At 46.0% G+C, this 271,826-nt stretch overlaps 1 protein-coding gene across 2 annotated transcripts; it reads left to right on the forward strand.

Moving 5' to 3' along the window:
- The first annotated feature begins 47,314 nt into the window (after window positions 1-47,314).
- On the forward strand, window positions 47,315-201,926 carry AIG1 (androgen induced 1). Of its 2 annotated transcripts, XM_056852952.1 has the most exons (6): window positions 47,315-47,455; window positions 93,272-93,427; window positions 122,136-122,237; window positions 190,176-190,291; window positions 196,011-196,174; window positions 201,875-201,926. In XM_056852952.1, exons 1-6 carry the CDS (start codon window positions 47,315-47,317, stop codon window positions 201,910-201,912), a joined length of 717 nt encoding a protein of 238 aa, XP_056708930.1. In that variant the 3' UTR covers window positions 201,913-201,926. The 2 variants fall into 2 exon arrangements, with proteins under 2 accessions (XP_056708930.1, XP_056708931.1); XM_056852953.1 differs by lacking the exon at window positions 93,272-93,427.
- The last annotated feature ends 69,900 nt before the right edge of the window (window positions 201,927-271,826 follow it).

A 271,826-nucleotide genomic window follows, 5' to 3' on the forward strand; every position in this document is an offset into this window, starting at 1 on the left:
GTCTTAGTGGCACAAACAGGAGTCATGGTGGAAAACCTAGGAAGGACCTCTTCCAGGGAGACTGTTCATAATTATGTATGCCTCTGCACATGTATGCAACTTATGGAAGGCTGTTATAGCAAAGTATGAAAATCTGTGCAGTAGCAAAAACTGTCAGACTCATTCAGTTGAACTATGAATATGATCCACACCTTCCCTGTCTTTTTTTTTCTTTTTAGTTAATCAGTTAGGTCAAGATCAATTGCTGTCGTGTTTTTAGCTTTAAAATAAAACATCAGTAGAACTCAAACACTTTATAAGAAAAAAAAATTGTGCCATCAAGTCACAGCTGACCTATGGTGTCCCTGCAGAATTTTCAAGGAAAGGGATGTTCAGAGGTGGTTTGCCATTGCCTGGCTCCACGTCACGCCCCTGGTATTCCTTGGCAGTCGCCCATTCAAATAGTAACCAAGGTTGACCCTGCTTAGCTTCTGAGATCTGATGAGATGAGGCTGGCCTGGGGCTTTCCTGGTCAGAGCTTTTATAAAAAATACTGCATATTCAATACCCATCATCTTTCAGAATTCAGCCAAAGCATTGTGACAGAAGTTTAGCCCTTAATATATACACACTCTATAATATATACACACTATATATACATGTATATATGCACACACTATACACACACACGCACACAACACATACATATATATCCCTTGTGCAAAAATGTTCATCATTAGAATAAAAGCACATTTTAAAAAAAAACATACAATTTGGAGGTTGTGACTGAATTAGAGATACAAGAGCCAGTGTGGTATAGTGGTTAGGAGACCCAGGTTCAAATCCCCACTCACTCCACCATGAAAGCTCACTGGGAGGGAAATCTTGGGCCAGTCACATGCTCTCAGCCTAACCTAGCAGGGTTGCTATGAAGATAAAATAAAGGAGAACAACGCAAGCCACTGTGGCTGTCTCTTGGGGAGAAATGTGAGGTATAAATGAACCAAATAAATAATCAGAACAGTACTACAGAACCTAAATTAATCTCATGTGCATGTTCCTAATAACACTTTTTAATTGATCTGAAAAACTGATAAAATACAGAAGCCCAAGATAATTTCTGGACTCTTCTCCAAGTTTAAAAAATTAGCTTGCCTTCACTATTCTCAATGGAAGATTTTTCCTTTTAATTACGATCATCAAAATTATAGTCTGAAACACAAGGTGAAAACTCTAGCAACATCGAACACAAAATTCCCAGGTGTTCTAACTGTATAAATTTTTTTCCCCTGTAGGTGATCTTTGGATCTAGGTAAAGGTACCAGATCTTGCCAATCTTTGAATAGATATTAATTTGCACTTAAAACAGAAACACAGCCAACACTATCAGTTGGGTTCCCCCTTTGCAAGCCAGATGGTTCCACTACATGAAGCCCTACTTCCACTGAAACCAATGGACTATTGTAAGCCACAACATGTTTATTGAATTTTGTCAACATCATGGCTTGCTCTGAACATACTATTGACTACGGCACATGCATCTACCGGAAATTCTAACAGCAAGATACGAAAAGATGTTTTTTTTCCAAAAGGAGGTGGTAATTTAATTTCTATGTTTCTTTATTCATTTATACCATACCATGCCTTTCTCCCCAATGGGGACCCAAAGCAGTTTATGTCATTCTCCTCCGTTTTATCCTCATACCAACCTGTGTGGTAGGTTAGGCTGAGAAAGTATAACCGGCTCAAGGTCACCCTGCGCGCTTCCACAGCATGAGTGGAGATTTGAATCTGGGTCTCAGATACTAGTCTGACACTCTTAACCACTACGCTATGCTGGCTCAGATAATGAAGATATGATAACGACACTGGGGAAAACATCTAGCAGTTTATTCAGTTACACTAAAAAGGAACACTGTTTAAACACTAAAAACAGCGCTTTCAACATTTAAAAATACATAATTGTGACATCTCAGCCTTGGGTTTTTGTTCAAGAGAACATAACGCCATTTAAAAGAGAAAAACAACAAGATTCTTGCGGCGGGTAGGATCAGTAAAAAGAAAGCGACCAGGGTCTTCCCCACGTCCTACAAATCCCTGAACTATGCCTGTTACTAGATCGGTAGCAAACATTTTTGTACCTTTTTTTTTTAACCTACAGTCAACAGAAGAGACCCACCCTCTGTTCCCCAGCACTCTCTATAGTTCGCATTAGTTTTTCCAGGTAAGGCTCAATAACGTTTATTACGTCTCAACCAGATTATCAGCACCAATAAAAAAAAAATGATGCAGAAGCCCTTTCGGAATCTGACCCGTGAGCCCCGAAGTGCCGCCCCGTGGTCCGGACTAATCCACGGACTTCCCTTCCAAATGGTAATTTCCCATCATTAGCGAAGGTAATCAATGCAAGGGGGGGACGACAGGAGGCGGCGGCCTCCCTCCCCGCGGCAGGCGACGCTTGGCGGCCCCGTCTTTCCATTGCAGAGCCGGGCCAGGAGACCGTGCCCCGCCAGCGCGGACGGGCGCGTTGCATAACCCGACCCAAACATCCATAGGCGCACCTATTATATAAGAAGGGTCTTTTCTCTGCCGTGAAACGGCAGCCCAAGAAAAGCCCCCCCCCCGCTCCGTCCTCGGGAGGGAGGGAGGGAGGGAGGGAGGGGGGGCGAGCCCATGTGCCTTCGCAGCGGCGGCGGCCGTCGGCAGAGCCCCTCGGCCCCCCCCTTCCTGTGGCTCCGACACGTCATGGAACATTCCCGGAACGGGCCCGCGTCCCACCCCCTTCAGGGAACAGGCGGCGCGGCGGCCCCGACGACCCTCTCGCCCCCGCCACTAGGGGGCGCGGGGGGCTCCGGCGCGCCGCCCCCGCCCCACAGCCGCCAGTGCCCGGCCGCCGCAGCCCTGCGAGCCGCGGACCCGGGACGCCTCCCGACGGCGACCTGCCACGCAGCCCCCCCTCCCTGCCCGCCCCCCCCCGCCCGCCCGCCAGCTACCTGGGGAACCCGGCCGAGCGGCGCGGAGCAGCAGTGGCGGCGGGGCCGCCGCGTCGCGTCCCGTCCCGTCCCGCCCTCCTGTCGCGGCGCGCGGGCCTCTTCCTCCGCCGCCTCCTCATCGGCTCCGGAGCCACCCGGCGCCGCAGCAGCAGCAGCAGCAGCAGGAGCAGCAGGAGCCCCCTCCCCCCTCCCTCCGCCCCCCCCCGCGGGCGGCGATTACGCAAGGCGGGCCGGCGCCTCATCTGCATACGCTGACACGCCGGGTATTCCCCACATTCCCTCGCAAGGGCCGGCCCCTCTGCGCCACCGGGCCGGGCCGGGGCGGGCCGGGCGCTGCCGCGGGGGGCCGGCTCCGAACTCGCGGAGACCCCCGCAGGCAGCCGGCGCGGCCCTTCCGACGCACGTCCCCGGGCAGGGCCGGGCCGGGCTGGGGCTGCAGCGCGGAGCTCGCGGGGGCCTCTGCAGCCCCCCCTCCCCCCGGTTGCAGAAGCCCCTCCGAGCTCCGCGGTGCAGCCCCGCCTGCCAAGACGCGGCGAGACAGGCCGGAGGTTTCCACGTGTATTTCCGTACACACGCGCACCCCTCGCCCGGGGGGCTGAGCGGTGCGGTCCGGTGGGGCAGGGGCTGGTTCTTGGAGCCCCCCCCCCCGCACCCCGATGCATGGCGCGCAGGAGCGCCCGGAGCCCCGCGAGGCAGCGCGCCGCCCGCCCCCGTCCCCCCCCCCCCGAGGGCAACCGGCCGCTCCGCGCAGCGGGGGCTCACCTGGGAGAGGCGAGGCGCGGTGCGGCGCCGCTTCAGACGGGGCCCGGGCGGGCGAGGGCGGCGGCGGCGGCGGCGCCAGGAGGGCCGGGCGGGGGGCGGCTTGGCGGAGCGACCATTCCTCCCCCCTCCGCGCCGCCCTGCTCGCCCGCCCGCCTCGGGGTCTTAGCGACCCACCCGCATCACAGCCAGCAGAAAGGGCCCAGGGGCCGCGGCGGGGCCGGCTTTGCCTCCCCCACCCCGCTGCTGGACGACGGGAGCCTCCGCGGGGCGGGCGGGCGGCCGCTGGGTTATTCCTGGCGCCGCTGCCCAGAACAGAAGTTACAAGGGGGGGTGGGGGGGGGAGGGAGCGGGGCCCGTGATGTCATCGGATCCCCCGGCGGGGCGGGAGGCGGTCTCGTGCGCGTGTTTGACAGGGCGAGCGCGTGTGCGGGGGGGGAGGGGGGAGGGGGGAGGGGGCGGGGCTTGGAGCCTCCCTCGTCGCCCGGAGGGGAGACCTCGCTTCCTTTCCCCCTCCCCCTACGGAGGGAACTCCCGGGAGAGCCACACGCCGTCTGCACCGCCGGTGCGTCTTCCCAGCCGGAGAATTTCCTTGGAAGGCTGTGGGTGGGTGGGTGGGTGGGGGTCCTCCTCGGCCCCGCCCCCTCGCCCCCCCTCCTCCCCCTCCTGCTGCTGCTGCTTTTCTTCTTTCCTTTCCTCCTCCGTTCCCTGCCTCCCCCGCACGGCCAAGGTCACGTTATCGGTCGGGAAGAAGACAATAGAAACGAGTCCCTCCAGCTGTCTCCATTCCGGGGGCCTTTGGACACCTCGGCGGCTGCGATTGCCCACCCACTTCCAAGCAATTATAACCTTCTTAAATGTCTATATGGATATATATATATCTATATCTTATGCTTTGCAAATGGCTGGCTCTGTCCTCTCCGCCCCAATAGAGAAGTTGGTGTTTGCTGATTTTTCTGTTTGTTTGTTTTGACATTGCAACGGGATTTTGAACCTCTTTCCTATTATGCCTTGGAGCAGTTCTGGCTCCAAACTCTATGGGCACTTAAAGAGACTTGGGGGCTGTTCTGCTTCTTTAGTAACCTTTTCACTGTGATTCTACATGTCTGAGTAACCGATACTGTTGAGGGACACACAAAATCCATAGGAAGCGGCCGGTTGGCTTTTGGCTAGAAATCAGTCAAGTGACGTTAGTGGGACGCATGTGACCTCACTACCACACCTCACTACCTCATGCCTGTGACCTCACTACCAGAAGATCTTTTCAAGGGCTGTTCCGGCAATCAGTAAAAGGCTAGTTATCCGATCTGACCTGATGAGTTTGTTATCGGCTTCCGCCGCGGTACTCTCAATCAATCCGAATTTGCAGCGTTTCACCTCCTCTGCATTTACTCTGTTCCCAAGGCACAGCAGAAACAGCGTGGGACGCAAGACAGGAAAATCTAATCTAGCAGACTCTTAAGAAACGGATCTTCTTGAATCCGCCAGCCTTAATATGCAGACTACCCGGAAGTATCATTAGCTCTCTGCTCACATCCTTGTCTACAAATCGCCCTGTCAAACGGACAGATCCAGCAGTATCAGTTCATGGCATAGCCAAGGCAGAAAACATACATCCAAGGTATGAATCCTCGTGGTTTTCACATAACTCCCCCAACACACCATCCCCCCCCCCATGTTCACATGCTGCACTATAAAAATCTAGGCCCCATTGCTTTGTGGTGCCCCTGTGATGAAAAACCATGAATGCAAGGCATGAACAACCCACCATTCACAGCTCATGTCCATGGATGATCTGAGATTCAGTGGATTTGGGATGTTTTCATGTAAAAGGAAGGAGGGCCACATCCTGAAAATCTGCTCTTTAGGATAGTGTTGTCCTGCGCCAAGGGCACAATGCACTGGATTAGTTTTCCCTGTTGGTTTGAATGGTGGATTTGGTGCCCTCATATGAAAACTATGAAGACCTCTGCCTCAGGTTCATGTTTTTGTGCCACAAAGCACCAGTATTACAATGTAGAGTCCATGGACATGAATTTAATGTCGAACCAATATTTTTTTTTCCTGAATACAGAAGTTGCTATGTCACCAAAGTCCATATAACTCACCTATTTTATCACTCCTGCATGAAACTGAAGGGAAACATTCATTCTTAGATTTTTATCTTATCATTATATTGATTCACATCATTTGAATTTGTACAGTCAAGGTAAAATTTGGTCTTTTGCTGCATAACCCCACCCATCCTTTTCTGGTTAGTTTTGGGGGCTCCGCATTATTGCACTCCTGTTCCTGAACCTATTATACAAGCCATTATACCATTGGTATATTGCATTATATACCATTGGTATATTGCATTATACCAAGCCAGGCCATTGATCCTTCTAGCTTAGTATTGTTTACACTGACTGGCTTTCCAGGGTTGTCAATGGAGTTGTTAGGTAATTTAACAGTGTGGACTTAATGGTCTAATGGAATGACCCCATTATAAGGCATTATATATTTCAAATATGAAGCTACATCTTGCTTTTGGTGGGGGAACTGTTTTACTGTGGCAGGGAGTCCTGGACTTCTTTCTCAAAGGCCATTTATGCATGGTTGCTTTAACCTCCTTTATTCCCCATTTCAGCCAGGATCAAAGTAACCCGGGTTGGAGGGGAAACTGTATGCATTGGCTGGAATGATCAGGGACGAAACTGTGTGCTAATGAAGGCATGAATCCAGAAAAGCAGTCTCCCAAGTTCAAATCAAGTCCCACCCCTTTAAATGCTGCTCTGTAATTGGCTAACTTCACAGTACTCACCCTGAGAGAAGATCTCCTTCCCCCCAGACTCAACTGCCACATAAAAAAGCATTTTAAGAACAAAAACAAAAAACAAAAAAAGGAGCAATCTGAAAGAATGGGGGGGATTCAAGCCTCGTTTTAAAAAAGCCTTTCTTTTTTTTGCTCAGAAAGAGCTCCGAGGTAGCAGGAAGCACTTCAATCCCTGCCCCTTTACACACTGCTTTGTGATTGGCTGTGGGAGAAGCCAATCCTCTGGGCTTCCCCTGTTTGGCTATCTGCATGCTGCCTTGAAGAGGAGTTTGGAAAAGGGTGGGGCGAAGCTCAACCTGAGAACAGAGTATGCATGCTCTGTGACTACGGAATGAGCCAGGTGTGAGCTCTAGCCCTGCGCTCCATCCTTCAAACAGAATTCAGCAGACGGCAAATCCACAAAAGCAGTTTTATTGGGTAGAATCGACAGGTTACAGAAACTATATTCAAAATGATACTAGTAAGGGGCTGAGGTAAGGCACATGGCATATATAAAAAAGCAAATCTAAAGTTTACTTTAGCACTAGGGTAATGGTTTGCAACTGCTATCTCAAAGTGGAGTTTGGCCCCACAGCCACAGCCTGGGACCGGGAGCTAAGAGAAAAGCGATCTATTTACTCACAGCAATGGATGCCCCAGCATGTGTTCTGCTCTAAGCTTGGTAAAAACATCTGTAATAATAGCAGGAACCAAAGTGCTATGTGAGTGGCATGGAAAGGTGCCATTCTGGGGAACATTACCAGAGCAATGCAGCAGCCATTCGGACATAAGTAGTAGCAAAAATTAACACAGTGTTAAGTACTGTTTGTTTGTTACACTTCAGCATTACTTTATAAAGCTTGCAACAGTAAATATTACACCATGTCAGACAGAAACTGAAAGTAAAACTAAATTTTTAAAGAGACACTGCAAGACCACTTGCCAGGGCTTTTAATGCAGTATAAAGTGCACGTATATTTTAGGGGGAGGGGGGCATTTGTGGTTGTATTTTGTTGGTTTTAAATTGGGATACTTGTAATTATGGTTTATAAGATACCTTGAGCCCCAAGGAAAAGCTGGATATTAATATTTTAATTAATTAATTAATCAATCAATAATTTTTCCCTTGGGGAAAAACAGTTAAAGCCTCTCGGAAGGGTAGTGGGTTGGGGGGTTGATGCAGAAAACTGGAGAGAAGATGAACGGGTTCGCCATCCAAGTCATCCAAGGAATTGCTTGTGGCAGCACACCAGCTGGGCCCCACATGGGAGGGGGCGGTAGGAATGGGTTGTGTCTGTCATCTCCTCCAAGACCAGGTCAAAGCAGACTGCAGAATCTGTCAGTGCTGCCGGCTGTGCAAGGGCACGGGAGAAAGTCTGCACTTCAGTCTTCTTGCCTGGTGGTGCCAATGGGCTGCAGATGTATAGGTGGGGTTGCCAACCTCCAGGTACTAGCTGGAGATCTCATGCTATTACAACTGATCTCCGGCTGATAGAGATCAGTTCACCTGGAGAAAATTGCCGCTTTGGCAATTGGACTCTATGGCATTGAAGTCCCTCCACTCCTCAAACCCCACCCTCCTCAGGCTTTGCCCCCAAAAACCTCCCGCTGGTTGTGAAGAGGGAGCTGGCAACCCTACGCATAGGCTCCCTTCCCACTCTCGCTGTATCCATCCTTTCTGCAGCTCTTTGGAATTGGGAGGGGTGGTATAGGAGACGGCCCTCCCCACTCCTGCTGAGCAGTGGCAACAGGTAGCAGAGACTCTCTGGATCATGTTTTGGAGCAAGGGGGGTGGGAGGGAGAAGGCTCGTGCTCCCTTTCCATTCCAGCCACCGTCTCCTAATTCCAATGGACAGCAGAGATGAGCTGAGTAAGGAAGCAACATGTGCTTCTTCCTCATGAATGCAGCTGCCAAACAGCACCCACAGATTGCCATACCCCTTTACAGCCCCCTGAAGCCACAGTAGTGCCAGAGGAGGAGATGCCCCCGACTCTGCTGCTGCCCCCTGGCAGAACAGGCTGTCTTGGAGATGGATGGCAACAGCATGAGTTGTGGAGGACAACGAGCTTCCCGAACCTCACTCCAACTACCACTTAGGACAGGATTGTGTAAATACTGCATATACTTGGTATACCCAACTCTGTTTGTTACCATACAGTTTGCGTGGAGGTAGGCCTTCATCTTATTGAAAGTAGAGCCTGGATCTCTACTATTAAGTTCTGGCTGCGCCTACACTTTCGTGCCCCCTCAAATAGCCTTATAGCCAGTTTGGTTGCCGACCCTTATGTATTTAAATGGTCTGAATTCATACTAAGGAAAATGAATACTTTGGGCATTGATATAGAGGGGTTGGCAAACTCCGGGGATGCTTATATTCTTCGGATGATTACAGGGAGAATTTGGGATATGGAATTGCAGAAAATAAATGCTGGAGCAAACAAGATCTGCTCACCTACATCTTTTGGCCTTTCCTTTCCAAAAAGATCCATGGCCGCTTATTTTTTCAACTTAACCCACCCCTCCCAGCGCAGAGCCTTTATGTTAGCCAGATTAAACATATTCCCATCAGCTATAGTTTCTGGCAGATACATGGGTATCCCCTGGAACAAAAGAATTTGCAGCTGTCAAATGACAGAACCAGAATCAGTTGAGCATATCTTTTTGTACTGTCCCCTGTATCATAAACAACGACTAGAATTAATCCTCACATTACACCCTTAAAAAAATTAACACATGATGGCATCAAATTTTTATTAGAGGACAAGATACCTGCTGTCACCGAACATGTGGCAGAGTTTCTGATGATTGTCATCAAAAATAAAAAGAGGGTAAAGAATAAATAAACAGTTTAAAACCAACCGAGGTAGTTTGTAGGCACTGGGCAACATCAACTGGAAGGGTGCCGGTGTTCGCTGCAGTTCATATCCGCTGGCTGGATGAATGTATTGTTCCGGTTTTTAGATTGAAGTGTTTTAACTTGATGGCTGGGTTTTGGTCAGTTGTTTGTGAATCCTTGCGGGTGCCTCTATTTATGCTCCCTTGTTGCTATTTTACTATGCCAATTGTCCTGGGTCGCCCTCCCGCCCGGGCTCCCGGGCCGTCCCGAGTACCCCAGCCACAGCCACAGCCCTCGAGAAGGAGGAGAAGGGCCCGGGAAAACCCCACTCACCGGGAAAGCGTCGGGAGGGGCGGCAAGCGGAGGCAGGCCCGAGCCTCCTCCACGCGCCCCGGCGAAAGGGCCCTAGGCCCCCGCAACCGCCGACAGTCCCGCTCGTCAGCTGGCGAGCGGGAGAAGAGGCGGGAGCGGCCCACGCCCAGCAAGCGGGGCGCAGCGACAGCCGCGACGTTGCGGGGCACCCAGGCCGGTTGGCGACCAGGGGCCCCGGGAAGGCTCCAGAGACCCCGCCCATCGGCTGTCAGGAGGGAGGAGGGCAGCAGGGGCCAGTGGCCCCAGGGCGGTGGGCGAACCGGCGCGACTCCCGCCTGTCAGGCCTGTGTCTCAGTTGATGTTTACTTTTGACCAGTAAAACCTATTTTGACCAGTAAAACCAGCTTCTTTGGACCTGACTGTCTCTGATGTGGTTTTTGGTTCAATTGGGCCAAGGGCTTACATTGTGACAGCAATCATCGATCCTTCATCTTCTGCCAGGCTGGAGCCCCGGAGGGTTCACCTGCCACTCGGATGGGAGCGAAGAAAGCGCTCTCCGAGTGACTTGTGACTGGAGCCCCGTGTGGTTCGCTCCAGGCCCGCCGGAACTGATCCCCGGGTAGCGGGTTCCGACTGAGAACCCTGGAAGACGATCCCGACCTCGTACGGGACGTTGTAGCTGAGCTACGGAGGACTAGCACGGACGTCTGTCGCCTATATGGATTAATACAGGCCCAGTGGCGTTCTCTGGCGACAGCCCCCTGAATGTCCGATGTTGAGGATGCCAACGCCTGCTTAGACCTCCAACCCCTTGATCGGTTGGTGGAGGATGCCCGGTTGGCGCTGAGGATTTACAACTACTAACAGACTTGCTAGACAGGCTTATTGTTCGTGAGACCTCTCCTGATTTGTCCGCGGCCCCAATCCGCCCAGCCGTATCCCGAGCCATGGCGGGAGCGGAAGGTGTTTCATTGGTACCGAATGCGGCTAAGTGTCAAGCAGAGGCTCAACAGATTGCAGTTCAAACGGCGCTACTGTTTGTGGGACTACCTAAGGATACCACAGTAGCCGACCTATCACAATTGTTAACCCCAACTTTCGGAGCTGGGGCACCAGCGATAGCGATCCAGGTTCAACCGCTACTGGGCGGGGAGTCTAAACCGCTCCTCGCCCTATTGGAAAAGGAACTTCTACCACTTGTTACCATGGCTGCTGCCCTGAAGCTCGAGACCGCCCAAGCCCTCGCGGACAGAGAGGCAGCTGCTGCGGCTGAGGCGGCAGCCAAAGCTCAGGCCGAGCGGGAAAGGGAGCAGCAGTTGGCTGCAGAACGGGCGCGGGCGGGTGTGCGCCCCGCGTGGGGGCCAACGTTTGCTCCGTCTCGCACCACCCAACGCGTGCGTCGCCTCGCAGAGCGGCTTCGGGGCTCCGACGAGTCTGACGAGGAGGACTTGTATGGAGACGGCTCTCATTGGGCCTCGGGTTTGCAGACCAGTCGAGCACATCGTACAGGTGGACCTGAGGAAGAGGTGCACCTATTGCGAGCTCAAAACCGGGAGTTATACGATCGGGTAGACCGTCTCCAGGATCAAATGGAACGCTTGTTTCAGGAAAACGAGCACTTGCAGCAGGCGCTGACGACTCCAGCGCAGCCCGTTCTCCCGGTTCAGCCGGGTATCCCCGCTCAACAACCCGCAGCACCAGTGTACCCCCAGCCGGGTGTACCTGCTCAACCACCTGCTCTCCCCCTAGTTCCGGGAGCCCCGGCTGCACCAATTCCCGGAGCACCTGTGCTACCGGGTCAGCCTATACCCGGTCTATGGAAGCAACCTCGGCTGAAGACGACATATGATGGTTCACTCGAAACTCTACCCTGTTTTCTTCATCAAGTGGACAGTTATATGAGGGAACAGGGGCAATACTTTCCCACTGAGGACAGCCGAGTCTGTTTCATAGCCTCTTTATTGACGGGGAAGGCAGCTGACTGGATGGTCCTCCAGTTTGACACTAGATCCCGATCTATCCGCTCCCTCAACAATTTCATGCTTGCCTTGCGGAGATGGTTTGAGGACCCCTTTATGGGTGAACGAGCCAAGGCAGAACTATTACAACTCAGACAGGGTTCCTCTCCAGTCTGGGAATTTGCAGATGAATTCCAGAGACTGGCAAGCAAGATTGTGGATTGGCCTGAGGCCACCCTTATTCATTATTTCAGGGAAGCCTTACACCCTGACATTCTGAACTGGTCGTATATGCGGGGTGATCCCGAAACCCTAGAAGATTGGATTTTGCTAGCTGAGGAGGTCGAGAGCCGCCGACGTTTCATTTCCCTGGTCCGACAGCGAAACAGGGATAAGAGCGCCCAAAAAACCCCACCGAAAGCGCCGCTTTCCAGCCTACGTAAACCTACGCAGCCACCTCTAGATCGCGAATCGAGGTTCCAGAGGGGGGCTTGCCTTGTTTGCGGGGAATTGGGCCACTTTGCAGTGGCTTGTCCTCAGCGTCCGGAGACCACTCGCCCCAGCATACCACCCCGAGCTCGAGGGAGACCCCAACGCAGAGGCACCGCGGCCACCCGCAGCGCAGCGCCGGAACGACCCACACCCTCTGCACGTTGAGGAGTCGGCTAACCTTTCTGCATCAAACGACCCCGCAGGGTCTCGAATTACAAGTGCCCCAATGGGGACAACTCTCCTTCTTCTGACGAGGATAACCCATGGAATGCTCCAGCTCTAAACCTGGAAACCCCTCTTGATCTGTAAAAAAACGGATTCGGTCTGTGGTGAGTGGAGCGTCTCCACAGACCCCTGCAGAATCTCCTGCTAAACCCAAAGCTCCCGTCAAGGTGAGTGAAGTGGAAACCACTGTATATGTAGAAGCAGTGTTGCAACACTATAAAGGGGGTCCCCAATTGCCTGTCAAGGCACTTATTGACTCTGGCTGCGGCCGCACCTTAATTAGTGAGGCCACGTTTGCAGCTCTCAAAGTCAAGTCCGAAGCTTTACCAGCTCCCGTCCAATTCGCCCAAATGGATGGGAGCCATTTTAAGGGGGGACCAGTCGATCATCGCACACGGGGAGTAGCGATGGGTATTGGTTCTCATTGGGAACAAATAGACTTTACCATAGCCCCCATCCGGTTCGAAGTTGTCCTAGGGATTAATTGGCTTAAAGGTCATAGTCCCTATATAGACTGGGAAACGGACACTATTACCTTTACCAATCCCAATTGCGAACAGCACCGACAGGAAGTCGCAGTGGTGCCTCCACCCGCTCCGGCGTTAACCTCCGACGCCTCCTCGCCAACGCCTTTGCCCGAAGCATACAGGGACTTTTCAGATGTCTTCGATATTAAAGAATGCGATGCCTTACCCCCCCCCCCACCGTACCACAGACTGTGCAATTGAGGTGGTAAAAGACTGCACACTAAGAGCAAGATTTACCCCATGAGCGTTTCCGAACGCGCTGTGTTACGTGACTTTTTGGATAAAAACCTTGCTCGAGGGTTCATTCGGCAATCGAACGCCCCCAACTCTGCCCCGGCGTTCTTTGTCCGAAAAAGGAGGGTGACCTGTGTTTATGCATTGACTTCCGAAAGCTTAATGCTTTCAAGCCAACGCGTACCCCATACCATTGATTTCAGATATTTTGGGACAATTACAGAAGGGATGCGTTTTTTCCAAATTGGACTTAGTGGAAGCTTATTATCGCGTCCGTATCCGTGAGGGGGACGAACCCCTCACCTCCTTCTCTAGCTGTTTTGGAATGTATGAATTTCTTGTGATGCCTTTCAGATTAAAAGGGGCCCCCTTAGCGGGGCAAAACTGTACTATGGGTTATTACTGACTTATTTTCCAAACAGGTACATTTGGTTCCGTGTGCGGGTATTCCCTCCACCCCCAAGTTGGCCCGCCTCTTTGTGTCACATGTTTTCCGTCTTCATTCGTTCCCGCGCAAAATAATCTGCGACCGCGGAAGTAGTTTCGTAGCTAAATTTTGGAAGGCTTTCCTCAAGTTGGTGGGGGTGGAGCAGGGGTTGTCGAGTGCCTACCATCCCCAAACGGATGGACAAACTGAACGTGTCAATGCTGTACTGGAATGTTATTTACGTTGTTATGTCAATTACCACCAGGATGACTGGGTAAAACTGTTGCCTTTTGCAGAATATGCGTACAATAATGCCGTCCATCAAGCTACAGGGTTCAGCCCTTTCAATGCTGTGTACGGTCAGGACTTCAGTCCTATCACCCCTATAGAAGTACCAGAGGGGGAGGGGGATCCCGATGTAGCCTCTTGGGCGCATGCCCTCTGCACCACATGGCCCTGGCTGGTGAGCAACCTAGATAGAGCCAAGCGCAAATACAAGGTGCAGGCAGATAAGCATCGTTCCCCCAACAAGGATTTCCAGGTTGGTGAATTAGTGTATCTTTCCACAAAAAACCTGCGATCCACTCGACCTTGCTACAAACTCATTGGACCATACAAGTACATTGGACCATATCCCATTGCCCGGATCATTAACCCTGTCACTGTTGAACTGACTCTCCCCAAAACCCTGAGACGTATCCACCCAGTCTTCCATGTCAGCCTCCTTAAACCTCATGTCGCCTCCTCGGAATGGCACCCAGAACCGCCTCCCGAGCAGCCCGTGATGGTGGGGGGGGAGGAGCATTTTGAAGTGTCAAAGATCCTAGATTCACGTATATGGCATGGATCCCTGCAGTACTTAATTCGCTGGAAACACTTCCCCCCTGCCTACGATGAGTGGGTGCGTGCACAGGATGTCTCCACCCCACACTTACTGAATGCCTTTCACACCACCTACCCGGATAAGCCATCCCCCTTGCAAGATGGGAGGGGGCCTTAAGGGGGGCAGAATGTCAGGCCTGTGTCTCAGTTGATGTTTACTTTCTCTTTCCCGCCTACCAGACTCAAGGACTGTTGTGCCTACTGAACTCCGTTTGAAGCTCTGGGAACTCAGCTTTGTTTGTGATTTGTAATCTCTTGCCTTCTCTGTGCTTTTATATTACCAAGTTCAAGCCAGCAGGCTTCATTGCTGTCACCCTTTTCTTTATGCTCTGTTAACCTATTTTGACCAGTAAAACCAGCTTCTTTGGACCTGACTGTCTCTGATGTGGTTTTTGGTTCAATTGGGCCAAGGGCTTACACCACCCCAGCGGCCGAGGGAAGGTCGTGGTTGGGACGGGGGAGGGATCAGGCACGGAGGAAAGGCGCCCGACGTGAAGACCCGCCCGGAGCTTGACCGACTCGGGGCTGGCGGAAGAGCTCGGACCGGGCAGAGACCGGGCCATGCCCGCTGGCAGGATTCCCCGGGGCAGGGGAAGAGAGGGAAAAGAGGGGTCATTTATAGCCTCAGTTGGAGGCGAGTGGGGGAGCACAGGTGGTGGCGAGGTATAAAGCAGCGTGGGTGGAGGCCAATGAGGATGGCTGGTGACAGACGCTCCCTGTTTCCAGAGAGCTAGCAAGCTGGCCAGCTCAGGGGAGGAAGGGCTGTCCTCCTCCTCTGAGTGGTCTGAGGCCGAGGAAACCCTACCTGCAAAGGGTTGGGTTCAGCCAGGTGGGGCATCGACGGGAAGTCCCGCTCGATGGCGCAGCAGCCCCGGCAGGGACGCGACACCAATAAAGGTGTCTGAATTTGAATCTGAAATACTGCATATTGATTCAGAGGACCTTGGCGGCCCTTCCAGTTCTCCTGTTCTCAGGAACTTCTGTGACATTAATTGAATCTTCTGGAATAGGGTAAAGGATGAAGATGCATAGCCAAGGAGAATTAAGATGAAGAAATATGCAACAGTGTTTGCATAGCAGTCACCCTATCAAATAATTTATCTGAGGGATACATGTCCCCGCTTTGGAGCTTTGCATCTTAAAAGCTAGTTTTCTTCTGAAAAATCTATATTGAACTTGAGTAAAGCATTTTGACTTGTCAGACCCCCCACCCCACCCCAGCTAAGTAACAAGTTGAATAGGAGCTGCCTGAAATATCTGCCAAACCATTTAGAACACTCCAAATTTAAGATGTGAATCTCTTGAGTGCCACCCCCAGGTTGTCTTGAATATTCATTTTATTGTAAGAATTAAATTTGTTGACAAGGGGGAAAATCCTTATTTGGCCATTTACAAATTTGCTGGTGTAAACATGCCAGAAGATGTTTCCGAGAAAGAGGAAGAATGAGGAGACAAAAAGAGCCATGGAACAGGTACCCTGCCCAAGACTCCCTACTGGCTAACTCTAGGACTGCAATGTTTTTCCAAAATTCTGAAGAGCAGTACCACTATTGAAATAATACTGGGTTAGGATGTATGCATGTATGTATACCATCATTGCCACTTCCTACAGCTATAGTATGAATCCTCTTGTGGAAACCATTTTAAACTCACCACTAGAATATGGTGGCTTGGAACCACCGGAGCATTTGCACAGATGGAATGGTTTCATGAAGCACAACTGTATTGACTCCTTCCTCCCACTGCAACTTAAAATGCCCTGGCTTGTTGTGAAAGGGGTGAGATGAGAAAGCTGTGCTCTGTGGGTGGAAATGCTCTAGTGGATCCAGGTTGGGAAATACCTGGAGATTTTGGGGTGGAGTCTGAGGAGGGCTGGGTTTGGGGGAGGGCAGGGACTTCAGTGGGGTATAATGCCATACAGTCCACTTTCCAAAGCAGCTATTTTCTCCAGGCAAGCTGATCTCTGTCGCCTGGAGGTCAGTTGTAATAGCAGGAGATTTCCAGCTACCACCTGGCGGTTGGCGACCCTACAGTGCATGGTGTCAGAAATGAAAGTGCTTTTTAGAAGACAAAAGGCTGAAGCAGCACTACTTTCAAGAGGAACAAACTGATCAGTGGGACAAGCAGATGTTTTGGGAATGGCAGCCATCCTGATTCCAGTTTCTGGGCCTGTTACATTGACTTTTAGGTAAGCTAAATTGTCCCTGGTCTCCACACCTTCCAAGGGTGAATATTAAATTTGCAATATGTGAATTAGTAAAGAAGGAAATAGATTCTCCAAGTGTGCTTTACACCTATAAATCTAGCATTAGGAATCAGGGCTTCAAGTACACTTTGGTCTTGGCACCTTTTAGGTAGGAAGTGCTGGTCTTGGAATTTACCACCAAAAAAACTACTCATTTGATTTTTTAAAAAAATTACCAGAACCAAACATGAACATAAAAGTGAAAATATCCAGACAGACAGATTTCCAGATATCAAATCTTCAGAAATAAAAAGCAACAAGAATATATGTTGCTTCATGAAATTCTAAAAATGCTTGCCACGAGCTGGCGATGGACTAATTTGCACTTAAAGAAAATTACATCTTTTTTTGGTTGAAACTCTCATCTTCCTCCACATGGGATTAAGACATCTGCACCACCGTTGAAATCCTGCAATGTAGTTTCATTAGTACTACTTTTTGGTCCTTGAAATGAAATTAATTAGCAGCAATTACAGTATGTGAAGTGACTACTCTTAACACTATATTCAACTCTTGACAAAACCTGCCAATGCAATGGGAGAAAGATATTGGTGTGAATTTATGGTTCACTGTAAGGTTTGGTTGCCACATGTTGTGTATGGTATTTTATTATTCATCATATTCATCAATATATCTAATTATCAATATGGCCAAATCTGTGGGTACTTAAATCCAGAGACTGGAGCAATGAACAGACAATACAGATCTTTTAATAAACTTGAAAAACATCCCAGGTTTGCAGAGCCAGTCCCATACTTTCATCCTTATCTACCTCACAGGGTGGAGGAGAGAACAATGTGCTTTGGGTCCACATTGGGGAGAAAGACAGAGTATAAATTAACTAAATAAATAAAGTTTGCTTACGACTACAGACAGATGTATTGATTGTTGTTGGTTAGACTCAGTATTAGGTATTGTATGAATAAGTCGTTGTTTATTCTTAATGAATAAGTCATTGCCTGCTTTTTCTTAAGAACATTACAGCTGCTAACATGGGTCTTCTAATGGTTTTCCATCCAGATTTATTCAGGTTCATGCATTTCAGTAGTGTTACAGCAAAAGGTACTGCCAACCATCCATAGGATTGAGTTTGTTTGACACTATTTGTATAGTGTTTGGCACAGGTCATATTAGCCATATGTCCCAGCAACACAACAACCGGATTAGTGGTAAACAAACAGCATAGCTATTTGTGAGGTAGAGATTAAAAGGAAGCAAAAAATACAAGACATCCTAACGTACTTTGTCCTTTAATCTGACGTGATTTATTTTAGATTTCAACACACATGCCACAGTGTCTTTTGAGTCTTTCCCAATCATGAAGAAATAAAACCACATAGATCATTGTGCCAGAATAAAAAAAGTAAACCAATATTAAGCACTTTTTTCTTGATGTGTATCTTCTGTGTCATAGTCAAGAGAGGCTCTATTCTTTGCTGCCATGTTTGTGAGGCAATAAGAATAAACTAAACCAAGAACGATAAGGGAATCTCATTCACTGTCACTAAAGTGCAATGCAATACAGCATGAGAGACTGGTGGTAGAACCACTAAAACGAGGGTGAAAACTACATGCTTCAGGGACTCCGCCTGCTACATTAATGGCTAATGGCGCTCTCCAGTTCTATTGATTATTTATCACTCAAAGAAATACATATAGTCTAGACCACAGAGGAGCTTTCATAGGGAAGAGGCAGTGATTACTGACCATTAAAGAAGAGGCAGAGCTGAACTTAATAAATTAACTGAAATTAGTGAGTTGTGGCGAACTCAATCTGGCATATCAATTCAGCCTGGAAAACAAAAGATTTATAGTCTCTAATTTCAATGTCAATATATATTTCCTTCTGAAAATTAAATCATTATTTTTATTAATGTATTATTATGGAAAATATTCTGGAAAAGGTTTTGTAAATTTATGTCCACAATGAAAGTGTCCTTGACAATTTATTGTGACCAGATGTTACTCATGTTTTACATATTTGTTACTATATTTACCATCTGCCTGCCTGCGGTGGGCCGACTCCCACCCCTACCCTCAATCACCTGCATGTCCACAATGCTCTAGGAATTGTCCCAATCTCCATGGTCTTTATGTGGAAGTGACACCACAGTGTCTCTGTCCCTCCTCCCCAGGCTCTGCCCCCAAAAGCTCCTGGGATTTGGTGGTGCAGAGCTGGCAATCCTGTTAGTGAACCTCCACTGAAATGTCTGAGGATCCCTACATATACAAGCATTCTGTATGTGCATTTTAGCACATTCTATATGGAAACTGATATAATTACTTGATCAATTAGTCATTGCAAATATCCAGTCTTTATGAGATTCCTCTTCGGATATGTTCAGGTACTCAAAGCAAACATAAATAAAACATAACAATATGTAGGTTTGCCTGTAGATTACATGGGATGTTCTCCATCAAGCATTCCAAGAAGTTCATGGTATGATATCCTGTGGTGCTATCACAACCAGACTTTGGGGCCGAGTCACTCAGGGAGGGGGACAAATGCAGGTGTAGTTAGATATGGGTAAACTCCACCAATTTACCCCTGTTAATTCTTATAATTCATCCCACCCACACCCAGTGCATTCTGTGCTGTCAAGTTACAACCAACTCATGGCAACTCAAACCAAGAGATGAGCAGAGGTGGTTTGCCATTGCCTTCCTCGGCATAGCATCCCCTGTCTTCCTTGGTGGTCTCCCATCCAAGAACTGACCCTGCTTAGCTTCCAAGCTCTGACAAGATCAGGCTAGTTTGGGCTGTTAGGGCTGCTACAAGTCCATGAAGTTAAAAGTTTAAAAATACCATATTGCACCACTGGAGACAAGGCTTGGTGAGTTACCTGTGTTTGTACTTTCAAGCTTTGGAGCCCTCTTTAGGTGCAAAAGGAAATAGGGGAATTCCACACTGAATCCTGAGACTTGCACACTCTATAAAGGTTCTAGATTGTTCAGGCATGATATAAATGCTGGACCTTGGCCTGTTGCTCTTTGCTGGTCATTCAGGCAGTACTGTGAGATCTGCTTCTACTTTTTCCATTCAAATATAGCCCCACCAGTGCAGGGTTGCCAACTTCCAGCCGTGGCCTGGACTTCCCCTGGAACCATGACTGATTCTACATAATTCACAGTGGGTAGCCGTGTTAGTCTGTTTGCAGTAGTCAAAAAGGGCAAGAGTCCAGTAGCACCTTAAAGTCTAACAAACATATTTTCTGGTAGGATATGAGCTTTCGTGAGCCACAGCTCACTTCTTCAGATACAGCTAGAATGTGAATCCATCGGATCCATCCGATGGATTCACATTCTAGCTGTATCTGAAGAAGTGAGCTGTGGCTCACGAAAGCTCATACCCTACCAGAAAATATTTTTGTTAGTCTTTAAGGTGCTACTGGACTCTTGCCCTTTTTGATTCTACGTAGATCAGCTCCCCTGGAGAAAATGGCAGCTTTGGAGGGTGGACTCTATGGCATCACATCTCTGCTGAGCTCTCTCCTGTACCCAAACTCCATCTTCATCAGGCTCTACCCTAAATCTCCAGGAATTCCCCAACCAGGAGTTGGCAGCTGTAGTAGTGCAGTGTATGGTTCTGACCTGAACCTGATGCTCTTCAAGTATCATGTTCTTCTCCAATCATTCCTGGCAGCCAGTGACCAACAGCTTGAAAAAGCATTGTGAAATGTATGATGTTTTTAATTACTATCCATAGCATTTTCCACCTTTTAAAGTTTTTGCAAGAGCTTCTGTATTTACCTTCCTCCCAGCACTCTGCCCACACTTACCTCTGGGTCCCACATTTCTCATCACCAGACATTAGTCACACTAATATAGAAAGGCCTGAGTCTTGCTTAAACAATAGGTCACAGAAAAGTCTTAGATGACTCATAATGTCAGGATTTGCTTCTGAAAGCAGTCCTTAATATATAGCCCCTTAAGATTAACCCTCTTACACTTAGCGGTTCACACATTGTATGAGTGAATAGCACGTTGTCATCACAGGCTGGAATGAACCACCCAACTTTACAGTGAGCAAGCACAAAGAAACAAGGCTCTGGGCCTTTTATGCTTGTTTAGCGAAGGAATTCCCCACCCCCCCAGCAATGTATTGATCTTTTCTGAATAGACCTAGTGCAGTCATAGAAAAAGTGAATTAATTAAAAACGGCAAAGTGAATTAATTAAAAACTTCTCAACAAATTTCTCTTCCGCAGTTTGATCCTATGCATGTTTACTTAGAAATAATCTCCATTGTGTTCAATGGAACTTATTTTAGGTAAGTGTACACAGAAGATTTGGAAAGTTCACTTTGTCATGCAGGTCTGAGAAAAATTGCACTTCCTAAATTCTCTTGACCTACTTACTGTTAGACTGGATGAAGGGTATAGTTATTTCAGCAAGCTTGAAGGTGGTATGAAAGAGGAAATGTTGTCTGGGATACATAGATTCTTTGCCAACTCTGGTAAATAGCATGTAGGTTTTGTAGTGTTTCAAATCTGTGTAAACCTTTTTTGACCAGATGTGAGAGCGGAACAAAATAAATAAATATGCAGCCAATGCTTCATTAATCAGACTACTTTCATGTTTCTTAACAACTAATCTTTCCTCCTTCACACAATCCCCTTCTCAGTTTTCAATAGCTTGGTTGGTGATTGCGGTGGCAGACAGGGAAATGGGTAGTTAGGTTGAAATAGAGAGAGGTCAATCCGACTTGAGTTATCATAAGTTGGAGCTCCCTACTCTCCCTCACATACACTGTGGGAGTGGATCAATGCCTTGATGATTCTTCCACTACATCTAGATGGAATTATACTTTCGGTCTTGGATATGGGAAGTGCATTATTCAGTCTTCAGTATGGGGAAAATAGGCATATGCTGGTTTGGCAAGATCATGGGGAAACATGAATAAGTTAAGGTACCCATCACCCACAATGATGGGTTAAGGGAGCAACTGAGTTCAAGTAATCAGGTAGAAACTAGATGATGATGGGAAAGAACTGGATTGAATCCAGTAGCTTATATTTTGATTTGGTAGCTTTTTTTAACCTAAGGAAAAGGAAAGTCCCAATAGGTACAATTTCTAACAAAGTGTAATGTCTGTACATGTATAGAATATCCAGGGACTAGTTTATCTAGTTTCAAATTCATGCTAAGAGTTGGGGATACAAAACAAAATGTATAGTAAGATCTACTTAAATGGAAGCCACTGGCTGCATTCAGATGTGACAAGAAACATGATTAGAAGAACAAGCTTTGGAAATCCTTAGGCTTGTCCATGCTCCTTCCCTGTCCCTATTTGTATGACTTACAGTGCAATCCTAACCGGGTGTGTGTGGGTGTGTGTCTGAAAGGGTAGAGGCTGGAGCCGACTGATCCCTATGTTAGCATATCTGAAAGATACGCCAGTATAAGGGCCATTTACGTCAGCACAGAGCCCCAACCCTACTGTGCCACTTTGGCATACCGGTGTAAAAGGGGACTGTACAGGAGGTGTGGCTGGCATTAGTCAGCTCCCTTTTGGCTTGGGAATGCTCCTTTGACAGGCACAAAGTTGCGCTGTCAAAAATAGTGGTGCAGCACATAATCACCCATTCTAGGTTTTCCCTGCCCCCACATTGCTGCAGCCACAACCACAAGGACCCAAAGTGCTTAGGATGTCAACTAAAGGGGCAACCAATCATCTCCTTCCCCTGCGCTGGCCAGTCCCCCACCCAAGAACCAACCCCCTCCCCGCCCTTAAAAAACCCCAGCCAGGAAGCCCAACACCTCAGTAGATAGGGCGCGAAGCACAGGATGCTCTTTGCTGTGTGGACTTAGAGAGAGCAGCGCAGCAGCTTAGTGGCAGGAAAAACTCAGAGGGCAGTTTTGTCAGGAGCAGGTCATGAGGATGGTATGCGATTGTGCTGCTTGCAGGTGCTGTTGTGTGATTCTGCCCAAAGTCGGGCCATGCCCCGCGTTTAGACTTCAAGGAGTCCGTAGTGTGGGAATTGCCAAGTACTCCTTCCTGTCTTGGAGGGAAGTTGCCTAGGCAACCTGTTATCTACTTTCGCTCTTCCATATATTCTGTGTATCTTGCCTCTGAACCTTACTAGAATCCTTCTGAATATAGCTTCTGTAACCTGTCGATTCTACCCAATAAAACTGCTTTCATGGATTTGCCGTCTGCTGAATTCTGTTTGAGGGATGGAGCGCAGGGCTAGAGCTTACATTAGGATTCTAGTCATATTCTAACTTGCTGACCTTGGCTGGAGCCCTGGAGGGTTCGCCTGGATACTTGTCTCCTCGACTTGGGGCGCAGGACGAGTTCCTGAGGACCCTGATCTTCCGCGCGCAGTCTTAGAGGAGGCACAGCGGACCTACGCGGAGTCCACCCGGCTGATTGGGCTGGTGGTTGATCAGTGGCATCGCCTGGTAGCTGCAACCCCCTGGAGGACCCAGGACGCTGATTTGCGTGCCCACCTTGACCTTGTGGGACTGGATACCTTGCTGGAGGAGTACCGGTTAGCACAGGAGGACTTTGGCCTGCTAACTCGGTTATTTGCTGACCTTACGCTCAACAGGGCACAACGAGAGATGACAGCCCCGATCCGGGGACTCGAGCTTGGTTTCCCAATGGCAGGGGCTCGGGAGGGAGACGTTCCGCAAACAGTTCCGGATCCCACCCTATGCCGCCGGGAAGCACAAAACGCTGCCGCCAGGACGGTCCTGGTGCTTGTGGATTTAACGCCGGCTGCGGCGACGGTGGCCGATGTCGAAAGGTTACTGATTCCCGAGTTCGGTCCTGCCTCTGCAGGCCTGGCCCCACAGGTCCTACCGCTGTTGGGCCAACACAAAGAGATCCAAATGCTCTTGGAACAAGCTGCCGAACCAATTGTGACGGCTGCTGCGGCTGCCAAACTCGAGGCGGACCGCGCGCTCGCTGACCAGAGGCGGGCGGAAGAGCAACTGTTGGCAGATGTGGCCACAGCTTGGACGCGGGCGACGGCAGGAACGGGAGCGCGCTCGCAGATTTGCGGGAGGTCGGACTGGTCTCTCCCTTCATGGTCTTTAGGCTCCCCGGAACCTGGCCTGCCCCGGGAAGTAACGCGCAGGCAGCGGCTCACCTTTGCTCCTGACGTCCCAGACTGCGAGGAGGAGGAGGACTTGTATGTGAATGAGGGCGACTGGAATACGAACTACCGAGTCAGCCAAGCCCAACGGACTGGGGGGGCTGAGGAGGAAATCCATGCCTTGCGGTTTCAAAACCGAGAGCTGTTGGAATGTATGGCCCAGATGCAGGACCAAATGGACTTATTCATGTGTGAGTACGGTCGCCTACAGCAAGCTCCAGGAACGCCTATGCAGGTACCGACCCCGGGTCAGCAGCCTCCAGCGCAGCCGCAGCCGGGACAACCGGGGCAACCGGCCCAGCCGCAGCCGGGGCAACCGGGGCAACCAGGACAACAGGGGCAACCGGGACAGCTGGCCCTGGGACAACCAGCTCCCGGGCAACCACCAGCACCACCCCATGTGGTCCCGGCCGTGCAGTGGGAGCAACCCCTCCTGCGTATGATATTTGATGGCCAAGTGGACAGTTATATGAGAGAACAAGGGCATACTTTTCCCACGGAAGACAGTCGAGTCAGGTTCGTTTCCTCACTTCTATCCGGAAGGGCTGCAGACTGGATGGTCCTCCAGTTTGATACCTGGGCCCACTCCATACGGTCGCTTAATGAGTTCATGCGAGCATTGAGAAGGCGTTTTGAGGACCTGTTTCAAGGAGAGAAGGCCAAAGCGGCCCTCCTACAACTCCGTCAAGGATCCTCCTCAGTCCGAGAGTTTGCGAATGAGTTCCAAAGACTCACTAATAAAATAGTGGACTGGATTGAAGCCACCCGGGTGCACTACTTCAGAGCAGCGTTGCATCCTGAGATTTTAAACTGGGCATACATGCAGCGGGACCCTGCCACCTTGGAAGAGTGGATTTTGCTGGCGGAGGAAGTGGAAAGCCGGCATCAATTTATTTCCCTTGCCCAACGGCAGGCCAGGGAGGGAGAAACCCAGAGGCACCCTCCCAGGCCTGCCGCTCCTCCTATCCCGCGGAGGCCAGCTCCACCTCCGCAGGAACGAGCGTTGCGATTTCAAAGGGGAGCCTGCCTCGTTTGCGGTGCCATGGGTCACTTCGCTGCCACTTGTCCATCACGTCAGGGACTGCCGAGTCCCATTCCCCAACCAGAGGGGACTCCTCGCGGGAGAGGACTCGCTCGGGGGAGAGGCGCCACAGCCTAGCGGAGCATCGCTCCACGACGAAAAGCCCCCCCAGCTCTGCACGCCGGAGAAGTGACACTGGACCTTTCGCCAGCGGACCCATCGGGGTCCAGGATTACAATTACTACTCCTGGAGAGAGCAGCCCCACTTCTTCAGAGGAGGGCGACCACTGGAACTTCCCAGCCCTTAACTTGGAATCCCCCAACGAACAGCCCAAAAACGGACTGGGTCTGCGGTAGAGGGAGCAATACCGCAGACTTCCGCAGGTGTTCCTGCGAAACCCAAGGCTCCTTTCATGGTGAGTGGCGTAGAAGAGACTGTATATGTAGATGTGATATTAAGACATTATAGAAAAGGCCCTCAATTACAAGTTAAACCCTTAATTGACTCAGGTTGCGCCCACTCGTTAATTAATGAAACCACCTTTAAGGCACTCCAAGTGAAGTCAGTCCCTTTACCGGCACCGGTTCAATTTGCTCAAATGGATGGCAGTGATTTCAGGGGGGGCAGTTGACCATCGCACTGACGGAGTGGCAATGGGAATTGGCCACCATTGGGAACAGATCAACTTTACTATTGTGCCCAACGTTCGATATGCTGTGGTGTTGGGAGCAAATTGGCTCAAAGGACACAGTCCCACCATAGACTGGGAAGCTGGGACTTAACATTCAATAGCCCGCTGTGTGAATTGCACCGTTAAGTAGCCGTTAAGACCATAATCAAACGAACTCCTGCCCTAGCCTCGGACACCTCCAGTCTGACCCAATTGCCACTCGAATATTGGGACTTTGCAGACGTATTTAATGTGCAGGAGTGTGATGTATTACCCCCACACACACACCGAAAGACGGACTGTGCTATTGAAGTGGTGGGGGATGGAACACTGCCAAAAAGTAAAATCTACCCAATGAGCCCTACGGAACGGACGGTGCTCCGCAAATTCCTAGACAAGAACTTGGCTCACGGTTTCATCCGCCCCCCCCACCGCGCCCTATTCGGCGCCGGCTTTCTTCATATGTAAGAAAATAGGAGATTTGAGTTTGTGTGTTGACTTTCGAAAACGCAATGCTGTTACACAAACAAATGTTTATCCCATCCCCCTCATTTCTGATCTCTTGGGACAGCTGAAGGAGGGACACATTTTCACCAAATTGGACCTAGTCGAGGCTTATTGCAGGGTCAGAATCCGGGAGGGGGATGAATCTCTAACTGCCTTTTCCAGTTGCTTTGGAATGTTCGAATTTCTGGTGATGCCTTTTGGATTGAAAGGGGCCCCAGGGGTCTTCATGCAACTCATTAATGAGATCCTCCATGATCTACTGTTCAAAGGAGTGGTGGTCTATTTAGATTATATTCTTATTTACTCTAAAACCATGGATGAACACGTTGCCTTGGTTCGGGAGGTGTTGCAACGTCTCAGAGACAATCAGTTGTATGCTAAAGTGTCTAAATGCGAGTTCCATAAACAACAATTGACTTTTCTCAGATATATCATCTCGCACCAGGGACTAACTATGGATCCTGAAAAGGTGCAAGCGGTCCTCGATTGGGAACCACCCTCTACCCGTAAGCAGGTTCAAAGATTTCTTGGGTTCGCAAATTTTTACAGGGTGTTCCTTCCACATTTTGCTCAGATCGCGCTACCCATCACAAACCTCCTTAAAACTAAGTGAAAGGGGAGTACCGCTACCTTACCCAATGCCCGGGTGGAGTAGACCCCCCAGTGTCAAGCCGCCTTCGATAGCCTTAAGCAACTTTTTACATCCGAACCTGTTTTGCAGCACCCCGACTGCAATCAACCATTTGTAGTACACGTAGACGCTTCCGACGTAGCGATGGGGGAAGGCACTCCTGCAGCGGGGGGTGGATGGGCACCTGCATCCATGCGCTTATTTTTCTAAGAAGTTTACCCCAGCTGAACTTAATTGGGCCATTTGGAAAAATGAAGCCGCCGCAGTAAAGCATGCCCTGACAGTATGGAGGAAGCTTTTAGAAGGCTTCAAGGTACCGTTTGAAGTGTGGTCCGATTACAAAAACTTGGAGGCCCTTATGGGGGCTCACAAGCTGTCCGCAAAACACGTGCGCTGGGCGGACTTCTTAGCCCAATTTCGATTCGTCCTAAAGTATGTCCCAGGGAAGCAAAACCTTCTGGCTGACTCTTTAGCCAGACTTCCCCAATATCCCACCAAGGTTGATCTGCCCACAGAGTTGCTCTTCACCCCTGCCCAACGAGGACTTTTGCCCACTTTGGCCGTCCAAACCCATTCTCAGACCAGATCCCCGCCGCCATCGCCTTCGGTGGGAGGGGAAGCCCAAAGCCCGGATGAGCCAACAGCGCCACCCGCCTTGCTTCCTCCTCCCCCTGAGCGACGGACGGCCACGGTTCCCGAGGTGCGGGGACCTGAGCACACCATGCAATCTCTCCCTGCGCCTGTGTCACCCCCGTTCCCTGTCCAACTGCCCACCGGCACAACACCGGAGGGGGTAGAAGGGCTGCCTAATTCCTTTAAGGAGACTCTCCTGCGCAGTTACCAAGCTGAACTATCCTCGCAGTCCCTTGCAGCTACTCTAGTTAAACGCTGGCACGTTTGGTACAAGGATTCCAAATTATATGTTCCGGAAGTGTTGCGGGGGGAGGTTTTGGGTTTGGTTCATGGCGCCAAGGCCGCTGGACATTTTGGATTTCTTAAAACCTTGCATTTGCTACGGAGACAATTCTGGTGGGTGGGCATGAGGTCAGATGTGGACTCTTTCATCCGCAGCTGCCCCATATGTGCAGCAGCCAAACAGTCTCAGGGCAAGCCGCCCGGACTTTTACAACCATTAGAGACTCCCTCAAGACCTTGAGAAGTAATTGCAATGGACTTAATGACGGACCTACCCCCTAGTGGGGGAAGGACTGTACTTTGGGTAATTACTGATCTGTTTTCAAAGCAGGTGCATCTTGTGCCTTGCACTGGTATCCCTTCTACCCCGAAATTGGCCTGCCTCTTTGTGTCACATGTCTTCCGTCTACATAGCTTTCAGCGTAAAATAATAATGGACAGGGGGTCAACTTTTGTGGCCAAATTCTGGAAAGCATTTCTCAAATTAGTCGGGGTGGAACAAGGACTGTCTAGTGCCTTCCATCCCCAAACGGATGGCCAACCTGAATGGGTAGATGCTGTGTTAGAATGCTATTAAGCTGTTATGTCAATTACCATCAAGATGATTGAGTAGACCTGTTGCCTTTTGCTGAATATGCTTATAATGATGCGGTTCACTAGTCCACAGGGTTCAGCCCTTTCCAGATTGTCCATGGTAAAGAGTTCGATCCCGCTGGTCATGTTGATGTTTCTGCAGAGGAGGGGGGGGCTAACGTAGTCGAATGGGTACGTTCTATTCAAACTACCTGGCCATGGCTAGTTAAAAATCTGGAGCGAGCCAAACGGAAGTACAAGGCTTAGGCTGACAAGCATCACTCCCCCGGTACAGAATGCAAGGTGGGGGATCTCATCTACTTGTCCACAAAAAACCTACACTCCACTTGCCCCTGTGATAAACTCAGTGCCAAATATGTGGGTCCATTCCCCATTTCCGGGATCATTAATCCTGTGGCGGTAGAACTCTCCTTGCCCAAGTCTCTCCGAAGAATCCATCCCGTATTCCACGTCAGTCTTTTGAAGCCATATGTTCCTTCCCAAAAATGGCATCCCGAGCCACAACCCGAAGTGCCTGAAATGGTGGTGGGGGGAAGCATTTTGAAGTATCTAAAATACTGGATTCTCGTATACGCTATGGTGCCCTTCAGTACCTGATCCGCTGGAAACATTTTAGTCCCGCCCACAATGAATGGGTACGCGCCTGTGATGTCTCCACCCCCCCGCCTGGTACAAGAGTTCCATGCTGCCTACCCTCACAAACCCACAGTGGGAGGGTGAGGGGGGCCTTTAGGGGGCAGAATGTCAGGAGCAGATAATGAGGATGGAATGCGATTGTGCTGCTTGCAGGTGCTGTTGTGTGATTCTGCCCAAGGTTGGGCCATGCCCCGTGTTTAGACTTCAAGGAGTCCGTAGTGTGGGAATTGCCAAGTACTTCTTCCTGTCTTGGAGGGGGGTTGCCTAGGCAACCCGTTATCCACTTTCTCTCTTCCATATATGCTGTGTATCTTGCCTCTGAACCTTACTAGACTCCTTCTGAATATAGCTTCTGTAACCTGTCGATTCTACCCAATAAAACTGCTTTCGTGGATTTGCCGTCTGCTGAATTCTGTTTGAGGGATGGAGCGCAGGGAGCTTACAAGTTTGCAATGGACGAGCCCTGTGTGCAGTGACCCAACAGGGAAAGCAAAGCCCACACTCTGTGGCTGACCTCTCCCAATTCAGAACTCTTATAAGTGCCCCATCTTCAAAGCCAGGACCCAAAGGGGTGGGCGCCAGGGTTGCCAGGTTCCTCTTTGCCAACAGCAGGATATTTTTGGGGTGGAGCCTTAGGGGGGTGGGGTTTGGGGGGGAGGGACTTCAATGCCATAGAGTCCAATTGCCAAAGCTGCCATTTTCTCCAGGTGAACTGATCTCTATCAGCTGGAGATCAGTTGTAATAGCAGGAGATCTCCAGCTAGTACCTGGAGGTTGGCAACCCTAGCAGACGCACACTCACATGTAAGCAGGGGAATCTTACCCCAACCTCCTCCCCCCCCTTCCCTTCCCTTGTAGCTGCAAGCCGGCTGGGCAACACCGCCTCCCTGACCCAAGGCCAGCAGCCTGTAGGGCCAGCAGAAGTCCCAGCCTCCCCATCTCCCCACACACAAGGGTGGCATGGTGCATGGGGAGAGGCATGGAACAGCTGCCAGGGGAAGGGGCCTTTTGCTGTCAGCTCTGCTCTGGACCAGCAGTTCAGGAGGTTGTGGGGCTCTCTCACTGTTAGGGATTTGGGGGGGGGGGGGACAAAGGCCCTGAAAACTGCATGCAGTGGGTAACCACACCATTCCTGACCTTGTTTCTTTGCAGGAGTTGGCTCCCATAGAGCACATGGCCCCTCAGGTGATGTTTGTGTGGTCACGAGAGCCAGACAGGTGAGGTTTTGCAGATGGGGAAGGGCTTCAGGGGTGCAGTGCCACTCCAAGGGATGCCTTTTGGACCTCTGAGGGACCACTGAGCGCACACCAAGGAGCCCTTTTTGCAGATGCACATGTCTGCAGTTTTCTCACACTGGAAGTGGTGATCCAACTAGGAGAGCTGAAGCTACAACCACTGGATCCCCGTCCCAGAGGTGATGCTGGGGTGGAGTCTGCTTCTTCCAGCTCATTTGCTCCTCTAATATTAGTGTTTTCATGGGCCACAAATATGTCTGAGTGCTTCTGTTTGTTGGGGTTGCTGTAGGGTGGGAGAGGATGAAGAGCGCCGCAGATGCAGCAGAGGGCTCTTGGAGTGCATGGAGCTCAGGGGCCTGAATATGGTGACAGATCTGCTTATTCAGGCCTTGGTATTCTGTGCCCTTTGCCCCTGAAGTGTGGAACATCATGTTGCATATGTACTGATTGGGTTAAAGGGAAACAATTCCTACTGATTGGTTTAAAGGGAAACAATTCCTGGGCTCCTTCTCCTGATAGGTCCTAGCAACGCTGCATAAAGGGCTTATTTAGGGCTGGTCTGAGCCAGCAAGATTCTCTTAATCAACATGCTATTAGCCTGGAAGCTGGGTGTTAAGTCGCATGGGCGATACATGAGTCAGGAGACGGAGTTCCAACAACAACGCTTTATTGAGAACTAGAACTGGAGAACTGGGTAACAAACCCTCGCTTATATGCCCTGCTCAGTCGCGCAGGCCACAAACCCCAAGTCCGCGATTGAGTGGCTGCAGCCCTTGCAGCCAATAAGGACACTTGCAAGGGTATTAGCCCATGCAGCTAATACCCCAGAGGACAGGGTCAGAGTTCAGAATGACCTTGATAGACTGGAGAGCTGGGCCATAAACAATAAAATAGATTTCAATAGGGAGAAGTGTAAGGTAATCCACCTAGGCAGAAACAACTTAAGGCACAGGTACAGGATGGGAGATAGTTGGCTTGACAACAGTACATGTGAAAGAGATCTGGGAGTCTTAGTGGACCACAAACTGAACATGAGTCAACAGTGTGATATGGTGGCTAAGAATGCCAATGCAATTCTGGGATGCATCAAAAAAGTATTGTGTTTAGATCAAGGGAAGTAATACTACCACTGTATTCTGCATTGGGCAGACCTCACTTGGAATACTGTGTCCAGTTTTGGGCTCCACAATTTAAGAAGGATGTTGACAAGCTGGATGTTGACAAGTCCAGAGGAGAGCGACCAGAATGGTCAAAGGTCTGGAATCTATGCCCTAGGAGGAGAGACTTAAGGAGTTGGTTTTGTTTAGTCTGGAGAAGAGAAGGTTAAGGGGTGACATGATAGCCATGTTTAAATATTTGAAGGGATGCCATGTTAATGAGGGAACTAGCTTGTTCTCTATTGCTTCAGAGACTAGGACACGGAGTAATGGATTTAAACTAAGAGAAAAGAGATTCCACCTAAACATTAGGAAGAACTTTCTGACAGTGAGGGCGGTTCGACGGTAGAATGCCCTGCCTCGAGGGTGCGTGGGCGGAGTCCCCATCTTTGGAGGTCTTTAAGCAGAGGTTGGATGGCCATCTGTCGGGAGCGCTTTGATTGTGGGATCCTGCATGGCAGGGGATTGGACTGGATGGCCCTTGTGGTCTCTTCCAACCTTGTGTGATTTTGTGATATTTTGTGAAGAGCTCAAGTTCGTGATTGAACAGCTGCAGTCCTTACAGCCAATATAGACACACAGATGCTCAAGTCTGTGATTTGGGTGGCTGCAGCCCTTACAGCCAATAGGACACACAGCGCAGGAGCCTGGAAAAACTCCAAGCTCAACAGAGTTGCAGCTTCCCGCTGCATACATAACACCCATCCCCCCTAAGCCAGAGCCTGCCCGCTCAGCAGACAAAGTCCTTCAGGTAGTCCTGTCTGGACCGGGACTGCGGTGAGCACTGTGGTGCAGGTGTAGGGGCCGGAGTTTCCGACTCAGCGTCTTCTGGGACTTCTGGGGTCTCCCGGAGGTCCTGTTGTTCCCGGAGGACCAGCTGCTCCCGGGCTGGCTCCGCTGCGTCCTTGCCCCCTGCCACCACGGTGTGCCCCTCGGGTTCGCTATCCCACAGCACTGGTGGTTCTGTTGCTGTGGCTCCCATGGCTGTACTAGGTGTGGGCGAGTCCGTGATCCAGCGCCGCAGCTGGTCGATATGGCACCACAGAACTCGCCCCTCCGGGGTGGCCACGCTGTACAAGACCGGCCCGGTGGCTTCCCTGACTGTGGTGGGTACCCATGCTGGCCCAGAACCATAGTTCTGTGCATAGACCGGTGCTTCCAGCTCCAGGACTCTGGGAGCTGTCAGCTCTCGTGGCCAGGGGGACAGTCAGAGGACAAGTCTGGGTGAAGCCGGTCTAGGAGCGACTTCAGGTGGCGGCCCATGAGGAGTTCTGCCGGGCTGCGGCCGGTGGAGGTGCACGGGGTGATGCACTGGGTCAGGAGGAAGTCCGCTAACCTCACTTCCCACTCCCCGTGGATGAGCCACCCAAGCACATCCTTCGTGGTGTGCACCATCCTTTCCGCTTGCCCATTGGTGGAGGGGTGGAAGGGAGCCGAGGTAACGTGCCTTACCAGGTTCCATGTCATGAAGTCCTGGAACTCCGTGGACATGAACTGGGCCCCGTTGTCCGAGGTGAAGATTCTTCATAGCGCCTTCACTACGTCCCGGGTTGTCATGGACACGACCTCTAGCCACTTGGAGTACGCGTCCACCACAACCAGGAACGTCTTCCCCTGGAAGGGCCCCACGAAGTCAATGTGGATGTGGGACCATGGGGCATGTGGGGACTCCCAGCGCTGGACTGGGGCTTGCGGCATCTCGGGCCCAACTCCTGACATGTCTGGCAGCTCTTGACCCATTTCTCAATCGCCGCATTGATGCCTGGCCACCACATGTAGCTCTGAGCTAGCACCCTCATCCAGACGATCCTGGGGTGGCAGGCATGGAGGGCCTCCAGGACCCAGTCACGCAGCTTGGCAGGGATCACGACTTGGCTTCCCCACAGCAGGCAATCCTTGTGTGCTGATAGCTCATGCTGGCGGGTGGTGAAGGGTGCAAATTCCACAGCCGGCTGCTCTGCCGGCTACCCCCTCCACACCCAGTTGAGAACATGGGTGACAATGCAGTCCTTTGTCGAGTGGGCGGCAATGTCATATGCATGCGGCAGCGGCTCTGGTAGGGACTCAAGGAGCATGACGCCATGGGCTGGTGCGGGGTCCCGATCAACGAGTGGCAGGCAGCTGAGGGCGTTCACGTGCCCGATGCCCCAACCAGGCCGGTGGATGAGCTCAAAAAAGTAGGCATTCATAAAGATGGACCACCGGAACATGCAGGGGGACAGGATCTGTGGTGTCTGGTGATCTGGCACGAACAGGCCCAGGAGCGGCTTGTGGTCGGTGACGATGGCGAAATGCTGACTGTAGAAGTAGTCGCAGAACTTTGGCCACGATAGCCAAAGCCTCTTTGTCAATCTGAGCGTAATGTCATTCGGCCGGTGACAGGGTCTGGGAGTAGAAAGTGATCGGGGCCTCCCGACTGTCCAGCATACTGTGACTTAGGACTGTGCCGATGCCGTAAGGTGAGGCATCGTAGGTCAGATCACTGGCTTCCGCTCATCGAAATGCATGAGCAAGCTGGAGGAGGAGAGCAGGCCCTTGGCGACCTTGAATGCGCTCTGCTGAGGATTCCCCCAAGACCAGGGGATGGTCTTGTCCAGGAGGCGGTGCAGCAGCTCCACCAAGGACATCTTGTTGGGCAAAAAGGCGTGGTAGAAATTTAAGAGTCCCAAGAACGCTTGGAGTTCCTGCTTAGAATGAGGCGGCGGGGCATTTTGGATCGCCTGGACCTTAGACGGGGTGGGATGGATTCCTGTGGCGTTGATGAGGTAGCTCAGGAGCTCCACTGGCACTTCTCCCTCTTCATGGTGAGGCCGGCGTCCTGGAAACAGCTGAGGATGAGGCGGACGTGCTCCAGTAGTTCGCTCTCTGAGGCCCCGGCCACCAGGACATCATTGAAGTATGGGATGACTCCTGGCAGCCCCTTGAGGAGATCCTCCATGAGGTTCTGGAAGATCCCCGGAGCCATACTGACCCCGAGCTGTAGTCGCTTCACTCAGAAGGCACCCCGGTGCATCACGATCTTCTGGGTGTCTGTGGCTTCCGCGTCGACTGGAAGCTGCTGGTACGCCTGGGCGAGGTCAAGTTTGGCAAAGACCTTGCCCCCGATGAGGGAAGCCACGAGGTGACTTATGACAGGCACTGGGTACAAATGCTGCTGCAGGGCCTTGTTAATGGTGCACTTGTAGTCAGAGCAAATACTGACCTCACCGTTCGGCTTCAGTGGGGTGATGATCAGTGTCTCCCACTTCGCTTTTGGGATGGGCTCTAGGACCCCCTGAGCGACAAGGCGTTCCAGCTCCATGTCGATCTTTTCCTTCAGCACGAAGAGGACCCGGCGGGGCTTCAGATGGACAGGGACAGCGGAGGGGTCGAGGGGAAGTGAGATTGGTGGGCCCTTGTAGCAGCCCAGTGGCACGTTCCACACGTCTTCAAAGTCTTTCCAGACCACCTCAAGCTGCGACAGGTCCATGCTGTGGACATCGCCTACATGGATTCCCAAGGCGAGGAACCAATCGAGCCCCAGGAGACTGACGCAGTGCCCTTCCACGACAACCAGATGGAGGTCTCTGGTGAACTGTTCGTGCTGGACATGGATGGTCACTACACCCTGGACGAGCACCCGATGCTTTTGGAAGTCGGTCAAGATGAGGCTGCTGTTTTGAAGTGGCAGCGCCCTGCCGTTCATGCAGGTGCGGGAAGGTTTCCGCTGATATGATTGAGAGCGCCGACCCGGAGTCAACCTCCATCTCGCGTGGTGAGCCTTGGATGTGGACGGTCACTCATATTTTCCTGCTGAGGAGGGTCACTCGCTTTTTGTCGGCATCTGTGATGTTGTTGGCCACCATGAAGAATTTCAGCCGCATGGCGTAGGCCTCCCACTTCTCTGGAGTGGCGGGGTCGAACGCCTTGAATTTCCCTGGCATGGCCATTTCGCGTTGCTTGCGTCTCCGTAAATCGGTAGTTATTCAGCTGTGTTAGTAGGGCTGCTTACCGGCCTTTGAGCGATTTCAGCAGGGATGAGCTTGGTTGCCTACCAGCGCTTCATCCCACCTTCGTCGCCACTGTTAAGTCGCGTGGGCGATACACGAGTTAGGAGACGGAGTTCCAACAACGCTTTATTGAGAACTAGAACTGGAGAACTGGGTAACGAACCCTCGCTTATATGCCCCACTCAGTCGTACAGGCCACACAAGCCAAGTCCGCGACTGGGCAGCTGCAGCCCTTGCAGCCAATAAGGACACACAAGCCCTCAAGTCCGTGATTGAACAGCTGCAGCCCTTACAGCCAATACGGACACACAGGAGCTCAAGTCCATGATTTGGGCGGCTGCAGCCCTTACAGCCAATAGGACACGCAGCACAGGAGCCTAGAGAAACTCTAAGCTCAACAGAGTTGCGGCTTCCTGCTGCATTCATAACACCTGGGGCAGTGGTCTAACCCTGCACTATTTTTCATCTTTAGTAAGGGATTTGATGACTGATGTTGCAGCACGGGACATCTGTGCCCCACCTGCCAAATACCTGCAGCTTTAGCTGATGTGGTGACATGGCATCTGAAGACAATCAGTAAATAAGTTGCAAAGAATGGCTTCATAAACCGAACGCCGGTGGCAGAATGGAACAAACAAGGAAATCTGTGGCTTTGGGGTTACAGTTAGGACTGTCAGGTGAGAGTACAAAACAAAAAACACATAGCTTTATATCCCCCACACAACAAAGCGCTGCAACCTCATTACTAAAGCACAGTCAGAAAACTTCTGTTCTAGAGTAGTACATACAAAAACTCTTTTAGGAAACGTTTGTATTTTTAGCAGATTTAATCGTGTGTCTCGTCATGTGTCTAGGGCTCTACACAATTGCATTACAGATTTGTAAAAGCTATTTACTTGCACTCTGCCTTTGACTCCAGGCCTCCACTTATCATCTGACTCACAAACTATTTGTAGACACCTGTTTTAAATGGGTCCACAGGATATGGCCATGTTGTCTTTTTGTAACCTGATCTCACATTCAGTGAGAATGCAGTATTGTCACATGATCTATTAAAAGAAAAACTCCACATAATCTGATGCAGCTCTGTCAGGCGACAGAGACTGGAGGTCATGCAAGCAGCTCATGAAATCTATATTTTTCTTCAGGAAAGCATAACCTAGAAGTTAATAAAATAAACAATGGTTGCAGCTGTACAGCAAGAATGGTGGGGGGCGGCGGAATATATTACTTCAGGTCAAAGAAATCACTAATTTCCACCAAATGTCACAATTAAACTAGGGAATAATTAAAACAGACTCCACTACCTTAATTGTTCTAAATAAAAATACTAAATAGTGAAATTTCATTGTGTGATAAAGGTGATACTTATTGCGCTATTGGTGGCGGGGGGGGGGGAGAAATTGGACCAAACATATGACAATAAGGCATTGTGTCATCAAAGTTATACATAAATGTGAGGCATATGCAGTATTAATTTTTATATATGTATTTAGAAACGTATATGCCACCTCTCCTGAGGAACTCCTTGAAGGAAGATAATTTACTGCAGCCTGCTGTAAGACCTCATCTAGATGTCAGATTCTTGTACGCTATTTTAGGTTACAGCCTTTATATGGGAACAATGCTGTATTTGGGAAAGTATATACTACAAATATATATCTAAATATGGTTGTGCACAGACACTGTAAATAGACACAATGCATACTGTCTCCCCTACCTACATCTTTCAGCTTATAACATTTTGTGTATCACCTTTCTGTGCAAAACAATTAAAAACAGTACATAAGAACATAAGAAAGGCCCTGCTGGATCAGACCAAGGCCCATCAAGTCCAGCAGTCTGTTCACACAGTGGCCAACCAGGTGCCTCCAGGAAGCCACCAACAAGACGAGTGCAGCAGCACCATCCTGCCTGTGTTCCACCGCACCCAAAATAATAGGCATGCTCCTCTGATACGAGAGAGAATAGGTATGCAGCATGACTAATATCCATTCTAACAGCCATGAATACCCCTCTCCTCCATGAATATGTAAACATGCAAACCTAGAACAACCCCAGCAGAAGTCAATGCCAAATACAGTCACATCAGATTGTGCCGTTGCTCTTAGAACTCAAGATCTAGAAACTTGGAAGTCAGAGGAAACAAGAATGTTTTGAGGACACACCTAAAACTAAATTATGAGGTGGTTTGGCAGCTCTCCCTAGAGTTGTCGTTCTGCAACAGCGTCTGAGCATGACAGAGAAAGCAGTGTTGCCCTGGGCAACACTGGCTCACACCTCTCAAAAGGAAGGGAAAGTAAAGCCCCTCAGATGATCTCCTCACATGGAGATTCTGTAGGGCTTTAAAGATAAGTTTTAAATTGGGCTGAAAAACCTACTAGCAGTCCGCACAAATGAGCAGAAATTGGAGTTGTATGCCCTCCACAGTTCTGTGGCATAATGGTGTGTGAGCTGAAGTTTCCAGATCCTTAGTAAGGGAAGCTCCATGTAGGAAGTTGCAGTAATTTGTTGTTCACCTTGATGTTGGCCATGCCACTCTCTTCCCTGTGGCCAGGAAGGGGCACAGCTGCCTTATCTGTTTGCACTGATGGAAGGCTTACTTGTCACCACATCAGACCCAGAACCCAAAACCTCTGGAACCCATCTAGAACAGCCATACACAACTCTGACTAGTTCCATGAACCACCATCTATTAATATCTTAATCTTGATAGATGGGTACTTTGACACTCAAAAGCTTACACCCCCGAAAATCTTATAGGTCTTGAAGGTGCTGCTGAACTTGACTCTAGCTATCTTTATCTTGTCATGCTTTTATTTTTCCTTGGGCTCATCCTCATCCAGACAACACCAGCATTCAGATAATTGGGATAGGATGCCAACTGTTGCTCTGAGACTAAATGAAAAAGTGAAACAGAGCTGGTGAGTCATCAGCTTATGCATTTTGAATCCCGCTAGTAAGAGCCCCGTGGCGCAGAGTGGTAAGCTGGAGTACTGCAGTCCAAGCTCAGCTCACGACCTGAGTTCGATTCCCAACGGTAGCTGGCTCAAGGTTGATTCAGCCTTCCTTCTGTCAAAAAAGTTATGGAAGAATACAAGGATACAAAGAAGAAGACAGAAGTCCAAGAAGGTAACCAGCTTGTGACAATGAGAACAGACATGCAAGAAATTGACTTTTCATCTAAAAAAGTTATGGAAGGACGTGTGGATATAAGGAAGAAGAGAGCAGGTCAAGGAAAACAGATTGAAGCCATGACGGAGATGAAGGCCAGAAAGAATTATTTTTGGTTACGCAACCTGCCTGAGGAAATGAGAGAGAATAAAGAGATCCTGTTCCCATACCTGACTGACTTATTTCAGTTGCAGAAGGAAGTATTAGACCATGGTTAAAGGACTGATTTAAATATGATTGCTGGATTGGAAGGCTTTGACAGTGTGGATGGGTGGAATGGCTATTTACGGTGTAGTGGAATTAAGATTTAGACATCATTTTGGGATTATGTATACAAATCCTCCTTATATAGACTACCGATGTGATATAAATGTATATTGGAACTATCAATATTAATGTGATTATCATTTCAAGGAAAATGTTGGAATGTAGTAAGGATATTGGTTTTTTCTTTTCCTTTTTTATAAGGGGTGGACTTGTGATATGGATTTGGGATATGATTTACAATGAAATAAGATTGATTAAACAGAAAAATATCCCTAAAATATTGGAGATGATGTTACTTAGCATGATTAAATTTATGTTATAATGGCTGCAAGATCATCTTATGCAGCCAAATGGAAAGGGACAAATGTTTCAGAATAAAGGGATTAAATCATTTAAATGGTAGAACTGGTGGAGTTGGAGAAATTAGGGAAAATGGGAGGCTTGGATGAATCATTGTGACAATGTATAAGATCTGGGAAAAATGGAAGGTTACTTTTTACTCTGATCCAGAATGTAAAATTTTATATAACATGAAACTTTAGAATGAGATTAATATTAGGATCAGAATATGTTAACGAAGGATAGTAACACTTTATTAAGAGGTAGATGGAGGTGATGGGGAAGTCGATTTATTTTTTATGTTTATTGGAAATTAAGACAACAATTGATGTAATTGTGATTTTGACATTATTTTTACATTGTTGTTAAAATTATGAAGAATTTATAGTTTTAAAAAACCAATAAAATTTATTTTAAAAAAAAAAAGGTTGACTCAGCCTTCCATCCTTCCGAGGTCGGTAAAATGAGTACACAGCTTGGTGGGGGTAAAGGGAAGATGACTGGGGAAGGCACTGGCAAACCACCCCGTAAAACATATTCTGCCTAGTAAACGTTGGGATGTGATGTCACCCCATGGGTCAGGAATGACCCGGTGCTTGCACAGGGGACCTTTACCTTTAATAAAAAAGCACTGGGAACAAGACAGTGACTTGAGGCATTTGCCTGGCAAATGCCAGGGATTGGAGCAGCAGTCACTCATGGCTCAGAAGGTTTTGATGATCTACTACATCAAAAGGTACTGGAAGACCCAAAGAAACGACGAGGTCTCACTCACCCCTGTTGATTATCCATTTGTTTAGTTCATTTCTATCCCACCTTATTCCCCAATGAGGAAGCAAAGCAGCTTATATTATTCATGGCACTATATACAGATCATACTACAGCAAACTGAAGGAGTTGCCATTGCAATCCTGAGGCCTCATTGATTTGGATCTAGATTTAAGAAAAATCACTACACTTTTTTTGTTTCAGTATGCAGCTTTTATAGTGTGCTCTTCGATAATAAAGGAGATGACAAACACATACGTTGGACGGTTCTTGTAGGTTATCCGGGCTGTGTGACCATGGTCTTGGTATTTTCTTTCCTGACGTTTCGCCAGCAGCTGTGGCAGGCATCTTCAGAGGAGTAACACTGAAGGACAGTGTCTCTCAGTGTCAAGTGTGTAGGAAGAGTAATATATAGTCAGAAGGGGGTTGGGTTTGAGCTGAGTCATTGTCCTGCAAAGTATTAAAGGTAATGTGCTAATCATTGTCATGTAAGTATCAAGATAATGTGTTAATGAGGGTGTGGTATGTTAATGTGGAACCATTGTATCCTGAAGTGATCTGTTAACATGTGGAATCCATTACGTTGGACCTGTAAATGCTTTAATATTGGCTCTTGCATACTTTGTAAAAAGGTGACTGAAGTGTGGAACAAGCTTCACTCAAATACTGTGTAACTTTTACTACAACAAATGAGCTCAAAAAACTGCTGCCTGAGGTTTTGATTCTCAGCTATTGTCCCACAAAATTTCTTCCCTCCATACACCCAGTCATGGCACACTTGGGTTCCTACTATCATTTGACATGCTAATTACTTGCTGATGATAACAGTGAAGTCCATAGCTTTATGGCTCCCTAATGATAACAGCAAGCTCCATGGTTGCCGTAACGAAGGATGATTTTCCATTTGAAATGGGTGGATAACTTGACAACACTGCAGGGTTATTGTGAACTCTCCATCTTTCAGCATCAGTCCTCCTGCATGTGCCATGTGGGAACAAAGGCCTCAGATTTACCTATCTGAAATGAGGATGATTATAATACATTTCAATAAAGGATTGTGGCCAGCCATCCCTCCTATTGCCCACAATATGGAGCTACTATACAGGACTTCATTACAAGGTTGTTGTTATAATCCACTATCTCATCTACAAAATTGATATTGTAACACTGGACCACATTCAGGGTGGCTATATAGCTAATACAGTGGAAATAAAACTTTTAAAAATGGAATTTACTTCCCCAGGAGGCATTTACAGGCAAAAAGTAAAATGGGAAGCTCTCTCTCTCGCTCTCTTTGTGTATGTTTGAGTCCTGTGTGTGAGAGATATGTAATAAAAGCACAAACAGCATGAAATTGTGTGAACTTGTTTTGTTGGCGGAGATAAATCATTGCTATGATGTAACTACTGGCCTACTCAGTGTTGAGTTTGATCGTTTGTAACACAATTCCATTGAACACTTAGATACAGATATTGTTATTAAATTTGGTATTTTATTAACTTCATTTTGCTCCACCTTTTCCCCAATAGGGTCTCAAAGCAGCTTCCATTATTCTCCTCCATTTAATCCTCACGACAACCCTTTGAAATACGTTAGGCTGAGATTGTGCGACTGGCTCAAGATCACACAGCAACAGTGTCACCAAGCGATCTGGATCTCCCAGTTCCTAGTCCAACACTCGTAACTACTATGCCACACTGGCTGTCACTGGTACATATCAAGGCACAATTCGATGGATCAGTTCTGAATACTGCAGCTGTTTTCAGGGGAGAACACTGAAACACAAGAATGCAAATTGAGCTGCATTTTCAGGATACCATACTATGTTTCTTACATTCCATTTCAAGCATGAAAGTAAAGATGCAGGGATGAGTCCAATGAGACGTCTCCTTTAAAGACCGAGATAAAAATTAAAGTTACTACACACAATCAGGACGAATCCAACATTTCATGTTTAGGTGCAGGTGTCAGGAGCAGGCCATGAAGACGGTTCATGATTGTGGTTCCAGGTGCTGTTTTGCAGTTCTCTCCAAAGCCAGCCCGTGCCCCGTGTTTAGACTTCATAGAGTCCTTCATAGATTCGTTTAGTGTGGGAATTGCCGAGTACTCCTTCCTACCTCTGGGGGAGGGGGGGGGTTGGCCTGGACTACCGCTTATTTCCTTTTGCTTTTCCATATATGCCATGTGCCTTGCCTTAGCCCCTTACTAGTGTCATTCTGAATATGGCTTCTGTAACCTGTCGTTGTTAACCAATAAAACTGCTTTCGTGGACTTGCCGTCTGCTGGAATCTGTTTATGGATTTGCCGCAGGGCTAGAGCTTACAGCAGGGTTTTACCAAGTAGCAAGCAAGGCCTCTTAATTTAGCTTCTGCACACACAAAGAAATAACACACCAAAAGCAAAATTTAAAATGAAGGTACTTTATTACGCAGGAACATTTGCAGGTAAATTTTTCAAAAGATCAACATTTTGTTCTACACTAGTGAACCTGGCATTGTGAACTTTGACTCCATTTAACTGTGGGAGAAGTCATGATGCCATTAAACCACTATATTTCTACATTGCCCCAGGAAAGTTTACAAAGGGAGTAGAAGAGATTTGGGGCTGTTCCATCAGTTTCACAAGAAGATAATTCCTACCCGCCCCCCATAGTGGCAATTCTGTGGGAAAGCGGAGAGCCCAAAGGTGACAGGGCTCCAGCTTAAAGCCTCTGTAAACACAAAGAATTCCACAGAAGATCCTGAGCTCCTTTACCTGGCTACGGTAAAGTAAAATGACAGCGTATACTGAGGATCCACTCACTGCATTTGAAGAAGTGAGCTCCAGTCCATGGAAATTTATGCTGGAATAAAGTTTTGCTAGTTTTTAAAGCGCCACAAGATTCCTCTTTACATCGCCTCTGTAACTGTCCAGCAGCAGTCACAAAGGAGAGAGCAACAAGGCTTGAATAAGAATCCGGCAGTCCGCCTTGGAAATATGGGGCCCGTTTCGCATACATTCTCCAGCTCCACGAGCCTACAGTCAGATGCAAAGTTCAACTTCCGGTTTTGTGCCTCATACTGCGCAAAAGCGCAGCGGGTCGGCAGGCAAAACAACAGAGCGCAGTTCGTCAGCATTCAATGAAGTGCAGGCATCAGATGGGCGGGGACTTGAGGAGCCATATAACTAGAATGTCCTTGCTGTAACTTGACTTACGTTGTGTGTGTGTGTGTGTGGGAGGGGGCTATTTCCCTGGAAATCAAAGATAGCTACTGGAAAAAAATTGGCCAGGTGTTGGGAGGGGGGGGATACCCTCGGAAACCATTGATAGAGCTCCTGATTTGGTTTGATTTTTTAAAAAAAGAGATAATGCAGGCGTGGATTGGGGGAGGGTCTACAAGGTTAACTCTAGCAGCCTTGCGAAGGGGAAGGGGGATGGTTAACCCGTCTGTCTGTAGAGCGGTTCCACCCACAGACATTTCCCCATGTTTGAGGGGGGAAAGGGATTTCCAACAGGCGAGAAAGCAGCTCAGGGGAGATTTTGATTGCAAAAACAGCCCATTGAGAGAGAATTATCGCCCACCGCACAGCTCCTGAGGTCATTTCTGCAGGTGCTCTGTGCTAAGATTTTTTTTGCAGGCCTCTTGCCAAGATCCTGCCAAGAGAACAGACATCAGATCTCCAAGCATTAGGAGTAGGGTAGGAGACGGATTCTTGTATAAAAGAGATAATTTTAGGGAATGGCTGTATTGGTCTGCAGCAAAACAGCTAGATTTGCATCCAATAGCACATTAGAGGCCAACAAAATTTTCAGAGTATAAGCTTTTGAGATGTTCTAATGAAGGGAGTGGTGACCTCAAAAATCTTCTTGGTTTCTAACCAGCTACTGGACTCAAATCTAGTTGTATAAAACGGAAACAACGATGTCCTAGACATTGATAGGTACATAACAATAGCAGACTATAGTGCAGAGTCGTTAGAAAATAGGCTCTCAGCTTCAGTCCCCTTCCTGTTTGTTTATTAGAACCATTTTTTTATGTAGGGTTGCCAGGTGTGTGTCCCCGGCCAGCGACGGGGGATGGGGAGGGTTGCCAGATCCAGGTTGAGAAACTCCTGGAGATTTGGGGATAGAAACTAGGGAGGATAGGAACCTCAGTGGGCTACAATGCCATAGAGTCCACCCTTCAAAGCATCCATTTTCTCCAGGGAAACTGATCTCTGTAGTCTGGAGATGAGCCGTAATTCTGGGGGATCCCCAGGTCCCACCTGGAGGCTGTCACCACTATTTTTATGCCACCTTTCCACCAAGTTCGAAGCCTCAAATGTAGATAAAAGGCTCCTGTTGCTGCTGCGAGCCCTACATGAACGGACAGCACTGAGAGTCAGATGCAATAGAAGAGGACATCTTACCGTCCCCATAAACACCTATAGAGGAGTTAGGCAGGGCTGTTTACTCGTCCCCCTGCTATTTGCCTATTATATAAATAACATAGTCAGTTCCTTGAACACACCGGATTCACATCCACCTAAACTAGCGGACAGGCATATTTATATTCTGGTCTATGCCGATGACGCGGTACTTCTTTCAAGAACCTCACTTGGCCTAAGGAGGGCGCTAGTGAGAGTGGGAACGTTCTGTGAGAAGGAATGCCTGACTATTAATTATGACAAAACAAAAGTAATGGCTTTTGGCAATCACCCTAATTATAGGAGGTGGAGCATAAATGGCCATAGGTTGGAACAGGTAACCCAATTCAAATATCTTGAAACGACAATCCAGGCATCTGGCTCCAAGCTGGCCCATAATACCTATGTTGCCAATTTAGGGGAAAGATCAGCCTGTTCAATAATACATTTTCTCCGGACCAAAGGGGCACACTATATTCCAGCCGCCCTTAAACTTTTTCAGGAGAAAACTCTAGCACAAATGTTATATGGAACCCAACTTGACTCTCCACCCTCATGTCTTATTCCCATGGAACGAGTGCAATCCATGTTTCTTAGAGCTGCCCTGCAATTGCCAAGATGTGTATCAAATGCTATGATCCATTTAGAAACTGGCATGATGAAGGTGGAGGCAAGGGTTGTCTTGTCCTCGCTTTATCTCTGGCTGAAAATTAATTTCAACCCCAAGGGTCTTTTTCCACTGATTCTTTGTGATACCTTTAGGTCAAAGGGGATAATAGCCATTGAAGACAAACTAAATAACCTGGGTTTTACCCCCCAGCACTACTTCAGTTAGGGTGGGATCAAGCTAAGTCAACTATAAACCAAAGGGTTAAAGATATCGAGCGACAAGTAGGTCTAGCAAGAGTGCCCCTATTTATGGCTCCCCCCACTCCAAATTTATCCTCGCACCAGCAGCCTATCTCAGTTACTTAAGAGATAAACAAATATAGAAGGGCTTTTACCTTGGCTAGGTGCGCAGCCTTACCCTCTGCTATGTTAGAGGGGAAATTCAAGAAGATACCCAGGGCAGAGAGACTATGCCCCTGCAAATCCGGGGATTTAGAAACCACTGAACATGTTCTCCTGAACTGTAACTTTTACACTATACCCCATTCTAAGTTTATTGAGCCCCTCATACTGAGAATGGGACCTGACAGGGAAAGAGAAAAGATAGAAAAGCTCCTACAAGGAGATAATCCCTCAGTCACCTCTCAGGTAGCAAAATTTTGTACGACTGCAATGAAAATTCGTTGCCATAGAATAGTCTCTTAGTCCAAATGGCAGATGTAACTTGGATGTTATTTATTTTATTATTTCTATTTTTTAAAGTGACTTAAGACTTGGACTGTAAACCTTTGTCGGTAAGACCATTTTAGTCCATGTATCTTGTTTTATCTGGCCAAGGGCCGCAAATAAACTATCTATCTATCTGCCACCTTTCCACCTAATCAGGCTCCCCAAGGTGGCACACATAAAACATTAGAACAATTAAAAACATTATTAAAATTATAAAATAATTCAATGAAAACACATAAAGAACAACACTAGAACCAGGGAGGAGGGCAATAACCGTTATCGGGGGTATGCTAAAGAAAACACCAACAGAGGGAGACAGATATCAGTAGAGTGGAAGACACCAATAGAAGAGACAGACTATTCTCCCTGGGGAGGGAGTGCCAAAGTTTTGGTGCCATGACTGAGAAAGCCCTTTCTCGGGCGACCACCCATCTAGCCTCAGATGGTGGAGGCAACCACAGCAAATCCTCCAAAGATGACTGGAGTTAGTGAGAAGGTTCATATAGGAGAAGGGGGTCCTTCAGGTATGTTGGTCCCAAGCTGTAGAGGGCTTTAAAGGTCATACCAGCACCTTAAATTGAGCAAATTGGAAGCAAATCGGAAGCCAGTGTACATGGAACAAGGTGGACTGATATGGTCTCTAACTATCTACTCTCGCCAATGCTCTGGCCACAGCATTCTGTACCAACTGCAGCTTCCAGACAGTCTTAAAGGGAAGCTCCATGTACAACACATTACAAGTAATATAATGTAGATGATTCCAGGGCCTGCACCTCACTGACAAGATCTTTCCACCCAAAGAGGGCTGCAGCCGGCTCACCGGCTGAAGTTGGTAAAAGGCACTCTGGGCCACCATTGCAACCTGCTTGTCCAACAGGAGGGCCTTGGTCCAGGAGCACCCCCAAGCGATGAACCTGCTCCTTTAGGGGCACTGCAATCCCATCCAGGACAGGGATAATCTGCTACCAAGGTCAAATCCTCCCCCCCCCCGCCCCACATACACACACCAGTAGTACCTCTGCTTTGTCGGGATTAAGTTTCAGCTGGTTAGCCCTCATCCATTCCAAAACTGCCTCCAGCCACCAGTTTGTAGTTTCCGTAGCCTCCCTAAGATCTGCTGGTGATGTGAGACAGAGCTGACAGTCATCTGCATATTGGTGGCAGCACAGCCCAAATCTCTGGATGACCTCTCCCAGCAGTTTTACATAGATGTTGAAAAGTATGGGGCACGTGATGGAACCTTGGGGAATGCTATAGGCCAAAGGCCAAGGGGTAGAGCCGCCGTCCCCCAGCACCACACTCTGAAATCTCCCCTTGAGCCAGAAGCACAGCAGAACAATGCCATCGCCATACAAGTGTAGACTACACTGAATGGCTGTTCTAGTCTCCTTAATCTGCAATGTGGAGTTCATTTATTTATGTGACGTTTATCCACGCTTTCTCCAATCAGCTTAGATTAGCATACAGGATTGTCCCATCTCCTATTTTATCTTCAGAACAAGCTGGTGGAGCAGATGAATAAAAATGACTGATTGAAGGTCAACCGGTGGTTGATCTTCAGAGGTGGTTGGCCACTGCCGGCCTCTGCCTGCCGGTCTCCCATCCTAGTACCAGCCAGGGCCCACCATAGCCATGGTTTCAAACACCCCCCCACCCCGGGCGCTGGGCCCCTTTGCCCCCACTCCAGCTTGAGCTGGGAGGTTCGAGGCGCGCCCGGCCAAGCCCAGCTAGCCTTGTTGCCCATCGGCAGTTGCCCTGGGCGCCAAAGGCAGACCACGGCGTCGCCCTCCCTCCTCCTCCTCCCCCCCCCCGGAGTCTCGGGCGCGCGCCTGGCCGCCGCCTTCTCCGGGGCGAGGCGCGCGCGCGCGCCGCCGCCCGGCCCCGCCAGCCCTCCGAGGCCTCCGCGACGCCGGGCCCGCCATGGCGCTGGTGCCCTGCCAGGTGCTGCGCGCCGCCATCCTGCTCTCCTACTGCTCCGTGCTGTGCAACTACCAGGCCATCGACATGCCCGCGCACCACACCTACGGCGGCAGCTGGAAGTTCCTCACCTTCATCAACCTGGTAAGCCGCCCCTCCTCCCTGCGCCCCGGACACCTGGGCCGCGCGCCTCGCCCGCCCGCCCGCCGGCAGCAACATCCCGAGCCGACCTTGACCGTGGGGGGGGGGAGGAGGCGGGCTCGAGCGGGGCATCACAAAGGAGCCGGAGAGAGGGTGGCGCAAAGCGCCGCGGAGGTCCGGAGCGCAAGCCGGGAAAGACAGGGCGAAAACGCACGGTGGCTGGAGCCTCCTTGCTTCCCTGTTGCAGCCAGGATCCAGCCAGGATCGAACGCACGGACGTTCTTCGAACGTTCCAACCAGGATCGAACGCACGGACGTTCTTCGAACGTTCGAAGAACGTTCGAAGAACGTCCGTGCGTTCGATCCTGGCTGAATCCTGGCTGGAAGCAAGGAGGCTCCGGCCACCGTGCGTTTTCGCCCTTTGACTCCTGCCGCAAAGCTCGCCCCAGAGAAGAGGATCCTGCTCAAGTTGACGCAGACGTCAGCGCTGCCTTCCAGCCACGGTGGTTGACCTGGACCCATAGTGTCACGCGTTACAAGGAATGAAAACGTGCCTCCCCTGGGCTATCTACAACCTTTACAAAAATGGCGTGCCCGCATCAGCCCAAGACACATTTCCAAGAACGGAAATCTCATTTCAGGATGACAAGGTGTTAAATGACGTTTGAGGGTTGGTTTTATTGGATCGACTGCTTGAGGGCAGGCCAATGAAGGTATTGACATTGGGATTTGGAAGAGAAGGTGGATAGTAGCAACTGAGAATGTTTCCAGTAGTCCAATTTAAAATCCAATGATTTGGTGACTTCTTGGGACTATAGGTTTTCACAGGTAAATGTGAAACCTTATAGGTTTTCACAGGTCAATGTGTGTAGGGTTTTCAAGGCAAGAGATGTTCACAAATGGTTTGCCATTGCCTGGCTCCGTGTAGTGCCCCTGATATTCCTTGGTGGTCAGATTTATTTACTGATACAGCATAAGCCGGTAAAACACATGTATCGTTTATACAAAAGGTAAAAAGTTCTAGTAGTTCAACCAAAAACATTCCTAATTAAAATTTCCAAATAATTTATGATAGACTAAAATTGACCAAATTATGATTTAATCTAATTGCGATTGCCCAACATTAGGCATCGAACTTTATATGCAATTGCACAAAATTTGGCTACCTGTTTTGCCATCTGTGTATTCCCTTCCCAGAGGAGACTCTTAATTCTCCCTTCATCTGAGCTGACTGTGATTTGGCTGAGCAGGGGAATGATTAACTTACTCGTAGCAGGAGCACCTGAGCAAAACATGCTCTATAGACTCCAATTCCCCCGACTTACAATGGCACACCCATTCTGTTCCTTGGTGGTCTTCCATCCAAATACTGACCAGGGTCAACCTTGCTTAGCTTCCGAGATCTGGCTAGCCTGGGCTATCCAAGCCAGGTCAGGCAGACACACGCATATGACTTATGAAGAGAAAAAAAATTGTGAACAGCCAGGTTAAAGGACCATGAAGTGAAGAAAGTATGGGGTGAGATGTGCAAAACTCAAATGTAATGACAAAAAGTATCACAAAATGTAATGACAAAAAGTATGACAAAAAGGCTGTTCCCAATAGCAATAATTGACAATCTAACTAGTTTTGATCAACTAATCTTTAACAGCTGATGATTCCAAATCCTAAATCCTTGTTAAGCTTTAGGTAGATGGATTAAGCAGTTTCACAGTGGGCTCTCCCTTTGAAATTCTTTCCCTGTCGAATAATGACTAAATCAGCATCTGTGTGCCCTGTCGCTGGTTTGTGAAATGTTTAATGTCATATTTATGTCCAGTTATTATTTTACGTAGGGACTGAACTATTTGTCCTATATAAAAAGCAGAAGGGTATTGTTGACACATGATGGCATATATCATAATGGATGATGAACAAATGGATAAGCCCAAGATAGGACGTATGTGTAAAGTGTTGTCATGTTATAGCCGACTTATGGTGACCCCTTGGGATTTTCAAGGCAAGAGACATTCAGAGGTGGTTTGCCATTGCCTGCCTCTGTATAGCAACCCTGGACTTCTTTGGTGGTCCCCCATCCAACTACTAACCAGGGCTGACTCTGCTTAGCTTTTGACATCTAACGAGATGGGGCGGCCTGGGCCATCCAGGTTAGGGTGCAAGATGGTATAGCTGATGTTATTAGAGCCTGTAATAACATTGTCTGAGTGGATATGGAGAAAAAGTTGAGCCTTCTCAAACACATTACTAAAAAGGCACCTACAATAGAATTGCTAGATCTCCAGTGAGTGCAAGTGTGGTAAGCCATTCTTGTGGTAGATAACTGGAGCAAATGGGAGATGTGGGCACTAAGCAAAACCTGTAAACTGCGACCTACACAGAGTGTAGCAGGAGACACTCCAAGTGACCAGCTGATGGCTGCATAGATACCCAGAGAGAAGTGAAGAACCCCTCCGGGACTCAGGTGAGCTCTGGAGAGCGATGCATCACTGGACAGAGACCTGAAACGACCACTGAGTGTCTTGACTTCTTGCAGGACCCAAAGTGGAATGGTACTCATGGGTCAGTGGGGCAGTTCTGTGACAATGACAACAGCCTCTCTTTTGTCAGTTTATGATGTCAGAATTTTTTGAGATTGTTTATTGCGCCCTGTTCCTCAAAGATGAAATTGTGTTGTAATGATACTGTTTGCTGATTTGTTTAGTTTGAGCCCAGCAATGAAAGCATTCTGTTCTATGTGTTGTGGCTATCAAAAGGATCAATGTGGAGTTCTTTTTTCTGTAGCATTGGGTGGATGGAGGTTGATTGGTGTACCATTCACTGGTATGGTGAGAAGATAGTAGTTGTCAATCAGGGAACTGTTCAGTCAGAGGGCACAGAATCCCAGGGTCTGCCCATGCAGATGTGTCACCATCTGTAGCAGGAAGAGTTCCATCCCGCTCCGCGGGCAGACTGCGGCATCGGCAGTGCCATCCAGCCTCCCCACTCACCCTCCAACAACACCCTTATTATCTATACCCCACCTTTCTCCCCAATGGGGACCCAAAGCGGCTTACATTTCTCATCTCCATTTATCCTCACAACAACTCTGTGAGGTAGGTTAAAGTGTGTGACTGGCCCAAGGTCTCTCAGCAAGCTTCCATGGCAAAGTGGGGATTGAAACTTGGGGCTCCCACATCCTAGGCCAACACACTAACCATTATACCATGCTGGGTCTCATATATTTCTGCAAAGCGGAGCTTCCTTGGCTCAGTGGGGAACAAAACTAATTGGAATTGTTTACCTTACCTTTTGGTGGGTTCCAGTGTTTGGGACAAAAAAGCAACCCCACTGCTAAATTAATAGTTTTATTGTGTGTTTGTTTTGTGCCCAAGGTGCTTTTTTGTTTAGAAAAAAAAAAACGTAAGTGATAAGTGGCTATACTTTGGGGATATTTACTAATGTGCAGGTGACAATGATTCAGATTCCACCAGACATTTCCACTGATGGAAGAATTTGCATCACTGGCACATGGCTTTCTCACTTGTACCTTCCCAAGGCAGTCTAAATCCCCCCCCCCCAAAAAATGCTGCTCCTGGAGGGAAATCGTATCCACAAGAGCAGCATGAGGGGGGAGTCAGAGGTCTGCAGCAGGCAGGCTTGCCATTTTCTGACTGACAACAGGCAAACCCCTGCCACAATCCCTCACTTTCAATAACTTGAGGAGTGGGAGAAAAATGGGGAGCAGTGGCAGTGGTGACACTCTAGGAATTTCCCCAAACTCTAAGTAAAGACCTTAGAAACTGGAGGAATTCCTAGATCATAACCCAGAAGTGATGTCACATCCCCCAAACACTCTAAGAATTTCCCCATTCTCTATGGCCTTTAACATAGAGTTTGGGAAAATTCCTAGGCCATCACAGAGGATGTGACATCACATCCCCAAAAATTTCACACTTCCCAGGCACTTCCCTCTAGGTCTCTCAGGATTTGCTAGTGCAGGGCTGGCAATCCTAGCGGAAGGTGAGGAAACGATTCCCCTGCCTTCCATCAGCAGAAATCCTTCATGGGATCCAACCCAATGTCTTAAAAAGGGGAAAGTTGTAGAGTCACTTTTCAATGCATTCTGCCAAAAAGGTGAAATAAGGAAAATTTTCGTCCCAGAAAATTGGTAAATGGGTTATTTAAAATAATTTACATTTATAAACTTGGATATTTCTCAGCCTTTTAGTAAGGCCAAATATTGTTTAAACTTCATAGATGTAAAAGGTGTAAAATAATCCTGTCATCAATAATTGTTTTGTGAGAGTTACTTGTAAGAAGACGTTTATTCTGAAAGTCAGCAAAAGAACTCTAGATTCTATGTATCTTGTTTGAATTCTTTGAATTATTGCCACAATATACTTGAACTTGCTTTTATCCAAACTTGCAATTAACACAATATGAAATTAAGCATGGTACAAAGCAGCATAAGATCTTTGTTAGATACAACTGGGGTACATTGTCATAAGGACTAAGTAAATCCTATAGCAAACAGATTCCTCAGCCTCTTATGAGTTTGCTATTGCAATCTTGCTAACTCTCAGTTGTCAGAATCACTGAAAGACTTGGCCTGAAAAGTCATCTGATGCTGATAATCCTTTCTGATAATTTTATTATTGCATAGCTGAGAATGCTTTTGTTTCTCCTGTATAGAACCAGAAGTATTCTATCAGCTAGCATTTAATGAACTTTTAAAAATATTGTTCACATCTCTGTGCATTGCAAACTATCAGTTCCTCGTAAGCTGAACTATGTTTTCCCTCTTATAAGTCACTAGGGCATTCCTTCTGTTGAAATAAAATTCAGATTCATGCCTTAATCTTCTGAACGACGTACGTCACACATGTTGGATAATGTACTTCAGCGATCATTTGTAAATGGATTTGGCTGTGTGAAACAGGAAAATCCTCTTGCAAATGATACCTAAAGTGCATTGAAAGTGCATTATCCAAGGTGTGTGAAAGCAGCCTAAGTTGTAAACATGGCCTTCTGTGATACTTTATTGACTCAGGGTAAACATCAAAGGTTGGGATAAGCACCATCAGAAGCTCATGGATTGGAGTGTACTCATTGCGCACACCAGGCTTTTATGAAGTTCATTGTAAAGCAAGAGAGCTCCAGGTAGTCCTTCCATGTGGAAATGGCAGATAACCCCAGGGATCTCTGTAACACCCCCCGTTTCCCATTGGGAGTAGGGTTGCCAGCTCTGGACTGGGAAATACCTGGAGATTTTGGAGGTGGAGTCTGAGGAGGGCAGGGTTTGGAGAGGGGAGATACTTCAGTGCCATAGAGCAGTGATGGCGAACCTTTTAGAGACCGAGTCACCGCGTCCAGCCCGGAGATGGCCGCACTTGCGCTCCTGTGCCGGCTTATCCGCCTTGCGCCTTCGGAGCGCAGCAGCAGCAGCGCCCTTCCTTCCCTCGCTCCAGCAGCCGGTGCCCGAGGCGAGCTGTCCCCTCCGCACAGCGCCGAACTCAGGCGAACTCTGTGCTGGGGCGACGATGCACATGCCCACAGAGAGAGCGACGGTGCACATGCCCACGCGTGCCATAGGTTCACCACCACTGCCATGGAGTCCAATTGCCAAAGCTGCCATTTTCTCCAGGGTGTCAGGTCTGTGTCTCAGTTAGTTTCGTTTTCCCACCAACTTGCTTTCAAGTTTCTTTCAAGGTTTGTTTTGCATATCTGGACTCTTTGAAGCCGACAGCAGTCCGTGAGAACCACGGCGCCTCTGGACTGTTTGTAATCTGTAATCTTTTGAAGCTGTACTGTACTGTTGAGTGCTTTTTTCAATGCTTTTATATTATCAAGTGCAAGCCAGTATGCCCCATTGCTGTCTTAGGTTTTCTGTGCTCTTCTAACCTTTCTGACCAGTAAAACCAGCTTCTTTGGACAACTTCGTCTCCTGTTGTGGTTTGTGGTTCTTGTTAGGCCAAGTGCTCACACAGGGGAACTGAGTTCCAACGCCAGGAGATCAGTTGTAATAGTGGGAGATCTCCAGCCACCACCTGGAGGTTGGCAACCCTAAATCCAGGAGAGGCTTTCACTAAATGATTAGTAGTCTCATTCTTTAGTCTTCCAGGTTAAGAGACACTAAAGGGACAGACTGTGGTCTTATTTCAAACTATATGATACCTCTAATCTGGGATTCAGGAACTCTGGGTCCAGTCATTTGTCATTTTCTCGCATAGTGCAGATTGGTTGTTATTTTCTTACTGTCCTCAGACTACATAGTTTCATCCATAATTGTCCCTGAGAGTTACATTTTTAAGCCTTAAGGTGCTGTCTAAACCTTCAACCCTTTCCAGTGAATAAATAAAACTCGTTTGTTTCTTTGTTTACCTTGGGACTCCTGTGTTATTATAGGGTGGACAACATATTTTCCTGATTAAAAATGAAAACAGGAGAAAGAATAAGAGGCCTATTACACCTGCACACTTCGAGTAGGAGGGGAAGGAAGCCTTAAACCATCACTTGTTACCACGAGTGATGGCTTACCTGGCATAAGGACCTGTGCACTTACAACAAGAAGAACTTTAAGAACCCCCTTGGTTCAGCTGAAGGATCACCAGCAAATGCTCACGGTGGTGTCTAGGGTTGCAAATCTCCAAATGAGGCTTGCAGTTCTCCAGGAATCCAGCTGATCTCCGGACTACAGAGATCAATTACCCTGGAGTAAATGGCAGCTTTGGAGGGTGCTCTGTGGCATCACATCCCTGCAGAGCATCCTTCCATCCCCAAACCCCATCCTCCCAGGCTCTGCCCCCAAATCTCCTAACCCTAGTGGTGACTATGAATAATGCAACCTCAGTTAATAAAAACAATAAACCATAAATAATAAAACCATTATAACCACTAATTGCTACAGTGCATGTAGAGAAGGCTGATCCAGGTTTGGCTTGAGCTGTAGTCTTTGTTAGTCTGGAGGTTTTTCCTGTCCTGAAAACCTCCAGACTAACAAAGACTACAGTCTACAATAGCCATGCAGATTAGCTTTGGATTTCACACATTAACAGATCAGGATACAGTGGTTCCATATTAACATACCACACCCTCATTAGCACATTATCTTGATACTTACAGGACAATGATTAGCACATTACCTTTGATACTTTTTGCAGGACAATGATTCAGCTCAAACCCAACCCCTTTCTGACTATATATTACTCTTCCTACACACTTGACACTGAGAGACACTGTTCTTCAGTGTTACTCCTCTGAAGATGCCTGCCACAGCTGCTGGCGAAACGTCAGGAAAGAAAATACCAAGACCACGGTCACACAGCCCGGATAACCTACAAGAACCAAACGTTTTATTTGTTTTTTTATCTTATATTTTGGAAATGTACATCCAGTTTTTTTTCCTTTAAATTTTTTTGGGGCCCCCAAGAGAGTGGGGCCCTAAGCTATAGCTTGTTTAGCTTATACGTAAATCCGGCACTGAGGCTAATGATGGAATTCCTCAGCTCAATATAAAAGCTCCAATATAATAAGGCATAAGGTGAAAATTCAGGATTCCCAGCCTTACATGGACAATATCTCTCCTGATGAGAAATTCTCAAAAATCTACCATAAAGGATTACTGAAGGCAGAAAGTTGAACCTGAAACATAAGAGCTCTCAGACTTATGAAGATTTAAGATGGAATAAATATGGAGCAGGAGCCCCATAAACTGGCATTATATAATTTGCAGTAGGGGAACATGTTCTATTTGCTAGAGAGTGCAAAATTTGTCTATCAATATCCAGCAGTCTCTGACGCAGCAATCTAAAGGCCTGCTGTTTCCCTAGCATAAGGAGCAAGTCAAATGGAGAGCCAACTGAATTAATTTTCTGCAGAGCCATATGTGACCACTTACTTAAGCAGGAGTCTGTTAACATAGTGTGCACATAGTTAGGATGATGGGATTCTTTACCCTAAATAAAACAGTTTTCTCTTAAAGATAAATAGAATTTATTTAGAAGTATATCAACATGACAGTTTCAGTAAAGTTTATAAGTGTAATGGTTTCAGATAGGTACAGTTCTTCGTTTTCTAAAGTTCCTTAAATAGACCTAGCCACAAAGGCTTATTTTCTCACTTGACATTTAGGTTAATGATATCCACATAGGCTTATTTTCTCACTTCCTCACCGGCATATTTCCCTCACTAGCCACTTAAGCTTATAGCGTTCTCATAAAACACAGATTTCTCTCATACTCCACTGCACACTAAATCCCTTCACCCACACAATTTTTTTTCACCTTGCACACTGAACAAATCCTTTCTCTCCAAACCAGTCAACTCAGCCCCATAGGGTGCAGCTACCATCCAATCATAACATACTTCAGTCACCCAACCCCCCTTTCTTACTCCAGAGGCCTACATTTTTTTTATAATATTTTTTTATTTTCTACTTAGATCACATTCAGTTCCATCATTCAATTTAACATAATTGTACATCATAAACAATATTTATCTAAACAATATAAATCCTAACTTATTGACTTCCCCTCTCCCCTCTTCTATCTATTTGATATCTCTGTTTTCCCCTTTGCATTTAAATTCTAATTCATTATAACATTTCATTTATAAATTTAATTACATATCTCATCAACTTAAAATCTAAATATTAACATTAATATTATTTCTAGTTTAAACAGTTGAATTAGATCAAAACATAACCTTTTATATTTCCCAGGTTAAATTCATTTACTGTATATACTCGCGTATAAGCCGAGTTTTTCAGCCCAAAAAAAGGGCTGAAAAAGCCGAACTCGGCTTATAAGCGGGTCAATACGGTAGAGGAGGGAGGGGGGAGGAGGGAGGAGGGAGGGGTGAACTTACCTCCATCACCGCCGCCATCGCCCCCGGGCCCGTGCACCTTTCCCCGGCTGGCAGCGGCCTGCAGGGGCCTCCTGCAGGCCCAGGAGGGCCGCGCGGCCGAGCCCGCGCGGCTTCCTCCGACCGGCAATGGCCTGCAGGGGCATCCTGCAGGCCCAGGAGGGCCGCGCCGCCGCCAGGCCCGCGCAGCTTCCTCCAACCGGCAGCGGCCTGCAGGGGCCTCCTGTAGGCCCAGGAGGGCCACGCCGCCGCCGCCGAATCGCTGCCTCTCGGGGTGGGTCGGGAGGGCCCGGGAGGCTGGCGGGAGGGCGACCTGGAGCAGGGGCGAGATCATCCCTGCGCTCTAAAATGGCGGCTGCCATTTTAGAGTGCAGCATTACCGGTAAAGGGAATTTCTTATTGACCCTCGGCTTATACACGGGTCAATAAGAAATTCCCTTTTCTGGCCTCAAATTTGGGAGGGTCGGCTTATACCCGAGTATATACGGTACACAGTATATTGTCCATGCCTCCCATTCTCCCACAAATTCCATATTCTCCTTTTGATTTACTAATGCAGTGAGTTTAGCCATTTCTGCTAGTTCCAACATTTTATTAATCCAGTCAGTCTTATTTGGTGTCTCAGACAATTTCCATTTTGCTACATAAACCAATCTTGCAGCTGTAGTGGCATATATCAAAAAAGATCTCTGAGTCAATATAGATTCCAGTATCATACTTAACAACACCATTTCTGGAGTTTTAGGGATATTTTGTTGTATTATCAGTCTTAATTCATTATAGATCATATCCCAAGTGTTCTTGGCTTTTTCACATAGCCACCATACATGGTGAAAAGAACCAATCTCATCTTGACATTTCCAACAATTTGGTGACATTGTTCTATACATTTTAGCTAACTTTTTTGGTGTCAAATACCACCTGTTGATCATCTTGTAAATATTCTCTCTTAACGATTGTGAAAGTATACATTTCATACCTCTTGACCAGTCTTTCCCATCTATTCAAAGGAATGTTGTAACCCAGTGTCTGTGCCCAAGTTATCGTAGGTTTGATTTGATCTTGTTCTGTATATATTATCAACAACATCTTATACATCTTCGAAATTAGATGATCATTGTTATCCAATAACATTTGTTGTAAAATTGATTTATCTTTAATAAAACCTATTTTTATATCCTGTATATATACAGATTTTATCTGATGATATTGAAACCAAGTCAGATGTTCTTTTAAGTCTTCATGATCCTTTAGGGCGCATTTATTACCCTCCCATAACAATAAATCCTGGTATGTTACAAATTGAGATGGTCTCAGTGGTCGTAATGTTAACATTTCTTGTGTAGAGATCCATAGAGGTGTTCTGGTTTCTAAAAGATGCTTATATCTTAACCAAGTTTTTATTAAGGAAGACTTTACAATATGATGTTGAAAAGCTGTGTGGTTTTTAAGTTTATCATACCATAAGTAACCATGCCACCCAAATCTGTTGTCAAAACCTTCTAAATCCAATAACCGCGTATTTTTAATTGTATCCAGTCCTTCAGCCATACCAAAGTCGATGCTTCTGCATATAGTTTAAAATTTGGAAGAGCAAATCCTCCTCTTTCTTTAGAGTCGACCAAGTATTTATAGGCAATTCTAGATTTTTTCCCTTGCCAGACAAAATTCAACAAGTCCTTCCTCCACACATCAGAGTATTTTGTTTGTGTAATTATTGGCAAATTCTGAAACAAAAACAACAGTCTTGGTAAAATATTCATTTGTATTACTGAAATATGACCCAAAAAAGAAATATTTTTATTGGACCACACTATCATGTCTTTTTTAGCTAATTCCCATAGTTTAACATAGTTGTTAACTGTTAAGTCTTTACTTTTGTTTGTAATCCTAATACCTAAATACTTTACTTTGTTTGTTTTCTCCCATCTTAAAGTATTTATAAAGTATTTTTGTTCTTCTTTTGAGAGATTCTTAAACAATATCTGAGTCTTATCTTGGTTGATCCTAAATCCAGAGACTTCACCATATTGCTTCGGTATATCCAACAAATTTTATAGATTGATTCGGGTCATTCAGGATGAGTAGTAAGTCATCTGCAAAAGTTCTCATTTTGAATTCTTGTTTGTTTACCGTGTATACTCGAGTATAAGCTGAGTTTTTTAGCCATGATTTTTGGCTTAAAAAACTCACCTCGGCTTATACTCGGGTCAATACGGTAATTCACTTGCCGGGCCCTCTCCCAGCGCACTCCCGCCGGCCAGCTGATGGGTGGGCTGTCCCGCCTTCTCCCCCCACCCCACCCGATTGCGCCTTCTGCGCGGCGGCGACTTTTTCCCCAATCCACCCCACCCCACCTGATCGCGCCTTCTGTGCGGTCCTTTTTCAGTCTGTATTTTACTGATTATCTTCTTCTCCATAGAGTCTCTTAATTGACTGGCCAAATGTTTGCCTGGGCGATTTGCATGTTCAAAGTATCTTTGCTTCGCATTTTTATTCATTTCTTCCATAACCACCAGGTTGAGTTGATGTTTAACAACCTTAATCCTAACAGAGTATTTTTCCTCTGGTCTTCTTTAGATCCCATTATAAGTTGTTGTTCTAAAGTTTGTAATTCCCAGAGTATATCATTTGTTTGTTGTAATTGTTTTTTCCTCCATGCAGTATTCTTCTGAATCATAAATCCTCTCAACACAGCTTTAAGAGCATCCCAAATTATATTTAAACTGGTTTCTCCATTCATATTGATCTCAAAAAAGTCCTTAATAAGGGTATGTATTTCTTTTCTCATTTTGTCCTCTCGTAATAGTCTATCATTCAACCTCCATCTGAATGCTTGTCTATTATTCCATTCAAAAGATTATGGTCTAAAAAAGTTCTAGGTATTACTTGTACCTTACGTAATTGCGTGAATATAGATTTACTTGCCCATATCATGTCAATCCGGGAGTGTGAGTCATGTCTTGCGGAATAGAAGGTATATTCTTTCGATGTCGTATTCATTGTTCATTGTTCTCCAAATGTCTTGTATTTTAAATTCCTCAATAAGTTGAAAAAAAGTCTTAGGAAGGCAGCCTTCCTTATCATCCTTGGCCTTTGATTTTTTATCAATTGCACAATCTATAACTCCATTGAAGTCACCCATTAACAGTATTTGTTCTTCAGCATGTTGCAATAAAATATCATGAAGCTGCTTATAGAATTGTGCTTTACCCTCATTAGGTGCATAGATCCCTATCACCAATGTTTTTTGGCCTAATATCTTGGCTCTGATTATAAGTATTCTGCCCTCTTCATCTTTATATACTAATTCTGGAGCAAATGAGGCATGTGCATAGATAACTACTCCTTTAGTTTTTGTATTTGATGAAGAGATGAAGATTTGTCCCAGTGAGTTTCTTTCTAGGTACTTTTTGTCTTTCCTAGAAATGTGAGTTTCCTGCAAACATATTAAAGAGTATTGTCGAAGGCTTTCACAGTCAGAGTTCATTGGTTCTTGTAGGTCATACGGGCTGTGTAACCGTGGTCTTGGAATTTTCTTTCCTGACGTTTCGCCAGCAGCTGTGGCAGGCATCTTCACAATGGTAACACTGAAGGACAGTGTCTCTCAGTGTCAAGTGTGTAGGAAGAGTCAGAGAGGGGTTGGGTTTGAGCTGAGTACTGTCCTGCAGAAGTAATGTGCTAATCATTGTCCTGTAAGTATCAAGATAATGTACTAATGAGGGTGTGGTATGTTAATATGGAACCATTGTATCCTGAAGTGATCTGGTAATGTGTGAAGTCCAAAGCTAATCTCCATGACTATTGTTGACTATAGTCTTTGTTAGTCTGGAGGTTTTTAGGACAGGAAGCCAAGCCTTATTCATTCTTAAACTCTCTTCTTTTCTGTTAAAGTTGTGCTGATGTTTATGAATGTCAATGGCTTCTCTGTGCAATCTGACAAAATAGTTGGTAGAATTGTCCAGTCTTTCAGTGTCTTGGAATAAGACCCTGTGTCCTGTTTGTGTCAGTCCATGTTCAGCCACTGCTGATTTCTCAGGTTGGCCAAGTCTGCAGTATCTTTCATGTTCTTTTATCCTTGTTTGTATGCTGCGTTTTGTGGTCCCAATGTAAACTTCTCCACAGCTGCAAGGTATACGATATACTCCTGCAGAGGTGAGGGGGTCTCTTTTGTCTTTTGCTGATCGTAGCATTTGTTGTATTTTCTTGGTGGGTTTAAACACCGTTTGTAGGTTATGTTTTTTCAAAAGTTTCTCCATCCCATCAGTGACTCCTTTAATAAATGGCAAGAATACCTTTCCTATGGGAGATTGTTTTTCCTGAGTTTTCTGATTTTTGTTTGGTTTAATGGCCCTTCTGATTTCATTCTTGGAATAGCCGTTTGCTAGCAGTGCGTGATTTAAATGATTAGTTTCTTCCTTGAGAAACTGTGGTTCACAGATCTGTCTTGCACGGTCCATTAATGTTTTGATTATTCCTCTTTTCTGTCGGGGGTGAGATACAGGCCTGACAGGTGGTTGGAGTTTTTGTGTAAGTAGCGATCTGTGTGAGTTGGTTTCCGGTAGACCTTGTGACCTAACTGAAAGTTTGTTTTACGGATGACAAGGGTATCAAGAAATGGGAGTTTACCCTCAATTTCCTTTTCCATGGTATACTGAATGTTTGGATGGATATTATTAAGATGGTTTAGAAAGTCCATTAATTTTTCTTCACCATGGCTCCAAATGGTAAATGTATCATCTACAAACCTGAACCAGACTGTAGGTTTGTAAGGTGCCGATTCTAATGCTGTCTTTTCAAAATATTCCATGTAAAAATTTGCTATTACTGGACTGAGTGGACTTCCCATAGCTACTCCATCAATCTGTTCATAAAATTCTTGATCCCATAGGAAATAACTTGTGGTCAAACAATGGTGAAATAAGGCTGTTATGTCTTCTGGAAAAATCTGGTTAATCAATGAGATTGTGTCTTTTACTGGAACCTTGGTAAAGAGGGATACAACATCAAAACTGACTAATATATCCTGTGGATTGAGTCTCAACAGACTGACTTTGTTGATGAAGTGAGTTGAATCAAAAGGTCTCCAATCTTTCAGTCCTGAAGTATACTGATTCTAATATAGCCTCCCAGCTAATTCGCCATATTTTCTTGTGATTTGGCCTCCAAATCAAAGTAAAAATCAAATTTAAAATATCAAGGCACCATAGAGTATAAGGATGCTCTAGGTCGGCTTCTTGGACAGGAAATAGGAAGCACCGCAGACCTTCTGTTGTCTCCTTTCTGTGATCAGAGAGGTAGGATGAGTTTACCTGTTGCACAGGGAAACGCACTTCCGGTCCTACGATGTCACTTTGCAGCCAGTTTTCTCTACCCGCACCGAATACAAGGTGCCTCTATCTTGCAACAAGGCTGAAGATCTTTACCGTGGAGGCCCTTAACTGGAGGAGGGACTTCGTAACTTCCTCCTTCTCTCCCAGATATCCCAGCATTATTATTGGAAGTTAGTATGTCATTTCAAGGAGCCCCATGGCGCAGAGTGTTAAGCTGCAGTACTGCAGTCAAAAGCTCTGCTCACGACCTGAGTTCGATCCTGATGGACGTCGGTTTCAGGTAGCCGGCTCAAGGTTGACTCAGCCTTCCATCCTTCCGAGGTTGGTAAAAGGGGTACCCAGCTTGCTGGGGGTAAAGGGGAGATGACTGGGGAAGGCACTGGCAAACCACCCCGTAAACAAAGTCTGCCTAGGAAACGTCGGGATGTGACGTCACCCCATGGGTCAGGAATGACCCGGTGCTTGCACAGGGGACCTTTACCTTTACCTTATGTCATTTCAAAGTCTCGTTTGTTTAGTCTATCTCCAGATGGCGTTAAAAAGCTTCCTGCCGTTTTATTCCGTTGTTTTTACAAAGTCCGATAGAAGTATATTTCAGGGTGGGAGGCTAGGATTCCATCACTATTTGTTGCTTAAGTTTCATTTATTTATTTTCAAAGAAAAACAAAGGGGTCCTTGGCACTCACTCAGATTTCGGAGGGTGAGGCTTTCATTCCTTAAAGTAGTTGCATAGATGGTGTTGGATAGGGGAGAGCGAAGCCTTAATCCAAAGAGACGTCTGCGGCGATGTAAATCCCCTCAAGCCGGCGGGACAAGCATCTGAATCTCCGGGAGACTTAAAAAAGCACTCTCAAAGAATTCAGGAGTCAAACCGCTCTTCTTCGGCAGCAGGAGCATTCCTGTCACCCGTTCCACTATTTAGGAATGGGGGGGCACTCCCCCCCCGATTTTAGATGTTTCTTGGTTCTTCGCCGGGAGCTCCCAGGAAGACACAGTGCTTTGGTCAGCAACCCTACTGGAAGTTTCCAGAAGCCTACATTTTAACCCACAGCAACATACATATAAAACTCCACTTTAAATCACAGAAATAAAACACACACAAAATATTTACATAGCGAAACACCACATAGACTGTAGGGGCAAGACAGATGCCCTGTTGAGCAGAAGGGCTAAAGGTAGACAGAGCTGGGAGGCCTCACTGGGAAGTTCTCATGGCAGGAAGAGCCCAAGAACTTTTTATTTTTTATTTTTGGTGCCGTCAAGTCACAAGTGACTTACAGTGACCCCGTAGGGTTTTCAAGGCAAGAATGTTCAGTACTGGTGTGCCATTGCCTGGCTCCACATCACAACCCTGGTGTTTTTTGGAGGTCGCCCATCCAAATGTTAATCAGCTTAGCTTCCCAGATCTGACAAGTTCAGGGTAGCCTGGGGCTATCCAGGTCAGGCCCAAGAACATTGAAAGAGGAAAACCCCAGTAAATGCCAGAATTTAGATTTGTATCTCTCTAGCTTCAGCCCTTCAGTCCATACAGTGCCCTACACAGGTGGTATACTGTTTATTGATTAATTAACCTTTATTTCATAAATGGTTGCAGATACAACACAGGAATTTGAAAATGAAGGCCACTGTCATTTTCAGAGTTATTTTGTGGCAGCTTATAAAATTAAATATCTGGACTTCAATATGACAGTTTTGCATTTGGTGTTTAGTGAGATCTGTGTGTTCTTACAACAGAAATTATAATGTCTTCATGTCATGAAATTGTTTCTTTATGATGTTACTCACAAAGTACTATGAATGCTGATGTGTGTGTGTAAAGTGCCTTCAAGTCGCAGCCGACTTATGGCAACCCCTTTTGGGGTTTTCATGGCAAGAGACTAACAGAGTTGGTTTGCCAGTGCCTTCCTCTGCACAGCAAGCCTGGTATTCCTTGGTGGTCTCCCATCCAAATACTAACCAGGGCTGACCCTGCTTAGCTTCTGAGATCTGACGAGATCAGGCTAGCCTGAGCCATCCAGGTCAGGGCATGAATGCTGATAATACTATATAAATAATAATAATTGAACAACATTTGTGGTTCTGTGAATAACTTCAGCAGCTCTTAATCATATTATCTGGTCCCTGAGATCAAATCCTAGGTGATGGATTTACTTGAGAATGCAAGAATATTGTTACATTATACATTGAATATATTCAATAAGCTTATAAAGTTTAGGATACACTTTATATTCAACAGCTGTGATATAACTAATTTTATGTCGCTTAAGTTTGCCATTGGAAATGTAAGTATTTGTTATTCACATGGATTCTAGGCATTTGTTAAAGTGGAACATATAAGGATCATTTTGTTTAATTTGCTCACTGTTCATACACTGAAGTTTGCCATTTACCAGAAATTTAATGGCTAAAATAAAGGTTTAAGGAAAGAGATGGGGGGAGTAAAGAAGAGTTCAGACAGTGCAATCCTAAGAACACTTTCCTGAAAACAGTCCCCATTAAATAGACCTAAGTAGGATTCTGTGTAGACCTGCTTAGGATGACGCTCTGTAGAAACAGATGCAGTCAGGAGTGAAGCACAAGTGTAAACTTTTGTTTTCTGTTCTTCTTTTAAAATAAAGCTTGTGTGTATAAAGAATGTTCAAGCCGCAGCCAACTTAAGGTGATCCTGTAGAGTTTTCAAGGCAAAAGACAAACAGAGGTGGTTTGCCATTGTCTGGGTCTGCGTAGTGACCTTGGACTTCCTTGGTGGCTTCCCATCCAAGTACTAACCAGGGCTTACCTTTCTTCACTTCCGAGATCTGACAAGATCAGGCTAGCCTAGGCCATCCAGGTCAGGGCAAAAAAGGATGACATAGGTTGTATCAAACTGTTTTAGGACATACCTTAAAAACTGTATACTGCAGCTAAAAACTCCTTTAAAATGACTCTATTTGACTCAAAATAATATTTTTGATATATTTTAAAATAGAACCAAATGCTGGGTGACAGTGATATTTAGCACAACACTAAGGATGATGGGCAGCAGTGACTTAGTGTAGGCAAAGGGGATGAGAAGACAGCTGTATTCTGCTCGCCAGCAACAGTAAATCAGCCAGCTGGTTCCAACCATGAAATAGACCCTCTTACTCTCATGGTTAACAATATTTAGCACCCTTTCCTACAGTGGAGGAGGTCTGTATACATTTGCCCTTAGATAAATGAGAAACCATATGTAGTGGCAGATGTATAGGGCATTATTTGATGTTCATTTGAGTAATAAAAAAACAAATTAAAACCTAATGTGTGAAAATATTATTGACCTTAATTTACTGCTTTAACTGTGATTGCTGCTACTGGAAATTTGTATGTGTATTCAAAGCATACAATAATTTATGTAGGTCTCTGGAAGTGAGCTTGAGAAGTGTAAATCAAGAAGGAACCTTATGCATAAGTCTGGCGCGAAGGCTCAGCTGCAGCCAGTAATAGTAAACTTCCCGAAGGCATCCACGCGTAGTCCTTAGGGTCTGGTCTTTTCCAAAAGACACCACTCAGAAGTTCCAAAGCCCTAAGTGGAAACTGGCAGAGGAAAAGCCTCTATGTTTGGATCTGAATTGCTGTCAAATACTGTTTTTTTGTTTTTTTTTTGAGGGAGGGCTGGAAACTAGGGGGGTTCACCTGATCCAACAAGGATAATATTTGCACAGTTGCAGGGTTTGGGGGGTGTACCCATTGCTGTGTGGTCTTTGGTTGAATATAGCTGCAGTAGTGTACATGGTTCCTGTTACTGACCTGGGAGGTGCACAAGCATTGATCAGATGTATATTACTCCCTTGAAATGTTCTTTTAAGGTGACAGTACCAATCATGTTTCTGACAGGTGGAGGAGTGTAACACAGTTTATCTCAGTAGAGTATTTCTTAATGTTTTAATAGACCCTTCTCTGCCTCTTTCTGTGACGATCTCCTGATTCAAAAAGGGATGGTAATCTAACCTGTAAATTGAACCTCCACATTCAGAGGTGCAATATTGGGAATGCCAGGATGCAATATCAGGGGAAGGCCTTGGCTTCTATGCCCTGTTGTTGCCCCTTGTGGTTGGCCACTGTGTGAGACAGGATGCTGGACTAGATGGACCACTGGTCTGATCAGAAGGGTTCTCCTTGTGTTCTTACAGTCCTGATAAGATATTTAATTTTTTTCTCATGCTTCTAATATTTTGCATGTTAATATTCTATTTTCTGAATTAAGCCCAGTTGGAAACAGGTGCAGACTAAACCTCCAAAACAGAAATAATAGCCTCCCTTGTGTATTGAATTGCCTTTTTACAGTACTATATTTAAATCTGTCTTATACCTTTTCCTCCTGCCAACAGGTAATAGAAGACCAACAAATAAATCAAGCCAGATCAAGATATTTAATCCTTTCCTTGTACATTTTAAAAATGAGAACACACCAAAATTGTTTAGGCAGAAAAATCACTAATCCCTTATTAAATTTATTCACTGCCTCAGTTTACCTAGTTAGAAGGTACATACTTGTTTTCATTTGATTCTAGAGTACAATCCAAAGACATAATTCAATCTTAATGGTTTCAAAACCAGGCCGTATGCTCAAGAAAAATAGTTGTTGTTTTTTAGTTTCTTGATATAGGATCAGTTTTCAGAGAAACCACTTGTAAAATGTTATGACATTTTCAATTCCAGTAATTTTGGAATGTTTGCAAATTTCAGTTACACTTCTTTTTTAAATCCTTTAAATTTGGATTTAGAAAGTAGAGTCAAAATAGATAGGGACATAATTTGTCAAAGGACAGTTAAAACTAGTGCTGCCAGCCCCCAGGGGGGAACTGAAGATTCCCCTGGAATTACCACTCATCTCCAGATTACAGAAATCAGTTCCCCTGGAGAAAATTACTGCTTTGGAGGTGGACACTTTGGCATTGTACATTCTGAGGTCCCTGTCCTTTCCAGTCTCCATCCCCAAATCTCCAGGAGTTTCCCAACTTACATCTGGCAACTCTACCCCCTGCTAGTGGCCAGGGGGAACCTGGGAACCCTAATCAAAACTCATAATGAGTTCTAATGAATTTCAAATGAGGCTAATTCATTGGCTTGGTCCTTAATAGCTCTATAATAATGTTATGTGCAGAATGTGTGCTTGTGTAATGTACCATCAAGTCGCAGCCATAGGGCTTTCAAGGCAAGAGATGAACAGAGGTGGTTGGCCGTTGCCTGCCTCTGTGCAGCAACCCTGGACTTTCTTGGTGGCCTCCCATCCAAGTACTAACCAGGGCTGACTCTGCTTCACTTCCAAGTGAAGTGGGTCGTGCTGTTCGAATGACAGGCTCTTAGAATGTTCCACTTACTGAGAAGTGAAGGTATCTTATTCAGCCAATTACTGAGTAAGCAGGACTCAACAACTTTACTTACTTTTAAAAAGCAAGTCTTTTTATTGATATACTTCTAGTAAAATATATGTAAATGCAGATTATCAAGTCTTTAACACTTCTATAAAAACTCATGTAAAAATACAATGTATGTATTTCAATATATGCAGTAAATATATGCAATGTATGCAGTAAAAGCAATGTATGCAGTAAGAGCAAGCAAGTCTTACATACTATTCAGTTTCAAAATCCAACTTATAAAATATAACAGTCAAATTATTCTGATTCAGTTCAAAGTATCTAATTCACAAAGTCTAGAGTAAAGTATTTAATCCATACATACCATTCAGCCTTTTCTGAGAGCCTTTTGGAAGGTTCTAATTCTCTGAGCTTACTGGGGCTGTATTTATACTGTTTCTAGACTCATTAAGAGTAAAGAAATCTTTTATCCCCTCTTTCTTATCCATCAAGAGGGACACCTTTTATTCCCTCTATCAGATATCAGGAGCAGTGCAGAAATGGCTTAGTAGCAGCTGCTCATCTCCTTATGTCCATATATGGATTTCCTTTCCTTTCAGTCCTCGTAGCTTAAAGTATAAACACTTATTTCTGATCTTCATGATCATGTTACATACTTAATTTTTATACCATCCTCTTCGTTAGGACAATACGCATTAAATGAGACCATTTAGAAATCTGTAGCACAATATTTAACTGTCTAACTCATAAAACACAATTATTGTTTACATTTGTCACTTTATAAACATATGGTCAGCTGCATATCTTACAGAAAGCAAGAAAGCACATTATCTATATCTTAGAGAGAACTTTAATGCCTTTTGAACTATAAAAAGCATAGTTTAAGCTATTAATGCACTCTTAGCACATTAATATATCTTGAGAAGGGTAAATGTGTTCTGCTTGTGAGATTCTGACATCTGGCAGCTGAGTCAAAAAGGTGATTTTAGTCACATCTTATTGATGGATAAGGAAAGTGCTCTTTTCTTCCCCTTCAAGGATAAGATTAGGGTAACTTAGTTAGTTAGTTCTTGATAGAGCTGACCTTGAGTCAGTCTGTTCTAAGGACATTTGCATTTACAGAAGCATTTCATTATACAAGCCTCTGTAGCTTGTGGTTCGTTTGCATGTTATATTCAAGCTTTACATGTGGAATTACATGGAATTAATTCTGCACATGTTCACAAAATACCATATTTATGTCAGAGACCGTGACACAAGATCTGATGAGATCGCGCTAGGCTGGGCCATCCAGGTCAGGGCACATGCAGAATAGTGCACAAATGTGCAGTGCATTTGAGACTGTGTCAGAATAACTGTATGGTCAAAATTAACAAGGCTGATCTCACCAGAGGCTGAGCTGGGTCAGAGCTGAGGCAGCTGTGGTGTGAGTCAGAGCAGGAAGCAGAGCTACTAGAGAGTTGTGCTGAATGAAGAAGGCTTGTGTTACTGAGGTTAATTGCTGGCCCTACCCTCTGCTGTTGGCCATTGAGGGGTGGGGCTGAAAGCTTTTAGTTAACAAGGCTGCTCTCGCCAGAGGCTGAGCTGGGTCAGAGCTGAGGCAGCTGTGGTGTGAGTCAGAGCAGGAAGCAGAGCTACTAGAGAGTTGTGCTGAATGAAAAAGGCTTGTGTTAATGAGGTTAATTGCTGGCCCTGCCCTCTGCTGTTGGCCGGTGAGGGGTGGGGCTGAGAGCTTTTAATTAGCAAGGCTGCTCTCTCCAGAGGCTGAGCTGGGTCAGAGCTGAGGCAGCTGTGGTGTGAGTCAGAGCAGGAAGCAGAGCTACTAAAGAGTTGTGCTGAATGAAGAAGGCTTGTGTTACTGAGGTTAATTGCTGGCCCTGCCCTCTGCTGTTGGCTGTTGAGGGGTGGGGCTGAGAGCTTTTAATTAGCAAGGCTGCTCTCGCCAGAGGCTGAGCTGGGTCAGAGCTGAGGCAGCTGTGGTGAGAGTCAGAGCAGGAAGCAGAGCTACTAGAGAGTTGTGCTGAATGAAGAAGGCTTGTGTTACTGAGGTTAATTGCTGGCCCTGCCCTCTGCTGTTGGCCATTGAGGGGTGGGGCTGAAAGCTTTTAGTTAACAAGGCTGCTCTCACCAGAGGCTGAGCTGGGTCAGAGCTGAGGCAGCTGTCGTGTGAGTCAGAGCAGGAAGCAGAGCTACTAGAGAGTTGTGCTGAATGAAGAAGGCTTGTGTTACTGAGGTTAATTGCTGGCCCTGCCCTCTGCTGTTGGCCGTTGAGGGGTGGGGCTGAGAGCTTTTAATTAGCAAGGCTGCTCTCGCCAGAGGCTGAGCTGGGTCAGAGCTGAGGCAGCTGTGGTGTGAGTCAGAGCAGGAAGCAGAGCTACTAGAGAGTTGTGCTGAATGAAGAAGGCTTGTGTTAATGAGGTTAATTGCTGGCCCTGCCCTCTGCTGTTGGCCGGTGAGGGGTGGGGCTGAGAGCTTTTAATTAGCAAGGCTGCTCTCGCCAGAGGCTGAGCTGGGTCAGAGCTGAGGCAGCTGTGGTGTGAGTCAGAGCAGGAAGCAGAGCTACTAAAGAGTTGTGCTGAATGAAGAAGGCTTGTGTTACTGAGGTTAATTGCTGGCCCTGCCCTCTGCTGTTGGCCGTTGAGGGGTGGGGCTGAGAGCTTTTAATTAGCAAGGCTGCTCTCGCCAGAGGCTGAGCTGGGTCAGAGCTGAGGCAGCTGTGGTGTGTCAGAGCAGGCAGCAGAGCTACTAGAGAGGCAGTGTTCAGGTCTGTTAGTTTTAGGTTAAATCAACACACCAAGGTCTTTCTAGAATGAAGAATTTACTATGAGGGTGATGATGGATGCTCCTGGACCATTCCCAGTCACCTGCAGGGAGTGTGCCATGTTTGTTTTCCTCCCTGAGGACAAGATGGACTTCACCTGTCAGAAGTGTAAATTGATAGGGCTCTTATAGGACAAAGTACGGAGCCTGGGGGAAAGGATTGCTATTCTCCATGACATCAAGGAAGGGGAGGGATTTATTAACAGAAGCCTCGAGGCCCTGTATAGCGAACGGGAGATGATTCAAAGGGACAACAGTGTGGCTTCCTGCCCTAATGAGACCCCTCAGAGCACCACAGCATGTCCCCATAGGTGTCGTGCGAGATGGCACTCGCCATTAGAACTCAGGAATCGATTCCAGGCCCTTATGGTGGCGGAAGAGCCAGAAACACTGCCAGTGGAAGAAACACAAACACAAGGAAGACAGAGGGAGGAGGACAGGGAGACACAAAGAGATGGCACTGGAAGGAAAAGGAAAGTGTTGGTTGTAGGTGACTCCCTGCTGAGGGGTATGGAACATCATGTTTCCAGGCCTGACCCCATGACCCAAGAGGTGTGTTGCTTGCCAGGGGTGAAAATTATTATTGTAGATCAGATAACAAAACTAGTAAAACCTAAGGATCATTACCCATTTGTGATGGTCCATGTGGGAACCAACGATACAGCCATGAACACCATTGAAAACATTAAAGCTGACTATGAAGCTCTTGGGAGGAATATGAAGATGAATGGGGGAACGGGTGGTGTTCTCTTCAATCCTTTCTGTCAAAGAAGGGGAATGCAACAGGGACAAAAGATAATGCAGGTGAACCACTGGCTGCGCTGGTGGTGCCAGCAGGAGCTATTTGTATTTTGGGATCACGGGCTAGGTCTTCTGGATGATGGCCTACTAGCATGCGATGGGATTCACCTTTCAAGGTTGGGGAAGAATGTTGTTGGAAGAAATCTGGAGAAATTCATCAGGAGGGTTTTAAACTAATACCACAAGGGGAAGGAGACGTCCAATGTAGGGATTTAAATGAAGGAGATCAAACAGCAGTGGCCCACCTGGGAGGGCCAGGTCTAAGGGATTCAAAGGTGCGGGGCTTCAGGTGTCTATGTACCAATGCCCAAAGCTTGGGCAATAAGAAAGAAGAGCTTGAGCTTCTAATGCAGTCAGAGGGATATGACTTAGTAAGCGTTACAGAGACTTGGTGAGACAATTCCCGTGACTGGAATGTAGTAGTGGATGGATGAGTTGTTCAAGAAAAACCAAAAAGGTCGAAGAGGTGGTGGAGTGGCACTGTATGTGAGGAGAGGGATTGCTTGTCAAGAAATATTGGAGGAAGAGGGTGACAGCCCAGTGGAAAGTATCTGGGTGATGATAAGGGAAGGAAAGACAAACAGTATTGTGGTTGGAGTCTGCTACAGATTTCTGACCAGGGTGAGGATCTCCTTGAGCAGATTGACAGGGTATTCAAACAACAAAAGCTGGTAGTAATGGGTGATTTCAACTTCCTGATGTGTGCTGGGAGACAGACTGCAAAGCGATCCCAGTCATACAAGTTCCTCACCTGCCTGGCCGACAACTTCTTTCATCAAATGGTGGAGGTAGCTACGAGGGGCTCGGCCATACTCAAATTAATATTGACCAACAGGTAAGAGATGGTAGATGAGGTGAAGATGGTGGGGACCTTAGTGGGAAGTGACCATGTCCTCCTGGAATTCCTTTTGCTGTGGAGGACCAAGGAAGTTCATAGCCACACGTGTCTGTTAGATTTTGGTAGGGCAGATTTGAATAAACTCAGAGGCATGATGAGAATCATTCCATGGGCAAGACCACTGAAAGGGAAAGGAGCAAGTGAAGGGTGGGCTTTCCTGAAACAAAAGCTCTTGCAAGCTCAAGCACTATTCCAACAAGAAGAAAACATGGTAGATGATCCAAGAAGCCAATGTAAAGGAACAAAGAACTCCATGATGAGCCAAGGGAGAAAAAGGAAATGTTTTAGAAATGGAGGGAAGAACAAACCTCTAAAGAATCTGCGGGTCGCTAGGCACTGTAGGTCAGCCATCAGAGAGGCCAAAGCTCACAGTGAGCTGATGGTGGCCAGGGAGGTTCTTTACAACAAGAAAAGCTTCTTCAGATATGTGAGGAGCAAACGCAAGGGAAAAGAGGCCCACTGTTGGGTGAAAATGGAAAAACTCAGACAGAAGACAGAGAGAAAGCAGAAAGGCTCAACACTTATTTTGCCTCAGTTTTCCCCCTGAAAAAGAGAACTGACTCATCTAGAGATGATAGTAGGCAAGCCACCGCATCTGGGCTGCTGGTTGACATGAACAGGGAGGTAGCTCTGAAGCACTTGGCTGCACTGGATGAGTACAAATCCTCTGGGCCAGATGGTATGCACCCAAGAGTGTTCAGAGAACTTTGTAGAGAGCTTGCAGAGCCTTTGTCCATCATTTTCCATTTTCTTAGAGGACGGGAGATGTGCCACAAGATTGGAGGGGGGGGGGAACGTTATCCCAATTTTCAAATAAGGGAGGAAGGATGACCCAGGAAACTACAGGTCAGTTTGACCTCTATCCCAGGGAAGATACTGGAGCAGATATTAAAGAGACCAATAGGTGAGCATCTGAAGGACAATTTGGTGATCCGGGGAAGTCAGCATGGATTTGTCCCCAACCTTGTTTCCTTCTTTGATCTAGTGATGAGCTTACTGGATCGAGGGGGTGCTGTTGATGTGGTTTACCTGGATTTCAGCAAGGCTTTTTGACAAAGTTCCCCATGATGTTCTGATGGGTAAATTAGAAGATTGTGGACTGATAGTTAGGTGGATAGAGAACTGGTTACAGAACCGCACTCAAAGAGTAGTTGTCAATGGCATTTCATCTGAATGGGGAGAGGTGTCCAGTGGGGTGCCACAGGGTTCGGTTCTGGACCCGGTACTTTTCAATATTTTAATAAATGATCTGGATGAGGGTGTGGAGGGACTACTCATTAAATTTGCAGATGACACCAAATTGGGAGGAGCAGCAAAAACACCAGAAGATATAGAATTCAATGCGATCTGAACACACTGGAAAAGTGGGTGGATGCGAACAGGATGCAATTCAACAAGGATAAGTGCCGAGTTCTTCATCTGGGTAACAGAAATGAAGGACATGCATACTGGATGGGGGATACACTTCTGGGCAGCATCATGTGTGAACAAGATTTTGGGGTACGGGTGTACCAGCCAGTGTGATGCAGCGACAAAAAAAGCTAATGCGATCTTGGGGTGCATTAACAGAGGCATAACATTCAAATCACAAGATGTCATTGTTCCACTGTACACTGCATTGGTCAAGCCACATCTGGAGTGCAGTTCTGGAGGCCTCACTTCAAAAAGGATGTAGACAGAATCGAGTGGGTACAGAGGATAGCTACAAGGATGATCAGGGGCCTGGAGACCAAACCCTATGAGGAAAGGTTGAGGGAGCTGGGAATGTTTAGTCTGGAGAAGAGGAGGTTGAGGGGGAACATAATTGCTCTCTTTAAGAATTTGAAGGGCTGTCACTTAGAGGAGGGCAGGGAGCTGTTCCTGTTGGCAGCAGCGGATAGGACTTGCTATAGTGGGTTTAAATTGCGGATGGAAAGGTACAGTAAGAGTTGTTTGACAGTGGAATCAGCTACCTAGGGAGGTGGTAAGCCCCCCCCCTCACTGGCACTCTAAACAGAGGCTGGACAAGCACTTGTCAGGGATGCTCTAGGCTGATCCTGCATTAAGCAGGGGGTTGAACAAGATGACCTGTATGGCCCCTTCCGACTTTATGATTCTCTGAATGGCCTTACTCCCCTCCCAAATGGCATTTGATACCAGTGACCATTGTATCCTTCTAGAGAGGCTGGCTGGGTTGAGAGTGGGGGTCACCATACTTTGGTGGTTCTGCTCTTAATTGACCAACCAATTCCAGAAGGTGGTGTTGGGGGACCGCTGCTTGGCCCCATGGCATTTATGCTACAGAGCCTGTGCTGTGCCTGCAGGAAGGCCCTGGAAGGTCTCCTCTGGAGTAGTGCCCTCAGGCCTGGATAGCGAGGCTGGGCATCGAGGCAAGGAGTTGGTACAAGGGAGGCACAGAGTTGGAACAGGAACACAGGCTCACACCTAGTAGATGGGCTGATCCAGCAAGCTTCCCCTCCCAGCCTGAGGCTTAAATAGGCTGAGAGGACAGCAGCTCCACCTGGAATTCATTTTGTCCAGGCTTAACTGGAGTAGGGTTGCCAAGTGCCCTGTGGTTGCAGGTAAAATCCCGCCAATCCACCGGGCTGCCTGCCGACCAGCTGAGGGCCTGCGGGCAATGTGTGCATGCGCGCCCACGCAACACGCCTATGTCACTTTCAGGTTTCCCCGGAAGCGATGCGGACACTCTAGCAACCGCTGCAGAAACCTAGAGCATCCACATCGCTTCCAGGTAAACCCAGAAGTGACATAGGCGTGTTGTGTGAAATGCACACACGCCACAGCAACACTCCTGAAAAGCTCCTGCCGATGAAGCTACGGGACCTGATAAGCCTAAACTGGGGCCAGAATCCTGCAATGGATTACATCCACCATGATCTGGCACAAGGAGGTGGAGCACATCCTGCATTGTATCTTCACAGGGCTATCTTGGCACAAGCCTGCTGCCTCCTCCGATCCTGCTGAATGGAGACGGATTCTAGTGGGTTTGTTTTATTTACTTATTTGTTTATTGTTTACACTTGTTGTAACCCACCCTCCCCCATCTAGCAGGGCTCAGTCTCCTCCTATACCAGTGATGCCGAACCTTTTACAGACCGAGTGCCCAAACTGCAACCCAAAACCCACTTATTTATCGCAAAGTGCCAACACAGCAATTTAATCTGAATACTGAGGTTTTGGAACAGTTTTCTCCTGGGAAAAACTCACTGTGCTTGTAAGGAGTATGCCCTGGGGATACGGTTGCTAACTCCAGGCTGGGAAATTCCTGGAGATCTGGGGGACAGAGGAGTTTAGGGAGGAATTTCAGCGGGGCATAATGCCATAGAGTCCACCCTCCAAAGCTGCCATTTTCTCCAGGGGAACTGATCTGTGTAGAGCGGCGGTCGGTTGTAATTCCGGGAGATTCCCAGGCCCCAACTGGAGGTTGGCAATCGTGTGTGTGTGTGTGTTAAGTGCCTATGAATCAAAGTCCTCCAAAAAGTCCTATCTTTGGCAATCGTACCAGGGGAGGAATCCCTGCGATGGCGGGAAAGCAACGCGACGTCGCCGTGTTACCTCAGGATCGCCCACTTCAGCCTCGGGAAAGTTGGCCAGGCCGCGCAAGCAGGAGCAGTTCTGGGTGAGAAGCGAGGGCGGAGGTTGCCCCGGCGGGACTCCTCCTCCGAGGGCAGGGCCGGGGGCGGCGCAGGCTGCCGGAGCTAGCTCCAGTCTCGCCGCCGCTCACACCATGCGGGACAGATGCTGGTGGCGCAAAGCAGGAGCGGCACAGCAGCTCCCACTCAAGGAGAGCCCGGACATGCCGCCAGCCATCCCAGCCGGTCCCGGCGCCTGGGGGGCGGCTGTAGCAAGGTCGCCCTGCACTGCCGAGGGGGAGAGAGAGGGAAGCTCGCAGGCGCCCCAGAAATGGCAAGAAGACCCGGGGAGCTCAACTTTCTCCCCCCTCCCCTTGAGGCTGCCAAAAGAAGAAGAGGAGAGAGGCTGCCTGGTGCAAGAGCCGGGGCTGCGGGCAGGGGTCGCCACCATGAGGCGGCTCGGGGGATCCCTCCCGCCGCCTCTCCTGCTGCTGCTGGGGCTGCTTTTCTGTGCTGGGGCGACAGCGCGCGTGCCCACAGAGAGGGCTGTGCGTGCCCTCTCTGGCACGCGTGCCATAGGTTCGCCACCACTGTCCTATACTGTTCAGCCCACTAGTTAAGATCTGCCGCTCATCCCCTGCTGCCAGTGTCCCCACCTTCAGAGGTGAGGCAGGGGCTGACTAGAGATCAGCCATTTTCCATGGTGGCACCTCACCTTTGGCATGTCCTCCCCCTTGAGACTCACCGGGTGCCTATTTTAATGTTTATATGATAGATAATGACAAAATCTTCATTTATAGAGGCTGATTCATTCTATGAAACATTCATCAGTTCTATGAGAGCTTGGGGTGGATAATTGTGACATTAATGACAGGACTGGCTGCCGCTTTTTTTTTGTAACTTCTGTTTTTAAAAGAGGGACGGGAGAGAGTGGTTGCTTGTAAAATCATCTAAGAAGAATATATGTCTGTAAGCATGACAGAATATACTTGATTTGTTCATAGAATGATGCTAATGGAATTCCACTTAGTAAACAGAAATGCTGCAATGCAGTTCCATAGCGTATTTCCCCTCAGGATCTAAAATACATTGTTATTTCATAATTAAGGCTTGCTGTGTCACTTCTGGGCAGATTTAGTTAAACATGCTCCTGTATCCATTGAATGAAATTTATTAGTAACAAAATCTCCAATTGTTATAATTTTATATTGTGTACCTTTTAAGTAAATAAATACGTAACATAGAAAACCTTTTGATATGGTTTGTATTCCAACATTGTCCTGCCAATGAAGAAGGTAAATCATGGAAGTCTCCTGCCATTATATTATAGATTATAAAACCAAAGAGGAGATATAGTGATTTTTTAAAAATCTGATCTTGGGTTATAAAATCGCAGTTCACTTGCAAATAGTAAATATTCCACAACAAAATGCTACATAAATTAATCGTTAGTATTCAGTATGATATAGTAGTCATTCAGTAGTACTAGGTGATCTAACACTTACTAACACTGATCTAACACTTGCTTTTCCCTTCATTCTTCAAAGGAGGTTTGAACCACATGCATTTATTCCTCAAAGGAACTTTGACCCCCACCCTCCATTTATTTTCACAGCAATCCTGCAGGTTATGTTAGGATGACAGATAGTGACAGGCCCATTAGTACTCAGTTAGCTATATGGCTGAGCAGATCTCACTTGGTTCAGCTCTTATCACAATGGCTCTCATGAGATTCATAGCAAATGGTGGAAGCGCTGATGGAAATGTGATCAACAAATGAGATTATACATGGGTTGGTGGGTAAAACCAGCCCCAACAACCCAACCCTCCTACTTTTCTTATTTTTCCATCCACCCTGGGCCCCTGTTTCCTTTGTCCAGCCTCCTTAACAGACTCTGTTTCTTTCCCCAGTTCTCGTCTATCCTATTAATTATGTATTAGCAACAAATCCAGAAGTCTGATGTAGAGATCTGTGAGTTCTTCTACAATATGTTGGGAGGGGTGTTTTCTTGCTTGTTCCAAACATGGTAGAATAAGGGTTTTAAGATAGCAAGTAATCACTGTGTCAGTTTCTCATGTAAACTGGGTGTCATAAGGAAGGCAGAAATCCTCAGCCGCATCTGGCCGTGTCAGTGTTTTTTAAATCCTGGGATATACTTGCCCCTAAAAAGCTCCAGAATGGAGGTATTTCTGGGAAAGTAAGAGTACACAGTGCCGTTGAGTAATAATCTCCACCAAGCGATCTAGCAGATGATGTCATTACTCTAGATCTGTAAAGAAAGTCACCCCTACCTTCAGTGCCACGAAACCATAAACTGACCATTCTGAAGGGGAAGGGGAATTAGTTAGGATTAGAGGGTGGGTAATTTCTGCTAGCCTTGACCTGGATGGCCCAGGCTAGCCCAATCTAGTTAGATCTTGGAAGTTAAGTGGTGTTGGCCCTTGTTAGTATTTAGATGGGAGACCACCAAGGAATACCAGGGTTGCTATTCAGAGGTAAGCAATGGTAAACCACCTCTGAGTGTCTCTTGCCTTGAAAACCCTGCAGGGTCACCTTAAGTCAGATGCAACTTGGCAGCTTTCCACCACCACCAGTTTCTGCTAATTAATCAGACTGTCTGATGAACTCTTTATGCTGTGAGGGTTGCAGAGTCCACAGCAGTTTATAATATTTTGCCATCAGTGACTATAGGAGTGTATGTGTGTGTGTTTGTGTGGTGGTGGTGGGGATGCATGCCTTGAGAAATCCTGTTTGTTCCCTATCTTTAGTCCCGGATGGTGTAAGGTTTTAAGAAATGTCATCAGTCTGAAGTTAAAGAGATGGGGGGAGGAGAATTAATTAGGATATAATCCTAATTAATTTCCCTTCCAATGACTCTTTATGGTGTGAAGGAGGGTTTTATGACCCCTAAGAACTTAAAATACCTCAAAATGGGGTATGGAATTATAGCTGCTCTCCTCACCTCAGGTCTCACATCCAGGTCTATTGTGTACAGCTTATGGAGAGAGGAAAAGTAAAACATCACCCTGTAGTGTTGATCACTAAGGTCTGGATCTAGGTGAGTAGGAAACTGTTCATCTGACTCTGAACCAGTGATATAATACAGGGTTGAATCACTGGTTCAGGGTCAGATGAACAGTTTCCTGCTCACCTGGACCCAGACTTCTGTGATCAACTCAATGGGGCAATTGTAATACAGCTCTAGACTTCTGGTGGGGGTCAGAGATAGGTTAACAGGAAGCTTATCAAATCTGCAGCGGAACAGTCTTATGCTAATATACTATTGGGAGAGGGAGATTTCCCAGTCATCCTCCCACCCTGAGATTGCTTGTGTACTTACAACATGTAATTATAATGCAGCACAAGCTATTTTTGTTTATTTGTTTGTTGGTTTGCTGTTGGTAGGGTTGTGATCTTTGGCAACACCAATATATTCTCCTTTGTTGAACTGTATAAAGCAACAGTCTCCAGGCATGTTTGAGTAGGATGTGTCTTTCATTTGGCTGGAAGGAAGTCAGGTAGTTGACGTGCCCAGATGGAATCTCTGAAGTATGCATGATAGTAGCAGCTGTGTGTGGGAAGAATGGCTTGAAGTATGCTGAAGAGCATGAGGAAGAGGAGGGTTGTTTATTATATGAGTGTATTCATGACACTGGAAATTTGAATAGAGAGAGAAACTGAGGACATGTTATATGTCCCTGCTTATGGCCTCACTAATCCATATCTCTGCACAATTGTATTTTACATGTGTAAGTTGGCAACCCTGTTCAGGGCCTTCATTGATGCCCCTATCAGAGCCTGATTAGTAGAGAATATTTTTCAGCAACAGGTGAGGTGGAAGGAAGCAGGGTGAACTTCCCTTACCCACCAGCTGTAGTTTTGCCAAAAAATGGATTCTGGGCTTTACCTCTGAGCAAGTGGATTTATGCACATCAGGCTGATACATCTCTGCAGTATTTCTAAATACAATAAATATGTCAGGGATCTCAGGTCCTGAATCCACGGATGTCTCTCATACAGATGATCTGATATTTCATCATCACATATTAGGCTTGCCAACTCTGGGCTGGGAAATACCTGAAGATTTTGGGGGTGGAGCCTGAGTAGGGTGGGGTTTGGGGAGGGGAAGGACTTCAATGGGGTATTAACATGGGCAGCCATTTTCTCCAGGTGAACTCTGTCGCCTGGAGATCAGTTGTAATAGTGGGAGATCTCCAGCCACCACCTGGAGGTTGGCTACCCTACCACAATACACACACTTAAGAGATGTTTGCATCTCTTAAGTGTGTGTATTGCACAGGGAGCTTTTACTGTCATCTTTGGTGAGAAGCCTTAATGTCTGCTTCTCCCAGCCTACAGAGCAAGCAACCTTTAACCCAGAAAGCAAAGCCTGCCTCAGTTTTCCCCATCTCTACCGACCTGCTTGTATTTGCAAATATAAAGCCATTACATATTGCAGATGGCGGAGGGGATATGTAGCCAGAGGCTGACTTTCCCCCCTCTTTCTCCTAACTGCCCTATATTACAAGTGTATTCAAGCAAGGCCTTTCCCCCAGTTATGGTTGCCAACCTTCATGTACTGAAACAAAAATCACACCTCTATACCTAATAATGCTGTACAAAATCAGTATAGGTTAAGGAATATGTCACTATTAACAAAATACACAGCAACATAAGTTTCAATACAATAGCATATAATGCACAATGTTTCCAATAATGAATTACACCGGAATAACAAAACAACGTGGGAAACCTCAAAGCAGCAAACCATGAATGGCAAAGTCCCACAGAAACTGTGAACAAGAGGAGTAATCCAAAATCTTGAATGCAAGGAGCAACAAATTGAAGAGAGCTGCATGTGTCCAGTCGGGTCAAGTTCTGTGTCAATTTCACAATTTCACATGTAGCATCACAAGTAACACTGTTTTCAGTTACAGTGAAGCGCACAAACAACTTTCCCGGATATCAGGCCACTTCATTCTCATGAATTTCATCAGTGTGAACTATCATATACTTGCAATATCTTACACTTAATTGTGTGTCGGTTCGCTGTGGAGCAGTCAATCGTGTGACGTGCGGAACTTCAATGCCATAGAGTCCAATTGCCAAAGTGGCCATTTTTCTCCAGGTGAACTGATCTCTGTCAGCTGGAGATCAGTTGTAATAGCAGGAGATCTCCAGCTAGCACCTGGAGGTTGGCAACCATACCACCAACCAAGATCCATGCCTATATAGCAGGGGTCCCCAACATGGTGCCTGTGAGCCCTTGTCCCATGACAATCCCATAAACAACATCCATAGACAAGTAGTCCAAAAGAGAGTTGATTTATTGGAAGATCCATAGGTTTACAGCAGCTAGAAGCAAGATGGCACTAATGAGAACTAAGAGCATGGTACAGGGTATATATGAAATCAAAAGCATTGGATGCCATGAGAACCCCCCTCCCCTTGAGGCAAGATTCACACAGAGTCCAGAGTCAAAACACTAGTTGGCAGTTGCTACAGCTGACCTTGGCCAGCACCTGCAGTAAGCATAACATCCTCAGTCAGACCTTGCCTGGCATTTCCTGTACAGGCCAGGCCTGACAGTGCCGTGGGTACTATGGTGCCTGCTGACATCTTTTCTGGCATTACCAAGTGTTCTCAGGAAGTGGGTGGGGTCAGCTAGGGCTTTTGCTCAGCAAGGCTTCTGATGGCCTATTTCAGATTTGACTGGTCATGCAGATTTCTCAAATGTTGCTTTGGCAGTGGCTGCCACCACAGTACAAGGCTCCACACTGCGGTACTGAAGTTAAGCTGTGGCAATCATTTTGTGGCTGGCTCTGCTTCCTGTGGCATGTTTTTTGTGGCTGAGCCCACCCATGTCACATCAGAATTCCAAATGTGCCTGCAGACTCAAAAAGGTGGGGGACTAGGGTTGCCAGGTCCCTCTTCGCCACCAGCGGGAGGTTTGGGGGGCGGAGCCTGAGGAAGGCAGGGTTTGGGAAGGGGAGGAACTTCAATGCCATAGAGTCCAATTGCCAAAGCGGCCATTTTCTCCAGGTGAACGGATCTCTATTGGCTGGAGATCAGTGGTAATAGCAGGAGATCTCCAGCTAGTACCTGGTAACCCTATTGGGGACCCCTGCTATATAGGATCAGAAAGTCGTTCAGAAGCCAATAAAATGGCTCAGTGATTGGCAGAAAGGGAAAATACTGTGCATAGAAAACCGGTTGGAATAAACTGACTATTCTCATTGGATGATTCCCTGTCAGGCATCTATCTGCAGAATTACTCTCTCCCTGTGCTGCCACTCCTGGGAAAATGAAGGCGGACTGCGAGCCACTAGAATATTTAATTACATAAGCAAGTTCCTGAATGTTGGAAATAGTTCTGTTTGGACACAGAGCATTTACTATGTTTACAAACTGGTAAATTTGTAATGTTGAATCTGATTAGGAAATTTTGTAATGTAATGTTGAATCGATTAGGAAATTTATGGCTGTACATACCTCTAGGACCTTCCATAGTTAGGGGAGACCCTATATCCATTTGGTTCCTCGTTGTATCATAAATTTTTCATGATAGTGGAAAGCAAAAAGAAGCAGTACAGAAGCTCAAAGATTACTACAGAAGGAAAATGAATGTATGAATCCGTCCTTTCTTTATCTTTCCAGTATCTCACATAATTTTAAAATAGTTTGTACATGACAAGAATGGGAATCCATAATGTAGAGAAAGTCATATGCCAGCAATATTCCCACTATAGATACGATTATCTTATGAGTTGATTGAAGTGTTGTCATTTGCTAATTTAATTCTTTAGGGACACAAATAAGAACATATTAGTGCTGGTAGTTACCCTGATCTGGTTAAATAAATGTTTAAATCATTTTTATAGCATCTTATCCTTAGCACACAAATGAGTAATGTCAAGAGAATTGTTGTTACCTTTTGTAAATATATCAGTGGTTTACTTCCTGGAGCTATATAAAGAATGAATCAAAGACAGAGTTATCAAAAGCAAGCTTTAAAAGTGCTTGTTTGTCTGTTCGACAAAAACAATGTCTTCAGAGACGTTCAAAGGAAATATGTTGCTGGAAATTGTGTTAAAAATTACTGGCTTAATTAGTGGTAAACAATCACAGTTCATTTTTATTTTAGAAGTTTAATTGTGTTGATTCATCATAGCCCGTGTGCTCTTAGGGATCTCAGATATTTTATTGCCCCCCAAGCTCTTAATAACAATAAGAGTTAGAAAATTTTGCTTCCTCCATATTTTTCCCAGCTTCTAAAATGGCTTTGATCCTAAATTTCAGACATCAAAGTGTTCTCCAACTATGTGCCTGGTTTCTTTGTTTTTCACTTGGTAGAATTTTTGTTTAAAAAATGTTTTGTTTACTCAGGTACTGTCTATATGGTCACATTATGCACATTTATATGGCAGTAGATGAGCCAGTGTGTGGAAATCCAGTAGGCAAGAAGCACAAAAAGTAATTGGATTTGAACCTACAGGCTGAATGAGAAGATTTATAAATAGGCCAACATCAGAGGATAGACACTCAGATATGGTTGCCCCTGTGGAAGCCAATGAAGAGAGGAAGTAAATGGCTACCAACCCTGAGTGAAATGTATGGTGGGATGGGGGAGAGCCAACAGGGCTTTGTATGAGCTCATGACGTTATTGATCTTGTATTCATGCAAGGTGCTACCAGCCATTCACCAGCAACTCATCCACACAGTGCTTGCACAAGCTTGCCTCAGCCGGCCTACAGAAGCACAGAGTGGCCCTCTCTCTAGGTGACAGCTCACTAGTGAAAGCCATTTACTGTTTTCTGCCCTGACAACTCTGTTTTGCTACTTCACCTTTGTTTGGAACTTTTGAGGATTTATCAGTTGTAAATATTTGTAAATATTTGTTATCAGTTGTAAATATTTGGAACAACTGCGATGTACATTCTTTCATTGACCAATATGAGATCCAAAAAGGACCAGATGCGTTTCGGCCTGGAAAGGCCTTCCTCAGTGGTCAGTATAGAATTATAACTTATCACACATCCTAATAATATAATCATATAGGTCAAATACACCGCTTGATGTATCCACATCCTTAAGAGCCCGGCATACAACAGAAGGTGAGACAGTGAAGCCAGGTTTTAACATATAAGAAGTTAAGAAACTGACAGGGAGCTTCACTGTACTAGAAGGACTTTTAGATATTTTTTACTGCCCATTATAATATGATTATATTATTAGGATGTGTGATAAGTTATAATTTTATACTGACCACTGAGGAAGGCCTTTCCAGGCCGAAACGCGTCTGGTCCTTTTTGGATCTCATATTGGTCAATGAAAGAATGTACGTCGCAGTTGTTCATGTTTGTATTTATTGAACGTGTAAGTTTTTGTCTAGGAGTTTTATGCTTTTAATCTATATGTGAACCTTAGTAAAATTTATATATTTGTAATTTTAGCATTTTTCAGCTCAACCTCTATGGTTTGTAACCCTACATCTAAACCATGATAACGTAGGGTTAATCCTTTCCCTCCCAAGATATTTCCCCAATAGGAATTCCCCTCTCCATCTGTATTGTATCTGCCCTTTCCCCCTCCAAGACAAAGATTAGCTCCACCATAAATGGAGAGAAGCATAGGAAATAATTTAAGAATAGTTTAATTGTGGCATTTTGAAGGGAATTTACAATAACACCCTTAATAGCCTGATCCTTTGCAAAACTCGTCTAGGCCTTCTGAAAATGATCCATTCATTACCAAAAGTGCTGATGTGGAAATCTCATGTGTGAAGCTACCCTCAGTTTCCCTTCTCCTAACAAGTCAACAAATGGCTTTTTGGAGTCTCTCTCATTTATACACTCACTCACTCACTGTGTGTTTTATTTTAGAACTGCCAGTAAACTAGTTAGGTGTTTCATTGCTCAGTGTTTTGTAGAAACGTTATTCACAGTATTCTCAATATACCCCTCAAAGAGCTTTACACTCTTCTAATACCAAGTTACTAGTGGTCTCTGGCCTGAAAAGTGTCCGGCTGTCCTCAACCAGGGCCAGGGCTTTTTCAGCAATGGCTCCGGCCTGGTGGAACTCTCTGTCAAATGAGACCCAGGCCATGCGGGATTTGGCACAATTCCGCAGGGCTTGCAAGCTGGAGATGTTCCACCAGGCCTACGGTTGAGGGCAGCAACAGTTTCATCATAGCTGGCCTTCCTGTTCCACCTTGGTCCTGCTTTCTTACCTTCTCACCTGGCTGGCTTGCCACCGCCACTAAGATTATTGGCACCATCGAGATTTTTGGTTTTATTCTGTTTAAATGGATTTATACAAATTTGGATTGTTTTAAATTAAATGTATTGTTGTTATTGCAGATTAGAGCCGTCCTGAGCCCGACCTTGGTCAGGAAAGGATATAAATTATCCTGTGGCCAGTGCAATCTTTCCTCTCTTCTATCTGCTTTTGCCAGGAAACAATGCCTACGTTGTCTTTTCCACCCTTTTATATTACTTCTGTTTTGCTATTATATCTACACCTCGATGAGACTTGCTCAAAATTTTATGATACCATTGTGATCAAATAGCATACACAGTATTCTGCAAGAAGAATTTTTTTGAAACAAAATAAGGAGATAGAAACAAATGATAAATTACCCTATTTTACAGATCTCAGTTGATATACAGTTGTTGCTGTATATTTTCTCTCTCTTTCTGCTATATGTATGTTTACTTATATGTATGTTATCCCTATAACTATGGCTATACCCCTGTGCAAATAGGCAACTACAGTTATGATACAGGATTTTGATGATGATGATGATGAAATATTGATAGGGTTGCCAACCTCCAGGTACTAGCTGGAGAACTCCTTCTATTACAACTGATCTCCAGCCTATAGAGATCAGTTCACCTGGAGAAAATGGCCGCTTTGGCCATTGGACTCTATAGCAACGAAGTCCCTCCCCTCCCCAAACCCCACCCTCCTCAGGCTCTGCCCCCAAAATCTCACATAAGTTCACATATATAATTTATTCACTACATATTAGGGAAAGATTTCAATCAAATCCAATATTTTTCTTGTTGGATAAATAATTTATTTAGAAAATGTTAGGGGCTTCCCACCTGCTGGAAACCTTATCCTTAATCCCAATTTAGTACAAACAGCTGCAATGCATGGCTTTCCCTCTACATAACTAACTGTCCAAATGTTATCTAGTGTGTTGCCTGGCCTTTCACACTGTTTGCTGATTCCTGGAATGCTGCCCAGGATTTATCACTGATCAGATTTGTAATATTGTGTGTAATATTAATATTTAAGGCAAAGTAATGGTTCAGCCTACAATACAGTGCATGATCCAAACAAAATTAAACTCCAGGAAAGAAAACATAAAAGATGTAATCGAATAAAACACCGTTCCATCACAACACACATTTGATGAATGGATGGTATAGATTTAGTGAAATTGTCTTGCCCAGATATGGCTATGGAAAGCAGTAAAGGCAGATTTCTTACGCTCCTCAGCAGAAGAAGGACAAGAAGTAAGTGCTTATGAAAATAGACTCCGAAGATCAGTATGATGAGTGGGAAGGGTTTTATAAAGCTACCAGTTCATCAAGTGGCTAGAAATTTAATTCTGGTGACTTGCAATGTAAACCTCCAGTATAGTGAAGCACAAGAATAACAAATCTTCAAAGACCAAAAGGCTGTGGCTCAGTGGTAGAGCACCTGCTTGACAGGCAGAAGGTCTCCGATTCTATCTCTGCCATCTCTGTGCAAAAGGACCGTGTAGCAGGTGATGTGAAAGATCTTTGCCCTTGACCCTGGAGAGCCACTGCTCTTGACCTTGATGGAGCAGTGGTCTGATTTAGTATAATACAGTTTCACGTGTCCATGTGTCCATGTTGTGATTTTCCCTAGAAAGCAGCATCAGTATCATGAGTTGAAGGACAGCATCACTACAAGCACATACAGAGCATTCCTCCTCCCTTGTACAACCTCAGTGGTAGGAAAAGAACAAACCTAAACTACACCCTACTAAGCTTATTGGCTTCAACTATGATTAGGAATGCATGGGCCCTTACTTGGATGTTGAACAAGAAGGGAGAACGACTTGCTTTGCTGGCTGCTAGAAAAACAATTGGCTGTAAATCCCAAACAATAAAGATGGTTAAATTCACCTCTTCCCTGCCCCTTTTGTTAAAGTAACATTAAAAATCATAACACAGGAGTTTCATGACATCTCGAAGATAAACAAATTTATTGTGGCTTGAGCGTTTGTGAGGAAGGAAAGAAAGAAGAGGAAAATAAGCTTACTGCTCACTGAAACTGAAAAAAGCCAAAAAGAAGGTTGAAGGGAAAGGGTATATCTATTCTTAAAAAGCAACGATACAAAAACTTTAATAAAATAATAGCATTCATACACATTCAATAAAATATATAAACACCACTAATGATGTTAGAATAAATCGAAGAACCGAACGTGTTTTGACAAAGACTTCATTGATCCATTGTCACCATAAAACAAATTTACAAAGAATGTATGCACACACACAGGGATCTTTGTGAGCCGGAGCCCCGCTTTGTTAGATGTCTGCATCTAACTAGATCACAAAATCCTATGCCACAATTAATTTTTAGTCTTGAAGGTGCCACAGGACTCTCTTGTTATTTTTTTTTACTGCAGCAGACAAACATGGCTTCCATTCCAAACCTGGAAATCATGTGTAAACCTTGTACAAAAATTGTATTTATTTTGAAAAGTGCATTGCCTTGTATTGCCTTGTTTCCACTTCCCCACTAGTGCTCAGGTTCAGTAAGGTATCCCCATGGTAACCGGACACGGGGTAGTGGGAGACACAGGCACAAGGCAAGGCCTTAGAATGGCAATGCAGGGGAGAGAAGGTGGGAACCCTGATCCTCTCAGCAGGTAGTTCCAGGTAGTGACACTAGTTGAACTGAGAGAGGGAGAGAAAAGCCCCTCCAGGTGTTGGAAAAGCCAGGCAGGTGGCAAGTGCCAGGTGGAGACCTTGGACAACCACTGGAGCCCAGTTGCCTCAGAAGGCAGGATGGCATAGCGCTTGCTGGTCAGAGTGGGGTCATTCTGCCATACCCTATAAGCAAGTTAGAATATGAAAAAGCTAATTATTCATGAAGTTATAGTGTTCAGAAAACACCCATTAGCTCAGTTTCCTAGGGTGGGGTTTCCTTCCCTTTGTTCTGCCACATGTGCTCAAGATTGCATACATGACTAAATCTTTCATGCCAGTTGAGATCTTAAGAGCTGAACAAAAAAGCCCTTAACAGTGTTTCATCTCTGTGTCCAGAGATTTATAACCTCTTGTCTGACTAGCCGGGAGGGTGTAGTGGTTAAGAGCAGTGGACTCTAATCTGGAGAACCGGGTTTGATTCCCCACTCCTCCACGTGAGTGACGAACTCTAATCTGGTGAACCAGATTTGTTTCCCCATCCTTCCACATGAAACCTGCTGGCTGACCTTGGGCTAGTCATAGTTCTATTGGAACTCTCTCAGCCCCACCTACCTCACAAGGTGTCTGTTGTGGGGAGATGAAGGGAAGGCAATTTAAGCCACTTTGAGTCTCCTTTAAAAGGTAGAGAAAATCTGGGTATAAAAACCAACTCTTCTTCTTTTTTCTCCCCCCCCCTTATCTGTCATTCCATCTCTTCCTCTTCAAAAGGAAGAGACACAAGGTAGCTGTGAGTTCTCAGATCTATCTCTCCTAGGTGCAATTCTCTGACCAGATAAAAAAGGAAGTGCTTCTTTACTCAACAAATAAATAAATTTTGGCATTCACTGACAGTGGATGTAGTGGTGACCATGAACATAGATGACTTTAAAAGGGGGTTAGACAGATTCATGGATGACAAATCCATTAATGGCTACTACTCACTATGTGAAACAGGATAATGAACTAGATGGATTACTGGTCTGATCTAACAGGGGTTTTCTTATGTTCTTATGCTTGGCTGGGACAGATGAAGTGATGTTGGATGGCTAGATTGGTTGCTGCAGAATTTCTTCCTTTCTCCAGGTTCCCCAGGTTGCAATTCTGGTCTCAAGCTTCTTGGGCCTGTCAATTAAAATATTGATAAATGGGCCTGTCAATCAATGATAAATAATGATTAATGGGCCCCTCCACTTCCTCTAGTTTCACTTACAAATTTCTTACTTTCAATAGTGGCAAAAAAAACAAAATTTTCTATAAAAACTGGACCAAGACAAGATCACATCACATTTGAAATCAAACAGGAGATTCTCAGGGTTTTTTTTAAAAGCGGGGTGGGTGGAGCATGTTGCTGGTCGGCAAACATAGACAGCACAGTCTTTCTTTCCCCCCTCCCCAAATGACCAGGCCCATACAGTTTTATCAACATTATCTTCAGCTTAGGGTTTTTTTTTAATTTGCATGATTATTGTATAACATTATACATTACATACTGTGGGTCAGAATATCAAATTGGTAACCAGAGGCCATTGAGAAGGGAAATTACTTTCAAATTCAGTGAAAGCCTTCAGCTGGTATAGATGTGTAAACATCAAGCTCCTCTGTGTCAAAACCACTTAGTCACTGATGATTTATCGAAACTTAATAGGTCTCAACACTGTTGTTCCCTGAATGTCTACATTTTACAAGCACAAATAATGGGAATATATTAAATCCGTAACTGGGTTGATCTCAAGGAGAGCCTTCCAGGCAAACCCCTTCCATTGTCCAAAGAGACTAATGGTCTGACCTAAAATTTACTCGACTGAGTTTTGAATCACATTCACTGATAAGCTTCATATATGTTTGCATAACCACATCTCGTCTTGAGACTGGATAATGCATATAAGAAGTGCAGAGAGGTGACAAGAAAAGTTGTAAGAGATTATCTGAAGAAATAAATCATATTCTGGTTGCTTTGAAGAGAGAAAACATACTTGTGGATCTGGCCGGCTAGAAAGGTGAAGGATATGTGACCTGGTTGGTTTTCAAGCAATTTATTTTGCACAGTGATAGATCTAAATGCTTTCTGCTGTCATTTCCATCTGTTGCCTGTTTTAGTAGATAGTATAACCACTCCATTCAAGTCTGCGTTAATGAAGTAATGGATACCATTGCTGGCTATTTATTGTACCTGCGATTTCTGAGAATCTGGGGTAGATCACAATGTATTATTACAATTAATTGTTTTTACACATTGATATTCATGAATCAAAAAATGTACAGTCCTGCTGCAACTTTCCTCCACTAAGCCAAGAATATCAGTAAAAACGTGTAGCGTGAGGTCTATCATTGTTTAAATTACTTCAAGGCGATTTCAGGGATATAAGCATAACTGGATGAATAGGTTACTTCTCTTATGCAGCTATCCATTGTACCTGGCCATGCCACACCTCATCACAGCTTATAGATAAGACTGAAATAGAGTGGCTTCCCATGTATCTACCAAGTGACCTTCTTAAACCACAGATTGAGAAGTGATAAAATGTCCAGACATTCATAATATTAACACAGGAAGCTGCCTTGTACTGGATCAAACCCTTGACGATCACATGTTAGAATGTCTACTCAGACTGGCAGTTGCGCTCCAGGGTCTCAGTTGGAGGTCTTTCACGTTGCCTACTACCAGATCCTTTAACGTAAGATGCTGGGGTTAAACCTGAGACCTTCTGCATGCCAAGCAGATGCTCCACCACTGAGCCACAACCCCTCCCTCATATCTATTAAGAAGTCACAAAACTCTGCTTCATATCTGGCAATGGTTCCCATAAACTGAAAGTCAGAGATGTGTGTCTGAGACTTTATCTAATGCTATAAAGTTATACATCTCCTGACCATTTTCTACCCCCTTGTTGGCCTTGCTAGAGCGGAATGGATGATGGAGACAGTTTATGATTGATTAGGAAATGTACAACTTAATTCCTGGGTGGAGCAATCCTGAGGGCCTCCTGCACTGCAGTGGCTGGCCGTGGCAGAACTGTGGCAGTACTAGTTCTCTTAATGAAAAGTTTGGTTAGTCAGTGGCCGGCAGGAAAAAGAGTCAGTAGCTGGGTTTCAGTGGTCACAACCATGTCAGCATCCCCAGCAGCCGTGCCATAGCATCCCATACAGGTGTTGTGGTGAGGTGGCGGAGCCATGACAGTCAGGGCAGGCAGAACCAATCAGAGGCAGGCAGGCATGGGATTAATGGAGCCCCCTCCTTGTGCTTACACTGCTCCTTGGGAAACTCCACCAACCCGCAGCACCATTCACATTGCCTATCAGCGTGGCCAACCCCATGCAGCACTCAGAATGAAGGGTCACAGTCCCCAGATGCAGGAAGGACTGTTTTATGCGTTCCTTCACCACTAATGAGCACTCAGCTTAGCACCTGCACAGCCTGGCCACAGGTGCCTGACCGATGTGGGGGGGGGGAGAAGCCACAAGTTGTGCCACTGGCCACTGCAGCCGTATGTGACTGTGCAAAGCATATGTACCCCTCAGCCAGGCAACACATAGGAACACAGAGGATGGCCATTTGGCAGCTGGCACCCCTGAAGGCTGAGAGAGGAGCCTCCTAAGGCTCCCTCCAGACTTTTTTCCCCCTCTGCCTTTAATTTTCATGAGGTTTTTTTCTAGTATCTCCTTATATAAAATTTCCTGATTTAAAGTGCCTGGCCTGTTTGGTTTATGGAATGTAAATCACACCCGTTTCCATAGTCCCTTGTATGAAAAAAGAGTGATGTAGTTATCAGAAGTGTACTTATTATTTCATTCTACAGGCCCAGTATCTCTATAGCTGGGTGGAGTTGTTAGCCATTTAAAGTGAGACCTAAGTATTTCCATAATCCTTGAGATATTCTTTAAAAAAATATTTCATGTTCACATCTTATAATCCTCTGTGTTTGTTCTTGTGGCAAGGCTTTACTTGTGATCAACACGGCAGCACCTTAACTTTTGAAGGCCAGTTGGTCAGGCACTCAAAGACAGAAACTATAAACTTGAATTTAAGCGTGTCATTCTGGAGAGAATCTGTTGAAAATCCATGCCTTGTCTTTGCAGAAGAAAAGATTTGGCTTGCTAGAATGGATTTATTGGACTTTTTCATAGATAACACATGGGGATCTTACACATGTCTGGTTTATGTAGACTAATTTCCACAGAATTCACTCAAGTTCTAGGAAATGTAGGCAGCCTCCTGCATTTTGGATACACACTTATCCTGTTGGGGGGAAAGTCAAATGAGAAAATCTAAGACCACTGATGGTTTGTATTATTGGCATCTTTTACCAGGCAGCAAGTTACCAATAGGCTATAATGTTTTAACAAAGTGTTTTGACAAAACCCCACACCAAAGACTGCTAAGCAAACTTCATAGTCATGGGATAAGCTTTTCTCCCTCTTTCATAATACTAGAATGCTGGGTCATCTGCTGAAGCGGGAGGGTGAGAGATTCAAAACAGATAAAAGGAAGTATTTCTTCACACACTGCATAGTTTAATTGTGGAACTCCCTGCCCCAGGATGTGGTGATTGTTGCCAACTTGGAAGGCTTTAAGAGGGGAGTGGGCATGTTCATGGAGGATAGGGCTATTCATGGCTACTAGTAAAAATGGCTACTAGTCACGATGCACACCTATTCTCTCCAGGATCAGAGGACATGCCTATTCTATTAGGTGCTGTGGAATACAGGCAAGGTAATGCTGCTGCAGCCATCTTGTCTGTGGGCTTCCTAGAGACACCTGGATGGCCACTGTGTGAATAGACTGCTGGACTTGATGGGTCTTGGTCTGATCCAGCAGGGCCTTTCTTATGTTCTTATGTTTAATATCCTACATCCTCTTCAGGAAGTAAATGGATAGTTTTCAGGAAGTTTTTACCCTAACTTCAGTTGTAACTTTTAAAGTCAATTAGTCAGTTTGAAACCCTGAAGCACCATATCAGATTCCTTGGCTCTTACCATTGTTCAGTTTTAATCTAATTTAATTTAATTTCAGCTTTAATCTGGCTGTCACAATACACTTCGTTTTATGATCCCAGATGAGGTGTGTATTAAAAATAATTTTGAGGGGCAGTTCTTGAGTAGCTGCATTTGTCTGTGACATGGAAGTCCCAGAGACTAGTGACTGGAGGCCAACCACCATACTTTTTCATTCAAGGTTCACTTAGGTGAGAATAGTGATGGGGCTTTATTGACTAGAGTGGCCAAGTCTCCAATGGCTACCAGTAGGGGGTGGGAGTAGGGTTACCAGATCTAGGTTGGGAAACTCCTGGATATTTGGGGATGGAGCCTGGGGAGGACAGGGACCTCAGTGAAATCCAGTGGCATAGAGGCCACCCTCCAAAGCATCCACTTTCCCAGGGAAACTGATCTCTGTAGTCTGGAGATGAGCTGTAATTCCAGGGGATCCCCAGGTCCCACCTGGAGGCTGGCATCCCTATTATTGATGGATTGGTTGCCCCTGTTAAGGCACCAAGACTCCTAAATCAGGGACTTGCCTGCTGAGACTCAGGTGTCTTAATCTCTGTATTAACATGGTAATTCACTAAAGGCATGAGCTGCTGCTAGTAACTGCACTACACTATTCATGTGGCGGCGGGGTGGTGGTGAATTGCAGATTCCAGTCCAGCAGGGATGAGATGAGACCATCTGGTCCTGTGAGGCTGCTAACTCTGGCCTGATTCCTCATTCAGACTCAGAGTGAGCTGCTTGTGAACTATCCATCTGCTTTGCTGCCTGCATGCTGCTAGACCACAAGCCCTGTCACTATTGGGCTCCCTTGACAACTCATATTCCAAAACGAGCAATGTCACTGTGCTCCTCCTCTATCCAGGTTACTTCTTCCCCTTAACTTCACCTGCATCAAGCTCCAAATTTCTTTTTCAGTTCCACTCTGGAGAATTTTCTAGAGCAAACATCCTTATGATGGTATCTTCTGTTTATTGCCACATGTTCCTCCCTCATGGTTTCCTTCTTGCACAGCATCCCACATGGTGCAATTCCCCACAGTATACAAAGATAACCTCTGACATTTTTGTGTCTATTTTAGAAAATGGCTTAATATAACAAAATGTCTAATCATAGAAGCAAGAATATGTGGTTCATTTACAGTAAAGACAGTCACCACAGGCATAATTCGTGGCCCTCTGTTTTGTTACTGTTGCAGCTGTTCGGATTTCATTTACACACTATAGTGTTCAATATATACACACACACACACATATATGATTTTTTTCTAATGCAGGTTATTCAAGCAGTCTTTTTTGGGATCTGCGTATTGACTGACCTGTCCAGCCTTCTGACCAAAGGAAATGACAGCCAAGAACAAGAAAGACAACTAAAAAAACTCATTTCCCTCCGTGACTGGATGATGGCCGTCTTAGCTTTTCCTATTGGAGTTGTAAGTAACATAAAAAGTAATTAATGTCCTTTCAGTTTTGCTTTAATAACTATGGCATTGTTCTCAGTCTCTAAAAATATTTATTGGACTGAACAAAATGGGCCAAATGGTAATTTTAAAAAGGAACACTACTATTCATTTCACATGTGTCAGTTACTTATTACATTTGTAAGTAATTTACATCTGTTGGGACCTCACAAGAAAAAGTTGCATCGAAGGAGTTTCTGTTACGCTTCTCCTTCTGAGGCAGGACAACCTCAGCCCAATGGAAATTTCCAAACAGCAAACTGGCTCTTTAATTGAAAATTAATCCTCAGGCTGAGTGTGGCTGAAGGAGATGCTCCTTTGGCCTTGCTAAGGCAGGAGATACACCCCCCAAAATCCCCAGTTTATGTTCAGTCCCATGAATATTTTAAAAGCAGAGATTCCGTTCCCAGCCTACTGAGCTCCCACTGGAGTCTGGTAAATACATCTGCACTTCTGTGGCAGGACAGGTTCAGGAGAATCTCTCGGCTGCACTCAGTTCAGAATTGCCAAGCAGGGAGGCAGGGTATTCCCCCACCACCACCATTGTACGCAGCTATTGGAGTGGTGGACTCTGATCTGGAGAACCAGGTTTGATTCCCCACTCCTCCACATGAGCGGCGGAGGCTAATCTGGTGAACCAGGTTGGTTTCCCCACTCCTCCACACGAAGCCAGCTGGGTGACCTTGGGCAAGTCACAGCTCTGTTAGAGCTCTCTCAGCCCCACCTACCTCACAGGGTGTCTGTTGTAAGAAGGGGAAGGGAAGGTGACTGTAAGCTGGCTTGAGTCTCCCTTAAGTGGTAGAGAAAGTTGGCATATAAAAACCAACTCTTCCTCCTCCTCCTCTTCCTCCTCCTCTTCCTCCTCCTCTTCTCCAACCTGGATGGCCCAGGCTAGCCTCATCAGAACTCAGAAGCTTAGCAGGGTCGGTCCTGGCTAGTACTTGGATGGGAGACCACCAAGGAATACCAGGGTTGTCATGCAGAGGAAGGCAATGGCAAACCATCTCTGTTAGTCTCTTGCCTTGAAAACCCTACTGGGTTGCCATAAGTCAGCTGCGACTTGACAGCCCTTTACACACACAAGTGGCCATCAGGCTTTTCCCCTGGTTTGGGAGGATTGCAGGGGATCTTGATTTGGTGCTTGTGCTATTCCTTCTTCCTGCCAGCATTCCATGGCAGCAGGAGGGAATCACACCTGCTCTCTCCTCCTTGTTCTCCCATACCTCTATGTTCAGTCTCTGATTCTCCTTTTCTTTGCCTATCCCTGTACTTAGGGAGGTTGCCGCCACTGCTTATATGAGGCAGGCAGTAAAGTTGGCTATACCAATGACAAATGGATGGAAAGAGAATCTCTCTGCTACCTTGTGTCTCTTGGCACCTTGTATGCTGTTTCCAAAGCATCTAAGAGAACCAATGTGGGATAGTATTTGAAGTCCTGAGCAAGGACCAGAGACTCCTGGGTTCAGCATAACCTACCTCACAGGGTTATTTTGAGGATAAAATGGAGAAGAGAACCATGTACAATGCTCTGAGCTCCTTGAGGAAAGGCAGGATAAAAACACACTAAGTGGATGAATTAGAAATCAGAGGCAATACTGAAGTGAACACCCTAAGAACAATGCTCCCAGGGTACACCAAGGTGCCTTGGACACATCAGAAAAAAGCATCTGAGGTGCCAGTAGAGGCACCGTCTGTGTTTCTATATCTGTGTCACTGATTGCAGTGCACACATGCTGATTCACAAGACAAGTTCTTTTCTCTGAGCTTTAACATTCATTCCAGTGGCTTTAATCAGTGTGTCTTGTGTATATAGAATAAGTGAGAAACAGAATTATTCCTGCTTTTTTTAACAGAAGCCAAACCAGAGATATGGGTACCGCTAAAATGCCCACAAAATACCATGCCTTGCTGCTTGTCTTCTAGGGGATGCAAACATAACACCCGCCTCTGTACCCCCTCCTAGTTCTGCATTTCCTTCTTGGAATTCTAAGTGCTCATCGCTGCCTGCCCCTCTCTGTTGTACTGCTGCTTGCCTTGCCCTATTGGGGTGTCAAAAGTAAGTTGCTGGCCATTGTGTAATGCTGCCTGCAAGACACCCCCCTCTGTATGACTGTGCAAAGTGCAAAATGTGCCCTGCTGTATAACTCTGTTTGCTTTCTAGGGATGCCAAAGGCACTTTGCCCCACCTCTGTAATTCCGATTGCCTCATGTGGGTGCCAGAGGAGCAGCTTGCTCTGCTACCTGAGAATCCCCTTGGGGTACAGATGTTTACGTCCACAAGCTTAAGCAGTTTCAGTACCAAGACTGAAGCCATACGAATATGGGTCAATATAATAAGTTTCATTCTTAAAAATCTCTAGAGCATATCATACTGAGAGCCTTTGCCTTTGCTGGTAATTTAGTAGGGTTGCCAACCTCAGGGTAGCCTAGAGATCTCCTGGAATTATAGCTGATCTCCAGATTACATAGATCAGTTCCTCCTGGAGGAAATGACTGCTTTGGAGGGTGGACTCTCTTGATTTACACTGTTCCGAGGTCCCTCTCCTCCCCAAACCCCACCCTCCCCAGGCTTCACCACCAAATCTCCAGGAATTTCCCAATGCAGAGGTGGAAACCCTAAGGGTCTAAAGATATTTTTTCCCAACAACAGTTTCATAATTGCCTCCTTAAAAACTAACAGAAACTACCATCTATAATGAAAAGAAACATTAATCAACACCTGGACTAAACTGGACAGCCTCACCTGGTTTGCAAGAAACAGCCAAAGGTCAGACTCTCATGTGAGTGGTTGTACTTTTTCTGAGACCATCCTCTAGTTTGTTACGCTAAAACTAATTCAAGCAAATGCAACAAACAGAGGCTGTGGACATCTTCTCCATAGGAGCTGCAGAATGGTATCAAAGTCAGAGAAGAAGTAGGCCATTGGGTATACAATTCCATCACAGTTACAGCCCAGTCACAACAGGCCTTTTATCCCTGGAGAGCTGCACTGCGCAGCACATCACAGACACAGTGGTGATGGAAAAGCAGGACTTCTTCATTACCATATCAAACACAATAAAGGTTTTTAAATTAAATATAATCTATATTGGACTGTAGCTGTTCCAAGTTTTCCAACATATCTGTAGGAAGCAATTTTTCAACAAACAAGATTTCTTGTGATCCTTAATAATGGAGGTGAGGGGAAGCCTCACAACTTACAAAAAATAAATAAAAGGAAGAAGAAGAGTTGGTTTTTATATTCCGACTTTCTCTACCACTTAAGAAAGAATCAAACCAGCTTACAATCACCTTCCCTTCTCCTCCCCACAAAAGACAACCTGTGAGGTAGGTGGGGCTGAGAAAGTCTGACTAGCCCAAGGTCACCCTGCTGGCTTCGTGTGTAGGAGTGGGGAAACCAATCCAGTTCACCAGATTAGCCTTCGCCACTCATGTGGAGGAGTGGGGAATCAAACCCGGTTCTCCAGATTAGAGTCCACCACTCCAAACCACTGCTCTTAACCACTATACCACGAAGGAAGGAAGGAAGGAAGGAAGGAAGGAAGGAAGGAAGGAAGGAAGGAAGGAAGGAAGGAAGGAAGGAGGGAAGGAGGGAGGACAGGAATAGAGCAAGTTAGCTGAGCATATATAAGAATGACAAAAAGTTATCTAGTTCCAACAAGGCAAACTGAAGCTCCTAGTCAAATACTCCATCTGTAGAAACCTACTAAAATATTTTGGCATACATTCTACTTGGCACTTCTGATTTTTGTTAAGGAAATACATTTCATTCACCTCAGGGCTTGTAGACAACTTGTTATCCATTGGTGTATCTGCACACAAAGTAAACAATTCCCTTACTTTTTCCTCAGTCTAAACAACATCCTCCCTGTAGCAATAAGTATTAATATTTTAATTTAGATTAGCTAGAGTGCTCACAGTGGGTCATTCCAGAGGGATTTCTTTGCTGCCTACAATGGATTCAAGAGGGAATCCCAAAATAGAAAAATAAACAGATGTGAATAAAGTGTTTATTATATTTCTGATTGAAATTAAAGTTACTACTTTAATTACTATGCCGCAAAAGAGAAGCCAGTTGCCCTAAACATACAAATTAATGTTATCCAAGCCCATTAATTTTTTCATGTCATTTTTATTGTTTTTTCTATTATAAATTTACAAAAATTAGAATTCATCAACCTAATGCAAAATCCATAATTCATTCCACTATACCCATACAAAATTTCCTGTTATATAAACCAACTCTTCTTCCAGTCCTTCCCTTCTTGAAATTAATGTGATAGCCATGGTTGCATGAACACATGAGACTTAAAGGGCTAAGAATATTTAAGAATATAAACACACCATCTGCCCCATTTTTTTTCAGATCCAACACTACACTAAGTTCATTTTTTACAAATTCCATAGGAAAACTCCCCCCCCCAAATCACTGAAAATATTCCAACTCTGAGCCAAAACGTTTCTGTGTGTGATTCCTGTGATTACAGTCCTGTTTTCCCTCAAGTCATTTAATCAAAGAAAAAACAAAAACATTCATATGAGTTCTCAGAATTATTCTTAATTTTCTGCTCTGGCTTAAGTGTACAGATTTTTCTTTTCTTTTAAAAAAATGTTCTTAGCCCAAACAGCTGAAAGAAAAAATGACTACTTCCTTAAGTCATTTGTACATGCAACTGTGGCTATCATATTACTTTCAAGACAAAACAGAAACGCCCAATAGTCAACATACCTTAGTGAAATATAAATAGACAAGAGACTGGTGAAGTGTCTTGGGACGGAATCAACTTTCCCCATTCTTTCTCTGCCTCTTACTTTTCCTCTTTACGTCACCCTGGCAGTGCCTAAAGCTTCTTCTCTTTCCTTCTCTTCCTTCCTTCCTTCCTTCCTTCCTTCCTTCCTTCCTTCCTTCCTTCCTTCCACCCACACACCCACCTACCCACTTTTTTCTGTTTTTCCTTTTGGCAGCCTCTGTCCACCATTCATTCACCCACCTTTTTCTTTCTCCTTCCCTGGCTTCAGGTTACCCTTTTTCTGTTTTCACCTTTTTTGCTCCTTCCCCTCCAACATTATCTTCCCTCCCTCCTATCTTTTACCATTTTTAATCTTTCTTGGAAGCCTTAGCAAATGTTATTTGGGGATTGCCCAGCAACCTGCAAATGTGTGGATTTTTTTAATAACATTTTTAATTGTTTTTTATATTACAGTAGTTTTTATCATTCATTAAGATAATTATATGAATTAAACAATATTTCTCTATTCTATATAACTAATTAATTCATATATTTATGTTAACTTCCCCTCTCTCCTCCTCTATCTTTTTGATAACTTTATTGTCACCTTTGCATTTAATTTCTAATTCAATACAATACTTCATATATAAATCGGATTACAATTCTTAAAATCTAAATCATTAATCTTAATAATATTTCTACCTTAATCAATTGAATTAGAACAAAACATAACCTTCAATACTTCCCAATTTAAATTCATTTTGACAATATATTGTCCATGCCTCCCATTCTCCCACAAATTCTGAATTCTCCTTTTGTTTTACTAATGCCATAAGTTTAGCCATTTCTGCTAGTTCCAACATTTTATTTATCCAGTCCATCTTATCTGGTATCTCTGAAAGTTTCCATTTTGCTGCATAAACCAATCTTGCAGCTGTAGTGGCATATATCAAAAAAGATCTCTGAGTTAATATTGTTTCCGGTATAATGCTTAATAACATCATTTCCGGCGTTTTAGGGATATTCTGTTGCATAATCAGTCTCAATTCATTGTAGATCATGTCCCTAAAGTTCTTGGCTTTTCACAAAGCCACCATATATGATGAAAGGAACCAACTTCTTCTTGACATTTCCAACAGTTTGGTGACATTGTTGTATTCATTTTGGCTAACTTTTTTGGTGTCAAATACCATCTATAAATCATTTAATACATATTCTCTCTTAAAGATTGTGATAGTATACATTTCATATCCCATGACCAAAGTCTTTCCCATCTATTCAAAGGGTATTATGACCCAGTGTCTGTGCCCAAGTTATCATCGTTGGTTTAATTTGATCTTGTTCTGTATATAATATTAACAACATCTTGTACATCGTTGAAATTAAATGATCGTTATTATCTAATAACATTTGTTGTAACATTGTTTTATCTTTAACAAAACCTATTTTCATATCCTGTATATATACAGATTTTATCTGATGATATTGGAACCAAGTCAGATGTTCTTTGAGCTCTTCTTGATCTTTTAGGGCACATTTATTACCTTCCCATACCAAAAGGTCTTGATAAGTTACAAATTGAGATGGTCTCAGTGGTCGTAATGTTAACATTTCTTGTGTGGAGATCCATAGAGGTTTTTTGGTTTCTAATAGATGCTTATATCTTAGCCAAGTTTTTATTAAAGAAGATTTTACAATATGATGTTGAAAGGCCCTATGATTTCTTAATTTATCATACCATAAATAACCATGCCACCCAAATCTATTATCAAAACCTTCTAAATCCAGTAAGCATGTATTCTTTAATTGTAGCCAATCCTTTAGCCATACCAAAGCCGATGCTTTAAAGTTTGGAAGAGCAAATCCTCCTCTCTCTTTAGAGTCAACCAAATACTTATAGGCAATTCTAGATTTTTTCCCTTGCCAAATATTTTTTCCCTTGCCAAATAAAGTTCAATAAGTCCTTCCTCCAAACATCAAAGTATGTTGTTTGGGTTACAATTGGTAAATTATGAAACAAAAACAACAGTCTTGGCAGAATATTCATTTGCACTACTGAAATGCGGCCCATTTATTGGCTTTATTGGACCATGATATCATATCTTTTTTAATTGATTCCCATAGTTTAACATAATTGTTACCGTATATACCCGTGTATAAGCCGACCCGCGTATAAGCCGAGGTGCCTAATTTCTCCCCCAAAATGGGGGAAAATTAGGCACCCGCGTATAAGCCGAGGGTCGGCTTATAACCCCCCCCCCCGCAGACTTACCTTCTGGGCTCCTGGCGGCGGGAAGCGGCGGATCCGGAGGGGGCGGTCTTCCTGCAGCTGCAGGAGGCCCCCCCCCAGGCCGCTCCTGGCGGCGGGAAGTGGTGCAGCCCGGCGGGGGCGGCGGAGCAGCCTCCCTGCGGTGGCAGGGGGGCTCTGGAGGCTGCTCCTGGCCGGGAGAAGGCGGTGGGGGCAGCGGAGCGCCCTCCCTGCGGCGGCAGGGGGGCTCTGGAGGCCGCTCCCGGCCTGGAAAAGATGGCGGGGGCGGCTGAGCGCCCTCCCTGCGGCCGCAGGGGGGCTCTAGAGGCCGCTCCCGGATGGGAGAAGGCGGCGGAGCGCCCTCCCTGCGGCGGCAGGGGGGCTCTGGAGGCCGCTCCCGGCCTGGAAAAGATGGCGGGGGCGACTGAGCGCCCTCCCTGCGGCCGCAGGGGGGCTCTGGAGACCGCTCCCGGCCGGGAGAAGGCGGTGGGGGTGGTGGAGCGCCCTCCCTGCGGCGGCAGGGGGGCTCTGGAGGCCGCTCCCGGCCTGGAAAAGATGGCGGTAAGTTCCCCCCTCCCTCCTCCCTCCCCCCTCTACCGTATTGACCTGCGTATAAGCTGAGGTCGGCTTTTTCAGCCCTTTTTTTGGGCTGAAAAACTCGGCTTATACGCGAGTATGTACGGTAACTACCAAGTCTTTACTTTTATTTGTAATCCAAATACCTAAGTACTTTATTTTGTTCGTTTTCTCCCATCTTGTAATACTTATAAAGTCTTTTTGTTCTTCTTTAGAAAGATTCTTAAACAATATCTGAGTTTTGTCTTGATTAATCCTAAATCCTGAGACTTCTCCATATTGTTTCAATTCATCCAGCAGGGTATCTATAGATTGATTTGGGTCTTCCAGAATGAGTAATAAGTCATCTGCAAAAGCTCTCATTTTATATTCTTGTTTATTTACTTTAAGACCGCGGATTTTATCTGTGTCACGTATCTTACAACATAAAGTCTCCAAAGTTAAAATAAAAAGTAAAGGAGAAAGCGGACATCCTTGTCGGGTTCCTTTTTGTATTTCACAATTATCGGATATGGATTCATTAACTAATATTTTAGCCTTTTGAATATTGTAGATAGCATCAATCCCAGTTCGAAATCTAACCCCAAAATTCATTTTTTCCAAAACTTTTTTCATAAATACCCAATAAACCATATCAAAAGCTTTCTCAGCATCCAAAAAAATAAAAGCAGCTTTGTGTTGATTATTTTATTCATAATATTCCATTGCATCTAATAAAATCCTCCAATTATCTTTTATCTGCCTTCCAGGAATAAAACCCGCTTGATCCTCATGTATCAAAGTTGTAATACATTGCTTTAAACGATTTGATAGTATAGAAGCATATATTTTGTACTCCACGTTTAATAAAGAGATTGGTCTATAATTGGTTACTTTTTCTGGGTCTTTTCCGGCCTTGTGAATTAATGATATAAAAGCATGTGACCATGTCTCAGGAGCGAGTCCCATATCTAACATTGTATTACATACTTGCAAAAAAGGGTTTTTCACATCATCTTTAAACATCTTAAAGAACAAAGCTGTAATTCCATCTGGGCCAGGTGTTTTATCTATCTTTTGTTTGGATATTGCTTCTTCAATTTCTGTTGTGGTAATTGGCGCATCCATAGTTTTAAATTGTTCGGAGGATAGCTTATTAATATTTACTGCACTCAAAAACCTATCCATTTTTTTCCAGAGATAAGATCTTTTTGGTATAGCCTAGTATAAAATGACACAAATGCTTTCTGTATCTCTGTTGTAGTGTAAACCGGTCCTTTTTCAGTCTGTATTTTGCTGATTATCTTCTTTTGCATTTTTCTCTTAGTTGGCTAGCCAATAGTTTGCCTGGATGATTTGCATGTTCAAAATATCTCTGCTTTGCATATTTCATATTTTTATTCATCTCTTCCATTACCACCAAGTTGAGTTGATGTTTAACAGTCTTTATCTGTAACAGAATGGATTTCCTTTGATCTTCTCTAGATTCCAAAATGTTGTTGTTCTAAATTTTGTAATTCCCAAAGTATATCATTTGTTTGTTGTAGTTGTTTTTTCCTCCATGCAGTATTTTTCTGTATCATAAATCCTCTCAACACAGCTTTAAAAGCATCCCAAATTATGTTTAAGCTGGTTTCTCCATTCATATTGATTTTTTGAAAAAGTCTTTAATAAGGGTATGTATTTCTTTTCTCGTTTTGTCTTCTCGTAAAAGTCTATCATTTAACCTCCATCTAAATGCTTGTCTATTACTCCATTCAAAGGAGACCGGATTATGATCTGAAAAAGTTCTAGGTATTACCTGTACCTTATGTAATTGCATGAAAATAGAGTTACTTGCCCATATCATATCAATTCTAGAGTGAGAATCATGTCTTGCGGAATAAAAAGTATATTCTTTCAATGTTGTATTCTTTGTTCTCCAAATGTCTTGTATTTTAAATTCATCGATAAATTGAAAAAAGTCTTAGGAAGGCAGCCTTCTTTGTCATCTTTGGCCTTTGATTTTTTATCAATCACACAATCTATGACTCCATTAAAGTCACCCATTAACAATATTTCTTCTTCAGCATGTTGCAATAGGATTTCATGTAGATGTTTGTAGAATTGTGCTTTACCTTCATTTGGTGCGTAGATCCCTACCACCAATGTTTTTTGGCCCAATATTTTAGCTTTTATTATAAGTATTCTGCCTTCTTCATCTTTATATACACGTTCTGGTGCAAATGAGGCCTGTGCATAAATAACTACTCCTTTAGTTTTTGTATTTGATGAGGAGATAAAAGTTTGTCCCAATGAATTTCTTTCAAGATATTGTTTATCTTTCCTGGAAATATGAGTTTCTTGCAAACATATTAAAGTATATTTTTGTTTTTGTAGGAATTTAAAAATCCGTCCTCTTTTCACCTTTTCATTCAAACCATTTACATTCCACGAAATAACTTTAGCCATTTTGTCAGAGTATTAATATGTAAATTTTATTCTCCACCCATTGCTCCTTTCTTTGAGTCATCATCTTCTTCTTGGCTTGAGTCTTGTTTCAGATCAGGTGTAAGGCCTGTAAGTTCCCTTCTGTTTCTCAGGAATTTCCCAACATCTTCCATTATGGTAATGGTATATTTCACTTCTTTATAGGTGAATGTTAATCCTTGTGGTAACAACCATCTATATCTTATCCCACTTTTCCTCAGAGATGCTGTAAAGTCTTTAAAAATATTTCTTTTTATAATCAAATGTCTTGGTATATCCTTAAGGAGTATCAATGCATTTCCTTCCAAGACAATTGGGTCTTTATAATGCTGTTGCATTATTATGTCTTTCATCCTGACATCATAGAAAACTATCATAACATCTCTTGCCTTTGCCCTCTTCAGTTTAGGGGGCAAGGGCATCCTGTAAATTCTATTGATTGCATTGTCCATTTCTCGTTGATCTATGTGGAATAAATCAGCCAGTGTTTTCACCAGAGATTCTCTAGTTGTACCACATTCTTCAGGTAGATTCCTCAAGCATAGGTTGGCTTCTCTGACTCTCATATCCATCATAGCAAGTTGATCTTTCGAGGTTTCCTCTTGTGCTTGCAACTTTTCCAGTTGTTTTTCATGGCCTTCCACTTTCTTTTTAACTTCTTTATGTTCCTCAGTCATTTTCTTAAGTGAAGCGTCCATTGCTTTCATGTCAGTCTTCATCTCCATCACTTCTTTTGTTACTGTATCCATTTTTCCAGATAACATCTCAGTTTGCAGGCTCATTTGTTTTTCTAACTGCTTAGACATTTGTTCCATATGTTTAGTGAAACTATCAGTCTGTTTGGCTAAAAGGTCTTGGTTTTTTTCCCTTTTTCTCCATTGTTATATCTGTGGAAGGTTTTGGTATTGCAGGACTGTGCAGCGATCCGGAACGTTGTTGTGGAACAATCTCGATCCAACAAACTAGCAGTCTCGATCCAACAAGTTAAATGTTATAAATATTTGGGCATTACATTTAATTTTAACCTTCAGTGGGCAACTCATAGGAGAAGGTCTATTAATCTGGGGAAATTGTCTTCCAATCAATTAAAAGCCTTCTTTTTTTCCAAAGGAAATCTATTTTTTTCTGCCGCTGTTAAAGTTTTTAACTCTAAAATTTTACTTCAGGTTCTTTATGGGGTTCCTATATGGTTTAACGCTTTTAATCATGAAGTGGAGGCGATTCAAGCATCCTTTTTTAGACAAATTATGGGCTTCCCAAACTGTGTTTCTTATTATGCACTGTGTTCTGAATTAGGATTAAATTTAATTGAAACTAAGGCATGGATGTTAACTCTTCGTTACTGGCTTAAACTGTATTTTAATACTGATGATGGTTCGCTTCTGTCTTTTTTATTAAAAGGAAATTTATAATACCTCTTGGGATCATAAAATTCGATCTAAAATAAGATCCATTGGCATTTCCCTGGAGGAGTTAACTTTCTCCTCGGAAGTTTATATTTTTAAGACGATTAAACAGAGGCTTTTAGATATTGAACTTCAAAAAATACAGCCATCTCAACCCCCTGTCTGTTCATCAGCTATATTAAATCTTAAGAATATTGCGGGATGTATCCCCTATTATCTATACAATCTTGATAGTCCTAGCCATCGCAGAGTCTTTTCTCTTGCACGAGTCAATGCCTTCCCATCGAAGTTGTTATATGGAAGGTTTCAAAATATTCCTAAACATGAACGGAAATGTGAATGTGGCTCCAACTCTTTGGACTCAATCGAGCACATATTGCTAGATTGCTCATCATATGCATCCGCTAGGAAGAAATGGTTAAATACTTGGATACATTCTAAATATTATCTTCCTAATGAAATAAAATGTCAAATTTTATTGGATGATACAACAGTAGAGATCACTGTGGCGGTGGCCAATTTTTTAGTCGATGTGTTAACAATAAAAAATTTGGGAAACTGTGTTATGATTTTATGTTTGTTTTAGCTTTTTTAGCTGATAGTTGTATTTATACTGTTTTTTCTTCTTCTTTGTAATATTGGATATGCCATTAAAGGTTTATTGATTGATTGATTGATAACTAGCAGTCTCAATATAACAACGCGTCTATTTTGTAATCCTTCAGCATATCAATTCTAATGTAGTCTCCCAGCTGAATTGCCTTATTTTCTTATTTTTTGGCCTCCGATTTAATGTAGAATTCAAGTTTTAAATTTCCAAACACCATAGAGATCAAGGACACTCTAGGTCGGCTTTTAGACAGGAAGTAGGAAGTACCGTGGACCTTCTATCGTCTCCTTTCTATGCTCTTAGTGGTAGGATGATTTTACCTGTTGCACAGGGAAACGCACATCCGGTCCTACGATGTCGCTTTGCAGCCAGTCTTCTCTGTCCACACCCACTGCATGATATCTCTATTTTGTGGTGCAGTCACAAGTCTTTGTATAGGAGGCCATTAATTGAAGGAGGGACTTCTTCCACTTCCTCCTTCTCTTCCAAATTTTTCCGCATTTTATTGGAGGTTAGTATGCCATTCAGAGTTACTTTTGTTTAGTCTAATTTCAGATGGTATTGATAAGCTTCCTGCCGTTTTATTTCTGTATTTTAACAAAGTCCAGTAAAGTTATATTATAAGGTGGGAGAACAGGATTCCATATCTGTTTTTAAATATAGGTCATTTGATTATTTTCAAGTAGAAACAAAAGGGTTCTTGGCACTCACTCAGATTTCGGAGGTGAGGCTTTCGTTCCGTTTAATATAGTTGCTTGAATAGTGTTGGGTAGGGGAGAGCGAAGCCTCAATCCAAGGAGACGTTTGCGGCTGTGTAAAACCCCTTTGGCCGGCAGCAACAGCTTCTGAACCTCCGGGAGTCTTAAAAAAGCACTCTCGGAGAGTTCAGGAGTCAAACCACTCTTCTTCGGCAGCAGGAGCGTTCCTGTACCCGTTCCACCTTTTAGGAATCGGGGGGGGGGGCTCGATTCCACCCCTATTTCAGACGTTTCTTGGTTCTTCACAGGGAGCCCCCTGGAAGATACAGTGCTTCAGTCAGCACCCTACCGGACGTTTTCCAAATGTGTGGATTTTTTAATCCACGCTACGAGGCCATTTTTTGAAATTACATAGAATGATAGTTTTTAAAAGACTTTTAAAAAAAAAACTCTGTTAACACCTGATTTTCTTTGCCTCCTGTTATATCAGATGAGTAGCTGTGTTAGGGTTGCCAACTTCCAGCTGGCACCTGGAGATCTCCTGCTATTACAGTTGATCTCCAGGTGGCCAAGATTAGTTCCCCTAAAGAAAATGGCTGCTTGGGAGGGTGAACTCTGTAGCATGATATCCTGCTGAGTTCTCTTCCCTCCCCACACTCTGCCCTCCTCAGGCTCCTCCCCGAAAATCTCCAAGTATTTCCCCACCCAGAGCTGGCAACCCTAAATTAGACTGTAGCAGCAAAATAAAAGAGGAGCCCAGTGGCACTTTAAAGATTAACAAAATGTATTCCAGCATAAACTTTTATGAGTCAGAGCTCACTTCAGCTACTTCCATATGAAGGTGAGAAAAGGCACCTACATCAGTAGTGTTGAGTGAAAGGTACCAAAAACTATGCAAATTCTGCTGAGAAAGATTACAGTCTCTTCTTGCAGACCTGAGACAGTACTAAGAAAGGCTGGAAGACACAGCCATTTAAGGCAGCCCACAAGTCAGGGGACAATGGGAGAAATAGAAAGGGAACCAGTTGCTAGATCCCAGAGTGACCGAACTCAGAGCCTTTCTGCAATCCACTTCTCTCTTTTCCTTCTTCCTCAACTGTTTTGTTCAATAAAGCAACGGTCTTGCTGTAAATGTGGAGGGCAACACATGGCTCCAATAAGAGGGTAGCCACCTTGATCTGCATTAAAACAGCTTAAGGTTGCCAGATCCGTCCTGGCAACCAATGGGAGCTTCATGGAGGCAGGGTTTCCATAGAGTTTTGGGGGGGAGAATTCTAGAGCATCTCCCAGTGTAATTCCTGCACTTCCATGTCAACCCAGAAGTGACCTCATAGTGCCAGACACGCAGATCTCCCTCCCCCTTCTGCTGGCCTGCTTCCACCGCATGAATTGGCTGGTGATTTGCAGCCCGATGAAGTGGCTGGCGATTGCCTGCCATTACAAGCAACTGGGGGAACCCTAGAACTGCTAGATTCAAATCCAGTAGCACCATAGAGATCAAAAAGATTTTCAGGGTACTTCACAGTATGACCTTTCACATCTGATGAAGAGAGTTTTGATTCACAAATCTCATACCCTGAAATACCCTCCAAAATCTTGTTGGCCTTTAAAGTGCTACTGGATTCAAATCTAGCTAGATCTTAGATCTAGCTAGAGATTATTCCAATAGTAAAAGCAAAAGCCAGACCCATCTCTACTCCCAGTTCTGGTAGAATATCTCATGGCCATCCTACTGGATACAAAACAGAATAAGGAAGAGGATTTTGGCCAGTGTTGCAAGACACATTTTGCTATTCATTCAAAGAACTTTTGTTAATTTTAAGGTTCATGCAAAGCAAATACACAGGCTTAGTGAAAGCCTTAATTACATTAACTGGACATTTTTATGTAAGGTTGTGATTAAGGGCATGTAAATGGCAAATTACAGTTGTTCTTTTCACTCGTTTGTCATGCTCAATCGCCTTTCTTCAGTTTGCGGTGTTGTCCCCCAAATTCTTTCTTCCCTTTGCTCTTGAGTCAGTAGTCATTTCCTTATGTTAAACTCTTAATATGAAGACAACTTGTCATGTTGCTTTCTGAACCAGAAAGGGGAAATGGCAAGATTTCTTTACCATGTGTGTGTGTTAAGTGCCGTCAAGTGGCTTCCGACTCATGGCGACCCTATGAATCAGTGTCCTTCAGAATGTCCTATCTTTGACAGCCTTGCTCAGGTCTTGCAAATTGAAGGCCTGTGAGCACTTGTCCCCGTGGCAATCCCATAAACAACATCCACAGACGAGTAGTCCAAAAGAGAGTTGCTTTATTAGAAAACCTACAGGTATACAGAGCTAACAGGTAAATTGGCACGAATGAGAACTAAAGGCAAGGCCTAAGACTTATATGGAGAAGCATTGGTCATATCAGATAGTGGTGGCAGCCATGGCAACCACCCTCCCCTACGAGAGCAGTTTCCACAGAGGAAAGGAATTTGGCAGTTACCAGGCTTGGCCTGGAACACACCTGGTGGAACCAAAACACACATAGTCTGGCTGTCTCAGCAGAGAGCAGGCCTGACATCCTGCTCCCCTTAAGGCCCCCCCTCCCACAGTCCCGCGCATGGGTGCTGGTTTGTGAGGGTAAGCAGCAGGGAATTGACTGACTAAACGGGGTGCAGAAACATCATGTGCGCGCACCCATTCATCTTGCGCAGAACTGAAGTGTTTCCAATGAACCAAATACTGGAGGGAACCATGATGGAGACGCGAGTCCAGGATCTTTGCAATTTCAAAATGTTCTTTCCCCCGCCCCCCACCATCACCGGCAGTTCTGGCAGAGGTTCAGGATGCCATTCCGGGGAGGGAATATGCGGTTTCAGCAAACTGATATGGAACACGGGGTGGATTTGTCTTAAAGACTTTGGGAGCGAGAGCTCCACAGTTACTGGGTTGATGACTTGAGAAACGGGAAAGGGTCCTACGTACTTGGCACTGAGTTTGTTACATGGGCGGTTGGAACGCAGATTCTTGGTGGACAAGTAAACCACATCCCCCACTTTGTAATCCTTCCCTGGTGAGCAATGCTTGTCAGCTTGAGCCTTGTATTTACGTTTGGCCCATTCCAGATTTTTAATCAGCTAGGGCCAGGTTGTTTGAATAGTGTGTACCCAGTCGGCTACACCTTCACCCCCCTCCTCCCCTGAGACATTGTTGTGGCCAATGGGGCTGAAGTCCTGACCATACACAGCCCGGAAGGGGCTATACCCAGTGGATTGATGGACAGCATTATTGTATGCATATTCAACAAAGGGTAACAGTTCAACCCAATCCTCTTGATGGTAGTTAACATAACAACGCAACTAGCATTCTAACACAGCATTTACCCGTTCCGTCTGGCCGTCGGTTTGGGGATGGAAAGCACTAGAGAGACCTTGTTCCACCCCCACCAATTTTAGGAAAGCTTTCCAGAATTTAGCTACATAGCTACTTCCGCGGCCGCTGACCACCTTGCGCGGAAAACTATGGAGACGGAAGACATGTGACACAAAGAGGCGGGCCAGTTTTGGGGCGGACGGGATACCTGCTCAAGGGACAAGATGCACCTGTTTAGAGAACAGGTCCGTGATTACCCAAAGTACAGTTTTTCCTTCACTGAGGGGGAGATCAGTCTGTCACGCCTCCCTGGCGCCGCCGTCGCCTTCGGGGTCTCTGCCCTGGAGGAGGGTCTGACCGGAGGAGCCTCCTCGGCCTCAGACCAGTCCGAGGGGGAATCAGAACTCGTCTCCCCCTCGGAAGCAGCCAGGTTGCTCCAGGTCAGCTCAGCCCTTGCCTCCTATAGCTGCTACTCCTCCCCGGCCCAGGCTCCTCTCTGGCCTTATATCCCCTCCAGGCCAGAGAGGCCCTGCCCCTTCCTCCCTCAAGGCCCGCCCCTGAATTCCCAAATAAGGGCTGGCACCGGGCCAGGTGGCCGGCCTTAACACGGGGAGCCGGCGTGCGCTCCCTGGCCCCGCCCGCGCCCTCCCGCGGCTCAGCTGTTGAGCGGGCCGGGCTGTAGGCGCGCGGGCCGTCGCCGCCGCGGCCGGCGTTGCGGCCGGGCCGCTCGGGCCGTCTTTTCCCGCGGGCCCCAGGGCTGCAGCCGGGGCGGAGGTCCGGCCGTCGGCGGGGTGGGCCGCTTTGCCTGCGGGTCCCCCCCCACCCCTGGTGAGTGTGATCCCTTCCCCCGGGGGGGAGACCTGGAATGGCCCGGGCGACGCTGGGAGGGGCTCGCCCCGGGACACAGTCATAAAATCCATTGCAATTACTTCCCAAGGTCTAGTGGGGGTCTCTAATGGTTGCAACAACCCGGGGGGGTTACCTTGAGACCTTTTGACAGTAGCACATACCGGGCAACTGCGGATGAACGAGTCCACGTCAGTTCGCATGCCCGCCCACCAAAACTGTCTACGTAACAAATGTAATGTTTTTAGAAATCCAAAGTGTCCTGCGGTCTTGGCTCCATGGACTAGCTGTAGCACTTCCTTCCGTAGTCCTTTCGGCACATACAGGTTAGAGTCTTTGTACCAAAAACCCCCACGTTCAGTTAGAGTGGTGGGGAGGGTTTGCTCAGAAAGTTCAGCTTGGCAACCGGAATGAAGTGAGTTCAAAAAAGAGTCTGTTAGACCCCCCTTATCTGGCATTGTGGGCACTGTGCTAGCGTGAGGTCCCCGAGGGGGGTCGGATGGCTGAATTCTCAGGGCGACCGGGTGCAGGCAGAGTTGGCGAAGGAGGCAAGGGGGGTGGCGCGGTCGGGCCGAATGGCGTGGTCGGGCTTGGAGTCCCCCCCCATGCGAAGGCTGTGGTGGGAGCCGGGCTTGCAATCGAGTTTGGACTGCTAGAGTGGGCAGCAAACCTCTTTGAGCAGGAGTGAACAGGGACTCTGTGGGGCGTTCAATTTTGGTTGGGTATTGGGGAAGTCTGGATAGAGCATCAGCAGGACATTCTGCTTCCCGGGTACATGTTTCAATACGAAACGGAACTGAGCAAAGAAGTCCGCCCAGCGTACCTGTTTCGCGGACAGTTTACGGGCCCCCGTGAGCGCCTCCAGGTTCTTGTGATCGCTCCACACCTCAAAAGGGACTTTAGAACCTTCCAAAAACTGTCTCCACACCATGAGGGCATGGTGGACGGCGGCCGCTTCTTTTTCCCAGATCGGCCAGTTGAGCTGAGACTGCGCAAACTTCTTAGAGAAGTAAGCGCATGGATGCAGAAGACCATCCCTCCCTTGCTGTAGAAGCGCACCCCCCATTGCCACGTCCCAGGCGTCCACCTGGACTATAAACATCTGTTCAGGATCAGGGTGTTTTAACACTGGTTCGGAGGTAAACAGTCACTTGAGAGTATCAAAAGCGAGTTGGCACTAGGGGGTCCAATTGATTTTAGCCGAAGGCAACACGGTGGCACTTCCTTTTCCCTTAGTCTTAAGGAGATCAGTGATGGGGAGTGCGACTTGAGCGAAGTTGGGGATGAACCCTCTGTAGAAGTTAGCGAACCCAAGAAATTGCTGAATCTGCTTGCGGGTTGAGGGTGGTTCCCAACTGGTTACAGACTGCACCTTGTCATGGTCCATAGTGAGACCCTGGTGTGAAATTATATAGCCCAAGAAGGTCAATTGTTTTTGGTGAAATTCGCACTTGGACACTTTAGCATAGAGCTGTTTGTCTCTGAGACGTTGCAATACTTCCCTCACCAGGGCAACGTGTTCGTCCATAGTTTTGGAGTAAATGAGAATATCATCCAAATAAACCACCACTCCTCTATACAACAAGTCATGTAGGATCTCATTAATGAATTGCATGAAGACCCCCGGGGCCCCTTTTAATCCAAAAGGCATCACTAAGAATTCATACATGCCAAAGCAACTGGAAAAGGCTGTTAGAGGTACATCGCCTTCCCGAATTCTGATTCTGTAATAGGCTTCCACCAAGTCTAATTTAGTAAAGATCCTTTAATTGTCCCAAGAGATCCGAGATCAGAAGAATGGGATAGGCATTGGACTGGGTGACTGCATTGAGTTTTCGAAAGTCGATGCATAATCGCAAGTCACCCGTTTTTCTTGCGCACAAAGAAAGCAGGGGCCGAAGAAGGGGCAGTAGACGGTCGGATGAAACCCCGAGTCAAATTCTTGTCCAAGAATTCACGTAGCATGGTACGTTCGGAAGTGCTCATGGGATAAATCTTACTCTTAAGCAATTTCTCATCCCCCACCACTTCAATAGCACAGTCTGTTCGGCAGTGGGGGGGGGGTAGTACATCACATTCCTGCACATCAAAAACGTTCACAAAGTCCTGATATTCAACAGGTAGTGGAGAGGACGAGGGGGTGTCTGAGACTAAAGCCGAGGTTGGTGGAGGTACAACAGCCATCTCGTGACGGTGTTGGTCGCAATTAGGATCAGAGAACTTTATAGTTCCAGCCCCCCAGTCAATATACGGGCTGTGCCCCTTGAGTCAGTTAATTCCCAACACCACTTCATATCTGATAGGGGCTATGGTGAAGTCTATTTGCTCCCAATGGTGGCCAATGCCCATCGCTACCCCGCGAGTGCGACGATCTACTGGCCCACCTTGAAGTCACTGCCATCCGTTTGGGCAAACTGGATGGGAGTTGACAGGGTCTCTGACTTGACTTTGAGCACTTTGAAAGTGGCTTCATTGATCAGGGAGCGGGCACACCCGGAGTCTATGAGTGCTTTGACTTGTAATTGGGGGCCCCTTTTATGGTGTGGTAACACTACATCCACATACACAGTATCTTCAATCCCACTCACCTTCACTGGAGCTTTGGGTTTTGCAGGAACAGCTGCGAGGGTCCGCGGTGTCACTCCACTCATCGCAGACCCCGCCTGTTTTTTGACAGATCCAAAGGAGATTCAAGATTTAAAGCAGGGGGATCCCAGCCTCTGTCCTCATCCAAAGATGGTGAGCTGTCCCCTCTCGGGGCACTTGTAATCCGGAACCCCGATGGGTCCATCAGTGCAGGCTCGCTGGGCGCATCTCCGACGTGGAGTGCCAATGGCGCGGTCAGTCCTGGAGCAGCGCTACAGTTGGCTGTGGTGCCTCTTCGCTGAGTTCGCCCCCGATTCCGGGGTGGTCCATCCAGTCAAGAAGGGACTAACCGGTCCGGTCGAAGCGGGCAGGCTGCAGCCCATGGCTCTGCAAACGAGACAAGCTCCCCTTTGAAACCGAGACACGCGGTCTTGCGAGGGTTGAGCAGGTCTCCACGGTGTAGGAGTAGCAGCAGCCTTGGGTGGGGGCCTTGGGTGTCGCTGACATCGGGCCAGCGAAATGAATTGGCGGCAGCTTTCCACCTCTTCAGCTAATAAAATCCATTCTTCCAGAGTGTCTGGGTCTCGTTGCATATAAGCCCAGTTCAATATCTCAGAGTGTAAGGCTTCCGGAAATAATATATTCGGGTAGCCTTGGTCCAGTCCACTATTTTACTGGCGAGCCTTTGGAATTCGTCCGCGAATTCTCGCACTGGTGTAGAGTTTTGTCGAAGTTGCAGAAGGGCTGCCTTGGCCTTCTCTCCCAGGAAGGGGTCCTCAAAACGTCGTCGCAATGCTCGCATGAAATCATCGCGTGAGCGTATGGATCGGGCCCGAGTGTCAAACTAGAGAACCATCCAGTCGGCGGCTTTTCCAGTCAATAGTGAGGCAATGAACCGTACTCGGCTGTCTTCGGTGGGGAAGTGCTGCCCCTGTTCCCTCATATAACTGTCCACTTGGTGTAGGAAACAGGGCAGAGCCTCAACTGAGCCGTCGTAAGTCACCCTTAACCGTGGTTGCTTCCACTGATTGAGAGGGGGCGCTTGGGGTAGTGCTGGCAGTTGCCCTGGGGGTGGCAAAGTTGGTCTCAGTGGCGGAACCTGTGGCCGTGGAGCCGGGGAATACGATGGCATGAATTAACCTAATCTTGGTGGTCAGTGACACATCCTTACACTTCAGAATCTTTTCTAGCTCCTTCACAGTTGCCCTTCCCAGTCTCAATCTCCTTCTGATTTCTTGGCTGCAGTCTCCCTTTTGGTTGATGATGGAGCCAAGCAGGGAAAAAACCATAGCAGGAAAAAACATTTGGGTTGTGGGTATTATTCATAATGTTGCCCATGCTGCTCTGAAGCTGGGCTACATATGACAAATCAGCTGGTTCTGCCCATACAAATAATTCCAAAGGTACCATTTGCCTTTGTGCAGTGTGTGAGTAATCAAGGAAGGCCACACTTGTGAAACTGAGTATACTAATTTGCTTTCTTCTCATTATTCACAGAAGAGGCTTAAATTAATATATATTTTAACGATTTCGTAGTAATCTCTAAACTACATACATTATGCATACTCGCAAATGAACTTTTTCACAAGTTTCCATGAGCCGTTGGTCATGGTTATGCATTCCTTTAACACGCGAAGAAGCCTTTTGTTGCATGAAAAGTCCCTTACTATTTCTTCCAAAGAAAGCCAAAGTTTCTAATTAATGCCATTGTTGAAAACAGGGTCATAAACACACATTCTGGTTTGCTCTACCCCCCCCACCCCCAGTTCAGCAACTGAGTAACTAGCAGTACAATCCTAAACATAATTACATTCTCCTAAGCCTACTGATTTCAGTGGATTTAGAAGAGTGTAAATCTGTTTAGGATGGCACTGCTGATCTATTGAGGGTTTTATGACTTCCTGATTTGTTTCACAGTATCTTCCTGGTTAGAGGTTACAGAATTATGTGTAAAAGGTTTGGGACAAAGGCCAATGGTTTTTTTAGAGGAGCAGCATGATAGATTGATAGCTTCTGTCTCTCTGTTAAGGCACGTCTCCTTTTTTACTAACACACTAACATCTTGCAAAGTTAGAAACTGTAGAATCCAATCTGATTTCTTTGAAATAAGGAAGGTGGAACCAAGTAAGCATAAATCTGAATCCAATAGTACTTGAAATGAAACAACATTATAAACCTCATCATGATTTGCATCACAGTCACCACAAGTGTGATGCCTGGACTTTCTGGAGTGGAGTGTTAGCTAAAATTAGAATAGCCTTTTTGTACCCGATTCTCACCTGTGTTTGGACTTTTGTTAAACAACTCTCACCACCTGGAGTACCAGATGGTTGCAGCCAATTTTGCTGAACCAGTTCCATTCATTGGATGACTTTGGTTAGGAAACAGATGGAATGTCCTCTCTTTTTTCATTTTTACCTTATTGGCAAAGTCTACAAGCTTTCTTTGCTTCCTATGATACCTCACGTGCTTGCCAGCTCTGTTAGATTCACTCAGTTATGGTTCAGCTCAGTTCTTAATATAGGCCTTGCTTTTTGCACACCACCACAGCAACTGACATTCCCATTGCATATATTTCATGTTCAATCTGGACAGGTTCACTTTGACCTCTTGCAATACAGCAGATATTTCTAAGAAGCAAGGGAAACAATAGGAGATTATTAACAAACTCTGTGCGGTCCAGCCCTTTTTTCAGTTGTGTGTCAACGGCATTAAAAAAAGACTATAGTGCCATTGTCAATAGTGGCATGACGGGGTTCTTGCAAAATATTTTATACTTAAAATGTTTTGCTCTGGTCTGTCAACTTTATATATATATTTGTCAAGTGTGGGCCAATCTGCGGATATCTAAATTTGTGGATTGGGCCCACAGTGACAGAGACAAGATTTTTCTCCAAACTTGAGGGACTCTCCAGGTTTGCAGAAAAATCTGAAAATCTTACAAAATTACATCGGGGGGAGTTAAATCCCCCCCCCAAGGAAAACTGTTGCCTGCGCATATCCAGACAATGAATCTGCCTCCTTCTCTGTATGATGACTGTTCCGCAGCGGAGGCCTCCGGCCCTAATGCGGGCTTAGAAACACCCCCCGGCAGCAACTCACCTGGCCTATCCCGGTCAGGATGAAAAGCGGGGGAGCAGTCCTGCACCCCACCCTCATTGCAAATGGTGGCATGGGGAAGGAGAGGGGAGAAGGCCATGCTAGGATACGTTGTGCCAGTGGCAGGTGCGATGCGGCTGACATGAGGGCAGGCAACGAGGGAGACTGCCACAGGTCGGCCGGTGGTGACCTGGATTTCAGGCACCTCAGCGGTGCTCAGCGCAGCCGCGGCCAGAGAGACCTGTCCTGGAGCCCACCCACCCCGAGGCAGAGGTGAGCCAGGGGAGAGCAGGAGAAGGGCCCAGGGCCAGTCCCACCAGAGGGCCAAGCGGTGGGGGCAGCAAGACAGGCAAGAGGGGCTCTCCAGGGGCAGGAGATCAGGAGGAAAGGGGCCACGGAGCTAGGAGCACCACAGAGACGCGAGCAAGTGGTGCTGCTAAGATGGAGGGGAGGCCCCTACATGGAGCCGGTTGGAGGGATGGGATGAGCTTCCTCCAATCCTGGAGTAAAGAGGTGGGTACAGAGAATTAGTGGGTGGGGCAGGTGCTGGGAGGAACAGGATAAAGGGTGGAAAAGATAGCGGCCGAGGAGGAGAGGGATGGCAAGGCGTTAGGCACGGTTGCTTGACATCCTTATGACGGAGGGAGTGCAGAGGGGAAGAGCAGAGGGGAAGAGAGGCCGAGGAGGATGGCCGTGGGTCAGGTGTACTCTGTACTCTGGGGAGAGGTTAGCTCTGACTCCCCCTCAGAGTGGACTGAGGCCGAGGAGGCTCCTCTGGCTAGACCTCTCCAGGCTTCGAGGGCCAAAAGTGGACCAGCGCTTGATCAAGGGGTCCACACTTGTGTATGTTGGTATGTCAACAAGACCAATGAAGATGCTTATATGTGAACACATGCAAGATAGATTTGGATCAGAGATGGCGTCTGGTCTGTGGCTGTTCTGTGTAGAAGATTCTTGTATGTATTTTGCATGTCAGCTGGGCAGGCCCTTGGCACAAAAGGCATTGCATACAACAAGTTTTTCACACCCTCGCCATTTTAATATTGGTTCCACAGAACCCTGATTCTTGCCTTATTGAAATATCGGTTCGCAACAAGCTCTAGGCCTCTGGAAATGCTCCTGGCCAAAGTTCACTAACTATATGATGACCTGCTTACCTCAGTGTAGCAACTTTAAAGTGATTAGCTTCTATTAATCCACTTATCCTATGTAACAGACAGCCAGTGTTTGCTCTAAGGATGCTGACTTCAAGATGGAATGTGTCATTGTCTCTCTTTCCTTTTGATCTTATTAATAATAATTGTGGTATGCCTTGCCTAAGTTCCATTGTATAATCACTGCCTGACCTTTGCTATCGATTGTAATATCCTTAATAAAAACCTTGGGTGCTCTGAGGAAAGGCAGAGTAATTCTCCAAGGATTCAAGATACAGAATTATCTGTCTCTTCCCTTCAGTTCTGCTTGGAAAAGTTGAATGCAGTAGAAAAAGAGGAAGACCCAACGTGAGATGGATTGACTCACTAAAGGAAGCCACGGCCTTCAGTTTGCAAGACCTGAGCAAGGCTGTTAACAATAGGACATTCTGGCAGTCATTAATTCATATGGTTGCCATAAGTCAAATGTAACTGGAGAGCACATAACACACACACATTGTGGTTACTCAGCAAGTTTCATGGCTGAGCAGGAATTTGAACTGTTGTTTTCCCAGTCCTGCTCCAGTTCTCGGACCACTGCACTAGACTGACTCGGTTAGCCCTTAGAAGCAACATTTCTATTTGGATTAATAGAACAAAGTGTTTTACGAAAACTCAAATAAAATAAGGCTGCAGCCTTGTGTATCCTTAGGAATGAGTCCCATACAATGCAGTGAGACTTGTGTCCAGGTAAAACTTGTACAAGTTTGGGCTGCAGATGGAATTCTTAGCATCACTTTTTAATTTCCCCTCCCTAAATTCCTTCTAACTTTCAACTTGCCATATTTTGAAAGGTCGAAACTTGCTTCTCACTGTTAGTCATGGATGACCTTCAGGATTCCCTTTCTTCAGCTGATGCAGCCAGACTCCCTCTTCACCATTTCCAGCCAGCTCATTCCTATTCTTGATATTATCCCTGGTCTCTTCAGTACTTTTCTTGCCCAACAAAATCAGTAGGAAAGCAGCTGATTTAGCATAATGGAACATATTCCCAATTACTTTCTTGGTAGTAGCTCCTGCTGTGTCTATAATTATGTGCAGAGTATTAGGAGTGTGGTTATTTGGGATCAGTGCAACACTCATTAAAACCATTAAACTGTGAAACATGTTCCTTTTCAAGATGATGAATTTTACCGTTGAACATTATGCACATAAACAATGATGTGGCTTCTAGCACCAGTATTCAATAAAGAAATGCCAATTTTCATTGAAAAGTGTATACTTTTGCCTTCCTTTCTTAACTCTTGCAAAAGGTATCTAGACATATTTTCATATTCCGGCACTTCAGTTTCCCATTCTTCAGTTCTGACAACATCAGGGTCCCTCCAGTGTTTGACATAGAGAATTCTAAATGAAATTCTTATATAGCATAACCTTTCTCAGCACTTACTAACTATTTATAAAATTTTCAGTAAAAATATTAAGGTGGCAAGATTTCTTTTCTAGAAAAATCTTTTGACTGGACTCCAATAAAGAATTATTGGAGGCAGGAACATTTTGGAAATCCCACACCCACACTTGAAAATTTCCTCCTCCAGGAAATGAGTAGGCTAAATTTCCCTCAATGCAGTTTGGGAGGGCAAAAGGGCACAGGGAGCCAACTGGCTGCCACACTGGTGTATCTCCGTAGATATTCCAATGCAGTGCCTCAGCTTCACCGCACTGTGCTGAGCACTGGCATGGCTCGGCCATGGCCTTCCCGCCAGGGGAGTAGACAGGCCCAGGGGTGTGGCAGGAGTTAGTTTTAGTTTAGTTTATTAGATTTTTAGAGTTAGTTGGGTCCCTAAGCCACTCCAGCCTGGGATGCCCCTTGGAACCAGAAGAAAGTTATGCCACGGGGGTGCCCCATTGCTACTGGAAGGGCGTACCCTGGCGCTCTTCCACAAGTATTTCGACCCAGTACAAAATAATTGTGCTTGGGGAATTAGACATTTTAAGGGTTTTTTCTCTCCAGTTTAGCTAATTATCCTACTCCAGAACTTCTGTACTTTTGTACAAAAACAGCAATGATGTATATTAGCATTGGTTATGCCACATTTTTTCCAACACATTTTGGGATACTGTTGATGCATATGATGGATTTTATCTGCTGTTAAATAATTTCTAGTATGTATTTTATATATTTCTTCCGTTTTCTAATTCTTTTTCTCGATCTTGTCTCATAATTTTATATAAAATGAATTTGGGGACCAAGATTTCCTTCCAAGAATTTGATAGAGTCCAGAGATCATTCCTATTATTGTCGAAGGCTTTCACAGTCAGAGTTCATTGGTTCTTGTAGGTTATCCGGGCTGTGAAACCGTGGTCTTGGGGTATTTTCTTTCCTGACGTTTCACCAGCAGCTGTGGCAGGCATCTTCAGAGGAGTAACACTGAAGAACAGTCTCTCAGTGTCAAGTGTGTAGGAAGAGAAATATATAGTCAGAAAGGGGTTGGGTTTGAGCTAAAACATTGTCCTGCAAAAAGTATCAAAGGTATTGTGTATTAAAGTTGTGCTGATGTTTATGAATTTCAATGGCTTGTCTCTTTTGTCTTTTGCTGATCGTAGCATTTTTTGTATTTTCTTGGTGGGTTTAAACACTGTTTGTAGGTTATGTTTTTTCAAAAGTTTCTCCATCCTATCAGTGACTCCTTTAATAAATGGCAAGAATACCTTTCCTATGGGAGACTGTTTTTCCTGAGTTTTCTGATTTTTGTTTGGTTTAATGGCCCTTCTGATTTCATTCTTGGAATAGCCGTTTGCTAGCAGTGCGTGATTTAGATGATTAGTTTCTCCCTTGAGAAACTGTGGTTCACAGGAGTATATTGTATACCTTGCAGCTGTGGACAAGTTTACATCCGGAAAAGAAAATGCAGCATACAAACAAGGATAAAAGAACATGAAAGATACTGCAGACTTGGCCAACCTGAGAAATCAGCAGTGGCTGAACATGGACTGACACAAACAGGACACAGGGTCTTCTTCCAAGACACTGAAAGACTGGACAATTCTACCAACTATTTTGTCAGATTGCACAGAGAAGCCATTGAAATTCATAAACATCAGCACAACTTTAACAGAAAAGAAGAGATTTTAAGAATGAATAAGACTTGGCTTCCTGTCCTGAAAACCTCCTGACTAACAAAGACTACAGTCAACAATAGCCATGCGGACTAGCTTTGGATTCCACACATTAACAGATCACTTCAGGATACAATGGTTCCATATTAACATATCACACCCTCATTAGCACATTATGTTGATACTTACAGGACAATGATTAGCACATTACCTTTGTTACTTTTTGCAGGACAATGACTCAGCTCAAACCCAACCCCTTTCTGACTATATATTACTCTTCCTACACACTTGACACTGAGAGACACTGTCCTTCAGTGTTACTCCTCTGAAGATGCCTGCCACAGCTGCTGACGAAACGTCAGGAAAGAAAATACCAAGACCACGGTTACACAGCCCGGATAACCTACAAGAACCAATCATTCCTATTGTTTGTACCTGTCTTTGAGTTTATTTTTAAAAAGTAAGCAGTTTATTTACATATAAATAGAAGAAGAAGAAGAGGAGGAGGAGGAGTTGGTTTTTATATGCCAACTTTCTCTACCACTTAAGGCAGAATCAAACCGGTTTACAATCACCTTCCTTCCCCCTCCCCACAACAGACACCCTGTGAAGTAGGTGAGGCTGAGAGAGCATGACTAGCCCAAGGTCACCCAGCTGGCTTCGTGTGTAGGAGTAGGGCAACAAATCCAGTTCACCAGATTAGCCTCTGCCACTCATGTGGAAAGAATGGGCTTCAAATAATAATAAGAAGAGTTGGTTTTTATATGCCGACTTTCTCTACTACTTAAGGAAGACTCAAACCGGCTTACAATCACCTTCCCTTCCCCTCCCCACAACAGACACCCTGTGAGGTAGGTGGGGCTGAGAGAACTCTAAGAGAGCTATGACTAGCCCAAGGTCACCCAGCTGGCTTTGTGTGTAGGAGTGGGGAAACAAATCCAGTTCACCAGATTAGCCTCCACCGCTCATGTGGAGGAGTGGGGAATCAAACCCGGTTCTCCAGATCAGACTCCACCTTTCCAAACTACCGCTCTTAACCACTATACCACGTTCAGATCAAATCTCCAAAGGCAGAAATAAAAGGAAACATTTTGACTAGTCATTCTGTCTGTACTTTATTAATGATTCTAAGATATATGTTTAGTGGTGTGGGGGGGGGGGCAGCACTTATCCCCAGAGATCTCAGGAGTAGAACAAAGTTGTTTTCCCTCTTTTATAGGATTTTTTAAAGTTAATCAGGTGGGTGTTCATAGCCTAAACACTGGGTGTGGAGAGACCTTCTAACACGTGGTACTATTGATTGGAGTAGCCAGACTGTAGGGTGTCTTTCCAGGAAGCAATCTTATCCCTCGCCCCTCGCTGCTACAAAGAATGGGGAATCTTCATGTCAGTGGGACACCTGGCATGGTTACACGGACAAATCTATCTTACTTTTAACAGAAAAGGAGAACTGAAAGGTGGGGGGGGGGTCAGATCTGGAACTAAGCCAGCTTGTTCTATAGCTGGCTATTTGTTTTCATGATAGTTCTGTATGAATGAAAGAGAGGCTGCATCATAGTGTGAAGAAAGGTCTGGTAGTCCTGATTTTCCTTTGATAAATATATGCATTATGATTAAAGAGGAAAAGCACTTTCTCTTTCCAGTCCATATACATTTACCCATGTGGTCCTGCCAATTGTGATGTATTGCTTTGAAAGGAATATGGAAAGAGTTTGGAATCAGAATTATATTCTTGAGAATCTTTTTTGACGTGCCAGTTATTTATTAGAATGCAAAATGAATTTTGTTTTAATCCTGTGTTTTTTATTATTTTCTTCCTCTCTTTTCACCCCAGTTTGTTGTGACAATGTTTTGGAGCATCTATATATATGACAGAGAACTAGTTTTCCCCAAACTCCTCGATAATTTTATACCACCTTGGCTGAATCATGGAATGGTGAGTAGTGACTTTCCATGTTTTTAAACAACATTGTAAATATTCAGATTCCACTTCCATGAGTAGAAGATTCCTTCTGTGAGAGGAAAGATACTGTTGAATCTAATTCATAATCTTCTGACATTTATTTGTTTGTTTATTTGTTTATCACCCCCGAGAAAGTTCAGGACAGATTATTCGGGGCTTCCACTGCATTGCTTTCCTGCTCTAGGAATTCTTCCACCAACCACCCTCCCTTCAAGATTTCTTACAACTCCCTGCCATAGGCGAGTTTTTATGCTCACCAGACTGAATGTCCTCCTGACAGCTGAATTGAGCGGTCGGTTTGATAAAATCCCATTTTCTGATAGGTTATGTGTCTGTGCATCAGGAGCAATTGAGACGATAGATCACCTTCTGTTATTTTGTGATCTATGGATCACACCCAGGGCCACCTGGATTGTGCCCATTTTATCAAGATATCATCTTCCTGCTGACTCTTGGGTGGTCCCATTTCTGTTGGGTGATGTTGACCCAGAAATAACCAAATGTGTCGCAAAATATCTGGTAATAATAGTTCCTTTAAAGGCATGACAAAGCTAAACTATTGTTAACTAGTGATATTATTATTGTAGTTATTGTTATGCCTGAAAAGTAACTAATTTATTGGTAATTGTTATTTTAATTTTAAAGTGTATCAAGTGTTTTAAGAATTCAAAGTTACTGCTGCTGTACATTTTAATAATTTATAATGTTAAAATTATTTTATCGTATGCATGTTGTGCTCAAGACCTTTGGTCAGATGTGCCTGAAATAAAAAAGGCATTGCTTTCAGGTTCTAATCTGATCTGAATAATAATGATAATAAATTTTATACCCTGCCCTCCCCCAGGCAAGCCAGGCTCAGGGTGGCTAACATCATGTAGATATACATAGTACAGTATAAAAGCTAAAACAATCTAAAATCACATTAGTGTTTAGTGACAGTATGAGGTACGATTGCTCACTGAGCTCCAAGCATTTGTTTATGATTGTGATTGTGATTGTGATGATGATGTTGATGATGATGATGATGATGATGAATCGTGTATTTGTTTGATTTTGGTTGTGGTCCAGATGGCCACATTTCACACATGCATGGGAGTTTTCAGCATCTTCCCTCTAGCACCACTGGCCCATCCCATGTTAACAACTGACAATGGTCTCCAACGTCTTTGACCCTCCAGGAACATACATTCTGTGAAGGTGCAAGGGGCTACCATCAGAAGGGGAAACTGGAACACAGACATCTCTTTGATTTGGCCATTATTAATATGGAGCCATCAGTATGGAAGCATGATAAGTTGCAGAGTACCTTTTCAAAGGGGACCTCCCCTCATACTAAAAGTTTTTAAAGTTTCCTTTTATGCAAGCACGTTAATAGTTTTTATTCCAAACCTCTAACCATGTAGAAGGTCTTTTAAGTCTTGTCAGTTTGTGTTTATCTAAGCGTTCTTGTAGCAAGATTACTATAGAAGCATTGGGGTGTTTTCACCACTTCACTATCTAATACCTGGTACACTGCATATATTCCTTCTGGTACTTTGTCAATCATAATAACACATCTGTGAGTGGTGATTGTGTGTGTGTGTGCTGGAAAGAAATACTGCCTTCCTTCTTATTCCAGCAGTATGTTAACACTTAAATGAGAAAAAGGGCACAGCATACATTATGGCACGGCATACTTCAAGAGCTATCATAGAGACTTTTAACGTGAAAAAGACAGAAACATAGAGCTGGAAGCAACCCTAGGGGTCATCTAGTCCAACTCTCTGCATAGTGCAGGAAATTCACAGCTACCCCCTCCCCATTCCTCCAGTGACCCCTGCTGTATGGCCAGAGGAAGGAAAAACACCTCCAGGATCCCTGGGCCAATCTAGGCCACAAGAGTCGAGCACTGACTCATACCTTCCCACACTCCCTCTCGCAATCTGCCTAAATTCATAGAATCAACATTGCTGTCAGATCTACCCTCTGCTTAAAAACCTCCAAAGAAAGAGAGCCCACCACCTCCCAAGGAAGCCTGTTCCACTGAGGAACCGCTCTGTCAGGAAGTTCTTCCTAACGTTTAGCCAAAAGATCTGATTTAATTTCAACCCGTTGGTTCTGGTCCCACCTTCTGGGGCAACAGAAAACAACTCCACACCATTCTCTATGTGACAGCTGTTCACATACTTGAAGATGGCTATTGTATCATCTCTCAGTCGTCTCCTCTCCAGGCTAAACATACTCAGTTCCTTCAACCTTTCCTCATAGGACTTGGTCTCCAGACCCCTCACCATCTTTGTCGCCCTCCTCTGGACGCTTTACAATTTATCAACATCCTTCTTAAACTGTGGTGTCCAGAACTGAACACAGTACTTCAAGAGAAGAGTAAAGCAATACCATCACTTCGCATGATCTGGACACTATATTTCTGCTGATGCAGCCCAAAATCACATTTGCCTTTTTAGCTACCACATCACACTACTGACTCATATTCTGTGTATGATCTATTAAGACCCCTAGATCCTTTTCTCATATGCGACTACCAAGACAAGTCTCCCCCATTCTATAATTATGCATTTGATTTTTCCTATTTAAATGCAGCACTTTATATTTTTCTCTGTTAAAATTCTTTGTGTTAGTTTTAGCCCAGTTTTCTTTTCCAGCCTGTCAAGATCATCCCGAATCTTGATTCTGTCTTCTACTATATTTGCAACCCCTCCAAGTTTAGTATCATCTGCAAATCTAATGAGCATTCCCTCTATTTCTTCATCCAAGTCATTTATAAAAATGTTGAACAACACAGGGCCCAGGACAGATCCCTGAGGCACTCCACTTGCCATTCTTCTCCAAGAGCACTCTTTGGGTGTGATCTGTCAACCAGTTACAAATCCACCTAACAGTGGATCCGAACCACATTTTACCAGCTTGTCAACAAAAATATCACGTGGAACCTTATCAAAAGCCTTACTGAAATCAAGATAAAGTTTGTCCACAGCATCGCCTTGATCCAACAAAGTAGTTACTCTCTCAAAAAAAGAGATAAGGTTACTCTGACATGACTTGCTCTTGAGGAACTCATGCTGGCTATTAGTAATCACAGCCATCTTTTCTAAATGCTTGAGAACTGACTGATGATTTGTTCTAAAAGCTTACCAGGACATCAAGCTGACGGGTCAGTAGTTACCTGTATCCTCCTTTTTCCCCCATTCTCGAAGATGGGGACAACATTTGCCAGCCTCCAGTCTTCTGGTACCTCACCAGAATGATGGACAGACTCTGAAATCACATCAGCAAGTTCCTCTAGTGCCCTCAGATGCAGTTCATATGACCCTGAGATCTTGGTTTCATTTATAGAAGCTGGATGTTTACATACCACCCGTATACCTATCCTAGGCTGCAACTCCCTTCCTTCATCATATGTTCTCTTTTTGCCAAGTTGAGCACCATTTCCCTTGCAAGAGAAAACTGAGGCAATTGAGCAGTTCTGCCCTCTCTTTATCACCTGTTAAAATTCAACTTTCCTCTCCCCTCAGTGGGATTACCAGTTCACTAGCATCTGTCAGACTGAGCTTTAGCTTTTCTAACACTCTCCCTACAAGCATTGGTTACTTGTTTATATTCATTCTTGGTTATAAGGCCCTTCTTCCATTTCCTAAATGTTTTTTTTTTTTTAATTCTCAGATCTTTAGAGCGCTGTTTATGGAGCCACCCTGGCTTCTTTAGGCAGATAGATGGGTTTGGATCCTAAGGGCTCTTTGTGCAAGCAGAATGTTCTAAATAAATACACCTCTGCTCATGGAAGGGGAGTTGGCAGTATCTGTTGGTTTTCTGCTATAGCTCAAGCCCACTATACACATTCCCACACCGTTCCCAAGGATTTCCTCATCCTCTGGACTTGCTTCAGAGGAGTGAGTAATACAGCAGTGGGATACAGAAGGTGAAAAAAACTCCATTTTGCTAGCAGAATTCTCAAAGTTCACTGAATTTCCTAACAACATGATTTACATGCATTCTGTGTGTGCATTTTACAATAAAACCCCGGGGGAGTTTGGAGCACAGTAGGTACTGGCCTTAATAAGTCCAAGTTATTACTGGAACCTTCTTATTCCAGAATCAACCCCTTCAAAACCTTTATTACAGAGAAAGTAGTTTGAAGATGTCATAATCATTGGTGGGGTTGCCAGCCTCCAGGTGGTGGCTGGAAATCTCCTGTTGTTACAACTGATTTCCAGGCGACAGAGATCAGTTCCCCTGGAGAAAATGATCGCTTTGGCAATTGGACTCTATGGCATTGAAATCCCTCTCCTCTCCAAACTCCATTCTCCTCAGACTCCACCCCCAAAATCTCCAGGTATTTTCCAACGTGGAGCTGGCAACCCTAATTGTTGGTGGCAGGTCTAACAATAGTAATAATATGCAATAAAGTTTAGCATTTGTGTAACATTTTCTGAGTGTTCCAGGCTTTCCGCAGATGTTATCTTTACAAACCTTTGTAAAGAAGGTCAGCATTATTATCCCCAAGCGGCAGAGAGAGACTTGCCTAAGACCGCTTAGTGCTTTTCTGACTGAGGCAACCCGAAACCTCCTGGGTCACAGCCCAGTCCCATTGCCATGATGTTGGAAGAGGTCTGCTGATTAAATACAAGTTATGTCATGGATGCCACGGGGGATCTGATTCTCCCTGCCTCCCATGCAACCTGTGGGCCTAAGGGCAGGCACCCAGCAGCTGCCCTCCACTGTTAATGCACATGTGGCAAAACTGTCAACAGACTGCCCAGTAAACTATTAGCTCTGAAAAACCCTAGCTTGTAATTTAAATAACGTTTTTAAACATTATGCACAATGCAATCTTTCCATCGCCAGGGTTATTTGCTATCCAAGTTTTAATCGCAGGTCAGAAACCGAAGAATGTAAGCCAAAAGTCAAGTGGGGTTGATAGTACTAAATATTTGTTTATTTGAAGGATGGGAACGCCTTTAGAGATGACCTTGCTTTCATGGAAATCCAGGGTCCTGTACTGGGGGCCAAAATGAAGCACATGATAACGCAAGCAGTGCCAGTTCAATAATGCCATATTTCATATAGAGAGTCAGCATAGTTGGCTTGTTTCACATTATAAGCATCCCACATATTTAATTTATAGTTTCCTTTATGGCAGTACTATCTATTGAAGGCCCGTCTTACTAAAGTGGTCAGAAAAAGGAAAAGTTGGCTTTATGCTAATATAAAATAAAACCTTCTATGAAAGCACTGGGTTCCTTTAGTGGAACTGAAAACTTGATAATTATAGGATTGACGTGCCAACATGTTATAACTTGATACTTCCTTTGTAATTTATATGATTGTTCCTTTTGAGGCTCTTTTCTTGTGTGCGTGTTTTTTTAAGTAGAACAATCTAAGAAAGAATCTGAAATCATGGATTAGCATTAAAACAAATATGAATACAGGCCCATAGGCAGAGGGTGGATGGACATCCTTTTGCACATAGTGTTTTTCTGTGTCTTTTTGGCAGATTGCTTTTAAGACTAAGATTGCAGACATTAGGATACGTCCAGCTAACAGATTTAGTTAGCATCTGTTGCAGTGTTATTTTTAATAGTCAGAAAATTTTGCACATCTAATACATCAGTACAAATCTTGATGTAATGCCAAATAAAGTACTAAGCATCCAGTTCATCTTAATTGAAAAAATGATTTGTATTTAATTGGGTACAGCAGAGCAAAACTACATGAATGATGTCTAGATCACTCCTAAAATAAAACCTGGTCCTCAGTGAAGCCAGAGGTAGTCATATTAGGCTGCAAACCTAGGAACACTTTCTTGGGAGTAAGACCCATTGAATAAAATGGGATTTGAGACCTGTTTAGGATTGCCCCTGGTTAGTCTAAAAGGTAAAGGTCCCCTGTGCAAGCACCAGGTCATTCCTGACACATGGGGTGACGTCACATCCCGACGTTTACTAGGCAGACTATGTTTATGGGGTGGTTTGCCAGTGCCTACCCCAGTCATTGTCCCTTTACCCCCAGCGAGCTGAGTACTCATTTTACCGACCTCGGAAGGATGAAAGGCTGAGTCAACCTTGAGCTGGCGACCTGAAACTGACTCCCGTCGGGATCGAACTGGCAAGATTTCCCCCTTCAGCTACAGCTTACCGCACTGCTGCCTATTCTATTCCTGAGGAATGATTTTTGGGTGGCATACAATGCAATCCTATGAACACTTTCTTGCAAGTAAGCCCTACTCAATAGGATTCTGAGTAGACCTGCTTAAGATTGCACTGTTAGAAAGCTGCAAGATGAAGGGAGACAGAAAAGCCATTCTGAGACCTTTGCTCAGAGTTCTTATCAAACCCATGGACAATATAGTTATTCCAAGCAAACTAGTTTTGCTAAATGATGGGTTGGATCCTATCACTCTGCTCAGCTTAGTTAATTGTGTTTAGATAAGTAGAGTATGGAATCCAACCCCATTTGCGCTAGCCTAAATTATCACCCAGGCTAGCCTGATCTTGTCAGATCTCAGAAGCTAAGCAGGGTCAGCCCTGGTTAGTATTTGGATGGGAGACCACCAAGGAAGTCCAGGGTTGTGTGCAGAGGAAGGCACTGGCAAACCACCTGTTAGTCTCTTGCCATGAAAACCCCAAAAGGGGTTGCCATAAGTCGGCTGTGACTTGACGGCACTTTACACACACACACACAAATTATCACACTGTCATGATGAAAACTGTAGTACAGGGCGGGGGAAGACCATGTGGTTTGTAGTAAAGAAATTCTTGTTCCACTTCCATTGTGCCCTCCATGGTATGCACAACCAAATACAAAGTGCAAATAAATGCAGGTATTATATACTTCTGCTACCTTAACATTGTAAAATGATGATTCCCAAATCAAATTTTAATCATCTAAATGTTAGTCTAGGCTTTTTGACCCCTGTCAGTACTATGGCTGTTAAATATAAAACAATACATATCCTAAAAACTGATAAGAAATCTTCAGTTAGAGAATGTGCTGAATCTTGATATGATTTGTAAAACAACATTGAAATGTTTTATAGTTATGTAGAGAGTATTCATTATTATTTTTTGCTCCACTAATTAAGGCTCAACACTAGGGATGCCAACCTCCAGGTAGTGGCTGGAGATTTCCCGCTGTTACAGCTCATCTCCAGGCGACAGGGATCAGTTCCCCTGGAGAAAATGGCTGCTTTGGCAATTGGACTCTATGGCATTGAAGTCCCTCCCTTTCCCAAACCCCACCCTTCTCAGGCTCCACCCCCAAAATCCCAACTCGGAGGTGGCAACCCTCCTCAACACAAACTTTAAATGCTTTTTAACAAGAGTTCAAACAAAGTTTGAAGCATCAAAGAAAGATTGGATGGGGATACAGAAAGCTCATACTAGATTCTTGGGTCCGTGATGGCCATTCATGAAGTCTGACTACTTATTATGTATCAAGCCATAAGTCTCATCAAGAAACATTTTCCATTCATTTTGGTAGCACTAGCCAATGTCACTTGTAGAAATAGCAGTTGTGTGGCAACTGTGATTAGAGGGTTGTAGTTTTCGACTAGACAGAAACCCTACATAGCTGAGAGGTTTTATGGAAAGTGGTACCTTTTGAAAAGAGCCACTTAGTCCTTTCCAAGAGGGAAATGGGCGTTTTAATAGGTTTATTTTGTACTTGCAGCAAGCAGCATTGTGTTATCTTCAGATTCCTTCATTGGTGCACAAATAAATTTGCAAAGTTTTTTAACAAAGAAATAGTGTTCTCCTTCGCATTCCTAAAGCTTGCTTAGCAAACTAAACCTTACATATTTAATATTCACACAAATGGCAAATATGACTTAATCGGACCACAAATATTTGTCAGAAGTCCATGGTATCTCATTTTATTTGTTTGATTTGCTGCTATAGCAACTGGATTCCACCACTTTCTGAATTTGGGTGGCAGAAGGGTTGTTAATTCTCCACACACACACACACACCCCCATCAACTGATGATCTATTTGGTTTGAGCTTGGAAAGCAGCATTTCCTGGCCACAATGCTGATCTACTAGTATGTGCAGCTTGAGAATGAACATGATCTTTCTTCAGAACCCAGTCAAGATAAAGGGATGGCTCTGGCTTATGTCCCTCCAGGGGCCCTAGCTTAATACATGTTTCCATGAGCAGCATGTTCAGTTGCCACTTGATAAATGGTGGCCTACGTGTTTGGACTGGGACCGAAGATACAGCATATAAATAGCCCTTGCTGCGTACTCTTGTAGGGTAGCTGGCTGCTTTTCACAAGCATTTGTTTGCTTCCAGTTTGTGCAGCTTTTTGGATTTCACAACTTCTTTTTCCTTTAAAGGATGCTGATCACCAGTATGATGCATACCTCTCCCTCTTTCTTTGATCTACTTGCCCATGGGCTGAGAGTTACAATGAGTTCTGCCAGGTGAAAAATCTTTATTTCATTTATGTCTTGGGAGCCTCATTGCCATAATATTGAGGGGAAAAAACTCCTGCCCTTGTACATTGCTGAGAGATGGGATATCATAGTGGAAGAACACAAGAGCTGTTAACAAGACTGTGTTTATTTGGCATGAAATAGTGAAAATACTGCTCCCAAAATGTTACTTTCTACAATGAGCATACATTAGGGTTTCAGGGGAATCCTAGAGCATCCCGTAATGTGGTGATATCACTTCTGGTTATACAGCTAGAAGTGACATTGCAGCATTTTCCCCCACTGCCCCTGTAAGTGCTGGCAGATGAAGCAGGGTGCCCCAAAGGGTCCTCCTGCTGAAAGTAGGAAAATGGAAAGCCTATCTAGTGGGCCACTGGGGCTCTCTCCCTGTGTGTCTTCTGGAAAATCAGCAATTTAATATCATTATATCAACATAATGATGATAACTGTATGTGTAATAGCTTTTCTGATTTCCCAATGGTTTTTTTTAAATAAAACTCTCCAGCCTCTTTCATTGTGGAGATATATTTTTCCCTTGTATCTCCACAACAGAAGGGGCTAGAGCCCTTAGTTCTTTAAGAAAATGAGAGCTGGGGATTCAGATAAACCTATTACATGTAACATGATGACATAGTAATATAATGATATTCAACTGATAATTTTTGTTAAAAGCCGCCTGTGGCAGGGGGGAGACAATGGCCACATGGGAATAGGGGCAGGGATATTGGCTGCCATGTGGTTGGGGAAATCCAAAGTTTCCCATCCACAGGGCGGCCATCCAGGTTTTACTGTGATCTTTCTCACAACTATGCAGCAAAGCGCACTTGAGAAACATCAAAGAAAAGCTGGCCAAAATCCCTCAGAATGCACAAATGCACCATGATGCTGTGGGGAAGGAGGACCCCCTTCCACTTCTCAACAGTATTGAACTCATGGCAGATAACCTATGTGGAAATAGTCTACATCTAATTCGGAACATGTCTCTAGATGCGGATCATCAAATGTATAAATTAGGGCCATGTGGAGAAAAAGAAGCTCTTTCTACATAGAGCTATGCAGGGCACTAGAGATTCTCCCCCACATACTATGTGGTGTAGTGGTTTGAATGTTTGTGGGTGTGTGCTTGATGCTTGTAAGTTGACAATAAGGTGAGTGAAAACAGAATCTGAGAAGCAAATAGCCAAAAACATTAAGGCAAGCAATAAACATTTCTTCAAATATATCAGGAACAGGAAACTGCCTAGGGAGGCGGTAGGGTCTTTGGATGACCAAAAATTAAAAAAAATGCTTAAGGAAGATGGGGAGATGTCAGAGAAATGAAATGAATTCTTTGCATCTGGTTTCATTGTGGGAAATATAAGACACATATCCATGCCAGAGCTGCTGTTTGGGGGAAGAACTGAGTCAGATGGAGGTTACAAGAGATTAAGTTTTAGAACTACTAGACACACTGAAAACAAAGAAGTCTGCAAGTTCAGGTGGCATAAACACAAGGGTTCTTAAAGAATGCAAATCCAAAATTGTTGATCTACTAATAAGTATATATAACTTGTTGCTAAAATCAGCCTCTGTGCCAGATGAATGAAAAGTAACAAATGTCACCCCAATTTTTTTTAAAAAGTCCAGGGGCATACAGGAAATTAGAGGTCAGTTAACCCATCATCTGTTCCAGGTAAATTAGTAGAACCTGGGAGGGAGAGGAGAGAGATTTGGGGTTTGCTATTTTATTTTTGGTTTTAGCTGGGGATGCTTTTTAACTCTTATTGTAAGCTGCCTTGAACCTTGAGGAAAAGTGGGATATAAATGTTTTAATAAACAGTGTGGTGTAGTGGTTAAGAGCAGTGGTTTGGAGCAGTGGACTGTGATCTGGAGAACTGGATTCCCCATTCCTCCACATGAGCGGCAGACGCTAATCTGGTGAGCAAGGTTGGTTTCCCCACACCTACACATGAAGCCAGCTGGGTGACCTTGGGCTAGTCACACTCTCCCAGCTCCGCCTACCTCACAGGGTGTCTGTTGTGGGGAGGGGAAGGAAAGTGATTGTAAGCCACTTTGATTCTTCCTTAAGTGGTAGAGAAAGTCGGCATATAAAAAAACCAACTCTTCTTCTAAACAAATGAATAAAACCTATTGTTAAAGAGAATTATTAAGTACATTGAGGGGAAAAAGACTGTTGAGGAGAAGTCAGCATGGCTTCTTCAAAGGGAAGTCCTGCCTCACTAACCTCTTGGAGTACTTTGAGCAGGTTAACAAGCATGTGGATTAGTAATATCTAGTAGACATTATATACTTAGACTTCCAAAAGATGTTTGAGAAGGTACCTCGCCAAAGACACTTGAGTAAATTTAGCAATTATGGGATAAGTGGATGCATCCTTGAATGGATGAAAAAATTGGTTAAATGGCAGGAAGTAGAGGGTAGCAATAAATCGACAGTTCTCACAATGGAAGGAAGTGACCAGTTGGGTCCCACAAGGATCAGTATTGGGACCAGTGCTATTTAATTTGTTCATAAATAATTTGGAATTGGGAGTGAACAGTGTAGTAGCCAATTGGTTCTCGTAGGTTATCCGGGCTGTGTAACCGTGGTCTTGGTATTTTCTTTCCTGACGTTTCGCCAGCATCTGTGGCAGGCATCTTCAGAGGAGTAACACTGAAAAACAGTGTCTCTCAGTGTCAAGTGTGTAGGAAGAGTAATATATAGTCAGAAAGGGGTGGGTTTGAGCTGAATCATTGTCCTGCAAAAAGTATCAAAGGTAATGTGCTAATCATTGTCCTGTAAGTATCAAGATAATGTGCTAATGAGGGTGTGGTATGTTAATATGGAACCATTGTATCCTGAAGTGATCTGTTAATGTGTGAAATCCAAAGCTAATCCGCATGGCTATTGTGGACTGTAGTCTTTGTTAGTCTGGAGGTTTTCAAGACAGGAAGCCAAGCCTTATTCATTCTTAAACTCTCTTCTTTTCTGTTAAAGTTGTGTAGTAGCCAAGTTTGCAGACAATACCAAATTATTCAGGATTATGAAAACCAAGGTGAATTGTGTAGAGGCTGCAGGAGGATGTTTGTAAATTGGGTGAGTGGTCAACAACAAGGCAAATGAAGTTCAATCTGGGTAAGTGTAAAGGAATCCATATTGGAACCAAAAAAATCCTACTTTAAAATATATGTTGATGAGATCTGAACTGGCTGAGACTAAAATTGAAATAGATCCTGGAGTTGTAGCAGAAAGCGTGATTAAAATGTTGCCCTACTTATGTTCTTATGTTAATGCCCTGTTGGGATTTGGATGTCTGGGTTCAAATCCACCCTCCAGCAGGAAGTTCACTGGGTAACTTTTAGTTAGTAAGTCTCTCAGTCCAATCTACCTCATAGGGCTGTTGTGAGAGTGAAATGGTTGGCCAGGAGAATGTTTCCCTGAGCTTCCCAGAGGAACAGTAGGATAAAAATGTGATAGACAGTCAGATGTGTACCTCAGTTACCTCTCTGAGATTTTAATTAAATTACCTCTCTGAGATTTTACTAGATATTGCCCTTATTTCCAAAGACTAGAACCCTCTTTATAGAAGGTGAGATTCTCAGTAAGCTGAATTTGTACTGAAATCACCTCCTTTTCTCCTGTGACAGCAAAGAAAGCTTGGTGGAGCAAGCTGTCTGCAAGCAAAAGAGGGTAGGGGCAATTTCCCCTGATTTTCCCTCTTTGCTGCAGCCCATCCCGTAACTAAATGGCATTTTGACTATGAAGATTCACCAGCTCTCAGAGCTGGCTTTTCAGATTTTCACAGGGGGCTGCTGGAGGAAGGGGGAGATAGGGGAAATAGTGTGTGTTTATCTTAGCAATTTCTGGCACAATTTGTCTCTGAGTTGTTTGAAAAATTAGAGTTTACAGATTTGCCAAGAAACTCACAGGAAACATATTGATACCACCATTAATAGACCTTCTTAGTTACGTGCTGCTTACATAAAATGAAAGCAAAGAAGGAGGGGCCAACTGTTGCCTGGATCCATCTGTGGACTTGATTATTCCTTGTCATTAAATCTTATTTCAGTTGATTGATTCCTAAATGTTAATTCTGATTTCAGTATGTTTCCTCCTTCATGTCTTGTGAAGGAGGGAGTTATAGAACAGCTGCAAAGGAGCTGATGCCCTTTTAGAGTTTGTGTGAGTCAGGCATGTGTCAGATCAGCCAGATACGTCTCATTTGAATTTATTTTGAAGGCCTTTCCCTTATCCTGGGGGGGAAATTACATTGTTCTGTTTGTACTTTTGATAGAAATTGATGTTTGGGGATGAATGTATCAATCCTATATTAATTGATGAAAACTGACAGTAGGGGAGAGTAGAACAGATGAAATTATTTTTGTTTGAACGTCACTCCGCCAAAAGCCAGAGAGAAGGAGAAAGCATATAGTCCAGGGTGGGTGATTCCTCAACCCTCTCTTTAGTGCAATGCCAATGTGGCTTTCAAGTTCTTAGGAAGGTGGATACAGGGGGAAAGTTGACAGTCTCCTGTTCTAGACTGCCATGGGGTGGTGCCCTCATAAAGAGATAATGTATAACAAAGGAAGGTGCAATATGAAACATAATAAAAGGATTACAGTGTAATACAGCATAATAATATGATTATAATGTGATAAGAAGAACCAAGTGATACCTCTAAATGGTGGGTTCTGCTGAACAAGCAACTATTGTTTGTGCAGGGCACAGCAAACCAGGATCTTTGACCTAAAGAGGTGGCTTTGAGTGGCAAGTCTTTAGCAGGAAAAGGATGGCAAAGACCTGATTTAAAAGGGAATACAGAGTTTATTTAGGAACCCCGTGGCGCAGAATGCTAAGCTGCAGTACTGCAGTCTAAGATCTGCTCACGACCTGAGTTCGACCCTGACGGAAATTGGTTTCAGGTAGCTGGCTCAAGGTTGACTCAGCCTTCCATCCTTCCAAGGTCGGAAAAAAGAGTACCCAGCTTGCTGGGGGTAAAGGGAAGATGACTGGGGAAGGCACCGGAAAACTACCCTATAAACAAAGTCTGCCTAGTAAACGTCTGGTTGTGACGTCACTCCATGGGTCAGGAATGACCAGGTGCTTGCACAGGGGACCTTTACCTACAGAGTTTATTGAGGGATTTGGTATAATAGAGGGGGGAACTTATCCTAAACAAATACTAGCAGCACTAAACTAAAGCACAGAAACATTCCTTATCCCAGTTAATATAGCAACAACTAACAAAATGTTCAGCAAATTCCTTCAATTTGGAACAGGAGTTAATCTTTGAGCTAAAGGTGTGGAAAATGGGGGAGGATAGATCAGCCCTGACCTGGATGGCCCAGGCTAGCCTGATCTCGTCAGATCTCAGAAGCTAAGCAGGGTCAGCCCTAGTTAGTATTTGGATGGGAGACCACCAAGGAATACCAGGGTTGCTGGGCAGAGGAAGGCACTGGCAAACCACCTCTGTTAGTCTCTTGCCATGAAAACCCCAAAAGGGGTTGCCATAAGTCGGCTGTGACTTGAAGGCACTTTACACACACATAGATCAGGGGGAGAACAAAGATTACCTCTCCTATTCTGCAAGAAATCAGATGAAAGAAGGAGGAATCCAGTGTGTACTGGGAGTCTGTTGCAGTTCAGCTAGTATCCAGGATTAGAGAGAGAGACTCTTTCCTGGCTCTAAAACCAGGTTAATTATACAGTTTTGGGCCCATAGCATAAAATGGGTTCGTCTCAGGAAACAAAAGATTATGACAGAGGATAAAGGAATTCTTGAGAGTAAACTATAGAACTGACTAAACACCACCAGGAAGGGCAATTTTTGATTGAATTATAATTCAGGATTACAAAAAAACTGTAGATATTAAGGTGAGTCGTGTCTTGGGCAGGAAATTTGGGGACAGTGGAAAGCTTTGAGTCGAAGCTTCCAGACTTTCTCAGGGCACTTAACGTCTGAATAGTGTTAATGGTCAGTGATTGCATATCATGTACAAACAGTACAGGAAGAGGCATCTTTGTCTTCTGGCCTGGTGTGGCTTGATTGCTGTTGGCACACCCTGATTTCTCCGAAAGAGGCTTCCTTGGAAGCATTGCTGTGGTTGATGTCCAAAGATCCTCTGCCGTGTTCACCGCTGCACGGTTCCCTGTGAGACACAAAGCGTGGCAATTGTCCCCCCATGTTCTGTGTGTGTCTCATGGGACTTGCTCACGATGTTACACTGGCACGTCCATCCATTCAGGCTGGGAGGGAGGCTGTGCAGTTGAAAGGGGGGGGATGGCAACACCCTGGCACAAAAGACTTGAGACTCGCCCATCTATCTTGCTAGAAGGAACAGCTTTTCAAAACAAAGCTATCTGGTAATTCTCAAGCTGTAGTGGCTAAGAAATTGGCATACTGGAAGAAAGGAAGAAAGGCAATATAAACACTCTTACCTACTTTGAAAAGTCTCTTCTGTCAGATATGAAATCAGGTCAATTTCAGGAAAAGCACCAACAAGAGGAAACCACATATTGAAATGAAGAGGTGATAATAGCAGTCAGCTGGAGAAAGCCAAAGAATACCAAGGTGCTAATTATATGTGCTGTACATTGCTGGGAAGGAAGCTTAGAAGGGAGAAGAGAAATATTTTGAAGTACACAGTGAGTATTGAAAATCTGACCTTTTATTTAGCTTGCAGTTGATTTTGATTTCCCATTGAAGTTGATGCAAGGTTAATCATTGTACAAAGAAAATTCTCTGCTTTCTGCAAAGCTCCCTGTTCTGAATTTACAGGGATTGTAAAAATTTACCTGTTTCTAAAGTATGACTTCCATTTTATTTATTATACTGGTTTCACTACGTTTGTGCTATCTGAGTAAGTCCAATTTGTCCTGTTAGCTGATTGCTGGAGACCTTTATTAGCATGTTCAAGAGATATTTGTTCATGCTACCAAAGTTGTTTAGTGGCCGGGATCCACTGAACTGTGTGACTAATTCTATTTGACTAATTCTATTTGTGAAAACAATTTGCACTAACACATGCCTTGTAACAACCTGCATTTGAAAACTGAAGGGCTTTCACTAATGGAGTAAAGTAAGGAAGAGTGAGCTCTGAAGTTCCAAGAACAGAAGTCTAAAATGGCAGAGGGTATGGCCAAGCCTTCAGCATACCTAAAATAGTTTACTAGATCCCAACCATAGTCCAAACAGAAGTTGGGTTTAACAGTATTTGTTGATGTAACATGATAATATAGCATTCCAAAAGCAGGTTAAAAAGGAAAATAAAGAGACATTGTTCCCATTAAACCAATAAAGAAACTGAACTCTGGAGATTATGGGCTGGATCCAATGGTTCCCTTCTTCTGTGTGGATTCTGCTACCTCTGATGCCAATGGCAGGGAGAAACCTCCAGCGGGGGCAATGCTAGAATGTTAAGTCTGGAGCAAGTTCGGTCCATTTCCTTTTAAAACATGAAGGGCCATGGGTGGAAGTCAGGTCTATGTGAACATCAGCTGTTAATCGGCATCTCTCTTCAACTAAATAGCTGTAGTAGACATACAGACCTAACATTTGAAGGGTTTGGAGCACCTTTCGTATGGGGAAAGGTTGGAGAGTCTGGGTCTTTTCAATATAGAAAAAAGATGGCTAAGGGAAGACATGATAGAGATGTATAAAATTATGCATGGGGTGGAGAAATTAGATAGATGGAATATTGGTTCTCGTAGGTTATCCGGGCTGTGTAACCGTGGTCTTGGTATTTTCTTTCCTGACGTTTCGCCAGCAGCTGTGGCAGGCATCTTCAGAGGAGTAACACTGAAGGACAGTGTCTCTCAGTGTCAAGTGTGTGTAAGAAAATACCAAGACCACGATTACACAGCCCGGATAACCTACGAGAACCAATGAACTCTGACCGTGAAAGCCTTCGACAATATTTTGAACGCCTCTACGGGGAGGAAATATTTCAACAGCTGACTATATATTACTCTTCCTACACACTTGAATCTGAGAGACACTGTCCTTCAGTGTTACTCCTCTGAAGATGCCGGCCACAGCTGCTGGCGATACGTCAGGAAAGAAAATACCAAGACCACGGTTACACAGCCCGGATAACCTACGAGAACCAATGAACTCTGACCGTGAAAGCCTTCGACAATAGATGGATTATTGTCAAACGGTCAGAGTTCATTGGTTCTTGTAGGTTATCTGGGCTGTGTGACCGTGGTCTTGGTATTTTCTTTCCTGACGTTTCACCAGCAGCTGTGGCAGGCATCTTCAGAGGAGTAACACTAGATGGAGCTTCTTCTCCCTTTCCCATAATATTAGAACTTCAAAGCACCCAATGAAATTATTGGGAAATAACTTCCGGACCAAAAAAAAAGTTATTTTCTCTATGTGTAGTTAAACTGTAGATATCACTATCAATAGAGACAATGATGGCCATCGGCATGGTGGCAGAAAGTGCCTTCAAGTTGCAGCTGACGTATGGTGACCCCATAGGGTTTTCAAGGCACGAGACAAACCAGAGGTCGTTTGGCATTGCCTGCCTCTGCATAGCAACCCTGGTCTTCCTTGGTGGTCTCCCATCCAAGTACTCTTCAGGGCTAACCCTACTTAGCTTCCGCCATCTGCTGATTGGGCTAGCCAGGACCATCCAGGTCAGGGTGGCCATCAGCACATATGGTTTTAAAAGGGGGGTTAGACAGATTCATGGAGGAGAGGTTTAGCAATGGCTACTAGTCATGGTGAGTGATCCCACAGCTCTGGCCCCTTCTTCACTCAATGGAGGAGTGGGAGCAAGCTGTGGGGAACAGCATCACGCAACGTAATTTCCCCCAGTCTCTGCCCTTTCAGCAGCAGCAGCTTTGATCTGGACCCTCAGCATCTTGATGGATATGGATATCTGCTGATACAGATACACTGTTTTGCATTGCAGTTGTTGTACAATCAATTAAAAGAACACACACATCGTTAGAACTTTAAAAACTCTCCTCTTTACAAACCTCATCTGACATTTATTTAGTTTCTTAGCAGATTAACAAGAAAGATGCTTTAAAAAAAAAAAAGGAAGCCTGGAGAAAAACAATAGTTACATGACATCAGTGCATACAAATCCAATGATTGTGGAGACTACATTTTGCCAGAAAACCCTTGAGTGAAAAAAATACATAACTTGACTGTAAGTTATATGAATTGAGTTATAGCTTTCTATTTCTACACTTTTACAGAGCTGGGGGAAATTTGATTAAAAAAGCAAGCAGTAAAGATTTTTCGATGCCACAGACACATAATTATTTATTTGGAATATATGTGTATCATTTCTCAGCCACAATGGTCCCAAATGATTCCAAGTACTAATAAAGCAACAATTACAAATCATATTAATTGAAGCAATGACACATTTAAAAGTACAAAGCAGCAATTGCATCACAAAAGAAAGCCAAAAGCCTGCACTGAATCAAAGCTCAGAATTGTCAAGTTCAAACAGGAAAAGATCAGCAATTAGATTATCTTTCCTCTCTGAAGAGGAGGGAAAGAAGGTGCCAACCTGACCTTCAGGAGGAGAGAATTAGGGTTGTACACTCGTGACTAAACAAACGAAACAATGAACTGAAAACCCCTGTTTGTTTTCTTAGTATCAAAAATGAAGGGGAAAACAATGAATAAACACTCATTCAGTCATTGTCCTTCCATCCTCCCCTTATCCACCTCCCCTTCCTTCTCCTTTAGCTGCACTTAGCCGCTGTGGTGGCCTTGCCAGGTGTTAGACTTGCAATGGTACCTGGCCAAGTGGGAGATGGTTCAGGTGGGGGGCTGGCCGGCCAGCCAGTGGCATACAGAGGGTCTCTCTTTTCCCCTGCCTCCGTGGTCCCCCCCAGGTGCATTTTCTAATTAATCCAGGGCACTGTGCCTTGGTGCACCCTGGGATATGTAGTTCTCTAGGAGGGAAAGAGAGGGAGAAGGAATGGGGAAAGGAGGCATTTCCAGTTGGAACGAAAGTAGAGCCAGTGTGGTGTAGTGGTTAGAGTTTCAAACTAGGATCTGGGAAACACAGGTTTGAATCCTCACTCAGCCATATTCCAAATGCTAGGTAACCTTGGGCCACTCAAATACTCTCCACCTAACCTACCTCACATGGTTGTTGGGAGGACAAAATAAAGAAGAGGATAACAATATAAGCTGCTTTCAGTCCCTTTAGGGAGAAAAACAGGATATAAGTGAAGGAAGGAAGTAAATAGAATAGGGATGCCAGCCTCCAGGTGGGACCTCGGGATACACCGGAATTACACCTCGTCTCCAGACTACAAAGATCACTTCCCCTGGAGAAAATGAATGCTTTGGAGGGGAAAATCTATAGTACCCCCCCCCCCCGAGGTCCCTGTTCTCTCCAGGTTCCATCCCCAAATCTCCAGGAGTTTCTTAACTTGGACCTGGCAACCCTAAAATATAATAATGAAAATGAATGTGTGCCAGGATATAAAACAAAAATAAAAAAGCTTTTGAAACAAAAAGGAATGAAAATAGAAAAACAAAACAAAAATGTACATCTCTTTAGTGAATTCCACAGTTTTAAAACCACCGTTGAAAGGCCCTGCTCATGATTGATAATCTAAACTCCGCAATTGCTAGCATTTGACACAGGCCATGACGTAAATAATAAAACTGCATGATTCACCTCAGGCCCTGCTCCATGTTCCATTTGTACAGATGCTCATATAGTTTTTTAAAGCAGAAACAAAAAGATGTAGTTTGTTTAAAACAGTGCTTCTGTACAAAAGCTACAGTATTAAATCAAGAGAATGCAAAGGGAAATCTACTGAATGCAGAAGAATTTGCAAGGAAATGGTTGACTTTTTCTTTTTGTTTTACCAGTTACAGTGCTCAAATTGAAGGAGGCTAATTGGATTATTTCCAAAATGAATGAGATACTAGACTTAAGAAATCGACTGTTTGCATCTTCTTTTTCTTGTTCTCATAACTCATAATGCTTTGTATTCTGACAATTATTTATTAAAACCCACAACAGCATTTTAAACTAGCAAAAGAACTATCTGCAGTGGGAGATATCCTGATTGGATGGACTAATGTACAATGAAGGGGTATGATGGAACTGTGGCAGAAAGCTTTGCCCCACCCTACATGTATGTATTGTACTCACACACATATGGCTTTTTCCATTTAATTGGTAGGGGCTTTAAAGGGGTGGGATTACGGTTATCATCTCCGGGTTGGGAAACTTTTGAGATTTTAAGGGTGGAGCCTGAGGAGGACAGGGTTTGGAAAGTGGGAGGGGCTTCAATGGGGTATATGCCGTACCGTCCACCTTCCAAAGCGGCTATTTTCTCCAGGTGAACTGATCTCTGTCACTTGGAGATCAGTTGTAATAGTGGGAGATCTCCAGTCACCACCTGGAGGTTGGCAGCCCTTGGTGGGACTGCCACTGCAATGCTGCTTCCTCTATGCCCATTCATTCCACACCCTTTGGAGAAGGCTCCTTGCTTCCCCTTCCCCTTCAAGTAATAGCATGGTATAGTATAGTGAGGGGAAAAAGTATTTGATCCCCTGCTGAATTTACCCGTTTGCCCTCTGACGAAGAAATGACCAGTCCATAATTTTAATGGTAGGTCTATTGTAGCTGTGAGAGATAGAATAACAACAGAAAAACCCCCAGAAACCCAGAAGACAAAAGTCAGAGATTATTGTGCATTATAATGAGTGAAATAAGTATTTGATCCCTTTGCAAAAGATGACTTAGTACTTGGTGGCAAAACCCTTGTTGGCAATTACAGAGTTCAGACGTTTCTTGTAGGTGGCCACCAGGTTTGCACACATCTCAGGAGGTATTTTGTCCCACTCCTCTTTGCAGATCCTCTCCAAGTCAGTAAGATTTCGAGGCTGATGTGTAGCTACTCGAACCTTCAGCTCCCTTCACAGATTTTCAATGGGATTAAGGTCTAGAGATTGGCTAGGCCACTCCAGGACCTTAATGTGCTTCTTCTTGAGCCACTCCTTTGTTGCCTTGGCCATGTGTTTTGGGTCATTGTCATTCTGGAATACCCATCCTCGACCCATTTTCAATGCCCTGGCTGAGGGAATGAGGTGCTCACCCAAGATTTGACGATACATGGTCCCGTCCTTCGATGCGGTGAAGGTGTCCTGTCCCCTTAGCAGAAAAACACCCCCAAAGCATAATATGTCCCCCTCCATGTTTGACAGTGGGGATGGTGTTCTTGGGGTCGTAGGCAGCATTCCTCCTCCTCCTCCAAACATGGCGAGTTGAGTTGATGCCAAAGAGCTCGATTTTGGTCTCATCTGACCACAACACTTTCACCCAATTCTCCTCTGGGTCATTCAGATGTGCATTGGCAAACTGCAGATGGGCCTGTACATGTGCTGTCTTGAGCAAGGGGACTTTGTGGGCTCTGCAAGATCTCAGTCCTTCACGGCGTAGTGTGTTACCAACTGTTTTCATGGTGACTATGGTCCCAGCTGCCCTGAGATCATTGACAAGTCCCCCCCCCCGTGTAGTTCTGGGCTGCTTCATCACCGTTCTCATGATCATTGCAACTCCACGAGATGAGATCTTGCTTGGAGCCCCAGACTGAGGGAGGTTGACAGTTATTTTGTGTTTCTTCCATTTGCTAATTATTGCACCAACTGTTGTCACCTTCTCACCAAGCTGCTTTGCAATAGTCTTGTAGCCCAGTCCAGCCTTGTGCAGGTCTACAATCATGTCCCTGACATCCTTGGACAGCTCTTTGGTCTTGGTCATGGTGGCTAGCTTGGAATCTGATGGATTGATTGCTTCTGTCGACAGGTGTCTTTTGTACAGGTACTCTAATGAGCTGGGATTACAGGTAAGACCTCTCCCTTACAGCAGGTGCTTCTAATCTCAGCTCGTTACATACAGTGAAGATACCAGGTAGTGTCAGGCTGCTATCTCGGTTTCAGTATTGTTTCTGTGTTGGTACTGTACTGTCTAGCCTCAAGGCCGACCACACATACCAAGGCCTGGGAACACTGCTCCTGGGAAAGTTGACTCTGTTTGTGTATGCTGACGGTGTATAATCTCCCGCCATTTACTGCCTTATATTATCGTTCGGTTAGTGAGACTCCCATAGCTGCCATAGTTCCCTGTTTGCACTGTATTGCCTTTTTGACCAGTAAAAGCCATCTGATTGGATTCTGTACGACTCTGTGGTGATTTCTGGTTCTAAGGGTCAGGAGCTTACATTATGGCAGCTAACACTCCTTCTTTATTGTACTACTAGTCAGGCTGGAGCCCAGGAGGGTTCACCTGCCGCTTGGATGGGAGCTGAGAAGCTCTCCGAGTGCCTATTATCCTGGCTTCCTCTCGAAAGGATCCCACCCTGTTACAGGACATAGTCGCCGAACTCTTCAGGACTACCCTAGAGGTTTGCCGCTTGAGGGGACTGGTACAGGAACAGTGGCAATCTCTTAAAGGGACTCTCTGGATGTTGACGTCGGAGGATACTGATACTCGTTTAGATCTTCAAGACTTGGATCAATTACTGGACGATGCCCGCTTGGCAACTGAGGATTTACAAATATTAACTGGACTTTTGGATAATCTTATTTCTCGAGAAACTCTTTCTACCATGGCGGGAGCCCCGCCGGAGGGTTTTTCCCTGGTCCCGGATGCAGCCAGTTGTCAGGCTGAGGCCAAGCGAGTCGCTATTAGCACCGCTCTTCTCCTTGTGGAATGTACAAAGGACACCCCGGTAGCCACCTTGGCTCAAGTTTTGACCTCGACTTTTGGAGCCGAGGCACCCGCACTGGCGGTTCGAGTACAACCTCTGCTGGGCGGGGAACCCGACCCCATACTCTCACTCCTGGAGACAGAACTTTTGCCGCGCATTACGGCAGAGGCTGCCCTAAGACTTGAGAACGCCAAAGTTCTTGCGGATCAGCAAGCCGCCGAAGCGGCTAAGGTCGCACGAGAGAGAGAAGCTGCGGAAGCAGCCAGGGCGGCTGCAGCAAGGATTAGGGATCGGGCGAACGTGGACACGCGCCCCAAGGACAATGTACAAGGGCTATCAGGTCTGTCTTTTTCCCCGGCGTTTGTCCCGTCGCGCGCGACCCAACGCGCACGCCGTTTGGCTGACCGACGTCGAGACTCAGGAGAGTCTGAAGACGAGGATCTATATGGGGATAGCTCTCAATGGGCCACAAGCTTCCGGACCAGTAAACCTCATCTTACTGGTGGCCCAAGTGAGGAGGTTCATCTCTTACGAGCCCAGAATCGGGAGCTCTCCGACCGTGTTGATCAACTCCAGGAACTAATGGAGCGTATGCTTCAGGAGAACAGGCAATTACAACAAACCCTGATAGCTCAGAGACAGCCCGTTCCGATACCGGGTCAGGGGGTACCCGTACAGCCACCCCAACCACCCGCTAATGTGCCTGCTCCACCCTTGCCTCCTGGAGCTCCTGTTGTTCCTCCGCCCGGACCACCCGTGCAACCGGGCCAACCTGCGCCCGGCCCTTGGAAGCAACTCAAATTGAGGACTACGTACGACGGATCTCTCGAGACTTTGCCTTGTTTCTTGCATCAAGTGGACAGTTATATGCGAGAACAAGGACAACTTTTCCCCACGGAAGATAGCCGGGTGCGTTATGTAGCTTCCCTTCTGACAGGTAAAGCGGCTGACTGGATGGTCCTCCAGTTTGACACCCGCTCTCGTGCTATTCGTTCCCTCAACAACTTCATGACTGCCCTGAGAAGGAGGTTTGAGGACCCCTTCCTGGGGGAAAGAGCCAAAACGGAACTCTTACAATTAAAACAAGGCTCTGCTACAGTTCGAGAATTTGCCGATGAATTTCAACGACTGGCAAGTAAAATTGTAGGTTGGCCCGAGACCACCCTGATCCATCATTTCAGGGAAGCCTTGCATCCTGACATTCTGAACTGGTCTTAAATGCGGGGCGATCCCGATACCCTCGAAGACTGGATCCTATTGGCCGAGGAAGTGGAAAGCCGCCGACGCTTTATTTCTCTCGTCCGTCAAAAGCACAAGGAAAAAGGCACCCAAAAGCCTCAACCCAAGGCACCACTGCTCGTCCCACGACATCCCCCACGTCCGCCCCAGGAACGTGAAGCCCGATTTCAGAGGGGTGCCTGTCTTACTTGCGGAGAAATGGGCCACTTTGCAGCCGTTTGCCCGCGCCGCCAGGAATTATTTCGTCCCAGCACGACAACCCGCGCCCGAGGTCGTCCACCACGCAGAGGCACCGTGGCCACCCGCAACGCAGCTCCGGGAAGACCCACACCCTCTGCACTCCATGCCGGGGACCCAGCCTCCCTGCCTACTACCAACGACCCCGCCGGGTCTCGGATTACAAGTGCCCCATTGGGGGACAACTTTCCCTCTTCGGATGAGGAAAATCCTTGGAATTCTCCAGCCTTAAACCTGGAATCTCCACTCGACTTGTCAAAAAAACGACTCCGGTCTGTGGTGAATGGAGCGTCTCCACAGACCTCTCAGGATCCTCCTATCAAACCGAATGCTCCTACCAAAATCAAAGAAGTGGACTCCACCGTCTACGTGGATGCAGTTTTACAACACCTTAACGGTGGTCCACAACTACCCGTCAAAGCACTAATTGACTCCGGTTGCTGTCGCACTCTCATAAGCGAAGCCACTTTTGCTGCACTCAGAGCCGACTCTGAGGCTTTACCCGCCCCTGTCCAATTTGCCCAAATGGACGGAAGCCATTTCCAGGGGGGTCCAGTTGATCACCGCACCATAGGGGTGGCAATGGGAATTGGCTCCCACTGGGAGCAAATAGACTTCACTATAGCCCCTATCCGTTTTGAAGTGGTCTTAGGTATTAACTGGATTAAAGGACACAGTCCCAGCATTAACTGGGAAACAAACACTATCTCCTTCGCCAGTCCTATGTGCGATCAGCACCGGCAGAATTTTGCGCTGTTATATCCACCCGTCCCAGCATTGGCCTCCGATGTCCCAGCGCTTCCAATCCTACCTAACGCCTATCGAGACTTCGTGGATGTCTTCGACCTTAAAGAATGTGACACCTTACCCCCCCACCGAGCCTCGGACTGTACAATTGAGGTGGTCAAGGACTGCACATTAACCAAAAGCAAAATTTACCCTATGAGCGCTTCCGAGCGCACTGTTCTCCGGGACTTCCTTGACAAAAACCTCGCCAGAGGGTTCATTCGCCCATCGAATGCCCCGAACTCGGCCCCCGCGTTTTTTGTCCGAAAAAAGGAGGGCGACCTTCGTTTATGCATTGACTTCCGAAAACTCAATGCGGTTACCCAAACCAACGCCTATCCTATCCCATTAATTTCTGATATTTTGGGACAGTTACAGGAGGGCAGGGTATTCTCCAAACTAGACTTGGTGGAAGCCTACTACCGAGTCCGCATCCGCGAAGGAGATGAGCACCTCACTGCCTTCTCTAGCTGTTTCGGTATGTATGAATTCCTCGTGATGCCGTTCGGATTAAAAGGGGCCCCGGGGGTCTTTATGCAACTCATCAACGAAATCCTTCATGACTTGCTATATCGCGGGGTGGTGGTTTATTTAGACGACATTCTTATTTATTCAAAAACCATGGAAGAGCATGTGACTCTAGTCCGAGAAGTTCTGCAGCGCCTGCGCGACCACCAACTCTTTGCCAAACTGGCTAAATGCGAGTTTCATCAAAGCCAGCTCACATTCTTAGGATACATAATCTCCCACCAAGGTCTTCGCATGGACCCTGTCAAAGTCCAAGCCGTTCTCGATTGGACTCCCCCCACCAACCGCAAGCAAGTGCAACAGTTTTTGGGGTTTGCAAACTTCTATCGAGGGTTCATTCCTAACTTCGCACAAGTGGCCCTACCCATTACTGATTTACTAAAAACCAAAGGGAAAGCAAACACGGCTACCTTACCTTCCGCAAAAATCCTGTGGACTGATCAATGCCAAGCTGCGTTTGTAGCTCTCAAACGCCTCTTCACATCCGAACCCGTATTACAGCACCCGGACCCAAACCAAATGTTCGTTGTGCAAGTCGATGCCTCCGATGTAGCTATGGGAGGGGCCCTTCTCCAGAAAGGTCCGGATGGTCTTCTTCACCCCTGCGCTTACTTTTCGAGGAAATTTGCGCACGCACAATTGAACTGGCCCATTTGGGAAAAAGAGGCAGCGGCCGTTCACCATGCCCTAACTCTGTGGAGACAATTCTTAGAGGGGTCCAATATCCCCTTCGAGGTTTGGACCGATCACAAGAATCTAGCTGCCCTCACAGGGTCCCATAAACTATCAGCGAAACAACAACGTTGGGCTGAATTCTTCGCTCAGTTTCGTTTCGTCCTAAAGCATGTTCCTGGGAAGCAAAACGTTCTCGCAGATGCCCTCTCCCGGTTGCCACAGTACCCGGTGAAACTCGAGAGACCGACTAACTCTCTGTTCACCCCTACGCAAAGGGGAGCCCTTCCTGTACTGGCCGTGCAAACTCGATCTCAGCGACAGCATCCCAGATCCAGTTCTCCAGCACCTCCAACCCGAGCGGCTACCCAACCGCCCTCGCAACAGCAACGAACCGACGATCCCGATCCTCCATCCCCACCGGCTGCCCTACCGCCTACGACCTGCGCACCACCGCACGTAAGCTCTACCCCCATCACTACTCCTAAAACTACTATAGCCGGGGGGGGGGTCCCGCCAAGATTCCCATCTCCGAATCCTTTTTAAATACCCTTCGGGACCACTGCCTTTCTGAACGCTCCACTCACACCCTACCCCCTGGGGTAATGGAACAAGGGGGCTCATGGTACAAAGACTCTAAATTGTACGTACCCAAGGCACTTCGCAAAGACGTTTTACACTTAGCTCATGGAGTAAAAACAGCTGGACACTTTGGATTCCTAAAAACTCTCCACCTATTGCGCCGACAATTTTGGTGGGGGGGAATGCGTTCCGATGTTGACTCTTTTATTCGTAGCTGCCCTGTTTGCGCTACAATGAAACGCTCACAAGGCAAACCCCCGGGACTACTGCAACCTCTAGAAACACCCAACAGACCGTGGGAAGTGATTGCTATGGACTTTATGACTGATCTCCCTCTCAGCGGGGGAAAAACTGTATTATGGGTTGTTACCGACTTGTTTTCCAAACAAATCCATTTGGTACCATGCGCAGGAATCCCCTCTGCTCAAAAACTGGCCCGCCTCTTCGTGACACATATCTTCAAATTACATTCGTTTCCGCGCAAAATAATCTGTGACCGCGGCAGTAGCTTTGTTTCCAAGTTTTGGAAAGCATTTCTCAAGTTGGTGGGGGTAGAACAAGGATTGTCTACTGCATACCATCCCCAAACCGATGGTCAAACTGAACGTGTAAATGCTGTCCTTGAATGTTATTTACGCTGTTATGTTAACTACCACCAAGATAACTGGGTAGAAATGTTGCCTTTTGCAGAATATGCCTACAATAACGCTGTACATCAATCTACAGGTTTTAGCCCATTTTATGCAGTGTATGGGCAAGATTTTGGTCCTGTTACTCCCACAAGCACTGTAGAGGGGGAGGAAGATCCTGACATTGCTTCCTGGGCACACACCCTCCGTACCACTTGGCCTTGGCTCATTAACAATCTCGACCGAGCCAAGCGCAAATACAAAGCACAAGCTGATAAACACCGTTCCCCCGGGGGTGAACTGCGAGTGGGGAAATTGGTCTATCTTTCCACCAAAAACTTACGTTCCACCCGTCCGTGCCTTAAACTCAATGCTAAATTCATTGGCCCATTCCCGATCACACGGGTCATAAATCCTGTCACGGTGGAATTAGCTCTCCCGAAAACCCTGAGGCGTGTGCATCCCGTTTTCCACATTAGCCTCCTGAAGCCCCATACGGCCTCTCCGCAATGGCATCCCGATCCGCCCCCCGAACAGCCCATTATGGTGGGGGGGGAAGAGCACTTCGAAGTCTCCAAAATTCTTGACTCCCGTGTTCACCATGGAAACCTACAGTATTTGGTCCGGTGGAAGCACTTCCCCCCTGCCTACGACGAATGGGTTCATGCACGAGATGTCTCCGCCCCCAAACTAATCGATGCCTTTCACACTGCCTACCCGGACAGGCCATCCCCCTTATCGACTGGGAGGGGGCCTTAAGGGGAGCAGGATGTCAGGCTGCTATCTCGGTTTCAGTATTGTTTCTGTGTTGGTACTGTACTGTCTAGCCTCAAGGCCGACCACACATACCAAGGCCTGGGAACACTGCTCCTGGGAAAGTTGACTCTGTTTGTGTATGCTGACGGTGTATAATCTCCCGCCATTTACTGCCTTATATTATCGTTCGGTTAGTGAGACTCCCATAGCTGCCATAGTTCCCTGTTTGCACTGTATTGCCTTTTTGACCAGTAAAAGCCATCTGATTGGATTCTGTACGACTCTGTGGTGATTTCTGGTTCTAAGGGTCAGGAGCTTACAGGTAGCCTGACATCTGGCTGGTTGATAGGGGATCGAATCTGGCTGGTTGATAGGGGATCAAATGTGGCTGGTTGATAGGGGATCAAATACTTATTTCACTCATTATAATGCACATCAATCTCTGACTTTTGTCTTCTGGGTTTCTGGGGGGTTTCCTGTTGTTATTCTGTCTCTCACAGCTACAATAGACCTACCATTAAAATTATGGACTGGTCATTTCTTCGTCAGAGGGCAAACGGGCAAATTTAGCAGGGGATCAAATATTTTTTTCCCTCATTGTAGTTAAAGTGTCAGACTAGGACCTGGGAAACCCAGGTTCGAATCCTCACTCTGCCATGGAAACTTGCTGGATGACCTTGGGCAAGTCACCCACTATCAGCCTTGATCCTGGCAAGGATTTGGATAGGAGACCACCAAGGAATACCGGGGCATGACACAGAGGCAGGCAATGGCAAACCACCTCTGAATGCCTCTTGCCCTGAAAACCCTACGAGGTCTCCATAAGTCAGCTGTGACTTGACAGCAAAAAAAAAAGTGTTGTTGCTTATACTAACTGGGATCTGATTTCTTTGCCTGGCTGTGACATTCCCCTTTCCTCCCCTGCCACATTTAGGAAATGGTCACACAGAGCAGACTGATTTGCTGATGCCCCTGCTCTTATGGCTCTCTGGAAAATGATTCAACAAAATTGCTTAGTGCTTGAATCCAAACTTCTTTTTTTTTAACCTCATTGTCTGTTTTCTGACTCCAACCTTGTATAATATTTTGGAAAATTTTACCCTTTTCTGTACTGAGCAGAGTAAATATTTTGTCAGTTGTTAAGGATGAGCTAGGGAGCAAAGACCCAGCAATGGATCAAAATGCAGCAGAAATACTTGGAACTGCTTTGGAGCTTTGTTCCAAAGTGTGATTGGTAAAATACTTCACAGGCCAACAGAAATACCAGTCATTCAAACAATTCAGGGGAAAAATGAGTGAACCATTTTACATCAGCGATTTTATACCACTCTTCCTATATTTTTGATCAAATGGGGGAGGAAGGGGAAAATGCGGAGCACCTTCCATAATTGTTCAATCATCAGCATCTTCTCAAAAGATGGTTTATTATAGGCTGTATGTAGATTGCTTCTGATGAACAGAACTGTACAAAAGGACTGAGAATAACAGGAAAGACAACTCCCTCTGTAAGCTTCTATGCGCACACGTCATACTATAGATGTACCAAATTTGGACAAATCTATTCAGATAGAAGCCTGTGTGTTGCAAAAACAGGATGACATCTAGTCGCTCCGATATATTATAAAATCAGTTATCTGAATGGCCTGAAAAATACCCAAAGTATTTGGTTAACCAGCTGTTGAAAGAAACAGGATTACTATTTATTGCCAGTTACCCTGACAGCGGCAAACACAAGCAACTTGATCCACAAGGGTAACCTGGACATGAAGCAGACCTCCATGTGTAGATTTCCTTCCAGATCTGATGCTATATGTATAAAAGGGTGCAGTACTGGGTAAACAAAGTCAGGGGCTATATGCACAATGTCCATTGCTGGATCAGGACTGGGTGTGCAATCCTGAAATATTTGTATCCCAGTACCCAAGGAGGAAACAAAATCTGTTTCAAATAATAAAAATGATTAAATAAAGTAAAAACATTGAATGTAAAATAGCAGACAACCTCGTTAAATCATTTAGCCCTTCTCTAGAGAACTTTCTAAACAAAGTTGGTTTCTCTTGCCATCTGACAGAGAACAAAAAGAATAGAGTAGGATGACTTCTCTGAGGGAGTACTGTACATTCTACCATTTCAGAAAAGGAGCTAATCTTGTCACCACACTTGGTCACCATAACTATGTAAGCTGCTTTTGGTCCTCACTGGGGAGAAAGGTGGGGTATAAATGAAGTAAATTTATAAAAACGCTTAAATTCTGATGTCAGGGCCTGTGATCATAACCTTAGCACATTGTCAAGATCATCTGGGAGAACACGGTCCTTCATATTCTGGTTGTGAACCGTTGAGGGCTTAAAGATCAACACCAGCACTCTGAGTTGTGTTTGGAAAGAAACTTTAAGCCAGAGGAATTATTTAAGCAGAAGTCTGTAATGCGCACAGTGTAGGAAGTCTCAGTTTAACTATCTGGCTGCCATTGTTCTGGACCAGTTGTACTTTTCAAAGGCAGCTCCCTATCAAGGACACGGCAGTAGTCTATGGTGGAAGTTACTAATGGATGGGGACCATGACAACCTCTTCCCTTCCCAGCACAGATAACATACCAGCTGAAGCTGGTGAAAGACCTTTCTGTCCACTGGTACCTTTTGAACCTCTAGGTCCCAGCAGCAAATCTGATTCTAAAAGAGAGTACAACCAAATGAAGAAAAAAGTAGTGGTCATTTCATTGATGTACACTACCCAGAGATCCTTGGAAGAAGGGTGGGACATCAGTATAGTGAATGAGTGAAAAAGTGAAGTAAAACACCCATTCAAGAATCAAGCGGACCACTAACAACTAACATCTACATCTTGACTAGAATAAGTTGTAGATTGTTACTCCCTACCCTGTTCACTACTGGCCTTAAATATCTATTCTCCTTTTTGGCTGAATTCTTGCTATTTTGCTTAACATACTTCTATAGATTAGAAGGTTATATTCACTTCAAAAGACTTTACCACGTGATCATTGTCATCCTATGTAAAAAATCATGAGCCTAAATTCTAAGGAATGTAAGAGGGGATGTAAATAGCAGCATTACACGATAATTTCTTGAGGTAATATCTAATGAAGCTCAGTCATTTCAGCAAAAAGTACTTCACTCAATAAATACCTCTACAGAGACAAAAATAAAAACTGCATAACAGGCAAGCAGATTTTTAAAAACCTTCCTTTTCATAGGTAGCAAAGTTCTGCTACAAATAACTGAGTCTTAAAAAAAGGTAGAGGGTTTATGCATCAATATGAAGGTGAAGACAAAGTTTATAAACTAAGATTCCGCAGCGTTACGTCTGAATCATGAAACAGGCAGCCAGAGACAGTCTGAAAAAATGACACCACCACCCACCTCAGCGGCAAGTGGTTCAGAGGAAATTCCCTTCCTCCCCCTACTCTTCCGACTGCCAGCAGCTGCACGTCTGGGAAGCATGACAGGTGGTCGCATATTTCATATCGCATTACGAAGCTCTAATTTTGAAGTGTGAATGCAAAGTCTGGTATCCTTTCTTTGACTGGTGGGTAGATTGCTCCAATAATAACAATGACAATAATTATTGTTATTTGTTGACTCTTAAAGTCAGAGAATCACCCCTATCACTGACTGACATGTTACTTTTTTCATGTGTATGAAAGACAAAAAAAGACTTTCTGCAAAGCTTCAAACACTAACTTTAAATTGTCATCGGGGCTGGAAAGCAGCAGCATGAAAAATATCTCATAGAATCATCAAACTCAGCAGTGTTTCTCCCTACCAAAATGGGATTCATTCCAAGAACACTTGACATAGGTGGTTTTTCTTGTGAGTTTTTTTAAATCGGTTTCCTCTCCAAGCAAGTTATGCTCCCCCTTTATAGCACTTGTCTGTTTTGATATCTTAATCATCAGCAGCCCTTGCCAGTGAAAGCTACTGATGCAGATTTTGGTGAGAATATTCGTGACATGATGCACCCCACAACTCAGCTTGTGCTGTAGTAAACAATGTCTGAGGAGTTTGAAATTTGCCTCAGGACTGCAGATGCCCTGGCACCAAAGATTCATGAGTGGCGCTGTCTTGGCAGAATGGATCTTTTCCACATCCCACTAACTCCTGCAGCTCCTCTTGCCACCACAAAAGCCGCTCTAGATGTCAGGGGACCCTTGGGAATGGTGAAGGTTGTCATGCATCTCATGAGTGCATAACCAAATGTTAAATAGCATTGGTATATTCTTCAGCTGAACTCTACGCATGTATGGGCTTTCTCTCACAGACAAGGTGAGATCCCAGTCTCATCCTCCAGGTCCCACTCCAGTCAAATCTAGGCATTTAAAGGCAGAAATACCTTTGCTGACCACCTACGGCAGGGGTCCCCAGCCTTTTTGAGACTGTGGGCACTTTGGGGGTTGTCACATAGGGTGGTGGGTGCAATCACAAAATGGCTGCTGGAAGAGGCAGAGCCAACCATAAACCCACACACTTGCTTTTATTTAACATTTTATTTCAAATATTTACATCCCATATTCTCTTTGTGAGCAAAGCACAAGTATGGAACAATTTAAATATAACAAATATGCACAATTAAGCAGATATTTCTGCAAGTCGGTTAGCAACTGATATTCCAGGTCACTAGAAATGGCTTCAGTTCTTCTGGCTTCAGTTCTTCTTTCCCAGAGAGCTGCAACTTCTGGATTGCAGACATCATTTCACCCTTACTGTGAAAACCTTCAAAAAGACAGTCACCAACAACCAAAAATACCTCTTTGCAGAGCTATCCATCTTTAAACAGTTTCTTCCTTTTCACAAGCGAGTTTGCAGTTATAAAAGATGCAACAGTGGTGTTTTTGCTTTGCACCTCAGGCTTGAAGAACGTCAACTGTTGCAAGGCCAATTTTGATTTCAGTTCAGAGATTCTCTTTTTACGAATCTCAGAACTGAGTGGATAGTTCTTTGAAAAGTTGCTATGTTGTGTCTCAAAATGTCTTTCAACACTGTGCTTTTTGGAGATTGCAACAGCTGAAGAGCACAACACACAAAGTTGCCTTTCACATCCACAAAACTGTATCTTTCTTCCCAGTCAGAATTGAAAAAGTAGGTCCCGCTCATTTTGACAAATGTAGAAAACAGAAAAATATTAAATGTGCAGTTTCTTGCCTCCTTCCCAAAGAAGAAGCCTTCCCACTCCTCCCAGGCTGGGAAAAAGGCGGGGGGGGGCAGGAAGGCTTTCCTTTCCCCTCCCTTCAAGCTAGTTAGTTTGAGAGGCTTTTTTCAGCAGAAAGAATTTGCAAAGCCACACAAAAAGGGAGCCATAAAGGCTGTAGCAGATCAAAGAAGTTACTTGAGCCAGGTCAGTGGTACAGAGAGAAGCTCTCTTCCAGGTACTAAAACAAACACCATCAATCTACCACATTCCCAGAGAGTGTCAGTGGGGACAAGAAAAAGTGTGCCCTCAGGCTACGTGTTGGGGACCCCTATCCTATGGCATAGATAACAAGGGGTACATATTGTAATATTTATTGCTAGAAAATAGCAACATCAACCATAAAAAAGCAGATTATAGTGAATGTATTACACTACATTTTATTAGACATATCAATTTATTGGAATGTTGCCACCTGAAAATATTTGCAATATGAAGGAACAGACTCGCAAGCCTCTCCTGTTTTCCAGAATGTCAGAAAAAACCCATGGCTGTAAGTCTCTGCTTGGTGCTGTCGACCCTTCCCCCTCAATGCCTGGCAATGTGCAAAGCAAACTGGGTAACTTCTGCTGCCACCAGAAACTCTGAGAGTATCTACTGTTTAACAGAAACACACATCTGGCACTCTGTTCCTGCATTTCCATCCAGAGGTTTCAACAAGTTGCCATGTCTCCTTCTTTGCTGCCACAAGCTAGCATAGGAGCAGTCTATCGCAAGTTCGCAATTTTAAGCTATCGTGCTACAGGGACAGTGGGCTCTGCCTTCCCTTTACCACACTTTGAATGGCAAGACTGAATAGCCATGGTGTCTTTCCAAGATCAGGCTTAGAACATTCAAAATATAAGAAAGTTTAATAAATGAATAAAAAAAATACACATGTTCTGTTCTAGCATTCAGGCTGAGCAAGGGCACAAAGAAAAGGTGAAAACATGCAGTCCTCTTTCCCTACACTCAGAATTTATCCTAAACAATGTATCATCAGGGCAGGTTAACTTTACTTGAAGTTGCAGTAGTTTAAAATTCAGCATTACTGTCAGAATCAGGCGTTTACCTGTAGCATCCCATAAGCAAACTCAGTCAGGCTGGTGTTCCTGAAGCAGTATACTTTATTAGGAGCAAAAAGGTAAATATAAGAACTGACTGTATAGAAACAGAGGAAGTCTGCTAATAACCACAATAGGGAAAGCTCTAGTTTAAAAGCACTTTAGCTACTAGAGGAAAACACAATGAGGTAAACCCAAGATAAGAATTCTCATGAAGCGTAGACCAAACAACGAGGCAGCTGCAGGAAGGGAAGTATACACAGTAGTTACAGGCATGTGAACCAAGGTCGCCCGACACAGGCCTGAACCAGCAGTGGTCTGACAGAGTCATGTCAAGGGATCAGGCCTGAACCAGCAAAGGCCTGACAATTACCTTCGTTCTCTGGGTTGGCTCTTCTCTTTGTTGTCTCTGGGCTTGTGGATGAGATGGTTTATTCCTTCATGGCTTGTGCTCCCAAGTCAACAGCAAGATACAAGAGTAAGAGAGCATCTTCTCTATGTCCAGAGAATTTGTAATCTACCCTGAGAAGAGTCCGTCCTCCCCTGGGGTCATTCATGTCTTCCTGTCCTATGAGGAAGAGAATACTTTCTAGCAATTTGGCTGTTTCCCTCTCTGTCCCTGGGTGTCACCTTCCAGCAGGGTGTGGGGTGGTAAACTATTGTTCTACTTCAACCAGAAATATTAAGTAAAAGCTTGAGTACTCTGTGCTTGGAACTTGATGGCTCCTTCATTCAATTCCCTCCTTTCTACAAGTTTATAGCTGGGTTCCTGAGCACACATAGAGTATAGTAACAATAACTGGAATATTGAAGTGAATTCTTGAGTGGACACCATTTCTCCACAAGGGGTTTATCTCACCGTGCAAGTTAGCTGTGTAACTATTAAAATGCTCACTACTGAAAGTATTTGTTAGGCAGTATATGAAAGGAATGAGGCTAGAAATGAAATTGTCTCTTTTGTTGAAGTTTGGTGAAAAATCTGGATCCCTGTTTAGGTGTGCATGAGCTACATCCATAATTTGGGATAGTTTGAGAATAAAGATATCCTATGGGCTCCCTATTTTTCTGAACCTGAGTGGTTTATCTTTCAGCACAAATTAAAACATGCCTGAATACTCTTACAGTTCACTCCTAAGCATAGGTACACCCTTCTAAATCCATTGATGTAAGTGGTCGTAGAAGGGTATAACTTAGTTAAGGATTGCTCTGTTAGTCTTAGCTACCCTTTGATTTAGCATAAAAATAGGCATGCCCAGTCATGTTAGTATTTTTTTTCTCCTATATTGGGCCAAAAGAATTCATAATTTTCCTGCATTGTAGACGTTCTCAGCTACCTTCCCCTCATTTTTGTGCAAGGACTTGAAATTGTGGAATTGGATAAGGCTACTATTTTAATGAGTTTTCTTGCCCGGGCATTTCTTCAAAGCTGTGTTTGGAAGTGAAGGACCAACAAGGAAAGAAACAGAGGGAAAGGGTAATCTAGCAAAAAAAAAAACGAGGACACTCAAGGATGCAGAGCGCCAAACATGTCAATCATAAGTTACTTTGGTGCCAAAAATGTAATCTATTTTTGTAATAGTAAAACGTTAACAAATAAAACAATTTGAAACTTTCAGGATCTTATTTTTCCTCTATTCTACTGGGTGCAGATTGGTTCTTGCATACAGGTAAATAATTCAAGGATTCCATGGAAGCCAATTGTACAGGAACAGTGCTCAAGTTCAAGTGAAGGATGTCATGTCTTGCTGTTGGAGTTGTACTACATTTTCTTATAGAGTAATGTTATTTCCAGGGAGGGAAATGAATTACACATTGCTATGGTAATGAAAGTATGTAGGTATCCATGGCTACTGTTGTGATCTCAATAACATCATTTGTACAGCTGTGAATATTTGTAATATTGCCAATTAAGCCTTAGCCGTGCCATTAGAGGAATGACTAGTAAGTAGTAGTGCCTTATCTGAAATGGAGTATTTTCCAAAGGAGATGCAAGATTCTATGACTGAAAATGAATATTTTTGAAACCTTTCAAATTTAGCTTTAGTTCCCCCCTCCCATGAAAAATGTGTATCACTTACAAACAAATGACAATTAGAGATAACTAGTAATGATGATGTGCACAGATCAGAAGAACAAGTGAATTCAAGATTTCACGTTTCTTGCATTTATATTTTCATTTTTAAATACCTTCCAATATTTTTTAAAATGGCTGGTGGGCTGTCAACTCTCACCAGGCATGGCTGTTGCAGCAGCCATTCCCTTTCCTGCCACCAGGGCGGTTTAGTTTTTTTTTTAAAAAAAATGGCAATTGCGTACTGTTATATTGATGCAGCGGTATTGCAATATGACAGAAGCAGTAGTCAAAATTATGCCTTCAACTTCACAACATCACAGGTTTTCCACACTTTAAGATTGTCAGGGTTGCTTTCATTCCTTTGTCTGAATACATGCTCTGCCTCTGTTTCACAGATGATGAGGTAAAAAATAAAGTCTATAAGCAGTAGCTCAAAAACTTACAACATTGCATCTTTCTGGGCCACCCCTCCTAGTCCTCAATGTTCACATACAACATCTCTGGCTATTCTACAGTGAACCGGCTGTAGAACTTTGGACCACCTCCTTTCATTCCTGCCTCTCATGTGGCATCAGTATTGCTACCTTCTGCAAGTTCATCTTGGAAAGGATCAGCTGCTGGGCAGATGCCATCCTCCCACTTCTAGCTGTTCTACTTCTTGGATGACCTCTGGCATGAGACTTGCCTCTTCCATGTGTCTCTGGCAGACTTTCTGGAGGCTGCACAGTCTTCTGGCCCTGAACTGCTTTTTGTTCATGCCACGTACTCTTCATTTTCAGATCCGCTATGATCACTCAAACTCACTGCTCAAGGCCATTCTGAGAGACTCTTCAGTACTCAAACATGCATGTTTGGTGGCGCCCCCTCCCTACAATGCAAATGTTATTCAGGTAATAGACTGGGATCCTGAATGTTTATTCAATCCCTACTTGTGCCACTGCAACCACCCATGTCAGCAGGGGCTTCTGCAGGTGCCAAAATGCAAATAGGCAAAATCAACAACAGCCCACACATGTGCTTTCTCCGTTGTGGTTCCTGTCTTGCGGAATGGCCCGCCCACTCTCCTGCCCTTCTGAAAACTATGCCAAACCAAACTATTCAAGTGGGCTTTTCTGCACAGGTAATCGGGTTGCACTGTACAAAATGGCTCACAAACATACTTGGATAAATGATTGAGACTATGGTTTATACTGCTGTGCATAGCCTATGGTAAGAAGGATCCTATTATGTAATTTCTGTACCACTTAATGTGTTGTGTTAATACTTATGCCATGCTTCCGTTCTTTCTGGTGGTTCCAGACTTCTAAAACCTTAATGCACTGGTTATTGAAACTGTACATGGTAACTGGCTATACTTTGGAGACGTTGTTTACTACTGTACTGGGGGAAATGTCCTAAAAGAAATAATAATTCTAGAGCCACTTTTCTCTGCATTCTGCAAAAACAAACAAAAACCAGACAACCGGAGTGAGAAAATGCCCCAAAACATTGTTTGAGTGAAGCAGGAAATTCAGGTAGCCATTTTGTTAACAGGAAACTACTTTCCCCCATAGTCTGCAGTACATCTGGCACTCCTAGGATGCTTGTCACAATAAAGGCATGTCCTAGACTGGTTCCAGAAATCCTAGTCTCCGGACATTAATTCACCTTCTTCCATCTGTTGCTTCCTCAGAAAAGAAAGATAGATTCCAGATTTTATAACAACTTGAAACTTTTTGAAATGGCTGCGCTGTGATGGCTCACAGAGCGAGTGCTGCTATAAATAATTTTGTCTCCTACTTAACCTGGTATATTTTTTCCTATGAGTTTTTACAATTTTCAACCAACATCAACAATACATCAAAATAAGCAATATTTTGTTTCACAACAATCTCTGCACTCTTCTAAGCCATAACAAAAGTAACCGTCCAATTTCGTGCAAATATGCAGTCCATTCACGGCACCTTTAAATCTAGGTTATGCATCTTCAGTCCTTTCTCTTCTTCATACCACAAAATCACTGACACATTAAAAAAAGAAGGAAAGACACACACACACACACACACACACACAGAGAGAGAGAGAGAGAGAGAGAGAGAGAGAGAGAGAGAGAGAGAGAGGATGAACCAGGAAGATAAGCAGAGAGTTCCAGTGACTGGTAACTATATCAGTAGCCACGTGTTTCATCAAAGCATTTAAGAAATTGGTAACATTTTTTTTCAAATGCTTTTTATTTCAAAAGAAGAAAAGCCCAATTTAGATTTTTGCTATGCAAGTTTGATTTTCCTGGTAATCTGAAATATTTAGAAGGCCTTCCTCACTTTTTGCCCTCTTTGGCTATCTCTTTCAACAAAAGCATTCACGATTTCATATAAAAACACACACTTCAGAAAGTCAGTGAATTATATTAGGGTCATTTTCTATTTTGCCCTCTTCCCAGTGAAAAATACTGATAAGCCTGTCTTATCGTATCAATATTCAATCACAACAAAACAGTAGGAAGTTGAAGATTCAAAGCAGTTTGTTTTATTGGCCAATACACAAAAAGCCTGGTGAAAATTGCCTGAAGCGCAGGACAATTCACACCAACATCAAAGGGTTACAAGCATGAATATAGACTTCAATAATGGGTGGTTACAGAGGTGTAATACACACGTAAGGCCCAACTGCCCAATACTTGAGACCCCTACATTAGCATAACCTATAACAGCCTTGAAGGCGTTGTAGAGAAAGTGGTGATCTAATGCTCTCTAATGAGCAGAGAAAACCTACCAGTGTCAGGTGCTTCTCTGTTTGATCCTAAGTTTCTGCAATTCTTCTTATCTTGGACTCTGCCAGCTGCTAGAACTTAACTAAGGGAGTTTTCCTAGCTGCCCCGATGAGGGGAGGGGGGGCAGCTTATGAGAGCATACTAAGATCTTCTATGGATTCTTTAATTAACTTCTAACAAGCAAAGCTGGGCCTCTTATACTCAAGGCCTTTAACATGTATGTGCTTGGTGTGACTTTAATCATAGATGCCAGCTCTTATATACTGAGTATGGCATATTCATAAATGCAGATTATACTTTATTGATTACAAAGAATATATTTCAATCAAAGAATACATTTCTAATACATTTCCCATAGCAAATAATGATTTCAGGCATTACAATACCACCCCACCCTCTTCTATCCGTTCTGAAACCAAACCACCCTTCACTCTAACTTTACCCTCTGTTGCTCTTAATACTGGGGTTTTTTCCCTCCCTAAAGATGCTCATTCTTTGGTGAGGGATTCCATCATTCTTACTCATCAGAAACCACAACATTCAAAAACTAGTGGGGGGACATTTTAATCTTCCAGAACATTCAGCTGATGATTTAAGAGTAGCAGTTCTCTTACAAAAGGATTTCAAAGGGAGATTAGAAAGAGAGACTGTTGAATTACAACTAATAATGAAGGTCAAGACAATGCATTCTCCTGGACTGAATAGAGACCTGGGATTCCTGTCTCATTACCAATGCTTATTTCTCCACTGCCTACTACCCCTCTGCATATCACACCTAATCCAACCATGCCTGCTAATGTCATTTACTTGCTTTTGACATTTACATGCTATTGCCAATGTGTCTAATTCACTCTTCTCTACTTAAGGACAGATGGACTCACATTCTAGCTGTATCTGAAGAAGTGATCTGTGGCTCACGAAAGCTCATACCCTGCCAGAAATTTTTGTAGTCTTTAAGGCGCTACTGGACTCTTGCTCTTTTCTGTTCTTACTCATGTTATGTCCATTTGTATAAAATCCCAGCCCAAAAGCACTCAGCAATTTGTCAGTAATTGATGCACTTCTTAACCATCCTGCCCTTCCTGAGTTAGTTGTGCTGTTTGTAGGACACAACTCAAGCCAAGCCAAATTGGCAGCCATAAATTTCCATCTCTGCTGTCGCTAGCAGCAGTAGGTATCCGTTCATTATGGCATCCTTGTGCCATCTGCTCCAGGTTGCATCCCTTCCACATACCTCTTCTAACACCTCATGTTTCAAACAAAATTAGGTGAGATCGTTTAGTTATTTAATGTGTCAAATAAAATATGAAATGAACCCAGTCTCTCAGTCTTTGGCATGATACATTTGACAGGAATAGCAGGAAAGGAAGCAATGTCTATTATTAAGGTGACATAATGGCTTCCATTCTAAGTTATATAAATAATTATTTGCCTGTGGGGTTGGTGCTATGTTACTCTTCATTTAGTCTGTTTTCCTGATTTGAATCTTAATTATCAATAGAAATTTATTTTAAATGAGAGGCCAGCTCACTTTGTAAGTTCTTGATCAGCTCTGTGTTCAGAATCCTCAAACTGGATTTTTGTTTGCTGCGACAAGTTGGCCGTTTGTAGTGGCAATTATTTTAATATGGAGAGGGGAGGTGAAAAGGGATATATTGCTTTTATTTTGTTATATTCATTCTGCAAATGTTCAGCAACTGTTATGCAAAAAGAGAGGGGGGCATTTACTGTAAGCTTCATTCAGAATTAGACACTTCTGGATGAATTAGTCTTTCTTAGTTAAACAGAGGGGAAACATTCAGACAACCTCCTTATGCCATTTTGCCATGTCTGAAGACTATTATCAGTTGCTTCTTTCACTAGCAAATATGCACTAGCGTCTGTCCAGCTCAGAGCGTAAACCTTTGTTAGTCTCCACTCCCTTGCAGCCTCACCAGCTGGAGCCAAAAGCAAGCCAGGCAGAGACAGGGCAGACATACATGAGACCACCAATCGGCAGGATCAATTTGGGAGAAGCCAGCCTTTTAAAAGCAGGAGTGGCTGCGGTAAATAACACTTGTATGAACGGGGTGACAACCGTGGTAATGGCCAGGATCTCCTTGTGGGGCTGGGATTCCTCATGAGGAGGCAGAGCCTCATTTGGGCCAGCATAGCATGTGGGGAGGGATATAAGGGGGCTCTTCTAAGCAGGCCAGGGAGGACAGGAGTAGACACTCCCAAGGCTGTGAGGGAGATGTCCTGGAGGAGGAGGAGGAAGATGGTGGTGGTGGTTGCTGTGGATAAGAGCAAGGAAAACTGTTTCATCTTAGGAAAGGCTGGCCTTCATGGTGGGATGGAGACAGCTAGGCTGTGAAAATCTCATCAGCCCCAATTCAATATGTTTTTGCATTCTGGGATAAAAATAATGCTTATTTGTTATTTATCTAGATTATTTAGAACATTTCTATGCCAACTCTTCGGAGTCCTACTTGAGGGCAGCCAAGGGTCTCAGCAGCAATCCCCAGTTAAAATATGCCACAGTTATTGCTGGCATGATACCCTGGTTCCTGTTAATACAGCTCAAATTGGACCACTGAAAATAAGCCATAGGCTTGGGGTGAAAGGCTTCTTCCCTTCTGTGGCAATAGCTGAGATTTTCAGTGTTCCTGAAAGAGGAGGTACAGGTGCTTAGCAATCTTCCCTGGCTTGATCAGGTTCCAAAATTCCATCCTAGCTTATTATGTACTGCTGGACAAATGTAGTAAGATCATTATAAAGTTAAGCCAACGTAGCCAGCAAGTCCTCCAGAAGCCTCTTCTACTTTCCTAGCAAACACTACCTTTGGAGAATTCATGACTTTTACGGTTTTTCAAGTATGGTGGATGAATTTAGAGGTCCAGTCGGCCTGTAACCTACCTTTGTACTCTAGGTGAAGGAAGTTAACTCTGGGTTGGGTTCAAAGGTGCTTTTCTGCTGACATAGTAGCATTCATGCCAGTTAGGACTGCCAACCTCCAGGTGGTGGCTGGAGATCTCCTGCTATTACAACTGATCTCCAGCTGATAGAGATCAGTTCCCCTGGACAAAATGGCCACTTTGGCGATTGGATATGGAATTGAAGTCCCTCCCCTCTGCAAACTCCACCCTCCTCAGGCTCCACCCCAAAATATCCAGGAATTTTCCAACCCGAACCTGTCAATCCCAATGCCAGTAGAATGGCATCTCCAATTGCTCCTACCGCTGTAGACGCCCTCTTTGCTCTCCATGCTATTGTAGGGGGCCTTTGACTCCCTGGAGCAGGAGGCCCAGGCGGTTGCAAGGGGAAACAGGAAAGTTCCAGTCCACAACATTGTTCCACATACTGTGCTTCATATTTACCTTAATCCTTGCATTAAATTACAATGCACTTATAGTAGCCACCGTGATGCACAATCTAAACCAGGGTAGGCAGCACAGGATTTAAGACTTCTTGCTGAACCCTAAATTTAGGTCCTGATTTGTACTCTTTAAAGGTGAAGTGAAGTAAGTAGTAGCTTGGCCCTTGCTGTTTGCTTATCTAATGATCAATGCAATAAAGCCTAGCTTAATGGAACACCTTAAAGAAAGAACACATGATAGTTGTAAATAGTTGTACTGAATTCAAGACATGTCTGAAGTATCTGACAGTATGTGAAATATCACCCACTGAGAAATTTTCCATTGTCTGCTTGCACGCTACCTCTTTAACAAGTACAGTATCCTCACGTTTATTTTGTTCTGTTGGCACCTGCCATCAATACGATCGCTCCAGTCTTCTTGCATTTCTTCTTTGTAGCGGTTTGGGCAGGCACAGCTCTGACAGCGTCTGTTATTCTTTCCCTAATTGGTTATGGGGAATCTCTGCTAGATTGCAGCCAGAATCTTTTCAATGTACCACCATTTGACTGCCTCATTGTACTGCTGTTCATCCATGAAACCTCTGTGAAACACTGTCATATTCTTTTATTCTTTTCTACGTTAGTGACTTGTGCACTCAAAAGAAGTTGTGTGCCATATTTCCTATTATGTATCCTCTAAAAGATCATGAACAAGTGAGATTAACCTGCCAGATTGTTTCTCTAGTCCCGGGAGCCTATTTGAGGATTTCGTCCAGGAATGTATGTTAAAGGGTAGAAAGCAGCTTTAAGCGTAGGTCCATTCCTGGGCATTTAAGAGGAGCAACTGCTTGGCCTAATGGACTCTGTCTATCATAAGGGCATGAAAGATGAGGTCATGTGGGAAACTAGTGTGGCTGAGCTCAAAGGAATGTGTGATCAAGAAGCAGCCAAACCAGGATTGTTGCTATATACCGTCATCTGCACCTGCGAAGACGGAGGTGGGGATTCATGAGGCCATTGAACAGACTCAGTAGTTCAAACGTGGCACTTTACAGGAATAGTCTTTTGTTTACTTTTACTTTCCCCCACATCTGTCAGTATCCAGTCATCCGTGTGTAAATTTAATCTTTGAGAAACCAGAAAACTTGTACAGGGAAGTAATTGGAGGTTCACATTTGATGACCAACGTCTGAGGAATACTGACTGTGATAAAATTCACTATGCAGTGATAGAATTTGTGATTTAGAGACCTTCTCTTATAATTTGCAGTATTAACGAAGTGGCAGTTTGTGGACTTTCCCTAAGATCATGTGACCTTAATTTGTTCTAGAACAAAGCTTAGATACTGCTGTATGATATATTTTAGTTGCTATTAAAGTTTTTTTAAGCCATTTTGCAGGCAATTAGTCTATCTATGGACTTAGACTAATTGCAAGGGCCTGAAAAGGTAAGCAGAAGCTGTGTTACCTCTGTTTATTTCTCTCTAGTAGTCCCCCTCTGTTGATTACCGCAGGCTGCTGATCCCTTTCCTGAATGCTGTCTTTCACATTCTTTGAATGTGTTACTGAAAATGTATCATCCTCAGTCCACTGTACAGTGATCTTTGGTTGCTCTGCTTAATTTTGTTTAAAGTCACCTCCATGTAGCTGTTTCTGGCTAAAAAAAAGTCTAGGAAATCCAATTTGCATTAAAAACAATTAGATTGACAGCTCAGAGTCATATAGGTGGAAGTGTCAGGCACTGGTGAATTCACTGTTATCACATCCTTGGTCTCTGCATAACAGCAGCTGGTGGGGGAAGGGAGCTGCACATACTTCAGGGAAGCCATAAGCTGCATCTGGAAATCAAGAAGTCAGGTGATCGTCACAGACGATCTTTCCTATGATGGTAGGCATAAAGTGCCAATAATAAACATAGCATTGATTATAGCACCCAACCCCTCCAGTCATCTTCAGAAGCCATGCTTTGGATGCCCCTACCATTTAAGGCTAGATAGGTGGCATCTCAAGAAAGGGCCTTCACAGTTGTGGCACCAAAACTTTAGAACACCCTCCCCATGGAGATTCATCTGTTTCCCTCAGTCATTGTCTTCTGTCATCAGGTGAAGGATTTTTTGTTTTTGTTGGCATTCCCTCACTAACTCTTACTAACCCCCTTCCCAGTCTGTGTGTCTGTATGTGTTTATATTATGCTTTATTTAATTGTTTTAAATTTATATATTTGTATTTTAATGCTGCTAAGGTCTGAAATGTTTTAATGATTGGTTTTAATGTTCACTGCTCTGGGGACCCTGAATTGGGTGGAAAGGTGGCATAGAAATATTTTAAATAAATTAATAAATACTATATCACCATTATGAGCCAATATGCTCCAGCAACATCAGGTCTGATACAGCGTCTCATATCTGTTTGAAGATGATGATTAGCAGGCTTTAGGCAAATGGTTCTCTTTCATTACTAAACAGACTTTCTTGAAATCAGTGGAGTTTATGTCCAGGTAATAAAGTTACTTAAGATGGGATTTGAATTCTCAAAGGAACATTTAAGCCTATGAGTGACAGTCTTTTATATTCAAACAGATAGTGCTTAAATACATGGCTAGAAGCTTGAGTGACAGGAAGCAAGTGCAAAGAGTCGTGAGGGCAGTTAAAGTAATGAGAAGACAGTAACATTCTGAATTGATTGAAGAGGGGAAATATGTCATCAAGGAAGGGCAGCAATAAGGAAGACAGTCTAGGCAAATTACTTAACATTGACAAGTTATTTCAGGCTTTTACACACTGAGTTTTTCCCATAGCTCAGCTTCTTAACTGCATCAGTTCCCCCCCCCTCCATTATACATAGTATAATTTGCTAGTTGATGCTGTCCCCGTTTTTCTTTTAGTTTTTCCATGGTTTTTCACATCGGTAGTGCTCTGAAAAAACACAGGGAAAACTATAAAGTGGGGGAGGCAATGATATTGTGGGTAACTTGAGGAGGGGAACCAACGTGGCTAAGAAGCCACGCTGCAGGAAAAACTCAGCATTGAAAAGCCCTTCATAATATGTAGAGTTACATTATAGCTACTGATTGTGTGCATTTTGCCCAGGTTCTGGACCTGTCTGGACCAGTTTTTCATGGTAGATGACCCAGATTCCCAGCTTTAAGGATCCAGGCAGTTCCAGAGAGATGAGTGAAACTTCCAAGCAATGTTCTGCTCAAGTGTTTCGAGAAAAATAAGCCCAGTCCCATCATGCATTCTTTTATTTGATAAGAAAAATCACAGCTAAGACTGACATGTGTGCTATATTTGTCCCTGAAAACTTTGGTCATCTGGGGGGAAAGCATGAGGAAATTCTAAGCAAATGGTTAGATAAACGGATATTTCCTCTCTCGACTTCGATGTTGTACTTGCTAGAAGCAGACACAAAACAACGGTTCGTCTTATACCAATTATTGGCATAATTAGCAATCAGTTTTCATAATATGCAAATTAAGCCTCAACCCCAGAAGTAGGTGCAGACAGCAGATCTTCTGTTCTTGTATAATGTAGCATTACAAAGCAGTACATACACAGTGAAAGATATCGTTATTTATTATGAATGGCATCATCAGATTAGAATGATATAGATACGGTAAAAACATATGAGAATTTTGGTCCGAATGGCATTTTTCGACCTAGAAAATATTGGGTTTTGTATGTGGTTAATATAGCAGAGTTTGCCCAGTCATGGAAGCATGATATTGAGTGCAATAAAATCAGTCTTCCCAAGAAGTAAATAGCAAAAAAGGTAGAACTTACATTTATTCAAGTTTAGTCTATTAACATTCTTGATGCAGTTGATAAAAGATAGAAAGCCTCATCTAAAGAATATGTTTCCCTATACAAGTGGCTAGCTAATCCAGCATCATGTGAGTGCAAGTATGATTGTATTGTTTTTTACAGGAGAGAGCTGTAGAAACGTCTGCCTCCATGCAGGCCATGTGGAAAAGAAAGACAAAATGGCTACTGAGAAAGGAGGAGGAGGAGTTAGAGGGCAGTCCCCAGGTTCAGTTAAAGAGGAAATACCATTTAAGAGATAACAACTACAAACTTAGAGTAAATTAAAGGTAAAGGTGCCCTGTGCAAGCACCGGGTCATTCCTGACCCATGGGGTGACATCACATCCGGATGTTTGCTAGGCAGACTTTGTTTACGGGGTGGTTTGCCAGTGCCTTCCCCAGTCATCTTCCCTTTACCTGCAGCAAGCTTGGTACTCATTTTACCGACCTCAGAAGGATGGAAGGCTGAGTCAGCCTTGAGCCGGCTACCTGAAACCAACTTCCGTTGGGATCGAACTCAGGTGGTGAGCAGAGCCTGGACTGCAGTACTGCAGCTTACCACTCTGCGCCAATGCACTTAGCACCCCCCAATGTCCAGGCATGCTAAGTCACTCTCCAACAGAAAAATCTCTTGCATCAAAGGAAGGTTAGCAGCAGGAATTTTTTTTAAAAAATAGCAAAATAGCTCCTCACAATGAGGATATAGATGGATTAATGAAACCGACAAATACTGAGGGCCTGGTCTGAGAAACTGATCTTATTTTACTAATTTTCACTGCTATCTAATCTACAAACAGGGCTCAGAGCTCACACACATATACTTTTGTTTATTTAGTTCATTTCTATCCTGATTTTTGGCCTGTACCTAGCAGCTCACAGGATAATCATTAAAATACCATAAAATACCAAAATAAAACATTACAGCACTCTAAAAACAATGTTTAAACAAGGACAATGTTTAAACCACAGACAAATTAACATTAACATCAGAGTCTTAGTACACAACTAAACCTGCCAAAAACCACAGTTCACCCACAGACCTTCTACAACAGCTTTAAACCAAACACCAGAAAGCAAGCGATTAACTTATGGGCGATAGCACATGGTCTCTTTAGCCTCCTTTATTCCCTGTTTCAGTAAGGATTCAGCCAGGATCGAACGAATGCATTTTTGCCGAACGTGCATTAAATCCTGGCTGAATTCTGGCTGAAACAGGGAATAAAGGAAGCTAAAGCGACCATGCGTTTTTGCCCCAGCTTTTTGAACATTAAGTTGACTTTTTGTCTTACCTTGTATATAAGCGTTCATCCATATGTATTATTAATGATCACATTAGTAAAAATAGTAAAATAGCAAAAATAGTAAAACCACTGGATTTTGGTGGTACTGTATTTTGCTACAGGCATGTTTCTATCAATAATGCATGATTATTTACATCTTTCTGCACAACAGAGCTTGAATTTGAGCCACGTGTGAAACAAAAATGCAGGCAGTGATCAGGGGTTGAATGTTTGAATCAAACTTAACATTCAATGGCGGCTAGTCTAACTTATTCATCTACTTCAGTGATGCAGAATCTGAGCCATATTCTTTGCAACTTGCAGAGACCATGCCAGGGTGATTGTCATTGTTCATGGTAACTTAGGAAGGTATTTGCCTTAAGCCTTTGCAAATGTCTCCCAGACATCTCATACTAAGAGGAATGTTAAACTTCTGGCAACATCCTTTACTTTAAAAATGTTGAAGGGGCTGAGTGATATAAACAGAATGAATTGTCCTTTGTGGGTTTTTAAAGCTAGTGGAAATCTAGTAAAACACAGGACGGGTGTGTATTAAGAATCCTAGTGAGAAGGGCTAGCTTACCATTAGATGATGAAATGAAATGAAATGGCCTATGGAATGTTCTAAAGACCATGATATGACTCAACTGATGAAGCTTAGGGATTCTGACCCTGAAAATTGACTGGCTAGGATGGTATTGGTAATCATATGTGTAAAGTGTTGAGTCCTCACAAGCAAGCCGGAGGTATAAATCTGCTTTATTTGCTCAGCCAGTCATTCATTTTCTAATCAGGCTCACCTTCCCCAGGAGAATGCCTCTTATTCATCTGCTTTTAAAATTGGCAATAAATATTGAAAATGTGACGTTAAAAAGACCATTTATGATGACTCCCACTCCTCCTTAGCCAGTCCCTGCTGCTCTAAAACTGGGATGGTTTCCTGGGTGAGCTCCAGCAAGCCTTTGCTAACCCAGTCAAGGCAGAGAATGTCAACAGACGAATCTGTCACCTGCGGCAGGGGCGTGGCACTGCGGCTACCTATGCTGCAGAGTTTCAACTCTTGGCACAGGATCTGGCTTGGAATGAAACAGTCTTGGCAGATCAGTTTATGGAAGGTCTCTCAGATGGGATCCTGGATGAATTGGCCTGCACTGAGCGACCCACCACCATTTGGGATCTGATAGTGCTGTGCCAGCGGATAAACAATGTCTAGAGGCCCTCAGACAGGCCCGGGCTGAAGGATCACGGAAAGGGGAGTCTCCCTTCCATCCTGCTTCGGTTCCTGTTCCTGTGCAGCCTGCACCAAGGGAGATGGGGGAAGGAAAGCCAATGCAGTTAGGGGCCACCCGAGGGAGGTTGACGGCCACTGAGAAAAACAGGCAATGGGCCCTGGGCCTCTGCTTGTACTGAGGGGGTTCTGACCATTACGCTAGCTCCTGCCCCAAGAAGTACCGCTCAGGGCGGCATTAAACAGGCAGCCTTGGCTCCCGCTGCCCAGGTGAGCCGGGGCAAACCATTGGCTCCAGTGGTGCCCTCAACTCCAGAGATGGGCCACTCCTCTGCCCCATCAAGATATGCCTGTCAGACCAACAATTAATAAAGGTCCTAGCCATGACTCCGGAGCCTCCCGCTGTTTATGGATTTGGATTTTGCCCATCAGAACCAGGTGCCGATGCAATCTAAAGCTAACACAGCTATGGTGGAGACCGTTGATGGCCATCTACTCAAGTCCAGGCCTGTTACGCAGGAGACAGAACCCCTTGTAGTGAGCATACAGCAGTACCAAGAGCAGCTCTCCTTCGATTTGGTGCAGATGCCCCAGTTCCCGGTAGTGTTAAGAATGACTTGGTTGGCCCAGACTAATCCTGCCATAAACTGGGTTCAATGAATAGTCTGGATCCATCTGACTCAGACAGGTCCTCCGGGACCCATGCTCGCCACAGTAGCCCCCAGTCCGAAAATGCCTACGTTCCCTGACCAGTACACTGATTTTGGGGATTGTTCGAAGAAAAGGGGGGTGACCATCTCCCTCTTCACCACCCCTATGACTGCACCATCGATCTGATCCTGAGGGCTCCGTTGCCTACCTGTTGCCTCTACTCCCTGTCAGAACCGGAACAACTGGCACTTCAAGGGTTTTTGAAGAAAAATTTGGAATGTGGGTTCATTTGTCTATCCAACTCTCCTACCTCAGCTCCAGTCTTATTCGTGAAAAAGAAGGGTACCGGTGAGATCCCTGAGCTATTAGAACGCCTCCGGGGCGCAGCTCAGTTCACGAAGGTAGATGTACGAGGAGCGTGCAACCTAATCCAGATTCGGGCAGGTGATGAGTGGAAGACTGCCTTAGGTACGCGATATGGCCAGTTTGAGTACCTGGTGATGCCTTTTGGCTTACGTAATGTACCTGCATTCTTCCAGCTATTCATAAATGATGTGTTTCAGGACCTGCTGGACCGTTATGTTATCATCTACCGGGATAACATCCTGATCTATTCCAGGAATCCTGCCAAGCATTCAGCACATATGCGGTCAGCGTTGACTCGCCTCTGTCAGCGTGGGCTTTATGCAAAACTGGAGAAGTGTGAGTTTGATCGTTCAGAGATGGAGTTTTTGGGTCATCGGGTCTCATCACAGGGAATCTGCATGGATCCAGTCATGCTGTCATGGCAAGTTCCACAGAATCGTAAAGATGTCCAGCGGTTCCTGGGTTTCGCCAACTACTATTGACAGTTCATTCCAGGGTTTGGGACCCTTATTGTTCCTCTGACCCGCCTACTCTGGCCTAAAGAACCCTTCCAGTAGTCACCAGAAGCTCAGCAAGCATTCCAGGCCCTGAAGAAAAGCTTTACCATGCATCCGGTTATGGTGTACCCTGATCCTGACCGTCCCTTCATTGTGGAAGCAGATACTTCGGATACTGCATTAGGCACTGTGTTGGCTCAGAAGCATGCTCCCGACGGACCCCTGCAGCCCTGCGGCTACTATTCCCAGCAGCTCACAGCCACCGAACGTAATTATACTATATGGGAATGGGAATTACTGGCCGTTAAAGTGGCCTTTGAGACATGGAGACACCCCCTGGAAAGAGCTCGGCATCTGGTGACCATCCACACAGATCACTGCAACCTGGAGTATCTTCAAACTGCCCAGACTTTAAACCAACAACAGATCCTGGGGTCCCAGAATAAACGAGCAAATGCACTTTCCAGAAAACCAGAATTTGCTCCAAAACCAGGGGAAGAGGTACCAGCGCCTACAATCTTGGCTTCAGAAACCATGTCTGCAGAGCCCCCCAGCAAATCCTTGCAAGATCAAATCCGGACAGCTCAGCAAGGGGACCCCCACATGCTACAAATTGTTCAAGCCTTACGTGACCCAGGTCAGAAGAAACCGCCAGGATATGCTCAACAACAAGATCTGTTGACCTATGAGGGCCTACTGTATGTACCCCTGGGGGCATTGCTCGGGGAAGTGCTGTGTTTATCACATGATGCCCGCCAGCTGGGCATTTGGGCCAGTATAAAACCCTACACCTCCTGTCCCGGGAATGCCACGTTGGAACGGTATCTGCGTTGTTATGTCAGTTACCAACAGGATGACTGGGTAAACCTATTACCCCTGGAAGAATTTGCTTATAATAACACAGTACATGCCTCAGTGTGACAAGTGCCATTCCTGACAATGTACGGGCGCCACCCCTGATATTTTCCACAGACCGCTCCAGCTTCACCTGTTCCCTCTACAAAAACCTTTGTTCAAGAGTTACAGACACTGCACCATATACTCAAAGAGCAGCCGGACTGAGCCAAAGACACATATAAAGAGGCTGCAGACAGACAAAGGCAGGCCGGAGTAGTGCTGAAGGTGGGAGATTCGGTGTGACTATCCACCAGGTATATCCACAGTTAACGTCCATCTAAGAAGTTAGGCGACCAATTCATTGGGCCATTCTGAATTCTGGAGCAAGTAAGCCCTGACACGTTCCGCCTAGACCTTCCCTGAACCATGCGAATCCACCCAGTTTTCCATCACTCCCTTCTCACTCCTGTAGCACCCTTGCATCTGCTTTGCACACCAACTACACCTCCTCCTCCGGTAATAGTGGAAGACCAGGAGGAGTACGAAGTAGGCTGGCTCCTAGATTCTTGTCAACACCGGGGTCATCTCTAATACCTGGTTGAATGGAAAGGATATGGGCTGGAGGACAGATCATGGGAACCTGTGGAAAACCTTCATGCTAGAGAAAAGCTATGGATGTATATGCGGATGGCCAAACTTACAGATTCTTTACATGGTAAAGATATGGATGAATTAAAAAAAATATGGTTAAAGGCCGCTGCATATTGGGACAAATTGGCAAAAACGGATTTTACAGGTATAGTTAATGGATTATAGATTAATGTGTTTTTAATAAATGAATATAATAATAGGTTTTTAAATACTGTCATAACACCGCTCCAGACGTCCAAGGGTGGGGGGCACAAAGATGGGTGGTGGATGTTTGGGCACTATATATTTTATAAAGAACAGTATATAATGTATTTCTATTGGATGTAATAGTGCTCTTTGTGTGACTATATTTTCTATGTTATTTTTTTCTTTTTTTGTATTGTACTATGATTTTATTTTGGTTTTGGTTTTTGTTTAATTATAAAAAGCAATAAAAAATTTTTTTAAAAAAACCTTCATGCTCCCGACCTGATTTAGTAGTTTCATCAGGGTTTCCAAAGGACCTTGGAGCCCTCAGAGAGGGGTCCTGGGGGGGGATGGTGTCATGAGTCAACCTGAGCTTTCCTCTTCTGAGGACAAAGGAATAGCAGAGCAAGGCCCCATGCCCTCTGAAGAAATAACAGAGCAAGGCCCCACACCCTCTGAATACTCACCAGAAGAACAGGGCCGGGACTTTGAGCCCGCAACAGCAGCAAGGGAAGAAGACTGTCCCTCCGAGCCGAAAGAGCAGGAACAGAGAAAGGGAAACCTATCATCTCCACAATCCCCTCAGCCAGTGGAACAAAGAAGATTAAAAGCTCAGCTGGCATTACAGGAAAGGAGACTCTTGGCGAAGCTATTAGCTAAACGGCATAAGTTTTCACAGGAGTCAAAGCTGTCAGATGTTATGGAACAGCTGGAGGATGCAGAGGGCAATAAAAGCTAGGCTGCACCTGAACTTCAGAGAGACCCATGGCCTGCAGCCAAGACCTTGAGGGCAAGGAACTCGTGTCGGTGAGTGACCTGGTTCCTTCACTGGGATGTGCTTGCTTCGTACTTATCCGTGTGTTGGCGGCCCCTCCCGGCAAGAGTAAAATCCGCGTCAGGCTCTGCTCAATACAGTATCTCTATTACTGTGATTGATGTCAGAGACTCAGCCCTGCCTGTATGCAACACTCTATTCCCCAGAGGAACGCAGAAGTATGGAGGTTTACCTAAACCTCTCTTCCCGTTCTCACTACTGAACTACCCCACACCAGTGGCAGTAATCTCTTCACACTACTCTGTATCTGGAATAGCTCCTTCCCAGAGACTAATCCATTTTTGTGACCTGAGAAAGGACCTTTTTCCTCCCAATCTGAATCCTGTCACTCCACAGGGTGTGTGTTTCACTAGCTTAGGCCAAACTGAACCCTCAGGTTCACAGAGTCATTCACAGCTTCTTCACTCGCAGGTTACCAATCTTCCAATCCTTTCTTTCTCTCAGAACTCCAAGATTGAGCCCTTTGGCTCTGCCCACTCCGTCTCTCTCAGCTTCTACTGTAGATTAGCACTTCGTTTGTCACTCCAGTATTTAATACAATGGGAATTTAGTCATACTTTGCATTTGGTTAAGTATGAGACATTAATTAAGAAATATAGTCAAAGCTTAGTATATTTTTAATACTGACCAGAAACAAGGAAGTATGCCAGAGGGAAATAACTGGCATTACCAACCATGTGTGTAACTGTACCCCCACTGGCTTCCATAAACAGTTCAGAGGTTGCAAACTAGTAATCTTGAGGGCTGTATCCCATTCTTGTTGTGCTAAAGGCATCCAGTGAACTGATGATGATCCTAGATGAGCTGGAAGTAGTTATAAATAGCTTCAGAACTGCAGCTGGGATGTCCCATCATCCAAACATATTTCTGGAGCAAAATGTCGAAAGTATTCCATTGAAGTGAATGGTGCTTCTGCCAGCTGTGCTCTTAGCAATAGTACTGGCCACCCATCTGTTGTTGTTTGGAATCTTCATCTGTCAAGCAGAGAGATAATATAGCTTCCTTACTTCATAGGAGAATTATGGGGAAACTTTGAGTGGGCAGCAAATTAAGGATACAGGTTGAGTATCCCTTATCTGAAATGATTGGGACCAGAAGTATTTCGGACTTCGGATTATGTTGGATTTTGGAAAATTTGCATATACATAATGAGATATCTTGGGGATGGGACCCAAACACAAAATTCATTTATATTTTATATACACCTTATATACATAACCTGAAGGTAATTTTATACAATATATTTAATAATTTTGTACATGAAACAAAGTTTGTGTACATTGAACCATCAGAAAGCAAAGGTGTGACTATCTCAGCCTGGAAAAGTTTCGGATTTTGGATCATTTCAGATTTTCAGATAAAGGATACTCAACCTGTACTTGAGATCTGTTTACTTGAAAGAATTTTTGATGTTCATATTTGTGGGGTGAGACTCAGCTGCCATAGTACAATAGATCTACATATAATAACATAACAATATGGAAACACAGATGAATGAGATGCTGACCAGACTCAGACAAAATTGTTCTCAGAAAATAAATTTACCATAACATGGTAATATTGTGACAAATTGCCCCGAGAATATTATTAGTAAATTATGGGTATGGTAAATTATGGGTATTTAATTTCTCAATATAATATTCTGTGTAATGTTTCTATACTTCTGTAGAAATTGTAATTTGTTAATTTTTGCAATAAAAGAGTAACAAAAATATGCTACATAATCTTTATCATTGCAAATATGTTTGCATGTGATTGTACATGATGCTGATCATAACAGTTATGACACTCTCATGACATCTGTCCTTGTATATATCTGACTTCAGTTATGCTCAAAGTATTCAGGAAGACTTCTATACTAATTTTGTCCAACTTTGAAGCCACATAGCACATGCATGAGGCTGTTGGACATGAGTGGTTGCAGATGTCAGTTCACCGATGGCAGGAAGCCAAGAAGATGGATTAAGTCTTAGTCATTGAAAAAATACATGCCAGCACATCTCAGATACAAGAACTGCAACACATCATAAGGAAAATGTGCCATGACTAGAAATCGATAACTTCTTGGATGCAATTGGTTTCTGAAATATATTTGATTAATTATGTTGGAGCATGTTTGTCAATGTAGCTTGATCCAGCATTAGCCTAATGCTTTTGCATGAGGCAGTATTATAATTGCTCTCATAAGTCAAACAAGATGGTTCAACCAAGTCTTAAAGGTTCGGGGTATAGATTTTAGAGTGTCACTAAGGCAGGCTTAATTGCATACACTGGGGCTTGTAGATTTTCAGCTGATCAATCAAAATAAACATCCATTTGAACATAAACAATGGAAAATTAAAATAATTCAAGCTTGTTGTACTCTGAAGTAAATATATTGCAATACATTGAGCAAAATCAGCTAAATTGTGTTAATTTAGATGTCTTTGTATCATTCTTTTTAAAATAAATGGCTGTTGTTTAAATTCATCCTTTATTTTATATATGTTTTAAAATAAATTAACAGATTAGTATTGTTGTTTATACCGATCATGTCAAAATCATAGATTTTACTTGATTGGTTGTAATTTTTGAAACAGGATTTATTTAGAGAAATATGGCAGGGCAGAACTTTTTTATCGAAAAACATTTATGTAGTTGTGTATGGCCCTAATCCAGATATTGCCACATTCAGATAGGGTTGCAACCTAGCAACCGATGGGAGTTTCAGTGGTAAGAATATGGGGAGAGGGCTGCGGCAGCATCTATGCCTTGACATCTCATGGCATAGTTTCCTGGAAGTGACATTGGGTAGCTCTAGAAACTCTATGGTAAAACTTTTTTTTTGCTATCATGTCACAGCTTATAGCAACCATGTAGGGTATTCAAGGCAAGAGACATTCAGAGGTAGTTTCATCTCTAGCATCAGCACTCCACACCAGCTCTCTTCTCTGCAACAAGCAATTACTATAGAAAATGTCTGGGACATGTGCCCATGACTACTTGGAGCATTGGAAAATATTCTGTGCCATGCCATAAATGCTTGTACTTCTCCCCTCTCCCCTTTCATGTCTCATCTCTGAGATAATGATCTTTACATTGTGCCCTCAGAGCCACCTCATCCTGCCAAATGAGGAAGCTGCCATAGAACAAAAGAGTTGTTCATGAGTAGCTGGAACAGGAATTGGCAGTCTTAGAAGGGACTACCTAGTCCCACCCAGCAAGTCAACCACAATTGATAGCTGTTGTTAGGGTGACTTTTTTGGGGGGAAATGGTTAAATGGGCAGAGTACATATTCAGTCAGAAGAGAATGTTAAAAGCTGTTTATCATACTGATATTTTTGAGAGGCACTATATGGCACAATGGAATGTGGAATGGTATGGTATAGCCTGATCTCGTTAGATCTCAAAACCTAAGCGAGGTCAGTACTTGGATGGGGAATCACCAAGGGAATCTCTGCAATGGCCATGCCACCCCTGCTTTTCACTTGCCTTGAAAGCCCCTTGCAGGGGTCGCCATAAGTCAGTTGCAACTTGAGAGAACCTACTTTCATATATTGACACAATAGTTATGGCTGGGATGAGGAGGGCCAAAGAATTGGTATTTTCATGGGGGTTTCAATGACTATGCTGTCTTTAATGAAACAATCTGATTTCTGTCAACATCCTAGTTTTAATGAAGTATCGGTGACTTAGGAAAGTAGGAAGGTAAGGTCGTTTCGATTGGGGAAAGGCCTTTAAAAAGTCTGTTCCTTGCATTACCTTGTTTGTGATTCCATTCCAGTGACATTTTGTTTGGATATAGAAGCATACATCAGTTAAAACAAGCACTGACTGGCACTTTCCCCCTGTATGCATCTTATGGTGTTTTCACAACTGAAGGAAAAATCGTTTTAGTCTACCACTTTGCCATTGTCTACACCTGTGTAGAGTTGAGAGTGTAGTTTATCAAGCACAGGACATATTTTTATTTGACTGATGACCCCAGCTGGAATGCAAATTCAGGTTTGGAGTTAAACACCGGTGCAGGCTTTATGCCACCTACGAACAGATGTAGTCTTGAACAAGCATCATTAATCCCTTTACTGTACAATTAAGCCTTCAGCTTTTCATCTCTGGTGTATAGCTACTCCTAATCTTTTTTTAATCAAGCCTGAACTGACCCTAGAAGCTAAAATGACTAAACTGAGGCTATCGTATTTTGGTCACATTATGAGAAGGCAAGAGTCACTAGAGAAGACGGTCATGCTAGGAAAAGTTGAGGGCAGCAGGAAAAGAGGAAGACCCAACAAGAGATGGATTGACTCAATAAAGGAAGTCACAGCCCTCAATTTGCAAGACCTGAGCAAGGCTGTTAAGGATAGGACACTTTGGAAGACATTGATTCATAGGGTTGCCATGAGTCAGAAGCGACTTGACGGCACTTAACACACACATGTACAATCTTTTTTTAAAAAGGGCTATTACATGTAAAGACATGGGGATATTTTTGACACATTATCATATGTATGTGTAAAGTGCCATCAAGTCACATCCAATTTATGGCGACCCAGCAAGGGGCTTTCAAGGCAAGTGATTAAGCAGAGGTTGTTTGCCATTACCTTCCTCTGCAGAGTCTTCTTTGGTGGTCTCCCTTCTGAGTACAGACCCTGCTGAGCTTCCACAATCTGACAAGATCGGGCTCTACCATGCCGCCTTCCCCCACACATTAGCATTAAATTTTAAAAAGCAAGTCGTGTTTTACTTGTGACTTGTTAACTGCTTTCAGAATCCCACAATGACTTACCTTTTGAACACACCACTTTCTCTTACCCAGGTACTCTGGCATAAGTAAATTTATTTATTTAGAAAATGTATATGCCTTCTCTCCAGAATCCTGCTTGAGGAGGCTTACAGCTATGAAAATATTTTTTTAAAAAAACCATCAAAACTCAACCATTGAAAGCAAAGCCATTAATACACACCAAAATAGTCTCTGAGACCCATGGTCTAATACATATTTTATTCAAAGTTGTCAGCACTTGCCCTATCGAGAACCACTAACTACAGCAGGAGACGAAGTTGTCCAAAGAAGTTGGTTTAATGGTAGCATAGGTAAGCAGAGCATAGAGAACCCAAGACAGCAATGGAGGAAACTGGCATGCACTTGATAATATAAAAGCATTGAAAAAAGCACTCAGCAGTACAGTCTCATGAGATTATTTCGATCACATTACAAACAGTACAGAGGCGCCGCTGCTCCCACGGACATCTGCAGGCTTTAAAGGGAACAGGAATGCAAAACAGTCCTTGAAGGAGAGTCGGTGAGAAAACGAAACTAACTGAGACACAGGCCTGACAAAAGTGCAGCATTAATATGGGGACTTCCTATATTATCTACCCCTCCCATGTGATTTCATCATTTCATATCAGAGCCAGTTAGAACAGTGATCTCTTCTCCACTCCACTCCACTGGAGTAGGAGGTGCTTCAGAAAAACTCAGGAGACATTATATTTCAGTCTAACACGTGTTTAGTCATATTCATTCTGAGTTTTCTTCATCTTGCACTATAAACATCTCCCGATGTGACATAAATCTATTGCTTGCCACTTCTCCAGCATCAGCCTCTTATGCTTCTCCCGGAATGTATGTATTCAATACAATTTATCCAGTCCATTTTTCAAGGAACTCAGGGTGGCATACATGGTTCTCCCCTCCTCCAATTTAATTTCCACAACAACCCTATGAGGAAGGTTAGCTTAAAGAGTGTAACTGGCCCAAGGTTACCCAGCAAGTTTCATGGCAGATGGTGGATTCTCCAGGTGGTGCTGGGAAATAGCTGCTCAGTTGGTGGGCTCTTGGCTCACAGGGTTCTGTGTTACCTCCCATGCTATGTAGCATCTACATAAAAACTTTTTGGAGAGCTGATCTGGAGGTTTACAGTGAAGTGTATAATATACAGTATACAGGCAATTCTTCAACTCCTTTTCAGCTGAGGCAATGGGTATCAGAGATAGTAATGGGCTGGATGAAGGCCAATAAACTGAAACTTGATTTAGATAAGATAGAGGAATTGTTGCTCAACTGTAGCTAACCAGGAACTGATGTGTCAGGTGCCATAGATGGGGTTGTAGGTTGGTTTCTGGGGGGCTGTATTAGATCCGTATCTCTAGACGGAGGCTCAGTTCTCATCTGTGTTGTATAGTACCTTCAAGCAACTGCAGTTAGTCAGTCAGCTGCACCCCTTCCTGAGTAAGTAAGCTCTGGCCAGATGTGTTTCCATGTGGAGCCACCTTTGATGACTGTTCCACAGACTTCTACTTCATTTCCAAGCAAAATTCAAAGTGCTGGCCCTTCCTTTAAATCCTCGTATATGATCTAGGAGCAGATTTTCTGAAGGCACACTTGTCCCAATAGGAAATGGACGGATTTGGTAGAGGCCCTGCTCTTCATGTCCACTTCCTTCAGAAGTAAGCTAGAGAAATTCTTTTATGTCACCAGACTGGATCTGTGGAAGTCCTTCCCTCCATTTGCTTATGTTGCACCTAGTGCTTTGAGTTTTACTTGCTAAGTGAAGATGTTCTTTTGGTAAGCGTAGTTCATGCAGAGTTTCCCCTCTCACACTCCTGGCTTGTTGTAATGATGCTATATTGGTTTGGTGCTGCTACATTGCTGTTTTTATTTTACGGCATTGTCTTGTTTTTTTATTAATTGAATTGTAATGGGGGATTGTCCTAAACCATCTTGAGAATGTTTTCTTTGGACAGTGGCACAGAAATGTCTTCAATAAAACAAATAAATGCCACATTTGGAAGTATTGTAAAGAACAGGGCTGCATTCCAGACAACATGGCTTTTGGGCAGCCAGCTCCCATTGAAAATGTCTCCATGGCTGGAACCGCTATTGCCTATTATTGTGTGCTTTATGTGCTGCTGGATGAGAACAATGGTGCAGAGCAAAGAAATGAGCTCTTGTACAACTCAGATTTAGTGTATCCTCTACAACCATAAAGCTACGGAAGAGAGGAGATTGCTTTTAAAAAGGAAGTGTAACTATATAGCCACAGAGCATTATGCTCCCATATTGATTTAAATCGTTATCTCTGGTTCCCCTGTTTTCCAAAGCACTGGGGGTTTCCTTGGATAATATACTGCTAACACCCGTGAACCAGGCAATAATAATTAATGAAGACCCTGTGGCTGCTTGAGAGTGCATCCTGCATTGCATTTAACAGTAATAATCCCTCCTTTGTAAAAGGCTGAGCGCTCCTACTAACTCTTTCCGGCCTAGGGCTCAGGCTCACTCAACAATTCTTCATGACCGAGAATTGGTATATCCTGACATTTCTATTATGGGTACGTTGTCTGCAAGGAAGATCTCATCCCGTTCACGAAATACTACTGCTCTCTGGATAACAATTTTGTATCAGGTCATTTTTGTGGATGGCAACTTTTATAATAGAAATAGCATCTCAGTTATACTTTCTACCAATTGGATAACATGAATAGGGCAAGAAATAACAAAATCAGCATTACCACTGTGTAATATTACATCATGTGTGCCATCATTGCCATGGGCATCACTGCCCGTGCCCTCACTGCAGGTGAAGGAGGAACAGTGACATCTTAGCTCACATTCTGCTGTTCTATGGATTATAGTAAAGCAGGAAGAAAGCAGCATGAAATTCCATGTAACAACTCACTTAAGTGGAAATATTGAAATGTACCCTGTGGAAATATTGAAATGTCCCAGTGCCATCAGTGGGACTGAATCTATTTAATTTCTAATACTTCTAGTAGGCTGTGGATCACACTGCAAAACTTGTAAAAAAAAAAAAAAGACCAATTAGCTGTAAGCTCTGTGCTCATTGACAAATCCATAAACAGACTCCATAGGCAGGAAATCCTAAAAAAGCTGGTTTATTTGGAAATATACAACAAGTTGCAGAAGCCAGAAAACTAGGACTCTAATGGAGATGCAGTCTAGAGAGGATTGTATATATAGAAAAAAGGCTACAAAGTCAGGCCACCTCTGGTTGCTAGGGCAACCCTTCGGTTCCCACAGAAGTTAGACAACACATACAACTCTCAAAACATTAGTATGACAGCATAACAGTTGCGACCTTGGATTAGCACCTGGCCAAACCACAGTACTCCGTTCTCAGGCCGGGCCTGACATTCTGCCCCCCTTAAGACCTCCCTTTCCCCGCCTGTACCGGAGCGGGCTTGTCAGGGTAGGACGCATGGTAACGATGCACAAGGCGAGGGGCGGAGACATCCTGGCTATTCACCCATTCATCATAAGCAGAACCAAAGTGTTTCCAATGAACTAGGTATTGAAGTGTCCCATGATGAAATTGTGAATCCAGAATCTTGGACACTTCGAAGTGTTCTTCTCCCCCCCCCCCCCACCATCTGCGGTACCTCGGGAGGAGGTTCAGGATGCACTATGCTGAGGGTACATATTGCTTTAGCAGACTGACATGAAATACTGGGTGGACTCTCCTTAGTGACTTAGGCAAGGAGAGTTCTACTGTGACAGCATTTATGATTCTTGATATAGGAAACGGTCTTATATATTTGGTGCTGAGTTTCCTGCAAGGACACAGGGACCATAAGTTTTTGGTGGACAAGTAGACTAGGTCCCCCACCTTGCTTACCCAACCCGATGACCGGTGTTTGTCTGCCTGAGCTTTGTATGCACGTTTGGCTCGTTCCAAATTTTTTACCAGCCACGGCCAGGTTGTCTGTACAGTATCCACCCACTCCGCTACTTCGGCACCCCCCTCCTCGTTGGAGACATCCACATGAACAACGGGTTTGAATTCCCTCCCATACACAATGTGAAAGGGACTGAACCCTGTGGACTGATGCACAGAATTGTTGTAAGCATACTCAGCAAAAGGCAACAGGTCTACCCAATCATCTTGATGATAGTTAACATAGCATCGCAAATAACATTCCGAAACTGCATTCACCCGTTTGGTTTGTCCATCCATCTGGGGGTGAAAGGCAACTTGAGAAAAGCTCTCCAGAACTTAGCCACGAAACTAGTCCCGCGGTCGCTGAGCACCTTACGCGGAAACGAATGATGTTTAAAGACATGTGACACGAAAAGGCGGGCCAGTTTCGGGGCGGAGGGTACACCTGTACACGGTACGAGATGTACCTGTTTAGAAAACAGGTCTGTGATTACCCAAAGTACAGTTTTCCCCTGACTGGGAGGGAGGTCTGTTATAAAGTCCATGGCGATTACTTCCCATGGTCCTGCAGGGGTTTCCAAGGGTTGAAGCAATCCAGGCGGCTTCCCTGGAACATATTTGGCAGTGGCACAGATGGGGCAACTGCGGATAAAAGAGTCCACGTTCGATCGCATCCCCGCCCACCAAAACTGACGGCTCAGTAAATGTAACGTCTTTACAAATCCAAAATGGCCCGCTGTTTTAGCTCCATGCATGAGACCCAACACCTCCCCCCTCAACATTCCAGGCACATACAATTTATCATTTTTGTACCATAAGTCCCCTTGCTTGATAAGACCAGTAGGGGAAACATTTGAGGACTGTTCTGACTGGTAACCCCGAATAAGCATGTCTTTGAAAGAGTCAGGTAATCCTTCCAGCCTCCGTTCGTCGGATCTTCCAGAAGCTGGGCTTGGATCTTCCAGACCCGGGCGCGCCCGGTCTCCTCTGCTGGTGTGGGCACTGTGTGTGGGGCAGCTGGAGGCTCTCCAGGCACTGCCGCTGGGGGAAGCGGTGCAGGTGGGACAGAGTGTTCGTTCGGAGGTTGCTCCTCTGCAACCTGTGGGGACGCCTGTGTGTGCTTCCGGGTCTGAGCCCGGGTTTGGACTGTTAAAATAGGGGTGCGACCCCTTTGGGCGGGAGTGAAGAGGGACTCTATGGGACGATCAACTTTATTCGGATACTGGGGTAGGCGAGACAGAGCATCTGCCAGTAGGTTCTGCTTCCCTGGAACATGTTTAAGCACGAACCGAAACTTGGAAAAGAAGTTCGCCCATCGTACCTGTTTTGCAGAGAGTTTGCGGGCACCTGTCAGGTCTTCAAGATTCTTGTGATCACTCCAGACTTCGAAAGGACAGTCAAACCCTTCCAAAAACTGTCTCCACACCATGAGCGCGTGTTTCACGGCCGCAGCCTCTTTTTCCCAAATAGGCCAATTTAGTTGAGCCTGGGCAAACTTCTTGGAGAAATAGGCACATGGGTGTAATTGATTATCCTCTCCTCGTTGCAGCAAGGTGCCTTCCATGGCAACTTCAGAAGCATCCACCTGCACTACAAATGGTTGGCTGCAATCAGGGTGTTTTAAAATGGGTTCGGAGGTGAACGAGCGCTTAAGAGTCTCAAAAGCGGTTTGGCATTGGGGGGTCCATTCTACCCAGGTGGACGATTGCGTAGCCGCATTTCCCTTCCCCTTGGTTTTGAGTAAGTCCATGATAGGCAGTGCAATTTGAGCGAAGTTGGGGATGAATCCTCTATAAAAATTGGCGAACCCGAGGAATTTTTGAACTTGCTTGCGAGTTGCAGGCGGTTCCCAGTCTTTTACTGCTTGCACCTTTTCAGGGTCCATGGTTAATCCTCGGTGGGAAATTACATAGCCAAGGAAAGTCAAATGGTTTTGGTGTAACTCGCATTTCGACACTTTGGCATAGAATTGATTTGCTCTAAGACACTGCAATACCTCCAGTACCAGGGCAACGTGTTCTTCACGAGATTCGGAATAGATTAGGATGTCATCTAGATAAACCACCACTCCCTTAAACAGCAAGTCATGCAGGATCTCATTAATCAGCTGCATGAAGACCCCCCGGGGCACCTTTCAACCCGAAGGGCATTACTAGGTACTCAAACATCCCAAAACAACTAGAAAAAGCAGTCAGAGGCTCATCCTCCTCCCGAATTCTCACTGAATAATAGGCTTCAACCAAGTCTAGTTTGGTGGAAATGTGTTCCTCCTTTAGCTGGCTCAATAAATCAGAGATGAGAGGGATGGGGTAGGCATTTGTGAGGGTGACTGCATTGAGTTTGCGAAAGTCAATACAGAGCCGCAAATCACCCTTTTTGCGCACGAAGAAAGCAGGAGGAGAATAGGGTGCAGTGGACGGCCAGATGAAACTTCGAGCAAGATTCTTGTCCAAAAACTCTCTGAGTACCGTCTTCTCTTTCGGGCTCTTTGGATAGATCTTGCATTTAGGCAATTTGCCATCCCCCACCACCTCAATAGCACAGTCTGACTGGCGATGGGGGGGGGGCAGAATGTCACATTCTTTCACATTAAAGACATCTGCAAAGTCTTGATATTCGGGAGGCAGTTGGGAGGGGTTGGGAGCCGCTGAAACTATAGGCGTTTCAACGGCAACTTCCCAGCGGTGATGTTTGCATTGAGGTTGGGCGAATTCGATTGTTCTGGCTGCCCAGTCAATGAAGGGGCTGTGTCCTTTCAGCCAATTTGCCCCTAGCACCACAGCATAGCGTATGCCTGGTACTATCGTGAAGTGGATCTGCTCCCAATGATGGCCTATTCCCATGGCCACCCTGCCGGTGCGCCAATCAACTCCCCCCCCCAATATTACTGCCATCCATTTGGGCAAATTGGATGGGGTGAGGCAGACGTACTGCTTTTACATTGAGAGTCTTAAACATGTCCGCACTGATCAAGGTGCGCGCACATCCCGAATCGACTAAGGCCTTAACTGGTAGTTGAGGACCTCCTTTGGGATGCTGCAAAATTACATCTAGGAAAACAGTGTCCTCCACATCACTCACCAGCTGCGGAGCAGCATGCCGGCTGGGAGCCGAGGTCTGCGGTGACGCTCCGTCACCCACAGACCCACCTCGTTTTTGGCTGCTCCTGAGTCTTTGGTGCTTTGGTGCTTTTTCCCCACTGAATGGGTCATCAAAGCGCCTCCGCAGAGCCCGCATAAAGTCATTCAAACTTTGTACAGTCCGGGCCCGGAGATCAAACTGTTGAATCATCCACTTCGCTGCCGGGCCTTCCAGGAGGGACAAGACGAACCGGACCCGACTGTCCTCCATGGGAAACGTATGTCCCTGTTCTCTCATGAAACTATTCACTTGATGCAAGAAGTAGGGCAGATTTTCCCCAGTGCTGTTAAAAGTCACTCTCAAGTCTCTGTGCAGGGCAAGATGCCAAGGCAGGGGCTGTGACCCTGGTAGCGCGGGTAACGGCCCCCCACCTCCGGGCGGCAGTACTACTGGTTGCCTCAGCACCGAAGGCGGGGCACCACTGGTGGCTGTGGCGGTGGCACCGCAGGTGGTGGTACTCCTGGCAGCGTTGGCTGAGGGCATCGTAACAGGTTGCGTGGGGAGGTGCCGAGTCCGTTGCCACTGGCCAAACTCACAACACAACACATCCATTTGATCTTACAGTTGGGCCATTCGCTCTTTGAGGTCCCGATTCTGAATCCACAAACATTGGACCTCATCTTCCGCACCACCGGCCCGCCACCCGTGGGAAACGCCTATATTGGTATTCCAGTCTTCGACCTCGTCTTCCGAGTCTTCCCCTCGCGGGTATTCTCGGATGTCCGGCGCGAGATCGTAACGGAAAGTAGCCCTCTGTTGACAAACTGTCTCTCTCGGGAGGGCACGAAATGAAGAGGGGGAAAACAAAGAAAACAACCACTCTTTCTCCCCCCAACTCTGGTCCTTGCAAGGGGACAGTTCCCTTGGCTGTTGCTCCAGTCGCTGCCGCCTGCCGGGCAGCATCCTCCTTGGCGGCCTTGGCTAGAGCCGTCCGTTAGCAGTGTCTCCGCTGCTTGATGCAATAACAACCGTAGTTCCTCATGTTTCGCCAACAGCAGTAGGACCTGAGGCGCCAGGTCTGCGGACACCAGTCCAAACTCCTTCTCCAGGACCTGTTGGACGTCCTCCACCGTAGTCGTTGCCGGCGGTAGATCCATAAGACTCAGTACAGCCTTGGCGGCGGCATTCTCGGTGTCCTGCCAGATACTGTCACTGACTGTGACCCCCTCCGCCATCAGGGATTGAGGTACAGACTTCTGGGCACACATACTAGTCCCACCCAACCGGACCTCCAAATCCCCCGTCCGGGTGACCAACTAGGTCAGCAGAGTTGCGTCTTCCTGCGCCAACCAGGCCTCCTCCCGTAGAGTCGCAAACCACCGGGCCTCCTCCCGGGCGCGTTGCGCAGCCTGCCACAACCCCACAGATGCCTCTCTGGACAACACAAGCCACTGCGCCTCCACCGGTCCCGCCAACCGATGAGCCTCCTGATGTGTGCAGCGCACTTCCTCCAGAAGCTCCCGCTGGAGGTTCCCCAACGGTCTTTCTCCAGCTCCCGCCAGGGTACCACCAAAGTAAAAGGGAATTTAGATTAGAGTCCTAATGTAAGCTCTGTTCTCGTTGGCAAATCCATAAACAGACTCCATAGGCAGGAAATCCTAAAAAAGCTGGTTTATTTGGAAATATACAACAAGTTGCAGAAGCCAGAAAACTAGGACTCTAATGGAGATGCAGTCTACAGAGGATTGTATATATAGAAAAAAGGCTACAAAGTCAGGCCACCTCTGGTTGCTAGGGCAACCCTTCGGTTCCCACAGAAGTTAGACAACACATACAACTCTCAAAACATTAGCATGACAGCATAACAGTTGCGACCTTGGATTAGCACCTGGCCAAACCACAGTACTTTGTTCTCAGGCCGGGCCAGGCCTGACATTAGCACAACCAATACAGAAGTGCAGTGAGTGTGTAGCAGCACAGTTACATGAGAGTTCAGAACAAAGAAGGATTTTTCTACTCTTAAGCTTCTAGGAAATGTCTCCAGATTGTTAAGGCGTGTTTTACAGCTGCCGCCTCTTTTTCCCAAATCGGCCAGTTGAGCTGAGACTGAGAAAATTTCTTGGAGAAATAGGCACATGGGTATAACTGGCCACCTTCCCCCTCTTGCATGAGGGCCCCTCCCATGGCTACCTCAGAAGCATCTACTTGAATAATGAAAGGGCGGTTACAATCCGGATGCTTCAGTACCGGTTCAGTTGTGAACAAACGTTTCAAAGTCTCAAAGGCTACCTGACAGTCTGGGGTCCAATCTATTTAGTGGAAGGCAACGCCTTTACCCTTAGTTTTGAGTAAGTTAGTAATTGGAAGCACAACTTGTGCGAAGTCTCTGAGGAAATGGTGGTAGAAATTCGCGAAACTGATAAATTTTTGCACTTGCTTGCGAGTAGACGGCAGCTGCCAGTCAACTACTGCTTGTACTTTGTCCGGATCCATGGCTATTCCTTGGTGCGAAATTCTATAGCCTAGGAAGGTTAGTTCCCTTTTATGGAATTCACATTTGGAAACCTTAGCATAGAGGTGGTTCTCCCTGAGTCGTTGTAGAACTTCTTTGACTAGGGTGATGTGTTCATCTAAATTCTGCTCCTCTGGCTCCCCCCCAGTAGCACCAGTAGTCAAGCGGCGGAACTGATTTAATAGGTAAGACCGGGTAGCCTTCCTTCTTTCCTCACGCCGGCGCCGGTCGACCTCCCTCTGGAGACTCCGGAACTGATCCTCAGACTCCCCTTGCAGGAGCTGTTGGAGGATTTCTTGAGTGGTGGGGGCCGTCGGTTGACCCCCCTTCGGTTATCCTCTCCCAACGAGGAATCAGTGGACTCAGGTGCTGTTGCCATGCACCTTAGGAACGAGGGGAAAACCACGTTCCTGACAGTAGAATAAAACAAATTAAAATAATAAAGTGAAATAAAAAAATATGACTTGAGTCCTGTTGTAAGGACTGAGTCCACCCGTCAAATCCCAAACAACAGAACATCCAAACAGAGTTGTCTAAGAAGCCATTTATTTGGGAAGCATAAGGTGAAAGGCAGCAACTTACAGGAAAAGGGATGATGACTCAAGTGGGGAAAGGCGGGCAGGTTGAAACATATACATCAGTTATACATCAGAAAGGCACCGTTAGATACCAGGCTGACTCTGGTTCCCGTGATAGATTACGGCTATCAGCCGTCATAACAAACTGCTGAGCTACGCGACCTTGACTCCAGCTGCGCTCCCAGCTTGGAGCTCACACCTTGGTTTCTCCTCCTTATCCTTGGTCCTCATGGCTGAGACAGGTTTTGTGACCTACAGCAACATGTTTCTGAAGTGCTCAGAGGGTTGCTGGGGGAATGGGGAGGCAAGAAAGATGCATGTCTGCTTGTGCTTCATAGTATCCATACCATCCAGGTCTTCTTCCACAGCCTAAAAAGGCATCCAGCATGATGCAGCCAAAGGATTTCAATGTCTCATTAATTTCAGTCGGGGAGTTAACCAAATGCTTTCCTATCGCTTTGAAATCAAATATGGAAAGTGCTTTAAGTTTAGCTGTACTGAACACATAAAGCTGCCTTATACTGAATCAAACCATTTGTCAGACTGGCAATGTTTCTCTAGGATCTCAGGCAGAGGTCTTTCACATCACCTACTACCTGATCCTTTTAACTGGAGATTTGAAGGATTTAATTTTGGACCTTCTGCATGCCAAGCAGATGCTCTACCACTGAGCCACTGCCTCTCCCCATTAGGCTATTGCTTCTACATTGCAGTTTTATTTCCTATTAACATTTTTCCTAATGACGTTATAGTATGTGCTTGTACTTTTGTACTGTGAACTATTTTTGTTTTGCTTTTTAGCATACAACGGTTTTGCCTTTTGTATTAATTGAGATGAGGACAACCCATCATGAATACCCTAGCAGGACCTGTGGTCTGGTTGCCGTGTGCACTTTCTCTGTTGCCTACATATTATGGTAAGGCATGCATTTTTACATTACGGAATATGTTGTACTGCGGACATAATTACTAACTTTGTCTTCTTTACTGTGTGTTGTTTCTTCAGACTTACATTTTTAGAAATAGCATGCCAAATGTCACACAACAGGATTTTGTTTGAAACTAGCTGCCATGGTCTAAGTATTATTTTTTACACATAGTGGGGTGTTTTGCCTTGGATACTGGTACATTACTTAGGCATGTGTTTTTAGTGACTTTATTTTCTCTAGCCAACAGTAGTAGTAGACATTTCACCCCGCAACATAGTTCAGCCTTAACACTTAAGGGTAACTAATGTGTTATTTATCTGAGGTTCTTAATGACTTAAGCCATTCAGATCAACAGAGTTGTGCTAGAAGCTGAAATGCAAGACTAGATTGGATCCAGTATGCCTGCATTGCCCCTCCAGCTGTAGCCCACTGCACCCCTTGAAATGCTGTTCCAAGGGGTCAAAACTCAGGGAAAGTACTGGAGGGGAAAATGTGCATATGGAGAGGGAGGGGGATCTGTTAAAATGCCACCCACACTTGCAGTGGCAAAAGTGACCATTGGAGCCAGAACACTTTTCCTGAACGTGTATATTTGTGAGTGCTGCTATTTGCTAGCAGGAGCACAACCCGAAAAATCTTGTTGTTAGCCTTGCTGAAGTCAATGAAGTTTCAGGCTTGCAGGCTGTACTTCCAAAATGTCCAAGTTGTCCTGGCAGTTTAAGATGCTTGTTTTGACCTGCACAGGCTGAGACCTTCCTTACCTGAAGGATTTCCTTCTCTTACTGTGGTCTCTAATATTGACCAAGAACACCATCCAGTTCTGCAGGAATTCCTTGCATATTTGAAGAAGGTCAGCACTACTTGTATGACAACATTTTCTGTGATATGGTTTTTAAGTCTGTAAATGCAAGACGCCATCTCTATTTTTTATCATTATGATAAATCTGTCTTTAACTTCAAGTCTTTTGGTTTACATGCATAGAGGTTCTGTTTTAATATGATTTCCCTGAAGTTCTAGTTCTATTCTTATTTCCTTCTAGACATTCTTATCAGTAAACTATCTGCTTAAGTCGGCAAATAGCAGGGCTTCAAAATGGTTCTGGCTTTGCACTCTAAAGTGTGCCTTAATGCATGTTCCCTTCTGCTTATCTAATAATGAGGTTGGACAGGAATTACAATGTTGAAGGCGTTCATTAGAGTTAATAACAAGTAATCTTGTATGAAAGCTTTATGCCTAAGGTTGATCAGCTCATTATTGTATAGTATTGAGTTAGCTTATATTCAAGTAGGAATGAACTTCTTAACAAAGGCCATCAAGGTAATGTTTCCATGGTAGCAGTACTACTTTTCCTATTCACATTTATAATACAGACAATGTAGGAGGAGACAACTCATAATGCCAGTACTCTAAAAAAAAAAAAAAGGATAACCTTCGTGATTCTAGCGTAGTAAGCTGGGCTGACTTCTGTGTTTCAGTGAGGTCAGCCTGGCTAGTCATTGGTAGGTTTAGACTCTCAAAGTGTTATTTCTTTCCGTCTTAAACTATATCAGTGGCTTTCCATTTGCTTGTAGTGTTGCTCCAACAACAGGCACTTAAAACCTAAATGAAAAACAGTCGATCATGCTTTAGAGAAGGGAATGAAACATGAATTTGTCAAACATATCTAGCCTTTAAACATATTAAAAAGTGGGCTCTCAGTAAGATAGCTATCCCAGCAGCTCTGCTGACTCTGCCTTCTACATCTTGCGTGGAGAAGAAGTGGCATGCTTAAATCACTGAAACTGAAGTAAAAATCTCCAAGCAAGCAATAGTGGATCTTTGTCCAAACAAGAGGAAATATGGATCAGAAAGTAGAGTGGACCATTTTAGAACTAATCCTAAGGGAAGAATATTGTCCCTTTAATTCTCTTTCTACCATTCCACATTCCTGTGTGTGTTATGTGCTGTCAAGTTGCTTCTGTCATATGGCAACCCTATGAATTAATAACCTCCAAACATTCTGTCATTAAGTCTTACTCAGGTCTTGCAAACTGAGGGCCATGGCTTCCTTTATTGAGTCAGTCCATCTCATGTTGGGTATTCTTCTTTTCCTGCTGCCTTCAACTTTCCCAAGCATTATTGTATTTTCCAGTGACTCTTGTTTTATCATGACCTCTGCCACCGTCACTGCCCATTCCACCGCTCCTTCTCTAGTAGGCTGATCACGTACCTGACCCTGGCTTCCTCCGAGGGGTAGGTCTCTCCTTGATCCTTCATGAAACCGGACACTTGGAGTAGGAAATGGGGTAGCTGTGTGCTGGATCGGTCGAATGATACCTTCAGATCCCTGGCAGTAGGGCGCTTGGGTGGGGGTGCCTCCCTACTGACGGGTGGTTCCTCAACAGGTAGGGAGCTGGCTCGGGGTTGCTGCGAGGGCTGTCTGAGCTCTCTCACTACCCCCAAAACTGCAGTTAAATCCCTCTGCAGCGCACTCAGCTGCACCTGCAGGTTCCGGTTCTGCAGGGTCAACGTCTGGTTCTGTTCACGTAGCAGGATAGTTTCTTCCATGGCGATGTCAGCTGGGGTGGTCGGAGTGTGGATGATCGAGGGCCCTTCCAACCATTCTCTAGGCACAGCCTCTCGGTTTGGCTCTGCCCCTTCACCGTACCAGGCGGTTAGCGGTCCCCGGTAGAAACCGCCACATGGGTCCGATGCCGCCCGTTCGTTGGCCCCAACTCGCCGTCGTTGCTCCGCTTGCTTGGGCAAGGAGATCCACGTTGGCATCCTAGGACAGTCGGTAAGCCCGGGCGGGTGCTGCTCCGGGGTCGCTTCCTCCAGACCAAAATCAATAAGGAGGGTTGCCCCTCGTTCGTTGCTCTGGCGGAGGTCTTCCCCCGTAAGGAGCAAGTGTGTGGATTGCGTAGATATACTAATACTAACTATTTACTAAACACAAAAATAAAAAAGAAGACTAAGGAATTCGGAGATTCTGACCTACTGTCAGACTTCAGTACCTCATTGCATCTCAGCAACAGTAAACTTCACTCCAGACGTTGAAGAGAGTTTAAAGTTTTATTAAGAAAGCAAACGGGTTCAGTAGGTCTATACAAACAAAGGTCAGAATACAAAGGTCAGAATACAGAATACAGATGGGGGAAATACTGGTTGTCTTTATAGGGGACATACAATAGGATAGATTACAGTAATGTCAGAACACAAAAGGCTGAGGTTTAGCTGAGCTGTCTTGGAAGGGAAGGATACAAATTTACAATAAGGAGGTGTTTGCCGGCGATTCATTAGACACATACTTGTGAAATTGACTAGCAAATGACCGGGCTATCTCCTGGCTCTCAGGCATTGTTCTGCGGCCCCAGAGGCTTCACAGCGGAACTCTATTGAAACGCTGATGCAGAGCGGGGGGACGCAACACGGAGCCTGCTTATCTGGGGCTCGACTGGACGCCCTCGCTGACACTAGGGTTGCCAGCTCCGGGTTGAAAAATATCTGGACATTTTGGGGGTAGAGCTTGAGGAGGGATGGGTTTGGAGCGGGGAGGAGTTCAATTGCCAAAGCAGCCATTTTCTCCAGGTGAACTGATCTCTATTGGCTGGAGATCAGTTGTAATAGCAGGAGATCTCCAGCCACCACCTGGAGCTTGGCAATCCTAACGATAGCCTCAGTTTAGTAATTTTAGCTTCTAGAGCGTGTTCAGGCTTAATTTGATCTAGAACCCATTTATTTGTCTTTTTGGTGGTCTACAATGTCTGTCAAACTCTCCTCCAACACCACATTTCAAATGAAGCAGTTTTCTTCTGGTCATCTTTCTTCATTGACTACATTCCTACCCACAAAGTAAGAGGGCGGAATCTTCGAGTGTTGCTGTCATTATTGGGTGCTGATTAGCTGTCCTGCTTGGCGATGGCAGCTGACTTGCCACGGCTTAGCATGAGCTCAGGACCCCGATTCTCATCGTTCCTTTGTTTTGGCAGCAATTGTGTGAAAGGAACAGCAGCAAAAATCTGGACACAGAAAATAACAGACTGTTTTCCTAGTCTGCATATGTTTGAAAGAAGTCCTATGGGGGTTATTTTTTTAAATTATCAGCTTGATGACAATGACCTTTTATTTTGTAAGATGTTTGGGGCAGGAAGTGAGGTTAAATGGTTTTGAAATTTTATTTTGGTAATATTGTTCTTCAGCTGTGCTCGGTGTGTAAATGGAAGGAGTAAATGGAAGCAGTTTGCAGAAGCAGATCTTTCCCTCTTTCCCTTTCCTGCAGCAACCTGCTGTTTTCCCTGCTGGTGATTCTGCTAGGGGGTTTGGGAGGGGGGGAAGCACCTTGCTGAACTAAGGTTGCCAACTGTACAGGAAAAAGAATGCCTTGCCCTTTAGCAGAGGTTTAATGAGTGGAAATGGTCATTTGGTCAGTTAATGCTTTTCATGACATAAAGATAAATAACATCACGTGATAATTACTTGCAGATCAAGCTGCTATTAAAGGGACAGCTAGAGGAACCAGTTTAAAAGTTGGCAACACTAGCCCAATGATGCTGTAGTGTATAAGTAAAAACACAGATCTGATCACAGTTATCTAGTATTACAAATTGTTTGGTCCTGTATGATTTATAGGATGTCTCATGCTATAGATTGTATTTGATTTACACTATATAATCTGCCTTGAGTCTCAGTGAGAAAGGCGGACTATAAATAACAAAAATAAATACATATGTTTTAAGGGAGTCACCATGAGGCCACATCTGGGCCGTCCATTGTATACATTTTTGAGAGAAAGAAATAATTAAGGCCATTTTACCCTCCTTTATTCCCTGTTTCAGCCAGGATCAATTTTTTCAGTATGCGCGTTACTTCATTCCTTGGAAGCTCAACGCTGTTTCAACACAATACAAACCCGGCTTTTCCCATTCCTCTTCTGGCCCGAATTAAACCGTTCATCCTGGCTCATTCCGGAGTCACAGAGCATGCATACTCCATTCTCGGGTTGAGCTTCGCCCCATCCTTTTCCAAACTCCTCTTCAAGGCAGCATGCAGATAGCCAAACAGGGGAAGTACAGAGGATTGGCTTCTCCCACAGCCAATCACAAAGCAGTGTGTAAAGAGGCAGGGATTCAAGTGCTTCCTGCTACCTCGGAGCTCTTTCTGACCAAAATAAAGGCCTTTTTAAAACGAGGCTGGGATTTCTCCGCCCCCCCCTTTCAGATTGCTCCGTTTTTTGTTTTTTGTTCTTAAAACGCTTTTTTATGCGGCAGTTGGGTCTGGGGGGAAGATCTTCTCTCAGGGTGAGTACCGCGAAGTCAGCCAATTACAGAGCAGCATTTAAAGGGGTGGGACTTGATTTGAGCTTGGAAGAGTGTTTTTCGGTATTCATGCCCCCATTAGCACACAGTTTCGTCCCTGATCATTCCAGCCAATGCATACAGTTTCTTTCCCCCAACCCGGGTTACTTTGATCGTGGCTGAAATGGGGAATAAAGGAGGTTAAAGCGACTATGCATAAATGTCTTAAATGTATTAACAAATTTGACTATGCCTTGCTGTTTTTTGCTGTTTTTATTTAACCATCAATCTTCAATAAATCTGTTAGGAATCATAAGTATTTCAATAGTTCCATATATTATAGATGTCATTTAGAAATATCAATGAATGTTAGAGTTACTCAGTAAAGTTGACAATTCTAACTTATTCTATTTCTGTTTTTTATGTATATTAGGGTCTGTTGGATATATCATGTAACAGGGGTTTGGGTGTATCCCCTCCTGGATTACCTTGGCTCAGGAGCTAAAATTATCTTCTTTGCAACTGTAACTGGTATAATTAACATCTTCTACTTGGTGGGCGAGGTACTAAACAACTGCATCTGGGATACACAAAAATGTGAGTATTTCTTTGAGAAAAAATTATATGAATATACAAGTAAGGGGTTGCTAGTGACATTATAACAACCTAAGAGATTGACTCTACCATGTTCTTTTCATGTGATGAGGTGTTTAAATTCTTTCACAGGAAGGTCTTTTCACATAGTGTTTCTATATAAAAGCAAATGCTTTCAACCATTTTGATCTAATAGTATAACAATAAGTTGTTATACATATGTGCTTGTTCACACAAACACCATGTCACACACAAAAATGCTTTGGATAAAATAGTATATAAAGCTACACTTCTTTTGTACTCCTTTTCCCCTATCAATGGGTGATCCAATAATTTCAGCCCTATTTATCCAAATGTGTATCTTTAGATGCCACAGAAAGGAGATGAGATGAGGATCACAGAACAATTTTGTCTGGCCTCTGGTGGCCTACCAAATTTCTGTCATGGGTGGTAATTTTTTTGACTTTGTTTGCCTTGCAAGGAAAAGAAGCATTTTTAAACATGAACCAGCTATTTTCAATTTGTCTTTCAATTTGTATTTTCAATTTGACGGAAACTTTCTGAAAATATGTTTATTCCATATTCACTCATCTGCCCCCCCATTCACCCCCCCATCAATGACCAAGTACCTATTTTTCCTAATGTCAGCGTATTTACTGCTGGGGATTGAAACATGTGTTGGGAGGGGAGGTCAGAGAACAAAGTGGCTCCCCCCAAAATGCAAAAACCAGCCATCCCTGATCTATGGAACAGGTTTTTTGATCCATGTGGATGGAAGTAGGTAAAGGTGTGGACTCATTGGTCTGTGACTGTTTTTTGATATTTGCTTTTAAAGCACTGAGAAGATATTGATTGAAATTTGTGTGTGTCAAGGCATGTGAGCCACCAAATGCTACATTACTGTAAGTGATTTAAATCAGATGTTCTTATAAAGATGTGACAGGTACACCGCATATGACAAAATGATACAATAAGCACATGCTGTCATCTAAAGGATGAGATGGGGGGTGGAACGAGACATTTACAAGACACTTCTAAGTCCAACGGGTTTTTCCCCCTCCTCTTCAAGATATGCATTAAATAGAATCCCACCACAGACAAAATAATTTACAGTTAATTTTTTCCAAGCTAAACCACACACATGGTAGGCAAAGCAAAATCTTCCCCTTCTAGATGCCACAGCCAAAGATACTGGGATTTCTGCCAGAGTATTTGATCCACTGGCAGTAAAATGCTTCTCAAGAAAGGACAGAGACACTTTCGTAAAGGCAAAGAAGACAGCCCGGTTTCAAAACCACTGGAAAAGTTTCCTGCACCGAACACAGGAGACCGGCGGTTGGCACCAGCACAGGATCTGAAGCCAACAAGCTGCTCTGGAGCCAGGCCGCTGCTCTGTTTTCTTAAACCTTTGACTGGCTATCCTATTGTTTTTGGCTTGTCAGTAACACCCAAACCCATTGTATTTAGGCTATTGGCAGTGTTCAGACCCAATTGTTTCATTATGTCTTTCAGTGAAAATGCCACTACTAGATGCCTTTGCCCCTCTGCCTAATCCAAGCACTAACCGGCATATTCCCCCCCCCCCAAAGGGGCCCATGGTAGGAGCTTTCTAGCTGAGCAGATTTTCCATGAAAGAGTTGTTAGATTTATGGTCAGATTCCTTTTAGAAGTGCTTTCAAAAGTTTCCTTCCCATCCCTACCCCACCCTCATTGAAAAGAAAGATTAAGAGTCTTTCTTTGGGATATACACCAGCTCCGGAAACCTCCAAAAGAAACACACAGAAAAAAGCTCTAAGGTGTTTGGCTGGGAAATTTAGTCAGAATAAGCTCAACAGGCAAAAGGACAGTACTTTTTGCCAGACTCCAATAACAGAATTGTGTCCAGGAACAGGCATCTGAAAGCGCTGGATGTTTCCACAGGCAGGAAAACACAATGGGCACAGTCCAGTTTGCCCTGTGGGCATGGCATATGCACATGGACCATCCCCATAGTGGAGCTGTGTTTCTCCCCAGCACTACACTTGTGCATGGACATCCATACAAGTTAGCATGACTAGAAATCAGGGGACACTGGAGATCCGGACACACCTTTCAAACTCCCACCCAGCCCTCCCTCTCAGTGCCTTACTCATGTAGTGCTCTCGCTACCTAGATAGTTTCAGAGGGTTGCCATAGTAGTCTGCAGTAGAACAGGTAGGTTCAAGTCCAGTAGCACCTTAGGGACCAACGAGATTTTCCAGGTATAAGCTTTCCTTATACCTGCAAAGGTACAATGCATGTTGGAATCAGCTTGATTAGAGCTGGAGAAAGGTGCTGGTGGCCCCAGGGGCAGAGAGAAAAGTGCCGGGTGGGGCGTGCAGTGGCTGCCCCACAGAAAGAGAGAGAGAGGAGCTGCCTGTATGAGCTGAGGCTGGGTGGGCAGCCAGGCACTCCTTCTCCCCATGCCTGTACTCCCCATGCCCACAATGGCGCCCTCCCTCTCCTTGCACCTGGGGCAAGTGCACCCATCAACCCCCTCCCCCCAAGATCTGGCCCTGATTTTCTCCAGGGGAACTGATCTCTGCCATCTGGAGAGCATTGTAATTCCGAGTGATCTCCAACCCTCACCTGGACGTTGGCAACCCTAGTTCCCCCGGAGGAAATGGCTGCTTTGGAGGGTCAAGTCTATGGCATTATACCCCTCTGAGGTCCCTCCCCTCCTCAAATCCCCCCCACATCTCTAGGAATTTCCTAACCTGGAGCTGCCAACCCTCTCTCTTTCCCATCTAGCAGCCAACGTACCTTTATCTGCCTCTCTGTCTTAAGCTTTTCCTCCACCGCCTCTAGCGAGGAAAACTGGCCCAGTTGTTCGGTGCCAGCGGCTGAGCCAGGCCCACGAGCATGGGAGAGAACCCTCAAGGACTTGTGGGGTAGCACCTCACTTTCCCCTCTATCACTATTTTCTCCCCACACTATTTTCTCTTTATCTCCCCTTACCAACTCCCATATCTTTCCCTGCCTCATTCTCTGCTTCTCAGTCATTCACCAACCTACCTTTTATCTGCCTCTTCTCTTCAGTTGTATTTATTATTTATTTACTTTATTTATACCACACCTTTCTCTGCAGTGGCGACCAAAGCAGCTTACATTATTCTCCTCTCCTCCTTTTTATCCGCACAACAACCCTGTGAGGTAGGTTAGGCTGAAAGAATGTGGCTGGTCCAAAATCACCCAGTGATTTTCCACAGCAACCTGGAGATTTAAACCTGGGTCTCCCAGACCCTACTCTGAATCTCGAATTGCTGTAGCACACTGGCTTTCATAGGGTGGCTGCTATTGAACAGTAGCAAGCAGCCAGGCATAGTTGAGTCATGCTGGTTGGGTGGTATCAAGTCACCCAGAGGTTGCTTCCAGGCTTAGTATTGCCAACCTCCAAGTGGAACCTAGAGATCTCCCAGAATTACAACTGAGCCCCAGATGACAGAAATCTGTTCCCCTGGAGAAAATGCTTTGAAGAGTGGACTCCATGGCATTATATTCACCTGAGGCCTCTCCCCTCCCCAAACCCTGCCCTCTTCAGACTCCACCACAAAATCTCCAGGAATTTCCCAACCCGGAACTGGCAACCCTAGCCAGCCCTGGCCCCAATGAGTCCTCCCTCAAAGGCCAAAACAAGCCTGGGAAGGACCCTGCCCCCTCCCCCTGCTTTTTACTCACAAATCCAAGCCTGAAATTTGTGGTTGCCTGCCAGTGGCCATTGTTGCTTAAAGCTACAGGGGCTTCTGTTATCATTTTGAGTTTTAAAAAAACCACCCAATGTATTGTGGGTTTTGGTTTTTTTTTGTTTTTTAGATTTCAATTTTTTTCTGCAAATCTGGGGCCCTTTTCAGGTTTGTAAAAAGACCCATCTTGCCCGTTCACAGCTCCAGTCACCAGATTTAAGTATCCTCAGATTTAGGCCAATTGGCTATAATTATATAGGCAAGTGGGAATCCTCAAGAAACTCACGGGAGCAGCTATCCCATTCCCCCCCACACCTTTGTTTCCTCCCCTCTCCTACTTCTTACAGTCTCTCGCTCTTTTTGTCTCCTGCCACCCCTTTTCTTACTCTCTCCTCCATGCCTATCACTTTTTCTCTTTCTGCCCCCACCCCATCATTCTTTCTCTCTCTTTCTGCACCCTATCACCCTCCCACCTGCTTCCCATCCCCCACAGCAGCAGTGGCTCTCCCAGAATCACAATAGATCTCTCAGCATACAGAAATCAGTTCCCCTTTGGGTTGGCATCTCTAGGTTGGGAAATTCCTGGAGATTTGGGTGTGGAGTCATGAGAGGGTGAGGTTTAGAGAGGGAAGCAACCTCCGCATGGTACAATGCCCTAGATTTCACCTCCAGCGCAGCCATTTTGTCCAAGGGAACTGATCAGTAGAGATCAGTAGTAATTCTGGGTGATCTCCAGCCCTCACAACTTCAGTCACTGGATTTAGGTATCCAAAGATTTGGCCAACTTCACTATTAGAATATAAGATTACTAAATTAACATCTTTAAGGGAAAAAAATTCCAGTAGTGAAAAAGGAGTAAGAGATGTACACTCTCAAAATATTTTTATAGTTCTGTAATAAAGGTGTTGGGACAAGGAATACTGAAAGATGTTATCTGTACAATAGCCAGGACCATTACAGGCAAGCTGGTACATTCTTGATGAGATGCTACCTTTCACATCCAGGCTACATTCCTATGCTCATTAATTAGAAAGTCAGTCTCATGTAAATCAGTAGAATTCACATTTGAGTAAACACTGATATGGTCAGGCTAAGTAAAAGTCATAGAATTGAGCTACAAGAAATTCAGAATTAAAGCAAAAATCAGGTCAAAAGTGAACTGCACAAGCAACTTGTCTTATTTTAATGTACAAGTCCCATGAAAATTAGTTTATGAAAAAGAAAAGTTGGTTTTTATATGCCGACTCTCTCTACCACTTAAGGGAGAATCAAACCGGCTTACAATCACCTTCCCTTCCCCTCCCCACAACAGACACACTGTGAGGTAGGTGGGGCTGAGAGAGCTCTAAGAGAGCTGTGACTAGCCCAAGGTCACTCAGCTGGCTTAATGTGTAGGAGTGGGGAAACAAATCCAGTTCACCAGATTAGCCTCTGTTGCAAATGTGGAGGAGTAAGGAATCAAACCAGGTTCTCCAGATCAGAGTCCACCGCTCCAAACCACCACTCTTAACCACTACACCACACTGGTGTAGTGCAGAACATGCGCAAAATTTTCAGAGAAAGCACAGACCAGGTGAACCACACACAAAGCTGCCTTATACTGAGTCAGACCATCAGTCCATCAAGGTCAGTATTGGTCTCTCACATCACCTACTTCCTGGTCCTTTTAACTGGAGATTCCAGGGATTGAATGCTGATGTTCTACCACTGAGCCACATCCACTTCCCCAAACCCATGTTCAAATAAGAGTGCTTCCACAGATATAGGCACTGTAACTATTATTCAGCTGGTTCAAAAATAGTTGGGATGTCATAGAGAATTATACTCCCAACCCTTCTCACAGCAGTTTCCAGAGTGAGGCAGAGGGGCTTAACACTTATTTCTAGAGGAAATAAAGTAAGTAAGAAGAAGAAAGCACAATTTATTCCAAAGGTATGTGGGAATGCAGCTCCTTTTTATTCACTCAAGTGTTTCAAAACATTTTTTTTCTGTTTGTGCTCAGGTATGGAAGAAGGAAAAGAAAAGCCTAAATTGGACTGAACATAGGATATAAAAGGAAGCAAAAGATAACTTGCTCCTGTGTGGAAGGGACCTCAATGTCAAGACATGTTGCCGGAGGAGGGAAATTCCGTGAACAGGGCATCCAGAATCCTTTTATTTTTATAAAAGGGATATTAATTTAGTGACCCATTCCTCCTTCCAATAACTGTATCTGCCCATGAGAATACATATGATGGATATCTCCACAGAGTCCTCAACACATGCCCCTATGCATATCCGTGTTAAGTATCTTCCTATCAGAAAGAAAGCTGAAGGGTTCTGTTCTATCTCCGAAGTAGAAATAAGATTAGGCAGACCAAGACTGAATCAATGGAGCAATCATCTGCATTCCTAGTTGTCTCAAACAGTGGATCAGTCCCAATGAGCAAATCAAAGAATTATGTGGCAGCATCAGGGGGGCGGGGAATAAAGCTGAGGGCGGGATGGGTGTTGCAGGGTGAGGTTGCTTGTGGGAGACTGAGTATACCTGAGGGGTCCAGAACAGCAAAGCAAACTGTTTATATTCCTTCTCCCTTCTTAAGCTGTGTTTTAATTTGTTCAAGTAGCAGATGTATTGTAACAAGCTGCTTTAAATAAGTGGTGCTAATCATCAGAGCAAACTATAATTACAGCTGAAACCTTTCTGCATATTGTGTCTTAAAGTTCAAAATTGCTTCAATAAAGGTCAAAATATCCCTACATTTCTGCTGCTCAGGTTTTTATATGGATAAAGCCCCCCCCCCCAGCTGTCTTCAGATTCAAAGGAAAAGGCAGCTCTTTTCTCATCCTAGATAAATGAAGAGGAGTGGAATATTGCTGCCTATTTGCCATTAGGTTTACAATTTTTGCTAAAGGAATGAGGCAGGTGGGGGGTTGACAAATGAGTCATGGGGTTGGCTAGGGGAGCATCAGGTGCGTCACATCCTGTCCAACGATATGAATGTATCAGGTAGTCACCTGGGGCAGCCATACATGTGCAGCGAGGTCATCTCTAATGGACGGGAAACTCATGCATAATTCCAAGGAACAACAGAGACAGATCGGGGGCGAACATGAGTGAAAGTACCCATGCATAAACGGCCACAGACAGAGAGTGGGGCACATCCATCTTGCAAAAAGGCCTTCAAGTTTATGAAGAACATATGCTCAGATTTAGCATGACATAATAAGATATATTACATACTTAAGGTAAAATGCCAAATAAGGATGTCATATTCCTGTGGCATAGTATTTCTCACAACCTGAAGATATTTTGGTAGGACCACCAGGGACAAGAACATTGCAGTCAGGCATACCTGACCAGGACAGAGGGATGGAAGCCAGGCATGTTGTATAACCCCATCCTCCTCTCCTGATGATAAGGCTCTGAAATAAATCTGGTTCAGCCTACCAGTAAGGATTCACGGTTATGAAACGTGAGGTATGGGCACATTCTTGGCATACATTCAACATCCAAGGAGGTTTATATAACATTGAGTGTGAGTTTTTGGACAACATTTACTTTCTTTAGAAGAGAAATGGGGGAGGATCCAACAGCCCATTTCCTTGACCACAAGGACTTCTGCCTGCAGAGCCCAACTTTTATGACACTCCCTTCCATGGCAGCCCAAAGTGCCCTCCGAAAGAGAAGGCACACCCTGGGAGCAGGATTTCAGGCTGTCATTGGATGTTGACTAAACCTGACTTGACTGTCATTGGATGGGGAAGCTACAGAAGTTGCACTCCACTGGTAGAAGTCCTTGTGTTCATAGAACTGTGCTGTTGTATCCACCCAAGTATGTACAATTCTTATGTTTTAATTAAAATGTTGTAGGGACTCCACAGGATCTAATTAAACTGCTTCATGGGCCTTATCTGACCTTAGAACCTGTCTTGCGCCTTCTGCGCGGTGGCGGCTTCTCCCCCCCACCCGATTGCGCCTTTTGCGCGATCACACCTTCTGCGCGGTGGCGGCGGTTTCTTCACCCCCCACCCCAACTCACTCCACCTTCTGCTGGGCGGCAGCGGTTTCTTCCCCACCCCACCCCCCACCTCACCTGGGCCGGGCCTCCTGCTTGCCAGCTGACCCTGCGGGGCCTCCTCCGCTCAGGGAGGGGGCCGCCGCCGCCACCGCCTGCCTGCGCGCCTGGAGCCCGGTCAGGTAAGCCTGCAGGGGGGGAGGGGTGCATTTCCCCCTCAGCTTATACATGGGTGCCTAATTTTTCCCCATTTTGGGGGTGAAATTAGGCACCTCGGCTTATACTCGGGTCGGCTTATACCCGAGTATATATGGTAAGTAGAATACTATCTATGCAACTGGAAGGCTCATTTTCTAAATAGTTCCCAGTACAAAATACTCCAAAGAGGTTAAAAGGCTTCCATTGGGGCACATACCTTTAACAATAAATATTTATAGACAATGCTCCAAGTATAATGTACGATTTTTTAAACATTTCAATAGTGTAATGTAAATTAAGTCTTCTCCATCAACAATGTGAAGTTCAGGTTGGTAAAAATAGTAGCGCAGATTTTCTTAGTAGTATCCCAGTGCTTTCATGTGGCAAGGCTTGCATAACTCATTCTTCACTGTTGGGATTTGCATGTCTGCCATCTAAGCCTGTGTTTCTCATTGACCTTTTTTGCTCATTAAACACTGGATGCTGCTGGCCTTTGACTGACTCCACAAGTGGCAAATTAAAAACAAACAAACAAGAATACCAGAGCATTCACAGAAGTTCAAAATCATCCTGTCAGAACAACTATGACGGTAATAGTTACAGCAACATACATAGCACAGTCTTGAAGCTTGGCTGCTTGGAAGGTGCTGTGGTACAGGCTCCTTTTTGCGCTGCCAGGGTAGTGCCAGAAGTCTCAAGTCTTGTACGAAGACCCCAACTTGCAGTTCCTCTCCACACCAGTGTTGCAGGGAACAACCACATAAGCATGCACAGAAGCTCCAGTGTGGATCTGGGGATTCTGGTGATACACCATCAAGGTAATGTGAAAATTGAATTTAAATGGCCACCATTGTCTTGAGCCCTAACCAGGCAGTGTGGGATAGTTGTTAAAGAAGGCTGGATCAGGACTAGATTCAAATCTCCACTCAGCATGAAACCCACAGGGTGATATTGGACCATTCATTCTCCCTCAGCTTCATCTCCCTCGTGGCATTATGAGAATAAAATGGGATGGGTGAATCATAAATAGCATTCTGGAGATAGAGTGTGGGATAATGGATCAAAGCAGTTGGCATAATTACCCAAGGTAGGGTTGCCAACTTCCAGGTACTAGCTGGAGATCTCCTGCTATTACAACTGATCTCCGACCGATAGAGATCAGTTCACCTGGAGAAAATGGCCACTTTGGCAATTGGGCTCTATGCAGGCTGACCATATGTACCCATTTTGAAAGGGACAGTCCCTTTTTTATCATATTTTCCGGCCGTCCCGTCTTTTTAATTAAAATGTCAATTTTGTCCCGCTTTGCACCTCATTACACTTCTAACATTTGTTTCCTTCAGTTCTGACATTTCTTATGCTGCATGCAGGAATGGCTGGGTAAATTCTCATAGAAAAAGTGCTCCGATCGGGTTAAACTAATATTACATAACTCCTGTCCCGTTTTTGCCATCTCAATGTTCCGTTTTTGTCTCAAGGAAATATGGTCATCCTAGCTCTATGGCATTGAAGACCCTCCCCTCCCCAAACCCCACCCTCCTCAGGCTCCGGCCAAAAAACTGTGAGGGTTTCCAACCCCCCTGTGCAGTTTCCATAAAATCACTTGCTCAGACGATCACTCAGAAACAAGGAAGTTTATTAGAAGCTACAGGAGACTAGGCCCTTACAGGATCAAAGTTGCAAGTGCTTGCTATTTCCCAAAGACAACAATATAATCCATTCTACACAGCAGATGCCCGATACATGTTTTGAGAACCATGAGATAATCGTGCCTAGCACAGGAACATCGAAAAGTCTCAAGAAGCTCGTTACTACAATCTACAATCTACAAACGCCAAGGCCAGAGAAAGCAGGGGGGAGCTGTAGCAAGCGAGGGAAGCGGGGAGGGACATTCCAGCCTGGGGCCTGCTGGAGCTGACAGTTTCAACAGCCTGAACCAAAGTTAGCAAAAGGGCCGCTCGGCTGCTTTTACGAGCCAAAGCGGAAACACACAGGAAAGAAGCATACAGAACCTCACATTCTGCCCCCCTTAAGGCCCCCCTCCCCCAAACTCAGCTGGACGGGGCTTGTCAGGGTAGGCAGAGTGGAACTCCTGTACTAGGCGTGGGGCAGCAACATGGGGAGCTGCTACCCATTCATCCTGGGCGGGGCTGAGATGTTTCCAGCGAATCAAATAAAACAGCTTCCCCTTTTTCAGTTTAGAATCCAACACTTTAGAAACCTCAAGATGTGTCTCCCCCCCTACAACCGTGGGAATCTCGGGTTTGGGAGGAGGATGGAACTGAGGGGCAGCTACGTATGGTTTGAGCAAACTGATATGGAACACCGGATGCACCCCTCGAAGAGACTTGGGGAGTTCCAATTCCACGGTGACGTCGTTGATGACCCGAGTAATGGGGAAAGGACCCACATACTTGTCACTGAGCTTTTTACAAGGCCGAAGTGACCGTAGGTTTTTGGTGGAGAGATAAACCTGCTCCCCCACCCTGAGTTCCCACCCCGGGGATCGATGTTTATCGGCCTGATCCTTGTATTTGCGCTTGGCCCGTTCCAGATTTTTCTGAAGCCAAGGCCAGGTAGTCTGCACCACTTGTGCCCAATCTTGGACCTCCTGTATTCCTTCAAGTTCAGGAGGGATGGCAGGGGAACCAAAGGGACCGAATTCCCTACCATACACGACCTGAAACGGACTGAAACCTGTGGAGGAATGGGGGTCATTATTATAGGCATAGTCAGCAAAAGGCAACAGGTGTGAGGGTCTGTATGTCTTTGTGTGCTGTTATCCCAATTCCCCCCTCACAACTGAACTCGTAAAAGCAGTTCAGACCATTTGGCCTTCCCTGATCTCAGGCGCCATATCTATCAAGCCCTGGCTGGTATGTCTCACGAATGCCTCCCCTGCTGTGTTTCCCCGGCTGTGCTTTGGTTCACTCCCTCTTGCCAATTCCGGCCTTGGGAAGTAGATAACCCTAACTAGCTCTCTGGGGACGATTGATGTCTGTACCATGCCCATCTATCTTGTAGCTTCCCATAACATAGGTGTGACCTTTTGCTTCCCTGTAGGGGATATAATTCTGTAGTTGAGCAGTCTGGCTTACTTGCAACTTTTATCAGTGTGTGGCCTGTATCATCTGAAGCTTCCAATAAAAGAACCTTGTTTCTACATGTCTGACTGAACAAGTGATTTTATGGAATTTGCACAGAGAGGTCAGGGATCCTCACAACAGGTCTACCCAATTGTCCTGGTGGTAGTTAACGTAACACCTCAGGTAACATTCCACAGCATTTACACGTTCGGTTTGGCCATCAGTCTGAGGGTGGTAGGCTGAAGAAAGACCTTGTTCTTCTACCCCCATTACCTTCAAGAAAGCCCTCCAGAATTTGGCAACAAACTGAGCCCCTCTGTCGGAGAGGACCTTCCTCGGAACTGAATGATGTTTTACCACGTGATTCACAAACAACCTTGCCAGTTTTTGAGCCGAGGGTAGTCCTGCACAAGGAACAAAGTGAACCTGTTTCGAAAATAAGTCCGTTATCACCCACAGTACAGTTTTACCCCGGCTTGGGGGTAGGTCAGTAATAAAGTCCATAGCAATAACTTCCCAAGGCATGGTTGGGGTCTCCAAAGGTTTCAGGAGACATGGGGACTTTCCCATTCGTCTCTTGGCGGTGGCACAAATGGGGCAGCTGCGCACGAACAGTTCCACATCAGCTCTCAAGCCTGGCCACCGAAATTGACGCCGCAATAAATGCAGAGACTTTACGAACCCAAAATGTCCTGCTAGTTTGGCCCCATGAACCATCCCCAAAACCTCTTTTCTAAGCGTTTCAGGAACATAGAGTCTATTCCCTTGGAACCAGAAGGGACCCTGTCGGTTAAGGTTTGCGGGGAGGCTCTGCAGCTCCTCCTCCTGCTTTGAGGCTTCCAGAAGCCTTTGTTGGAAAGCCTCCGGTACTCCTTTCAGGGGAGTTAACTCTTGGGTCCGGGCCTGGGATCGGGTGGTTACGGCCAGTCCGGTGATTTCCCCCCTCTGTTCCGGGGTAAACAGGGACTCAATTGGGCGATCAAAGTCATTGCGGTACTGGGGGAGTCTGGACAGGGCATCAGCCAACGAATTATCCTTCCCTGGCACATGTTTAAGGACAAATCGGAACTTGGCAAAGAACTGTGCCCAACGAATATGCTTCGACGTGAGCTTTCTAGTCCCCTTCAAGGCCTCCAGATTTTTGTGATTGCTCCAGACCTCAAAGGGAACCTCCGCTCCTTCCAAGAAATGTCTCCAAATGGTGAGGGCATGTTTTACTGCCGCCGCTTCCTTCTCCCAAATGGCCCAATTGATTTCAGATTGGGAGAATTTCTTGGAAAAATAAGCACATGGTTTCAGCTGGCCGTTTTCGTCCCGCTGCAAAAGCCCCCCCCCCCCATGGCAACGTCTGAAGCATCCACTTGAACGATAAAAGGCTTTTCACAGTCTGGGTGAGCAAGAATGGGTTCGGACGTGAACAACCGCTTGAGCATCTCAAACGCCTGCTGGCAGTCCGAAGTCCACTGCAATTTAGCAGAAGGCAAGGTGGCAGCCCCCGCTTTCCCCTTCGTGCGCAAGAGCGAAGTGAGAGGGAGTGCTACCTGGGCAAAATTTGGGATAAAGTTCCGATAAAAGTTCGCAAAACCCAAAAACTGTTGCAAATGTCTACGCGTGATAGGGGGGTCCCACTCGATAACCGCCCGAACCTTGTCAGGGTCCATTTCCAAACCCTGGTGAGAGATCACATACCCTAGAAACCTTAGCAAATAGTCTGTGCTCGCGTAACCGCTGCAGCACATCTCGGACCAATTGAACGTGCTCTTCCATGGTTTTTGAATAAATGAGGATATCGTCCAAGTAAACCACCACTCCGCGGAATAACAAATCATGTAACACTTCATTAATTTATTGCATGAACACACTCGGAGCCCCAGAAAGTCCAAACGGCATCACCAAATAAACATTCCAAAACAACTAGAGAAGGCTGTTTTCGGTTCGTCCCCTTCTCATATGCGAATGCGGTGGTAGGCTTCTACCAAATCCAGTTTAGTGAAAATCCGGCCCTCCTTCAATTGTGCGAGCAGGTCTGGAATGAGAGGGAGGGGGTATGCATTAGACTGAGTGACTGCATTCAGTCTACGGAAATCGATACACAGTCTCAAGTCACCCGTCTTTTTCTTGACAAAGAAGGCGGGAGCCGAGTACGGCGCCTTCGAGGGATGGATAAAACCCCGCACCAAATTAGTGTCCAAATAGTCTCGCAACACGGCCTTTTCATTGGGACTCATCGGATAAATTTTTCAGTTGGACAACTTGCCATCCCCCACCACTTCGATAGCGCAGTCAGTTTCCCTGTGAGGAGGCAATTCATCACATTCCCGCACATCAAACACGTCAGCATACTGTGAGGGTCTGTATGTCTTTGTCTGCTGTGGTCCCAATTCCCCCCTCCCCCTGGACTCGTAAAAGCAGTTCAGACCATTTGGTCTTTCCTGGGTTCAGGCGCCATATCTGTCAGGCCCTGGAATGTCTCCCCTCTAACGGATGTCTCCCCTGCTGTGCTTTGATTCACTCCCTCTTGCCAGTTTCGGCCTTGGAGAACAGATAACCCTAACAAGCTCTCTGGGGTCGATTGATGTCTGTAACGTACCCATTTATCTTGTAGCTTCCCATAACATAGGTGTGTCCTTTGCTTCCCTGTAGGGGATATAATTCTGTAGTTGAGAAGTCTTGCTCACTTGCAACTTTACTCGTGTTTGGCCTGTACTGCTTGAAGCCTTCAATAAAGTCCTTGTTTCTGCATCACCGTCTGAGCAAGTGATTTTATGGAGTTTGCACAAAGTGGTTGGGAACTCTTACATTAAGTTGCAAGTCTTGCCGCGTTGACCTGCTCCTGTACCGTTCCTGGACAGCTATGGCAGGCAACGGGGATGACAATAGCAAGCCGGATGACAGCGACAAGAAGGACGATGCTGTACCCAAAAAGCCTGTTCTACCCCCTTCGGAAGGGAAGTCGACTATGAAGACGCCCAGTGGAGCCGACTCCAGATCAGGTTTGGGAACAAAGCCCAAGCAAACTCGCTTGGAGAGCTGGCTTGAAACTCCCCGTCATTGGTCGCACTCAAAGAGCGACGCGCAGTCAAGACGGACTGTGGTTCACGGGTTGGGGTTCGAGGACGATCCCTCCCGAAAGGAAGCCTTGCTACTTCACCAGATGGATGAGGAGCGGCTGCGCTGGCAGACAGAGCGCCAGGATTTACTGGAACGGATGGATACTATGCAAGCAGTGATGCTGGAGATGGCCCAAGCCATGGATGAACTGAAAGTTCAGGCTCCACCCGTGGCTCCGCCGGACGGAGGACAACAGCCACCCGCTCCCAATCCCACCGTCAGGAGGTCCCTCCCCCCAAGGGAATCCCGGAGGGTTTTCTACAGCGGCTCCGAAACGCTTCTCTAAGGGAAGCGGAGCAGCAAGTCCTCCCCGCGCATCTCGACCAACAGGACTCTTTGTGGGCGCAGGGGGGTAAACTTTATGTCCCGGAGGTCCTCCGGAAAGAGGCACTGGGAATGGTTCACGGGGCCAAACTTGCAGGTCATTTTGGGTCTGTTAAGACTTTGCATTTATTACGGCGGCAGTTTTGGTGGCCTGGCATGAGAGCCGATGTGGAGTTGTACGTGCGCAGCTGCCCCGTCTGCGCCACTGCCAAAAAACGGATGGGGAAACCTGGACTCTTAAAACCACTTGAGACTCCGACCATGCCCTGGGAAGTGATCGCTATGGATTTTATCACTGACTTACCCCCCAGTCGGGGAAAAACTGTATTGTGGGTGATAACTGACTTATTTTCCAAACAGGTTCACTTCGTTCCTTGTACGGGGTTGCCTTCAGCTCAGAAACTGGCTAAACTGTTTATTAATCATGTGGTGAAGCATCATTCGATCCCGAGGAAGGTCCTCTCCGACAGAGGAGCCCAGTTTGTGGCCAAATTCTGGAGAGCCTTTCTAAAAGTAATGGGGGTGGAAGAGCAGGGACTCTCTTCAGCTTACCACCCCCAGACTGATGGTCAAACCGAACGTGTCAATGCTGTGGTTGAATGCTATTTGAGGTGTTATGTCAATTACCACCAGGACGATTGGGTGGATCTGTTGCCTTTTGCTGAATATGCCTACAATAATGCCCCCCATTCTTCCACAGGTTTCAGTCCTTTTCGTGTGGTTTATGGGAAAGACTTTGGACCCTTTGGCTCTCCTAACATCATCCCAGAGCTCGAGGGGGTGCAGGAGGTCCAGGAATGGGTACAGGTAGTGCAAACCACTTGGCCCTGGTTGCAGAAAAACCTAGAGAGGGCCAAACGCAAATACAAGGATCAAGCCGATAAGCATCTGTCTCCAGGGTGGGAACTCAAAGTGTGGGGGCAGGTGTACCTTTCCACCAAAAACCTACGTTCACTTCGGCCTTGTAAAAAGCTTAGTGACAAGTACGTAGGTCCTTTCCCCATCACCCGAGTGATCAACGACGTCACGGTGGAATTGGAGCTCCCTAAGTCCCTTCGGGGGGTGCACCCTGTGTTCCACATCAGTCTGCTTAAACCGTACGTCGCTGCCCCTCAGTTCCATCCTCTCCCTAAGTCCGAGGTTCCTACAGTTGTGGGAGGGGAAACGCATTTGGAAGTGTCTAAGGTGTTGGACTCTAAAATGAAAAAAGGGAAGTTGTTCTATTTGGTGCGCTGGAAACACCTGGGCTCCGCTCATGATGAGTGGGTGGCAACTCCCCATATGGCCGCCCCTCACCTGGTTCAAGAGTTTCACTCTGCCTATCCAGATAGGCCTCGTCCGCCCGGACTCGGGGGAGGGGGGCCTTAAGGGGGGCAGAATGTGAGGGTCTGTATGTCTTTGTCTGCTGTGGTCCCAATTCCCCCCTCCCCCTGGACTCGTAAAAGCAGTTCAGACCATTTGGTCTTTCCTGGGTTCAGGCGCCATATCTGTCAGGCCCTGGAATGTCTCCCCTCTAACGGATGTCTCCCCTGCTGTGCTTTGATTCACTCCCTCTTGCCAGTTTCGGCCTTGGAGAACAGATAACCCTAACAAGCTCTCTGGGGTCGATTGATGTCTGTAACGTACCCATTTATCTTGTAGCTTCCCATAACATAGGTGTGTCCTTTGCTTCCCTGTAGGGGATATAATTCTGTAGTTGAGAAGTCTTGCTCACTTGCAACTTTACTCGTGTTTGGCCTGTACTGCTTGAAGCCTTCAATAAAGTCCTTGTTTCTGCATCACCGTCTGAGCAAGTGATTTTATGGAGTTTGCACAAAGTGGTTGGGAACTCTTACACATACTGAGAGTACTCGCTGGGGAGCTGGGGTCGGAAAGCCTCGGCCTGAGGGGCTCCCACAAGAGCGGCCGCTTGGGTTTTGAGCACTCGATCCTTATCATGGTGCTCACACAGGGTATGGGGGAAAGTGAGAGTCCGTTCAACCCAGTCTATGGAGGGGTTATGTCCCAGCAACCAGTTCATTCCCAACACAACGGAGGCCTGGATGGGAGCGATGGTGAAATAGAGCCGCTCCCAATGTTCTCCCACGCCCATCACCACCGCAGTCGTGCGGTGGGTAACTGGACCTCCTTTAAAGTCACTACCATCCATTTGGGAAAAGCGGATGGGTTCGGGTAATCGCTTTCTTGTAACCCGCAGTTGCTGGGCGACTTTCTCACTTATCAGGGTACGAGCACAGCCCGAGTCAACCAGGGCTGTAAGTTCAAACAACGGTCCCCCTTTTGGCAAGGTGAGAATAACTTTTACATATACATTGTCTTCCTGATCGCTTACCCTTAGAGGAGCTCCCTGCACAATGTTCGGAGCGGTCTGCTGAGGAGCCCCCTTTACAGCAGACCGACGGCGTTTTTTGCCGGCATGTCCCATTCCTCCTCCTCGCTGGAGGAGGCAGACACAGCATTTGTAATCCGCGACTCCGGTGAGTCGAAGGTTTCATTTGTAATCCGGGACCCCGATGGGTCAGCAGCTTTCGAAGCTCCAGGGTCGGTCCGTGCGTGCAAAGCCGTAGGCGTGCTTTGTCGGCCAGGTGTGCCACTCCGGCGGCAAGGTTGTCCCTCAGGAGGGGCCTTTTCGGGTTCGGTCGCTGCCGGCCGAGGTGGTCCCGGACGTCCGATCCGGGAAGGGCACTGAGACGCAAAGTGTCCCTTACCTCCACAAACGAGACAGGCCCCGCTCTCAAAGCGTTTGCGGCGTTCGGTCACTGACGGCCCTCCCCCCGGGGGGAAACGAGAGTCTGTTGGACTGCTGGGTCTGTCTCCATGGACTTTGGTCTCTCGGCCGGTACGTTGCCTGGATAGGAGCAGCAGCTGCTTCCGATTTTTAATGTCGGCGGCATACCGGACCCATCCTTCCACATCTGGAGGGTTACCTTGCATAAAAGCCCAGTGTTGCAATTCCAGGTTCAACCCTTCGCGGAAATATTGCACTTTGGTAGCCTCACTCCAGTCCAAAATCTTACTCGAGAGCGACTGAAATTCACTTGCATACTGCGCCACCGACTTAGTCCCTTGGTGCAATTGTAGCAAGGTTGTTTTGGCTCTCTCACCCAAGTGTGGATCCTCAAAACGATGCCGAAGGGCTATCATGAAGTCATCGAGACTTCGCAAGACAGGGGAGCGGAGCTCATACTGCAGGACCATCCAGGCGGCTGCCTCACCCTGCAGTAGAGAGGCCACATATTGGACCCTGGACTCTTTCGAGGTGAAGGTCCTGGCCTGCTCCCGCATAAAAATATCCACTTGCACCATAAAAAATGTCAACTGGTCACTCGACCCATCATACATGATTTTCAAGTCTCGGCGGACCGGCGGAGTGGGGCGGACAGGTGGTGCGGGAGCCACGGGCTGCACTGGCTGCTGTCCTCCACCCGCCGGGGCTGCCGGCAGCTGCGGTGGATTTACTCGCAGGTCATCTAGTGCTTGAGCCATGTCCCCTATCACCGCGGTCATGGCATCCATCCGTTCAAGCATGTCCTGCTGTTCCACCTTCCACTGTTGACGTTCCTCTTCCATCTGGTGCAGCAGGAGGGCTTCCTTACGGGCTGGATCATCCTCGAACCCAACCCCGGGAACTGCGGTCCTCCACGCCCGCGCTTCACTCTTCGGAAGCGACCAACCTCGGGGGGACTCCAGCCAGGTGTTTAACTGGGTGGATTTAGGCTTCGTACCCGGACCCGATCCTGAGTCGGTTCCACTGGGCGTCTTCCCCCTCGACTTCCCTTCCGAGGGGGCCGGATCGGGTTTATTTGGTACGGTGTCATCCTCCTCTTTCTTGTCATCCCCGTTGCCTGCCATAGCTGTCCAAACGTGGTACAGGAGCAGGAATCGAGGCAAAGAGACTTGCAACTTAATGTGAGGGTTCCCAACCCCCCTGTGCAGTTTCCATAAAATCACTTGCTCAGACGATCACTCAGAAACAAGGAAGTTTATTAGAAGCTACAGGAGACTAGGCCCTTACAGGATCAAAGTTGCAAGTGCTTGCTATTTCCCAAAGACAGCAATATAATCCATTCTACACAGCAGATGCCCGTTACATGTTTTGAGAACCATGAGATAATCGTGCCTAGCACAGGAACATCAAAAGGTCTCAAGAAGCTCGTTACTACAATCTACAATCTACAAACGCCAAGGCCAGAGAAAGCAGGGGGGAGCTGTAGCAAGCGAGGGAAGTGGGGATGAACATTCCAGCCTGGGGCCTGCTGGAGCTGACAGTTTCAACAGCCTGAACCAAAGTTAGCAAAAGGGCCGCTCGGCTGCTTTTACGAGCCAAAGCGGAAACACACAGGAAAGAAGCATACAGAACCTCCTGCCAGTAGCAAAGAGGGACCTGGCAAACCTAAGCCAAGGGCTGGCCCCTGGGTAGACTAGGGATGGTGTGAGCTTTTCATCAACTATGTTTGATAGGTGAACATACTGAGTTCAACAGCCACAATCACCCATGAACTGAACTGCTGGTCTGCTCGCTTGTCTACCATCCGCCTCAACTGCTGTCAAACAGCTTTGCATTGCAGCTGCAGTGTTGGTGGAGTTTGGTTTCCTTGACTAGCGAGTATTCTATCTAAAATCATAGCTGGCCATATCAGGCAAACTGTTCCTGGCATAAAACTATGCAAAAATGTTCATTTGCAAAATAGCAATAACACTGACTTAAATGAATACCAAAAAATAAGTTTCTTTTTTTTTTAATACAGTGTTTATAATCACTGGACGACTGATTGTTCACTGTTTATTTATGCAATTGGCTGTCAAACCACTTGTAGTGTGGAGGTGGGGCAGGAAATAGGACTCCCACTGGGCTATGTGGGAATATGCATGCATAAAACACTACTGATTGCATGGTACTGTTTGAATACTTGGGGGGCGGGGATCCTGATGAACAGACTTAACTGTTTGTGGGCAGCCAAACTGGTTGACAAAAAACTGGCTCCCTATTGGCAATTAGTGAACAGATCATGAGCTGAACTGGCAAATGTTTGAGCATCCCTAACCCAGATAGGAAATCTGCACCATCAGGAAATTGCTCCAGTGAGCAATTCTGTAGACATCCCCCCCGCAAACACACATGATTTTAGATGGCATTTGGGATTGCAGTAGCAATCCAAAATGCTACCCAGCACCATGGCATTGGTCAACATTACCAAGAGGAGAAAGAGAAGGAGAAGGTAGCAAGGAGGAAGGAAAATAGAGCCAAATTGGAGCTGAAGCAAGTGTACGGTTTAGGAAGCCGACTCAAAGCCAGCAAAGAGAGAACAAAAGCAAAGCCAGAGCAGAGGGAGCCGTGTTGGAAGAGGAAGGGGATTTTCTTCCTCTGTGAATTCTCACTGTTCCCTCTCCTGGATGATTTTTCTTGCCAAACATGCAGTTAAAATGGCAATCAGCTGGGAGAATGGTCTGACTACATCAATGACTCATCACATGTTAAGGTCTCCACTCATATACTATCCCTGTGTTACCATGAGACAGTATCTTTTATCATTGACATTAAGGGCAAATAGTACTGCCCTTTCGTCCAGTTAAAGCAGCTGACTGTAATAAGCAAAGGTAGGATAAACTGGATGTCCTTTTTTATTGATACAAGGAGTTCCCTTTGGAATCCTTTATCTGTGAGCTGCAGAGCAGAAAGAGACACAAAGGCTGCCTACTCCAAACTCCCTGCACCATGATCAAAGGTACTATATCTAAAGATCTGCAGCTAAATCTAGATCAACCCACAACATACAGGTTTCTCATCCGATTTAGGAAGAAAGCACAGTTCCAAGATACAAGTAGAACATGTTAAAGGGGAAGGTAGAGAAAGAACCAATGGAAGAATCAAAGAATGAAAGGAAGTAAGAAAACCAAACAATGCCACTAAGCAACCTAACCACAGACTAACTTCTTATTATGGCATGCCAAATGTCTTTTTCTCATGGTTTATGAATTTCTAGCTAATCAGAAAACCACCCAGATGTATCCTCTACACATCAGTGGCTATCTTAATGCCAAGTAGTTCTTCAGCTACATGCAGGCCTGTTACCTTCTCTTTAAAATAATCCTCTACTCAACTTTGTCAAGAAAACACTGATCTGACTCTTGTGCTTTGTCATACTGATTTTTTGTCACATTACTGAGGTCCAATATTATGCCCCCTTTACTCTTAGTACCCACTCTCTCAGCCTGACTGTGTATGCTGAGGGAAAGCATTAGCCTGAGTGTGTTATGTGAAGATTCTTTTTCTCCAATCCCACACCAGATTTTACCTCAGAGAGAAATTTGACACAAGAGGTTTCTTAACGTTAACAAACAAAACAGGGAAGTTTATTAAACAGTATTCACAAGACAGATTTTTGAGGAAAAGGCTGAATTGGAGGAAAAACACAAAACCATACACACACTCATATATATACACAAGATTCCTTCAGAGAGAGAGCTTTGTTTAGATTTAGCTTAGATGTTACTCAAGTAATGAGGCGAGGGGCAGAAATATCATGCGAGCGTACCCACTCGTCCTCAGCAGAACCAAAGTGTTTCCAACGAACAAGATACTGGAGGGAACCATGATGGATACGCGAGTCCAAGATTTTAGCAACCTCAAAATGCTCCTCCCCCCCTACTAGTACAGGCACCTCAGGCGGTGGTTCAGGATGCCACTCCGGGGAGGGAACATGCGGCTTCAATAGACTGACATGAAACACAGGATGGATTCGTCTTAGTGACTTCGGGAGCGAGAGTTCTACAGTGACCGGGTTGATGATGCAGGAAATAGGGAATGGACCCACATTTTGGCACTAATCACCTTACCTCTTTTACCTACGTTTTACTCCCTGGCTGGAGCACTGGTGGGATCACCGGGATCTCGGGTTGGAGCATAGGATGTGCTCCCCGAGTGGACTGTCTCTGGCTGGAGTCCTAGGGGGATCCCCGGGACCTCGGGTTGGAGCAGAGGACGTGCTCCCCGAGCGCATAGACCTTGGCTGGAGCCCTGGAGGGTTCGCCTGGGCACTCGTCTCCTCAGTTTGAGGTACGAGGCAGGGATTCCGATTTACTGCACGCTGTCTTGGAGGAGACGCTGCGAACCGATGCGGAGGCCACCCGGCTGGTTGGGCTGGTGACTGATCAGTGGCGTCGCCTAGCTGAGACGACCCCTTAGACTACCCACGAAGCTGATCTGCGTGCCCGCGCTGACCTTTTGGGACTGGATTCTTTACTGGAAGAGGTCCGGCTGGCGAATGAGGACTTTGCCTTGCTGACTCGGTTGTTGTCTGAACTGACATTCAACGACCCGCGACGGGAGTCAGTGGTCCCCACCCAGGGGCTCAGGTCCAGTTTCGTGATGGCGGGAAACGGAGGGGGAGACGTTCTGCTAACTGTCCCAGACCCTACTGCATGCCACCGAGAAGCACAGAACATTGCCGCCCGGACAGTCCTGGCCCTTATGGACCTACCGCCAACCGTGGCAACAGTCGCGGAAGTGGAAAAGGTTTTAAATCCAGACTTTGGTTTGTCCTCCGCAGATTTGGCTCAACAGGTACAACTGCTGTTGGGAAAGAGCAACAGTTGGCCGATGCGGCCGCCGCTCGGGTGCAAGCGACAGCAGGAGCTGATGTGCGACCAAAGGTGAGCAGGGGACTGGAACAATCTTTCCCCTTGTTTTCCCCGGATTGTGGCCTGCCTCGAGACGTGGCGCGCAGATGACGACTCGCCTTTGCTTCCGACGTGCTAGAGTACTCGGATGACAAGGACTTGTATACAGAGGAGGACTGGAATACCCATTTCCAAGTCAGCCAACCCCGACGTACTGGGGGATCCGGGGAGGAGATCTATGTCCTACGGTTCCAAAACCGGGACTTGACGGATCGTATGGCCCGTATGCAGGACCAAATGGACCTACTAACCGCCTACAGCGAACTCAAGCGACTCCGGTGCCACAGCCGCAAGTGCCTCCGGCGCCACCGCCGCAAGTGCCTCCGGCACCCCCACCGCAAGCACCTCCAGCGCTACCGGCCCAGCCGCCCCTGGCACCGCTGGCCCAACCACTCCCTGGGCAGCCACCGGCACCACCTCCGGCGGCCCTGATTATGCAGTGGAATCAGCCCCGTCTACGAGTGACATATGATGGCTCCGTGGATACGTTACCCTGTTTTCTTCACCAAGTGGACAGCTATATGAGGGAACAGGGGCACAACTTTCCCACGGAAAAGAGAAGAGTATGGTTCATTTCCTCACTTTTGGTGGGAAAGGCCGCGGATTGGATGGTCCTCCAGTTCGTCACCCGGGCCCGATCCATCCGCTCTCTTAACGAGTTTATGCGAGCGTTAAGACGAAGGTTTGAAGACCCGTTCCAAGGGGAGAAGGCCAAGTCTGCCCTCCTACAGCTCCGTCAAGGGTCCTCTTCATTCAGAGACTTTGCTGATGAGTTTCAGAGACTTGCAAGTAAAATTGTGGATTGGACTGAGGCTACCCGGGTGCATTATTTCCGAGAAGCCCTACACTCCGAAATACTGAACTGGGCTTATATGCAACGGGATCCAGCCACCCTGGAGGAATGGATCCTACTGGCGGAAGAAGTAGAAAGCTGCCGCCAGTTTATAACCCTGGCCCAACATCAGGCCAAGGAGGGGGGAAGCCAGAAAACCCCTCCAAGGGCCGCTGCACCTGCCCCGCCGAGACCGGCTCAACCCACGCAAGACCGAGTGTCGCGCTTTCAAAGGGGAGCCTGCCTCGTTTGCAGTACCATTGGTCATTTTGCTGCAGCCTGCCCATTTCGATTGGAGCAGCCAACTCCCACTCCCCGCCTGGAGGGGACACCTTGTGGAAGAGGATGCGCTCGGGGGCGAAGCGCCGTGATGAATTGCAGTGCCACACCAGGACGGAAAGCACCCCCAGCCCTTCACATCGAGGAGCCAGCACACGAGCCTTCGCCAGCGGACCCGTCGGGGTCCCGGATTACATTTGCCCCAACAGGGGATGGTTCTGCATCATCAGATGAGGAACGCCACTGGGATTCTGAATTAAACCTAGAGTCTCCCCTGGATCAATCAAAAAATGGACTAGGTCTGCGGTGAGTGGAGCGGCCCCGCAGACCTCCGCAGATGTTTCTGCAAAACCCAAGGCTCCTGTAATGGTGAGTGAAGTGGGAGAGACTGTGGATGTGGATGTGGTATTACAACATTATAGAAAGGGACCCCAGTTACAAGTTAAAGCCCTTATTGACTCGGGATGGGACCGCTCTTTGATCAATGAAGCCACTTTCAAGGCACTCAGGGTAAAATCAGTACCTCTACCGAACCCTGTTCAGTTCGCCCAGATGGATGGCAGTGACTTTAAAGGTGGGCCAGTTGACCGTCACACTTCGGGAGTGGCGATGGGCATAGGCCACCATTGGGAGCAAATTGACTTCACTATAGCCCCCAATATATGATACGCTGTGGTGTTGGGAATAAATTGGCTAAGGGGGCACAGCCCCTCCATTGACTGGGGGGCCAAGACCTTGACATTTTCCAGCCCAGATTGCGAACGGCATTGGTATGAAGTAGCTGTTAAAACCGTACTCCCGTCTACCCCTGCCTTGGCTTCAGACACCCCTGGGTCATCCCAACTACCTGTCGAATATCAGGACTTTGCAGATGTCTTTAATGTACAAGAGTGCGATGTGCTACCCCCCCCACCGCCGAACAGACTGTGTTATTGAGGTGGTGGGGGAGGGGAAACTGCCAAAAAGCAAGATTTATCCCATGAGCGCTTCTGAAAAAACAGTGCTTTGTGGTTTCTTAGAGAAGAATCTGGCTCGAGGTTTTATCTGACCCTCTACTGCCCTGTATTCAGCCCCCGCATTCTTCGTGCGCAAGAAGACCGGTGACTTGCGACTATGCATTGACTTTCGGAAACTCAATGCAGTCACCAAAACCAATGCCTACCCCATTCCTTTGATCTCAGATCTTTTCGGGCAGTTACAGGAGGGACGCATTTTCACCAAATTAGACTTGGTCAAAGCCTATTATAGAATCAGAATTCGTGAAGGGGATGAGCCCCTAACAGCCTTTTCCAGTTGCTTTGGCATGTTTGAATTTTTGGTGATGCCTTTTGGATTGAAGGGGGCTCCGGGGGTCTTCATGCAACTCATTAACGAGATATTACATGACTTGTTATATAAAGGAGTGGTGGTTTATTTAGATGACATTCTTATTTATTCTAAAACCATGGATGAACACGTCGCCCTGGTTAGGGAAGTGTTACAACGTCTTAGAAACAATCAACTTTATGCTAAGGTATCCAAGTGTGAATTCTACTGAAAACAGTTGATTTTTCTGGGCTACATAATTTCACATCAGGGACTCACAATGGACCCGGAGAAGGTGCAAGCCATAACCAATTGGGAACCACCCTCAACCCGTAAACAGGTTCAAAGATTTCTCGGGTTCACAAATTTCTACAGGGGGTTCCTCCCCAACTTTGCTCAAATTGCACTGCCCATCACAGACCTCCTTAAGACTAAAGGGAAGGGAAGCGCAGCCACCCTGCCTTCAGCTAAAGTGAATTGGACTCCCCAGTGCCAAACTGCCTTTGACAGTCTCAAAAGACTGTTCACCTCCGAACCGGTATTGAAGCATCCTGATTCGGAACAAATGTTTATAGTCCAGGTAGATGCTTCAGACATTGCAATGGGGGGGTGCATTGCTTCAGTGAGGGAGGGACGGTCAACTACATCCGTGCGCTTACTTCTCAAAGAAGTTCACGCAATCCCAGCTCAATTGGCCCATCTGGGAAAAGGAAGCGGCTGCAGTCAAGCATGCCCTCACGGTGTGAAGATAATTTTTAGAGGGTTCTACAGTCCCTTTTGAAGTGTGGGGCGATCACAGAAACCTGGAAGCATTAACAGGAGCTCACAAACTGTCCGCGAAACAGGTACGATGGGCAGACATCTTTGCCCAATTTCGCTTTGTATTGAAATATGTGCCAGGGAAGCAAAACTTGCTGGCTGATGCTTTGTCTAGACTGCCCCAATATCCTACCAAGATTGAGCGCCCCACAGAGTCCCTCTTCACTCCTGCTCGGAGGGGTTTGCTGCCCACCTTGCAGTGCAAACCCGGTCACAGACCCGGCTCCCAATGCAGCCTTCGCAGTGGAGGAAAGCCCAAAGCCCGACCATGTCGGTCGGCCCGTCCACCCCGCTTCCCACGCCTCCTTCACTGGCTCTGACTCCACCCCTCATGCAATCTCGAGCTGCCAGTCCTGAGGAGCAGAGGCCCGTCCGCCCAGGCAATCCGACCACCCAACCCCCCCCTGCGGCGCCGACACCTTCTCCTGCAGCAAAACCTGCTAGCGTGGTGCCCACAACGCCGGATATGGAGGGGCTAACCGATTCCTTTAGGGAATCTCTCCGTTGCAGTTGCCAAGCCGAACTCTCTGCAAAAACCCTCCCAGTTTCTCTGATTGAACGCGGGGGTTATTGGTATAAGGACTCTAGATTGTATGTACCTAAGGGACTGCGGAGTGAGGTTCTGCATCTGGTTCATGGGGCCAAAACCACAGGACACTTTGGTTTTCTTAAGACTTTATACCTACTAAGGAGACAATTTTGGTGGGCGGGCATGCGATCTGATGTGGATTCGTTCATCCGCAGTTGCCCAGTGTATGCTGCTGCCAAGAGACCTCAGGGCAAACCACCTAGACTGTTACAACCTTTGGAAACCCCCACTAGACCCTGGGAAGTGATCACAATGGATTTAATGACTTTCCCCTCAGCGAGGGAAAAACCATACTTTGGGTAATCATGGACCTGTTCTCGAAACAGGTGCATCTTGTACCTTGCCTAGGTATCCCTTCCGCCCCAAAACTGGCCCGCCTCTTCGTGTCACATGTCTTCCGATTGCACGGATTTCCACGCAAGGTGGTCAGCAACTGCAGAAGTACTTATGTAGCTAAGTTCTGGAAAGCCTTCCTCAAATTGGTTGGGGTGGAACAAGGACTGTCAACCGCCTTCCATCCCCAAACAGGTGGCCAAACAGAATGGGTGAATGCTGTATTGGAATGCTACATACGCTGTTATGTTAATTACCACCAGGATGATTGGGTAGAACTGTTGCCCTTTGCTGAATATGCTTACAATAACGCTGTGCACCAGTCCACTGGGTTTAGCCCTTTTCAAGCTGTGTATGGCCAAGACTTCGGCCTCATCGGCCATATTGATATGACTGGGGAGGAGGGAGGTGGAGATGTAGCTACCTGGGTGCACACGATTCAAACAACCTGGCCGTGGTTGATAAAAAAAATCTGGAATGAGCCAAAAGCAAATATAAGGCTCAAGCTGACAAACACTGGTTGCCGGGTAAGGAATACGGGGTGGGAGATACAGTTTATCTGTCCACCAAGAACCTCAGGTCAACCCGCCCATGCGGCAAACTCAGTGCCAAGTATGTGGGTCCGTTCCCTATTTCCCGCATCATCAACCCGGTCACTGTAGAACTCTTACTCCCGAAGTCGCTAAGACGAATCCATCCTGTGTTTCTTGTCAGTCTATTGAAGCCACATGTTCCCTCCCCGGAGTGGCATCCCGAACCACCGCCTGAGGTGCCTGTACTAGTGGGAGGGGAGGAGCATTTTGAGGTTGCTAAAATCTTGGACTCTCGTATCCATCATGGTTCCCTCCAGTATCTAGTTCGTTGGAAACACTTCGGTTCTGCTCAAGACGAGTGGGTATGCTTGCGCAATATTTCTGCCCCTCGCCTCGTCCGTGAATTCCATGATGCTTACCTGCACAAACCAGCGCCCGAAAACTGAAAGGGGGGTCTTTGGGGGGGCAGAATGTCAGGCCCAGCCTGTACAGTGTGCAGAGAATGCCAGGCATGGTCTGACAGAGGATGTTATGCTTTCTCCAGGTGCTGGCCAAAGTCAGCTCTAACAACTGCCAACTGTGTATTATGACTCTGGACTCTGTGGGAATCTTACCCCAATGGGGGGAGGGTTACCATGGCATCCTGATTTGTTCTATGCTCTTTGATATATACCCTACACCGTGCTTCTAGTTCTCATTAGTGCCAACTTGAATCTTAGCTGCTGTAAACCTGTAGATCTTCCAATAAATCAACTCTCTTTTGGACTACTTGTCTTCGGATGTTGTTTATGGGATTGTCACGGGACAAGTGCTCACACTCAAGTTGTCTTTAACTTAGATGTTTTCTCAAGTTAAGTTCCTTCAGTTCTTAGTTTACGTTTAGTTCTGTTCCTCAGAACTCTCACAGATTCAGTTCTACAGACTCTGTTCCCAGCCTAGCTATCAGGAAGGAAGAGACTTTCAATCTCTATTCCCAGAGAATGTACAGAAGTATGGGGAAATATCAAAATCCCTCTCCCAGTTCTCATTGACTACCCCGCACCAGTGGCAGTAATCCTCCACACCACCCTGCAACCGGAATAGCTCTGCCCCAGAGACTAATTCCCCTTGGTGACCTGTCACACAGGTTCACAAGCTTAGAATTGTTCACAGCTTCTTCTCCATCTAGTTACCAAGCTCACGATGCTTTCTATCTCTCAGAGCTCAGAGTGTCAGCTTTTAGGCTCTGCACACTCTTGGTCTCTCAGCTTCTGATGCAGATTAACCCCTTGTCCATCACACTCCTTGCTTAAACATAAATCAGTTCTGAACTGGGTAGTTAAGATTAAAATTAAGGGCATTAAGCGAAGGGCTGGAATTGCTATTTTTCTTTATAAAATTACTGTTTGATACTTGTCATATAGGTATGAGGAAGGAATTCTGGAAAGAATTATGTCTAATAGTAAATTACATCTATCCATGTATCTCTCAATTGATTGATAGACTTTACTCATGCTATTAGAAAGAACACTATAATCTTATATCTAATTCTGAGCCATACCACAGAGTATATGATCAACAGATATGCAAAATGGAGCTAGGGATAGATAGGGGAGATATCTTGTACAAACCTGAAGAAAGTCCTGGGTTTACAGAAAAATCTGAAATCTAAAAAGAAATACATCAGGGAATTAAGATTCCCCAAAATAATAGAAGCAACACCTGTAGCTTTAAGAAAAGTATGTCTACTGAGTTCTCAGTAGCCATTTTGGAGGTTGCCAAGCAACCAAAATAATATTACTGAGCCAATCCTTGGTTTCTATAAAGCAAACCATGCAGGGGGAGGCATGAATGGACAAAACAGTGGACAATGGAGGAGAATTTTCAGGGTATAGACCTATAGGGTTGCTAGGTCTCCCCTGGCCACCAGCAGGGGATGGGGTAGGGTTGCTAGCTCTAGGTTGGGATACTCCTGGACATTGGGGGTGGGTGAATCTAGGGAGGATAAGGACCTTAGTACAATGCCACAGACTTCACCCCCCAAAGCATAAATTTTCTCCAGGGGAACTGATCTCTGTAGCCTGGAGATGAATTATAATTCCAGGGGATCCCCAGGTCTCACCTAATGCTAAAGTGCTACTATATCTGTTTTGTTTGTTTGTTTGTTTAATTGATACCCCACACCCTCTCCCCACAGGGGAATTTATTTCAAACTGTCAGAAACCTACCACTTTCTTAACATAAAGTACACATTTCATCATAGTTTGAATGCTGTACAAGGCTTTGTGTAACAGAATTAACGCATGGCTATTTTGGCGTTAACGCAATTAACGCATGGCGTTAACGCATGGCTATTTTGTCCTGCGATTCTCCCACGAATGTAGTGAAACTCTGCAGTCTACATGCATGGCAGTCTCCCACCAGTGTGATCAACTCACCTCCTTCTGGAACTTCCCCGGATTTTCCAATTCCTGGGTTGTCCTTGTTTACAATTAAGGTTCACTGCAGTTCCAAGTGCTTACCGGTGCGTTTCAGTGCCCGGGTCGATTCCACAGCAGGAGACTGCCCAGCCTCGGCAGCAGCAGTGGTGGTACCTTTCCGCCCCCTGGACCCCACGCCTCTCTCTCCCTCCGCCTCCCCCCGCTCCCGCGCCTCCACCCGTCAGAGGCAGAATGGCCTCCACCTGCCGCCGGCTTCCCGTCGCCTCCACCCAGGGAGCGCAGAGCAGCAGAGGCTCCTGCGGGCACTCCTTCAAACCATGTGTTATGTTTTTAGAATACAGGATCAAAAACAAGAGAGTCAACAGAGACAAAACAAATGAGAACCAAGCCATGCATTAACGGCCCATAGTTAAGCAAGGTGGTGAAGATTTGTATTTCCCTTAGTGATTTTACTTAGGTGTTTAATTCCACTGGTTGCCCTTAAAATATATGAAGTGGATTTTGCAGTTTACACATTTGCATAGCGTGGGATTACTACCAGGAACTTATAGCTGGAGAACTGGAGGTGGTATGAGCAGTTTCCAACATTTCAGTGGGCTGGAGATGAACCAATATGAACAAAGAAAAGAAAAGCAGGAGATACAGTGTCTTTAGTTTTGAAATAATATAGTAAAACAAAATGATGAGAAATGTGTGCATTGCTTAAATTGTTTTCTCTTGTTTGTGCCAATTAAAATTTTGCAATATGCAAATGTGTGAGTTTGTATGAATCTCTGTGTGTATGTGTGTGTGTGCATTTTCAGCTGCATGCTCTGCATTATGGGTGTCAGAAGAAAATGTTGCTATGGCAATTGTTCCCTTTGCTGAATATTAAATTAATGAAAAAGCTAAGCCTTCAGATATAGATATATTCTGGATATAATCCAGCTAATGACTAAAGCAGCGATCCTATACATATTAATTGGGAATAAACCCAGAATTTTAACAAGAAAAGCAGCTTTGGGAGTAGGTAACTTGATACATAGGAAGGGGTGCTTAACTCCCCCTCCATGCTTCTCTGCTCTAAAATGTGACTCCATGTGGTTTCTCCCCCCACCCTCCTCAATTCCAAATATGTGATTGACCAAGCAAATTCATGACCAAAAATCTGCAAGAAAATAGAACCGGTTTTTTGTTTTGTTTTGTTTTTAGTTCAGCTTAGTAGCCCCCCTTCTATCATCATCATTTGAATGGCTGAGTGTTATTAATGCACAAGAGAAGAAAAAGTGAAAGATAGAATGAGAGCCAGTGTGGTGCAGGGGTTAGATTAGGATCTGGCAGACTCAGGTTTGAATCCCCCCTCTGCCGTGGAAGCTTGCTAAGTGACAGTGGGCCAGTCGTACACTCAACCTAACATACCTTACAAGGTTGTCATGGGGAGATGTTAGCCACTTTGAGAGAAAAGTGGGGTATAAATGAAGTAAATAATTACATGAGGTAAATAATGCAAATGGTTATTGTGATCAATGGTACTTTTACATTTACATTGTGTATCGACACTTCCAGCTTCTGTGAAATTATTTAAGCAATCCTATGCACACTCAAGAAATGAGTTCTTGGCAAGCATGCATAAGATAGTGCTAGATATCAGATTTGCCTAGTCAGAGACCGTTTAAATTGATCCTTATCCTCACAAAGCAGAAGGACTTCTTGGACTTCTCACCTGCAACTGACCCCAGGCAAGGCAGCAGGAAACTCCGCTGCCCTGGGCAGATCTGTTGATCATATACAAAGCAGAAGGGAAGAAATTTTGACAGCCTGGTGACTACTGTTATGCGTCTCACAGACCTAAAAAACAAAAAGGGGATGCAATAGGAAGATATTTATCTCAGGGATTCTAACATGGCACATGCAATTATCATTGCATTTCTGCACCATCTCATCTGAAATAGAAATTTTGTATCTATCCTGTGATGAGCTATGCAAGATCCCGCTCTTATGCATTTCCCTGTTCTGACAAGAGTTCCAAGTCCTTGTGATCGTTACCTTGTTTATACAGTACCAACCATACACATTTTACTTGGTCCTAACAGAAATACTTCTGTTTTGTTGCTTTGGGATGTTACGTTGGCTCCCTGCAAGTTTTATTATACGAAGGACCAACTCTTCCCATCCTAAGAACATCATCTCATCAACAGATGAGACTGCTGCCATTTTCGTAATGAACTGAATACTTGTTCATCCCTCTCATGTACTGAGAGAGTTATCATCTGGTAGGCCATGCAGTTTGGGCACAGCCGTTGCAAAAGTTGAAATTGATTCTTTTCCACAAGGACATTTTTCTGTCTAAAACAGAACATGTTCTGTGAGTGGAAAAATACTACTCCCATATGCATTTGAAAAAAGGCTCTCATCAAAAAGATTCTTGGCATTTTCACAGGCAGCGATGACATCATATGGCTTGATATTGGAGACCCAGCTGAGCACAATTTGTAAACTCTCTAAAACCCATTTCCTCTTTTTGTTTCTTTTCTCCTTAATAGTCCCCTTCAACCAGCTTCATACATACCTTTTCTCCTTTCCTTTCTCTTGTCAGACACTTTTCCTGTTTATCTTGGCATGAGGCCGAGGCAATCCGTCGGCAGCACAGTTTTCTAGTTGCTCAAACCAGACGGCAAGTCTGATCAAGAAGCCCTCATAAGAATCAACGAGTACCACCTGACCTGCTCCGGTCTATTGGGGGCAAAGAGAGTTCCTTGCCAGTTCTTGTAGGTTATCCGGGCTGTGTGACCGTGGTCTTGGTATTTTCTTTCCTGACGTTTCGCCAGCAGCTGTGGCAGGCATCTTCAGAGGAGTAACACTGAAGGACAGTGCTTTTTCTTGCTTTTGTGGTTGGTCTCCTGGGGGTTGCTGGTGCTCAGGTAGACCTCTGCCTAACAGCCTTTATATTGCCAGTTTTAAAATCCAATGTGGGTTCAAATCCTGCCAGTTGCCTTCTTCTATGTGCATCCCTTCTGGCTGGAAAGGCAAAGAAAAAAACCCTAAAAAGCTAAACATCTATTAGGCTTTGTACTCTCCATAAAGAAATGGTTTTGCAATTTATGCCTTCTGTCTCTAGTTCATATCTTCCATTTTACAAGTTGGTTGGGACAGGAGGCAGAGAAGGCATGTGCAAAATGAGAGGCTGGTTCTTCTCATTTGCAGTTTGTGGTCTGACCAGATTTACCCTTTTTCCAAAAAGAAAGGAAGGGGAGCTCCAAGCTTGAGAATCCCAGGGAGATGAGGATGCCCCCTCTCCTTAGTGTAATCCTTCTGTTCATTGTCACCCACTAGCCCCATTCATAAGTTACAGTGAATAACTGTACACTCTGTATACAAATTACACTTGATTTTTCTTTATAAACGTATGGAGTAATTCTCATGTTACATTCCATGCATGTACAACTGAATGTATGATTCAAACCCTACATTTATCCAGGTACCAGTCCCTGATTTCTTTTTTTTTTAATGAAGATGTGTTGGCTTTTTCTTATAAGCAGGTGTATGCACATACATGCAGGCTGTATGTGCATTCACTGTAACGTGTGAACAGTGCTGCTCAGGTAGAGAAGGCAGGAGAGTAGTTTCCAGTAAAACAAGTTAGCCTTCCCTCTCCCTCCCACCTCTTCACCACATTCTGGGTCTTTTGTGGTTCACTCGCTTCCTCCAGTCCTGGAGCACAGATCTTTGTTGTTGTTGTTTTTTACAGTGAAGGACGCATTGTAAAATGGGCTGTTTCACAATTGGTACTAGACAAGGACTTGTGTAAGTTTAGTACTAAAGCAAAAAAGCCGGGGTACTTATCATCTAGGGACCTTAATAGGAATATAATGTAATAAACATTTTGTTTCCCATTACGTTTCTGACTGAAAGCTTACATATTCAGATGCTACTCTGTCAGAATAATATGAATATCTGAAAAGCATGAGAAGTTGTCATGGCAACTGTGGAAAATTTATTTTAAGAGAAAGAACTTGAGGGTGGTAGAAGCCAACAGTTGACTACAAAGTGAGACCTTAGATGACAGAGCTGCATTGTGAAGGAAGCTAAGGCAATTTCTGTTCAGTTTCTGGATTACTAAAGGGGGGGGCTTGTTGTTTAATCTCAGCATTATGGGTGTTAAATGGGGGGGGGGGAGCTGGGAAATGTAAAAGAATTCCAGGTGGCTAAAGAAATAACTTAGAAAATGCCCTGCAGGTTGTTGCAATATAAAATGTAGAAGGGTATCCAGCACCACTCACTGTTCACATAATTTTTACCTTCTCTGAGGTAATAACAGCAGTCTGAAACTCTTGAAGCATCACTCTGTCTGCTGAATAATAGCCATTAGCTTTAAGCTGGAAGACATTTTTATGAGATATTAGTTCCAGGGCATGTGGTTTGGCATAAAGAGCACATTATTCACACACAAAACAGCGGCATTAATGTAAAACCAAGAATCTGGCTTAAATTGAAAAAATCCTAGGAAACTCAAAGTTTAGGCTGAATGTGTGTCCTCAGTTCACCTTCAGCATGCCTTGCTATTGGAGATTGTATAGTTTAGTTAAATCACTCAGCCTTGCTTAAGTCCAGTTGAGTCAGTCCACAGGACTCTTAGGAAATGAGGGCTACTTTTACATTATCTAAATGTCCATTGTTGCTTTATCTTGGTTGAACCCCTGAGGAGCCCTTACCCATCTTGAAATGAGAGATACCAAAACATGTAAAGTATAGAAGACAGTTGGGGACATTATTCCAGAAAGACTGCAAAACATTTTTGGAGCAAAAGCAGCATCTCTTCTGTTCTCTTATTGATAGTCATACTGTAAAGTTATGGCTCACAAGAGCTAATCACAGAGAGGAGGACTGTGCTCTATTGGCATATCCTCTCTACAAACATGGGGGTTAAATCCAAGGGCTCTGTTCCACTGTTTTCATCTGGTGCCAGGAGCTTTCCCTTGACAGAACAGTGTCTTCTGAGAAGCACCACTGCTAGGGCCAAACGAGATAAGATATGATCCCTGTGATCATCCTGGGACCATGGTTTCATTTTGTAATCCTGGAATGCTTTTTAAGAGCACCACAGGAGCCCGATTCTGGTCGGGACCACTGCAGCACAGGAAGAAGAGGGGCTTTTGCCTTCCTCCACACTGTTTTTCCAAGCCCAAATGGCACAGGAAGACATGACAGCAAATAAAGACCCTGTGGTGTCATTTTGAGTTGGAAAAATGGCACCAAGGGGAAGGCAGGAGCTCCCAATTTTTGGTCAGGAACACCACAGAACTCTTGAAAGACATTCTAGAACTCTACAAAAATGGAGGATCAAACCCAGGGATGACATCTCATCTAGTTCAGCCCTCAGAGAAACAGAGCCATGGAATCAACCCATTTAACAGTCATTTCCTCTTCATAGGGAATATTCAGGAATGGTTAGTTATGGAGAGGGGAAGCTTAAGAAATGTCCAAAAAACCGTTGCCAGCCCCTCACCAAACTACAATTCCCAGGACACTTTGAGGGAAATGGCCATGATTAACCATGCAACCTTAAACCAAGTTAAACTTTCTGGGCAGCGCAATCTTAAGGCTCGAGAAGGCCGTGGCAGCCAGTCACGACACAACAATGGCACCACTGATCCACTCCCTGTGGAGAGAGTTCCTCAGCAGCCAGCAGTAAAATGGAGACATTTAAAGTTTAAATTTGCAGCAGCAACCGCACCAGTATCCTGCAGTGGCATGGCAGTCCCCACCCCCCACCCCTTACCAAGCCATTCTGGTGCCCACATGGAGCAAAGGGCATGAAAGGCTCAGAAAGGGGAGGGAGGGATGTTGTGCCCAGTGTGTGCAGTTGAGACAGCCCTCAGGGCACTGGTGACCACGCCTTGCAGACCATTGCTCATGCTGCTGAGGGTGTCCCACGCCAACCCCCACACACACATCCTGTTTGTGGCATGGCTGGAGGAGGGTCCAGTGGGGCAGGCTTGTGGGTAGGAGCCTGAAGTGGCATTGACAGGTCCCCCAGCAACCTCTCCATGTGCACCCGACCGTCCCCCACATCCCTCGTGACAGCTAGAAGAAGAAGAGTTGGTTTTTATATGCCGACTTTCTCCACCACTTAAGGAAGATTCAAACCGGCTTACAATCTCCTTCCCTTCCCCTCCCAACTCACACCCTGTGCGGTAGGTGGGGCTGAGAAAGTGTGACTAGCCCAAGGTCACCCAGCTGGCTTCATGTGTAGGAGTGGGGAAACAAATCCAGTTCACCAGATTAGCATCCACCACTCATGTGGAGGAGTGGGGAACCAAGCTCGGTTCTCCAGATCAGACTCCACCACTCCAAACCACCGCTCTTAACCACTACACCACGCTGGCTGTCTAGCAGCCACAAGGGGAGGAAAGGGGGGGGGAGATTGAGGGACCTGACCCCTGCTTACCTGTCAGTGTGCGTCCGCCCCATCGAGTCCTGGCTGAAAAGATGAGGTACCTGTAAGGGCTCTGAACTGGAAGGGCTCCGCCACAGAGCATGTGGGCTAAGGCACATGTGGGCTAAGACTCTCCCAGCTGAGTGTTTGTGCAGAGTGCTCACCCCATTGTGCTAAGGGACTCTCTGTGCTTTTCCCACCGCCAAGGTGCCGCATTGCTCACTCTAAGTCTGCATGGCAGGTAGCTGTCAGACCGTGTCCTGTGCCATGTGCCCTACTTTATGAGGTGTGGAGCATTCTGGGTGTGGTTTTTAAAGGCCAGGGAGGCCCGCCGTTGTTTCCCAGGAAGGGGGCTTGGCCGGCACAAGGGAGGGAGCCCCCTTAGTCAGCATCCTATGTAGTTTGGGTCCATGTGGATGGGGCCGTGGCAATGGGGGGAACTTTTTAAAACTTTAAAATGGCAGCCAATAGTTCAGTTTCCGTTTCAGTCACCTTTATTGGCATGATAATAGTAATAATAGTAACAGAAATACATAAAACTCCATACTCGCTCAAAAGAGTCTCACATACAACAATATAACCAAAATTTAACCATCAGTTTAAAACTCTTCCATTTTAAATGCTGTAATAATACGTTCTCCCAAACAACAAATGAGAACTGGGACCTATCGCACAACACGGCTAATACCAGTACCCTTTTATGTATTATTTCCCAGTGTCTGTAGATTGCCTCAGTTGGTTTTATTATTTATTTCCTTACCCTCTTATTTTTGTTTTTAATAACAATCGCCAGAAACTCTGCCACATGTTCGGAAACAGCAGGTATCCTATCCGCTAATAAAAAATTTGATGCCATCATATGCTAAATCTTTTAAGGACATAAGGTGAGGGTTAATTAGTTCTAGACGTTGTTTATAGTACAAGGGACAATATAAGAGAATATGCACTACTGATTCTGGTTCTTTCAACTGACAGCTGCACAGTCTTTTGTTCCGAGGAATACCCCTATATCTACCAGAAACTGTAGCTGATGGATATGTATTTAATCTGGCCAATATAAAGGCTCTGTGCTGGGAGGATGGACTAAATTGGAGAAATATTCAGCCACTTTGTGCCAGAAAAAGGGGGCGTTCCCAAGCCAAAAGAGCATAGCGAGCTGACTGACATTGGTCCTGCCCTCTGAACCACCCCCTTTTACACCAGCTCACCACCCTGCACCACAGATGCACCAGTGTGCAAAAGCCCCTGGTCCCCCCCCCCTTTAGGATTGCTTGGTAAATCCATTTAAGTCAATGGGTTTAGAAGTGTGCAAATCTGTTTAGGATCGAACTGTTAAAAGTGCACAACATTGTTGGGTAGATTTACCAACAGATGGTACTGTGTGCTGCTCTGATGCAGATCACATGTTTGAGGGTGTGAGGAATGAGTCAAGTAGGGATGAAATCAGTATTCATGAAGTATTTTAAATTTGGCAACATTTCTAGCATTGCCACATAAATGTTGAGGCATTTTGAATTCTGCATTTTCTGTGTGACTTAGGTTTACCTAAAAAACCAAATGCAGCAAGTGAATTGTCCTAGCCTGTAAGATTTCATATTTCAAGGCTGCTACAATGAAAATCCACCGGCTCACTCTCTGTCTAAACCATTTCACAGGCTTGATGTGATGATATAGTGGAGTTGTACATAGCTCTACCTGTCCATGAAAATTAACGGGGCTGGCAATGTGCTGGAATGCTAATCTCTGTTACGAAATAAATCTGTGAGTATGCTATTAAGTATTGCCAGCTATATAACTGATGTTAAAAATACTTATGCTTGCCTCATTGAACAGCTCTTATGAGGTAAAGTGTGATGAGGTTGCAGCTTTCTAGGTACTCTAAGCAAGTCAATCCATCAGCTATGCCCAGATGTCTGTATATATCTTAAGATAAAATTTTGTACACCAAACATTTCAGGGAGAAACTTTCAACATTAAGCAATTAAAAGCCATTATCAAGCTCTGATTGGCCTTTCAGTTGCTGAAATTTGATTGGTAAATTAAATTGAAACCATAAATTATATATAACTTCATTAGTATATTAAAATCTGTTGCACATATCCCAGCTGTGAGGAAACACCCCAAATGAAATAGCAGAACAATGCTGATTGTTCCAGAAAGACTATGCATTCTGGTATTTGAAACCTCAATGGACTCTACTGTTTGGAGGGAAATACAGAGCTCTCCTTAGGCAAGGAGACATTTCCTAAGTGTCTGCCCTCATTATTCATACACAAGGCAAATGGAAAGAGGAATGATCAAGATAGGTCTTTGATAGATAGGCCAAGATGAAAACAGAAGACCTGAGGCGAGAGGAGCAGCTGCAGGAGCTAGGTTGTCCTTGAGAGGAGGAGGGAGAGGCTTTTTGTCAAAACAGCCCACAGGACGTTTAGAAGATGGTGTTTGTGATTTCTTTTTCAATACATGCTGTCTAGTATACAACTGCAGGCATAACTGAGACAGAGAGTCCTCAAGCCGTCTCCAGATGGGCTCCCTCTGTTCCCCATGAGAACAGAACCAATTGAGGATGTGCCCAATGCTCCATTTTTGATACCTGCCCATGATAAATCATTGCCTCCATTCTGGTTTTTAGAGATGTTTTTTTGGGGGGGCGGGGTGCCTTTAAAATGCTATTAATGTGAGTTTCTTGAGTTGTCATCCTCAGTTTTCAGTTCCCTCTTCCCCACAGTTTTCTGTAAGTAAAATCTCAGGGGTGGTAGAGGATATGCATCTTGACTTTAGAACATATTCAGGAAGATGAAGCACATGCTCGAGGATAAACACATGTCAGTGCCCTGCTTCCTTGCCATCCACGTGTAAATTGCAGCAAGGAGAATGGAGATCATGCTCCTTGGAATACAACTCTGCCTGTGTGCAGCTATTTATCACTGTGGTTGGAGAACCCAAGCCAAAAAAAATGATGGGATTACACAGAAACGGGGTCCCAACATTAGTATACTTGCTTTGACTGTACAGGTACACTTTTTGCAGTGTACCTGCTCAGCATAATGTGGAGTAAAACGGAATACATGTTGGGTTTTTGGATCTTGACAGGATCCAAAACTACTTATCTAGGGGAAATAGCTCTAAGGTTTAAAGAGTGATTCCTAAAAATTTAATGGGAGCTAGCTCTTGTGAAATGAGTGATCCCAGACCAGTTTGAGAGAGAAATTGGATGTGTTACAGCCCATTCCTGAGAATGAAAGGCAAAAGTGCTTAGGAGGCCCGAGGGGGCTGGTGCCGGTGTAAAGGGCACTTACGCTGGCGCTAATGGCCTGGGCGCTGGCATCTGGCATCATGGTCTCTACTTGTGGAGGGGGTTCGGGAGGAGGGGGCTGCATGTGTAAACAGGGCCCCTGAAGGGGGCGTCAATTGGGGGCGGGGCACTGTCTGAAGCCTGGGTGGCCACAGGCTCCTCCCCGGACTGGGGCTGTGTCGCCGCTGTCCCACAACCCTCGGGCCAAGCTGCGGCCTCTGCAGTGGGGACAACTCTGGGGGTTGTGGGCCCCCGGAGACAGAGGAAGGGCCTCTTGGCAGGGCAGGTGTCACGTCCATCAGATGATGAGAGGGAAGGCTGATTCTGTGACCTTAGGCAGATTATGAGAGGGAAGGCATCTTGGCCATCTTCTGGTCACTGGGGGTGTGGGGGGGAGGTAGTTGTGAATGTCCTGCATTATGCAGGGGGTTGGACTAGATGACCCTGGTGGTCCCAACTCTATGATTCTATGAATGGCAAGGACCATACACAGCCTTTAATTGTTGCAGTGGATGCAGCCGAGACTTCCCCCAGCCCCGCCAGCCCCCCCGGTCCTTCTTCCCCTCTGTCAGCCGAGGTCCCACTCGCTTCCTCTGCAGGAACCGGCCCTCGCCCCCGCACAGTGGCTGCCCTTCTCCTCTCAGACCAAACTCCCATTGGCGGCCTGAAGCCCCTGGAGAGGCGCCACCGCCTCAACCTGCCGCCACAAAGCCGCTCAGACCTGCTCCCTGGCCAGGTAGCCGGGGAGGTCATGGTCACAGTCACCCGCCTCCTCCTCAGGGGTTTGGCGCCCTGGCTTCCAGGGCCCCTCAGAGGGGTCGGGCAAGAGGACAGGAAGGCCCTGGTGGGTGGCGATGTTGTGGAGCATGGCGCAGATGCTGAAGAGCTTGGCCACATGCGCCGGCTGCATCACCCGACACACCACCCCCGGTGGTGGAGGCAGCGGAAATGCATCTTGAGTTGCCCGAAGGCCCTTTCGATGACCATGCGGGTCTTGCGGTTACAACGGTTGTAGTATGCGCGGTCTGGCGGGTCATCCAGCGGGTATGGGGACAGTAGATAGGGCCTCAAGGGGTATCCGCCGTTGCCTGCAAGAAGAGGGGGAAAGAGATGAGCGGGCAACCTCTCCCCTCCCCTTGAGACCCTCTTTGTGCAATGGGGCCAATCCCACTCACCGAGCAGCCAGCCTTTCCCCTCCGGCCAGGTCTCCAGGAGGAAACACAGACCTGAGGCGTCAAAGAACTGGGCGTTGTGCACCGACTCCGGGAACTTGGCGACCAGGTCGGTGAAGATGCCTCTGTTCAGGAGGCCTGAACATTGATGCTGTAGAAGTGGTGGTGGTTTCGGTAGAGGTGTTGGTCTTGGTGGGGGGACAGCAGAGCTATGAGGGTGCAGTCCACAGCCCCAACGATGGTCGGGAAGCCTGCGACGGCCTGGATGCCAGCTCAAATGGGGGCCAGTTCCACCTCCTCGGTGGGAAAGTGGACATGATTGCCAAGGTTGGCGAGCATGGCGTCCAGGAAGGTGTGTAGGCATCGGCATGCTGAGGAAGGGGAGACCTTGAGGATGTCAGCTATGACCCCCTGGAAGCTGCCACTGGCCAGAAATCACAGGGACAGCAGCACTTTCTAGAGGACAGGAATGGGCCAGGGCCCCGCTATCGTGCCTGCAGGGTGGGCCAGACCTCTTGACATACCTCATCCTGCCCATCTGCCATGCAGGCTCTTGACTCTGACTGTGGCTCTGCCCACTATCCACCTGCAGCTAGACGGCCTGGAGGGCCTCCCAGACAATGGCTGACAGCCCCTGCCATCTCCCCCACACTCCACATCATCCGACCTGCCAAGCGCACTCTCCCTCCCCCTCCCTTCTTCCCAGGCACCCAGGGAACATAGTGGAGGGCGCTGCGTGATCCCTCACTCCCTCGTGCCAGCCCAACTAGACAGACAAGGAGAAGCATCTTCTCTTCAAGATAGTGGCTGACAACCTGTCAGTTGCCCTCTCCCCAGATAGACACACGCCCTCACAAGCGCGGTGCTGCAAGTTTTGGGAGGATGCGGCCGAGCGGGTGTTGGCCCTCAACCATGCCAGCAGGATGGGCCCCTCCTGTCTGAAGTGTTGGAACGACTCCTTCGGGCGGGTGAAGAAACGGGTGCGGCAGCTGGTGGCTCAGGGATTGGCTGTAGAGGATGCCCAGAGCAGGGGACTAGAGGGGCCCAAGACCATATTCCGGCCTCTGATTCCAGCTGCGTTGGTGGAGTGTCGAGAGGTCGAGGTGCTGCATGGTGAGTGTCTGGGGTTGGGGGAGGAAAGGACCATTGAGGGGAGAGCCGCTGATTGGCGATTCTCTGCCTTGCAGGACGCAGGGAGTGAGAGTATGCCAGCATTGCCTGGGAGCCAGCCCATCACCAACTCTCAGGGCAGCTTCCCCGGGACGGCTCCCAGCAGCGAGGCTGGCGTCATTAAGGAGGCTGGCCCTGGCATTTGTTGTTCAGGCGACCTCCCTGTCGAGATGGGGCATGAACTGGCAAGCTGCTCCCTCGAGAGCTCGGAGCCTTCCCAGATGAGTCCTTAGAGGTCTGCTCAGACATCAGCCTTCCAACGGTGGCTGACTGGAAGCCACCAGAGAGCGCAGGTATGGGGGGGGCTGGGAGAGGAGGGGGGAGGACACTTGTGGGATGGTGTGGAGGTGATGGCTCCCCCCCTCTCTCTGCAGGTCGAGACCCCTCATCTGGTGACACTGGGGCCACTGTCATGGGGCATGAGGCTGTGCAGGCTGCCCAAGAGGCCCCCAGCTACTCCAGCCTTGTCACGTGAAGAGGTGTGGCCACAAGGAGGTCTCACGCCGGGGGTGGCCGGCCCCAGGCTGCAGCTGATTGCTCAGGAGTGACTTCTGCAGATGAGCAGCCTGATGATGCATTGGGCCCCCGCCCACCCACCACTGGACTGTCCTGCTGGTGCCCCCGGGCAGGAAGTTGTCCCCTGCCAAGAGGAGGAGGGGCGGACATGCAGGCCCCTGGCCCGCAAAGTCGCAGCCCCTGCCCATCCCAGCCCATCCCCTCTCCTCCATGTGGGCTGCCATTGAGAGGGATCACCTGGAGAGCAGATGGGACTGACAAGAGACTCGTGACATGGCTGATCGCTGGATGGAAACCCTGGCTGGTGATGTGACTGCCTCCTGAGGCCTCCTGATGACGATGCTGGATCTGACCAGCTCCATGTCTGAGCAGCAGGCTGGGTTCCTGCAGGCCCTTCAGCGCACCTCCGAGCCTCCACCGCCACCTGCCCGGCCCGGCCGTGCCACCTCTGCCGTGCCACCTCCACAATGAATTTTATTATTCAAAATAACGCTCTCTGCCATATCCATCTTTCAGGTATTCCCCTGCCTCACTTTATGTCTTTTCCCCTAAAGCTGCTTTGTTACAGTTTTTCTGAATAGATCATATTTAAAGCAGGTTTGCTCCCCATGTAGACATTGCTTGGCAATCCTATACAACTAATTTAAATGGGGCTTACTTCCATGTAAACGCTCATAGGGTAAATTTTGCTTTTAGTCAGTTTGTAGTCTCTCACCACTTCAATAGCACAGTCCGTTTTGCGGTGGGGGCAAGCAGAGCTGCTGCTTTTCTGGTATTCTCATATAATCAAGTGCTTGCCATTTCCCCCCCCCCATTCCTGCCTTTGGATTTCTAAGCTCTGCTTGTCCCCACAGCAAAACGGTATACATCGGGTAATTGGGTCAATGGTAGGGCATTGGAGGCTAAGGCTGAGGCGGGTGGAAGAACAACTGCAACCTCGAGTCGATGCTGGTCACACTTAGGGTTGGTAAACGTAATAGTGTCAGCCTCCCAGTCTATGGAGGGACTGTGCCCTTTGAGCCAGTTGATCCCCAAAATGACCTCGTATCGGACTGGAGCTATGGTAAAGTCTATCTGCTCCCAATGGGAACCGATGCCCATCGCTACTCCCCATGTGCGACGGTCGACTGCCCCCCCCTTTAAAGTAGCTACCGTCCATTTGGGCAAATTGCAAGGGGAACCGGTAGATTTTCGGACTTGACTTGCAGAGCTGCAAACGTGGCCTCATTGATTAAAGAGCTCCCGCAGTCGGAATCTATGAGTGCTTTGACACGTAACTGGGGGCCCTTTTTATAGTGTTGTAACACTACGTCCACATACACAGTATTTTCGACTTCACTCACCATGACAGGAGCCTTGGATTTTGCAGGGGTTTCTGCAGGGGTCTGTGGGGACGCTCCACTCACCATAGACCGTGTCTGTTTTTTGACAGGTCAAGAGGAGATTCCAGATTGAGAGCTGGGAAATTCCGATGGTCTTCGTCTGAAGAAGGAGAGCTGTCCCCCAATGGGGCACTTGTAATCCGGGACCCTACGGGGTCGATGGGTGCAGGGAGACTAGACGGTTCTCCGACATGAAGTGCAGAGGGTGTGGGTCGTCCCAGCGCCGCGCTGCGGGTGGCCGCGGTGCCTCTGCATTGAGGTCGTCCCCGAGCTTGAGGCGGTGCATCCGGTCGAGTGGGTTCTGGACGTTGAGGACAAGCCGCTGCAAAGTGGCCCATAACACCGCAAATGAGACAGGCTCCTCTCTGGAAACGGGTCTTGCGATCCACAGGGAGCCGGGTTGGTCTCCGCGGGTTGGGATTCAAAGGTTTGGGGGGAGGTTTTTGACCGCCCCTCTCTTTGGCTTGATTCCGGACTAGGGAAACGAATCGCCGGCGGCTTTCTACTTCCTCGGCCAGTAAAATCCAATCCTCAAGGGTATCTGGGTCGCCTCGCATATAAGACCAGTTCAAAATGTCTGGGTGCAAAGCTTCTTGGAAGTAGTGGATAAGGGTAGCTTCAGGCCAGTCCACTACTTTACTCGCGACTCGTTGGAATTCATCAGCGAATTCCCGAACCGGAGAGGAGCCTTGCCTGAGTTGCAAAAGTTCCGCTTTGGCTCTCTCTCCCATGAAGGGGTCCTCAAAGCGCCTCCTTAAGGCAAACATAAAATTGTTGAGGGAGCGAATGGAGTGGGACCTCGTATCGAACTGGAGAATCATCCAGTCGGCCGCTTTCTCCGTTAACAGGGAGGCAACGAAACGAACGCGGCTATCTTCAGTAGGGAAGAATTGTCTTTGCTCCCTCATATAACTATCCACATGATGTAAAAAACGGGGCAGAGTTTCAACTGAACCGTCATAGGTAATCTTCAACTTGGGTTGTCTCCATGGCATTGGGGGTGCAGGTGGTTGTCCAGGAATTGGTGCCCCTGGCAACCCCGGTGCACCCGGTAGCAATGGTAAAGCAGGTACGATGGGCACAATGGGAACCCCCCCGGGCGTCACGGGGCCTCTGCCAGGAGCGGCGGGCCCCCCGCCAGGAGCAGCGGGTCCTCCGCCAGGAGGAACCACCGGCGCAGCTGGTTGCTGTGGCGGTTGCTGTGGTGGTGGCTGAGGTGGCTGCTGTGGCATCACGGGAGCCGGAGCAACTGGCGCGGTTTGGGCCCGTTGTAACTGGTCGTTGTCCCGAAGTACTAGAGCCAGTTGGTCTTGTAAGCACGCCACCTGTTCCATAAGGTCCAGATTTTGGGTCCGCAACGAAAACACATCGTCGCCGGTACCGCCAGCGCAGCGGGATTGGCTGACCCGTAAATTAGCAGCCCAGAGTGATTCCCCACCGTATAGGTCCTCCTCGTCGGAATCATCCAGCAGATCGAGCAAAGTCCCCGCGAACCTGCGGTCTCATTGGATGCTGCGCGATGGGACGAAAGTCGGGGAGAACAAGGGAAAATCAAGACCCCTGGGTTGTCAGGGGTGCGTGCCGGATCGTGCCCATTCGACAGCCAAACGTTCCTTCTCCTCCTCTTCAGCCCGAGCCCTGGCCGTGGCATCTGCCGCTGCCCGCGCCTGATCCTCAGCCTTCTTGCGTTCAGCTAAGGCCTGGTCGGCCGTCAGCTTAGCGGCGAGGGATGTGGTAACCAGTGGGAGAGCCTCCAGTTCCAAAGCCAAGAGGAGTTCAGAGGGGTCGGTAAGATCCAACAGCGGTTGGATCTGCACCGCCAAGGCCGCCGCACCAGCACCGAAGTCAGGGGTCAGAAGCTTTGTGATTTCAGCCACCAAAATCATCGCCGAGGTCTTGCCCTGCAAGAGCGCAGCCACCCACTCTTGCCTCCGTTTGGCAAAGCTGGGGGTCCGGCGCAGCTGGAGTCGCCATATCTGATGGTTCAGCAGGGCGGATTGGGACCCCTGCCTGATCCAACTGTGTATCACTGGAGGTTAGTCCCGCCAACAGGCTAGTTAGCAACTGCAAATCCTCCACTGCCAAGCGAGTATCCTCCACCAACCAGTCCAGGGTGTGGAGGTCTTGGCGGTCCAGGGAACCGTCGTGGCCAGAGTACGCCACTGAGCTGGAACAAGTCCAGTTAGGCGGTTGACTTCCGCATCAGTACGATGTATCTCAGCTAAAACATCCCGTGCTAAATCGGGGTCGTCGTCCGCTGTCCCCAAGGGAAAGAACCAAGGATGGAAGCCTTCCAGGGCTCCGGGCAGGAACCCACCACCCGGTCGAACCGCATGGGGCTCCAACCACGGGTAGACAACTCGGAGAGCACCGTCCTAGCTCCAATCCAAGCAGCAGGCGAACCCTTCAGGGCTCTAGCCTGACAGGTGAAAGAGGGTTGATTCCTGCCTTAATGTAAGCACTTGGTCCATAGAAATCCAAAAACCACACCAGGAGACTTAGTAGTCCAAAAGAGTAGGTTTACTGGTAACATAGGCAAGCAGAGCTTAGAAATCCAAAGGCAGGAATGGGGGGAAAATGGCAAGCACTTGATTATATGAGTATACCAGAAAAGCAGCAGCAATACAGTCTCATGAGATAACCTCAAACAGTCTAGAAACACCAAGGCTCCCACGGGCACCCGCTAGCTTCAAAGGGAACAGGAATGCAAGCGTTTAGAGAAACAGTTTAGAGAAACAGAAACAGTCCTTGAATGGGAGAAAACGAAACCATCTTAGACACAGCGAGCAGGCCTGACACCTCATTGATTAAGGAGCGCCCACAGCCCGAGTCTATGAGGGCTTTAACTTGTAGTTTGGGGCCTCGTTTGTAATGTTGTAATACTACATCCACATATACAGTATTTTCGACTTCACTCACCATAACAGGAGCCTTGGGCTTTGCAGAAGAAGCTGCAGGGGTCTGCGGTGTCACTCCGCTCACCCCAGACCCTGCCCGTTTTTTGACAGATCAAGAGGAGATTCCAGGTTGAGGGCAGGGGGATCCCAGGTGCGATCCTCATCTGAGGAGGGAGAACTGTCCCCCACTGGGGCACTTGTAATCCGAGACCCGGATGGGTCGGTAGGAGTTGATCCACTAGAGATTTCTCCGACGTGAAGTGCAGAGGGTGCGTGTCGCCCCAGTGCAGTGCTGCATGCGGTGGCGGTGCCTCTGCGTTGAGGTCGCCCCCGAGCCCAGGGAGGTCCTTCCGGACGAAGAGGAAGAGCGAGATCTGGACGACGCGGGCAGGCTGATGCGAAGTGGCCTATGATGCCACAAATGAGACAGACTCCCCTCTGAAACTGGGATTCACAGTCTTGAGAGGGTCGCGTTGGTCTCCTCGGGTTGGGGGTTGAAATCTTAGAGGGAGGCTTTTGACTGCTCCCCTCTTTGGTCCGGCGCCGAACCAGGGAGATTAACTGGCGGCGGCTTTCCACCTCTTCCGCCAGCAGGATCCAATCCTCCAAGGTGTCAGGATCCCCTCGCATATATGCCCAGTTCAAAATGTCGGGGTGTAAGGCCTCCTGGAAATAGTGTATGCGGGTTGCTTCTGGCCAGTCCACTATTTTACTGGCGAGTCGTTGAAACTCGTCAGCGAATTCCCGAACTGGGGTTGAACCCTGCCGGAGCTGTAAAAGTTCGGCTTTAGCCCTTTCCCCCAAGAAGGGATCTTCGAAGCGTCTCCGCAGAGCCATCATGAAATTATTAAGAGAGCGTATGAAGCGAGCCCGAGTGTCAAACCGGAGAATCATCCAGTCTGCTGCTTTTCCCGTTAAGAGGGAGGCAACAAAACAGACCCGGCTGTCCTCAGTAGGGAAAAATTGGCCTTGTTCCCTCATGTAACTGTCCACATGATGCAGGAAACAGGGTAAAGCCTCGACCGAGCCATCATAAGTGATCTTTTGTCGAGGTTGTTTCCATTGAATCGGTTGTTCAGGGAGCGGCAACACTGGCGCTCCAGGGGGCGGCGGTACAATTGGCGCCCCAGGGAGCGGCTGACCTGGCATGGCGGGCGCACCTGGCGTGATCGGCATGGTGGGCGCCCCGGGCACGATCGACGTGGCGGGCACACAGGGCACGATCGGTGCCCCGGGGCCTGGTGCTTGGGGTGGATGTTGCGGAGTTGGTTGCGTAGGCTGGGTAGGATCCAGCGGAACAGGGGTGTTTTGAGCCCGTTGCAGCCGTTCATTCTTGTGGAGCAGCTGTTCCATCTGCTCCTGTAGACGGTTTACTTGATCAGCCAATTCCCGATTCTGGTTCCGCAAGAAATAAGTGTCGTCACGGATCCCTCCAGTACGCCTGGATTGGGTGACCCGGAGATCAGTAGCCCAGTGGGATCAGTCGCCATATATGTCCTCTTCGTCGGAGAAGTCCGACTCAGGGTGCCGTTCAGCAAGGCGCCAGGCGCGTTGCGTGGTGCGAGATGGGGTGAACGTTGGGGAGAAAGAGGGTCCGAAGGAGAACCCTGACCCCATAGTACCTTTGGGACGCACATCTTTCATATCTGCCCGGGCTCGTTCGGTGGCCAACCGCTGCTCTCTTTCCCTGTTGGCCTGAGTCTTGGCCGCCGCCTCTGCTGCGGCCTGCCGTTGTTCCTCAGCCCGTTGGTTTGCAAGCGCCTGGTCGGCCTCGAGCTTCAAGGCGACAGCCGCAGTGACCATCGGAAGAGATTCTCTCTCCAGAAGGGTGAGGAGCAGGGCCTGATCCTGTCCAAGGAGAATTTGCACCTGGATGGCCAAGGCAGCCGCCCCAGCCCCAAACGTCGGAGTCAACAGTTGCGTGAGGTCAGCCACCGTAGTTGTGGCCGGGGGTAGAGCCACAAATAGCAGTGCAATCCTAATAGTGAGGGCGTTCGCCTCGGCTTCACAAACTTTAGGATCAGGAACCAGGGTCGGCGGCTGCGGTCCCGCCATGTCGCTGAGCGAGTCGGGAAGGTTCGGAACCACCGCTTGATCCTGTTGCAAAGTCAATCTCACTAACAAACGAGTCAGGAGAACCAGTCCTCCTTCGCCACCCGCACCTCTTCCAATAGTCCGTCCAGGGCTAAGAGATCGTGACGGGCTTCACGGTCCGCATCCTCAGACGTCCAGGGAGTTGTTTCCATAAGGCAGCGCCACTGAAGCCGAAGAAGTCCAACTAGGCGGTTAATTTCCGCATCAGTCTGTAGAGCCTCCACTAGCACATCATGCGGCAGAGTAGGGTCGTCAGGGAAGGCAGATGTACCCAACAAAAGGGCCCAACAGGTTAAGTCCTCCAGGATTCCAGACGTGGAACCCATACTCGGGGAGACGTGACCTCCACCCGAGATGTAGGCGAACCCTCCGGGGTTCCAGCCACACAGGTTAAAAGAGGATTCCTGGCTTAAAGTAAGCCCTTGGTCCGTAGAATCCCCAAAAGCAACAACCCAGGCAGGTGGTCCTAAGGCAAGTTGACTTTATTGGAAATCATGCAGGTAAACAGAGCTTGCATAAAACTAAGCCAGGAATGGCTGGCTGGTTCAATACAGTAACATATATTGGCATAGCAGATAGTGTAGGTTGGCATGGCAACCCCTTCTCCCACGGGAGAAGAGCCTGAAGGAATGTCCGAGATAAAATGTCCGTAGGATCAATAATCCTTGGCTGAGACGAGCAAAGCAAAGCAGCTGTGAGAAGCTGCGAGAAATTCAAAACAACCCAGAGAGTCGAGAAGCGTTGAGAACAGGCCCGCTCCTGACACTTGGATCATTTCATTGGTCAATAGTAGAAATATTGAGTAGTATCCAATGACTCCATGGATGGCAAAGCTTTGTTCCAGAGAAAGATGCTTGGTGCCAGCAGAAAGCTCTTATACTGGAGGGAAGTTCTAACATCAACAGAATAGAGCTACTGGAAACAATCCATTGTTTTATAGCTGATATGAAGCTTCTGTGTTGGTTGATTTGGGATGGCTCTTTCATAAATCCAAGTCATCACTAAATATTGCAGGCACCAGCAGATGAACATGCATGGGCAAATACAACTCAGCTGATAGATTTTTTTGGAGCATGATTGAATTCAGGGCAACTATGTGACATCCAGCAAGGTCCGTGACAATTGTGTGTAGAACTGAAGTACAACTGGGAGGAAAAACTTGTCTCTGCTCCCAGAGGGACATACATGATGGCCCATAATTCATTTGATGATGATAGATCATTTGCATGTATGTAAATTTAAAATTGTTCAGCATTGAAAAAAATTCCAGCAGGCAAAAAAAATATTATGTAAAAAGAGCTATTATCACCCCACCCTCATAGCAGCTCTCCCTCACACAGAAAAAGTGTGACTGTTTATAAATGTGACTTTGGAATTGGATGTTCCATGATTTGGTGGAACTGGAGCAGACTGTTCCTGATGTCCTTGGGTGAGCCCAATCTTTATTAGACGGCCATTGCAACAGGTTTTATCAAGCAGCAAAGGAGTCACTTGCTCCTCATTTTCTGCACAATGCATTCAACTGTGCTGTCTGCAGGGGAGTGTGGTGACTACGCTTGTTTTGTATGGCAATGATGATTCAGAAAGGGAGATGGAGGTGGCTTTACTGAATTAGACAAATGGTGATTGGCTCAGTTTTGTCATTGTCTGTCTTTATCTTGTTCTTTAGACTAATGGATTCTGTCAGATAGAAAACAACTTGGATGGGAAATTAACATAACACTGGCTACATTTCTTTTTCTGCAATGCAACATGTTCCTTCTGCTGTTTGATGCAGATGCTAGGCCATTTTGGGCTCTTATGGAGAATGAAGGAGCAACTTTCCAAATACTGTTTTCCAAAAACTCTATGTACATAGAAAGGGAGCTATTTTTAAAAAGCTAGCCAGACTCCTCCTTCACACACACACCCCTCTCTTTGACAATCTTACATATGAGGGAGAGAAGGGTGGATGGTTCTGCCTTGAGAATGGATGTTGGACTTGATGGTCTTCTGATATTTCATTGGAGTGCTGCCAATCAATCTGCTAGAACATATTTCCAGCAGGTGACCACCAAAGAACCCTGGGGATTCTCCCTTCAGTGTCTTGGTGCTTCCTTTTCCCTGCAATTTTTTGCAAGGAATATTTCCTTTGGAATAAGGTACCCCAGACAGCCCCACATTCATCAAGAACTGAACCAAACACTACAGTATAGTATTTAAGATCTTGTGGTTGCTTGTTAACTGTCAGGCCTGCCTTCCACAGCTCTAAGCAACCTGTCAGACTCTGACTGTTTTACTTTCGATTCTACCAGGTGCCTCTCAAGGCCAGACTTGCTGACTGCTAAATTCCTGTTCCAGTGCTATCTCCCGTGGGAACGACTCCTCAGTAGAAGGGGGTCCGCCTTGATCTGTTATGACTAATACTTTCCCTCATAGGCCTACCCCGTGCTCCCAGTTGCCATTCGTGCCAATGTACCTGTAAGCTCTGCATACCTGTATGTTTTCCATTAAATCAGCTCTCTTTTGGACTCTTTGTGTCTGGATGCTGTTTGTGGGATTACCATGGGACAAGTGCTCACATTTTGGCACGAATCCCTTCTCTATTTTTCCCTGCCTGGCTGGAGCCCTGGAGGGTTTGCCGGGGCCTCAGATTGGAGCAGGGGACATGTCTCCGAGTGAATTGCCTGTGGCTGGAGCCCCGGAGGGTTCGCCTAGGCCCCGGGTGGGAGCAGAGGCGCCGCTCCCTGGGTGGAAGGTTTCTGACCGAAACCCTGGAGGGTACTGAACCTTGGTACCCTCCGTTGGAACCATCGGACAAGTACCCTGATGACCCTTCTTTGCTAGATGACATCCTTGCTGAGGCGCTGTGAGCGGATGCTGAGATCAATCGCCTGATTGTACTCCTTCGAGCTCAGTGTCATCGTCTAGCTGACACGACCCCCTGGACGGACCCCGACGCAGACCAAAGTGCCCACCACGAACTCTGCGTACTGGACGGTTTGGTGGAGGAAGTTCGACTGGCGCAAGAGGATTTAGTAACTTTGACCCGTTTGCTAGCGGGGTTAACTATACGTGAAGAACAACCAGAACCGGTAGCGGCCCCAATCCGCCCCGTTCTGCCCCGATCCATGGCAAGATCATGGGCGGAGGAGATTCCGGCCCCAACCGCTCCAGACCCCAACTTGTGCTTGAAGGAAGCACGGGATGTAGCGGCCCGAACAGCCTTACTGTTTGTGGGACTGACCTCAACTACAGCCACAGTGGCTTACCTCACAAAGCTCCTAACCCCTGAGTTTGGAACTAACGCTGCTGCTCTGGCAGTTCGGGTTAAACCATTATTGGACCTGTCAGATTCCTCTGAACTCCTTCTGCTTTTGGAAAACAAAGCTCTCCTGATCGTCACTACGGCGATTGCCGCCAAGCTCGAGGCCGACCAAGTGTTCGCGGACCAACAGCGGGCCGAGGAACAGTTGCGGGCTGTGAATGCGGCGGCTCGGGCGTGGGCTGCGCAAGAAGAGGAGCAACGTTTGGCAGCCGTTCGAGCCCGCACGCTCACGGGCGTGCGTCCCAAAGACAGCACCGACTTTGGATTTATCCCCTCATTTTCTCCGAGTTTTGGTCCATCTCGCGACATGCAGCGTGCACGTCGGCGTGCAGGTCGCTTCACTGAGCCGGACTTCATGGATGAGGAGGACCTGTATGGTGAGGAATCCCACTGGGCTACTGATCTACGGGTCAGCCAGTCCCGACGCACGGGGGGTGCTGGGGACAAAATGCGTCTCTTGCGAGACCAAAAATGGGACTTAAATGATCATGTGGCCAGTCTGCAGGACCAAATGGAACAAGTGCTTCAGGAAAATGAACGTTTACAACAAGCTCTAACCACCCCAGTTCAACCGGTGCCAACTCACCTGACTCTGCCGGCTCCCCGACCGCAGATTCCTCCGCTGAGGGCACCACTTCTCCCCCCCCCGAGACTCCCACCGCAGCCGGCTCCCGGAGCACCAGTTTTGCTGCCCCCTGGAGCGCCAGTTGTACCGGCCCCAGGACCGCCAGTTGTACCGGCCCCAGGAGCACCAGTTTTGCCCCTTCCAGGGCAACTGCCAGCTCCCCTTCCCATACAGTGGAAACAACCTCGGTTGAGAGTGACCTATGACGGCTCAGTTGAAGCCCTCCCCTGTTTCCTACATCAGGTGGACAGTTATATGCGGGAACAGGGACAGCACTTCCCTACCAAAGACAGCCGGGTGCACTTCGTTGCCTCCCTCTTGATGGGAAAAGCAGCCGACTGGATGGTCCTCCAGTTTGACACTAGGGCCCGATCCATACACTCACTCAACGAGTTCATGCGAGCACTATGGCGCCATTTTGAGGACCCTTTCCTGGGAGAAAAGGCCAAAGCAGCCCTCCTGCAACTTCGACAAGGCTCTACGCCAGTGCGGGGATTTGCAGATGAATTCCAAAGGCTCGCCAGTAAAATAGTAGACTGGACTGAGGCTACCCGAATACATTATTTCCAGGAAGCCTTACATCCTGAGATATTAAACTGGGCTTATATGCAACGAGACCCAGACACTCTTGAAGGATGGATTTTACTGGCCGAGGAAGTGGAGAGTTGCCGCCAATTCATTTTGCTGGCCCACCGCCGAGCCAGGGAAGGGGGCACTCAAAAGCCCCCGACCAAAGCCACAGCTCCTACACTGCGGAGACCAGCTCTACCCTCGCAGGACCGCATGTCTCGGTTTCAGAGGGGAGCCTGTCTCGTTTGCGGAACCATAGGCCACTTTGCAGCCTCCTGCCCACTTCGGCTGGACCGAGTGGTCCCTTCTCAGCAGGATGGACCGCCCCGGTATCAGGGGCGACCTCAACGCAGAGGCACTGCGGCCAACCGTAGCGCTGCTCCTGGATGGACCGCACCATCAGCTCTCCACGTCGGAGAAGCGCCCCACGATCCTGCACCAGCGAACCCATCGGGGTCCCGGATTACAAGTGCCCCACTTGGGGACAACTCGCCATCTTCAGATGAAGACAGAGACTGGGACTCCCCTGCTTTGAAACTCGAATCTCCTCTGGATCTGTCAAAAAACGGGCAGGGTCTGCGGTGAGTGGAGCGACACCCCCTCGCAGCTGTTCCTGCAAAAGCCAAAGCTCCAGTGAAGGTGAGTGGGGTCGAAGAGACTGTGTATGTGGACATAGTATTACAACACCATAAAGGGGCCCCCCAGTTACAAGTTAAAGCACTCATAGACTCTGGGTGTGCCCGCTCCCTGATCAACAAAACCACTTTCAAGGTGCTCAAAGCCAAGTCAGTGCCCCTGCCTGCTCCCATCCAGTTCGCCCAGATGGATGGCAGCGACTTTAAAGGGGGTCCAGTGGATCGTCGCACTCATGGGTTGGCAATGGGCGTCGGCCACCACTGGGAACAAATTGACTTTACCATAGCCCCTATCAGATACAACGTGGTATTGGGAATTAACTGGCTCAAAGGGCACAGCCCTTGTATTGACTGGGGGGTTGGAACGATAACATTCTCCGATCCTAATTGCGATCAACACCGTCTCGAGGTAGCTGTTACACCTCCGTCGGCCTCGGCTTTAGTCTCAGACCCCCCCTCGTCCTTTCCTCTACCTGTTGAATATCAAGACTTTTCAGACGTTTTTGATGTACAGGAATGTTATGTACTGCCCCCCCACCGCCAGACAGACTGTGCTATTGAAGTGGTGGGAAATGAAAAACTGCCCAAAAGTAAGATTTACCCCATGAGCGCTACCGAACGTACCGTGTTACGTGAATTCTTGGACAAGAATTTAGAGAGGGGTTTCATACGGCCGTCTACCGCCCCTTCTTCGGCCCCAGCCTTTTTTGTGCGCAAAAAGACGGGTGACTTGCGCTTATGCATCGACTTTCGAAAACTCAATGCAGTCACCCAATCCAATGCCTATCCCATCCCTCTGATCTCGGATCTCTTGGGACAATTAAAGGAAGGGCGCATTTTTATGAAACTTGACTTGTAGAAGCCTACTACAGAATCAGGATTCGAGAGAACGATGTGCCGCTCACTGCCTTGAGTTGCTTTGGCATGTATGAATTCTTAGTGATGCCTTTTGGACTAAAAGAGGCCCCCGGGGGTCTTCATGCAATTCATTAATGAAATCCTACATGTCTAAATGTGAATTTCACCAAAAACAGTTAACCTTCCTGGGCTATATAATTTCGCACCATGGACTTACCATGGATCCTGACAAGGTGCAGTCAGTAACCGATTGGGACCCACCCTCCACCCGTAAGCAGGTTCAGCAATTTCTTGGGTTTGCTAACTTCTACAGGGGGTTCATCCCCAACTTCGCTCAAATCGCATTCCCCATCATGGATCTCCTTAAGACTAAGGGGAAGGGCACAGCTAAAATCAACTGGACCCCCCAGTGCCAAACCGCCTTTGATACTCTCAAACGACTGTTTACCTCTGAACCAGTGTTAAATCATCCCGATCCTGATCAAATGTTTATAGTTCAGGTTGATGCCTCAGACGTGGCGATGGGGGGGACACTTTTACAGCAGGGGAGGGATGGTCTTCTGCATCCATGCACTTACTTCTCCAAGAAGTTCGCTCAATCTCAGGTCAACTGGCTAATCTGGGAAAAAGAAGCTGCTGCCGTCCACCATGCCCTTACAGTGTGGAGACAGTTTTTGGAGGGGTCTAAAGTCCCTTTTGAAGTGTGGAGCGATCACAAGAACCTGGAGGCGCTCACGGGGGCCTGGAAACTGTCCGCGAAACAAGTTCGCTGGGCGGACTTCTTTGCTCAGTTCCGTTTCATATTGAAACATGTCCCGGGGAAGCAAAATGTCCTGGCTGATGCTCTATCCAGACTTCCCCAATATCCAACCAAGGTTGAACGTCACACGGAGTCCCTGTTCACTCCTGCCCAAAGGGGTTTGCTGCCCACGCTAGCACTCCAAACCCGAGAGCAAACCTGGCTCCCACTGCAACCCCCACAAGGGGAGGGCACTTCAGACCCAACCACACCGGTCAACCCGACCGCACCACCCCCTCGCCTCCTTCGCCAGCTCCGTCGGCGCCCAGTCACTCAAACAATCCAGCTGTCCAACCCCCCTCAGGGACGTCCCCTCCCTCCACTACAGAGCCCACACCGCCAGATGGATTGGATCTCACAGACTCTTTTGTAGCCTCACTTCGTTCCACTTGCCAAGCCGAACTCTCTGCGCAGACCCTCCCCTCGGCTCTAACTGAACGTAGAGGCTTATGGTACAAAGACTCTAAGCTATATGTGCCTAAAGGGCTCCGGAAAGAAGTCCTACAGCTGGTCCATGGGGCCAAGACCACGGGACACTTTGGATTTCTAAAAACTTTGCATTTACTACGGAGGCAGTTTTGGTGGGTGGGCATGCAGACTGATGTGGATTCCTTCATTCACAGTTGCCCAGTCTGCGCTACGGTCAAAAGGGCCCAAGGGAAACCTCCCGGGTTGTTGCAGCCATTAGAGACCCCCACTAGACCTTGGGAGGTTATTGCTATGGATTTTATGACTGACCTCCCCCTCAGCGAGGGAAAAACTGTACTTTGGGTAATCACAGACCTGTTCTCTAAACAGGTGCATCTCGTCCCGTGCACAGGTATCCCATCCGCCCTGAAACTGGCCCGCCTCTTCATGTCACATGTTTTCCGTCTACATTCCTTTCCGCGCAAGGTGATAAGCGACCGCGGAAGTAACTACATGGCTAAATTTTGGAAAGCTTTTTTAAAATTAGTGGGGGTGGAACAAGGTCTCTCAAGTGCTTTCCACCCCCAAACCGATGACCAAACAGAACGAGTGAATGCTGTGTTGGAATGCTACTTACGCTGTTATGTTAACTATCATCAGGATGATTGGGTTGAATTGTTACCCTTTGCTGAATATGCGTATAATAATGCTGTGCATCAGTCAACTTGGTTTAGCCCCTTTCGGGCCGTTTATGGGCAGGACTTTGGTCCCATAAGCCGTAACGATATCTCCGGGGTGGAGGGGGGGGGAAGTGTTGCTGACTGGGTGCACACGATTCAGACAACCTGGCCTTGCCTGGTACGTAATCTAGAGCGAGCTAAACGTAAATACAAAGATCAAGCTGATAAGCACCGCTCACCGCGCAAAGACTACTCAGTGGGTGACATGATTTATTCACCAAGAATCTACGGTCCAACCGCCCATGTAACAAACTCAGTGCCAAGTACGTGGGTCCCTTCCCCATTGCTCGTGTCATCAACCCAGTCACTGTGGAACTTTCACTCCCAAAATCACTCAGGAAAGTCCATCCTGTCTTTCATGTCAGTTTGCTAAAGCCACACGTGCCTTCCCCCGAGTGGCATCCTGAACCACTTCCTGATGTACCAGTGATGGTTGGGGGGGAGGAACATTTTGAAGTTGCGAAAATCTTAGACTCTCGCGTCCGTCATGGGTCTCTCCACTACCTGATCCGTTGGAAACAATTCGGTTCCGCCACGATGAGTGGGTACGTGCACGTGACATGTCAGCACCCCGTTTGGTCCGCCAATTCCATACTGCCTACCCTGACAAGCCTGGACCGGTGGTGGACAGTGGGGGGGGGGCTAAAGGAGGGCAGAATGTCAGGCCTGCTTTCCACAGCTCTAAGCAGCCTGTCAGACTCTGTTTTACTTTCGATTCTACCAGGTGCCTCTCAAGGCCAGACTTGCTAACTACTAAATTCCTGTTCCAGTGCTATCTCCCTTGGGAACGACTCCTCAGTAGAAGGGGGGCCGCCTTGATCTGTTATGACTAATACTTTCCCTCATAGGCCTACCCCGTGCTCCCAGTTGCCATTCGTGCCAATGCATACCTGTATGTTTTCCATTAAATCAGCTCTCTTTTGGACTCTTTGTCTCTGGATGCTGTTTGTGGGATTACCATGGGACAAGTGCTCACATCAACTTTTTTAAAAAGTTGATTGTAGCATTGGTATTGCACGGAGTTTTACAGATATTTTGTAATCTGCCTTGAAAACTTTATACCTGTAGTGAAAAAGTGAGGTTGAAAAAAAATCTTAAATAAGCAAATGAACTTTCCACCACCCAAATCCTGTGAGTCAGCTGTTGAGCATGAGCAAAACATCCCCAGGAATGATGGTGTAGTGCAAGTTCACAGTTATCCCTCTGGGAGCAGATTCCACCCCCTAGTATGGCACAAAACCTGATTCAGCATGATCAGTATCTCTGCAGACGTACAAATGTAGAAGAGGAGAAAATCCTTGCTGGGGAAGGAAAAACAAGTTTGTTATTCTTTTGGGAAGGGCTGCAGCTCACTGATCAGCACATGCTTTGCAATTGCAAGCCAAAGGCCCCAGATTCATGCCTGTCCCTCTTCAGCAAAACTATCTCTGATAGACAGCAGGTATGAAGAAAGATCTTTCTCTGAGAACCTGGAGAGCTCCTGCCAGTCAGAACAGACAATGGGCGAAAACCCTCAGTCGCTTTAGCCTCCTTTATTCCATGTTTCCACCAGGATTCAGCCAGGATCGAACGCATGCGTTTCGCCGAATGTGCATTCGATCCTGGCTGAATCCTGGCTGAAACAGGGAATAAAGGAGGCTAAAGCGACCATGTGTTTTCGCCCAATATTATAGGAGAGGGCTTAATTGAAGGCTATAAGAGAGATTACCACTTGCTTACTTTGCAGAGGATCTTATGCAGCTATGTTCCCATTTTCATGTAGTTGCAGAATTTTTAAAAAAAGTTCCATCTTATTTCCAGTTGCAGCTGCTCCCTCTTATAATATATAAGTTGGTGGAAGCTGCTTTGAGGTCTGAATACGCATCCATCTTTTCATATGTTGAAAACTTTGTTTTTAAAAAAGAAATGCTTTTGAAACATTTCCAAAAAGTTCTGGGCAGGAGGAAATGTATTTCTTATTAGTACCTAGTAGGTACTCTCCACATTCATACCAAAATGTTCATGTTTGTTGCAGCGGTGTTGACCATCCTTCTGGGATAGTGGTCTGGCTCTTTCAGAGCATAGTTTGAACCCCAAGAAAAAACTGCAACCCCAGTCTGACTACAGTCAACAGCAGGACACACCCCAAAATTTCATGAAGCATGTGCTGACCATGGCCACTAAACCATATCACCTCGAAAACTGCAATCCTACTTTGTAGCCTCTTTTTTAGAATCAGTGACAGATAAGATCATTCAAAATGTGTCCACATTATTGATGCTTACATGATAGTTAATAAAATAAATATATCTAATTCTGAACATAGCCCTAAAGTGCAGGACCAAATCCTAGAAGAACCCTGAAAAGTTTTTTTGAAAACTTTTAACCCATTCTTAGGGTTGTCAACCTTCAGGTACTAGCTGGAGATCTCCTGCTATTCCAACTGATCTCCAGCCGATAGAGATCAGTTCCCCTGGAGAAAATGGCCACTTTGGCAACTGGACTCTATGGCATTGAAGTCCCTCCCCTTCCCAAACCCTGCCCTCCTCAGGCTCCGCCCCAAAAGCCTCCTGCTGGTGGCAATAAGGGACCTGGCAACCCCACCCATTCTACCCCCCACCCAAAAAACAACAACAAAGAAGCAACTCCAATGAAAAGGCACAGACTGAGATCTTACAAGATCATGGTTGGCATTTTGAGGCAGATTTACCAAAAACAAGAATAAACCCGAGGGGAGAAAGCAGTTGCAGGAGGAGGAGGAGGAAAGGAATGGCTGGCGTGCAGGAGGGGAAGGAAGATCAGAAGACAACAACAACAACAACGAGAGGGAGGAGGTGGGCCATGGCAACAGTTATAGCCATCAACCAGCTGGGTCTGAGGAGGGTTCAAACAGAAAGTGTTATCTCCCATGCTTTCTGCTTCAAGTCTCCTACTGCCACTGCTCACTTGCTGGTGGTGTGTGTGCGTGTTGGGGGGGGGGGAGCTTTCCCATCCATTCCTGCTTCCATCAGCTGGCAGGAGACAGAGAAAGTGACCATGGTGGAGTGGTGAGGGAGGAAATGGTGAGAGAAGGGGAAAATTCAGGGCAAGGATAGAGGGGGTTTCTACCCCACTCCCCTGTGATTACCCCACTTATCATTTTCTCATGATGAGATACATCTTCTAGATGTTACAGTAAACTTCTGACAACATCCCCATAGTCAAATATTTCAAGAAACCCTTTGTCATTCTTCTCGGCAGGTTTTTCTCATTAACAGGTGCAGCCCACGTTCTATACAGTATCTTACCAATTTGCCTGATGACATTTCTTCTCACATATAATATCAACACTTTCTATAGGTAACTTTGGCCCCTCTAATGAGAACTTCAAGAGGTATTCTGACCAATAGGAACCATTATCACCACTTATGTTATTTGGCTTTTGCCCTTTAAGGAACTAGAAGGAAACCAGCTAGTTTTCATGGGCTACTAAGCCACAGAGGGTAATAGTTCTAGACATTCTGAAGAGGCATTTGATTTATACTAGTCATGCAAGGTGGCAAGGTTTCTATGGGACTGGTTTGAGCCTGTAGTGAATCTAGCAATTCAGAACAAGAAACTTGTCCAAATCATCTCATCTCTAATTTGGTTTATAGTTTAAGGTCTACACCATTCTTGCATCAAGTAGGGCTATACGCCCAGTTCTGTTAAAGGGAGGCTACAAGCCAATGCTGCTGGCTGGCTCAGTGCAGCCTCCAGCACCGATAAGCCTATGTGTCATTTATTTCCCTCACTGTCTGCCTGCTCGCTCCCTGAAATGAGGCTTGTAGCTCAGATGAGAGCAAGATGGCCAAGGCTACTCTGCTTCATGCCAGCAGGAGGGAAAGAGAGAGCGAAGAGGCTGTGAGGGAAATGTGTTCGGGCTTCCCACTACTGAATCCTGCTCTGAGTCAGCCAGCAGTGTTGCATGAAGCCTCTCTTCACAAGAAATCTGTGCTCCCTCTACTTCCCTTTCTGCCTTCTCACTCTCTCTCCAGCATGAGGCACAGCAGTTTGGATTACCGAGGTGCCCATAGGAGAGCAAGTTGGCTATGGAGAAGGGGGGGGGTAAAAGCACCACTAGTGCTCTTTTCCTGGGGAGGATGCGATCAAGGCCATCGGGCGATGGCGTTTCCCCGCTTATAAAGTGTATGTCCACCCGCTGGGGGACACTTTCTAAAGTTTGATTTGAGTTTCAGCGCATCCCCGGAACCGAGATGGACGCAGGTGTTGTTGGGGAAGGCACCTGGGGGCTAGAGGAGCAGTGGAGAACTGCCGGTCGGAGTTCATGGCACTCGCCGGGGAGACCGTGGCGTGTACTGGCGAGCGGTGGTACCGCTAAGGCGACGCCTCTTACTGCACTGCCGGGCGCCAGCCGTCGGGGACATACGGCTGGGGGAAAACATCTTGGCAGAACGGAGGGGCCGCGACTGGTAGGTGGCGGCTGAGGCGAATTGGCTGATATTGGCGCACAGCGGCCTGGGACGACATCAACGTTGGTGGACAGGCTGGCGTGGTGGCGCCGGCGGTGCACAGCCCCTGTGGGTTATGGCCATGAGACATATGGCAGCGCCTCCACCGGTGGTTGCAGCATTAGGCGTTGGCGGGAGATGCCCGGAGAGACAGGCAGGCATCTCCGGTCGCCTCTAGTGGCGGTTTGGGCATGGGGCCGGATCCAGTTCGGGGGGAAATACGGCCTGCGTGCCCCGCTTCCCTTCTGGGGACCCTAATAAGGGGTTTTGGGGGAGGCCAGGAATGGTTAAGCCTGTCTCGGGGGCTGCGGTTTGGCCTCCTCCCAAGTGGCAGCGGACCACACAGTTGGCTGCCGCCCACGTGGGTCCCAGCATACTGCCATCCCAGGCTGCGCCCAGCAGGCGGGTTGGGTGCAGGGTGCGATCAGCTGACGGTCGGGTCAGCTGATCCCTGGATCCCGCCCTTCATGCTTGCCAATGCCTAACGCTGTAATCAATAAAGTTGTGGCCTGTTTAATCCAGCCATCGTGTACTGGTCATCCTTGGTAAGCTCAAGCCCTCCAACACCAGGAGTAGGGGTGGCCCCGGGGACCACGGGCTCCTCCCGTCCAGCCCCCCCCCATCGGGCTGGGGCTGCAAGCAACGGATCCCGCTAATGGGGATCCGAGTTTGCGGACCTGTGGGGGGGGGAGAGAGGAGCGGAGGGAACAGGGGCGGGTTGCGCTTAACTGCGGCCGCGGCCGAGCGGGTGGTGCGACACAGCTGGGTAGGCTGGGGGTGGGTGGGCCGGCCCGCAGGGGACAAGGGGCGGGCCCGGGTCCTACGTGAGGCTGCCAGGTGGGACCATGGAGGGGCTAGCTCCCAGCCGGTCCCGCGGTCACCACCCCGCCCCCCTTTTGCTGCCCAGCGGGCCCCACCTGGGTGTCACGGGACCCTCCCGGCCCAATGGGGGTCTGGGCCGGACGGCAGGTCAGAGGGGGATAAAAATAGACCCCGCCCCCGGCTGCGGCCATTCCCTCACATCCGCGCTGCTTGTCCCACCCACCCTCCCCTTGTTCATGGGGTTTGTCGAGCTAATTGTCACAACTACGGTTGGTGGTTTGGGCATGGGGCCGGATCCAGTTCGGGGGGAAATACGGCCTGCATGCCCCGCTTCCCTTCTGGGGACCCTAATAAGGGGTTTTGGGGGAGGCCAGGAATGGTTAAGCCTGTCTCGGGGTTTGGCCTCCTCCCAAGTGCAGTTTGGCCTCCTCCCAAGTGGCAGCGGACCACACAGTTGGCTGCCGCCCACGTGGGTCCCAGCATAGTGCCATCCCAGGCTGCGCCCAGCAGGCGGGTTGGGCGCAGGGTGCGATCAGCTGACGGTTGGGTCAGCTGATCCCTGGATCCCGCCCTTCATGCTTGCCAATGCCTAACGCTGTAATCAATAAAGTTGATTAATCCAGCCATCGTGTACTGGTCATCCTTGGTAAGCTCAAGCCCTCCAACACCAGGGGTAGGGGTGGCCCTGGGGACCACGGGCTCCTCCCATCCAGCCCCCCCCTCTCTTCACAAGAGATCCGTGCTCCCTCTACTTCCCTTTCTGCCTTCTCACTCTCTCTCCAGCACGAGGCACAGCAGTTTGGATTACCGAGGTGCCCATAAGAGAGCAAGTTGGTTATGGAGAAGGGGGGGGTAAAAGCACCACTAGTGCTCTTTTCCTGGGTGGCTCCCAGGGCAGTGGTGGTGGGTTTACTACCTCACCTCAGATCTGACTAACCTGCCTGCCCCGCCCCTGCTCCCCTCGGGCCATGATTGGCCCATTTGAAACTCCAGGGGCCAGGCAACAGAAAGAGTTGCACCCCCTGCTCCTGGGAGCAAGCCCAGACATGCTCCTGGCACATGGAGCCAGGAAGTAACACCCGGCCGGCCACGCAGCTGGAAAAGCCCTGGCTTCACACTGCAGCCTGCTGCCATTTGCCTGCCTGTTTTTGGCTCGCAGCTGCGAGCGGTTACCACCTCCAACCCGCACCTGAGCACAAGTCTGCAATTGGGGCCCTAAGGTTAGTCAGAGCCCAGTTTCGGTTCCTACAGCAGCAGATTATTCAAGGTGGGAACTACCTTGGGCAATGGGCTTGCCCACTTTCCTGAAACCTGGGGTAGATGAAACATTGGGGGATTGCGCTCAGAACAGACACCAGTGGCATATCCAAGTGACTGAGTGATACTGCCCTAGGCATACTGTCATCTACAGGGCTAAAACTTGTAGCCTACTTTTTTGTCACATTAAATTTCGAAACTGTTCTCTAAATGGTAAATAATGCCATTTTCCAAGCTAACTGAACCAGCAAATTGCATAATAAGCAACAATCCCTGTCCTTCCATGAAGCTCCTTGGGAGAACGTGGGCCAGTCACATCAGGATAGCACCTGAAGAGCTCCAAAATAAGGAATACATTGTAAGAATATAAGAAAATGATGTTTTATATATGAGCCTTGGCAAAGGGAAAATAACTTGTTGGTGGGACCATTAAGAGGTTTTTAGGCTGGTTTTTAATATTTTTATATCTGTTGAAACATTTGTTGTATCAAATTGTTTTTATGTTGTTATTACCTACCTTGAGTCTGTGATGCTCAGGAGAAGGGCAAATATATATACATAGTTTTTAAATTAACTAACTAAATAAAGTGTGTCAGAACATTACTAGTGTTCTACTGTTTTTCTTTGCTTTATTTAAATATAAACATGGTGTACATATTTTAAACATCATGTGATAAGGAAACAGCAAGTCTAATACAGAGTCATACTCTTTTGTAATAACTTTTAACAGTGAATTCCTAAGGTAAGCCCCTCCAGTCTAAGCCCACTGAAATGAATGGGTTTAGACTGGAGTAACTCTCCTTAGGAATGCACTGTAAGTCTTTCAATCTATATACAAGTTAAAGTCTTTCATCTTATATGTACAATCTCTGCAAATAATTAAGAACAGCCAATCTTCTAAAAATCAAACCAAGCGAGAGACTTCTTGCTAAAGTAACTCGGCGAGGCAAGAAAAGTGTAATAACTATACGGCCTTCAAAGTTCAGCTGGAATATAAAAAAGATGTTTAACAGTGAGCATTACCTATTATCCCATATAACTATACTTCTGTCTACAATTCCTAAAAATGTATACATTATATATTACTAGTATTCTATTAGAAAATACTGTATTAAATTAAAGTTCCTTCTTGCAGTTACAGTGCATCTCTTCTTTCCCACGAGTATTTTTAAATAAGTAAGGATCACAATGCAAGCTTAAGTCATTCTCTTTCTCTAAGCCAAACAGTTTAAGATGATGGGTAGGGTTGCCAGGTCCCTCTTTGCCACCGGTGGGAGATTTTTGGGGTGGAGCCTGAGGAGGGCGGGGTTTGGGGAGGGGAGGGACTTCAATGCCATAGAGTTCAATTGCCAAAGTGGCCATTTTTCTCCAGGTGATCTGATCTCTATCAGCTGGAGATCTCCTGCTACTACCTGGCAGTTGGCAACCCTAATGATGGGGGAACTGTGTGTGCTGTGTGTCCTTGGAGGAAGTGGGAGATAAAATGTGGTAGATAGAAGGGAAAGACAGAGCCAAAAAATGTCATGAAAGGATGGAGAGTTATGAGAGAAATACTGCAGGGCAGGGCTAGCCTACATATTTGGCAAGCTGAGATAGCCTATTTGAAATGGCATGTTTTAGAGGATCATTAAAAGTTCAGCTATTAGCTATTTTAGAGGATCCGTAAAAAATCAGCTATTAGCTATTTACAGAGCAATCCTATGCAAGGATTTATTCAGAAGTACTGACCTGGATGGCCCAAGCTAGCCTGATCTCGTCAGATCTCAGAAACTAAGCAGGGTCAGCCCTGGTTAGTATTTGGATGGGAGACCACCAAGGAATACCAGGGTTGCTGTGCAGAGGAAGGCACTGGCAAACCACCTCTGTTAGTCTCTTGCCATGAAAACCCCAAAAGGGGTCGCCATAAGTCGGCTGCGACTTGACGGCACTTCACACCCACACACACATTCCACTGTAGTCAATGGTGCTTGCTTCCAGACAAGTGTGCATATTGTAAGCTTATTACAGGGACACAAAGCAGTGAGATCAGGAGAGGTGGAGCCTGGGGAAAGCAAATTACATAGAATCAGAAAGATTACAAGTGGGGGACCTGTGAGACTCACAAAGTGGGAGAATTCCCATCCCAACCCTTTTATCTTGATTCTCCTGCACACCCAGCAGCCCTCTCCCTCCCTTCCCCCATTCATTCACCTCTCCCTCGCCTTCCTGCTTTTCTCACTTCCCTTGCCCACATCTCTCTGCTTACTCTTTTCCTCCCTTTTTGTCCACTCCTCATTCTTTTACGTCCCCTCTCCCAACTCCGACTCCTGGGTTCACCCAGCTATATTGTCAACCCACCTGCAGTGCCACCAGCTAGGCCTGTCTGGATCATGTTCATGGTCCCCCCTCCCCAGTCTCTGGATTTGAGTATCCAGAGATGGGGATATGTTGAGAATTAGATATATTGAATAGATATTAGTGAGTGTATCTCACCATTAGCTAAGACTGATACCCAGTTGGATCACACATTCAAGATTCCTGCTTTTCCTGTTAAAAAGTTCGAAAATGCATTTATTCTTTAGAAACTCCTCCAAGACATTGGTTCTTGTAGGTTATCCGGGCTGTGTAACCGTGGTCTTGGAATTTTCTTTCCTGACGTTTCGCCAGCAATTGTGGCAGGCATCTTCAGAGGAGTAACACTGAAGGACAGTGTCTCTCAGTGTCAAGTGTGTAGGAAGAGTAATATATAGTAAAGAACAAAGTAGATGTGCTTTCTTGTTCCGAAGTGTTTCCAATCTCCGGGTCTGTTGAAATATTTCCCCCCCGTAGAGGCATTCAAAATATTGTCAAAGGCTTTCACGGTCAGAGTTCATTGGTTCTTGTAGGTTATCTGGGCTGTGTAACCGTGGTCTGTCCCAGAGAGTAGTTGTATTCCTCTCCTGTGTCTTACACAAACCATTTTGAGCCATCTGCAAAATTTACCACAGGTCTGTTCTCCACCAATTTCTTATGTTAGAATCCTTTTTTGAATGGAGAAATCAAACAATTTTATGCCTGCAGTGTTAATTACTTCATCCTTAGTATTTTAGAATCCCATTGAGCTTCACAGGATTTACTCCCAAATCTGAGTGCACAGTATGGTCTCATTATCTTTCTTCTTCTTGTAGCCTAAATGAAGAGAAAGCTAAATACCAGTAGTGCTGGATTTTTATTGAAGTGCTTAAAAATTCCTTGAATCTCCAGTGCCGGACCCACATTTTTGGGATCCTGAAGCTTGAACTGTTATTGGGGCCCCTTTGCAACCAGCAACAATAGGGCAATATCTAACGAAGTCCAAAGGGCCTTGCTACCCTTGCAAGGGCCTCGAGGCCCAAATGGTGGAGAACAGGGTGCTGGGGTGGAGTCCTTGAAAATGGTCCATACAGTGAGCCCCTTCCCACCAGCAATGAGGTCTGGGTAACCGCTGTTATCTTCTTCAATGAGGTTGTTTTATGTCAGATGCACTGGTTCATTCTCAGAGAGGTAGAAGGTCATCAGATGGGGCTCATTAGGATAAAGAGGTGAAAATCTGATTTTTGGTGTTAAAATGCACAAGTGAGACGAGTGCAGCCTGAACTCAGAATTCAGATGTCTTTTTATGTTTCCGACTGGCTCTAGCCTAAGGGCTGAGCTACAGAACTATTTAGCTGTGAACCAACGAAGTATTCGAGGATTCAGCTGCCAAAATGCAGTCTATGAATATATTCTGGCAGGCTCAGCAAGCCCATACAGCTGGGGGTTTGGGCACTACAAGCCCCCAAGAAAATTTTGAAATTTAACCAATTACAGGGACATTTTGAGACCATATGAAATTGATTTTATTGAAAAATTCACTCATTAAAAAAAAGTTGCTTCAGGGCCCCTCCAGGATTAGGGGCCCAGAAGGTTAAGCTTTATTAATTTCATAGTAGAGCCAACACTGATTATCTCTCCCTTACAGTCAGGAGGCATAACGCTGCCTGGACCAGAGGATAGACTTACATTCTTATCTGCTTATTTTTAACAAATTGGCAAAGGAAATCAGGATTTTGTAATCCAAAAATGTAACCTTTTGCAAAGCTGAAAATATGTAAATCATCTAGTTTCAATGGTGTGGCACAACTATACCATGAACCCAGAACAGCAAACTTTTATATTTTCATGGATCACCCTGTTTTGCCTGCAGTGAGCTAAGGGGGCCAGAATCAGTCATCAATGGAAAGTCAAATTCTTACTAAAGTTGGTGCAATCTAGCAGTATGATCTTATGGAGGACAAAGATGCACATGTTCCATAGGGTTGCCATCTTTTTATGGATCCCTGCTAGGGTTGTCAGCTCTGGGTTGGGAAATACCTGGAGATTTTGGGGGTGGAGCCTGAGGAGAATGGGATTTGGAGAGGGGAGGGACTAGGGTTAGGGTTGCCAATCTCCAGGTAGTGGCTGGAGATCTCCCACTATTCCAGGTGACAGAGATCAGTTCCCCTGGAGAAAATGGACTTAGAGTCCAATTGCCAAAGCAGCCATTTTCTCCAGGGGAACTGACCTCTGTCACCTGGAATAGTGGGAGATCTCCACCCACTACCTGGAGGTTGGCAACCCTAATCCTTGATTCTGTCCCTTTAAAAGTACATAAGAACATAAGAAAGGCCCTGCTGGATCAGACCAAGGCCCATCAAGTCCAGCAGTCTGTTCACACAGTGGCCAACCAGGTGCCTCTAGAAAGCCACAAACAAGACGACTGCAGCAGCACCATCCTGCCTGTGTTCCACAGCACCCAATATAATAGGCATGCTCCTCTGATACTAGAGAGAATAGGTATGCAGCACGACTAGCATCCATTCTAACTAATAGCAATGAATACCCCTTGATCTGCAGACCTTAACAGATCAAGTAGCTTGATCTGCAGACCTTAACAGCTGATTATGCGACCTCTGTGCGGTGAAAAGCTTCCTCTGCTGATGTTAAAAGGCACACTTTCAGGTGGAAACTACTAGATGGCAATACAGTGCGGAAGATAATCTATCCCATAAATATGTCCTATACTTTTTTTCCCTTTCACCAAGCTGACTCTTGTACATTCTCCCTGGAACTATTTCCATTGCATCACTGATAGGTGATAGTGAAACCAAGAAATCCACAAAAATCCCACACAATTCTAAAGGTAATATGAAAATGGAATATCAGCCGGCCAGATTGCCAAAGGCAGATTTCCATTTGCAAAACTCTATTGCAAGTGAGCCATGGTTCATAAGCCAAATGAGATTCCTGCAGTTTCAATGAGAACCTCCATTGTAAAATCCCTTCTCACAAATGCTGAAAGTGCAGTGTCTGGAAAGATACTTGACACATGGTCAGAGTAAGCCTAATAAAAAAACATTTTATCTCTCCAGAAACAGCACTACTTTTTCAGTGGTTTTACATGGGGGGGAGCAACATTTAAAATGGCCCTAAGACTCCTTGTTTTATTGTATCTTAGACATTTGTAGGAGAACCATTTGCAGCAGCTGAAAATAAACAGAGTTATTGGAGTCGGAGCCAGGGAGAAAGAAGCAAAGCACTGAAAAACATTCAGCATCTCTATGGAAACACAAGCTAGATATTTTCTCTCAAGTGAGAGGTTAATATTTTCTTGGATTAAAAAACCCTCTCTAGGCAATCTCAGATCTCTAAAAAAAAATTCTGTAGCATGTCTCATAGTATAAATTGTTTTACAATGTTTATCTCATTTATACTGTTAAGCAACCTTGCGAGGTAGATTACGCTAGTGAGGGTGCCAAGAATCTAGCCAGTAAAGCTCAAAACTGGGACTTGAATCTAGGCCTTCCACACTCAAATGTACCACTCCTGTCCACTACACCCTTCTGTCTTCCAACATGACTGTTTGTTTTTGCTATGGCTTGCCACCAAAGTTTGCAGCCAAGGAAATCTTGCCAAGATAGCATATGATGAAGGCCTTGGTGCTTCCTGAGAAGTTAAATAAATAACTGCCCCTGAAGCAGAGGCTTCCATGAGCATCTCTGTTGAGATGAGGGTGTTGCACAGATCGTTTCCCCATCAATCTGGCTGCCAGGGCTGCCCTGTTCGTTTGTCATTTTAAACATCAGTGAGAGTATCTAACCGTTGTTTTGGAGGGGTGTCTTGGCATAGTTTCCCCTGCTGTCCTCTTCCCTCCAAACAGCTGATTGGCACTATTCCTACTTTTCTAATGGGGCTCTGTGTCTACACCCACGGAAAATGTGCCAGCACACAGTTGGATCAAGGGCTTTGTTCTCTGCCCAAGGATTTGCATTGTGGAATTTTGTATATTCACTAAATGGAATTTTTGAGTTTTCCTTTGAACAGCAGACTTTCCACAATGTCGACTGCATCATAAAATGCTTTATGTTTTATGCCTATGTCTTAAATCAGTAGTTTGCAACTTCCCTCACTTTTGAAAGCTGTTTGTCATAAGGAATAAAGAACTGTGGTTCTGAAATAAGCAAACCCTATTCAAAGCTGACTCCAGGTTTTGGGAGGTCTTGGGCAAAGTGACATCTCATGGTTTCTCTCCTCCTACTTCCTGGCCCCCTGGGCACAAAACAGGGGGCTTGAAAGCAGGCAAGAGAGGCAAGCCCAGTTCCTTCCTGGAACAACCCTCTTAGCTGGAAATGGAAGACTGCCCCAGATACTTAATCATATGGTGGCCCACAGGCCTCTAAGGAAAAAGCTGAGCACAGGTCTCTCTGCTATTTCCTATGCATTCAATGCATCATTCATATGAGCTAAAACAGCAACCCTCAAGCATTAAATTAAGACATCACAAAAGATTAAAGACACTCTGGATCCATGGAGTATTTCAAAGAACTTGTCTAATCAAGCTCCACTCCCCGCCCACCATATGCTCCCCACCTTTACCTTTATTGTGTTTAGCTCATGGTGAGGAGAAAAATAAATTCCTTGCACATGCCTATTAGATGTATTTACATATTCTGTAAAGAATGTATGTAAATACATAACACTGAGTTTTCTGGGAGGGTATTTGTTTGCCTGCATAAGCAGACAAGCTTGGTTAGATAGCTCTTGGATTACATACCTTCTTTTCCAGGGGCAAGAACAACTAATGTGCTTTGGACTCTTAAAATTAATATTTTGGGGGAAGGTCGTTTGGTTCTTATAGAGCAGGGGTGGGGAACGTCAGGCCCGGGGGCCGTATAAGACCTGCGAAATCATTTGGTCTGGCCCTTCATGGGTTCTGGCAGATCTCTAGCTCAGAAGGATGCTGCCCTGCCTGAATCTCTTGGGCCCAGCTGGGGACAGCACAGCTCAAAAGCGAGTCGCTCTATGTGGCAGACACTCGGTCATGCCTCTTGGCTAAATGTATGACCAAATATAGCAGGCTAATTTTTAAGTTGATAATTTTGTATGGCCCACGAATGATGTTATAAATATCCAAATGGCCCTTGGCAGAAAAAAGGTTCCCCGCCCCTGTTATAGAGCTATACTTTGTGTGTATGATGAAAGATGCTATGCTACTTCTTCATGGATACATGGGGTTTAGATTTACAGAGGTACCAAGAAGATGATCTGCCCCCATAGCCTGATGGATCCAATAGGTTTTCAGACAGCATTAGAGAATCTTTCTGCTGATATGGTCAGCAGTCCTATTGATGCTCTGGTTGACCTCTGGAATGAAGAAATGACCCAGGCAATTGACACAATTGCACCTATGTGCTCTCTTGCAGATCTAAAAGCCTGGGCAGCCCTCTTGTTTACTGAGAGGCTGTGGAAAAAGAAAAGACAAGGAGTCAGCCAGAGTGAAAGTGGAGAATCCGACAAGACACAGGCTAGACAAGACACATGGCTACTCCATGATGGTACAAAGAAACAATACGTCTTCACCACCATTGCATTCACACAGTGCAGACCTCTTCTGGGTGGTCAGGGGTCTACTGGGATTTGGCAAAAAGAGAAGGTGGACTGCTCTGCAGCCCACTGCAATCATTTTGTGAAGAACTTTGTGGACAAAATCTCTTGCATCTGTTCTGACTTGGGGTTCTAATTAGCAGCAACAGGATTGTATGGTCCCAGAGTGCCACTCAGTCTGTTGTGTGGAGTACCTTTCAACTTGTGCAGTCTGAGAATGTGGACAGGATTCTTGGAAGTTTGAGACCTACCATCTGCTTGTAAGACCCTTGCCTTCCTGGCTGTTTAAATCTGCTGGGCAGGGAACCTGGTGGACTGGGTTCAGGAGACAGTAAATGGCCATGAGAGAGGGGGTGGTCACTCCTGCCTTGAAGAGGGCAGTGGTGCAGTCACCCCTAAAGAAACCTACTCTGGACCCAGCAGAGTTGAATGATTACCCTCCAGTCTCAAATGTACCAGTATTGTGCAAGGAGAACAGTGGTGGCTGGCCAAATTCAGGGACTCCTGAATGAAATGGATTGCTTGGATCCATTCCAATCTTGTTTCAGGCCTGGTTATAGGACTGAAAATGTCTTGGTAGCCCTGATGGATGGCATGCATTGGGAAATGGAAAGGGAGAGTGCAACTCTGGTAATTCTCCTGGACCTCTCAGCAGCTTTTGATACCATCAATCATGATATCCTTCTTGATTGTCTTTCATGAGTAGGACTGGGAGGCACTGTTCTGCTGTGGTTCCATTCCTACTTCAAGGGTAGGTTTCACAGTGCAGTGCTGGGAAACTGCTGTTCTGCCCCTTGGCCTTGGGTTTCCTCAAGGTTCCATCTCCCCCCCTCCATTCTTTTCATCATCTAAGTAAAGCCCCTGTGTTACGCTAAGCCCAGAGGGTCTCCTTTATTTGGGGAAATTAGTGGGAGACTTAGATAGAGCTATCCAAGAGGCTGGTGTGGGGATTTTGTTAACCTATTACGTGCCAGTTGAGCAAACCAGTGGAAAATACCCAATAAAGAGGAAGCTTTTATGAATTTTAAGGATTTTATTAAAGATAAATTATTGCACATACACACAAAATTCCCAACACATACAGAGCTAAGAAAGCAAAGGTTTGAGGGGGTGGTCACAAGGATAAAAGGGTTCCAGGGGGAAATTATATTACCTTCCTGAAGAACAAGGTCCAGAATGGAAACAGCTGCAAGGAAAAGCTAGCAGTGACCTGCACCACTGGCAAAGGAGCGGTACACGCAAGAACAGTAGCTAACACTTCGGATCCAGGGAAAAGTGACAGCAACTTGCTGGACTGACTGGGTCATATTTATACCAAATTTCTCCCCTGAGGCAGGGGGAGTTGCTGAGATTGGACAAAGGTTTAATTGCTCAAGATTGGATTAGGAAGGTGTAGTGAATAAGGTCATCAGAGATGATGGCTGAACATTTAAGAATTCAATGTTTGAGCCTTGAGTAACAGAATTGGAAATTGAGTTGGGGTCTGGAAGGAGGAAGTCAGAGAGGGCTTGCCTGGGTTTGGGATGAGATTAGGAGTTAGTTACAATAGAATTTATGAGATTTGACAGGGTGCTTGCCATCTATTGCCAGAAAAGTATAGAAATGCTAAATGCTTATCCATTATCTCTTTGTCTTCTTCGGAGAGCTACAACATTCCTTTCCTGGGAGGGTATGGCTCACCTTTTGCTGTTTTCAACCCGTCAGCTTGCTTCAGCGTTGCACAAACAAGATGGATTCCAGGAGACCCCTTCTGTCTCTGGCTACACAGCAGTGTTTCCATCCTTTGCGCACCAGCTTTGTCCTGTACACTCATGGGGTGTCCCAGGGTAGCTGCGGGCCTATGAGGGTGCCATAACACCTGAGGCTATCCTGAGATTTGAGCTGAGTCGCCACTAGGGTTGTGCAAAAAAAAAAAAAAAAAAACGGTAAATTTGGGGTTCAGGTTTATTGGGCCTGATTTTTTCAGTAAACCCAAAATAAGCTGAATACCCAAACAAGTAAATATCGGTATTCGGTTTATTTCTGGGGTTACCGAAAAATTCGGGTCCATTATAGTCTATCAGGATGTTTTTCAAAGCTCCTGTGGGGGCATTTTTGGAAGTAGAGTCCCCAAATTTGCAGCATGGCTGCAAGGGACTCTCCTTAGATGGTCACCAAAGTTTGGTGACATTTGGTCCAATTTTATAGGCCCACAAAGGGATTGGCCCATCCTCCAGGCATTTGCGAGCCGAGCTGTCCAATGGTTTTCAGGTTCAGAAGTTCAGCATTGCCAAGGACTGGTGGAAAGAGCCGATTGACAGCCTGGCGCCTCAAAGACTGGGGGCTTCCTTCATATCTAGGGTGCATAGCATGATGTCCATGCAAATTAGCTTCCAAACTGAGGGAAAAGGCTTAAAAGCAAGAAAAATAAGGCACAGAAAACATTTCTTTTGGTGGCAAATGACATCCTGTGAACAGTCCTTTATTATGGTCATCAAAAATCTGATTTCAAGAGGTGGTCACGGTGTGGGGAAATGAAGCCTCTACTTGGGGCAATCTTCAGTTTCAGAGCAGGTTTTCGGGGGGGGGGGTTGATATCACAGCCAGCTGAAGTCTCGACCACGGGGCCATCTGAAGGAGATTGTCATCCACATGGGTGAGGGAGTCTCCTTCAGAAGCCTGGCGGTAGCATCAGTTGAAGCTGGCACTTTTAAATTGAAGGGTATATCCCTCCAGGCGGGACTTAGTGAGCCCTGTCTTTTTAAAAACCCTTGTGCTTGATCCATATCAACTCACTGAATGGTTGGTCAGACCAAGTTGGCTCTGATTACACGGCCCCGACTCAAAAGGGCCACAACTATGGGGCCCTAACAAAACCAGTTAAAAAAAGAGAACTATGGGAGAAAGCACAGAGCCATGCATCTGAGTAAAGGCAAAAAGCTGAACCCGAAAATGCCAAATAATTTTTCGCCTTTTTTGGGAACTGCCTATTTGGCTTCAGGCAGATCCCCAGGTTTTGGTGTTTGGTAAAACCAAACCCCCAAAATTACAGAAACGGCTAATTTCGGGTTTATTTTTTGTTCCGGTATATTGATATGCACAACCCTAGTTGCCACCAATATGCAATGACATTCAGCTCGATCTCGTTACCAGCAGATCCCAAGGAGGCTGTAAAAACTGAGAACTGTCTAGAGGCAGTTTTGGGGTGGATGAGGGCTAATATGCTGAAACTTCATCTCGACAAAACAGAGGTGCTACTGGTAGAGAGAGTCTGACTCAGAAAACAGATTGTCCCCAGTTCTAGATGGGGTTGCACTCACTCTAAGGAGCAGGTTCGTAGCTTGATGGTACTCCTGGACCAGGGCCTCCTGTTTATTTTATTTCAAATTTATTGCCCGCCTTAATTCCCAGCTGAGGCCAGGCTCAGGGAAGGTAACAACCTCTAACATATATAAAACCATAAAACATCATATTAAACCGTTAACAAAGTGGCCTTAAAACAACCCAGATGCCACCATGTAACCAGATTTCAGCAGACCAACCCCCCATAGGTTCCATGTGTGGGAGGGAAGGATGGGGAGGCCAGCAACAATGGATAAACTTGTGGCTACCCTCAATTTGGATAAGCAGGTGGCAGCAGTGGCCATGGGTGCCTTTCACCAGCTTTAGCTGGTGAGGCAACTGTGGCCCTATGAGGGCAGGAAAGACCTTGCCACTGCGGTGCATGCCCTAGATTAGATTACTGCAGTGCATTATACATGGGGCTACCCTTTAAGAATGGCCAGAAACTGCAGTTGGTATAGAATGCTACTGCCAGAGGGTTGACTAGAGTCAGACATAGAGACCTTATCACTCCAATCTCGTTCCATCTACACTGGCCCTGTTTCAGTTGCCCCCACCATCTGAGGTGAGACTGGTGGCGACCTGAGAAAGGGTTTTCTCAGTCATGGCACCAAACTTCAGAACTTGTTCCCCAGGGAGAATTGTCTGTCTCTTTCTATCAGTGTCTTTTGTCAGCAGGTGAAGACTTTGTTTTGCTTGGCATACCCCCAGTAATGGTTATTAGCCTTCCACCCTGGTTCTGATGTTGGTTTTTTATGTGTTTTATTGAACATATTTTATAAATTTAATGTTGTTTTCAATTGTTCTAATGTTTTATGTGTGCTACCTTAGAAACCCTGTTTGGGTGGAAAGGTGGCATAAAAATGTTTTAAATACATACATATATACATACACTTTCCCCCTAGGAAGTAGGAGGCCATCGCTGCAACTCTTTGCAAATGTATCCAGTTTCCAAATGGGAGAGGTATTCAGAAAGAAGGAACACAGTGCACACCCCTCCCCATGACGAAGAGAGCTTTGACTACTGAAAACTCATGCCCTGAAAATCTTGTTGGTCTCTAAGGTGCTACTGGGCTTGAATCTAGTAGCTCCACTTCTTTCCCCTTAGTTAGCCAGGAATCTAGGGTTGACAACCTCCAGGTGGTAGATGGAGACCTGCTATTACAACTGATCTCCAGGTGACAGAGATCAGTTACCCCTAGAGAACATGGCCACTTTGGAAGGTGGACTCTATGGCATTATAACCCAATGAAGTCCTTCCCCTCCCAAAACCCTCCTCAGGCTTCACCCCCAAAATCTCGAGATATTTCCCAACCCAGAGCTGCCAACCCTACAGCAAGCAGAGGTGAGTCCTCCTGGTGCTCCAGCTACCAACACCCAGTTGCATGTGTTGCTGCCATTCTTTGGAATGTAGCCATTATTGCCTGGCAGACATATGGGGGAGGCAGGGTTAAAGAATGCCTTCTCTTAGGGAACAGTTGAAAACGTTATGTTAGTGAATGCATTTTGGTGCAAAATGTCCCATTTCTGGATTACTTTAATGACAGAATTGGACGACGGCAGCCAAAGGCAAACAATTTAATAAAACAGCTGCTCCTGGGACCCTAAGCATTAATTGTCCTCTGTGCTCTTTTCCCATTTGTGTCAAAAGGTTTTTCTTTCAAAACCTGCTACAGTCTACACTGGAACTCTTGGCTGTAAGGTCTCCTGCTAGTCTTGCTCCATATACAACTCAAGAATGGATTGCCTGCCAAGTTCTGGAAAAATTCTGAAGATTTTATGTTTTAAAATATAAT

Source organism: Euleptes europaea, chromosome 7 (assembly GCF_029931775.1).
Source record: "Euleptes europaea isolate rEulEur1 chromosome 7, rEulEur1.hap1, whole genome shotgun sequence".
Lineage (NCBI taxonomy): Eukaryota > Metazoa > Chordata > Lepidosauria > Squamata > Sphaerodactylidae > Euleptes > Euleptes europaea.

Bases quoted from the DNA above. Each gene is read 5' to 3' on its own strand.
- AIG1 (XM_056852952.1), top strand. From the start codon at position 47,315: ATGGCGCTGGTGCCCTGCCAGGTGCTGCGCGCCGCCATCCTGCTCTCC. The intron at 93,428-122,135 runs GTAAGTAACATA...TTTTCACCCCAG, and splicing joins TAGCTTTTCCTATTGGAGTT to TTTGTTGTGACAATGTTTTG. The intron at 190,292-196,010 runs GTAAGGCATGCA...TATGTATATTAG, and splicing joins TCTGTTGCCTACATATTATG to GGTCTGTTGGATATATCATG.